This window comes from Equus przewalskii, chromosome 9 (genome assembly GCF_037783145.1).
Source record: "Equus przewalskii isolate Varuska chromosome 9, EquPr2, whole genome shotgun sequence".
In the NCBI taxonomy this organism is placed as follows: domain Eukaryota; kingdom Metazoa; phylum Chordata; class Mammalia; order Perissodactyla; family Equidae; genus Equus; species Equus przewalskii.
Window position 1 is genome coordinate 69,344,570 of NC_091839.1, and position 251,796 is coordinate 69,596,365.

Consider the following 251,796-nt stretch of genomic DNA (forward strand, 5'->3'; position numbering starts at 1 on the left):
CAAGTCTTCCAAGAAATGGATGCCAAGATGGAGTTAGAAGCGCAAGAGATTTGTTTAGAGTTTTGTGTGTGAAAGATAAAAAACAAAGGAGCTGGAATATCTGGGGAAAGATTTCACACTGCAACACAAGTCTGAAATCTGTAGAAGAGAGATGTCAGGAAGAAGGATTGGGTAGGAAGATCCTCAAACTACTAAGCAGCTTTGACGAAGCCTCCCTCAACCCAATGAAGAGCTCCAGGGCAAAGATTACTTACAGAGGAGTTTCACACTGGTCATAAGAGATCAATCCAACCATCCCTTCTGTGATTAGTCATTGACTGGAGGTGCAAGAGTAGTGTATGATCTCAGCTCACAAGCTGAGGCTGATCCTGGAGGCAACAGCAGTTAACTGCACTGTTTATGGTTGGTTCTTTCTTGAAGGGAGATCTGAGCAGTCCCTATTCACAGAAGAGGAAGGAGTTGACTTAAAAATCCAGGAAAGAGATGAGGTGGGTGGTGGTGAAGATAGAGATGAAGCAAAGATGATGGATTCAAGAGATACTTAAGAGGAATGGAAATGAGTAGTGAAAGAAAAAGCAGCGTTAAGAAAGCTCTTGGGTTTCTGGCTTGTACAACTAGACACATGGTAGTGCGATTCCCTGAGACAGAAAGCCTCGAGAAATGTTCAAGGTGTCTGTGGTACTTAGTTAATTAGTTAGTTAGTTAGTTAGTTAGTTTTAGTGCAGATGGTCCAGGAAGATCAAGAATTTGATTCTGAACATGTTGAAATGAGATGCCTTTGAAGCATTCAAGCAAAGATGCCTGGTATATTAAGTCATACAGATATGAGATTGACTAGAGTCAGAGTAAGAGATTAAAAACAGGAAAGGAACTAGAACTAAGCCTTGAAAAACTTTGTGAATGGATGGACAGAGGAGAAGAAGCACGCAAAAAGAGGCAAATAAAGTCAGACAAATGTGAATAGCTATTATGAGTTGTACCTAAAATTAAGTGTTTAAAGGAATATGTTATTAAGAATGTAAAGAGGGGGGAATGACAAGGAAATGGCACCTCAACTAAGGGAGGAACAATTGAAGTTTTGCCTCTCATTTTCTTCATAATATTGTTAAAATTGAAGGAGAATCCAGCTCAAGAGCAAAATTGCCAAGAAAACTGTCCATGCCTTTTCGGGGAAGTGAAGGGGCAGAAGGCCTTCCTAGAACCATCCCCAATTTGTAGGGAGAAAGGGAACTCAAGCTCCCAGTGGCAAAATGCTAATGAGCAGCCAAGAAAGACTTTTGTCAAGCAAGTGCAGATATGGCTTTTGTGTTTTTTATTCTTTCAATGATTCAATATAAAAAGAAAATCTGGGTAAAGCTGCTGAGACACCAAGGTAGTCACAAAAGCAAAGAAGTTATAAATGTGACTTAGAAAGTCTGGTAGCAAATTAGGATTCAGTGCACGCCCTAAAACCAGGGAAACCTCCCTTGTGATCCCCCGAACTAGAGGCAAATTACATTTTGAAGAGAAAAGCACTTTAAACTGACATTAAGACAGGCTCTTTTGAAGAAATTCTGTTGGGTTAATAGCAGGATACTGTAGTCACCAGTAAAGCAGGGTCCTGCCTACATGCTTTTTACTGAGTTAATGTTAGGTGTGAAATGAAGCTTATCAAGGATTCTCATCCTACTTTTTTTTTTTTTTGAGGAAGATCAGCCCTGAGCTAACATCTGCTGCCAATCCTCCTGTTTTTGCTGAGGAAGACTGGCCCTGAGCTAACATCCATGCCCATCTTCCTCTACTTTATATGTGGGATGCCTACCACAGCATGGCTTGCCAAGCGGTGCCATGTCCCCACCTGGGATCTGAACCAGCGAACCCCGGGCTGCCCGAAGCAGAACTTGCACTCTTAACTGCTGAGCCACCCAGCCGGCCCCCTCATCCTGCATTTTAATGTGCAAGTATAATGTGTTCGTTGTTAAAAGTGCCTTTCCTGCCATAAAAATTCCTTGATAGTAAGTATGTCTTTCCTTTCAAAAGTGCTTACCTCAAAGTCTGTATGCCAACAGGTTCTGAAATGCATTGACTTGAAATTACATAACTCATAAAAAGTTATATAACCGGTCATTGAATAACTTATTGTATAATATTAATTGTAACCAATTTTAATATGGCTGATTTAACTCCTGACCCATAGTCATAGGGTCCATAATGTAGTCATAGTGTCCAAGACCCTTTTCGTTAGCATGCAAACATAGCCCACCAAACCAAAACTGAGAATCAACTCCTTACATCTTTCCAGAGTGTTGAGTTGATTGCAGACTACTATGTACTGATCATAAGGTGACATCAATTCATCGTGAAGCCATTGTGATCAGAAGTCACAAGACAGACTGGCAAGGAGTGAGCAGTGGCTGAGACAGAAAGAGAGACTGACAAATCCTTAGACCAGGAAGAGCAATCGGTTCACCCCGTTTCCCTTACTTGCTCATAGTTGTAGCTAACCCATGGAAAAGAATGAACAAACAAAAGCTGTGCCTGCAACTTAGTGGTACATGCTTATGGTCAATTTCTCTTCATGCTGCCTACACATTGACACCTGGAACGAGGTCTTTTGTTGACCTTATTGTATTGTTCCTCAGAATAATGCATTAGACAAAATTGATTGTGTGTGTTTGGCCAAAGAAAGTGTGTGTTGCTGGGGGAGGAAAGGAAGGGAGAGAGGGAGAGATCTTTGTATTGAATTTGCTCCCCCAACTTAAACAAGCCTGTCCTCTACTGTTCCAAGGAAAGTGAAGTCATGTCAAATGCAAAGAAAAACAAATAAAACTTATCTTGATGACTTATTTGCTATTTAGGGATTTTTTACAAGGTAATTGTAACTATATATGACTTCAGTTTGAGGGCTAACTTTAGAACTAGCATCTTCCCATCACCACCACCACCCATTGCCATTAATATGTCCACCATTAGATGTGAACTAGAAGGCAAGATATCCGTTCAAGATACAAGGGAAGTTTAGAGGTATGAAATTCTGATATTAAATTGTACTTTGTCGCCAACGGTTGGCTTATTCCTTTTTGCACAGCTGTTATAGAATAACTTTCTTCTTGGTTAAATTCCCACCCACTATTTACCATGGATCCCCAAAATTCAAATTATGACATTTGTGAAAATACGGCTACAATGACTGTTAAAGAATAAATCTTCAGAGTATGTTTTTCAGTTTGTGCGAAGTAGCTCTATAAGTTGTAACAATGTTTTATTATATACAAAGTGTGGAGAAATAATATTACTTTACTAATATAAGAGAACACAAGTCAAATGTCTGAGAAAATTCTAACAAAGTAAATAAATTCCTTAGGGAAAAAACAATATCACAGAAATTAACAGTGTGACAAGCTGGAGGAGTCCCAGAATATGCTCCTAATGTTATTTTATTGTTGTGACAGGATTTCAGAGGAGATCAAAAAAATTAAATGGATTTACAAAGATATTCAAAGTACTTGAAAAGTATTTTATAGGACTTTCATTTCATGTGATTATAGAAATAGAGAATAAACTCTTCTAGAGTCAGAGGAATGTAGAAAGAAAGAAAAAGAAAGAAAGGAAGGAAGAAAGAAAGGGGGAGGGAGGGAAGGAACGAGAGAAGGAAGGAGGGAACCAGAGGATCTAAACTCTTATTTAGAGAAAAATATTAACTTTCTAAATCAAATTATTGTCACTTATAAACTCATTAAAGGAATTAATAAGGCCTTCCATAGCCTGAAACATTGAAATCTCCTAAACTTACATCTTTCAGGTTTTGGGGAATAGCCACACCAAATAATAATAAAATATGGGACTTTAATGTAAGACTTTTCTGTAGTAGATGCTGAACTTTACTGACATAATAGAGAACATTTAAATCAATTTTTAATGACAAGAAACTGCCTCTATCTGAATGGCCTCCAGCTCTTGAAAAAAACCTCATTTTATGGAATAGACATGTCATCAAGACGTTGTTCGTAAATCTTTTATTTTTCCTAATGGAATCATATTTCTCCACTAACTTATAATTTTTAACATGCTTTATCTTTATCCCAAGTCATTCTTCAATTGGCAGAAATGCCTAACAATTTGGCTTTTAGTTTCTCTGTCAAGAATCTGTCATATAGTAAATGATTTATAATTTTAAAACAAAGGAACCAAGAGATATTACTTTTGTTAAAGAAAAGAGGCTTTGCAGTGAATATTTTTATGACACAAAGACTCATGTAACAGAATGGCAGTTCCAAAGAATACTCACCTTACCTTCTAAACTGTATTAGTTAGAGTGGGGTAGCCTATGATACAATAGCAATAAATCTCCAAGCATCAGTGACTTAATACACCAAGGATTTTTTTATCACTTCCTGATATTAATTAGGGAGCACTTCGAAGCATTGCTCTTTCATATGGTAACTCAGGGATTCAGGCTCTCTCCATCTCAACTCATGGCTTCCAGGATTGCTATGGCACTAGAAAATGTAACTGGAACATCCTAAAGGACGATTCATGGTCAGGCCTACAATCTGCATGCGTCATTTCTGCCCATAATTAGAATTACACTCATGGTCTCCATCTAATTGCAAAGGGAGCATGTAGATATTTGATGAGGTCTTAGTCTCTCAGGCGACATTTTTCAGGTTTTATTATTTGCAGATACACTTCAAAGAGTATCTGCAACAAATTGAAATTCATGCTCTAATAGGTTTCTATTAAGTGTGTGTGTATGCATGTTTGAATAGACAGGAAATCACTGAACCATACTGTGCCTGACTGAACAGTAAAACTCTCCTTCTCATCTTCCCTCACCATTCCATTAACTGAAAACTTTCTCTCCTCTTCCACCCTTTTTTCTTTCCCTTCCATCAGTTGTTGCCCAGGAGCAGCATCCCACTTCCAATTTATCCATTCTCATTTAATCACTTTGGACCAGTCCTGTGGTTAAATGAGATCTACCATAATAGAAGTAGTTAAAAATACAGGTGACTTGGAAGAAAAGAAAGATAGAAATCATTAGTCAACACTCAGGCGCCCACTGTCACCACTAAGTCTTCCAACCCTATGCATGGTGTCAAAACTCAAGTAAAGGAACGTCATTCTAAGCTTTGAAATTTCAGGCTTGGTACAATCCCCTAACAATGGAAGCTTTGAGGAAAATGTTACAGGGAATTGGTTTTACAGCACACTACCTATAGGAGAGAAGCTTTTTGCCCAGCATTGTGTTCTTATTCTACATATTTGGGAAGAAATTGTAGTGCTTTGCAATTATGGAAAAGCTGCTCTGTCTGCTCAAAATCTGCTTTTAAAATGTCAATCCTACAAAAGCAAGCAGAAACTGAAGAGATGATGGCCCTTTTTAGAAGAGAAGCAAAGTAAGAGAGATCCACCTTTGACTGGATTTTCTCTTAAGGACACTCCCCAGTTTGTACTGTGCATAAATGAGAGAGCTCAAGCAGAAAATGACAGTCTTATTTTGCTAAGGAGTGACAGGTCAAAGTTCAGGGTTGATAGAGCAGACAGAAACTGAAAAGAGAAACCCTAGACATGAGGGAACTACAGAGGGGTCAGCCCTAAACTGCATACAAAGACCTGCTAAATCTTTGGATGAGTTCTAAATTTTAGAGTGTAGGTTGAGATTTCAAGGACCCAGCTGGAAGACTAAAATTGCTTAGCAGGGATTTCAGTAGTCGCCTGTTTCTGGGAAGACAGGGTTTGGAGTTCAAGTCTAACCAAATTAAAAGGAATTAGCTTTCTATCAAAACTCAAGAAGTGTCAACCTTACAAATAATGACTGTATTCCAAGACTAAGAGCTACCCCCTTGGATTAAAGGTAAGACAAAAACCCTAACAGAGCCTAAACAAATCCTCCACAGAATCAAGGTGATTTAACTGCCTATTCGAACAAAATTCAACACTCTTCAGAGCAAGAAAGCAGAAGCAATTATCCACAACACATCATCAATAATGTTTAGTATTAGACATGCAAAAAAGCAGGCAAAATTGACCCATAATCAGAAGAAAGTGTCAATAGAAGCAGAGCCACAAACAACCTAGATGTCAGAATCAGTATAGAGGAACCACACAGTATGACTATATTAAAGAAATTGTAGGAGAAGATGCAGGTAATGACTAAAGTGATGAGGAATTTCAAAAGAGATTTTTAAATTCCAACCAAAAAATGAGAGTTCTAGAACTGAAAAATACAATATATGAATTCAAAAATTTATTGGATTAATATCAGATTGGACTCTGCAAAAGAAAGAAACAGTGAATGTGAAGACAGATTAATAGCACAGAGAAAAACAGTAAAAATAAGCATTGAGTCAATGAACTATGGGATAATGTTAAGCTGTATAACATAAGTGCCATTGGAATTCCAGAGGGGGATGAGAGAAAGAAAAGGGCAGATTAATATTTGAAGAAATAATGGCCAAGTTTAGCCAAGTTTCAAAAAATAGAACCCACAGACTCAATAAGCTCACTAAACTCCAAGCTGAGTAAATAAAAACAAAACCAATTCTTAGCATGATAAGAGGAGAAAAGGAACAAGCACTTACATGATAATCAAACTGCTGAAAACCAAAAATAAAAAGAATAATCAAATAAACCCAAAGAAAAATAAAACAGATTATATACAGAGAAACTTTGATGAGAATAACAGAGGACTCCTAGTAAAAACAAAAAATTGAAGTCAGAATACAATGAAACGTCTGTAATGGTCTGAAATGAAAAAAAAAGTTGTCAACATAGACTTCTGTATCTGGTGAAGTATCTTTCAAAAAATAAAGCTATTTTCAGATATGTAAAATTTGACAAAATTTGTTGCCAGCAGATCTAAGAAATGCTAAAAAAAATTCCTTAGGCTGAACAGAAATGATGTTGGTGGAAATTCAAACAGGGAGAAATGGCAAGTACTGAAAATGGTAAATATTTGGGTAAATATAAAAGATATAAAAGATATTTTTTTTCTTCTTGACTTCTTTAAAAGGCCATATACTGTTTAAATAAAAAATATTCTGCTTAGAATGTAGAAATCTGGAAGAGCACATGACTCTTAACCCAACAGCAAGAAAAAGTCAGATAATATTTTTAAAAAACGTTTCTTGAACCCATCAGAGAGCTCAGATAAGAAGACAACCAACTGAACTGAATTTCAAAGTGTAAGTCCCTCTGAAAAGATATTCAACACACAAACTCTTTCATTTTTGGCAGAGCGGAGGAAGAAGAGGTGGCTGCCAAAAAAGGAGGCAATAATAAATCAGCTAAAACTTAAATTCCTAAAGGCCAAGTGTGAGCTTGTAAGACTTTAGATTAATTTAGAGCCTCAGAAAGAAGGGTAGTTCACAATCACTCCCAAACTCTTTTCCACGGACCTCTGCTAGGTACTCATAAGAAAGATTCTGGGCAGGGCAAAAGACCAAGGAGAGCCACTCCCCTCAGTGGGGACACCAATGAGGCACAGGAACAAAACACTGCTGCCTCCCTTCTCCAGCATGAGGCAAAGACCTTAAGATGCTGGGAAAGGGCAATATTCTTGCCACTGCAGCACAGGCACAGATCTCTGCTTCTTTTTTTTTTTAAGATTTTATTTTTCATTTTCTCCCAACGCCTCCAGGTACATAGTTGTATATTTTCAGTTGTGGGTCCTTCTAGTTGTGGCACGTGGGATGCCACCTCAGCATGGCTTGATGAGCGATGCCATGTCCGCACCCAGGATCCCAACTGGTGAAACCCTAGGCCACCGAAGCAGAGAACACAAACTTAACCACTCGGCCATGGGGCCAGCCCCAGATCACCACTTCTGAGCAATGGAAGGAATCCTTCTCTCTCACCCCAAAGAATCAGGCAAAGATCAGTCATGCTTCTTGAAGAAGGGTAGAAGCAAAAGCTATCTGTTTCTGTGGAAGGAGCAGGAAAATCTCCTAAGCCCAGGATCCTACATGAATATAAAGCAGAAGTCTGCTCCCACAGGGAAAGATGAGGAAAAGTGTATCCTGCCCAAAATCCTCCCTCTCCCCCCCACCAGAGATATAATATATAGTTTGGCTCTTACTGGAAGGAGGACCAGAAATGCTGAGAAGGCCTCACTCCCAAGGTCCAGGCATATCCAGGCTCTAAGACTGAGGCTGGACAACAAGACCAAGTACAAGGACTAATCAAATCTCAGGACTGAGAAAAAACACTGAAATAAACTATCTGTTACTCCACCCTCCATAATAAGCACAAGGTAATGACATGCCACCACTGGCTGAATCTGAAGCCTAATGTATAATGATGATAATGATAACAATAGCAAAACCTAAACCCAGCTCAACTACTGATTGTATTGACTAAACTCCCAAAATAATGAGCCGACAGAAAAAAAATACCTGTCATTCTAAAGTATAAATATTATTTCTCACAGCCTCTACAGTTCTTCTGCACACAATGGATGGTATTCAATAAAAAACTATGGACTTGTCTGTTAGCCAGTGTTCTCCAGAGAAATAGAATCAATAGGATGTGTGTGTATATTTATAGAAAGAGATTTGTTTTAAGGAATTGGCTCATGTGATTATGGAGGCTGGCATGTCCAAAATCCGCAGGGTGGGCCGGCAGCTGGAGACCAGGGAAAAGCTGATGATGCAGTTGAAGTCTAAAGGCCATCAGGCTGACTTAGGGATGAGCCAAGATGGCAGTTCAAGTCTGAAGGCTGTATACTGGCAGAATTCCCTCTTGCTCAAGAGAGGTTAAGAGAGGTTAGTCTTTTGTTCTCTTAAGGCCTTCAACTGATTGGATGAAGCCCAACCACATTAGGGAGGGCAATCTGCTTTACTCAAAGCCTACTGATTTAAATGTTAATTTCAATCAAAAACATCCTGACAGAAACATCCAGAATCATGTTTGATCATACGGTCATGTGCCACATACTAACATTTTGGTCAGTGACAGATCACATATTTGATGGCAGTCCCATGAGATTAGTACCATATAGCCTAGGTGTGTAGTAGGCTGTACCATCTAGGTTTGTGTAAATACACTCTATGATGTTTTTACAACAACAAAATCACCTAAAGACACATTTCCCAGAACATATCCCCATCATTAACCAATACATAACTATATATCTGAGTACCATGATGTTATTAAGTATCACGGCCTGCTTTTTAGTAAAAGCAAGAAAAAAAAGCATTGTGAAGAGACAAAATAATCAATAGAATCAGAGGACAAAATGCAAATTACCAATATTATAAATGAAATAAATGACATCACTACAGATCCTGAAGACATTAAGATGATAAGGAAATGTTATGAACAACTTTCTGTCTATAACGCTGATAACACTACAGGGAGGTACCAAGGAGGTACTAACCCTGAGGACATATAATTTCCTTATGGTGATGGGGAGGGGGGTGTCGAGTAACTGTTAACAATAATAGAATCTGCTATATCCAGTGATCTCACTTCTGTTAAAAATACCATAACATATGAATATAGGTACATGGAGGTTGCAACATTATTTTTAATTGTAAAAACATTAGAAACCACCTGAATATTCATAGAGGAGGAATGGTTGGATATATTTTAGTATAACCTTATGATGGAATATTTTGCAGAGACAAAAGCAGTTAGAGCTATAGCTATTTAGCTGATATATTGTTAAGTTAGAAAAAATGTAAAAAAGAATAAACTGCATGTGTATGTATATGTTTTTATGAGCATGAAGAAGATAGTAAAGGATACACTCCGCTGGGAACATCGATTACCTCAGGGGGTAGAAATAGAGGGGAGTGGTTTGGTAGAAGACGATAATTAACATGTTCCTTAAAGATATTTGGCTGTTTTACTTTTTTTAAAAAGGTATACATTACTTTTGCATTTAAAATGAATAAAATTTTATTTTTAAAATTAATGTGTTCCAAGAAAAAAAGAAAAGGATGTTTACTTTTCAGAAAAATTAATTCTGAAAAAGAAAAAGCTTGGGAAGTCAAGATCTAAATATTCTATTATTGATGAAGGGAATAAATCATCAAATTGCAGCATGATTGGAAGAGAAGAGTGGATTTACATTGTGTAAATGCAGTCCAAATTTACAGTGAAAGACACACCAGATCACCAAAAATGGGAGAAAGGTAGAGAGGTGCTTGCTTTCTGAGACATACTATTGAGTATAAGCAAGGTCAAAGAGAGGATGGGCTTCAAAAATATAACAGTAGAAAGTCATATCTTAACTGTCAAATCCCTGGCCGAGAGAATCTAAAAGAGTCAAACTCAGAAACAGAGAGGAGAACGGTGGTTACCAGAGGCTGAGGGGTAAGGGCTGGGGAGACGTTTGTCCAAGGGTACAAATCTCCAATTATAAGATGAACAAGTTCTGAGAATCCAATGAACAGCACGATGACTGTAGTTAAAATTACCGTATTATATATGCGAAAGTTGATAACGGAGTAGATCTTAAATGTTCTCACCGCACACACACAAAACAAGATAATTATGTTTGGTGACGCACGTGTTAACCAACCCTATTGTGGTAATCACTTCACAATAGACACCTGTATCAAATCATCTCGTTGTACACTTTAAATTTACACAAGATTACGTGTCAATTATATTTCAGTAAAACTGAGGGGGAAAGCACAGAAGAAATGAAGAGATTCTGAAAAACAAAAATTACTGTCAGTACAAGCCAGCAAAAGTTAAACATTGAAATCATTGAAGAGTAATATGGTCAGGGACTTGTACAGACATCTTGAGAAGCAGAGGCGAAAGAAGAGTGGACTCCCTGAATTCTTGATAGGTTTCCAGTCCCAGACTACAGTTTGTTCTTGAGTCCCCGCTTTCTATCTTTGGGTAATACAGGATACCATGCGTCCTTTTATTAAATTCTCCTTTTTGCTTAAGCTATTTCCAGTGGGTTCCTATTCCTTGCAAACTGTATTGTTTTGCATATTTTCTTCTCCTGAGCATCGTCACTTTGCCTGTTCAGATATACAATCATCTTCCTAAGCTAGGAGCATCTCAAGTATGCATAAGAAACCTCTGAGACATTTCCATCCTCCTAGTCATGAACAGGTCACAAACTCAAACCTAGTATTGGAAAAGTGATCTTTAAATATGGAGTAATAACAACAATGATAATAAAGAACAGAACAGTTCATATCATGACAATTGTTAACGCCAACTTTCAAAGTTTATTTATTTATTTTTTTGAGGAAGATTAGCCCTGAGCTAACTGCTGCCAATCCTCCTCTTTTTGCTGAGGAAGACTGACTCAAGGCCATCTTCCTCTACTTTATACGTGGGACCACAGCATGGAGTGCAAAGCGGTGCCATGTCTGCACCCGGGATCCGAACTGGCAAACCCCGGGCCGCCGAAGTGGAACGTGCACAGTTAACCGCTGCACCACCAGACGGCCCCTTAAAATGCATTTTCGCATGAGTCTTCTCTCAGCTATACCTTGAGTTAGAAAGGCTTAATCTCCTTGAAACCATAACAATCTTAAATCTTTTAATTGCCCATCCAACAACTGTTAATCATAATTGTGCTGGTCAAGCAGCAAGTTGATTTAAAATAGTATTTTGTCCTACAGTATAAGTTACATAGTATGGTTGGGTATGTTTTGGAGTACTCAGACTATACATTTCCCAAAATAATTCAACTCAACAAAAAAAAAAAATATTTGAATACTTACCATGTGCCTAGTTGTGTGCTAGATACTACGAATACTAACAAAATTTAAAAGATAGATATTTGGCCTTGAAGAGCTTATACAACATTTGGTGAGACAGGTATAGAAAAACACAAATATAATACTATAAACACATTAGCCATTTCATGATATGTACCTGATTTCAGTCAAGGCAAATGAGCTTTAAAGTGGTGTATTATTTTCTCCCACTTTGTACTCAGTTTATAGCCCTGTGTCCTCTATATATGTCAATCCATTGCATTTTACAAGACTATATTAAAATAGTCCATGCAAAACTTTTCCTAACAAACTGTAAGCCCTTCTACACCAATTTATCTTCATCTTGTTTATATCTTGACTATGCAATAGAACTGAATAAATTCTCACTGAAGTGGAATCAAATTGATGCTGCCTATACAACTTGAAGTGCAAAAGGAGGACTCTAGGGAGAGTGATAAGACAGTTGACATGTTTTGAACACCCTTCCTTTGTTTGAGGAATTTCCCACCATTTAAGCCCTGCCTTGCCAAAGTAGAAAATATACCCACAGTTAGGAGCAATCCTAAACTCAAACATTCTAGTAGGAGACCTTAGTGAGCAATGTGAGGAAGCACACAGAATCCATTTTCTAGTGAGGGTGGAGATGGGAGCGTATCCAGCTTTAGCCACAAGGTGACTGTGATGTGTGTTCCTGGTGCAAAATGGCAGCAGGGAAAATTCTAATACGTAGCAGCAGCATCACTTGCCCTTCAGACAATTCTACAGCATGTTTTGGGCATTGTTTCTGGACATTTACCTTGAATCTGGTTCTTCGGATCTCCAATAGTCCCATGAGCTCCTCGTTATCCTTTTAAATAGACTTTTCTGTTTAATTCCCGCAGACTCCTTTTCAGTTGCTTGCAGTTAAGAACATTAATTGATGCAGTTAGTTTGAGCAAAAGAAAGCAATTCTAAGAGTCACTGATACATACACACATAAAAATACAGATTGATACTTTTCTGTGTATGGGGAAACAGGGGTAATCTTAGTTATCAGAAGGACTATATTGGGAAGAAACCCACTTTGTAGAGAATGGACCAGGATAAGTTAGAATCAACACTCAAGGCTCCATTCCCTGAAATCCTGCCTTCCTTGAGAAGATGGGACAAGCCAATGTGAAGTAATCAGCTTCCAGTCACTTCAGGCTCATGCAGGGAGAAACTTAATGGCTTATTTTTCTTATTTCAACCACTATCCGCAAGATGTGCTTATATGCAGGAACTCAATAGTAAAATTATGCAAGAGCAGAAACAATAACATTTCTGAGGATCTATGAAGCCAAAAACATACTGTGTGTGCTGGGTTTTTATTTAAATAATGTGGTGCGCATTTTGTTTTCTCAGCTGCAGTCTATTGTGGTGGAGTAATTTGACTTTTAGTTTACGAGTGATTCTAAAGTACTGTTGGAGTCAATCCACCAGCTTTTGCCAATGATGAGGGACAATAATCTTCTGACCAGTGGTTTCTCAAGCCTGGCTGCACAATGGTATATCCTTGGGGAGATTTTAAAAACACTGAAGCCTGGATCTCAGTATCAAAGATTCTAGCTTAATTGTTCAGGGGTGTAACCTGAGCATCAGGATTTTTCTATTTTCCCAGATGCTTCTAAGGTGCGCCTGCGTTCAGAACCTCAGCTCTAGACTGGCTTCTCCAGGGACCAGCAGCTTGTGGAAGTTTGTTTGAAATACACCATCTCAGGCCCCACCCCTGTACTACTGAATCAGAATCGTCTCTTTATAAAGTCCCAGATGAATTGTACAAAAACTGAATTTTGAGAAACTCTGAATTTTGAGAAACTCTGGCCTAGACCATTTTCACATCATCTGGGACGTTTATACACCTCCATGATCAGTATTGGCGAATAAAGATCATTTCACCTCCTGGCTTTTCCTTCCCCCTCTTGCTTCTTCCTCCATCCTCTCCCATCTCTTCCAGAGTTGTTTGAAGCGTCCTGAGCAAATGTTTCCCTTCAGGTTAATAATTTTTATTCCTGGGATTATGTTTAAAATTTCCATCTTTCTCTGGAAATTAGCCATTTTACAATTAACCTGGTTGTGTCTTAAGATACTGAATGCACTATGAAGCATAAGCTGATACTAATCACAGGGGTAACACATGAGGAAAACATTGTTTGTGAAGGATATTTTGTATAAAAAGGATATTTAATTTTGAAATAGAAAAAAACACTTTATTATATGCATCTTTCTAACTTTATTAAATTGACAATAACATTATCAATTGAGATTTTTACAGAATGAAGTAACAAGCCCTTCTGAAATTTAAAAGTAGTTGTATTTACAACGTTTCACAGCAAGGAAAAACACCACAATAAATTATTTTTTAAGAAATTCTGTTGGTTTTTTTGGCTTTTTCTCCTTTTTGTTGCTGTTTTTCTTTGTTTTTATAAAAATGAATAGATTAAGATAGAAAGAGAAATTAAGAAAGCATAGAAATATATTCCCTGTAATTACCACTCATTTTTCTTGTGTTATAACATGGTATTTAATCCTGACAATTTCATGACTCCATGAACACTAGATGTAAGTATTTTAAATTTTAAAAGCTGGTGTTTTAGCTTGCAACACAGAATATAGAAATCTGCTAAACAGGGAAATTCTAGAACCTTGATAACAGTTTTTAGTTTTTATTTTAGTTTTTTTTTTTTTTTTTTTTGAGGAAGATTAGCCCTGAGCTAACACATCTGCTGCCGATCCTCCTGTTTTTGCTGAGGAAGATTGGCCCTGAGCTAACATCCGTGCCCATCTTCCTCTACTTTATATGTGGGACACCTGTCACAGCATGGCTTGCCAAGTGGTGCCATGTCCACACCCAGGATCTGAACCGGCGAACCCCGGGCCATGAAAGCGGAGTTTGCGCACTTAACCCCTGCGCCACGTGGCCTGCCCCCAGTTTTTAATTGTAAAACCAAGAGATTCCCTTTGGAAGCACAGGTCGTCTTTGCACCAGATTTAGAAAACATTCTCTGGTCCTTTTCCCATCTTCCCAGAATTTCACAGTGTCTGGGCTGGATAGGTTTCTCCCAGCTCTGTTTCTGTCACTTCCATACTTGCCCATCCTAAGAGCTCACACATGTCATTATAATTAGTCCTTTGGTGCCTGTCTTCCCTGGAAGATGTTAATTTCAGGGAGAGAAAAAACAGATCCAGCTGTTCATTGCTATATTCCCAGGTCAGGGCTCAATAAATTTGTTCTAAGAATCAAACAATCAACTAATAATGAGTGATATCCAAGGACGTATTTTATCTACTAAAGTTATAACAAAATTTCCCCCAATCGGAAGACAAAATAATTTATAGAAGTTAGAATTCTCTTATAAATTTACCCATTTTTAATTATAAGCCTGTCTTATCAATGTTAATAAGTGGAAATGAGGCACCCAGAAAGAAAAATCCTGCTGTTTTTTCCAATTTGAAAATTGTGCTACTCAGCATAGAATATAAATAAGAATTCCCTCTTCTCACAGTCTTCCGAGAAAATCACACTACAACACAGGTCAAATAATTCTTACCCAGAATATAACTTAAAAACATTCCCCACTTTGTTTGTCATGCGTACTTTCTTCAAGATTCTTGATGTCTTCCACACAATTCCATGCTGGTCTTTTATATTTTCCTTGGTTATAGCTTCTCTTATCCAAATACGCTCTTTGGTGATAAGGATGAAGATGGTGGTTGTTAGCATTCTGCGATGCTCTCTGCAAAGTCACATTAGGATTTGTTAGAAGATTTCCCTATTTCCTCTTCATTGGAGATTATTTTTCATGCCCTATTCCCTTCTCATGATAAAAATATTCTTTTTATAAATAATATATAAATATATATATAAGCTGCAAGAGTCTAAATTGGAGGCATCTTTGCCCTTATTGATTTCGTTTGCTCTCCTCTTGACACATAACATACAATAAATATTTTAGAAGCTAAGTTAACACATGGTAGAGACAAAGATTGAATATCCTTTTATGAGTTTTTAGACTGGTACAGGAGAGTAGATTTTCATATACCCAATTGCTGCACACAAATGTCATGAGAGATATAAATCAAGCACTTTGACAGGTCAAAGGATTCATGCACCTTCCTACTCCACTGCTGTAAGCGTCTTCTCTAGGCACTGTTCTGAATGACTGTATCAGTTAAGAATTGCTCCTAAGTAACACAAACCCCCAAAATGGCGACCTAAACAAATCATGAGTTGTGTTTTTCTCACATCATGAGATGTCCAGAGATAAATGTTTGGTGGTATTTGTTCAGCAGCTCAAGAACGTCGGGGCTGAAGTCTCTGCTGCATCCTTGTTGATCCTTCCCTCAGGATGACTTTATGGTCATAATATGGATGCTCCACAGCTGAAATCCATCCACATTCCAGTCAGGAAGAAGAAGGACAAAAAGACATACACTAGCTGAATCTGGACCCTTTGTAAAGAACTTTCCCAGAAACCTCGTTTCCACTTACAAATCATTGGCCACAATTGAGTTACATGACTTCTGTTATCTGCAAAGAGGCTAAGATTTTGTTTTGGGTTGAACATATTGCTCACCCCCAAATACCTGAATTCTCTGAGTACGAAAAGGAAAATGACTATTGGGTAGAGTACACCACACTTATATTTTTCATTACCTTTCCCTAAAATGAGGTCTTCTTTCTTGCTACTTCTACTGAGCCCTTTCCTTGGCTCCATGATTCTCTCCTAACAACATCAATACGCTTGAGATCTACGTGTGTGGAATGGGAGGGAGGGTATGGTGTGTGTAGTGCGTGTAATACGGCTATGAATGTGCGTGAATGAGTTAACTTCTGGTTCACCGTAACACTAAGTTTATAATACAATGAAAAATAAATAAACTTGGGAGAAATCTATTTTTTTACAGGAAAGTACACCAATAGTATTTCATTCCTTAAATTTTTATGCAATCTGAGAAGTGAATGGTTGGAATCCATTCTCTCCCTTTGCCTGTGAAAGAAAGAAGATGATTCAAACTAGTCTTGAAAAATAAAAATGATAGACTCTGACACACAAACTAATGGTATTTGTAGTATAGGTAAAGCTTGAAAGGTAAGATTTTGAATTTGTTTGTCTCATTTGACAATCTGATCCTTCATTTTATCTATACACACTCACACACACACACACACACAGAGCTAAGATATAAACACATACACTTTAGAGGATCACACAGATTTATAATTAGACCCAAACTTTGAAATCACTGAAGATACCATAAGAGATAAATTCATGAGAATCTGTTAAGAAGGTAATGATTGTTCTTTAAGTAGAAGTGCTAATTACATGCCCAGAGAGAAATACGTAAATGCTTACGATTATTAAAGCAATTATAGAAGTATAAAATAGTGATGCCTATCATGGATATGTTTAATGTAGATTGCAAACATTGTACTAAAAAAACAGTTGCATATCTTGATTTCAAGTTGATTTCTTTAAAACAATTCTCTAATAATGGTGATAGCAGGAAGAAGTCTAAAAATTTCCATACAGAATTCCCAACTCCTACGTATTCAATAATATACTAAACTAGGTACAGTTCTGGAGGAATTTTTTAGATGTAATTAAAGCCTCAAGTTAGTTGATCTGAAGATATAAAAAATATTTGAGGGAGAAAAATGACCTAATCACATGCTGCCTTTAAAAGTAGAAGAGAGGGGCTGACCCAGTTGCCTAGTGGTTAAGTTCTCGTGCTCTGCTTCAGTGGCCCGGGATTCGTGGTTTCAGATCCCAGGCACACCTACACACCACTCATCAAGCCATCAAGCCATGCTGTGGCAGCATCCCACATACAAAAGAGAGGAAGATTGGCACAGATGCTAGCTCAGAGACAATCTTCTTCACCAATAAAAAAAAGAAAAGAAGGCAAAAGAGAAAGGCAGAAGAGGAAGTCAGGTAGACTCAAAGCCTGACAAGTATTCAATACACTATTGCTAGTTTGAAGATGAATGGGGACATATGAGAAATAATATAAGCAGCCTCTAGGAGTGAAAAGTGGCCCCCAGCTAGCAGTCAGCAAGGAGACAGGAACCTCAGTCCTACAACCACAAGGCAGTGATTTTGCCAACACGAGGAATGAGCCTGGAAGCAGATTCTTCTCCAGATCCCCAGATAGAGTCCATTCAGACAACATCTTGATTTCAGCCTTGGGAAACCCTAAGCAGAAAACCCAGAATGCTGGCCTTCTGATAGACAGAACTGTAAGCTAATAAATTTGCGTTGGTTTAAGCTGTTTCACGTGTGGCAATTTGTTACAAAGAAATAGAAAACTAATACAGATTTTGGTACCGGGAGTGGGGTGCTGCCATAACTAGTATCCAAAATATGGGAGTGTCTCTGTAATTAGACAGTGGGTGGAGGCCAAAAGAAACTTGAGAAGAACCTTAAGGAACATGATAGAGGAAGCCTGCATTGCCATGAACAAACTGTTAGTTGAATTATGGATGTTAAGTACACAGCTGGGGAGGGATCAGAATGAAGCCAGGAACGTGTGATTGAAAACTAGGGAAAGAGGATCATTGTTATAGTGTGGTCGAAAGATTAGCAGAATTTTGTCATGAATTTATGTGGAAAGCAGAACTTTTAAATGATAAACTTATTTATTTAGGTGTGGATGTTCCCAAGAAAAGTGTTGGAGGTGCTGCCTGGTTTTAACTTGCCATTTATAATAAAATGTGAGAGGAAAGAGACAAACATGAAAGAACAGTTAAAGAAAAAAGAACCAGGACTTGATGATCTGGGAAATTCTCAGCCTCTTCTGATGGTAAAAGCTGCTAAAATTAAGAAATTGCTTTTGAAAGTGTAGTGCAGAGAAAAAGCTAAGTGTATGGCTAGGCAAGCCTTTACTCAAATCTTGAAAAGATCAAAAGGTCAGAATATTAAGTCACAAGAGATTAAAGGTTTGCTTCATAAATCATCTCAAATCAGGGAGCTTCTAGCAAGCTTAAGGGTGTTGTCCCTTATCCATTTCAACAGACACCAAAGATAGAGAAGAGATTATCTCAAAACGATTTGTGGACTTGGGATCTGTTTAATGGGATGAAACCCTGTGCCACGGAGACCCACAAGGTTCTTGAGAAATCTGTGTCAGCAGAAATACTGACAACATAGACCAAAAGGAAAAAATATTACAAAAAGAAAGGAAGTTGTTGGACCCCTGAAATATTACTGGCAGGAAGTAAGCCAAGAGCCCAGAGAATGGAACTGGGAGCTGAGGGAGGAGAGCTGAGAGCCGCAGAGAGTTTTTCCCAGGCTTTGAAACCTAAAGGACTCTGTGCAGAAATTTCAAAATTTTGTTGGACTGGTGAGTCCCTTTTATCTTCCTTTTCCCCCCGTTTTGAGCTATAATGTCTGCAACTGTTATCTTCTGGATATCCCACCATTTTATGTTAGGAGCAGATTAAACGTTTATTTAGTTTCACAGATCAACAGATGATAAGAATTGTGCCCAGGAGCCTCATTTGCACTGATTTAGATGCTTTAGATAACGAGATTTTAAATTGCGAAAGGATGTTGTATAGGGAGAAGACTTTTAGGAACCTTGAGGTGGGATGATTATTTTACGTGTAGAATGGATATGAACCTTTGGTAGGCCAGCGAGTGGACTGGGGTAGACAGAACTATGGTCTTCCAAAGACGTCCTGTCCTAATCTCCAGAACCTGTGAATATGAAAATATATCGCTCCTGTGATTACATAATGTTATATAGCACAGCTAACCTTAAAACAGGGAAAGCACACAAATGCTAATGTAACCTAATCTAATCACAAAAGAAGAAAACTTTTCTATCTTGTGGCAGAAGGGAAAGTCAGGAGAAGGATTTAACATGCCATTGTTGACATTGAAAATGGAATGGACATGGGCCAAGGAATGAAGATAACCTCTAGAAACTGAGAACCATTTCCAGTAGCCAGATTTCCTTGGAAGTACATTGCCTTCCCCCACCCCTGATTGAAGCCACCAGATAAAGTCCTGGACTAGTTGCCCACTTCATTTAAGCCTTCTGAGACTAGAGTATCCACCTGGATTTTTGACTTAATATGAAATAATAAATGACTGCTGTTTTTTTGTTTTTGTTTTTTTTGAGGAAGATTAGCCCTGCACTAACATCCACTGCCAATCCTCCTTTTTGCTGAGGAAGACTGGCCCTGAGCTAACGCCCATGCCCATCTTGCTCTACTTTATATGTGGGACGCCTACCACAGCATGGCTTTGCCAAGCGGTGCCATGTCTGCACCCGGGATCCAGGCGGGCAATCCCCGGGCCGCCGAGAAGCAGAACGTGTGCATTTAACTGCTGTGCCACCGGGCTGGGCCCCAAAATGACTCCTATTTTAAGCTACTAAGTTTGTGGTAAATTGTTACACAGCAACAGAAAACTAACATCATGTTGAAAAAAACAAAAAGCCTTTGCAAACTTTGTCCTCTTTCAAAGTGGCATCAGAAATTATCTTGCCATGGGAATGCTATTCATTTTAACTAAGTAACAGATAAATTTTCTCTGTTGCAGCCTATGGAAATCATTTGTATGTGAATGTAGAAGTGAAAAATTAGTCTTAAAGATTTCCTTTTCAAATTGAAATTTTAAGTATATAAACAAGAATTCAAAAGGAATGAATGGGGTTAATGAAGTAAAGGAGAGACTTTGGCTCTTAAAGTTTTCTGAATTGATTAATTTAACAAAGGTTTTCTGAGCACATGCCATGTACCAGACTCTTTACGTGTTACTACTAATGTAAAAATAGACCACATAGTTGCTATCCTCAAGAAGCTCAGGAAACAGATGGACAATAATCCTATTAATAATGATCAGTATTTATTGGACACAACTTATATGCCAGGTATTGTGCTAAAGTTTTATCTATACTCTCCTTTTCAAAAAGAGTTAAGACCACGATAAAGGACATGAGAGAAGAATTAACTAGGTAACACTTACGGTACAGAAGAAACTAGCAAACACTGCTCGTGAAGGAGACTGAGAAGGTTCCGGCTGTTAAATCGAAGACTAAGAATTCACAGAAGATAAAGACCGGCACGGAAGACAAAGACCGGAGAAAATAGTGTATATGAAGTCTTGAGGGCATGAAACAGTGAAGTTTATTTGAGAAAGTTACAGGTATACTAGTTCGGCATGAGGAAAGAAGGGAATGTCGAGGAGACAGGCAGAAGTGAGTCAATGGAAGAACCTGTATGCTTAGCTAAGGAATTACAGACTTGTGCTAGCTGTTCCAAAAATATTTTAACTTTAGCTGTAAGAATAGCCGCTTTTCTCTTTGCCATCTACTTCCGTATTCTTGCACTCAAGGTGGTTGACCTACCTTGAAGAGAATACAGACAAAAAGAAAGTAAGTTATTTTAGAAACCCTAGTGAAAAACTACTGAGTGAATTTCACCTGGTTCCATCCACTTATTTTAACCACTGGGGATAGGGGGACCTAGAGAGGTTACACTATTTACCCGAGTCCCATACCTAGAAAGATGCTTACTAAGAGTCTGGGCTCAGGTATTCTGACTCCCAGTCCAGGAATCTTTCCACTATGCCTTAAGTCATTTTTGTAGTTTTCACATAATGATGTTTGAAAACTAAAGTTTTTGTCTTTAAAAGATTTGAAATAATATTTTTAAATAAATCTTTTAAGGCAAGTGTTCAGAATGAGTTTTAGAAGTCTAATAAAATACATATAACTAAATGAGTTGGCCTTTGATTATTTACTCAAAAGAAGAAAGTAAAACAGATGAGAAAGAAGAGTGTGAGAACACTGGTCTCAGTCTTCGAGATGAAGCATTTTGGCTGGAAACACCCTAGCCATACTGGGGTCCTTTATTCAGCCAGAGAAACTTAGAATCCTGGGCTGTACAAAGACAACTGACATTAATCTGCCTCACAAAATCTTAGGAAATTTTATTCACCTCATAATAAGAACATCATGCTCAGAAACACCATGGAAGTAGATTGGACTCTTTTTAAGCCTGACACAGAAGAAAATTTGCATTCGTATTTGTATAGATGAGTGTCTGTTAACTGCTATAACCTCTTCTCTAACTTTTTTCTCTACACACACACCCCTCTTCCCATCACTGTACTAATTCACAACCCATAGTGATAATCTATATTTAACAAATGAGTCTTCCAGTGTTTCCCTTTGGGTTTTTCTACCTTTTTAAAAAATATATATAATTTCCTAAAATACAGATAATCGGTCATCATCTCAAACCATTCTGGACGCCCTAGTATAATAATGTCAGTCTTGAAAAATAATATTCTAATACCCAGTACCCTCATATGAAAAATCTCAGAGATGTAAGTTTTATATGAAGAAAAAAAAGGGCACTTTTTTTTTATCTTTCCTGTATCCATCATAATAGTTATAACCAGACCCAAGACAGAGGAGAATGCCAACAAGTTATCTTCATAGGATAAGAATTCTCACCCCAAAAGCTTTTCAACTAAGTGAAGAAAGATGCTGATTATTAAAACAAGACTTTTTAGACTTAGGAAAGTTTACTTCTTTATTCAAATAATTCTTTCTTGGGTTTAGAAAAAGAGTAAGGGGGAGAATAAAATAACTCCATGCCAATAAATTTGAAATTGTGGGCAAAATGCTTTATAAAACTTAAATAGACATTGCTATTAAAGAAGCTGGATCTACTCATTGTGGGCAATTACATTAGTGTTCAAAATAGTTGCAGCCTCTCTTTATGATACCCTATGCCTAAGGGAGGATCGCATATTCCCAGCGTGTTTAATCGGGCATGACCATTAGACTTCCTTTGGTCAATGAAATGTAAGCCAAAGAGATGCGTCCCACACTCTCCCGGCAGAAATTTTAGGAGCCAAGACACTGTTCACCATGAACTGTTTCCCTCAGCCATATAACTGATAATGTTACAGACAGAGGTGGCTCCATCCTCCGTTTACCTGTTGTAAGGTGGTGGGAGCAGAACCACAGCTGACTCATAAGGGAGAAAAAAGGTGAGCCAGACAAAAACCTATCTTTGAAAGCCACTGAAATGTTGAGGTCATTTGTTATTACAGCCTAACCTAGCCTATCCAAAAATAGGAGAGAATTTCCTGCTTGCCTAAAGTAAAGATGACACTAAATAGTGAAACATTAGAAGTATGCTCCCTGGGGTAAAGCTAAGGATGCCCACTAACAACAAGACTATATAATATTGTATTGGAGGTCCTAGCTAGCCCTGTAAGAGAAGAATAAGAAGATTGATAATGGATGATAGATACACAGATACACAGACGTTTATTCATATGAATGATGTGTACATATATATAAGGAATATAATTATAAAAGAACGTGTATATATATATATATGAAGAATAAAACAAAATTGCCATTTTCCTAAGATAACTGACAGCCAAATAACTACAGTTAATCAGAGACTTTATCAACATTGCTAGACACATGGACAATGTACAATCAACATGGAAAATCAATTGCATTCCCATACACCAACAAAAAACAGCTAGAAAATGAAATATTTTAAAGCTTCCATTGATAAAAGCAATGAGATACCAGAGATAAATCTAACGAAAGATAGCATGAAGAAATAAGGTATTATTGGAAAACACTGAGGAAGACCTAAATAAATACAAATCTACACGCTCAAATTAATTTATTAAATCATTCAGTTACATTCGGACTCCCAGAAGGTCAGTTCATTGAAGTTAACAAAACTGATTATCAAATGTATAAGAATAAGCAAAGACCCAAGAATACTAAATATAATATTGAAGAAAAATAATAAGATTCAAGATAAAGAAATACAATACTGAAGAAAAATAACAAGGTATGGAGATACCTTGGCTAACTATGAAATAAAAGCAATTGAGACAATGTGATATTGGCACAAGGATTTAAGAAAAAAAGAAGAAGAAAAATAGATCAGAAAGAAAGCCCAGAAATGAGAACATATGAGAACTTGGGCCATGATGAAGATGAGATTACTATATATCGGAAAGTATCTTTAGGCCTTCAGGATAGGAAGAATAAACCATTAAGGAAAAGATTGATAAATTGACTATATTAAAATGTAAAACTTATGTTCATCAAAAGACACTATGAAAGAAAGAGAGTGAGAGGGAGGGAAACTGGAAGGAAGGAGAGAGGGAGTCTTAGGAAGTATATTAGCACTACATATAACCAGCAGAAAATTAGTAGCCAAAGTACATAATCAACAAAAAGGCAAAACTCAGGAGAAATGAGGAAAGAGTAAAAAGAGTAAATTCTTAGAAAAGGAAAACAGAATGGCCAATAAACATATGAAAATGTGGTAAAGCATTAGTAATCGGAGAAATACAAAGTTGGATAAGATACAATTTCACATCCTTCAAATTGGCAAAAGTTTAAAAGCCTGACAAAATGAAGTAATGGGAAATTTCATGTATTACTGGGAGGATAAACTGGTGCAATCCCCCTGGAGAACGATTTTGTCTAGTCAAGTGAAGATGTACCTTCTCTGTAATCCAGCAATTCCACTCCTAAGTATGTACCCTAGAGAAACTCACACAGACCACCATGAGACATACACAAGAAGGGTCATTGCCCTATTGTTAATATCAACGAGTTTCTCATCAATAAGATGGAGATAAAATTAATACTTGTCTCATAGGGTTGTTGCAAGGAATAAATGAGTTGGGACGTGTAAATCCTTAGAACAATACCTGAAATCATGCAAGGGCTTAATAAGAGTTAGCTGCTGTTAATAAATTCGTTATCTAGGACTCCCCTTACATTATCTATTTTGATTCCCAGCACCTACTGCACTATGCTCAAAACTTGAGATATTTTTCTTTGCAAGCTTTCTTCTCTTCACAATCGCTGACCTCATTTAATGGATTGCTCCCCAGTCCCAGACAAGTCGGCTTGCCTGTAATAAGACTGCAGCCAGGCCTGCTGTGATCTGGGTGGGATTTTCTTATCCTCTCAGGTCGTGTTTATGGTAACCTTTTCCCCAGAGGTGAGCTGGGCGGCTATCCCATCTCACGTTCTCCCCAGTGAGGTCTGCCAAAGTTCTTAAAACTATTTTGATCTATGAGATCAACAAATGCTAAATCATGCCAACAGTCACTTCACTTGTACCCCTTGACAGGATTTTTAATTGTAAGGTTCTACTTTAAGTAAAGATAGAATGGAAGAAAGAAGGAAGGCAGGAAGGGAGGGAGGAAAGGGAAGGGAAGGGAAATCGAAAGAAGAGATTCCAGGTGCATGTAATTAATAATATAGAGAAATGCTTTTGGCAGCCTCATCCAAAGTTTCAACATGAGTAAATTTTGCATTCCACCTTTACAGCTCTTTTATGACTCCTCTCTCTGTTTGAATAATTACTCCCATTCCCTCAGAATCATGTCCTTTGAAATTCTTAATCCTATAAACAAATCAATATTAAGGATTAATGGGTACTAACATCGGATTGTGTCATACTTTCCAGATAACATATTGACATTTCTAAATGGCCCCTAAAATAGACAGTCCGTTCTCCATGATTCTCTAAAAGTCAGTTCCTTTAGTGTTCAGCTTTAGTCACCATGGTCATTGAGTGTGGGAGAAATTCTGGAAGAGCAGAGTTTTAGGCGTCTGCCAAATTGCATTAACTATCTGACTTGTTTATAGGTAAGATTTGCTCTGCAAGTTAACCTCCATCCCACCCACCACCTGTTTCATGTTACAACCACTGGGCAGCGGGAGGGAGGATTAGCTTAATTGGAGCATAAAGTATTTATATTCTCCTTATTAATGACCAATTTATTTATTTTAAAATATTTACAAAGCATTACAATGTATCAGGAAAGTGTTAACCCACTTAGTTACAAAACATTATTTGATTTTTGTTTTACTCTGTATTTAACTATACATTTTTCCATTCTCATAGCTAACACTTGCTCCTGTCCCTTCTCTTAGTCTTTCCTCCCCTTCCTCAAAACAGACAGATGATAAAGGTATTAGAACAGGGTCCAACTCCTGGGGGCACAGGCTGGCAAGAGGTAGGCTAATGGCAGTGAACTAGGAAGCAATCTAGGATTCAGCGAAGTTATAATAACTGACCAGAATGAACCAAACCTCCCAACTTAAAGATGCTTTCTCTGGAGTTCTTTTTGCTAAAACATTGAAGGATTATATATTCTGCCTTTATTGGGGGAAGCTGCTTGCTGAAAGAATCTGTTTGTGTGTTTTGTGATGTGTCTATACATCAATGCAATCATGTGACACAGGTTCTGTGATGTCAAGTGATACACTATCACAGTATGGCTATGAATGAGTAAGACTAAAAATTAACCCTTATTCAAATGGTCGAAAGGTTGAAAACCACATATAGAATTATTAATCAAATGCCGGGTATCGAGAGCTTACTCTAGTAAAAATGTCAGCTACCATTAGTTTAGTTCTAGTAGACAAGAAGGGATTTGAAAGGAGAGTGGATTTTATAGAGTGAAGTCTTCAGAAAGTCTGATTGGTCAGTGTTCCTTTAAGGTGGGATTTCCTATTAGGGTGGGACTTTGGGAAGTAGGATGCGAAGGCTTTTTGATTGGCTATTGGCAGCCTTGGATTGGTTCACTATCTCTTTGCACATAACTTGAAGCTTTCCAGGTCGGTTAGGACCGTCTGAGTTTTCCCGTTTCAAGAAAACATTATCTGGTCTTCTGCTTTAGGGTTCAAGTTTTGAATAAGCAATTCATTTTTTTAAATTTATTTTTAATTTATTTGTTTATTGCAGTCACATTGGATTATAACATTATATAACTTTCAGGTGTACATTGTAATCTATTTCGAATTCTGTGTAGATTACGTGTTCACCACCCAAAGACTAATTACAATCCATCACCACACACGTGTCCCTAATCACCCCTTTCACCCTCCTCCCTCCAGGAATAAGCAATTTCCAAATGTAAATTATTTTTCTAGTAAACTCACTTTCACTATTTTTCATGTACCTTTATTGTCTCATACACCCCATATTATACATGCTATTACAAAAATAGTGGCTCCTTCCATTGTTCAGAAACACCTTATTCAAGCACTTTATAGAAATTGCACAGCATTTGAAAAATAATAATAACCCCAGGATCTGGGTCTCTAATCTGATGATCTCTATTTTGTACTGTCTATAATTTTTTGCTTCTTTGCTCTTGGGATACAAAGTTCCCTGGGCGTTGGGTTTTTTTCTTTTTTATTTATTAACAAAGGACAAGTGAACAGTTTTCTTTGTTTTTGCTCTTGTTGAAATGATATTTTAGTAATTTTTTTAAATTAGTGTTCCTTCCAACATGTTGGGATGACCAAGAATCTTCCCTGCCCTTTATTAGGAAGACTGTTGCAATTTCCCTTTCTTTTCTCTGGTTGCATCAAACACTCTAGTCATCTCGTTCTGCATTTTGGTCAGCAATGCCTTTTATGCTCTTCAGCTATGTCCTTCCCACGACCACTCTGAACCTTTTAACTTTATAGTTGCAAATGCTGAATTATTCCTGCGTTTGATCATAAGTCAGTTTCTCCTAGACTCCTCAATTATCCCCAGACTCCTACTTTGAACATTTCTCAATTGGATTGCACAACAGTAGTAAAGTTGGTCCAGATTTGCTTGTTACTGCTAACAAACACACTCACTTAGTGAGTTTGTACCCCAGATGAGGCCCTTTGCTAAGTTCTTTCCATATATCTTCTCTTCCAATCTTCCCAATAATTCTATAAGGTAGGAATTTGCTAATAATGAAACTGAGACACTGTGAGTTCAGGAACTAGGAACTTGCATGTGATCACACACCAGGGAACCAGTACCTGGTCAAAATGATCCCAAAGTCTGTGTCCTACCTTAAACATTCATCTAGTGATGCCTGAGAACTGTCTGCACCAGAATGACCTGGAATACCTGATAAAAATACAGGCTCCTGGACCTAGCCCAGACCTCTTGAATTGGGATCTCTGAGCAAAAGAACCAGAAATACACATTTTTAACAAGCTCCCAAAATGATTCTTAGGTACACCAAAGTTTGAGAATCACTAAACGGTGAGACCCACGTTGTATGTATTGTTCTCTGTGTCTCCATCACCAAGCTCAGTATCTGGTTAATTGATAATAAGTGTTTGATGAACTGAAATCAACCAAGCCTACCGTAAGAAAAGCATGTTGGTATTGATATGGTACCTTTGAGTTTTTAGAAAAAGGTTCTATAAAAGCATCAGGAGAGATTAGTATTGTCACATCAAAGTTGGGTACTCCTAATGCTGGCACTGTGCCAACTTAGTGAGAGCCACTCTCATTTGGCACACACCATAGTAAGGCTTTTCACAATGGCTTCTGTTTGAGGGAGAGTCGTTGGATGTCCGAGAGAATATCTCAAGACTGTTGGTGATTTAAAATGATATAAGCCTCAGATTTTAAAAAGTCTCTTGCTCAAGATGTCCTGTTCTAGTTAGTAATAATGGTTACCTAAAACTGACTTCCAGCATGCTGTGGTTGTACTTACCACCTCTTCTAGTCTAATAATATGATTGTTAAGAAGGTTTACTACGAACCATTATCCAAAGCAGCCATCTGCTAGCTACATAATTAATTATGTGCATAAATAAAATCAGCTAGTCAGCAAAAGCCTTTGGTTTAAAGTGGTGGGAGAACTGATGGCTATAAAAGGTAAAATTTAAAAATATATCTTTCTTATTCAGGGAAGGACATGAGGGTGTTGACTCTGTGGTATCAGGTGGCTGTGCCGCTGTTTCTCTTTAACTTTCTGCCTTATGGGAAATAGGAAGTACTAAGCTGATTGTCAAGATAATGGTAAAATCTTTTCCAGGTAATTAGGAATGCTAGAAAAATCAAACAAAATGAACTTTCAAAATTCCAGCTCTGCTTATTCACTCAGTATCCTGCTGGCTAGGTTTTGTGAGGGGTGGGAAATTGGGGTATATATATGTATATATGTATAAGCCTTCCACTGTCTCTTTCCTGCTTTAGGATAAAGACAGAAGATGATAAAGAGAGCTAAAGGAGGCTTCATATTCAGGATGCTGACTTCTGGGTAAGAAGCAACCTGGGTAAAAGCAGAAATTACTCAATGACAACATGAGGTTCCCTTAACACTTCCTTTGGGAATATCACAGTCTTGGTCCTCAAGTTAAAGCCTCTACATCAGACAGCTGAGAATAATCGGTATTAACACTTCCAAAGGAGTTTCTGCCTTTAGATGTTTTCCTGTGCCAGTTAAGCTTCCAGGCCTCTTTGCTTGTGCATGTAGGGGCAAGACATTGACCCTTCTTTCTCATTTCATTTTCATGAATGTAATGTATGAGAGAGAGCACTGTGATCATCTATGCAAGTCTCATTCCAAACTTTTATCCAAAATGCAATTCTACCTGGAACTGAAATCATCCTACTTTTCATCTCACATCTAATTGACTATAATAATCATATAATCTACTAAACCACTCTCAGAGAGTTTATACTGCATTAAAGGTTTAGAGTACCCCAGCTTATCTGAAGCCCTCTTAATCAATGGAGACAATTATATTCATTCTCTTGAATTTTCCTAACAGTTTCACACTCACAGAATCCTCTCAAGGTCTGCATGGATGTTTCTCCATTGTCCCTTTCCTTCCTAGCTGGGTCATAGGCCATATGTGGTTCTAAGACTTCTTTTCCCCCATTACTTCCCCACAGAGGACTGAGAGGCTGCAGGTCATTCTTGCCTACTCCTCTTCTTGTGGTATAATCACTGGCAACTACTTTGCTGGTTCCTTTCCTTGTTTTAACAGCCAAGAATCCTCTAGCTTCTAAGGTTTGACCAGAGTAAGTGTTGTTAGTCTAGTGCCCTTGGGTGAAACACAATGAAGGTGCATCCGTGTCCTGAGGGAGAAGCAATAAAGTGTTCTGGGGCCAAACAATCCCCGAAACAGGGCAGAACACTGGGCAAAGTTCCTCATAATCCAAGATTTCAGAGAAGTACCATTAGATATATGCAATAAAGCTGATACATAACACAAAAACTAAATTAAATCAGTACAATAAGAATAGAGAGATCAAAGGAACAGAAAAATTCCAAAACAGATCTCAGATACAATAGAGAAAACATCATAAATCATAGATGAAGGGGAGATAAGGCTGAGACGCTTGAGCTTTGGAAAACATACAACTTAGATACCCAGTAAGTAGAAATTACACATGGATTTGAGTTATTTAGTCAGTAAATATATACTTACCTAATCTCAGGAAGGGAGTTATATAAAATAAAAGAGATGAAAATAATAAAAAAGGAAAGTTTGAAAATTTTGAACTACCCAGAATTTAAAACTTTGCAACATTAAACAGTAAATAAAAATCAAAAGTTGAACAAAATCTGAACAAATTTTTAAAATACTTTGCAAATACAACAAAAGCTCACTGTTATAAATAAGAAAAACACTAAGCCTTCACTGATAAATGAACAAAGGTAATAGATGGACAGCGTATAAAGAAGGATTGGAAATGGATAGTGAACGTTTGGAAAAAATGTTCAACTGCATTAATAAAGAAAAATACAAAATAGGTAAAAATGTGATGCTACTATATTTTAATCCACCAAATAAGAAAAAAGATTACACTCAATATTTGCAAGAGCTTAATAATATGAGCACCCTCATGCAGTGCTGGGGAGAATGACAATTGTAAAGCCTTTCTGAAAATAACTTGGCAATGTATTTCCATGTCTAATAATTTATCATAAGCAATAAAAAAATAAGACCTATATTTATGTACAAAAAATGTTCAATACAACATTATTTATAATAACAAAAATTGAAAACAACTTGAAGCTGGCTTGGCGGTGTAGTGATTGCATTCACACACTCTGCTTCAGTGGCTCAGGGTTTGCCAGTTCAGATCTTAGGTGTAGACATATGTAGCATTTATTGAGCCATGCTGAGGCAGGCATCCCATATATAAAGTAGAGGAAGATGGGCTTGGATGTCCACTCAGGGCCAATTTTCCTCAACAGAAAGAAGAGGATTGGTGGCAGACGTTAGCTCAGAGCTAATCTTCCTCAAAAAAAAAAAAAAAAATTGAAAAGAACTTGAAAGTTTAACATTAGAAGATGATTAATTATGATACATCTGTCAATGGAATAGTATATAACCAATAAAATTATGTTTAAAAGATTTAAATGAAATGCTTATGTTATAATGGTCATGTAGAAAAATCACAAAATTGCTTGTAAAATAAGATTTCAATTCTCTTTTTACAGAACCATTTTTAAAAGTTAAAAGGAAGTAAGCCAATATGTTACTGGTCATCTCTGGGTAGTATAATTTTGGGTAATTTATTGTTTCAGATTCTTTATCCTGATTAGTACTTTCCACATTTTTCTTTTAAAGAAGCCAGAACACAGCCACACTCCAAATAAGGAAAAAATTTGCTACTCTTTTTTAAGATCAAGAATAATATAACTGAGCAAAAGCAAGTAACATACAAATAAATTTCAGTTTAGTTCGGTTTTAGAAGTGTGCTTTAATAGTGAAAGTTGGATAAAATATTTCAAGCATACAATGTAAAAGATACACATCAAATACATTAGAGTTACTGACTATGTGGAGATGGGAGAAAGGAATAGGGATAAAAGAGCATGAAAGAGATACACAAACAAACTCTTCTAACAAAAGCATGAAATGACTTCCTTCAATCGTTAACCAGTATGTCCCAGGCTTGACTGAGGTCAGCTAAATTGTAATTTTAAGATTGTGTGTATGTTTAGGTTTCATTGTTTACTTTTGAAAGGTTAATATCTACTTTTTAGAGTTAATCCTGTAAACTTTACATAATGAGGCAAAAGACAATGCTATACTCTGTTTACAGCATGAAAGAGTTCCAGACAGGTTTCTGCCAGGAAATTTTCCCCTCCCTCCTTCTCATTGTCAGCCTTGAACCACAGTGGTCTGCTTAAGGAACTCAGTGATGAAGAGGCTCCCCAAAAGAAGAGCCAAAAACTTGTCTAAAATACTGTGTCATTAATTCCATAGAGATTTATCAAAGGATTTTAAAGCTCTACCAACACTAAATTTGCATAATGGTCTTTCCAGTTAAACTTGAAGGGCACATCTACCTATGGGAATTATTTCAGAATATCTTAGATTAATTAGGTCTGTATAGGTAGAGTAGAAACAGAAATGAAGAAAAGCAAGCAGCACTTCACTTTAAGAGAAACAGTTGTCTTTTCTTTCTTTCTTCCTACCTATAGTGCTTCACAAATGGCCCATATTTGCACAAGAATTAATAGTGTCCATCTTTCAAGTTGCAGAAGACTCCTTCTAACAATTTTGTTTGGCATTCACAAATTTAAAGTTACTTATTTGATGGTAGGACAAATACATAATCATTAAAACAAACTTGGAAATAGTTTAAAATTCATTAGACCTAAAAAAAATTATATATGTGCTCCAGAATTTACAATTCTCTTTTATCTTTATTAATAACACTTTTTCCTCCCTAAACCATCACAACTCACCAGGAAAGATTCTGAGAAAACAGTCTCAGAAAAACCATGCTACGAAGAATTACTAAGAGAAATAGGACATTTTTACCATCATTCAATCCATTTCCGGATTCTCATTCATTCCACACTTCATTTGGATTCTGGGTCTTGGTGCTAATCTTCATAGTCTTTTCCAAAAACGTGTTTGACTATGTAAACTAAGAGTCTAAATTAGTCAATATTGAGGTTCAGGGTTTGGTAGGAATTTGTGTTATATACAAATTAGGAAAGTAGTTAATGATGTTTGACATTAAAACAATACAAAACAAAAGTTTAAACATAAAGCAACGAGCTATTTAGAAATAGAATACTGCTTTATGGTAGGTGTTAAATTTGTCCAGAATAATTTATGCCATGTAAAAAGTAAAGAATGTTGCTTTTATTCTTTTGTTTCTGGGATAATGTGATGTGGTTCATTTACTGTATTTATTGAAAATACTAGTTTAAGAGATGGTCTTAGCCACTGGTTTTGATACCACATGCTATTTTACTCTTATTTTCTCTATGAAAAAAATATTGCTGGGACTTAACATACATGTCCTTTCTTCCTTTGTACATTTAGCTTCAGCACATCTCTTCTACGTGTAATCCCTTCTGAGTCAATCAGGAACTAAGAAAATATGTTTTTTAATCCTTTAGCTTCTGCATGTCGTCTACAGGATAGAGTCCAAATTCTTTCATTCTGCCTTCTAAGGTCGTGTACTAGGCTTTACTTTCCTACCTATCTTTTCACTCATATAAAAAAGCCTCATTCACTCACCTGTCCATTCTGCTCTCATTCAGATAGGATCATCCTTTAATAGGAGGTGGAGGGCACAGTTCAAGTGTAAGCTGATGGAATGAATGGCAGGAATAAAACAGAACGGACACACAAAGCTCATTTTGAAGGTAGAAACCACTTAACTTTCTTTCCTGAGAATTCCTAAGTTATAGAGACAAAGAATATGGAGGAAGAAGAGAAAGAAAACTGAAAAATGATAATAATACTGTCTAGAACTATTATTTGAATGCTTTAGTTATATGTATATTCTAATCTCCTTAGAGTGAGAACATTTTTATATCTTTTCTTTATATACCCACATGTTTTCCACGGTGGTAGGCAGCCAGTAGGCATTCAGGAAATACTTGTTGAATGAATAAACAACATCAATTTTTCCTTGACTGCCACTTTATTACTATCTACCTTTGTTTAAAAAATGTCTATGAATGTTCATTTCTATAATAAAACATTTTATTTATGACAACTTGAATGGCAAAAATTGAGAGGTTTGACAATATCAAGTATTGGAGAGGATAAGGGCCAATTGTAACATTTATATAACATGAGGAAAACGGTGAATTGGAAGAACCACTTTGGAAAAGAGTTTGGCCTTACTTTGTAAAGGCAGAACGTGCACTAGAATTTCCACTCCCAGAGAAATTCTTGTAGATACACTGGAGAAACTCTTGCGCATGTGTTCCAAAAGGTTCACAGTAGAAACGTTTGTACTAATAAAATAGAATTAGAAAAAGAAAATAAATAAATTGTGATGTGTTCACATACAGAATAAAACTGTGCAGATGAGTTAGCTACAATTTTCGGCAGCATAGATGCCTCTTACATACGCAATTAAGTGAAAAAAGCAAGAATCAGAAGGTAACATACAGTATGACACAAATTTCATAGCTCAAAACAAGCAAAAAAAATACTATATTGTTTAGGCATACATATATATATGTTTTTTTTTTTTTATTTAAGGCAAGAGAATAATAAATTTCCATTGATTCTCAGGGTATGGGGGTGAGTCAAGAGGATAAGATAGGAAGTGAGTACCCAATTTAAATGTAAAACACTCCTAATATTTTTTAATTCAATGACGGGTTCCTTGATGTACATTATATAACTATACTTTAGAACTTACATGTATGTTACTTATATTCTTGTTAGGTAGCAGGTACTTTTTTTTTTTTAGGAAGATTAGTCCTGAGCTAACATCTGCTGCCAATCCTCCTCTTTTTCCTGAGGAAGACTGGCCCTGAGCTAACATCCATGCCCATCTTCCCCTACTTTATATGTGGGACACCTGCCACAGCATGGCTTGACAAGCGGCGCGTAGGTCCACACCTGGGATCTGAACCAGTGGACTCAGGGCTGCTGAAGCACAACGTGCGAACTTAACCGCTGTGCCACCAGGCCAGCCTCAGCAGGTAACATTTTTTAACTGATAATAAACAAAAAATGTTCAAACCATGGCAGCCTGAAAATAATTTCTTTTTTCTTTTTTTCTTTAAGATTTTATTTTTTTCCCTTTTTCTCCCCAAAGCCCCCTGGTACATAGTTGTATATCCTTTGTTGTGGGTCCTTCTAGTTGTGGCACGTGGGAAGCTGCCTCAGTGTGGTTTGATGAGCAGTGCCACATCCGCACCCAGGATTCGAACCAAGGAAACACTGGGCCGCCTGCAGCGGAGCGCACAAACTTAACCACTTGGCCGCGGGGCCAGCCCCTAGAATTTGTTTTTAGAAAAAAAAATTGGGCGTAGTTATATATGAAAGTGATTTGTAGGTCCTACCCTAGAGAGATGGCAATGTAGTAACAACTAATAGCAACATACGACAATGGGAGATTCAGGATTATAATGAATTTACTGGATTCATTACTTGTTTGTACTTCATTAACTTTTTTGCCCCATCAAAGTACTCTGAACAGTAAACTTAGTTTGTCCAACATAAGGGAAGAATTAGACAGAAAATCTTTTGTTTCACATTGTCCAGAACAATCTTTTTGTTTAACCAAAACACTAGCTTTGTCCTCAAATTTACCAGGGATAAGTAAGAGGGGAAAAGGTTTGACAAACATCAATTCAAGTGTTTTTGTTTAGTTTTTCTATGTATCTTTGCAGCAATTTTGTCACAAGGAAGTTTTCCTGAACGTTACATTGTCTGATTGTGATACAAAACCTTTACTCTCTGATTAAAGTACTAAGGTCATTAGAAATTGCAATGTACCTGGAAAATCTTGAGGCTGTTATTTCCCATTTAATTTCAAAAGCTTTTGTCACTATTCCCTCCCCTCCTTGGTTATCCTAGCAAACTATTATCATAACAGCCAGTCTTTCTGTCTGAACCCATGTCTCCCTCAGGAAATCATTCTATTCTAGGAGTCATGTTTGCATTGTCATGTCACATCAAAGTAAAGCTTGTCCTTGAATAATAACACAACACTTCTAATGGCAGTGATGTTTACATCTATGAATTTTAAATATCCACTTTTCTGTTACAAGAGTAAGTTTTGTGTCCCCACGTTTTGGGAGATATGTCTTAAATTTTTCTATTCCTAAAAGTAAGAGATATGCATGAGTGATTGAATAAAATGTTTACCGTTAATACAAAGCTATTGTAATTACTAGGAATTAAAGGAAACCCAGAGAAAATTCTGCTTCATTAGCATCTCTAAATTCTTTATTTGTTCACTGTAGCAGAGAAATCAATGAGAGGATTGCATAGAAGTTTAGCAACTAGAGTTGACTAGAAATTTCTGAATTTCCTAAATGTCTTGAAGAGTCCTGTTCCTTCCACTTCTTTATGCCCTGTTCCCTTCATCTTCTCTCACTCTGGCTCATTCAAATTTACAGAAGCAAACTGAAGAGACATTAGCTCCATAAAAGTTAACAAATGCCACGGCAGTAAATATTTCCTGAATACTATAGTAGATTAAAAACAACAATCTACAACCCATGCCCTAATGGGCTTGAGAATCATAAGTCTTTCTAAGGAATCCTTCCATGCCATGAAGACTCTTGTACCCAGCATCTCTGGCCAATGGTCATTTATCCTCCAGTGATAGGAGAGCATCGCCACTAAGGAAGGCCCACTCCATCAGCGGACAGCCATGTTGGTTAGAAAATTCTTATGTAACACTACGGTTTATGGCTTTGTAGTTTTCCTACACTTGCTCTTTACTAGTCGACTATAATAACAAGCCCATTCTCATGTTTACATAAGAATTTCAAAATAATACCTATTCAAAATATTCACTTTTCTTGCTTGTTCCACTGTAACACTCCCCATAGGACACAGTTTTCAGTTTTTCTTCAACAGAGTTTCCATTTTTTTTTCTCCTGCATAGCATTTCGTCAATATAACTCTAAGAACATGGTACCCAGAAGCAGATGTAATATTTTGGGTGTGACTCATCTTGTACTATCAATTCTAGACTTCTATTACTGCAACCAGACATAATGCTAGCTTTTATATTCACTAATTATTCATTTAGCCAACATTTACCAAGTGTCTGCTAAGAGCTAGGTTTTAGACTAGGCCTTGGGGATTCAAAATTGAGTAGTCCGTGCCCTCACACAGCTACATTACACTATTAGCTCATGGGAAGCATATGATCAGTTAACACCCCAGCTCTTCTTCGTTTGTGTCTCTGCAAGCAGATCACCACCTCTGTCTACTGATATATACAGAAATTTACCTCCAACAGTGATGATGTTCACTGTGACTTTAATCACAGCATTCCCTTTAAGAATGACAATTTTTAATTCTGGTTCCCTATACTGTGTACTATACTTATTACCCCTTTAAACCTTTAAACCAAAGATTAGAGAAAAACACTGCTCTTTCATCTTCTTAAATGGCTTTTACAAAAATAAATAGCATAGATTCAAGGACAGACACCTGCTATGTGTAAATCATCTTGCAGCACACCTTAGGTACAATGTTTTTAACCAGATCAGAATTTATCACTTCTATCATTCACCCCACATTTTATCAGTTGATTCACAAATGAAAATTACACCAAGTGTATCAAATGCTTTACTCAAGTTATGTTGTGTGTGTATTTTCCTGATTTACCCTATTCACAACTCCATTACAGAAGGATATAAAATTTGTTATGCCTTGTTCTCAATGAACACGTTTTGAAGCCTTGTAATGTCACAATTCTCCAAAGTGCTCACAATTTTTTTAGTACTGCATTCTACACTTTTGCTAGAGATTGAGATTATGTTTTCAGGTCTGTTGTCCTCAAGACTTCTCTTTTCATCTTCTGGAAAGTTGAACAATTAGCTGTCTACAGTTTTCTGTCACTTTTCATCTTCCACTCCTCCCCACCTCCCCACTCCCAACAGGAAAGTCTGATTCTCATAGAAGCAGGGAGTCAGTAATGCCAAATTAAGACGTGGACTTAGGTGAGAGTGCAAATGGCGGAGAGGAGGATACCTCCACATCCTGTACAGCAGTGATTTTCAAACTTCTTTCAGTTCCCATACAATTTCTTCAAGTGAAAACTTAGTGGTAGCCGGTAACTGAAGCAGAACCTTTCTAGAACCTTACTTCTCACTCTTTAATATGCATATGAATCTTACCTGAGGATCATATTAAACTGCAGATCCCAAATCAGTAGATCTGTGGTGGGGCTCAAGAGTCTACTTTCTAACAAGCTCCAGGTGATGCCCATTTCTGACCCAGGGACCAGACTTTGTACAGCAGGACCCTGAGCGATCTTCACAGTTTCCTAGGATTCTCCAAAGAGCCATATTTCCTATGGTTCTAGCATTTTGACTTGTTTTCTCATAACTCCCTATCATCTCCCTCTAGGGGAGGCACAAAGATGTCTCTGTCCTAATCCCTGAACCTGTGAATATGTTAGGTTACATGGCAAGGGGGAATTAAGTTTGTAGATGGAATTAAAGTTTTCAATCAGCTGATCTTAAAATAGGAGATTATCCGGGTGGACCCAATGTAATCACAAAGGTTCTTAAAAATGGAAGAGTGAATCAAGTCATAGAAAGATGTGACTCTCGAAGAATTGTCGTTGAGATACAATATTGCTGGTTTTGAAGATAGAGGATGGGGCCTAGGAGCCAAGGAATGTGAGCAATCTCTGAAGCTAAAAAAGGCAAGGAAACACATTTTGCCCCAGAGCGTCCAAAAAGGAATATAGCCCCTGCTAACATTTTGATTTTAACCCAGCGACTTGTGTCATATTTCTACCCTACAGAACTGTAAGATAAATCTGTGTTGTTTTAAGCCCTGAAATTTGTTACATTAGTAATAGAAAACTAATATACCCTCCTCATTGCGTCTTTCACTGGATAACTAAAGAGCCAACTCTAATGGTCTATATAATATCGTGACTTTCTCTTAAAGAAATAGAAAGTCTTTGGGTGAAGATTTTTCCCAGAACTGCTACTTCATTTTCAAGTTTTGAGTTGTGTAGACACTGCAAGGGGTCTCTTTATGTGGAAGTCCATGATTCCTGCATATGAAAATACAGTGTACTTTAAATTACTAACTCAGCATCTGGATTTTAAAAACCCACTCAATTGTTTTGCTGATTTTAGAACAAGATATACTACTCAAACTAATTGCCTAGAGCCTGACTTTAAATGTGACATTTTGTTGTTTTTTAGTGGTCAAAAATCTGTCACCATTACTGCTTTAAAAATAAAAATTGAAAACCCATAAAATGATTTTTGATGGTATTCTTCTTCCTCATGGTATTTAAAGAGAGCTTTACCACATTTACCACCAAATAAGTTTAAACGTCAGAATAATAACTTTTCCATAATTCTAAATTAGTTAGAACTTTGTTTAGAAGGAACCAGTGCAAATACTGAAAGTGAAAGCACCAAGAGTTAAACAGAACTCTTGCATAAACTCTTACATAAACAATCTTTAACTTCCCAGTGATTTAGGGCTGGGGGAGGGGGTGGGCAGGGATGGCGGATGGGGGAACGTCAATAAAATTAAAGCATTCTGGGATTGCATGTTTCCAAACAATTGAGCTGCACCAAGAAACAGTTCGACAAAGGAAATTACCTAAAAATAGAAGCACATCATTTGCATGGCAAAAATCTCCCCATAGGAAGTAATGAAATTGCTACAGAATGTAAGTGAAATAGCATTACAAAACCTGTGGGTGAGCTTTGTCTATTCAGATATGCATATCTATTCAGATATTCTGCTTTATGCATCATTCAATGACATACATATGAGAAAGAGTCACTACCAGTTGGCAGCAGGACTATTTCTCAATGTAAAATGTATGACAACAAGGTTTATCACACTGTCTTTTCCCAACTCCCACTAGTAGTGGAGATCTGGGGAGAAGGGAACAAGGAGAGATTAGGATAAGAAGGACACCAAAGGAAGCCTTAAAGGGAAAGAAAATCAGGGAAGGGCTCCAGAATAGGAATAAAACAGAGTAGATAGAGGGGCATGGGGTCTCATCATTCACAGTTTGTAATTTCAAACTACTTACCCCAACCACAATTTTAGCAAAAAGAGAATTTATTGATAAGTTACAGGGTTCTCACAATTTTCTGAGTTGGAAAACAGGTGGAAACGACGGCAAGGAACCATGGCCAACCCATTCCACAAAACCAGTCGAGAGAAGTCACCGCTGTTTCCACCATTAAATACCAAATGCCATGGGTTGCTCTGGCACTGGATGTTAAAAGCCATTGCTGGCCCTAGAAATTTGGTATTAAGGCCACTACTGCTGCTGTCACCCATAACCGAAGTAGGTTTTCGCCAGTGCTGCTCTTTTCAATTAACAACTTCTTATTCAAAGTTGGAGGAGGATATGTTTGTCTGATTGGCAGAACATGGGTCATGTGCTCACATCCTAGTTGAAAGGAACCCTGCAAAAGCAAATGTCAAGCATTCTCAGCCTCTATATTATGCAAGACAGGCTCTGCCTCTCACCAAGACTAATTGCATAAGGGAATTCCAAGAATGTAAGAAGAGACTTTAGATGTAGTCAGCCTCCAGCCCCTCAAATAAAAGGCAGCTATCCATTATAAGCAACCTGAACTCAATGACGAAAGCAAGGGTGGAATGCAGTTAGTGCTGATTTCATTCAAAAGAGCCTGAAATTTTTGAGAATAGCAGAAGATATACAGCCTTTTTCTACTTTCCCACTGACTACCTCTGAGTCACTATCTGCAGTTCAAGAACATCAGTTCATATCTCTGAAAATTATACCAACGAGTCAACCCCAGGGATGAATCTGTGTAAAAGATTAAGTAAAAGGTATTATCAATTGCAGACTTCCTGAAGATTAGTACAAACTCTACTTATATTTAATTTTTTTCAGGCACAAATTAAAATTAAATATCTAGCTTTCTGGTAAGAAAGTATATTTTATCTTTAAAAACAGATTACTGATTAATTATAACACTATCTTAAGCATTCAGTCTTGCTGCATTGGCCTTCTCCATTTAGTAGTAATATATGAAAATATTTAACCGGAATTGAACACATAGTAATGAGCCAAGCACTGTGCTAATACTTAGGAAATTATTCTGTTCCATCTTTATATCCAACCTTTTGAAAGGAGTTGCTGCAATCATTGCGTTTTAGAGATGACTTAACTGAGACACTGCAGTAAGAGACTTGCCAAGGGTCATACAAAAATTGCAGATCTAAGGCTCCCCCCAACTGGACCTTCATTTCAAGTTCCAACTCCGTCTAATCCCAAAGCCCAACTCTGATTAAAAAGTGCTGAAGAGAAAGTTTAGCAAAGACTACCTCTCCCATTTTTGTTTTATTCATCACCCTCTCTTTCGTGTTAAAATGAACTATATTAAAACTTAAGCAACAAAATCTGAAATTGCAGTTGAAAATACTTACGCAACAGGGGGCTACTCTAGGGTATGCAAGGCCACAGGTAAAATATTTTTGCAGAGTCCTTCCTTTATAATCAATTTGATTTTAAAATACGTTACAAAATTCATGGGTCCTTGTGAAGATGAGTTACTTATTGATGAAGATTCAGAATAATGGGTAGAAAGAGGTACTTTCATGTTTATTGTCCAATCGGTTCTTGTGAAGATTCTTCATAAAGTCCTGATGCCATCTCTTCCTGTTCAGGTCTAGGAACCACTTTTTTGTGTTTTCTATCGTCAAATGTGCTAATTTAGTATCTCCCACTGTGAGACTGTGTCACTATCACAATGCCATAGTTCTTTAGAGCCTGTTTGTATCAAAATGACTATCTTCTTGCTTGTGCCATTGCCTACTATCATTTACTAAATGCTGGTTACATCATTATTCGTGATGCTGAATTATCCCTCCCGCTGCCGATGGATATTGGCTTCCAGTGATTCTCTCAAAGGTTGCTATCTTCTTCTCAAAAATGATGATGATGACCATGAACACAGTCATATCCAGAGTGTGCAGGAAATGTGAACAACAACTCATTTACTGCTTGTGTTAAACTTGCTATTCAGAATTTTATAGCACAAAAGTAGAACAACACAACTTACAACAATGTTGACCATACTCCTGCCTTCCGCACACTGCTCCATTAAGCACAATAGGCAGGAGATCCACGGGCAAAGCAAGAAGGGTCCCATTTACACAAGAAATGTGCATTCCTTATCTTTCATGGCCCCTTGAGAATTGTCTGATACATGACAAGGAACCTGCGGAGGAGTTGGGGTGGCCATCCCGGGTGCCAGTGGTGGGGATGAGGAGGCACACAGAGTAAACGATGCCTGCAACCACTTTGCACAAGCCTCAGGATGTACTATATGCAACAAGATGTTTGTGGGTTTTGTAAATATTTTGCCTTTTGTTGCTTCTCTATTTCATTATCCCTGGCTTGAAATAAATTCTCTGAAGAGCATTACATGCATAAGGAGACCTTGAAGTCACAAATTCTCTACAAATACAGCTACTCCAATCTTAGTGAATTTGAGGACATCATGTCACCATTTTTCACCCATTCTCTTGAGCACCAGTTTAAATGTCCTGCTCCTCCTGCTAAATTACACTTAAATTTAGCAACTGGCTAACATCTTACACTGGTCAATATTTTGACAAATGTTTATATCGCTGCCTCAAGGACAAATGATTAGTTAAACAAAAAACTGAATTAAATACAAAAATCAAGAAAAACAATCTACTAAGGATTTGCTGAGGAATCTTGACTCTGGCTGGACAAATATATATATTCGTTGACATCTGTTTGAATCTATCCTCCTAGATATATATTGGTAGTTTTGATCTTGTATTTTTGTGCTGCTCTTAACTGTGATCAAAGCATTCAATGACAAATTGTACTGGAATCATTGGAAAAAATAATGTCTGCTGGAGACTAGTTAGATCAAATCATGGGGAGAAAATGACTTATTTTAAGCGTACAATTAGGAATGTTGAAAAATTTTTGTGTGCCTGAGTTTGTCACATCTATAGTGAAAACAATATGTTTAGCACATTACACTGAATTCTGTGACTTTCTATTTTTTGTTTTTTTAATCTACAGAACAATACAGTTAATGTTCTAATAGAATTTTATCATTAGCATTTTTCAACATAGGACTTCATTTTTTTCTCATTAAGTAACAGAATTGTAACTAGTCAAGTGTCATTCTAATTTAAAATAAGAAGAAAAATGTAATAGAATTGACTTAAAGACTTGGAAAGCAAAGTTTTCTATTCCATTAAGGGAATGGTGGGAGAGTGGCTATGTGTAGCTCAAACTGTGAGATATCTCCTTTAGTGAAGTAAATGCTTATTTATACAGCATTTACAGAAAACTGAAGCATATGAAGAAAGAATCAGAAGTATTCTCCACAGAAATTCCTTTAATTTTTGATACAGGCCAAGTTCTTCATCTTTGAGAAATAGTTTGTACAGAGAAGTGTCCTAAATTCTCCCAACACTGCACTTCCTAGCTGCTCCAAGTAATACATTTTGTCTTTGTACATGAGAAAGTGTTTAGTAAAACCAGATGGCCAACTGTTTTCCTATCCTGAAGCACTTAAAACTGGCAGGAATATATTTGAGATCAAAAACCTTACAGATCCTAATGACATGAACAGACACTTAAAAACTCTGGTTCCTCCGTAATTAGATTATTCCAGTTATCCTCCCTCCAGCTCTTATTAAGTCACAGTTTGTTATCTGAAAAATATTATTCTCACACATAGAGCGCAAATCTCCTCCATCCCCACCTTTGTGAAAGTCTGTGCAAGACCCACACTGTAATTTGAAGTGCTAAGGAAAAAATGAGGAAATAAAACTAGATTTCAACCCAGCATTTCATCAACCCATCTTTATTACTGGATATCCTGAGTGTGACCCCTGAATATTCAACTCAAAGAGATCTACTCATGTACCAGGAGCCAGCTCGGCCACAAAATCTGTATGCGAAGACAAGTGCATATTCTAGGACAATGCTTCCCAAAGGAATCACCTAGGGATCTTGTTAATAGGAGGATTTTGACTCAGCAGGTCTAGAGTGAGCCCCGAGGATCTGCTTTTCAAATAAGCTCTCAGGTGATGCCAATATTGCTAGACTGTGGGACATTTTGAATAACAAATTTCCAGGGCTAGACAATGTTCAGAATTCTGCTGCTGTCATTCTTCCCAACTTCTCCCATAATTTGTTCCCAACCTACTTATTCTCTTCTCCATGACCCACTTTGCATGAGACCACAGCCGAACTCCCCTTTTATTAACTTTTGGTGCATTCATGAAGTTTGTAGCTTTGTCCACCTCTTGAGCCTCCATGTTTCCCATCTCAGGCAAAGATTCTCTCTTCTAGTCTCTGGCCTCTGAAATCTCCTCCTTCATTTTGACTTCACCTCCAAATCTCTTTGTAGGGTAACCAGTGTCTAGATAATAAGAGTGGGGAGAAAGGGTGAAAGAAGACCCTAAAGCACCAAAAGGAAGTATGAGATAGGAAAGATGCCTATGGGAAATCTGAAATGCATTTGAGTGATATCAGATAATTAAACCTAATAATCTGCTATCAGTGCAAGATTACATATATGGTCCAAGTGATCAACCAGTCTTAGGAGTTCAGAGAGAAGAGTGATTAATCACAGTAGACTAAAGTAGGGGAGCTTTATGGGAAATAGGGGGATAGACTCTACTTTAAAAGTTGGGTAGGGATTCAATAGGTGAAATGTTATGGGAATGACATTCCAGGGAGAGAGAATAGTGTAAGCAAAGGTGCAAGGGTAGAAGAGTTTAAATGAAGGATGTGAAAACATTAGTGAGTACACTCATCAGAGAGAAGCAAAGAGTTAATATGAAATTCTTGGATACCAAGCTAAAAACTTTAGCTCTATTCATAGGTAGTGGAAGGCACTGAGGTTATAGAAGGGAGTGACATGACTGTGATGATCCAATCTCCCACTTTGCCTGAGACAATTCCACTTTACACCAGTGTCTAGACATAATTATAATAATTATTACTATCTTCCCTTTCATAGTTCAAAGTGATTCAGTTTGAGCAATCAATTATATAGCCTCTCTAGACATACGGGAATTAGTATTTCACTCAAATGCATTAGAACAGTGGTATGCAGCTTGCAGCCCCCAGATGCCTGGTTCACAAATGGAGGACTGCACAGAATGCTAAAAGAGCATATTTACTTGGTATCATTGTGCTGATTATTACATGTGGGTCAAAATTTCATTGTAGTTACACATTATATACCTTGGTTTTATAAAATATAGATAAATTAACTGACTACTATGCCAGCTTATAAGTGCAATTTATTTTGTCATTAGAATTTTTCAAAACACAAAGTTCAGAATGAAAAAATTAATAAAGGGATGTATGGAAGTGGCCACTAAATTAAAATATATTGAAAATACATTGAGAAGGCAATGGCAGCTTGGGGAGTGTGGGTAGAGAGCTGATTAGGATGGCAATAGGTATGAAAAAAATAAGTTAGATGTCAGACACATTTTAGATAGAGAATCAACAGAACTTAGAACATGCCTGGCTACAAAAAGGCCAGAGAGGGAGAGGTAAAGGATGATTTTTGAGTATTAAGCTTGAATGCCTGAAAGAACAAGAAACACAAGAAGGATTGCAGAGTAGGGAAGTGGGGAGTTCGGAAGATGAGTTGATGGCATGATTTCCAACTGAACGTATCCAATAAGTATTTCAATTTATCATTTTGCCTAGGAATTGGATCCTTCTCTTTCATTTCCTATAGAAGTCCTATCTATATTGTCTCTTATCTCTTCCATACCTTTAGATCCAGAGAAAAGAAAACTCAATGAAAATGAACCCTTCCATTCTTGAGGCGATGTCAGATTTCTAGTTTATACAACCAGTTTCAGAGACATAGAGGTTTAAAACATGTATGTGATTAACTTGACTGTGCTTTTTACAAATTGAGTGCTCATCATCAGAAAAATGACCTATTTAAGTTATGGTTCACACTATGTGACCTTAGATATCATGCCATGCTTAAATTCAATGATATATAAGAAAGCAATCTTTACTAAAAATCATAAATGAAAAGGAAAACTGGTTTGATTTACATATGTGAGGATTAGACTGACTTCTTTACCTAGATTCCATTTACGTCAACAATGTATTCCTGCTTTACATTCTCTTCTTTCAATTCCTAAACCAGACGTAATTGGGGTTTGTTATTGCCTGAACAGGAAATGTAAAAGAGATTGGAGGAAGCAAAGTATTACCTCAACTATTAAAGTTTTCTTGGAAGCTAGTACTCTAAATCTATCCTTTTATTTACTTGCTCTACACATGGCTCTTGTCAATCCCCTAAGGCCAGACTGCCCAGACTTTGAACCTTCTGGGCCTACCTTGTCCTTGGTCATATGTTCCCTCCTGAGTCCTACCAGGGTATCTAACTTCCACATTCAAGTATGTCCTGACTCTTGTTTTAGCATTTCAAACTAAATCTTTTGTACTCAGAGATGCTTCTGGGCTTCTTACCACCAGGTAGTTTGATGATATTTGTGTCCAACCCTAATCATGATATTAAAGTAGGAAAAAATCTTGTGGAACACACAGTAATTTTATAGATGAGGAAACTGAGCCCAGACGAATTAGAATCGTATAGCAAATTTGTGCCAGATTTAAGAGGCCAAATGTTATGTCTTCTAGTTCATGGCTTTGTTTACCACAAAAGCTTCTTTTATTCCTTAGCTGTGGTCCCAGTGCTGAGACCAAATTTAATGATAATTGTATTTTGATCTTTAGTATATACACCATCTTATCACTTGTATCCTCTTCCCAAGCTTCCTGTCCTCTTACTAAGCTTCATTTACGAGAGACAGGTAATTCATTTTCACTCATAAAATTGAGATACTCCTAGGGTGAAATACAATAGCTATTGAAGCAATTCACTAAAAACAAATTAAATTCAAGCAGCAGAGAAATAACATTATCAGTTTGAAAGGACATGGGGAATCTAAATGATGCTGAGTAACTATCAAAATGAAAAAGTAGACGCTGCTCAAATACATTGTCACGTTGGTAATGTTCTTGGAGAACTACTGCCAACAAGGAGAAGTTTCACGCGTGGAGTTTTTACAGACATTAGAACTTTAAGATTTCCCAGGAGCACAGAACTAATTAGCTTGTAAAGTACTGATTCAGTACTATTTCTAAAGAATAATTCCACATCCTAAATCACCAACACTGATGCTCCAACAAGCTGAAAACTCATTTTGTGCACAGACTTCAGTTCCTTTTAAAGACAAATTAAACAAACAACAACACAAATGCAATATCGCAACCCTGATACTTGCTACAAAAAAGCAAAAAAAAAATGATAAAAATAATAGTAGAATTCTAGAGTCTCAAATGCACATCTTGTTCCAGTAACAAACCACACGAATTTTGTCTTTCCCCATTGAAAACCAAAACACTAATTTAAGTGCTTCAAAGCTAGCATGGTTTTTGTGCAAAGCACTCATTGGATGCTTCACATGGAAATAAATCAAGAAATGACAAAAAAGAAGTTTGCAAAAAAGAGTGAGGATTCAGAATCCAGGTCAATGTATTCTTTTCTTCTCCCTTTTCTACTTCCCATAGCAAGTCCCAGAGGAGAAGAATAGGCATAAATAATGAGACAGGAAGAATAAAAATGTGAACATTTAAACTCCCAAGTCCTCAAAAGAAATATATCAATAGAAAAGAAAGATAAAAGCTGAGATTTGCCTGGTCTCTCAAGTTTACTGAGTGGGTGCTCTTTTTTGCTTAAAACCCTTTTGTGAGAGCATCTTTAGATACAGTAAATAGGGAAGTAAATAACAAGGTTTCTTATAAAATGCGTTTTTAAGAAAACTAACAAAAGGAACTTCAATCAGAAGGCTTATTAGCTTTCTTTTGCTTTGAGGAAATAGATACAGACTTTTGAGCTAATGAAAGGTAAGAAGATATTTCACATTTCTGTCCAACACGAGAAAATACTGCATCTCTCTTGGAGGTTTTCTCCATTTGTAAGCTATAGCAGCATGGATGATCTTTTTTCTTACAGTTTTAGTCTTGTAAATATTCATGGTAATGGTAAAAAGCCAAGGCATAAGTCAAGCTCCCCTGCTACACTTTTGAAAAATATCAGGAGGAAAACTAACCCAATTCATTGAACAGCTACTGTGTTCCTATTTTGATGCTGAGAGTGTTAAATACAATATTTACAGCAACCTCAGGAAGTAGATATTATTGACCTTCTGTTAGGAAAGAGATTATCATGGCTGAGACAGTGAACAAATGGAGGAATGAGACCTCTAAACTAAATTTTTCTGACTCCAAAACCCATCCTCTCTCCACAGCATTGTGCCATGGCTAGTAACTACAGGTGATCAACCAAATACATGAATTAGACAATGATTTATGCATTTATTAAAAAGATCTTATAAGCTCCTTTAATTGCATTTACTGATAGCTAGAGAGAAAATATATAATTATTTTAAGAGTTAGGCTATCCTGAGAAAATACCATAATTATGTTTTTATTAAAATATCACTGATGCACAGACAACTAATATACTCTTCTAAGTAATTTAGGAAAATCCCTAAACTATTCAGTGCATCAAATTTCTGAATACATATTTAATTGCCCTCATTTTAATCCACATTTGCCTACCAGAAGGGACAGTTAGTGCTAAGATGATTTCACAGGTGAAATTCCAAAGAATGGTCACAAGATGCAACTTCAAGTTGATTTATATTAACAGATGTGTCTGCTCCAACCTTCCATGTTGCACAAGCATATAAGGAATGGCTAACCAGAGACTTGAATACAGCCTGTAGCCAAGGAACAGTGTGTGTTTCTGTGTGATACTAACTAGCCCATAGAGAGAGCTAAGTCATGTTGACCTCGTTGAAATCAACCTGTCATCCAGCGAACTATCTGCCTTGAATAATCTATGAACTCTTGATGGCCCCTCCAAAAACCCAAGAGTTAGCTATATGTATTAGTTCCAAATATAGTCATATAATCAGCTACCAAAAACCTCAGTCAAACGTGAAAACGTTACAAAAAGCCTTCAAATCTTTCAACCCAGAATCACTTTCTGATTTGTAGTAAGAGAATGAAAGTGTTGGTTGCTCCTTAATCATACTGAGACAGCAATAAGCAACATAACATTCATGATCAGAAGCCTCTTAAAATGAATTATCCACTCCTTTAAGATTCTGAACTCTGCTTTACTTTAGAAAAGAGTGTTTGGCATTGGGTTCATCTCCCTCAAAGCCACATTACTGCTGAGTGAAATAACAAAACTAGATTATCTAAGCATGGCAGCCTGCTAAGCAGCACATTTCTGAGTGGTTATTATAGACCATCCCTCTGGTGACTGTTGTAAGGCCCCAGGCCAAAAGCAAAGTGATTCATAAGAACTGCATAAATCAACTAGAAATTATTTTGTTTGGCTTTCATATCACTGTTATGAAATGGAATTAATATAGACTAATAAAGAAAAATCTGCTACGTGCTAAACACTTCCTGTGCCTTCTCTTCATGTTCACAACAGCCTTTGGTTTGAAATGTACTGCGGGGGATCTGAATTTGCCACCCCAAAATGCATCTCTTTGACTTGATTATTTTTAAGAACAAAAGACTCAGGAAAAACATTGACCTTTCCCCTAACTGCCTAAAAGAATTTAAGATAGAGGGCCTGTGCGAGGAAGGAGCTGTCACCATAGATAACTGTAGGTGTGGTAGACAGGAAGGAACCTCACAAGGCCATGGCCTAGCAAACATTTGTTTACCAAACATTTGCTTTTCCAACTCCATGTGAATTGCCTTCCTCCACCTTTGAAGTCCCAAACCACTATCCCCGGTTTCCTCCTTATCTTTAGCTGAAGATGGTATTTAAAGTGGTAGCTTTGGCCACTTGGGTGAGTTAGTTTTTTCCCATGTATACACATTATTAAATTTGTTTGATTTTCTCCTATTATTCTGTCTCATGTCCATTTATTCCTAGATCAGCCAGAAGACCACAGAAAGTAGAGGAATAGTTCTTCCCCCCTACAGTACCATAGGATAGAAACCATGTATAAAATTTTCTGGCTTAAAAAAGAAATTCTGTAGCTTGTACCTGGTTTCTGGCTACTCTATCAAGTAAACTGTCTATGGACACACCAGGAACATTGTCAAAGTCACCCATGTGACAAATGGTGCAAAAAGACCATGTGTGCAGTGAGGTAAAGAAAGAGAAAGATGTTTTTCATACATTCAGAAGAAAAATGTCAGCCTCAAAGAGTTTGGAGGGAAGGCTAATCACCAATTTTCAACAGACATTTCTGAGTTACCTGCTTGGGTAGGTCCAGAGAGCAATTAATGAGCAGCATACAACTGTACATGCTGCCAAGGAAACTCAGACTTCTGCCCACCCTAATTGAAATTTAAAGTAAAGTTCAAAAAACACTGGAAAAGTTTAGTTATAGACCAAAAAGAATGTAGCAATAATAATAATAATAGATACCTTTTCATGAGTGCATATTATGTGCCAGGAACTTAGCATTCATTACCTCATTAAGTCACAACTCTCCTATTTTAGGAAAACTCCAATGTAGAGGTAAGGAAACTGGAGTTCAGAGATCAAGTAATGTCCTCATTCACTTGAAGGTTATTTCTATGAGGGCAGACTTAGTACAATTCACTAATGTACCCTCAGCTACTAAAACAGTGCCAGGTACACAGTAGAAGTTCAACAAATAATTGTGATGGATGGTCTGAACCATTCCAAAATTGACGGCACCTTTCCCTGTGCTGTGCTACTTTTCCAGAGATGTGGGAAGACAAATATTTTTTTAAAAAAGAAAGAAATAAAGAAAAGAAAATGAGTATCATTTGCTTAGTGGGAAAAAAAATCTTCCGTATTTTCAACTGTTTAAAACCAGTGGGCAATTATTTTTACATCCCACCTCTGTCTTGCTAATGAATGACTGTATGCCTGTAAACTCAACAAGTTAGATGAAATAGATAAATTCTCCACAAAACATAAACTACCAAATCTCACTCAAGAAGAAATAGATAACCTGAATAGCCCTTTATCTATTAAAGAAATCAAAATTAACTTTCCCACAAAGAAAACTGGATTCCATTGTCACTATCTTCTCCCCCTCATACCTAATCAATAACCCATGCTTGTCAATTTTTCTGTAAAATTTCTCCTGTGTCAATCCCTGCCTTCTAGCATCACCTGGCCAAAGCCTTTTTCAACTTTTGCCTGAATTAGTATAATAGCTTCTAAGGGGTTATTCTGCTTTCTTTCCTTCCTGGTAAAATCTCTACATTGCTTTCAGGGCCCTCTAAAATCTGACTGAAATTTGCCTTTTCAAACTCATTTTCCAGGTGGAAAAATGGACATAAATCAAGGAAAAAACTAAGCTGAAGGAAGAGAGACATCTTCACAAGAGAAAATGGAAACTTAGGAGGAAGGATAGACAAATATGATGGAGAAAATGAGATTCTGAAAGCCAGCATAGAAACATATAAAGAGAAAAAAGAGATGCATCTTGCCATTTGCAACAACATGAATGGACCTAGAGGGTATTAGGTTAAATGAAGTAAGTCAGACAGAGAAAGAAAGATACCATATGATTTCCTTCAAATGTGGAAGATAAAACAACAACAACAAACTCACAGATATTTGGTGGTTACCAGAGGAGAAAGAGAGCAGGGGGAGGCGAAAGGGGTAAAGGGGCATTTTTATACAGTAACAGATGGAAATTGGGGTCTATGATGAAGTCAAAATACAATGATGCACACCTGAAATTTATATAATGATGTAAACCAATTTTACCTCAATAAACAAAAAAGAAGGCATTAGAAAAGTAAGAAATATCTAAAGGCTACTAGGACCAACAAGATCTGAGAAAGGAAGAGGGAAGTAAAATCTCAGAAAACGGAATCAGAGAACAGAAAAGAATGATTCCCCCAAGGAGACCAGGATGTGGAAACTATTAAGGGGTGGCTTCTTGAACTGTAAATATAGAATCCATTGTAAAAGTGGCTGGGGAACAACACTTTAAAGTTGGGATAGCAATACCAAATTGTTAAAGAAAATAAAAATCTACATAGATTTGAGAAGACAAACTCTAGATCATCATAGCAAAATACTCCAAGAATTATTAAGTGAATTTCAAAGTGATACAGTGCCCTGAAGGTACATGCCAGAAATACGGGTGAAATTAGGACTCTGCAAGATGGCAAAGCAAAGATGGGGCACATTAAGGTGGAGCCAGGCGGGATGAAAGCAGATAGAGTCTGAGTTAGATGTTGGTCTGTTGAGAGACTATCTCCTGGGTGAGATTATCCAACTCAAAAAAGTATAAATTGGACTAGATATATTTGACAAATAAATGTTTGACAGTCTCAGAATCCCACTATTTCACTATCAGCATCTATACATAATCTGAAAGAATAAGGCAGAAATATAAAGAATAAACTAAAGGAAAAAAAGCTACTAGATTAAGCAAAGAGTGCTAGAGAAGGAAAGGAAACAACTTAAGAAGCTAATTAAAAATTTCAATTCAGCTTCTCTGAAGATTGTAACAGAACGGTAAAGAAAAGTGACACTAGAGACAAATATCCTACAGCGACGCAAAAAGATGTGGAAGAAAATAATGTTACTCAAGACCTGGAACATTTAAAAACTAAGGACAATGCCTTACAGAGCAGGCCCCTAGGGGCACAGTTTTCAAAATTATCAAAAGGAACTTCAGTTCCGAAACCTATTAAGAGTGATTCTCAGACTGCCCTAGCAGCAGGTTTCTGGGATTAGGCACTTCCTGTTAAAAGGAAAGAGCAGGTACAGGGCTGAAATTGCCTACTCATAAGATATTGGAAGACTGTATCTCTGAAGAGAGTCCACATTCATTAAGCTGTAAGTGCCAGAAGCACAAGATTCAAAGGGAAAAATGGAAATTGAGGTTTAAATATACAGAAGGAAAAGAAAAACATCTCAAATGAGACCCATGGGACAAAGTCGCCACCATCAAAACTTCTAAGCTTGGGAAAAGAAGTACAGAGGACATGGGTAGACTCCTCTCCCTAATTCTGGTCATGGGATAGTGCCGAATTAACTATTGCTAGAAGAGAACTCAGGTTTTCAAGTTCCCCGGTCATGGATTTGAAAGAACTGTAATTGTGGACAGGAATCACAGCAAGGCTGAACCAAGAAAAATGTCTCCATCTAACTTCCTTCCCTCGGATACTACTGGGACTTTGGCAACACCAAGGGCAGGCTCCTGGGAACACAGTTTTGCTCGGGATCACTGTTCTAGGAGATTGGAATTGGCCCATTTTCTAAAAACTGGATGAATATGGGGTTCGTGCTCAGATGATTTTTTTTAACTCTTTGGACAGTTTTTCAAAGGCAGATATGAAAGATTTAGCCAATAGAACTAAAGGAACTACATATATTTTAGTGAAAAACTCTGACCACAGATGCTTAAGAAAACATGACTCTACTCACACAGAGAATTAGAAATTGGGGAAGACTTGAAGTCCTTTGATTTTATTTTAACTTAAGCAATCTAATTTGATTTGAAGCTTTAAATCTTTGGAATCTCCTTGGAAATTCTATAGTTAGAAGACATGAATATTCAAATTTGTGACATCTCTGTTTTGATGGCTGTTAATTACCAGAGTACCTTAATATTTGCATTCAATCTCATTGCAAAACTCTGATGAGCGATTTTGGACATTATGGTCAGCCTTGGTTACAAAATGTTAATTTAATTAGGACACTGTCCAGACTTATTTCAGAGCCTTCTGGATACTAAATCTACACTGACAACTAGTGGTAGTAGAAGGCTCAATAAGTGGGAGAAGAGAGGTGGCCTCACGAGGAGGGAAGCTGTCCCAAGAAGGTCATCTCCTCCCAAAGGAGGGCGAGCCACACTCCTGACTGACCACAGGCTTAATGGTTAAATCCAATGGATTAAAAACAGCAAAAATAATAACTCCACGGAATGTGACAAATAGAGGATGGGAGAAACTCAGTGTTTTCAACTGACAAATTTGGGAACAGGGATTAGACAAGCAGAGCTGAAATCCTTCCCTTCCTCTCCTCCTTTTCGAGAACAACTTGCCCGCAGAAAGGACACATTATCCTCGATCCTTAACACAACTGAAATGTTACAACTCTGCCCTGGGGGAGGAGGCCTGCCAGAGTCCAGACAGGCCTGTGGGTGGTAAGGTCTGCCTATTTATGAGATGCAGTATTTATGGGGTTCAGCATCTTTGCCACATACCCAAGATGAGTGGACCAGCAGCTCCAGCAATAACAAAACTGACATTTAGATCCTCCTCAGCTAGACTTCTTTGTCTATCTCAACCGAATCAGAATTAAGAGGAAAGATTCAGGTGGATGTTATGTACTGCTCCTCTCCAAACCCCAAATCTCTCTGGTTCTAAAAGCTCAGCCAGCACCCTATTGCCTCACACTGACTGCTCTGTTACCTACCTGACCTCATGACCCCTGGAACAGCATGATTACAGAAGGAGTAGAAAAAAGTTGATTGAATAAGCATGGATGGGATTTGGTGTTAGATTGGTACCAGGTTGGTAAAGGACAGAAACTTTCATAGACGATGCCAAACGTTTTATTTTGGTGGGCAGGGGAGGAACCTGAAAAATGATGGTGCTGCTGTTAAAAGAAATGAGAAAGCAGAGCTCAGCCTAATATCACTACTTGTTTGGTTTTACAGACATTTATGTAGCACATACTTTGTGCCAGGCACTGTGTTATGATTTGGTAGAACAGAGACAAAAGGGCACGGAGGAAGCTCTTTGCCAATTACCTCTGGCAGCACCAGCAGCAGCATCAGTAGCACACAACATAAAGAATGTACGCTTTCTGACACAAATCCTTTACTTACATTCATCAAAGAACATGAAAAAGAGATGTAAATGCATGGTAAACAACAATACAGTAGAATCCCTTTCTTTCTCTCAATTCTCTTGCTCCCCAAAGGTTTCCAGAAACTCAGTCCCCAAACCCCCAATTTCTTAACCCAGAGATTTTTGTGCTGCCTCCTCTTGCTCCTGGTTCTTCTCTCTTCACTTCCCTTTGCACCTGATGCCCTTGAACCTTCCCCACAGATTGTGACTTCCAGTTTGAATGTCCATGACTTTTCTCCTTAAAAATCAGCCCACTGACTTTATCCTTTCCATAGCTGCACCTGTTCTCCTCACTTGGCATCACAAACAACCTAAAATCCTGTCTGGAAATGTCAGAATCCCTTTGGAAGATGGTTGAGGGAAAGAGACTAAGTGAGCACATCCAGAATCCTCTTCAGGGGAAATTGAAGGAGTAGGACTGAAAACACTTACAGAATTTCACCCAATCATAATTATTATAATAACCATAATAATGAAAATATTGGATGTTTACTACATGCAAGCACCTGTGCTGAGCACTCTTATGTGGACTATTTCATTTGATGTACTGTTTTTTTGAGATACTTACTATTACCATTTCTGTTTTAGGGAGAAGGGGGCTAAGGCTTAGGAGTTAAATAACCCCCAAGGTCACAAAGCTGGAAAGAACTGGAACCCGGGTCTGCCTGACTTGAGAAACCTTAGCCTTCTCATATCTTGTTTAGTCCGTGACAACCATATCTTGCCCTTTTCTTCCCATCACCCTCCCAAAAAGTTCCATTGTTCAACATTTTTAAGTGCAAAATACCAGGAATCTTAAAATACATAGAGTATCATGGTGTGTAAAAGCATGTACACAGACCCAACACATTGTTAGCACTCAAGTAATATTTGCTCATTTGACTTATAATGTCTAAAACAGAATCATATACCTCCACCCTGTCCTTAGCTTCCAAATCAGTATCTCCACATTTTCTTTCTTCAATAAAGTATACCATATCCCACACTCCCCCACCCCAGGTCACGACATCAGTCTAGAGTTCACCGTCGTTCACAGAATCCATTTAGTCAGTATCTCCTGTTGATTCTTCTTTAAAAATGTCTCTCTCATCACTCTTTTCAGGACTATTACCATGCCTAACCTAGGAGCCCTTCATTTTAGACCTTGAAGCACCATAGGAATACCTTAAGTGAATTCCTGTTTCTATAGTCCCAATTACAATAGATTTGACGCACTGCATATTAACTTTATACAAACTCTTCAGTGGCTCACCATGGTCTTTAGATTCAATTCCACATTCTTTTATCACAACCTGACCCCTACATCTCTTATCCCTGGGTCAAAGACGCAGCTCCAGGACTGCTTTGCTCATTTTTCCCTGAACATATGTTTACATTTCTTTCTCGTAAGTGAAATACCAACAGCCAATAATATATACATATGGGCTCATCCTCCCTCATAATTAAAGATTTTTAATTAAAACAATGAAATACAGTTTTTGATCCAGCAGATATTCAAAGACAAAATTTAAAGGTTGATATTATTTAGTATTAATAAGGATATTGGAAGATAGGTACTCTAAGTCCTTGACAACAAAAGTTAATTCAGTGTTTGGAGGGCTATTTCAATCAAAAATTTAAAAGGCATGCCTTGTAAATCTAAGAACTTGTGCTACAGATACTTTAACACAAGTAAGCAAAAATATATAAACAAATTTATTTACTAAACATTGCTGTGCTATTAAAAATAACCCCTAGGTAATAACCCAAATGTCAAATATGAAATAAGTAACCAGTTAAAGAAGTTATATTGCCTCTATACAATGGCATGCTGTGCTTTTGTAAATATATATATGTGAATATATGTGTGTGCATATATATATATGATTGATCCATATGTACTAACAAAAAAATATATTTATAATGTGTTTTTAAGTGCAAAGAATAAGTTGCTGCAATAACTTCAAAGAATCTCAAGGGAATTATGGTGAGTTTAAAAAAGGCAGTCTTGAGCCAGCCCTGATGGTCTAGTGGTTAAAGTTCGCAAGCTCCACTTCCATGGCTCGGGCCTGTTTCCCCAGCATGGAGCACGGAACCACACCACTTGTCTGTCAGTAGCCATGCTGTGGCAGCAACTCGCATAGAAGAGCTAGAAGGACTTACAACTATGTACTGGGGCTTTGGGGAGAAAAGGAAGACAATCTTAAGACATTACATACTTTATAATTCCATTTACATAACATTATGTAATAAAAAATTATAGAGATGAACAGGTGAGGGATTGAAGGAGTAGCTGTAAAGGGGTAGCACGAGCTTTGGGGTGATGCAACAGTTCTGTTTCTTAATTGTGGTGGTAGCTAGAGGAAGCTACACACATGATAAAATTACATTGAAATATACACACACACACACGCACGCACAAATGGGCACAAATATAACTATTAAAATCTGAATAAACTCTGTGGATTGTACCAATGTCAATTTCCTGCTTTCCATACTGTAATATAGATGTTAACAATGGGGAATGGTAGATTAAGGGTGTGTGGGACCTTCCCCTACCTACTTTTCTCATTTCCTGAGGATATATAATTATTTCAAAATAAAAAGATTTTTTTAAATTGGTAGGCACTCTCTCTCTGCATTCACAGAAAATACAACATAATAGTGAGTGTAAAAATTGTGCAATTCCTACTAGAATAAAAGGCTGAATATTGTTAGTACTTTGAGAGAGATATAGATGAGGTATAGAGAATTGTTAAAACATACTGACATAATCCTATAATCTCTAACTAAATCTTTTTGTACACAGCAAAAAATAGAAAGTTGCAGAATACACAGATGGTTATATCTCATTGGTATAACATATATAAATATTTATGGATTAAAATATTAAGGAATATCCACACCTAACTGTTAATAATGGCTACCTCTAGGGAATGTGTTAGGGAGAGTGGCACAAGGAGGACAATTTTATTTTTTACATTATATATTTCCATATTGTTTAAATTTCTTTTGTAATGACACGTTTTTCTTTTTATTTTTTTTCTTGAGGTAACATTGGTTGATAACATTATACAATTTCAGGGTTACATCACTATATTTAGATTTCTGTGTAGACTACATTATGTTCACCATCCTAAGTCTAATTACCCTCTATCACCATGCACATGTGTCCTATTACCCCTTTCACCCTCCCTCCTCCCCCATTCCCGGCTGGTAACCACCAGTCTAATCTCTGCATCAATGTGTTTGTTGTTGCTGCTGTTGCTTTATCTTCCACATATAAGTGAAATCATACCATATTTGGCTTCCTCTATCTGACTTATTTCACTTAGCATAATACCCTCAAGGTCCATCTACGTTGTCACAAATGGCAAGATTTCATCTTTTTATGAGTAGTGTTCCATTGTATATATATATATACCACACCTTCTTTATCCATTCATCCATTGATGGGCACTTAGTTTGTTTCCAAGCCTTGACTATTGCAGATAGTGCTGCAATGAACATAGAGATGCAAATATCTTTTTGAATTAGTGTTTTCATGTTCTTTGGATAAAATAGCTCAGAAGTGGAATAGCTGGCATGTATTTCTTTTATAATTTAAAGTTGATCAGGAGGATAATGAAAAGGAAGAAACTGAAGGGGGAAGGAAGGAATTTCTTCCTCTGAGCCTTTGCTCATCCCATTTCTTCAAGGCCCATTTTAAGACCTTCTTTCCTACACAAGGTCTCAACAGAACTCTAAACTCCAGAGGCATTTTACTTATTGTCTACACTACATATTTGGGATTTATAAAAGTCTTCCTTGAAATACTAGATCCTGGAATAGCAGGGTTCTTAAGACATATTTATCATGATAATATTAATATGTTACACTTGCTAAAAATGGATTGCTCACAAAATATCTGCACCACGTTATCAACCATTACAAAGAAGAGAATAAAGCATATGCTAATTCAAGAAACACAGACTTTAATTAAGTACCAATAGTCTTAAACTTCTGGTTCAATTAGTCGGTCAGAAGAAGAAAAAAATGCAACCTTAAAGAATTACTCAGATTTAATAAAGGAAGACTTCAGGGTTATTTGAACATAGTTACTTTTTTAAGAAAAGCAATGTAAGTTTTAAAAATTATTAAAACTCATATTAACACCTAACAAGTGATTCAGTCTAGCCATCCCAGTCCAGGGCTCCTTAACCCACTGCCATACCATTTTCTGCAAAAAAAAACCCATCCTGCACTCTTGTGGTGGCTTCTGTCCTATGCAACAAACACAGAGAAAAGATAATCCAAACTGTACATACCTCTGCATTCCGACTTCAGGAACCTTTCATGGATGTTAGGGAAGAGAGAGAAATTGTTTAGTGTATATGAAGTCACAGCAGCTGTTCACACCTTCAAAAGCTAATCTGAAGTCCTTGAATGTAGACCTGTTTTTCATTCTACACTTACAGTTGATGATGATCTTGATATTTGGGTATTTATCATTCACTTGAAATAACTGAAAGAAATGGATATGATATCTCAAAATATCTTCATTGAGGGCTAAAAAATTAATTTTACAGTAATACCATGAAAAATTATACCTGCATTTTACTCTACTCCAAGAAAATATTGTATACATATTGTATAAATATTGTATACATGCTAGTACCTCAAAAATATGACATAATGTCATCTCAATTATTAAATTATAGTAGATTACAGTAGAAGAGATTAGGTTTCATTCAGATGCAGAATAAAATATAAAAAGGCTTTAGGGATTGTCTATGGATTTTCCAACATAACTGTGCCTTGTGCACCACCTAGAGGAAATGTGTAGAATATATATTGAACATAAACACTTGTATTGGCTACAGAGACAGACTGAACAATCTCATCAAGAGAGTTATAAAACAGAAATGATTTTCATCTGCCTGAGATGATTTTCATGTAGTCTTGCTGTAATATGACTTCCAATCTATTTAGATGAAGTCAGATGCTGATTGGAATCTAACATGAATACTTACAATTACAATTACCTAAAATTATTTCTTGAACATAATTTAAACTCTAATTTCTCTTACTCATTTAGAGAGCCTAGAGTTAGATTTTCTTCTAACATTAAACCAAAGTCATTTATTTAAAATTAAATATAACACTTGTGTTACCAACAAATAGTTTAAACAACAAGGAAAAACTTCTCTCTCTTTTGTCCTCCAAACGGAAAAAAAACCCCAATCTGTATTATTGGTGGGAAAACTGAAATATACATTATAAAAACATCCAAATCTAGGGGCCGGCCCGGTGGCAGAGTGGTTAAGTTTACACATTCTGCTTTGGCGGCCCTGGGTTTGCAGGTTCGGATCCTGGCTGTGGACATGGCACCGCTCATCAAGCCATGCTGTGGCAGGCGTCCCACGTATAAAGTAGAGGAAGATGGGCACGCATGTTAGTTCAGAGCCAGTCTTCCTCAGCAAAAAGAGGAGGATTGGCAGCAGATGTTAGCTCAGGGCTGATCTTCCTAAAAAAACAAACAACAAAACTTCCAAATCTGAATGTTTTATTGCCAAAAAAGAGAAGGGAAAAGAATTGAACTTCGTCATCAAACATTTTTATCAAATATCTTTCTAGGCCTCATGACATCTATGCAGCAACGTGAGTCAAATTAATAGTTTCACTACCTTCTATGAGTAAACATTTTTAGTATGCATCTCTGTCTTTATGAAAGATAAACTTATTTTCTAAAAATAATTGTTACTATTACCTATAAACACAATTTTTTAAAAATGAAAAGAGGCTCCTTACTCTTCCTATGCTATATTGAAAGTACTTAATCAGGACTAAAATTTCATGTCCTCATCTCTTCTCACAATATGCTCTCTCTTCCTAATTACTCCCATTTAAAAATAGTCTCAGTTAATAGTTATATGCCATTGACTCCACATTAATATTTATAATACAGATCTTATGTCTATATATTCAAAAGCCAACTCAGCATCTCTATTTGTATGTCTCGGGGACATTTCAACTCAAAATGTTCAGAACCATTATGTTCTTTCCCCTAAAACTTGCTTCTCTTGCAGCTCTCCTTTGTTTGGGCTATGGTGCCATGAAACTTGAAAATTTTCCTTGAAAACTGCCTTTCCCTCTCTTTCCAAATCAAATCCATTGTCCAAACCACTGAGTTAGCTTCTAAATAACTCTCAAATCTGTTCACTCCTGTCTGTCTCCACTTGTGCAACCCTAGTTCAAACAACCAACACTTCTGACCTGGGCAGTTATAACTTCAAACTCATCCCCCTTCATTATGGATGCCCATGCTCAGTTCACCACACAACAGCCAGACCATCCTCTTCACATTGCTCCTATCCCCCAAAACTTCTTAGAATCCTTCATAGGCTTCCCAATGCTCCTATAGATCACAACTCCAGTCTCAAATCTACCTACGAAGACTGCATTTCACCAGTCTCATCTGGACTCACCTCATGTCACATTGCTCTTCTCTTTGTCCTCCATGCTGAGCCATCAGATTCTTTTAGTTCCTCTAAGCACCATTCTCTTCTCCAAACCTGGACTTCATAAACGTGCCATTGCATTTTTCTGAAACAATCTTCCTCCTCCCACTCCTTTTTCATCTAATTACTTGGTTCTCAGTTACCCTTAGATCTTAATTCAAATTCACTTTCTTAGGCAACCTGTCCCCTGAGATTACGCCAGGTCCCTTCTCTTATCTGCCACCTTTGGTGTTCCCATGAGCACACTCTCCAGTTTTGCTCACCATTATACTCTCAGTGCATGGCATAGAGTTAGGAAGCACTTAATAAACATTTCTTGAATGAATCAATAAATACAATGAATGACAATAGTCATTTCTGTCTTCATTCCAAGAAAAAAATCAAGATGAAAGAAAGAGTACCTATGTTTATCTCCTCTCTTTCCTGAGACTCAATGAAAATGATAGAGGTATACACAAAAACAGTATAAACCGACAATGAGAAAGAGGACAGAAAGCAGGAGAATCTACAAATAATTTCAACAAATTTGGGGAAAATTGAAAACAGTTGATGAACTAGTGACTGATAAAGAAAAGCAAAGGAAGATGCTATAAAGTATACACACAGAAAGGGCTGTGGTGGAAAGGCCTAGTGGAATCCAGAGGACTGAGAACTTTGAAGTGCCAGCTACAGTGAAGGGTAGAAGTGAGGCATGGGCTAAAAACGGAGAGAGTCATGGAAAGATTTCAAAGAAAACGTATCATCTCCCTCCACACTCACCTCTCTCACCCAGCACCTTTCTCAGACAGTGCAACTGCCTAGCATTTGTCCTCATCCCAATCCTGGGAGAAAGAAAGAGAGAACAAAAGAGAGGAAGAGAGAAAGAAGGAAGGAAGGAAGGAGTAAAAGCAGCCATTCTTCTCTATAAAAATCTAATATACCACTTGGGAAGAAGTAGGGCAGCTTGTGTGGGAGCTGGAACTCTGACATTTACGAGTCCCAAATTATAATGTTCTGCTCTTCACCCACTCACCTTAAAACAAAGCTTGCCAGTGCAGTAACTGCCTTTGACAGAAACTCACTCAGCTTCTCTATTACTTCTTTCTAAAACATAAATGGACGAGTAAGAACCATCAAAAACCTGCAAGATGAATGAGAAAGATCAAAACAAGAAAAAAATGACTCCAGGAAAAGCAGAAGCAATTCATCAGCAAAGAGATCTTTAAAAAAATAGTTCTTATTGTATCTTCAGAGATATTGAAAAGATACCATATCTATTGGATGTATAAAAGAAACAAAAAACAAGAGCAGGATTCTATTAAAAATTAAAAATCATAAAACGTGTGTTAAATTAAAATATGTGTCAAATTAAAATGAGTCCAAAATGTATGAAATTAAAATGTGAATACTACAAATCTTTCAGAATAATAGAACTAAAAGACAAGAAATAGAAATTACAAGAGAAAACAAGACATAGATGATTACTCTAAGATGTCTAACATTAGAAAGAGAGATCAGAGATAATAGAAGGGAGGTAATTATACTAATAAACAATAGTAATAGAAGAAATCTACAGCTGAAGTACTTCAGTGAAAGTCTACAGAATGAAAGAGCTCATGGTGTGTCTGCCTCAATGAATAAGAGAAAGACTTACACTGAGCCACATCATTGTAAAAGCTCAAAACAATAAATAAAGAGAACATATTTAAATGTTTCAGAGTAGAAACAAAAACAAATTTTTAAAAAAGGAACAAAACACACTATCATCAGAATTATCACTAGTACTAGATGATAGAAGACAGTGGAGGAATTTTGTCAAAATTCTGAGACAATTATTCTCCAGCCAGAAATCTGTGTATGGCAAAACCATCCAACAAATGTGAGAGTAGAAAAAAAGAAAGATTTTTCAGACATGGAAGCAATCAGAAAGTTTAGCTACTGTGGTGCTTTCTGATGAAGTTGCTTTAGGATATACTCCAACACAAAGAAGGAATAAGCCAAGAAAGAGAGAAATGCCAGGAAACAGTGGATCCTACTCAGAAGAGCAGTGAAGGCGAGTCCCAGGATGACAACTGGGCACCAGAACAGTAAGTCATATGGGGTAGACCAGGAGGATGGAGGGCTCCAAGCAGGAGAACTTAGTGGAAAAAAGGTGCACAATATCATAGATCATATAATAGGAAGTTTGAACAAAACTTAAAATGCAATAGAGGCAAATGATGCAAGGAAAAATAGAAACCACTTAGAAACTCTATAAGAAAGAAATAACTGTAGAAGAAAGGAAATAGAAATATAATGCACTATTTGACTCTTCAGTGAACGGTATTTACATGATCATAGTAACATTCCCAGGGTCTACTGAATTTCATATTTTAGAGTCAAATAATAGACAAAGTATGAGAGTATTGTGGTTATAGAGTAGACTGCAAGTGGTGTGAACTTCGATAGAAGTAAAAGTACAGAGACAGAAGGTGACAGGTGAAGGGGAAAGTGGAACTGAAGGGACAACAGGACTTCTGCCCACATTTTACAGAGTGGAATCAAAGGATACTCTCCACAGCTGGAGAAACAAGAGATCAAGGCAGTAAAAACTGTATACTACCTCAACTAAACTAATGCTATAGCATAGAAGATAAAATTTCTGTTAAAAATACATTGAGAAGCAGAAGAATATTGGAAAGCTTGGTAAACATGAGCTAAATCCTCATCTATCATAGCAAGAAGTCAATAAAGAATATCTAAAACAGACAAATCTAGGCATAGATATAGAAGCACATTTTGGAGATATCTTAGAGATTTACTGACTGTGTGATAACTAGCCTAACCGCACTATGCCTGTTTCCTCATCTGTAAAATGAGAATAATAATGGTACATACTCCGTGGCATTTATTGTGAGGATTAAATGAGTTAATATATGCAAATCTCTTATGATACTGCCTGGCACATTGCAAGTACCACAAACTAAATAAATACATATATTTGATGCCTTTTGATGAGTAATACTGGTGGCGATGGGGAAGGGAGCCACAGGACTCTTAATTTTCATGATTTACCCTGCTTATTATTTTATTTCTCTTAACAAACATGTGTTGCTTTGATAACAAATAAAGTTACTTGTTTAAAATAACTTGTAAAATCATGCTTTACCATTGAATAAGGTCAATTCCAAAGCCTGGAGATGCCAAATTTAAATTTATATGATGAAATTTTAAGCTCTGCTATAAAATTAGTAAAAATCTATATAAAATCAAATTTAATTAAAGGATTAATGGGAGTGCAACTAAGCCAAATTCTAATACTTCTATGGCAAAAACGTTTGGGTGCTCTACTCCTGTTTGCTATGTACATTGGCTGTTCCTTTCTTCTTCACTTTCTTTCATTATCCCTCGGTCCCTTTTCTTCTTTTGCTGTCTTCTCTCCCTCTGTACTCATTGCCCTACTCAAGCTTTAGGATGTTAGTGGGCTGTCTTATAGTGCTTGCTTATCCTTGTTGGGGGTATTTAACACTCAGTGGATTGATGACCACAGAAATAGATATTTCAGAAATTAAAATTGATCGAGCTCTATAACATAGTCGTTATTGTAATACATGCATGTGTCATTTATTCAATATTAAAAATATATTATAATGCTGGAATAGTTTCCCAAGATCTCAGAAATGACTACACTTTTTAAATTTAAGAAAATAAGTTTAAAAGATATTTAAATAAATATGAACCCTACTTCGAGAACATTCCAAAATTCTCTTGTCCTGATGAATCACTGAAACAACTCAGAGAAATCATGTGCTGTTAACACCATCTAGATACTTTTTTAAACCATACTTGCCAATAGAATCACTTATTGTGCCTATATGTCTTATCATTAATTAAAAGTAAACTGCTATCGACCAAGAGGAGAAAATCTGATCCTAGAGAATACAGCTCTCTGAAGTATATTCAGTGATGTAGTTTTGCTAAGAATGAGAAATTCTAGCGCTGAGAAAATGGAATCATATTAAATACAGTCTGGAGGCTTCTTAAAATGAGATTCAGGTTTCTTTAGTAGGCATTTTTATTATAAGCAGTCTTTTTCTGCTGTATTTGTTTCTAACTCAGCGGCCAAAAAATAATGCATGCATGAGCAGATAGCAGTAACGCGGTGTGAACAGCAGAGAGAGCTGGAGGCTCAGGCCAGCCGGTGAACGTCAGCGGGGCTGGCGTGTCATTCCAGCCTACCCGTGCCCGAGCTTGTGTGAGGCTCGCGTGTGAAGAACTGCACCGTGAGGACGCGCAAAGCATCTTGATCGAAATGATTGGGAAAGCCTTCATTCTCAAAAGTAGTATGAAAATGTCAAATTGTCCTTACTGGAGCCCATTCTTGCCAAATATTACTTCTTGGGCAAATAGAATTAGGAAAAGATCTTAGCATCAATTATTTTCAACATATTTTGGGAACACCGTTTTCAAATACTGCATCTCGGCACCTCCACGATTCCCGTTATGAGTATCATAAATCAGTGCAGAGTCTGGGCTCCTTACACGAAGCCTTTCTACCTCGGGGTGGAGAGTTAAGCCAAAACGAATCATCTCACTCACGACCTCTATTCAGAAGGACTTGTTAAAGTGGCCCAGTCACACACTTTTTCCCACAAATGAGGATTTTTAAATTCCTATTCGCTCTCTCTTCCCTATTGTATCGTGTTTTTCTCACTTCTTTTTTAACATATTTTCTTTCCTTTGTACTTTACTTTTTTCATTTCCACAACTCCTTTTCTCCAAATGTCTGCTATTTGTTCCTTCTTTTATTTTATCTTATTCCAATCACATTTTATTTCAAATCCTGTTTTTTATTGCTGTTTAATTTATTTTTAATAATTTCTTCCTTTTTTCCTCATTCATCTGTTTTTTCTTCTATCTATGTTTCCCTTCTACAATCTTAGCCATCATTTCAAAAATTTTCTTTTTCTTTTTCTTTTTTCACATTTATTGAAAAAGCTACCTTTTTCCCACTTCTGTGAAGTGGGAAGAGCTGCGTTCACTAAGTTGCTTATTTATAAGTGCTTAATGCAAGCCTAGAGTATGTAAGACATGTACCAGGCACCAGGGTTGGGGGTAGCAATAAGGAATGAATGAGGAAGATAAAAATGTTGCTCATAATACAATAAGAAATAGATGCAAATAAATATCAAGGCACTATAATATCTGTACTGATGGAAAAATATAATATTTATCTCTGGGGATATGTGATTCGTGAACACTGTTTGTAAGGAGCCAGCCTCTGTGAGGAATCTTGAGGGATGGGAAGACATCAATGAGTGTAAATGGAGAGAAGATGAATAATAACATGAGATGAAAGGGGGGTGGTTTAATCGTGCTAAAGCACAGGGTGCTTGTGGAAGAATAACTGGGAATTTTGGACATTCTTTGTCAGACAATAAGGATGGTCCCTCTGCAGTATTCACAACAGACTCTGCCTTTCAGTAAACCTCTTCCGCCTTTCTGTAGACACGGTGGGGAAGACGGAATATCACAATAACTAATCCTCATCCTTTCTTTGCCTCTTTCTTCTCTTGTAAAATGGGATAAAAATAGTACTTAATTCACAGGGGTTTGGTGAGAATTAACTGTGTTAATAAATGTAAAGTACTTATAACTGTTCCTGGAACATAGCGAGTGTGGTAAAGATGTTTCTTATTCTTGGCATTTTGTTCTATTAAGGGTTGAGGCCAATTCAAATACTCTGTACTCTTTCCATGAAGCTTTTTTTAACCTCTCCAATTCACTCTGATCTTTTATTTCACTGTACACCCAGTCAGTGTTACCCAGTTAATATTTAAATATTCTCTAAATATTTTGTGTATTTTCATTTTGCGTCTTCATTAGAGCATAAGTTCCTTTTGGCAGGTACTACAAAATATTGTATACTTGTTTGATTCATCTGTGGAACCCACATGATTGAAGACATCTAATAGGCACTCAAAGAAACAGTAGCTGAACCAGTCAATGCATTCCATATCTTAGAAGCAAATAAGTGCTTGGTATGAAAGGTAAGCTTGCACATTCATTAGTGGAAAGCGAAAAGTATAAATAAGCTCAGAAATACCTGAGAAGAACTGCTCAAATAAATACAGTATTTTACTGTTTCAGGGTTATTCGACAGTATCAGGGAACATTTATCATACAACTACTATTACATACATATTACATGAATTACAGTGAATTCACTATTTAATTAAATTTTCACAACCTTAAGAGATTTTGAAAATGAGTGAGGCTCAGAGAGGTCACACTGTCATAAGTAATGGCAGAGCTAGGGTTCAACTCCGTGTCTACCAAACTCCAAGTATGTGCTCTTTCTTCCATAACATCTCCCACTGACATAAGGAAGAGAAATCGGAGAGATAATTTTCATTTTTGGATCAAATGGGTATGTCACATTGGCAGAACAATTATGGAAATACAAACAAAGTGAGAATAAAAAGTAAAAATGTGTATTTCTAGAGTCATCCAAGGAAAGCTAGCAGGAACGATCAAATATCAAAAATTGACTGATTTAAAAGGTTGGGATTCTGCATATGTATGGTAAAGTCCCAAAACATATCAATATTGAAATTTTTCAAAGGTGAAACTAATGCTTTTTTTTACAGGTGGCATGGAAAATCTTGGACAAGTGTTTACAGAGGGAGCAAAGTTCATAATAACAATAAAGTACTTTGATTTTTATTCGATGTTTTTAAGAATCAGCCTAAATTATTTCTTGACCCCAAGAGTGGGCCATTTCTTTGCTAACTTGGAGTAGAGTTAATACATCACTAAATAGATCCTGCCAGGTCCTTTAGCCAGCTCTGGGTGTTAACTTAGCTGGTAGAGTGTTACCTAAAAAGCTGTTCCTCTCATTCACTCATTTATTTATTTTTCAACAAATATTTATGGAGCACCTGTAATGTGCCAAGCACTCTCCTAGAACCTTGAGATACATCAGTGAAAAAACAAAAATCCTTGCCCTTGCTGTAAAAGTAAAAAGGGATTAGAGATGTATGGAGGGGTAGTGGTGAGAATCACAAATAGTCTGGTCAGGATGGGCCTCATAGAAAAGAGGGCATTTGGGCAAAGCCTTAGAAGAGAGGAGGGAGGGAGCTTTGAGAGTATCCAGGGAAACTGCATTCTGGGCAGAGGAAGCTGTCAGTTCAAAGGCCCTTAGGCAAAGTGTTCCTGACTTGTTTGAGGGACAATAAGGAATCCAGTAGGTCTGGAAAGATGAGAGCAGTAAAAGATGAGCTTGGAAATGAGTGCTCATTGGCTTTTACTTGGAGGGAGATGGGGAGACTTTGCAGAGTATTTTTTTTTCATATCCTGCATTAATTTGTTTGTTTGTTTGTTTTTTCTGGGAAAGATTTGCCCTGAGCTAACATCTGTTGCCAATCTTCCTTTTTTTTTTCCTCCCAAAGCCCCAGTACATAGTCCATAGTTGTATATTCTAGTTGTAGGTCCTTCTAGTTTTTCTATGTGAGCCACCACCACAGCATGGCTACTGACAGGTGAGTGGTGTGGTTCCACACTTGGGGAAGCAACCCAGGCCGCCAAAGCAGAACACACTGAACTTTAACCACTAGGCCATCAGGGCTGGCTCATGCAGAATTTTGAGCATAGGAGTAACATGTTTTGATGTATATTTGGAGTTAAAAATGAATAGCCTAGGGGCTGGCCCCATGGCCGAGTGGTTGAGTCTGCGCACTTTGCTTTGGTGGCCCGGTGTTCACAAGTTCAGATCCTGGGTGTAGACCTACACACTGCTCATCAGGCCTTGCTGAGGTGGCATCCCAAATGGGATCCCATCCCACAGGGAAGAGCTAGAATGGCCTACAACTAGGATATGGAACTATGTACTGGGGCTTTGGCGGGGGGAAGGAGGAATATTGGTAACAGATGTTAGCTCAGGGACAATCTTCCTCACCATCAATAACAAAAAGTAGCATAAAATATAAATAGTCTAAAGCCATACAATGACTTGTTAAAGGATAATTTCAAAACGGGAGGCTAGCAAAGGCAAAAAATGGTTTGCCTATATCCAAAATATCAATGGTCAATTTTTTTCTCTTGTTATGTATCAAGTATTGTGTATTCATTAAACCTTTTCTAGTTAATGACAAAAATCACAGAGTAAACTTTAATTCTCCTAGGCTTAGAATAAGGCCTTAATAGCTCATCATTCACTTTTGATTATTAAGATGAAAATATTAATAGCTATTAAAAATGTGTTTATTAGTTTATACCATCATTATAAATCAACTAGGTTAGTAGATATTTTGATTAAAGTTGCTTTAATATGCAGAGTGGCTTAACTTCTTGGATGACCTGAAGTTTTGGTGTAGTGGAAGGTCACAGACCTCCTGCAGAGAAGACATTAGTAGTTTCAGCTGCAGGGCTAATGCCAGGGTGCAAGGGAGGAAGAGTGAACAGGTAGAACCAGGGCAGAAGGATCCTGGCTACAGGCCAGCCAGGAGTGGATGTCCAGCAGCTCTGATCATAACATTTGCTGTGTACAGTGAACTTCTTCCCTGCCTGGGCTGGTACTCATACCCAGAAAGGGAAGCCAAGGAATCGCGGGACTACTGCAATGCTCACCTAGGGAGTCAGTTTGCTAAGTCTCCATAACAAAACATCACAGTCTGGTGTCTTAACCAAGAGAAATTTATGTTCTCACAGTTCTGGAGGCTAGAGGTCCAAGATCAATGTGTCAGCAGCTTTAGTTTCTTCTAAGGCCTCTCTCTTTGGGTTGCAGAGGGCTGCCCTCTCTCTATGTCCTCACACACTCATCCCTTGGTCTGTGTGTTGTCTGTGTCCTAATCTCTTCTTCTTATAAGGACACCAGTCATATTGGATTAGGGCCCATCCATCTGGCCTCATCAATTACCTCTTTAAGGGCCCTATCTCCAGTCACATTCTGAGGTCCCGGGAGTTAGAATTTCAACAGATAAATTTCAAGAGGACACAATCCAGTCCACAACACCTAGCATCAAGATCTCAGTGACCTATCTGATTGAAGCAAAACTCAGCCTGGAATACCCAATCCCCTAACTAAGCACTAGGCAAAGCAGGAGAACCAAAGCATATTTTAGTTTGTTTGGTTGAGTTTTTTTGTTGTTGTTTATCGCAGATTTTGATATTTTCAAAAAGCATCAGGCACCGGCCCCATGGCATAGTGGTTGAGTTTGGCATGCTCTGCTTTGGCAGCCTGGGTTCTCAGGTTCAGATCCCGGGAGCATACCTACCCCACTTGTTAGCCATGCTGTGGCAGCAACCCACACATAAAGTGGAGGAAGACTGGCAACAGGTGTTAGCTCAGGGCTAATCTTCCTCAGCAAAAAAAAAAAAAAAAAAAAAAAAAAAAAACTTATACTTATTATAATAGTCTTGTTAATTGCCCTCTAAAGGGCTTACCTGGCCTGTGGCCAACCCTGGATAAGAACTAAGGGAGAAGTCCAGCTAAATGGGTGGGTATTCAAGGCAGGGTTCTGGACCTAGCATGGGAATTAGAATGCAAACCAGAAAATCATGACTGCATCCCAATTACAGGGTCCAGAGGAGTAAAGAGAGTCAAAAGGGAAGGCTGCCACTGTGGATCAGGAATGCCACATACTCACTCCAGGCACACTGGATAAGAGACTTGAGTATCGGGTTTGGTTCAGATTCCTTTGAAGTCCTCAGAGGGTAAATCCTAAACAAAGCGGTGGAAAGACACTGGCTTTAAAGTGAAAAATTTTTGAATCAAAACGCTAAATATACATCATCCTGGTTGTGAATCTATGAGAATGTGATCAAACCTCTCTGGGTCTCAATTTCAATAAATATCTCCATAAACACTAGTTCCTTTTCTTTCCTCTTTTCGCACAGCTGAGTAAGACTGGAAGAGATAATTACTGACAATTACAAGTTTAATCCAGAGAAAAGTAAACCAGAACTAAATAGGTCCAGAAGCAACATGGAATATATCCTCAGCCACCAGTGCCTGCAAGTCACAAGTAATAAAATCTACAGTCTCCTGGCTCTGCATTAATATGTTATGGAAATACCAAAGAATAAAGAATCATTTATATCTAATACTCAAAACTGTTCTGAGCACCAAATATTAGATTCTTCTCTTTCCAGCTTAAACATTTGCTGTGCCATAGAAGGATGATGTTGACACTTCTGGTTGCTAGGAGCGTCATGGGGTTGGGTACATATACAATAGCATTCTGTCAGCTCAGATGTGGGGCGTTCTAATCAGCATGACTCGCTTTTCATATACCAGTACAATAATGGGAAGTATAGATTTACCATGCAAATTATACACGACAATGCGAATTCACTAATCTGGAGAGAGAAAAGCATTTGAGGACTTATGTTTAAGCATTTTTTTGCAGTATCTTTCAGAATGAAATAAATAAATAAATAAATAAATAAAAGCCTTGAAACAAAGTGGATGCTCACTAGTAAGTAATAGAATGTCTGAAAATATTGTGTTGCACACACACTACGAAATACCAAAGAGTCGCTAAAAGAAATAAATTATAGCTATGCCAGATGACTTGAAAGAATTTCCATCCTGCATTGTCAAGCGAGAATAGCAAAATGGACAAAATTATTCATATACAGCGATGTTCATAGCAGCATTATTCAGCATAGTCAAAAGATGGAAGCATTTAAAATTTGAAGTGTATTTATTACAATTTATATTTAATTTTGAATTTTATTACATAATTCTTAATGTTTTATAATTTAAAATATATTAATATAACTAATTTTTTCATTTATTTTAAGTAACATTTTATAAAATGCATTCAAATTTGGATTTTAAATACAACTGTGCTTTGAAGACAATTATATCTTTAATACTTTGATCATTGCCATGAATAGAACACAGATTAAGTGAAAATCTTGATAACAACCTAACTAATGATTTTACTGAAATAAATGCAAGACAAAACAATTTTGTAGAATAAACTATATAATGACTTATGAATTATATATATATATATTTTATTAGTCATCTAAAACACCACCTCCCAGTCAATAGAACACCAGGCAATGATAATTAAATTTGGTCTTCTTGGATATTTTACTAATTTAGTGTCTGATAAAAACTATAGCTATATATATATCTTTCACAGTTGTTATTATGAAGATGCATATGTCAAGGTAGGAAAATAGAACATATTTTATTTAACAGTTTGTTAACTTGATTTGTGATCTTTAAACGTCTAAAATACATATGTGGGCCTCCATTTTTACTTTTGGCCCAGGCTACCCAAACCTCCTGCACAGGCCTGGAAAGCGCTTTGAAGACAGGACTTAGGAGAATCCTGAGGTTAGGGCACCTACAGAAGGGCATAGGCTACTATCTCAAGATATCTCGATGCCCAGTTTAGTCAAGAGTCGGGAAAGCCAAAACACTGTTTCTAGTCAATACACATATCCTAAACTTCATTCACTTCACAAAGAAAAAATCACTTTCACTTCCATTATCCTAATTAATAAAACTTCTGATGTTGATTAAAAAAAAGAATTAAGATAGAGCCTTCAAAGAGTAGGCTTTCGATTAGTCTTTCAAATGCTAACTAACCACTCCTAGTCTTTCAAATGCTAACTAACCATTCCTAATTAGAGTATTTCAAATGTTAACTAACTGCCCCTGGGGTGTAAATTGCAATGAACTACCACACTCTGTACCACTGTTTAAATAGCAGTATTTTAAAGTAAAATAGAGCAAATGTAACAATCACCATATGTATAAGGGCTTTATAAATCAACAGTTGTGCCATTAATTAGCAGCTTTTTAATACGTTCTTGCAAGTCCTTGATTCAAACAATGTCAGACTTTTCTCTGAAAGGTCAGAAGTCATTGATTCCATTCTAAAATGCCTCTATTTATCTCCGCTGTAGGAACCACACAGTGAGGACCCAGACTAGAAAGGACATCGCCCCTTCCAGCTGGTCCCTGCAGCTGCTCGTAGTACTTGGCCAAACTTTAAAGACATTAGGAGCGTTCCAAGCATTGCCACCTCTCCCTACACACCTCTCAGATCATGGCACACATCTGTGAAGTGGCTGCCTCCTCACTGAAGCCGATTCCTCCAGTTTAATCTTGTATTGAAGGTATGGGTAGATTTCTGTACTCAAGCCATATAACCCAGCTCATTTATTCTTTGAGGGGGCTCAGCTCTCTACCATCAAATGATTTGAATAAAATGATCCCACTATCTAAAAAGATGAAGTCCAAACACCTCTATCTTGATAGGCCACCACCTCCACTTGGAGCAAGACCAATTCCAGGGAAACAGAAACCAGGGCCCCAGCCTGATGCTATTCTAGTGAAAATAATGGAAGGCTTATATCACAGGCCATGTTGCTAATCTATATTTTTCTAATGTTTCCAGTCCTTTTAAACTTTCTGGACTTGAGTTTTCTTTCTTATCAACTTCTCTCTGCATGGGCCTGGGCCTCCACCAGGATATTGATTTGTGCGGTGCATAGATTCCTTCTATTATCAGCTCAGCTGTTAGGGTGCCTGTGAAAGAGTACCTCCACCCTGCTTACAGAAAGGCTAAGAACAGCATTAAAGTTTTAGATCCCTCATCTGCACTAGCTGCTATACAAGTCACCTGGCTTATCTTGGTGAGTTCCTACTTTCTGTCCAACATCAATAACTGGAGGAGGCTGGAGTTAGGGTGACCAACCATCCTGATTTGCCTTGGGCTGAGGTAGTATCTGAGGCATGGATCTTTCAGTTCTAAAACGGGAAAGTCCTGCACAAACCTAGACTTGATAGCCACCCTTGTTGGGTGACTGGTCGGATTCTAGCAAATTTGCCATACAATGGAAGCTTCATGTAGAGCAGTCCCAGCCCAAGCCCATTACAAGTGGTACTAACACATTTCCTACTTACAAATCTCCTCCAGCCAGCGCCTTTTGCACACAAGTTGTAGCCTTAGAAAAAAGAAGGTTCTTCTTTGACCTAGAAAATTTTAAGAAATTAACTTTCACATTCTTCTAGCTCTCTACTTATTCAAAAGCCTACTACAGGGTCTTTTAAGCATTTTGCCACTGTCACCAAAGGTCCTTTGTTTCAAAGACAAATAACATCAAGCCTGGGACTCTATGACATTCCATTATTGTCTGGTTTCTAATATTCACTCTACTCATAGCCCCTTAATCACATGCTTCTCATTTGAGCTATGCTTAAGCTCTCCTCCTCTTCACTTTCTTCTCTTATAAACTAAAAAATTTATATGAACTGAGACTTAACAAATTGTAAGGAGTTTCCTTATTATTAGCTAGAGTGCATTTTATCTAAAGGGTTTCAAAAACTAAAATAATTCATTCTACAAATATTTATTGAGTAGTTCCTCTATTATTAGCACTGCATTTGCTGCTAGGGATACAAGAATGAACAATGCAAGCACAATCTGCCAGGCTAATATGGGTTGCTGAGAAGTAAATGAGCAACAGCAGCACGGTAAATACCATGAGGGTCAAGTTCCATATAGGAGCGTAGGGGAGCAAGAACTAATCCAAATTTGGAGGTCATGGAAGACTAAATGGATGGTTAGCACTCATCTGTTCATGTATTCATTGATTAATTTAACAAATATTTATCAAGAGTCTAATGTGTACCAGGTACTATGATGGCCATTGTGGATGAGCATGAATGTAATTAGGACATAGTCTTTATGTTGAAGGGGTTTCATAGTCTAGTATGAAAAAAACACGTGTAAATAAATAATTACAATATGATGTAATAAGTACTGTAATAAAGGTCTCCAGGGAAGGTTTCACAAAAGAGGGGACTTCTATATGGAATTGTACTTGACCTTGAAGATTAAGGAGGAACTTGCTAGATAATGGGGAAGAAGAAGGGCCCTCCATGCAGAGGCAACAGCTTGTGAAACAGCAGAGGTATGAATGCCCAGTAAGGTAACTACAAGCAATTGAGTATGGCTAGGGGTAAGGTTTTTGTGAAGAGTGGTAGACAGTGACTGAAATGGAGGTGTAATTAGATCACAGTAGGAATTTTATGCCATCTTATAGGATTTAGGTTTATTCTGAAAATTATGGGAAGCCATTGAATGGTTTCCAGTCAGGAAGTGACCTTTGCAGATCTGTATTCTAGAAAGATACCTGTAAAGATCGTGAGGATGGGCTAGAGGAAAAAGCAATTTATCTGATCTTCAAATACTCCGCGAAGTGAGTATAACAGGCATTTTCACTCGCATTTTATATATAAGGATCTAGGACTTGGAGGTGTCAAGTAATTCGGCTAAGGCCCCCTAGGTCATTTCAAAATGTAGGGAAGTCAACACTTGGTCCAGATAGGAATGCAGATGGAAATCTCTATGCAGTTCACCTTTGGCTTCAGTCACCCTATCCTTGAAAATAATCTTTAAAAGCTAGTTCTGGTTGCACTGCTGATTCCCCACTAGTTTTGCACGATTGATTAGATACAATTTGTATAGTATGAATCAGACTCTTTGAAGCATCAAAGTGCTCCACAATATGGTTTTCTATTTCCTAGGCAGAGGCCTGGGTCGCTCATATTTTCTAATGTTATTCTAAATCCTCTAAATCTTACCCTCCAGGCTGCAAGTGAGCCATGGAAATATTCCAGCTATTTTTATTTGGAGCCAACAGTGGGCAATTCATTTTAAGAAACTGACATTTTATCCTCTAATATTGTGAACATTTCAAAATTGTTGACACTGGCTCAAATCTGTTTCTTCTGATATTTGTGGGATATCATAGGTGGCAAATAATTGTGAATTAGCTTGATTTGTTTTCTTCCCTTCTCAGTTTTATAAATAAGTGCAAATGAGCCAATAATGATTTTCTCTTCCCCAAAAACATCTCTGCTTGGTACTTAAAGTTTTCAAAAAGTTTATTAATTACAATAAATATTAAGGATTAAGTTCACAGAAAAAGAAAACAGTAGTTTAATTATTCCTGGGACATCTGGATTTTTATTAAGGGGTGAAGGATGAGTAATAACAACTCTGCACACGTTATTGACTAATTTTTCCTTTATAAGAGTGGTTCTCAAAGTGTGGTCCCAGGGCCAGCAGCATCTGCATCACCTGGCAACTTGTTTGAAAAACAAATACTTAGCCTGAACCTAAGACCTACTGAGTGGAGTTGGGGGAGAAGCAGCAATCCGTTTTTTCAGACGTCTTCCAGTTGATTCTGAATCAGGCTAAAGTTTAAGACACACTGGTATAAAGGAAAAAAGCATATGTTTCAGACTACAAAAGACACAGTTTCAGTTCCAACCTCAGCCATTTGATTTTAGACACATCATCTATTCCTGGTGCCATCACCAGGTTAACTGGTTAATAACTTAGCTCCTTAGCTGGCCTCATGAGTATTATAAATACTACCTGATAAGTCATCCTTGTTCACTTGTTTTTTCACAGTCTCCGCTCTCCGATTTGGATGCACGCCTAAGTTTGAGAACCACTGGCCTATAAGATGCAATATATTGGAAGCAGACCAGCTACATAATTTGAGCAGCCCAGGGCAAAATGAAAGGCAGGGTCCCTTGTTCAAAAATTAAGAATTTCAAGACATTGACAGCACAGCGTTAAATCAAGCAGAGGGCCCAAATGAGCACTGGCCTACAAATGTACAGGTCGAATGCCCAAAGAGAAGCTCCTGCTTGTATTCAACCACTTTTATTTTTTCAGATGAAAATGATACAACGCTAAGAAAGTAGGCCACATTTCCCCCTCAGACACTTACCTCCTGAGTGGTCCATCTCCACAGACAGCCCTGCTCGTTAGCCTCTGTATCTTCGCCCAGTGTTGTCTCCCTTTCCGCTATCCAAATGCATTTTTGTACTTCAAGAACCGACTTAAGGTCCCCTTCCTTCACGAAGTCTTCCCTTACTGCCTTAACTCACTTAACTCTGTCTTTCTAAACTTTTCTAGCACTTGCTTTATGCCATTAATTCAGCTTTTTTAATATTAATGATTGCTGATCATTGTGTTCATCTTGTTTCTTAAGTTAGATTATAAGCATCTTCAGCATCAAGAGGGTGCCATCATCATACAATGCCAAGAGCTCAGGCTTTTAAGCTCAATAAAGCCTTGGTGTAAATACCCTCTCTCATTTACTAGCTGTGATGTAGGTCAATTAACTCACTTTTGAGCCTCAGAATCTTCACTGGAAAAATGGGGTAACAAGATGTACTTCATAGAGTTGTTGTGAAAATTAGATGAGATGATATAAGCAAAGCGCTGGGCATATATAAATGCTCATCAAATATTAGTTCCTTTATCAGATTTATCCTGCCATACATCTGATTTTGCTTGAGCAAACCGAACATTGCTAAACACAAAGTCAGTATTCAATGAGTATATAATCATTGGAAATTGTATGTATTTTATTTTTAAATGTATTACTTCGCATGTACTCAGGAAGTAAACAAATCTTATGTTGAAATTTATAGTGTTATTATCTATGACTCATTTGTAAATTCTTATATTCATATGCTGACTTATGCAAAAAATACACGTTTAATTTGTACAATTGTTTCCATTTTCAAAGTATTTTCACCTTACTTTATCAATGTTATCTTACATGGTGAAAAGAGAGAAATTCTTATTCCCAGTGAGGAGAAGGGGAAGATTGGCACCGACAGATTAAGGGATTGCTCTAAATTACACAGTACCAGAGTAATTTAATATCCACGAAAGTGTCCTAGAAGCTGGGTCTAAACTCAGATATGCTGACTCCTCGTCCAATACTTTTTTCCACTATACTAAACTATCTCCGGCAAACAAGAATACACCTGAAGGGGGCTGGGCTGTGGCCCAGTGGTTAAGTTCCCACGCTCCACTTTTGTAGCCCAGGGTTCATGGGTTCATATCCTGGGCGCAGACCTAGCACTGCTCATCAAGCCATGCCGAGGCAGTGTCCCACACAGAAGAACTAGAACAACCAGAAGAACCTACAACTAGGATATACAATTATGCATTACAGGGCTTTGGGGGAAAAAAAAAAGAGGAAGATAAGCAACAGATGTTAGCTCAGGGTCAATTTTCCTCACCAAAAAAAATAAAATATGTTCTAGGTCATTAAAAGAAAAGAATATACCTGTAAACTACATGCAGGAACAATTATTTTAACGGATTAAAATAGCATAAGTGAGTATTTCTTTTTATGCTGGGCATATAGTGGGCGTTCAATGGTTGTTGAATTAGAAACACCATGTAAGGTGCCTATTACAGTTTCTGGTTCACAGTAGCACTGCTTAGTAAAGAGTGAGTTCTTATTTAATTCCTCTCTTTGATAAGCGTATTTTAAAGGGACCATTTTCTCCTAATGAAAATTTAAGGACAAGGTTGAGTATTTTTAAGACAGTTTCAATTTGGGGCCTAGCACATCATGCTCGAAAGCCGCTCCCCCCCCGCCCATGTGAATTATTATACTCCTTCCTCCTGACCTGCGCAAACCACACTTTGCCTGCCAACCTTATGACTCAAAGGCCCCTGACGACTTTCTGCAGCCTCCCAGCCACAGCCCAGGAACCCAAAGCGGTTTCCACGTGAAACACCTAAACACGGCCCCTAAGCCCAAGGTCCGCTACAGTGAGGGCCTAGATCAAAGGCGAATGAGAAGGCAGAGCCCCCTTCTGCTCCCACCCCCTCCACGTCGGCAGCATCCAATCGCTTTTCTCTGTCTCGCGATACGCGTCTGGGATTGGCCGAGAGCGGGACCGGCGCGGGACCAGCGCGCACGGGCCGAGCGCGGCGACTTGTCCGTCATGTGCGGCCGCCCGGCCTCCCCGCCTCGCTGCGCGCCTGGCGGGGCTGGGGGGCGGGGCCCGGCAGCTGCTGCGCCTGCGTGGTGGGCGTTCTCGGGGAGCAGCTGCCGCCGCCGCCGCTACCGCCGCCGCGTTCGGGTGTAGAATTTGGACTCTCCGCGCCGCGCTAACAATGAAGCAGAGTTCGAACGTGCCGGCTTTCCTCAGTAAGCTGTGGACGCTGGTGGAGGAGGCCCACACCAACGAGTTCATCACCTGGAGCCAGGTACGCCGCGGGCGCGGCGGCCTCCGAAGCCCCTGACTAACCGCCGCCTCCCTCGCGCTCTCCCGCGGGCTTGTCTCCCGCGGCCTGCGGCGCGACGCCGGCTGCGAGGCCCGCGGCGCGGGTCCAGGGCTCGGGGGCGCGGGCAGCCGCGGGGGGCGGCCGGCGCCCGGCTCAGGCCGCGGTGGGGGAGGGGTGGCCGCGCGGGGCCCGCGGCCCGGGAGGCCCCGTAACGGTCCGGCCCGGGCGGCCTTCGGAACCGGCCCGGCGGCGCGGAGCCACGTTCCTGCACACTCATCCTCCAGCTCGCGGGCGCCGAGGGGCCGAGGGCACGGGCGGCCCGGGCCGCCTCTTCCCCTCGGGGCTTCATCCGAGGAAATCTTGACCCCGGCGCCCCGAGGCTGCTCGCGGAGACGGACACGCGCCGCTCTGCCCCCGGGGTCTTTGTGAGGAGAGCGTCGGGGGAGTGGGCGCACGGTCCGAAGCCGCTGATCGATAGGTTTGCAAATCTCCCCTAGGAAATGGGACATTCTTCTTTAGAGATTCCGAGCCATTTGTATAAACGGATTTTTATGATGATTTTCACCCAAGTGCTGAGACAGGTGTTCAGTAACTTAGTGAGGAGCTGAGATGATTCGCTAAACAGTTGCCAGCAGAGTGGGCTATGGATGCCGTGATTATTGGTTTGATCCCAACTCTGCCACTAAACGGAGATGACCTTAGTCAGGCTCCTCCTGTGCCCTGAGTTTCATCGTCCATGAGATGCATGGGTTGCCCAGGTGATCCAGGACCCCTTCTAGTTCCAAACACTAAAATCCTAAGCAGAATGGTTGTTACATAAATGGCGCGTTTGCGTTGGAATACCCTCTTAGGCTGTGGGAATCATTTGGTGAAGGAGAGTGGGTTTCTCTTACCGTAGATGGTGGCCTGTTTGGGCTGTTTTCTTATTTAGAGGTCTGGAGATGAGGAAGGCAAAACTACCTGCACAGTGCCTGGCACCTGTTCAGAGCTGACTGAATGTTATCTCCCCTCGTTCTCCCTTTCTTTTCTGTTCTTTGCCTGTTATGGGAAGTCTCGGTTTTATTATTTCCTTCTGACGGGGAGCACCATATTGAGTACATAAAGTTTTGACGACTGTAACACCGTATTCTGTTTTATCTGTCATTTGCTGATTTTTTTAGTTCCCTTCTAGGACTTAATTTTCTTGAAGGTCAGTATCATCAGCTGGATGGTGTGTATTAAGCATTTGATGAGTTCTGTACAGTCGTACAAAGAAAGGTGAAAATCAGGAAGCCAGCCACCAGGGTACACTTAAAAATAAACAGATGTCTCATGCTTTTCATCAGTCAGAAGGATTATAAGTTGACAAGGATGGATCAGCACACGCCTCTGTTACTCAGCCTTGTGTTCGTGTTAAGAGATTGGATTGAGAGTCTCCTCCCCAGCCCAAGCTGGCTTTATCTTACCTTTTTGCTTGGATGGGCCTTCTTGCCTACAAGTGGTACCTAAATATATTGGTAATTGGTTAATTAAAGGGTATTGTGTCAGTGACAGGTCTAAAAATTCTCGTTAGCCAAAATATTTTAATAACATTCTTATTTTATGGGTAGTATCAAATGTGGAGAGTTTCAAACTAATACGTAAATGCATCATTTTATGATTTCTAAGCCAAATACAGCAACCACTTAAAAATCCTTCTTATTTATCCCATTATTAAGTCTAAGCCTGTGTCTTAACTCATTTTCTAATTATAATGGGACAAATAAAATATAAAATCAGTGAGGGTAGGGACAGTGTCTGTGTCAGGGACCCGGTAGATACTTAATAAATGTTTGATGAATCAGTGAAATCCTTGGACTATGTAATGGAAGTGGTAGGAATGATGAAGATGGAATTATGCCTGAAAATAATCTTAAAGATCATCTAGCTTGGCTTCATTTTCATATGGGTGAGGATTTGAGGCTTCTACAGGTTAGATTACTTACCCATAATTACAAAGCCAGCCATTATTGCAGGTGGGACTCTAACATAGATTTCTGACCTCCCAGATCAATCTTCTGTCCACAGCATTACCCTTAATACAAGTTGGCACGATATTTTGTTTTATGCCAAAATGTTAGACCTCCCAGATCAATCTTCTGTCCACAGCATTACCCTTAATACAAGTTGGCACGATACTTAGTTTTATGCCAAAATGTTAGCCCTCCACAAATTGTCCACAAATCAGTGAACAATTCTGGATTAATGTTGTCTAGGGTTCAGCTTTAGTTGCTTAGGAAAGCTGTCTCATTCTTCCACAGATTTTTCCAAAATTGTTAACAGTGAAAGATAAAACTTTAATTAAACAATGATGTTAGATGGAAAAACCAAAATAAGTTACTCTCATCTTTTAAAAGTTGCTATTTATGATTGTCTCTGGTTTCCTTCAAACTTGTTTTGCTGAACTTCTGTTGAGGTAATTTAGCATTTATACAATCAAGTGAATATTAAGACCTTTTAGAAGCAACAGATGTTTTGGAAACCAGGCAATCTTTTATGCAGTTTTTTTCTTTTTTACTTGTGGAAAATAATTTATTCCTTTAGCTTGAGTGTTAGGCAAGGGGAGAAATCTCTTACCAACTGCATTTGAAAAAGCCTGACTCAATATTCCTGAAGTTTATATAACTTTAATTTTCCTTGAAACTTGTAATATGACAAAAATGAAAAATGAAATATCCCCATTCTCATCTAATTATAGAAATATGATATTTTGAGTAATCAAATTAAGTGTATTACTGATTCAGATAATAGAAATGTCTTTGGATCCAGAGTGTCTTTAAAACGTATTGTTCATATTTTTCACGTAGTCTCCCTTTGGAGGTTTCTTTTTCCTTCCTTTTTTTGTTTTTACATTTCCTGTAACTTCAAAATTTTATATAGATATTTTGGCTTTGGTAGGCATTCTATTGCAAGAATCAAGGTCAAAGACAGCACTGTCGGACAACCTAAAGCTGTTTTAAATGTAACAGAGTGCTAAACAGAGGGCACAGGTTTAACTTGGAAGCAACTGGGGAAACTTGATATTCAGGGACAAGAGGTTGTGGAAGTTGAATGGAAGTTCTTACCGTTCATAGTGAGGAACAGCCTTTACTGTTGCTGAAATTTGATACTCAGCGTATGTTGAAGTGAAGCAGTATAAAAGAAGGAAAGAACTAGAAAGTCATCGTTTTGCCAGTGTTATTACCTTTGTCTGAGTTCTTCAGATTGCTTGAGAAGACCAAGAAGTGATTTCCACTGAAGACCTCATACTCATTTGTTCCATCTTTTTTGCCTTTTGCCATTCTCGACTTCCCTCTCCCTCTTCAATCAGCAGAGACAAATCAGAAAATAGGAGGGAAAGGGGGCAAAAAAAGAATTTGTTCAGTGTTTGCTAGCTGTTTTGGATGAATTTGAGCAGTAGGCCCTTGGACTTGCTAATATTATGGTGTCATTTTGAACTTCTCAGCAATCATTGCATAATTATAGTATTCTCAAGTGGAAACAAGAAAGGCCACAAGCGTGGCAAAATAAGGGGTAAAATCCACCTTAGGTAGGCCTACAGAAAAGTTGGAAGATTCATTGACAAGTATTTTTTATTTATATACATAAGAAAGAATGAGCTAGAGGCTCGGAAGGAGTGGTTGGTGAACATTAAGAAGTTATAGAGTGTTTAAAAAAAGTATTACAGATTTCTATTTTGAAAAATGTTTTAAAACAATAAGGCTGAAGTATTAGATTATTAAGTAAGAATATTTTGGATATTTTTAACCAAGGGTACCAATTTGAGCAGTAACAACTGTTACTACTCTTTGGAAGCTTGCCAACATTTATGGGTAAGGCCTAAAAAGAAGCTACCCATCTCTCCCACCCCACTCAGTAATGGTTTTCTCTCCCTTGTAAAATGTTCGGGGAGAGTTCTGTGTTGTATTACTTGAGCCTCACAGGTTTAAATGGCAGTAAGGTGGAATTTTTGCACTCAGAGGTTATTTACTAGTTTTTAGAGTGGAGACTGATAAGAAGAGACACAGAATGATATGAGTGAATGAGGGTTGTATGTGTGTGTGTCTGTGAGAGAGAGTGCAGATATAAGCAAGAGGCAATCATCTCCTTATTTGATATAATCCAAGAGTTGAAATTCTAAAAATATAATTTGGTCCACTGTGACCAGGGATTCAGTTATTCAGTCACTCACAAATATTTGTGGTGAATCTCTTAGGACCAGACAATGTTCTAGGTACTAAGAATTAATTCACTAGTGAACAAAGTGGCTGCCTTCATAGAGTTTATGTTCTAGTGAAGGATGTTGATAATTAAAAAATAAGCAAATACAAATAATATAATTTTAGTTAGTGATAAGTACCATAAGGAAAATAAAGCAGAGTAAAGAGAGAGTGTATCAGTTAGGATCCAGTTGGGAAACAAAAGTGACATGGTATTTTGAACAGGGAAAGTTTAATAGAATTACTAACTATATTGGGGGAATTGAAGTAAAGAAAACTCTGAAGAATATAGGAATAGCGGTTATAAGAAGCAGCCATCAGTGCTAAGGCTAAGATAGAATGCTTAAGTAAGAGCTATTTTCCCCCAAGTCTGAGATCCTGACCTTGTTGGAGAGAGTGTGACTGTGTTTCACTGAATGGCAAAGAAGTCACTGGTGCCACACTGGTAGAGCTTATTGGAAATCCATCCTTTAGAACTTGCCAGGAAATAGGCCCTCTAAGACAGAGGTTGGCAAACTATGGCCCATGGGCCAGCCATCTGTTTTGTAAATAAAGTTTAATTGGAACATAACCATGCTCAGTCTATTTACATGTTGTCTATAGCTGCTTCCTTGTACAAGGGCAGTGTTATAACCTTATGATCTGCAGGCCAAAAATATTTACTATCCATATCTAGCCCTTTAAGAAGCCCTTGCTCTAGAGTACCCTAGAAAGCTGTTCATGGGGAGATGTCTTGCCAGATATGCTCTGATTTGAAACCTCCAAAGGGAGAGGGAATGCCAGGGGAAGTTGATGGCCTTGGGGTGCTGCTGACCTCCATACACTGCAAGAGCCAGGTACTGGAGAACCTGCCTGCAGTGCAGGAGCCTACCAATGACACGCTGGAACCAGGAAGGAGAACCCCTTCCCTGTTGTAATTTCTCTCTGGTGTCTTCTGTTGACAAAGCTTAACACCATGCCAGCTGGAAAAAGACATTTAAGGGACCCAGCTCCATGTTTGCAGAGCAGACAGTGAAGAATGAATTTGGATCAATAAATTGGTAACGAGCATGTAAAATGACTGGGATTTGTGGGTATTTTAGGTAGAGTGATCAGGAAAGCCTCTCTCAGGAGGTAACTTTTGAGCAGAGACCTGAAGGATTAGAAAGGATGGACCAGACAAAGGGGAATGGCCTGTGTAAAGGCCTTGACCATGGCATGTTTGTGTGATTGGAGAAGGCCCCCATGGTTAGAGTATTTTTAGAGAACATGAGAGTGAGGTCAGAGAAGTAGCCAGGAGCAGCTGGTGTAGGGCCTTAAGGCTGTGGTAAGGACATTGGAAATGAGGGAATGGTTAGAAGACTCTCACAGTTTTCCACTGTGGTTTTGAAAAATAGTATGACTGAGAGTAGGGTGGTAACAGTGGAGATCGTGAGAAGTTGTCGCATTGGATGTCTACTTTGAAGGCAACTGATAAATTGGCTGGTATTGGAGGAGGGACAGAGAACTAGAGAATGGCTCATAGATTTGGCCTGAGCAACAGGGCAAATGATGGTACCATTCATTTGCTGAGATAGAGGAAGATTCAAAGAAATGCAGGTGGGGATTCTGTTAGGCCGTTAACTTTGAGATTACAGATGGCTCACTAGCATTATTTGAAAGTTGTTTTATTTTGCTTACGTTTCATTGACCACAGTTAGTCATATGGCCACACCTAATTTCAAAGGAGGTGGGGAAGTATAGTGCTAGAAAGTCGAACAAGAGTATTTCTGAACAGTCTGAATGACTCGTACACTCCAAGAAGTCCAAATGGAAATGCTGAATAAGAGGTTCGGATATAAGATTTGATGTTCAGGGTGGAGTTTGGAGCTTCTGAGTGGTAAAGCCATGGGACTGAATGAGGTCATCCAGGGAAACAAATGAAGATAGAAGGAACTGAAAGATACAGTATTCCAATGTTCACAGGATGTGAAGACAAGAAAATGCCAGCAAAGGAGATTGAGAAGGAACAGTGAGAAAGGAAAAACAAAGGAGTGAGGTCGTAGAAGTTAATGGAAGAAAATAGTTCAAGAAAGAGAAGATAATCAACTGTGTCAAATGCTGTTATGAATATTCGTGTACACCTCTCCTGGCGTATATAAGCAAAAATTTCTGTAAGGTGTATACGTATGTATGTGGGGTGTGTGTATAATACCCATGTCGTAGAGTGGAATTGCTAGAAAATAAGGTATGGAATGTTCAACCTCAAGATCAAATTGTTTTCCAAAGAGATCATATTAGCTTCTACTCCTATTAGCCATGCATAAGATTTTCCATTAATCCACATCTTCTTGAAAACTTGATATTATTATTATTAATTTTTACCAATCTTGTAGATGTAAAGTGTCACCTCATCGAGGTCTTAATTTATATTTCCTTGATGCCTAATGAATTCAAACACCTTTTCATATATATTGGTCCTTTGTGTTTCCTATTCTATGAAATGTTTGACCATTTTTCTATTAGGTGGTTTATCTTTTATTATTTGTAGGAATTCCTTGTATTTTCTGTATATTCATTTTATGGATTTGTGGTTGCTTATTTCTTCTCCCAGTTTGTGGCTTATCTTTTTGCTTTCTTCTGATGAGTAGAAGTTCTTAATTTTAGTATAATTTTGACGTATCAGTCTTTTTTTGTAGGTTATGCTTTTTGTTTCTTTAGGATATTTTCCCTCACCTACCCTGGGGAGAGAAGAATACTTTGCTTTCTCTCTTCTTTTCTTCTGAAAGTTTTAAGGGTTTGCGTTTCATATGTTAAGTCTTTAATTCACCTGGAATTAATTTTTGTGTGTAGTATGAGGGATCCAATTTCATTGTTTTCCATATAAATATTTAGTTGTCCTAGTCCCTTATTGAATAGTTTTTTCTTTCCCCAGTGTTATGTTTTGCTACCTCTGTCTTAGAGCAAAATTATGTATAGATATTGTGGTTTTGTTTCTAGGTCCTCTGTTCTCTTCCATTGGACAATTTATCCTTTTGCCCATATCTTGTGTCTTAATTACTGTAGCTTTATAAAAAGTCTTGCTTTTGGGAGGGCAACCTAGTCCTCCATGTATGTTTTAAAATCAAGTTCCATTAAAAGAAAACCTATTGGGATTTTTATTGGAATTGCATTGAAACTATAAATCAGATTAGAGAAATGGATATCTTTACAATATTGAGTATTTCCATGAACAAGGCATATTTCTAAATTCATTTTGTTGTTTAATAAAGTTTTACAATTTTTTGCAATTCGGTCTAGCACATCTTTGTTAGATTTCTTCCTAGGTATCTTATAGATGTTGTAAGTAGGGCCCTTTAGTTAAAAATACATTCCTAGCTGTTGCTGGTGATTAGAAATACAAGTAACATTTGTATATTGATAATAAACCAGTGAGCTAATCATTTTACTGATTTCGGTTTTCTAAATGTACATCCACAGCATCTGTGAATGACGGTTTTGTTCTTCCTTTCAGAACCTTATACCTTCTTTCGTTTTTTTTTTTTTTTGCAGTGGCTGAGACCTCAGGGTGTCAAATAAAAGTAGTGATCATGGGATTCCTTTTGCTTGTTTTTAAAGTAGATGGTTTTTAATATTTCCCCTTTAAGTTACTAGTTGTTAAAATTGAGAGTTTTATGTTTTTTTTGTTCTTGATGTCATGCTTAATTGGATAATTTACAGGTGTGAGGGGCATGCCAGGATGGAGGATATAGGAAAAAGTTGACTTTGAAAGAGTGGGAAGATGAGTTCGAAATAGACAATAAGTTGAGAACATAGTGAGTTAAAGAACATTGTGTAAAAATATTAGCAATTGAAAATTCAGGTGTGAAATTTAAGATGGGCAGAGGCAGAGGTAGATGTGATAATCGTCATATATAATAAAGTCAATGATTAGATATACTGGTGTGAATGAGATTGCCTAAGAGTGTAAAAGGTGTCATGATAAAGGATAGAAACCTAAAAAACACTCTACCTCTTGATGGGTAGAAGACAATTGAAAGGAAAGGAAATATGAGAGATGAGAGCGCCAGTAGTGTATAGTTTCAAAGCCAAAAGAGTAGACCATTTAAGGAGGGGGTTGTCAGTAGTGCCAAATGACGTGCCACAGAGAGATGTAAGATGATCAGGACTGAAAAGAAGGCATTGAATTTGGCATTTGACATTGTAGGAAAAACAGCTACAGTAGAGGGAGGGAAGCTGAAACCAGTTTTTAGTGAGAGTCAGTAGATGGTCCTGGATTGGCAAGTGGGGCTTCGAAGTATTTGTTTAAATTTTGCAGTGAAGAAAAAGAGAAATGGAGTGGATATATTCAGAGGAAAGTAAGGTGGAGGGAAAGTCCCTTTAAGATAGAAAAAGATGTATGCATTTTTAACTTTAATAGTTATTACCTAATAACCAATGCTGATTATTGTCAAACTTCTTTTAAAATTTTGCCAGTCTAATAAGTTAAAAATCGTTATTTGTTTTGCTGTTCATTCAGTTATGGGTGACACCGGGCCTCTTCTAAATTTCACATTGGGTTTTTCATCTTACTGATTCGTTAGAAATTTTTAATTAATGTGGTTAACCTTTGTCATAAATGTTTAAAATATTTTTATGTTAATCTTTCAACTTTATTGTATTTATTTTATAACTCTATCATCAGTTAGGGTTATCTTCAGGCACAGGTAATGGAAATCCAAAAACAGTGGCTTAAACAAAATAGAGATGTATTTTTCTCTTATGTCTGAAGATAACTCAATCATCTGCTGGTCTTTTCAGCCATACTTAGTGCCTGTACCTTAGTGGTTGCTGGAAGTCCAGCCTTTACCTCCAAGTTCCAAGCAGGGATATGGGATGTAGGAGTTTGACACTTTGAATCTTTCCTTTTTTAGAAGCTTTTCTGGAAGCCCCACTCAATCCATTCTACTTATATCGTATTTGCCAAGTGTGTTGTTTGGCCATTTCTATTTGTAAGGAGGACTGAGAAGTGTGGTTGCAGCATCAAACAAAATTGTGATTCTGTTAGTAAGAAACTGAAGGATCATCCATGTTGTTGCAAATGGCAGGATCTTTCTTTTTTAAGGCTAAATAATGTTCCATTGTGTGTGTGTGTATACGTTTTCTTTATCCATTCTCCCATTGATGGACACTGAGCTTGTTTCCATATTTTGGCTGTTATGAATAATGCTGCAGTGAACATTGGAATGAAGATAGCTCTTTAAGATACTGATTTCATTTCCTTTGGATATATACCTAGAAGAAAGGTAGCTGTATTGTATGGTAGTTCTATTTTTAATTTTTTGAGGAACCCTCATACTGTTTTCCTTAATGGCTGTACCAGTTTACATTCCAACCAACACTGTACAAGGCTTCCCTTTTCTCTACATCCTTACCAACGCTTGTCTTTTATTATTTTTTTTGTAATAGCCGTCCTAGCAGGTATGAGGTGATACCTCATTGTGGTTTTGATTTGCATTTTCCTGATGATTAGTGATGTTGTGCACCTATTCATATACCTGTTGGCCATTTGTATGTCTTCTTTGGAAAAATGTCTATTTGGGTCCTTTGCCCATTTTTTAATTGGGTTGCGTTTTTTTTTTTGCTGTTGAGTTGTATGAGTTCCTTACGTATTTTGGATATTACTCCCTTATCAGATAGATTATTTGTAAATATTTTCTCTCATTCCGTTAGGTTGTCTTTTTATTTTGTTGATTATTTCCTTTGTTGTGCAGAAGCTTCTTTCTTTAATGTAGGTGATATGTTAGTAAGCTTGATGCAGTAGTCATTTCACTCTGTATATATCAAATCATCATGTTGTACACCTTAAGTACATACAATTTTAGTTTTAAAAAATAGAATTAAAAAAGAAATTAGAGGCCTTTGGAGATAGGGTAGGCAGCTAGCCGTCTCCATGGATAAATCTATTAGTTTTTACCTCTGTGGCTTCTGGGTTTATGATGTCGTTGTAAAGAGTGAGATAGCAGTGAGTTAGCACTGCTTTTATGAGTTAGCACTGAGCTTTGTTTTTTTCCCTCCAGATGGAAAATTTATTAGCTAATCTTTTTCCCTCTTGATTTTCCCCCTGATTTGAATGCTATTCTTACTTATTACTTATTAAATTCTTAAATAGATTTGCTGCTGCTTCTCTCCCCTCTAGTCTGTCCATTCATCTGTTGACTATCTCTTCTTTAGTACCAAATTTTGTAAACACTATAATTCTATCATCTTTATAGGATAGAGTTAACACTTCTCTCCCCATTGTTTTCAGTATTTTCTTGCCTATTGTTACATAATTATTTTTACAAATGACCTTTAGTACCTAATATTTGGTTGTGTTAACATCTTCTCACCTCATCTCCAAAAACCTATTTTTTTAATTAAGAGAGAATTTAATATATATTGGTGAATTTAGGGGGAATTGACAGCTTTACAACACTGTATTTGTTCCTCTGTAGCTTTTTCTTAAAGATCTTCTGTAGTTTTAAAATAAATTTTTAGATTATTGATGGTTTTCTATTGGAATCTTTTATTCCATTTTAATTTTAAATTTTTGTTGTGGTGGTAAAATATACTAACCTAAAATTAACCATTTTAACCATTTTTGAGTATAGTTCAGTGGCATTAGGTATGTTCACATTGTTATGCAATTATTACTACCGTCCATCTCCAGAATGTTCTCATTTTCCCAAACTGAAATTTCATACTCATTAGATAATAACTTCCAATTCCCTCCTCCTCCTAGCCCATGGTAACTATTCTACTTTCTGTCTTTATGAATTTGACTATTCTAGATACCTCATATAAGTAGAATCATACAGCATTTGTCCTTTTTTGACTCGTTTGTTTCACTTAGCGTAATGTCTTCAAGGTTCATCCATGTTGTAGCATGTGTCAGAATTTTCTTCCCTTTTAAGGCTGAATAATATTCCATTGTATGCATATACCACATTTTGTTTATCCATTCATCTGTTAGTGGACATTTGGGTTCCTTGCACCTTTTGGCTATTGTGAATAATGCTACTATAAACATGGGCGTACAAATAACTTTTTGGGTCCCTGCTTTCAATTCTTTTGGGTATATACACAGAAGTTTAATTGCAGGATCATATGGTGGTTCTGTGTTTAGCTTTTTGAGGAACCACTATACTGTTTGCCACAGAAGCTGCACTGTTTTACCTTCCCACCAGCAGTGCACAAGCGTTCCAGTTTCTTCATGTCCTCGCCACCACTTGCTTTCTGTTTATTTTGTGTTTTTTTTAAATAATTACCACTCTAATGGGTGTGAAGTGATATCTCATTGTGGTTTTGGTTTTCATTTTTCTAATGATTAATGATGTTAGGCATCTTTTCATGTGTTTATTGGCCATTTGTATATCTTCTTTGGAAAAACGTCTATTCAGGGTCTTTGCCCATTTCTAATTGGGTTGTTTGTTGAGTTGTAGGAGTTCTTTATATATTACGGATATTAACCTCTTATCAGATATGCAATTTGCAAATATTTTCTCTGGTTTCATCGGTTGCCTTTTCATTCTATTGATAGAATTCTTTGCACAGAAGTTTTAAAGTTTGAGGTAGCCCCATTTGTCTATTTTTGCTTTTGTTGCCTGTGCTTTTGGTGTTATCCAAGAAATAGTTGCCAAATCCAGTGTTGTGATGCTTTTCCTCCTCATATTTTCTTCTTAGATTTTTATAGTTTTGGCTCTTATTCTTAGGTCTTTGTTCCATTTTGAGTTAATTTTTGTATATGGTGTAAGTTAAGGGTTCAACTTTATTCTTTTGCATGTGAGTATCCAGCTTTCCCAGCATCATTTGTTGAAAAGACTGTCCTTGCCCCATTGAATGGTTTCAGCAACCCTTGTCAAAAATCCTTGGATCACATATGTGAGGGTTTATTTCTAGGCTCTCCGTTCCATTGATCTGTCTGTCTTTATGTCAGTATCATGCTGTTTTGATTGTAGATGGTGTCCGACTTACGATGATTTGACTTAGGAATATTTTACTGCATAATAGTGTGGAAAGTGATACCCATTCAATAGAAACTGTACTTTGAATTTTGAATTTTGATCTTCTCCTGGAATAGCAATACGCAGTACGCTACTCTCTTGTGATGCTGGTTCGCAACAGCGAGGTGAAGCTCCCAGTTACCCATGCGATCATGACCAACACACTTACAACCATTCTGTACCCATGGATCCTTTCTGTTTTTTACTTTCAGTACAATATTCAATAAATTATATAAGGTATTCAACACTTTATTATAAAATGGGCTTTGTGTTAGATATTTTGCCCAACTCTAGGCTAATGTTTGTGTGTTGAGCACATTTAAGATAGGCTAGGCTAAGCTATGATGTTTGGTAGGTTAGGCATATTAAATGCATTTTCGACTTAGAGTATTTTCAGCTTGTGATGGGTTTATCAGAATATAACCCAATTGTAAGTCAAGGAAGATCTCTACTGTATTTTTGTAGTAAGTTTCAACTTATTTATTTTTTTATGGAAGAATACTAAAGACTTTAAATATTAATTAGTAACCAGATATCTTAGTGAATTATAGTTTTCAATTGATTGTACAGATATAATTATGTCTATTGCAAATAATGATAAAATACTCTTCCTCTCAGATTTTATCTTATTTTTGTCTAATTGCATTGGCTTTAAAACAATGTTAAATAATCGTGCTGGCTACATACTGTGTTTCTTTTATTGTTTTTGATTTAATGTAATTCTTAGACTGTTTCACCATAGAATATGATGCACCTTCTGGTTTGAGATACACTTCTGAACTTTTGAGGTTGACATCAAAGAGTTTAATTGCAATTTGGTGCTTAATTGCAGATTGTTTCTTGTTGCCATTAATAGGAATAAAATGTTAGTCTGAAGGTATCATGGAAGGACTGCCCGGTTTTGGGGTTCATATGTATCACCTACTATCTCGTAGGACCTTAAGTAATTGATTTTTTCTCTTTCTTTCAGAATGGCCAGAGTTTTCTGGTTTTGGACGAACAAAGGTTTGCAAAAGAAATTCTTCCCAAATATTTCAAGCACAATAACATGGCAAGCTTTGTGAGGCAACTGAATATGTGTGAGTATGGACAGCAGTTTATTTGGAGTAGCTGTCATCAGCCACTGATTAAAACTATTTTTTCTTAATAGGTTATTAAAGGAAAATATATTCCATAGAAGCACCATTGATTTTTGATTTTTGTCTATTTTGGTCATTTGAATTTTGAATCTTTTTCAGATGGTTTCCGTAAAGTAGTACATATTGACTCTGGAATTGTAAAGCAGGAACGAGATGGTCCTGTTGAATTTCAGCATCCTTACTTCAAACAAGGCCAGGATGACTTGTTGGAGAACATTAAAAGGAAGGTGAGCTAGTGTTAACATGATTTAATTAGGACATTACCATATAGCATGCTTGACCAAGACTTATGTTTCAGCACACAGGTTGTTCCTTATTGGGATGACTTAGACTAAGAAAGCTTTAGTTGTCTCTCTCTATTTTATTATTCTTTTCCATGTGCTCAGCTGTTCTGAAGGCTCAGTCTTCAAACACTTTCTAGAGGGAAGGAAAATGTTTACATTCTGACTGAAGGTGAGGAGTCATCCATATTGGGATGGCTCATTCCTAATTTAGCTTAAAAAATGTAAGCTCGTGCTAAAATGTCAGGACTTTTTCTCTAGTTCACTGCTGAATATCTAATGCCTAGAATAAATCCCTTGCATATTGTAGACATTTAATATTAGATTTTTGAATGAACAGTGTCTTGCTGAAATAAGATACTTTTACTAAGTCCATAAAAATGAAGCACAAAAGGGGTAATGGACCATGAAAGAAAATCGTCCAGTGTGCAGCTGTTACTGCATAAATTTGATTAAACATGGAATGTGATAATAAAGAGGCTTGGGGAAATTATAGGAAGTTTGGCAGAAGGAAATGAAAAGAAAAAGCCTTCAAGATGTTCCTGCTTTTGGAAACTTCTCCACATTAAAAAAACAAAAAATAGACCAGTTCTTATTCTCTCTTTCTGAGCTATACAGTTTATTCTCTTCCTAGAATCCTATCCTGGGCTTTTCAGAACTAGATCTCATTTCCTGAATGGGCTACAAAGACTACTTATAATAGGAAGGCTTTGAGTGATAATTATGGTGTTTAGTATTTCTTTGATTTCCTAAATTTGCTTTTTCAAAGGTTTCATCTTCAAAACCAGAAGAAAATAAAATTCGCCAGGAAGATTTAACAAAAATTATAAGTAGTGCTCAGAAGGTTCAAATAAAACAAGAAACTATTGAGTCCAGGCTTTCTGAATTAAAAAGGTAAAGTATTATTTCCAAATATAATCCTAATATGGAGGTTGGTGTATGTGTGTATTGGGGCTTGGGAGTTGGTGCTTTGAGTACTTAGATGACATTGTTGAAGCCAAGATCAGAGATCATTTTTCAGTAAGTATTGGGTTCGTTTATTTTTGATTTGTAGCCATAGACTTTGCTCAATATTATATTTTCTCGATGGTCGTTGAAAGAATATATAAACCTGGGCAATCAAAACAATTTGATGCACAAGTCTTACTCATGAAACAGTAGATGTTTAGTTGGTGTGGGAAATACGATTCTCCTCAGGTTAGCTTTCATATGATGTTCACACACATATGAGGGCACAAAAGCCATAAAAAATACTACACATAGTGCCCATTCTTTTTTTTTATGGCAGTTTCTTAAGACTTTTCTATGTGACCTATCTCTTAGGAAAAAGTAGGGCACAAAAATTAAGGAAGAAAGAACACAAGAGACTTGTCCTAGTTGATACTTATTTTACATAGACTTTAGCAAGTGTTATTCAAATCTTTTATGTACAGAAAGATGCTTTATTTTGCTTAACTACAATTCTTGGCACTATTCTAACTTGCCACAGTAACAGTGTGTAGAGTAGATGTATATACTTCTCTTCTGAGTAAGTTGCTGGGATTTTCTCTTATCCTAATAGGTGCCACGGTTTTGAGAGGAGTTATTTTATGTATTCTCTCTCCCATTTCAAATGTGGGACATTAGTTTATCTATCTTAACTCAAGTATCTTCATTAAAAGAGTAACCTTGGACTTTGATTCCCTTTTTGATTAAGCCTTAATTTTAAGCTCTCCCATTCCGCATATTTTATTTAACCACTTATGCTAGTTTACTGTATGTATCTTGTGTCTACTGAGGTGCCCTTTGACCCAATTCCTTTCATCTCAGATTTATCCCTTAAGTAATTGGATCTGAGATGCATTCTATAAGTCTTAGAGGTAACCATTCTCCTGCTTATCTTTAGTAGGCAGGTGACAATATCATTAAATTTCTGAGTCAGAAAAAGTATAGGAGTTATTCAGTAAGTTTTAAAGTCTCATTTTCAATACCCTCTCTATGTAAGTCTAGTCTCTTTTGTAGTAGTTTGCGTTGAGGAAGATGGCTTTTGTGGAAATTAACAAAAGAGCAAAAATTAAAGCATTTAATAGGTGGATTATCTTTCATGCCTTCTCAGCATTATCATTGCTGTTAACATTTCATAACTGTGCAATTTCAATAAAAAATGGTGAATGAAGAAAAAGAAACTACTACTACTGGGCAAGTTGGCAGTTTGTCATATTTGGACATGTGTTTAAAAAAACAAACTTTTTTAGTGTTTTCGTATGCTTGTGTTTATACTGATCTTAAGATAGGTTTTAGAGTCTGACAGACATTATTAGTTCAGCGTTAGCACCTATATACTATCTGTGTCATCTTGGGCAAGTCTTCTCAATTCCCTGAGTGTCAGTGTCCTCATCCATAAACTAGAGATATTAATTCCTTTCTTGACAAATTTTAGAGAAGTTTAATAAATAATACATATGAAATACTTAGCATAGTGCTTGGAGCATAGCAAGTGCTGAGTAAAGTCACTTCCCTGTAAGAATTGTTTCCTAAGCTCAGTCCTGAGTTCTCTTGGTAGCCACAGTGGAAAGGTTAGCTTAGTAATGAACCAGATTGTCAGAGGAGTAAATTGCCTACTACTATATAGAAACAGGCGTGAATCCTAAGTTTTTGCGTATATATTGCCCTAAGTAGGAGATAGTACAATTATGAAGGAATGATTCTGGAGTTATGTCAAGATGGCTGCCATTCTATGTAATTGAACCAAAGTTTTCCTAGTCTCATAAAAATACATAGTAAAGACTAGTTAAGTTTTCTTGCATTCTTAATTGAAGACAATGAGGCCTAGCTTTCTGATTGATTTTTTTTGTTTTTTTGATAAATGATAACATAGTGAGAATGAATCCCTTTGGAAGGAGGTGTCAGAGTTACGAGCGAAACATGCACAACAGCAACAAGTTATTCGAAAGGTAAGCTTTTTTCCCCATGACTGTAATCTGCATTTGTTTGATAAGTACCATTTGTGACCCAAAAAGTTTCTATGGAATAATCAGTGATTGATCTTAGTTTCTTATATATTGGGTACACAGAGGTAAAACTATGAAATCAAACAAATTAAGCCAAATGTTATATGTCCTTTGTAATAAAAAAACATTTCTCATTAGCAAATAACTAGTCATTCTATACTTCCAGCTAACATCTCATTAGCTTTTAGTAAATGACCTTTTGCCTAATATAACAACTTTAAAGATTCTTTAGCCTTAGGAGTATAATTAATACACTACCAATTTCTTAACATTTTTTACTATAAAAGACAGCCTTACTACGTGAGGTTTTGTAGTTTTTACTATTTTTTACTCTAAAAGGCATAGATACAGTCTTGGAAGATAAATGACTAAAACTTTCAAATCAATTGACAAAATTATGAGTTCAAAAAAATAAGTTATCAATGTATGCCATTATTAGTCTGTGCAGAAGAGCAGTTAATTTGGTATTATAATATAAATCCTAGATTTTAGTATCTGAACTGAAAATTACTGGGGCAACCGAAAATCTCTCTGTTGCATTGTGTTCTTATGATTTAATGTTTTCATATCAGTTTTCATATGTTAATAAGAGGTGAAACATAAAAGTAATTAAGGAAGCTATTTTTTGCCTGTGAGTAAACTGGACTCTAAGTTTAAGCAGCAGGTTTTTTGAGGGGAGGGAGGGTGGGAGAGCTTCAGCTTGTTCGTGCTTAGAGGCCTTTAGCTAAAAATAGGGTTATGATTGACAGGATCTGGGTCTAGTGGAGTAGGCTTAGAACAAAGATGAATGGTAGTTGCAGCCTTTGGCCTATTGTCAAAATAGATCTACTCTTTTTAAAAAATCAGTATGCAAGTACAGGTTGAATGTAGAATTCAATTCCAAGTGTTTAGTCCAAGTACCTGTATTTTCAAAACTTCCGTAGCTGATTCCACTGTGCAGCCGTGTTAAGAATAACTGACTTAAAATGACATATGTACCTTAACCTGTACTTTACTTTAAAAATCAGTTAATCTTTTCTAGAAAACGTTGTTTTAGTTAAATATTAACTTACAATATTCCATAATTTGTTGTTGGGTTTTTCCCCCCAAAAACAAGTATAGTTGGTAAAATGCTTATAAAACATTTCACTTTTTCATGAAAGCTAACATTCTGTTGCTCACATTTGAGTTTGGATCTGTATTTTGGTGGAGTTAGAGAGTTTACATAGTGCATGATGACAGCCAATAATTTTTCTCTATTCGTGTAATTGGTTCCTGACTCTGCCATTTACTCTTTGGTCTTGGTTTAATTGGAATAATATATGTGAGGTGCCTGTTATAGGACTTGTTCAAGTACGTAAGTTAGATGCTATAAGTGTTACATACCTTATCGTCTCCTTCAGGAAACCAACTCTGTGCAACATGATACAGAAATGTCAAAAGAGAACTGAGATGTAGGACAAATTTCAGGAGAAATTTAGCCAGTGATTCATGTTCTTATAAATTGTACCACTAATGTTTTCAGAATTTTCCCATAAAACTTTTTTGTAAATTAACAAAAATAACTGAAGTTGAATTATTTTATAGCTATCTTTAAGCTTAAATGTTGTCTTTTCATCAGTTGTCAGCATTTTCTTTTGAATAAGCAATTTAGTAGCTAACCTCCTTTCATAGACTCTAATGTCTGGTTCTTCCGTTCAAATGTCTGTATTTTTCTCCATGAAAAAGTTCATGTTGACTGTAATACAAACCATTTAGTATCCTCTTTTGGGAGAGAACACACAATATTAAAGCTACACAGTATGTATTTTTAATTGACACTTCTCTATTTTAATTGTGTAATTACCTTTCACAAAGCTTACAGGGAACTCTTTTTCAAAGAGTCTAAATAGTCCTCCAGTCACTTTGGGCGTCTTTTCATAGCCTCTCAGTGATCTGTTTCTTTTCATAGTTCACCATGTGATTCTCACTTTTCTAGCTCCTTTAGAAAGTTGATGGTAACTTTCAAGGCATACCCTGAGTCTGTGGTTACTACATTCACATCAGTATCACCTGGCGAGCTTGTTAAACACTCTCGGTGCTGGACCCGAGCCTCCAAATTTCAGAGTCAGCAATTCTGGAGTGGGGCTGAGAATTTGCATGTCTAACAAGTTCCTGGGCCAGTGCTGCTGGTCCATGGACTGCACCTTTAAGAAACATTGTCATAAAATATGAAGGATTGTTTGCCTGTCTTGATCTGTTTAATAGTTTTTCTTCTAAATTTAATCAGACTTTGAAGATTAAACCACCTTCTTGTGATTGTCAATATGTGTTTCTCAGATGTTTAAGAGGAAAACCATCTGAAACAAAATCTTTTAATTGTTTATTTGCAAAAAGCATATGTATTCCAACTTTAAAATTGTGAATTTACTTTTGGATAGCCTCTGGTTAACTGTATTTTTTTTTAATTGTTTTTTTTTTTGGCTGAGGAAGATTCGCCCAGAGCTAGCATCTGTTGCCAGTCTTCCTCTTTTTTTTCTTTTTATATGAGCTGCTGTCACAGTTTAGCCACTGACAGACGAGTGGTTTAGGTCCATGCCCAGGAACCCACCTGGGCCGCCAAAGCAGAGTGCTCCAAGCTTAACCACTAGTCTACTGGGCTGGCCCTAATTAACTGTATTTTTGAGTTTATTTCTGTTGCTGTATAATTAGGTATACCCTTTTAGGTATAATTAGGCATCAAAATATTCTTGAAGGAATTTTAAGTAAAAAGCTGGGATCTGTATCCAGGTGTGGTTGGTACTTATCACCAAAACAAATAACTCAACTGAATATTGGATAGATAAATAGATGGATGAGTGGGTGGATAGATGGATAGATGGGTGGATGGATGGATGGATGGAGAGAGGTATCTTAGGCATCTCTGTATCCTAGATAGCAGCAACTTTATCACAGGTTATTCTTCTGCCTGGAAGCTGGTATGTTTCTTTAGATATCAATTGTAAGATGCATTCAAATTTCAAATATGTTAATATGTGAGAAATTATGTAACTTAGAATAGTGAACATACCGTATCTGAATTAATTTTATAAGACTTTTAATGTGGACAAAAGAATTAGGAGTCCGTGATGGAAAATTTATTATTTATATTTTCCTTTTAGATTGTTCAGTTTATTGTTACATTGGTTCAGAATAACCAACTTGTGAGTTTAAAACGTAAAAGGTAAGTATTTATAATAAAACATTTTGACTTATACATAGGCAACCAAACATTTTAGTATTTAACCATGAATGGCCTACATTTGCTGACTGTATGCCTGTTGTCTCAGATGAACAATCCTTGTTAAATTATACTCTCAACATTTCAAGAGTGGTGTTATTTCCTACTGTTGTCATCCTGCTGATGTTTTTGAGGCATAAGAATAGCCTAAATGGTCACTTTACAGATACACACACGGTTAATAAAGAATTCATTTTCATTCACATTAGCAATTTAATACAGCATTAGAAGACCTGAGTGAGGGAAACTCCTAAAAAGAGGCCTTACATTGAAAAAAAACATTAAAATTTTTTTACTTGATCGATCTTATGTTTAAACTACTCATAAGGGTCTTTAAAAGCCTGTGTTTTAGCCTTGGGTTGTGATACCTATAAATGTCAGTAACTACCATTTTCACAACTAAAACATAAGTGCGGTGGACAAAGAATAGTTGTCAGCAGAAAAAGATTATCTTGTAAGGCTAAGATTTTAGCAAAGCTTGGTTGTGCTCGTAGCTTATGCTGTGGCCTTAACTCTACTTCCACTAACTAGTTCTTATGATATTACCTATTTATTTTTTACTATGTAAGTACAGTTTATAACGAGTTAATATAGTTCAGTCAGCAATGAAGTATATCTGGAGAGAGTAGTTTATGTGTATTATACAAAAATAGTACAGAAGAATGGAGAAATAAAAGTCCTAGACATGTTCATCCCCTAGTTTCTATTCCTCAGATATAATTATTTTTGAGTTCCTTATCTATCATTACTGAAATTTTGTATTCGTTATTTAAGTGTGTGTGTGAGTGTTGCGGGTAAATTATTAGAAGCAGTTTAAAGTCCTCTGTTTGCTTTGCTGAACTTCGTGAATATCTTCTGATTTTCAGGCCTCTACTTCTAAACTCTAATGGAGCCCAAAAGAAGAATCTATTTCAGCACATAGTCAAAGAACCAGCTGATAATCACCATCATAAAGTAATTTTTTAGTTAAATTCTATTTTGTTGTCTCAAACTAAATTTTATTACAGCAATATTTCATGCATTCAAAGTTTAGTGAATAATAATCTGTGTGCTCATTCTCCAGCTTTATTAAATCATGACATTTTTTATTATTTGTTTTAGATTATGTTAAGAAATAAACCATTACAAATATAGTTCTCTTAGTTCCCAAGTTCATTTTTCTCCCCCTCCGCCCCCCCGTCTCCTCTCTTACCTAGAGATAATCATTATCTTTAATTAGCATTTATCATTCCCATGGCCGTTTTATGTGTGTGAATCCATGAAGAGTATTTGTTATTATTTTGCATATGTCTAAACTTCATATAAGTGATATCATTTTGTACATTTCATTTTGCATTGTGGCTTTTTTCACTTGGTCTTGTTTTAGAGATTTGTTAAACAGACATTTAGTTCATCTTAATCAGCTACTGTATGACATTAATTGAGCATTACAATAATGTCATTATGCATTCATCCATTGGTTATTTTAAGGTTTCCAACTTTTATTGTAAATGTGCACAGAGTAGACTGTTTTTCACTGTAGCAATTTCAAAACATATTTTTGTTTACCTTCATTTTTGTCACAGGCTCTGGATAATTTGTCAAACTTAGACCCAATGGCAAATTAGTCCAGTATTATTTTACTATCTGATTATCATTATTACTTTCAAATCTTAAATTCTATATCTAGTCATGCATTTACTTAATGATGAGGATACGTTCTGAGAAATGTTTCGTTAGGCTGTTTCGTCTTTGTGCGAACATCATAGAGTGTACTTACACAAACCTAGATGGTATAGCCTACTATGCACCTAGGCTATATAATACTAATCTTATGGGATCACCATTGTATATGTGATCCATCATTTACCAAAACCTTATTATGTGGGGCATGACTGTACTGCTTTACATTTATTATTAAAGTATTGAGATTTTTGTTCTCAGGAAAATCAGAGTTAACCTAACATCTGGTTCCTCTTCCTATCACTTTCTGAATAATCAGGCATGCCTGTTTTATTTTTAGGATTAAAGACTCAATGTAAATGGATGAAGATTTTTTAATTTAACTGCATTTATATATTTTTAAGTACTGTACATCTTTTGCCTCTGTATTATCTAGTGTTGATATTTATAGATTGTTGCATTATAATAATGACTGTAGTTTGCTGTAGAGAATTGAATGCTTTTTTATTAATGTATCTATGGTCTGAATATATCTGTAGCTGAATAAAAAAAAAACCCATTGCCGAAAAACCAGGCTGACATTTAACTGTGGAATAGTTGAGTTTTTTTTTTCTATTTATAAAACCATTTAATGAGTAAGAATAAAACATGTCAAACAGAGTAGCTTGAGATGAAATAACCCCCATCCCCACATTGGCCATCTTGTTATGCTTGAAATTTCTGGTGAAGTTCTAAGTTGTTTTTACCTTTTGGATATAAGAAATAGTTTAAAATCTAAAGATCTTTCCATAGGAACATTCTGAGGCATGTTGTCTTCAAGATCCCTTACAGTAAAAGAAACAGTTAAGTAGAATGCAGATAATAAAATTCATATCTCTGTGAATTGGTACTACTAATACCAATTACTGTATAAGTCCTCAAAGCGCAGAGAACATATCTGTTTTGCTTACTATTGTATTCCCAACATTTAGTAACTAGTAGATGGCATTTTTTTAAATGGTATGTTGTTTGGTAGTCAATATAATTTCAATTTTTTGATGTATTTTCTCCCTGATTTTTTAGGTTCCACACAGTAGGACTGAAGGTTTAAAGCCAAGGGAGCGAATTTCAGATGACATCATTATTTATGACGTTACTGATGATAATGCAGATGAAGAGACTATCCCAGTTATTCCAGAAACTAATGAGGACATTATAGCGGATCCCTCCAAGTAAGGAGATCGTAAAATAAAATTTATGAAAATATTAATTACTTTTCTTATTTAAGAGCCAAATTCAAAAGCACTTTCTTCTTTCATAAACTAGTGTCTAACTTGCTTTTGGATTATTAAACTGAAAAAATAATCAAAATTATTCAACCAAATACCTCCCTTCCCCCAGCAGAAAGACTCCCAACAAAAAAAGTAGTGAAAGTTAATCCTGATTTTTAAATTTTGGAGTTAATTGATTCTTTTTGGTCTTGTATGAAGTATCAGTATTTATGATTAAGCTACTCACTCAAGAAATTTAAGCCTTTTGATAGGTAATTTGGGGAGAGAGTTCCCGTGGAGAATGAATGGATAGAATGAATTTATTGAATTGGTCTGAAAAATGTAATTGGTTGTATTTCATATTGCTGATCTAGCTGTAGCCAGTACCCTGATATTGTCATTGTTGAAGATGACAATGAAGATGAGTATGCACCTGTCATTCAGAGTGGAGATCAGAATGAACCAGCCAGAGAATCCCTAAGTTCAGGCAGTGCTGGCACCAGCCCTCTCATGTCTAGTGCTGTCCAACTAAATGGCTCGTCTAGTCTGACCACAGAAGATCCCGTGACTATGATGGATTCCATTTTAAATGATAACATCAATCTTTTGGGAAAGTGAGTGCTTATCTGAATGTTGTCTAAATTTGTTTGCTTTCTTTTTTTTTTGTTTTTTGGGGAAGATTAGCCCTGAGCTAACATCTGCTGCCAGTCTTGCTCTTTTTCTCTGAGGAAGACTGGCCCTGAGCTAACATCCATGCTCATCTTCCTCTGTTTTATATGTGGGATGCCTGCCGTAGCATGGCCTGATAAGCGGTGCATAGGTCAGCACCCGGGATCTGAACTGGCGAACCCTGGGCCACCTAAGCGGAACGTGCAAACTTAACCGCTGCACCGCCTGGCCGGTCCCTGCTTTCTTTGTTTACTTCACATACTCTCTTTCTCTTTGAGTGGTCTTCCTTTCAGATTATGAACCCACGTAGTCTACCTTTCTCTGTTATGGTCAGGGTTGAGCTCTTCAAATGGTATTTTGAGAAGGATTTAACCATCCCAAGAGCAGTCTTGTGATTTTCTGGGCAATTCCTTAAATTTCTTTAATGAAATACTTGTTTTGAATGTCTGTAAAGTGTGTGTCATTGTGTGTATTTGTGTTTTTATCAGGACTATGGAAAACGTAGTCTCTGTTAAGGAACTTATTTTATAGCATAAGAAAACCAGAAATTAGTAGCAATAACCAATAATCAGAGGTTAAATATTTTATAACTTATAGTATTAGAGGAAAAAGACAAATAAGATTTTGTTGCAGAACATTTTTTCTGTAAATACTAAAGATTTTTGTAAAGGCTTTGAGTTCTCAGTTAACCAAATTTTCAAGAGTCTCAAACATTAAATAGGATTCTTAAGTTTAAGAATTGGTAAGGATTCAGCAGTTGCTAGGAATATTTTGCCTAGCTAGATTGCATTGTGATTTTAAACATAAAAACCTAATATTTGATTTTTTTAAATCTTTTTTCCTTAGGGTTGAACTGTTGGATTATCTTGACAGTATTGATTGCAGTTTGGAGGACTTTCAAGCCATGCTGTCAGGAAGGCAGTTTAGCATAGACCCAGATCTCCTGGTTGATGTAGGTACTTTGAGTAATTGCTGTATTGGCAATTTGTGTATTTACATATAATATTTATAAATCAATACATCATTTTCTTGTATTCTAAACTGTTACTGCGTTTTATTTTTTTTTAATGAATGGTTTTGTTTATCAGAAAGAATGAACAGATGGGTTCAGGTCAGTGAAGGAAGGTGATCTCTACCCATCTCTGAGTAGCAGTTCAGTTAATCCCCCGTAACAACATATCAGCTCTGTGCAACAGTACTATTAAATCCAGGTCTTGCCTGGACTTGTTGCTGTGTCAGGTTTTGCTCTAGAATAAATCATCACTGAATAGAAATTGATGGGAGTTAGTAACAGAAGAAACTTAGCCAGGAAACAGCATAGAGACACTTCTTAATACTTTGGGAATTAATGTTTTCCACTCAGATGTGTTATATTATTATATTTGTTATGCTTTTTAAATTTTTGTGTCCTGAAACCTAAAGTTCCCCTGCTCTAATCCCCACCACCTCCTGTATGAACTTAACTCCAATGTCGTCTGGACTGTGAATCCTTATCTACCATTTCTGGCACTAACCACCTTTCTCACTCTCTTCCCTCTTATTCCTGCCACTCCTCCCTCTCTTACCTAAAGCTTCTGGTGTGGTCTCTCCCATCCACTTGAATCTTGTTTTCTCCTCTGTTTCCGTTTTCTGTTATGAATATGTTTCTCTCTCTATCCTGAAAAATTTTGTTGCTCTTTTTTCTGTATTTCTTGCCTTAAAGTGCAGCTTCGCTCACATCAAAATATTCTGTAGTCTTGCCCTTTTAAGAGCTTCTTAAGGGGCTAAAAGGAATTAGTACTTTCCTATGCTTCAATCTTACTCTTCAGTCTTATTAATTTAACTCCCTACCCTTCTGCTTCTCATCAGTCTTGTCATTGTCACATGACTTTATCATCTTTTCCTTTTCGCAAATCATCAGTGTCTCATAGGATGGATTTCAGCTTCTTTGAAGATTTTCTTTCCATGTTGACCTATGTTACCATCTAAGTGAATTCAACATCCATGTTAATGAGCTGCTTCAGCTTGTTAACAGTAGCTTGACAGTCCTCTTGATTCTTTCAGTCTTTGTCCCCACTCTGAATCCAGGGACTTTGTAGAATCTCTCTCCCTTAGATCACTAAGAAGGAAATAAAATCCCATAGTTCTGACCCTCTACAAATCCTCGCAGTCCTCAACTAGATCATTTTAATTCAACTTTGAAACATTTATCACTCATTTGTCCTCAAGACCTCACCCAGCCAGCTCTGCCCTATTCACAAAGTATAATTCTCCATGTCCTGGTCCTCTCAGAAGCTGTGGAATCTCAATATTTGTTACCTCTTTTTTTACTCTAAACTTCTTTTGAAACCCTGTAATGTCTTATTTATTCTAAGCCTGTGCTGCCTATGCCGTCTTGGTTTATCCATCCACAGTAAGTAGGCTGCATTTTTTTTTCCCCGCAAATCAAGCCACTGGGCTAGTGCAAGAAGGTTTTGAATCAGACAGATTTGGGTTCTGTTTTTGGCACATGTTCCTTACTAGCTATGTTACTAACTTTGGGAAAGTTAACCTCTCTTGCCCAGTTTCCCCATCTATTACATGTGGCTTACACCTAATGTGAAGGGTTATTGTGAGGATTATAAATAATTAACACTATTATTATTAACAATATTGATTTTCCACAACAGAACTTTTTCTGTGGAAGTTAGAGGCCCTGGACTTCTTCGTTCTCTTCCTGTCTGGCTAATCATTCTCTGTTGTTTTCAAGAGCTTTTCTTTTTCCTGCTGTCTTCTACTTGTGGATATTTCTCAAGGTACCCAGTCTTTTATCCTCTTTTATTTTTTCTACCTCTCTTCTTTTTCTTTTCTTCCTCTGTGAAGGGATTTGGCTTGTAGGAGTGCTCTTAGATGTGTAACTCCAGCTCTTAATATTTTTTAAAATAAACTTTGCTGGAATTCTAATTCCATGCTTTTGGGTTATCAGTTAGATCTTGCCTTAGATTATTTGTGTTTAACACCTAACTTTTCTTAATTCTCTAAACTACCTACCCTTTTTAGCTTTCTTATTTTCTATAGTGACATCAGACTTCTCTTTACTCACCCAGGATAGTAATCACGGATTCATCTTTGTCTTCTTATTTTTGCCTCATCATTCACTAAGTCCTGTGTATTTTCCAAAATAGCATTCACAAGCCATCCCTACTTTGTGTTTCCACTGGTGCCTCTCTCATTCAAGATCTTCATTATTTCATCCTTGAATTATGCTGTATTGTCATAAATAAAAAGTCTGCCGATAGGCTGCCTTGTTCTCTGAGATGGCAAAGATGGTACGGACATAAATACGTATGCTGAGGAGCTATGGGTTCTCTCTGCAGAGTTCAGTATTGAGTGACCCAGTGTGGAGTCAGCAGGAGGGGGCCTGGCTTTAGAATTCAACCAACTGTGTTAGCTTCTCATATGTGGTCTACTTTTTTCTACTGAACACCATGTGTCTCCTGGGAATACAAGAAGGTATCCCTGAGTCAATGGGTAGGGAGAGTGGGGCATAAAAGGAGTGAGGAGCTTACACTGCTGGCCCTCCTCAGATGCCTCTCTCAGTAGAGACAAAATCTGCTCAGACCTCTGAGGTAGTGACAAGCTGAACTGGCAGAAATTGGCAGTCGTGTATTCTTATCAGCTCTTAAGGAACTGAGTCTCTTCATCTTCATGGATTAGTAAGTGGTATGAAAGGGGGAAAAGTTAATGAAAGAAAAGGAAGAGCTGAGGATATTTATAGGGTTACCATGAATGTGGAATCTACCCGTAACTTCTCTGCATTTCATTTCATCCTGTGAACCATTTGGTGTGCTCGTTCTAAAATGCTTTACTCGCTATATTTCATTGCTCAGGCCATTCCCAAGGCTCTTATTGCTGACAGAATGTGGTCTTGTCCACTGACTGGCCTTGCTCAACTTTTTGAACCTTATGTATACTACTTATACTATTCAACTCAGAACTTTTATGTTATTTGGACTGGTTGTCATCTATTTCTAGAATTTACCCCACAACCATTCCTCCTCCTTTCTTGTTGCTAATGCTGTAACAATGCATTCTTCTTTCCATCCTCTCTATTATCCAGTGACTGATGCATTTTGCATAACTTCATCAAGACTTTTTGTTTCATCCTGTGTGTGTGTGTGTATGTCTGTTTGCCTCTGTGATTCCCTTCTTTTTCATTTCTCTTACCCCTTTGTTCTTTTGATTCCTACTATCCATTATTATTTTAATACTGGATTGTATCCGATCATATGTTGCTATTTGATGTTTTTCTTATCTTGTCTTTTAGATTGTAAGCTCTTGGAGAGCAGGCATAGTGTCTTCATCTTGTAGTCTTCATGATGTCGGTTATTTCTTAGATGCTCAGTAAATCCCTGTGGAATGAATGATTTTGAAGCTTATGACAAACAAAAGTTATGTCTGTAAGCTGGCTGGACTGAGGAGTGCAGTAAGCAGTGGTCTTAGCATTTACAACTTCTTTTGGTAGGTGAGGTGAAAAGAACCAACAAGGAGGTACGCTGTTGGTTCACGGGGTAATTTAGGAGCCACTATCGTAGAGCAGATTCTGTAAATTTACCATGTGATTCTCAGGTAGTCAGTGAAGGCTTTAGTGTCAGGGCAAGGAACTCAACTCTGGGTGCCACTTAAAGTGAAAGGCGTTTAGGGAGAGAAAAATAAAGGGAATGAAGGAGAGGAGGGGAGGTGGGGAAAACCACCATTTGCCTCAAGTGATTTACCCCAGTGTTTTATAGAGAAATTCTTACAACATATAATGCATGGGCTAGCTTGCTCTGCTTTTGTTTGTTTTTCTTTCTGCTTTCCTCTTCCAAACTTGTTTTACTGTATGGAAACTTCCTGGTGTAGGAGCTACATCTCTTCACCCAACATGGCTGTATAAAAATTTTGAGCACACAGTTAATTCTTTTTAAATATTCTTAAAACTTATTATTTTTCTTGTTTGGTCTTTCAGCTTTTCACTAGTTCTGTGCAGATGAATCCCACAGATTACATCAATAATACAAAAGTAAGTTTTAACTCATGTTGCTCAGGACCCATAGCTCTAAGAATCTGAAAAAAGTCTTAGTAAGTAGTAAGCAATATCATTCCCACTTAAAAAAGCATTTTATATTCTTACCTAATATGTGTGATCGAGATAGTAAAATTCTAGATGAAAAATTAGCCTTTGGTTTTGGGGTTAATCATTGCCCAATTCTGCTGGCACTTGTTCAGTTAACTCCCAGTATGAAATCAGCCGTCAAAGTGGTGGCAGAGAACCTGACCAAACTTGACTTGTTGAAGTATATCACGGGAATAAATTATTAAATTATGATTTCTTCATGTTTTATGTGCTTAATTTTACATTCTTATTTCTTCTATAAACAGCTTCTCAGCATTTTTTATTGAAGGTTTACTGGTACCCATATTCTTAAGTAAGTTCCTTCATTTTATTAGCATACAGTAAAAGCCTTAGGGATTTGTACTGGTTGTAGGTAAGGCAAATTGAAACACTGAGGTATGGATTTTGGACTTTTTTTTGAGTAATGGTTTTTGTTATTTTCTTAAATGTATAGGGAACTCCAGTTGCAATTAGGAAGTGTTGACAAGAAATTATTTACAACTAGTTTTTAATGAGTAATAAGGACAATGTGAAGTTGTTAGAGAAGTTTAGAAGTTCTGTTATGTTGTACAACTTATTGTCTTGAATAGGTATGTACTCCTGTTTATCTTGTATTTATATCAAATTGTTTGGTAATCCCTGTTTTCATTGAATATGAAGGTAAATCAAGTCCTCTGAAGTTTGGGTAAATTCTGGATTAGCAGAATCAAAATTTTATTTTGATTCTTTATAGTCTAAAAATGAATACATCAAATAAATATGAGTGATTAGAGTGAAGGGGAGGAATTTTCTGACTGTTGTTGTGTGTGAGGATAACCTGATGAGATTTTCTGCATTTTCAGAGTTACAGCCTGGGTAACTTAGAGTTGACAGAATTTGTGAATTTTTGAACTAGGAAGTTGATTATACATTGAGTATTTGGATGATTTATAGCAAGGGTTGGCGTACTGTAAAGGCCACTTAGTAAATATGTTCGGTTTTGCGGGCCATATGTTCTCTGTCACAGCTACTCAGCTCTGCAGTTGTAGTGCAAAAGCAGCTGTAGACAATACATAAAAGAATGAGGATGGCTGTGCTCCAATAAAACTTTATTTATAAAAACAGGCAGTATGCTGAATTTGGCATGTGAACCATAGTTGGCCTAGATTTATATTATAAGATTCTATGGACCACTTCAACGCTGTTTCAGTAAATATGATATTACTGAACGTTAGATCTTAAGTTGAATGAACCCGTATCATGCATTCACTTACTGAATGTGCTGCAGTGTTTATTTATTGCTAGACATTTAGTCATTCTTTATTCTTGGATCATCCTCCTTATTCCAAAAACTAATAGCTTAAACACAGTTTTGAGAAATAGTAGTTAAACAGCAAATTGTCTATTGCTCTACAATACATTAGAAAAATTAGTGATTTTTCATTATAGTTCTAGAATCTAGATTAATGTTTTCCAATAATGGGCTCATCAGCTGTCGTTGCCTAGGCTCGTGACAGGTATTATATGACATGGATTACAACACTCTTTTCTAATAGATCGAGATGTCTTAGACTCTTCAGAACAGCAATCTGAGTGACCACTACTAATGTTTAAGAATTTGCATGGGAGGTGAAACCCATTTGTCATCCTGGTTCTCATGTTTAAGAATAACAACAATGGCATCGTTGGAAAATACCTATTTTAGGAAGTATAAAAATAAGGATGATATTATTGCATTAATGTTTATTGTGAATGCTAAATGAGAAACACTTTTATGTAAGTTTTCAGAAAGGTTTAAGTAGTTTTTATTATATCTTGGGGCCATTATCTCAGAACCCTGGAAACTTGTACTGCTTCGTTTTATGATGAGTATCAGAGGAATTGTAGGAATTAGTATTTCTGTTACACCACATATATACTTAATCAGCATGCAGATATCTGGGACTTACAGCCACTCGGGAAAAATTGTGAACCTCTGCACCTCAGTTTGAATATCTTTGAAAAGAGCACTGAAGAACTTAACAGCATTAATGATTTAATCCCCTTATGATCAGATGGAAGGACAGAAGACAGTGGTTGAAAGAAGCAATTTAAATGACAGAAAAGAACTTAAAGAGCCACAAAAAGAAAATGAAGAAACACCACTTCAACTCTGAGGCTTCCAAATATAGGGATAGTTGTAAGGATGTCATCCTGTCATCCTGAGCTGTTCTAAATATGTTCACTTCTGCTAATTATTCTGTTTGTGAGTGAAGAGAAATGTGTAATACATTTTTAATCAAAACTGTTTAAAATGAGTTTGTTTAAAGAATTATCTCTTAATTAGCAGTTTGAAACCAGCCATCTTTGATTCATTCCCATCTTTTACCCCTGACAAATTCTGTCTGTTCTGCTGTTGAAATGCTCCTCCTTTTCATACTTGTTATCCTAGTTCAGGTTCTTTGTTTCATCCACTTGATGACAGCAAAAGTTTTCTTAACCAGTCTTGTTACTTCTACTCAATTCTCTCTCTCTCTCTAATCCATCTTTCCTGATGCTCCCCCTTCCCATATGTTTCAAATAATATACCAATATTCATATACTGTACCAGTTTTTTTTATTTTTTGCTGTTTGTCAAGGACGTATAAAATATGAAACAAATATTTTTATATTATTTTTTCTCTTTTAGTCTGAGAATAAAGGATTAGAAACTACCAAAAACAGTGTAGTTCAGCCAGTTTCAGAAGATGGAAGAAAATCTAAACCTAAAACAGGTTGGTATTAATGTAGTATTAGTTTCTATAGATTTTTTAAATCGAGTCCTACATAGAAACTAATGAGAGCCAAAGAAAGTCTTGCCGTAGTTAACCATTGAGCACAGAACGTACTGGTCTCAGTTCTGTGCATAAAGTATCAAGATTCCAGCAAATAGAGAAAATTGAATTGGAGAGGTAATAGAGGAAGTTTGTCATATTGATGTCATTCGAGGTTTTTTCCTATTTAACTTTAGAAGAACTGAAAGAAGCCTCATTTCTTAATTGTTAAATAAAGACTTTTCTGGCTTGTACATTTTTAAATTTTTTGACACAAAGTATCATATTTCTTGTTTGGCTCTATAAGGGTGTAGTGTTTGCATGCACATCTCTGTTTCCATTTTTCCACCTGTGGCTTGAACTCCTTATAAGCTGATGATAAAAGAATTTTTCTAATCTTTATTCTAGATAAGCAGCTTATCCAGTACACTGCCTTTCCACTTCTTGCATTCCTCGATGGGAACCCTGCTTCTGCTGTTGAACAGGGGAGTACAGCATCATCGGAAGTTACCTCCTCTGTAGATAAACCCATAGAAGTTGATGAGCTTCTGGACAGCAGCCTGGACCCAGAACCAACTCAGAGTAAGCTTGTTCGCCTGGAGCCATTGACTGAGGCCGAAGCTAGTGAAGCCACACTGTTTTATTTATGTGAACTTGCTCCGGCGCCTCTGGATAGTGATATGCCACTTTTAGATAGCTAAATCCCCAGGAAGTGGACTCTACATGTATATATTCATCAAAATGATGAACTATTTATTTTAAAGTATCATTTGGTACTTTTTTTTGTAAATTGCTTTGTTTTGTTTAATCAGATACTGTGGAATCAAAAGCACCTTTTGCTTTTCTCACTAACCACGCACTCTTGCAAAGCTTTCAGATGTTACTCAGCTACATAGGTACACAAGATTTAATGCACATTATTGGCATATCTTTAAGTTGGATTCAATTGGCCATTTTTCTCCAATCGTAGTAAATTGGATTGTTTTTTACATTACATTTGTGCCCATTAACCCCAGTTAAACTTTTGTTTGTTTTACTTGTTTGATGCTGTTTGTTTGCATTGAGTGTAAGTCACTAGAACTAATGGTAGAACTAAAACTTTCTCTGTTCCAGTTACTTTTATTACATATTTTTCACTTGGCTTATTTTTAAAACTGAGAACATAAAGTGCCTGTATCTTGTAAAACTTCATTTGTCTCTTGGTTCAGAGTTCATTCATGTTCAACAGGAAAGGCAAAGTATACTTGAGTGCTTACTGTCTTGATATGGTTCCAGCTCCACATACACAGAACTAGAAGGGGATGGGATATTGTCAGCCCCATCCACCTCGTTGGGCTAGTTTTAAGTAAAAGTTTTCTGGTTTGTTTGTGTTTTTTGAACCATACTATTTAGTAAAATAAATATAATGAATGTTGCATAGTAGTGTCTGTTTTGTGTCTTCTTTGGAGGTGACACTTATATGTAACAGTTTTTCCTTTTCATGGGAAGTAGATGGACTTAAACTGTAAACTGTGTCTGTTGTCCATTATCCTTAATATGAATCACACCAAGATCTTTGTGCCTCATCTCAAAAGATAGACTGTGTATTTCTACAAGGAAGGAATATAATGTCTCTAAATTTAATGTGTTTTAAAAGTTCTTTATTTAAAAGTGATACTGGCTTGCTATGTTTCTAATAAAGAACTGAGAGAAGTACGCCTCTCATTGTCCCGGTGAGGTAAGAACATTATCACTGGATGCCACCAAGGGTCTACAGTTTTTGCCCTGAGAGAAGATAAGAGAAATAGTCAAATCATTTCCTCCCTTTGGAACAGTTGCTCAGGAGGATTCTAGAGACTTCTTAATGTAAGGCCAGGGCCACCTTTGTATCAACTTGAAGAATTCCACCTTCAGGCAGAAGGCTGGGAGCAATGCAGTTAATATCTGAATGCTTTATAGGGCTAGTTGATAAGAAATTACAAAGATGGCCTTCCTGTTGGCCATATTCTCTCTCTCTCCGTCTGGGCATTTCTCTTACCATGATGTAAAAATTAAAGGAAAGCCTCGCACAGAGGGATAAGAAACCTCTCCTTAGCAGATCCTAAAATACTTGGCTCTGACAGTGGGATCTTGGTGAACTAATTCAAGACCCCAGAACAGTTTTCTGCGTAAATTGTAGAGGTAACTTTGCTGCTAAGATGAGATGAAGAGTTTAGAGACTGAGAGCAGAGAACTTGAGAGTCTTTTTCTTTCCCTTCCCTTCCTCACGGTGGGATATGATCAAGTTTTTTTCTCCTGGGGGACATTTTAGAGCTTTAGAAGTATTCTAAAAGTAATTTTCAAAACTTTATACCTCCTAGTACTTTTTAAGTTGACATTTAAAGTTTTTCATCTTGAGTTTAAATAGTTGGAAAGAATTTAGGATATTGTTAATGTTCCGTTTTAAAATAAAATTGTTACATGCTTCTTTTAAATGTATCTAAAAGAATCTAAATACTGTAGTGGTTTGATGCCCATCATCATCCATTCCACTTCCCCCAAAGAATTTTATCCTGTTTTTATTATGTGTGATAGTCATACACTGAGGACACTGTCACACTTCTCTGCGACCAAATTTGCAATTGTTTCCTGTAACCTTAAGATTCTAAGCATTAAGTTTGTCTCCAGTCAGAAATACACAGTTGATCAACAGTATAAATATATGTGGCAGAGACTGTTAACTGATTGCCAAACCATTTCATCTTCCCATCATGCAGTTAGCTCCCTGTATACAAAGGTGGAAATAATCTATGTAACCGAGGTCCAAAAAATAAACCCAGAAGTGAGGTACAGAACTTCCAGGTCTGCCTGTGAAAGCCCCATGTAATCTTCCTGAATCCCTGCTTAGAGGAGAGCCACCTGTCAATCCTGGACACCCATTTTAGACTTCAGGTGAGGGAGGAACAAACTCTTATTATGTTCTGCCTCTGATTTTGCGGGTTGATTGGTTATACAAGTTTTTGGTGTACACTCATACAATATAGTACAAATTTTGATGAATTGTTACTAAACATAAGAAGTAAAATTACATCAGAAGTACTTCTTTTGGTGGGAAGAACAGGTCTCAGAGGTTTTTTCCTCCCAATATTTTTTGTATGTGAGGGTGAATGTTATCAGTATAATAAATGAGTTAGCATCAATTTTATTTTTTGTTTTTATAGATGAAAATTCCTAAGAAACTTTGTAATACAAAAAAATAAGTAGATAAGAATGGAAGAAATTCTGTTATAGCAGTGTCACTCAATTCTTTCAACTCCTTCAGAGTTATGTACCAGAATTCACTATTATTTTTTTATGATTTATCAGCTGGTGACTTAATTAGATCATCCTTCAGTTTTGTTGAAAGTAAAACAATAGAAATCACTTGAATTGCAAAAGGACTTTTGTTTTTTTAACCCGGTGTTAGTCTCTCTCACCGTTATTTGAAATTGTGTCTTTATTGGGTGTCTAGAGATTTTATCCAAAACCTCTTGTTATGATTCAGAATGGCTAAGAGGTGTATCTGTTTTGTCAAATGTGAAAAGAATAATTGTTAAGAGGGATGATGCCTTGTCCTCAAGCATCTTTTCAGGCAGATCAGTTTTAAGAAAGAGTATACATGGAAATTGAAGATCTGGAAACCAATTCTTTTAAAAATAATCTAGCTTGGGTTTACCTGAGGAGGTCTGTGTACTGTCTGGAAAACAAGTACCACAGTATGAAGACAATTTAGAGAGTACCCCCCATATTCATCCCACCTCCAACTTTCTTTTGCCTCAGGGAGATACATGTAGGGCCAGAGGAGATAGCTTGTGACTTAGAGCTATATGTGCCTTTGTGGTGTCACTGTGTTTCATAGGGATGGTGTACTCAGTTTACACACTGAGTGTGAGAACAAAAGATCTGCAGACCGGGAAAATGTCCAAATGACACTCATTATGATGAACGTATACAGAATGCTACATTTAAGAATCAGAGCCTAGACCTTTGTTTCAAGTACCTATGAACTATTTTTTGAGATTTGGTTACATATTAGGCCATAAAGTAAATCAACAAATTTCAAGGAATTGGTATCTAACAGGCTAACAACAATACAAATAAGCTAGACCTTGACAGCTTTGAGGAATACCGGCCTGGTATTTTGTACTGTCCCTCAACTCGGGGGGTACCTGATGTTTTTCCCATGAATAGACTGGGGTTATGGGTTTGGGGGAAGGAAGACTAGAGATAAAATGCCATTTTCAGCGTAGATCAAAGGTACATGTTTATCAACCTGATTTTCCACTGTTGATGTTAACTTGGACTTAGTAGATTGGACTGTCAAAAGAACATTTCTGTGAGCCCAAATGTTCTATACCTCCCACGCTGCCTCAAGAAGAACCCACGTCTCATGGCATCACTACCTACACACATCCGGCCCACACTGCAGATTTTGGACTGGTCAGCTTCCATAACTGGTGAGCCAATTCCTTATAATAAATGCCTTTCTCTCTATATAAATGTCCTGTTGGTTCTGTTTCCCTGGGGAACCCTAATACACTCACTACAAAGGGACAGAAGTTCTCTTTATCCTCTAGCTTAGGGCATAGAAAATCAGGAGTGGAGGAATGGAACACCTTTTGCCCAGTGGGGATGCTTTCAGAGCTGTCGCAGGGTAGTATTTTAAAAAGGGTGTGAAACTGGCCAAATAGTGACAAGCTGAACATAGGAGGACAGCAAGACAGATAACTGAAAGATGTGAAGTCTTTTAAAAGTTGATAAATTGAAGTTAATCAAAATTAAATACTTTCGCTCTGCAAAAGACTCTGTTAAGAGCGTGAAAAGACAAAGCTTCAGACTGGGAGAAGATATTTGCAAACCACGTATCCCAAAAGGACGAGTATCTAGAATATATGAAGAACTCTCAAAACTCAACAGTAATAATAAACAATTCATTTAGAAAATGCCCAAAAGACATGAAGGAATCAGGCTTCTCTTCACTGAAGAGGACATACGGATGGCAAATAAGCACGTGAAAAGATATTCTATAATATCATTAGCCAATTGGGAAAGGCAAATTAAAGCCACAGTTGAGATATCACACCATTCCTATCAGAATGGCTAAAATAAAAAAAAAGTGACATCAAATGCTAACGAGAACGCAAAGAAACTGAATTGCTCATATATCGGTGTGAATATGAAATAGTACAGTCACTCTGGAAAAGTGTGGCAGTTTCTTGTAAAACTAAACATTCAGCCTATCCACAAGGATCTGTCTCTTCATCCCTGACTCTGGGCAACCACTAATCCATTCTCCATTAATTTTATCATTGCCAGTATGTTATATAAATGGAATGATACTCTGTGACCTTTTGGAATTGGATGTTTTAACCCAGCCTACTTCCCTGGAGATCCACTCAAATTCTATCAGTAGTTCACTCCTTTTTATTATGTAGTAGTCCATGATATGGACATAACAGTGTTTAAATACTCACCCACTGAAGAACATCTGGATTGTTTCCAGTTTGGGCTATTATAAATACAGCTGCTGTGAACATTAATGTACAGGTTTTTGTGTGAATATAAGATTGATTTCTCTGGGTAAATGCCCAGGAATTTTAGGGAAATTGCCTTGCCTATAACATTGGAGAAACTAAGACCATTTCAAGTGAATTATTGAATAAAATATAATTGCAATGTGATAATTCATATGGGATAGAGCATTTTGTTAAAACAATTGTATTCCTTTTTTTTTTAGTAAGGGACTTTCTTTAATACTATCTAAAGTGTCAGAGAAAGAAGCATCAATTGGCAACTTAGAAAAAAGTACCTGGAGGACACAGCAGGTGTAGAATATCTATAAAATAAATTAAAAATATTCTTCAAACTAAACTGGTCCACCCACTGAAGGTTCTTTCGGAAAAGAACACCACCTTTGAGGTCCAACCTCCAGTTACCTACAGAGGACCAACAGGGTAAACGCCACCTGAAAGACAATTCAAATTTTCAGGACACAAAATGCCAGTTAACCCCTCTAGTGCTCGGTTCTTTCATACACAGGAGGAAAGTAGGTCTGATTATTAAAGCCACCTGAATTTGAGTTGCTAAGGAATACACCATACACTTTCTCTGAATTCATTTATTTAGAGATAGAACACAGCCATTCAAAATCATGAAACACAGTATCAACATACAGAATAAAGGTAGGGAATTAAGTTGAATTGTTATATTTCACTTACATTAATAAATATCTTAAAAGAAGCAAATGCAGATGTTACCATTCATTAGGACACCAATGGCACAACTTCTATCTAAGCTAACTATCATACTGCTTGATGTTCAGGTGGGAAGATTATAATAACCTATATATTTCAATTAGATGGCAGCAAATACAAAAGCATTTGAACTATATAGTGTATTGTAAGCAGGAGTTTATTCTACAGCATTCCATCATTCTCCTGGCCTCTGTTTATGGGTGGAGGCATCCTGGACACCAGCAATCCACATCACATAAACTGTCCACCATTAATGAGATATAAACTCTATTAGACATGTATTCCGAACAGAAATTATTTTTGAATGCGAGAAAGAATGCCAGCTATTTTTGGCAGACTTGGGATTTCCCAACTTAGCCACTAATTAGCTATCTGAGCTCTTTAAGTCTGTGCTTCAGTTTTTTCATTTTTAAAACAAGAGGATTGGACTAGATTCTAAGTATCCACTGAAGCCAAGTTTCTTCCTGTCCTGTTAAAAATTTACCACCTTTGATTTTCAAACGAATTGCAAAGTGATTTTCAACAACTTCCTTCTAACGCATGATTATCCTTTTCATAACCTTTGTCTAAATCTTTTAGAGTTCCTAACTTCTCCATTGAACCCATACTTTTGCATGTGTTTATAATGACCAAAGTTCACTATGTTGGTATGGAAGGCCACCCCTACCAGGGAAGATGACAGCCTAGCTGGGTATTCAGTTTAGTACCCACACCCATCTTTCTGTGAGGGCTCTGTACCTCAGTCTCCATCAGAGCCCACACTGTTGTCCAACAAACACTCCTTACCTGTCTAAGCTCCTTATCTTTATATCAAGGGAAAAAACCTAAGATTTTTCAGACAACTGGCATGTAAGTCACTTGTTTAATTTTACAATAGCCACATTCTTTGCAGTCTCCTGTAGGACAAGGCATCAAATATTTCAAAAGGCAGCCATACATTTCCATATATACTTTCTAAAATAGCTTAAGCTCTAACATAATTTAAAAATCAAACTGTTAAGCAATTTTGTTTGACTCTTATTTTCAGACATAGAGCAAAGGATACTTAACAATGCCCACTTTTCCTACTCACCATCATACTCATAAAACTCTCTTTGGAATTCATTCTAACACACATATCAACACTTGGCAAGAATATAATGAATAAAGTGGCAAGCGGTAAAATCTAATTCATGCCAGAACACTGGAGAAGTTACGTGGGAAGCCACACAAACACAACTTTACAAAAGTTGGGAATACTGTTAATTTCAAATAAGCAATGATCAAAGTGGGACTTTCATGCCACAAGTCCTGTTCAGTCAAAATCACGATTTGTAAGAACAAGTGGCGCCACCAGTGTCCAAACATACAGCACGATGCCAATCCAACTAGAAGAGATTTTCACCCAGACAGCTGTCCACTGACTTTTCATCTCACGAGAAGGCTCATACCTAAAATTTAAGGAAAACAAAAAGGGGAACGGTTGGATTATCAGCCATCAAGCTAGCAAGAGGCTTCAGTACTTCAGAAGTCTGCTTTGTATACAATTTGTGGTAACAGATTTATAGCTGATGGACCAATCTGTTGCCTTGCTGTCCATACCGCTTTACTAGTTAATGTGAAGGTAAAAGTTAGTGATTCTCTTTAAAGGAGTAAAGGACATAGGCCTCTACGGTAGCTCTTTTTACAGAATACTCAGGCTCTTTAGGTATTTCTGGCTTAAGTAGTTATGAGACAGCAGAGAAATGGCGTATGACCTCTGGATAACAAAAGATTTATCAATCCTATCCTGAATAAAGAATATAATCTGTTCAAAGTGCATTTGGGAGCCCCTCACCCACCCTTCACCTTCTCAGATTTAAGAGATTGAGAAGGAAATACCTCCCAAATTTAACTGATTTTTGTGTTAATGGAACACACTGAAAATATTTTTGATCTGAAGTCTTAATGTGTACTACTACATTACTTGACAGCCAAAGCTGTGAAGTGAGAACTATTTGGATTCTTACAGCTTAATATGCTGCAGTATAGGAATTTTAAAAAATATGTATTTTTCAACAATAAATGTCAATAAAGCTGTCCTCAAATGAGATAAAGAATAATCTTTTTTCTACATCTTTCACTGGTATTCAAAGGCTTCTTACAAGTTGTTAAGGGTATTATGCATTAAAAATTATTAAAAACAAAACTGCCCAAAACATACAGTTGAATCTTAAACTGAATTTTTCATTAATCATTTGAACAAATTAGAGTTTTTAAAAATAAAGTAATATTAATCATTACCTTCCTCTTACCAGAAAAAGATTTATGGGTTAGTTTTGAAGTGATAAAAATAAAAATTAAGTTTTAAAGAGTTCTAAGGATCTATCTATATTAATATATGCACATTTCAATTATGAAAACTTCAGAGCTTTTAACAACAAAGTTTGAAGAAAACAGCAAAGGTCTTTTACTGTACTATGTCAGGAACCAGTTACAGTATTAAAAGAAATAAAAATAAACATTGCGTTGGATCAACTATCAACATCTATTTCTGTAAGAAATGTGTTAGTTTCATGAAACTTTCTATTTTAATCTCTTCAAGATTTAGAAATATTTCAATGTTTATTACTGCTAAAGCAAGGAAGTCAAGTCTGCATTTCTCACACTGATCTCACTATTCATTAGCTGTAAATTTTATAATACATCTCAGGATGAAAAGTATTTCATACCACATGTTTTGCAATGGAATCATGAAAAAGCCATCAGAATTTCTTCATGCCAGGTTTTCAGGAAATATAAGTACCTGTACCAGTTGGTGAGGGTCATCATGATATACAGTGACGCCAGGAAAAGCATGAAGTGAAAGAAGGAATAACTGTAAGTAACACCATCCCTTTCATTATCTACAGCTCGGTGAACATCATCTCCATCCTCCATTGATCCATCACTTCTGGCTCCACCATCTTCTATTAATGTTGATTCATCACTTGTTAGAGTCAGTTTATTAACCTGACTATTGTTTGAAGTACGGATGCTACATGAAAGACAGTTTAGGAAGAGAGAAGGAAAAAGGGCACTTAAAAAAAGTGTTTCATAGATGGCTAGACTTCTTATTTAAAAAAGATTCATCATTTTTCTTACCTTGAATAAAACACACACAATAAAAAGAGGATTAGTCCTATAATTCCTTGAGCATGCCACCACTGGACAGACTGCCCCTCCTTTGGGATAGTGCTTGTTGTGTTGTACCCAATTATGCTGAGCAGGCTTGGGTTGCAATTTGTTTCTGTAATGTAAATCAAGGTCAAATTATAATGTGAACCTACTATAAAAAATAATTTATTTTTCAGGGCATAATTCTAGTTCTTTTGAACTCTTTATACCCTTGCAAATTCAAAAAGTCTTGCAGGAAAAGGGCACACATATAACAAAAAAACACTTTAAGACAACTTGTATTTATGAATAATGAGAACTTTTATAGTGCTAATTTTATAGAAGTGCTTGAAAATGAAAATAATTTCATTTTCAACCTCATGCAGGAGCTGAGAGATATTACTAAGCTTTTTATAGATCAGGAAATAGGTGAAATTTAGATGACCTCTCTAAAGTATAATAAAACTCTAGCAGAATTAAGAGTAACATTCAGATGTTCTAAACCAAAATGCACTGGCTTTTCTACTGTATATTGTTAAATAACAACAGTGACTTTATGATGTTTATCAGTTGGTCAAAGTACACTGTTATATAGGCAAGACAGCTTACACATAATTAGAATTTTAGCAAATGCTTTCTGGAAATGACCAAATAAGTCATAATGACCTAATGCTTACTCAGTTTAACTCTTGTAAGAAAGAATTAAAGTGGGGCTGGTAAATTATTTACTCAAGTGTCCATAATATGTTTTTTCCTCCCACAAAGCCAGACATGTCAATCACCATCTTACCAATGCAAATAATTTTCTTCTTAAAGCCATGAAGATAAGGATAATTTCTAAAGCAAATTATTTGTAATTTTTTTCTAACCACTTACCTAGACAAAAATAATAAGGAATCTTTCTCCTAATACACTAAAAAAAATTCCTTTCTCCTACTAGTGGTAAAGGAGCTACAGAGCTTGTAAACTCAATGAAGTGAGATTCAGAGAATATATTTTATCATTTTTTTTAAAGAAATCATTTTTTTCCTTTTCAAAAAACAATAATTTCTCACTAATTTGTTTTACCCCAACTGACACATATTAGCTTCTATTTCCATGGAATTCAATGCAACTGGCCTATAAAGAGATTCATTAGAAAGCCCAATTATATTCACTTGCAAGGCAGTCACAGACAAAAACGAGTGAAAAAAACTATACTGTTTACAAATGCATCAAGAAGGATTTGAACAGCTTTTTCTTTCTTTCTATATACACTATCATATACACTGAGCAAATTACGTATATTATAATTTTCATAGTTCTTATTATTTTGTTAGTAAAGAAACTAAGTGATAAAAAAAATATAGCAATACATCAAAGATGAAAATAGTAGTATGTCCATACTCTTTATTCCTACAGGAGCTTAATTTTTAAACAGCTTAATTTCACAAAATTACCATCTTTGAAGAAAAGTACAGTTGCAGGATTCATTAGAAAGAAAGAAACCCAAGCAAACAAAAGCTACCTGGCTCATTGGTCATAGCAGACCATGTCAAATACATCGTGTAGACGGTAATCACTGAAGACTGTAACAAGCCAGATCTGGGTTGTGACTCCTACAAAAAAACATTAGGCAACAGATAAATATTCTGACATCATTCAAGATTCAGGAAAACTTACAAAAAGAGAAGCTTCATAAAAACTAATGATAGAAAGAGCGTACTTGGATCTTTGGCAGTATAGACATTACAGAGGCCCCAAGGCAAAGGAGCATGTTGACACTGATGAACGCTTTATTTTCTGAACAACTGGCTGGATGAGTATAATAAACAAAGAATAGGACGACAGCAACTAAAGACAGCAGATAGTTCATAGCTGTAGCTGATAACAAAGCTGTGAAAGAAATATAATTGGACAGTTAGATTTTATCACAAATATCAGGAATTAAGCATAGGGCTCATTTTTAAAACAATCATTTTATTCAAAAATGTATTTTAAGCAACTAATACTGTCAGCATTATGCAGGCTATAAAAGCAGGGAACAAAATTAATTCTGAACTTTATCACAGAATTTTATAGTCTTTACACATGGTCACTAGTATATTTTCAAGGACAAGAAGTTAGTAACACAGCTAATATAATTTTTATTAATAATAGTATCTATATTATAGAGTTCATAAAACATTCACGTTAGCCATTCTTTTCAAAATATGGAAAACAACTAGAAAAGGAATATAGTCATGTATCACTTAACAACAGGGATATGTTCTGAAAAATGTGTTGTTAGGTGATTTCATTGTTGTGTAAACATCAGAGTGTACTTACACAAACCTAGATAGTATAGTCTACTACACACCTAGGCTGTATGGTACTAATCTTAGGGGACCACCATCAGATACGCAGTCCATCGCTGACCAAAATACTGTTACACAGCACATGACTGTATTACTTAAGTTTTTATTTTTGTTTTTTTTTGGTGACAAAGATTGGCCCTGAGCTAACATCTGTGCCAATCTTCCTCTATTTTATAAGTGGGACACCTGCCACAGCATGCCACTCACAGATGAGTGGTGTGTAAGTCTGTGCCCAGGATCTGAACCTGCAAACCCCTGGCTGCAGAAACAGAGCATGTGAACTCAACCACTACGCCACTGGGCCAGCCCCTACTTAAGGTTTTTAAAGACTGTAATCATTCAGTTATAAATAAGGGCATTCAAAAACAATATTTTCATTGTTAATGCTAAGCCCACAAAACAATGATGCTTTTCCTCAGCAACCAAAGTCTTAAAAAGAATTTTATTATGGAAGAGTAAGTCATTATTATTTAATAAGACAACTAAGTTTCTTCTATGTGACTTTCAACATACATGTTTTAGTTTTTGTACTAATGTGTGCTCAAAATACATGTATTTATGCAGATGTGCCTCTATAACAGGGCATCCATCCCCAAAATATTTATTGAATGCCCACAAGGTTCCAGGTCCTGGGGATACAGTAGGGAACAAAGCACAACCTCTTGCATTAGACTTTGCATTAAAGGATGAGGTTTTCTTTATAAGTGTATTTTCCAAATGACTAATGCTTACTTCCTTGAATACCAAACTTTTTTTTAAAGTTTTTGTTGTTGTTGTTGTTGTTGTTGTTTTTGTTGAGGAAGATTGGCCCTGAGCTAACATCTGTGCCAATCTTCCTCTGTTTTGTACATGGGTTGCCACCGCCACAGCACGGCCACTGATGAGTGGTATAAGTCTGTGCCCAGGAACCAAACCCAGGCCACCAAAGCAGAGAGCATCAAACTTAACCAGGCCCCAAACTTTCTTTATTTTGGCCAGTGAGATCAAGTACAACAAAATACTTGTGTGAGAGAAATACTAGGCTAACAGTTACACTAGACTTAGCTCTCACTCTGATTTAAAATTTTCTTGAGCTGAAACTCAGATCATTTTACATAAAAATCTGGATTTATGGCTTATTTTGAAAAAAATCAGAAAAATTAAGCCACGTTGGGTTCACGTTTTCACAAGGCAATTACTGGCTGGAACTGAGCAGCAGCTATGCACTTTAGACGGGGCCTTCACACTCTCCTGTACGTCCCAGACCCCACTATTAGCACAAGAATTGAACATGCACCTAAACCTGCTTCTCTTCCCCAATTTGTGTTCATCTGTTGGAAGCATCCAAATTTTGATCCTTGTTTTACACAACCATAGGACTCAAGCTTATTTTAAATAAACATACATTAATTAATTACAGTACTTGAGAATTCCCCTAGGTATTACGGATACACATAAAAGGCATCCTGTAAAGTTACATAAAATGTTAGAGTTGCTTTTTGTATTTTTCCCTGCTTGCTGACGTTTAGAAATTATACCACTGTTTATCTATTTCTAGGAGTCCTGGTCCCTTTAACATTTTACTTTTAACCTGCTGAAGGCTGGGAAATTAGGGTGTACAATGTACACACTTTTAGCAGTAGGCTGTGAAACATCTACTTTAGCCAGTCAGGGTCTTTTGGATTATTTCCTGATTCTTTGGTATGTTCCAAGTTGATTTACCAGAAGCTCTCTGAGCAAGTTGCTGACACAATGTGACAGAATGCCACTAAAAAACCTCTTCACAGAAAATTACAGCATAAAAATCGTGGCTTCCTTATAGTCTCCATATCTGCTCTCACCTTCAAAGTTCAACTGTCTTCAAGATGCTGTGAGACAAAAGCTTACCTGCGTACCAACACCTCGAGTTCCCTTCTTCCATTTTTTCAACCCATGATTCATTCCATGAATGGGCAAAATCAATAAGTAAGACTAGCTGTATGAGGATGAAGCAAAAGGCACCTGCCATGCCTACATAAAACCACACTGAAAGAAAAAACACACAACAAATGAGTGGCTGGTTTCAATTACTTCATTATCACAATCACAAAACACAAAAAGGGAAATAAAAACAAATGGAGGTACAGTTCCAGACAATAATTAGTTAAGTTTCGTTATAAAATATCAACAGGACTTTAAAAAAAAAAAAAGGATTTTCTTACCAGTTGTAAAAGTTCCTTCTGGAATGAAGAAAGCCCCAATAATAATTGCAATTGCTGCAGCAAATTTAAAGAACCAGAATCTAAAAAAGAAATGATTTTTTATTAATAAACATTCATTCAACAGTTTCATATATGAAATCTTTGAGGAGCATCTTAAAGAATAGCTACACTTTATGTGACTGTTCTATTCTTTCTGAGGATATCCTGAAAATGAGAAGTGAGGACTATTATAGGAGAGTTTTTAGACAGATACAGTTGTCCCCCTTTATCCTCAGTTTCACTTTCCAGTTTCAGATACCCAGAGTCAACTTCAGCCCCAAAATACTGCTACGTCATTCATCTCACTTCACGTCATCACACAGGCATGGCATCATCTCACATCGTCACAAGAAAACGGGTGAGTACAGTACAATAAGATATTTGAGAGAGAGACCACATTCACATAACTTTTATTACAGTATAATTGTTCTATTTTATTAGTTATTGTTAATCTCTTACTGTACCTAATTTATAAATTAAACTTTATTACAGGTATGTATGTATAGAAAAAAACATGGTATACATAGGGTTCAGTACTATCATGGTTTCAGGCAACCACTGGGGGTCATGGAACATATCCTCCACAGATATGGGGGGACTACTGTATATTTGTTACTAATTCATTCTGATGAGAATATTAGTTCCAATTCACAGGTTGATTTTACATAATGAGTGGGATAATACGTGAAAGTGTTAAGGTGCACTGTAAAAATGACTAGGTTTTAAAAATGATAATGCTCCACTGAAAACTTTGATAGAAATTTAAAACAAGCAGCTTTTCAGACATCAGCATCATGGCATAACATGTCCCTACTTCATTGTCCACCAGTTTTTAACAATTAGGCATCCATCCAAGAACAAAAGTACCTCTGTGGAAGTTGTAGGATCCAGCAACAAATGCCAACACCTGAGAAGAGTCTCACGCACCTGAGTGCGAATCCGCTAACAGGCAGACAGATATCAGTGTGGGCTGCAGGATCAGCAAACCTGCCCCACCCCCTCTGACCGAGGTTGGGGAAAATCTAGAGAGAGCTGACTTTTGCAACTACCCATGGATGACAGAAAATTTGTAATAGTTCAGCTCCCCTGAGGGGACATTCCAGCATGCCATGTGGGAGAAGAAAAAAATGAGTTTCAATGCAACAGAGAGGGGAAGAGGAACTTTGCCCAATGCCGCGCCTCCAGCAAGGCAACACAGCACCAACATTATCTGGCAGCTAACTCTCCAACGGGAAAAGGAGAGCTGGAGAAACCAGTTTCTCTCCAGCAGCACCTAGAGTACTGAGGCAGAACCTTCACTACTAAGGGGAGGGAGGAGATGGGGAAAGAGGCAGATACGAATATTAAAGAGCACTAAAGGAACACGGTTCCTGCTGACTGCACTCAGGACTTAAGCAACAAGTCTGCTCACAAGCCTCTGAGGGAACCTCAGATGTAGATCTCTCCAGTGACTGTGTGGGACCCCAAACAACCGAGTGCTAAACCCACACCTCCCTCCACTCTGAGGCTAGCTCCTTGTATGTGTTCCCCTGAATGCAGCAGCAAGAGCAGATCTGGTAATGGGAGTTCTCTGAGAAAAAGAGACCACAATATGTGGGCAAAGGAAAAACCACAAACTTGAGCTGTAATGCCAACTTCTAGAAAACAAGAGATTTCCAATAGCAAGCCAGGTGAGTTGTAAGAACCAAAGACATATAAGCTTAAGAATTCTTCCATGAAAGGGAGCAAGAAGTGTATAGCAGGTATATAAATATAAGGTCAGAGAGAACCCGAGATACAATAAGATCAATGAACAATATACGCCATAGGAAGGCAAATAGTAAAGATTTCAGGTGTCTGCTACTTCAAACATGAAAGCAGCAACAGAAAACTACAAGGAACATGAAGAATCAAGAAGCCATTTAATCATCAAAAGATAATAATCATTCAATAACTGAGCTCAAAGGCATGAAATCTTATGATCTGGTGGACAAAAAAATTCAAAATAGCTGTTTGGAGGAAACTCAAAGAGCTACAAGAAAACACAGAGGCAATTTAGGAAAAAGTACATGAACAAAACAAGAGATTTAGCAAAGAGTCAGAAATCATAAAAAAGAACCAAACAAATTCTGGAGCTGAAGAATTCAATGAAAAAATGAAAAACGCACTAGAGAACATGGACAGCAGGGGAGCTCAAATGGAAGACAGAATAAGTGATCCAGAGGACAGGAATTCTGAAACAACTCATTCAAGGATGAACAGAGAAAAAAGAATGAAAAAGACTGAACAAAGCCTACATGATCTACAGGATTCTAATATTCAAATAATCAGAGTTCCAGACAAGAGGAGAGGGGGAGGAGGAAGAAAGTTTATTTAAAGAAATAGTAGTTGAGAACTTCCCAAACCTGGGAGAATCTTAGACATCCAACTCATAAAGCTAATAGATTAGATTATTATCTCAATGCAAAAGGACGTTCTCCAAGAGGTTGTGGGGAAAAGGAACCCTCATACACTGTTGGTGGGAATGCAAACTGGTACAACCACTATGGAAAACAGTATGGAGATCTCTCAAAAACTTAAAAATAGAAATACCCTATGACCCAACCATCCCACTACTGGGTATCTATCCTAAGAACCTGAAATCAGAAATCCCAAGAGTCCCATGCACCCCTATGTTCATCGCAGCATTATTTACAATAGCCAAGATGTGGAACCAACCTAAATGCCCAGAAACTGATAACTGGATAAAGAAGATACGGTATATATACACAATGGAATACTACTCAGCCATAAGAAAGGACCAAATTGTTCCATTCACATCAACATGGACCTTGAGGGTATTATGTTAAGCGAAATAAGCCAGACAGAGAAAGACGAACTCTGTATGACTCCACTCATAGGTGGAAGTTAACATATAGACAAGGAGAACCAATCGGTGCTTACCCGGGAAAAGGGGGGTTGGGGGCAGGGCACAAAGGGTGAAGTGGTGTACCCACAACATTACTAACAATAATGTAGAACTGAAATCTCACGAGGTTGTAATCTATCATAATCTTAATAAAAAAAATAAAAAAAAAAAAAGGACTTTCTCCAAGACAGATTACAGGCACACCTCAGGGAGACTGTGGGTTCCAACCACCACAATAAAGCCAATATTGCAATAAACTGAGTCACATGAATTTTTTGGTTTCCAAGTGCATAAAAAAGTTATGATTACACTATATAGTCTATTAAGTGTGCAACAGAATTATGTCTTAAAATATATATATATATATACTTTAATTAAAAAACAATTTATTGCTAAAAAATGCTAACCATCATCTGAGCCTTCAGCAAATCATCATCTTTTTGCTCGCAGAGTCTTGCCTTGATGTTGATGGCTGCTAACAGATCAGGGTGGTGGTTTGAAATATTCCCAAGAATTGCCAAAATGTGACAGAGAGGCACAAGTTAAGCAAATGCTATTAGAAAATGGAATTCATAGACTTGCTTGATGCAGGGCTGCCACAAACCTTTAATTTGTAAAAAGAAAAACAAACCAATACCTGCAAAGTCCAATAAACCAAAGTATGTACCCACAACATTACTAACAATAATGCAGAACTGAAATCTCACGAGGTTGTAATCTATCATAATCTTAATAAAAAAAAAAAAGGACTAAAATAATGAAACTGCAAAAAATCAAAGACGATGAAAGAATGCTAAAAGCAGCCAGAGAAAAAAAGATTGTAATCTACAAAGAAACTCCCATTACACTATCAACAGATTTCTCAGCAGAAACACTACAGGCCAGGAGAAAGTGGAATGACATATTCAAAGTGTGGAAGGAAAAAAACTGCCAGCCAAGAATACTCTACTCAGCAAAGCTATCCTTCAGATATGAAAGAGAAAGACTTTCCTAGATGGAAAAAAGCTGAGGAGTTTAACACCACTAGACCCTGCCTTGCAAAAAATGGTGAAAGGAATTCTTCAAGCTGAAATAAAAAGATGCCAATTAGTGACATGAAAACATAAAATTATACAACACACTGGTAAAGGTAAATACACAGTCAGATTTAGCTAACTCTAACACTATAATAGGATGGTGTGTTAACCCCTTAATTCTAAAGCTTAAAGGAAAAGAGTATTAAAAAATTACAGCTAATATAATGTTAATAAATACACAATATAAAAAGAGGTAAATTGTAACATCAAAAATATAAAAGGGGAGGAGTAAATAAGTAGAGCTTTTGTATGCAATAGAAGTTAAGTTGCTATCAGCTTAAAATGGACTGTCATATGTAACCCTCATGGTAACCACAAAGCAAAAACCTAGAGTAGACTCGCAAAAGATAAAGATAAAGGGAAACAGAGCATACTACCACAGAAAATAACCAATTTACAAAGGTAGGCAGAAAAAAGGGGAAATAGAAACAATGGAAAGACAAAACAACCAGAGAGCAATGAATAAGTTGGTATTAGTAGGTCCTTACATATCAATAATTATCCTGAATTGATATGTACCGAATTAATCAATCAAAAGGCACAGAGCAGCTGGATGGATAAAAAAACAAGAACCAACTATATGCTGCATACAAGACTCACTTCAGATTTAAGGACACACAAAGACTCAAGGTGAAGGGCTGGTAAAAGATATTCAACGCCAAAGGAGAGCAAAAGAAAGCAGAGGTAGCATACTTATATTAGACAAAAATGCTAATAAGAAACAAAGGTCATAATAAAATGACAAAAGGGTGAATTCTATTCAACAAGAATATATAACAACTGTAAACATATAGATACCCAACACTGCAGCACCCAAATATATTAAGCAAATACTAATAGATCTGCGGGGAGGAACGGACAATACCATAATAGCAGTGGACTTCAATACTCCACTTTCAGCAATGGATAAATCATCCAGACAAAATTAACAAGGAAATGTTTGACTTGAACCATACACTAGACCAAATCGACCTAAGTTAAAACATTTCTAGAACATTTCATCCAACAGCAACAGAACACACATTCTTCTCAAGTGCACATGGAACATTCTCCAGGACAGATCATGTGATAGAACACAAAACAAGTCTTAGCAATTTTAAGACGACAAATCACATTAAGTATCTTTTCTGACCACAACAGAATGAAACTGGAAATTAACAAGGGGAAAGCTGGAAAATTTATAAGCATGTGGAAACTAAATAACACACTCCTGAAAAACGAAGAGGTCAAAGAAGAAATAAAAAAAAAATCTCAAAACAAATGAAAATGGAAACACAACAGAATACAGACCAGAAAAACAACAGAAAAATCGATGAAACTAAGAGCTGGTATTTCAAAAAGACAAACAAAATTGACAAACCTTTAGAGTTAAAAAAAAGAGAGAAAACTCAAAATCAGAAATGAAAAAGGAGACATTACAACTGATACTACAGAAATACCCAAGATTATAAGAGACTGCTATGAAGAATTATATGCAAACAAACTGAATAAATCTAGACGAAACACATAAATTCTTGGAAACATAGAACCCATCAAGACTGAATTAGGAACAAAGAGAAAATCTGAACAGACCAATAACAAGGAGATTGAATCAGTAATTAAAAACCTCCCAACACAGAAAAGCCCAGGATCAGATGGTTTCACTGGTGAATTCTACCAAACATTTAAAGAAGAGTTAATGCCAGTCCTTCTCAGACTCTTAGAAAAAGTGAAGAAGAGAGGACACTTCCCAATTCATTTTAACAGGCCAGCATTAACCCTGATGTCAAAGCCAGGTAAGGACACTAAAAGAAAAGAAAATTATGGACTAATTTCTCTGATGAATAAAGACGTAAAAATTCTTAACAAAATATTAGCAAACCAAATTCAACAACACATTACAAGGATTATAGAAACATGACCAAATGCAATCTATTCTTGGGATGCAAGGATGGTTCAATATACACAAACCAATAAATGTGATAATTGAATGAAAGATAAAAATCATATGACCATCTCAACAGATGTAGAAAAAGCATTTCAAAGAATACAACATCCTTTCATGATAAAAACCCTCAACAAATTGGGTATAAAAGAAACACACCTTAACAAAATAAAGGCCATATATAATAAACCCACAGCTAATACACTCAACGGTGAAAGAGTAAAAGCTTTTCCTCTACAATCAGGAAGAAGACAAGGGTGCCCACTCTTGCCACTCTCACTCAACCTAGTACTAGAAATCCTAGCTAGAGCAATTAGAAGTAAGACCGAGAAATTAAAAGCATCCAAACCAGAAAGGAAAAAGTCTAACTGTCATCATTTGCAGATAATATGATGTTATATATAGAAAATCCTAAAGACAACCAAAAAAACTGTTGGAACAAATTAATAAATTGACTAAAGCTGCAGGATATAAAATCAACATACAGAAATCAGTTGCATTTCTATACACTAACAACGAAATATCCAAAAAAGAAAGAAAGAAAACTATTCCCTTCACAATAGCATCAAAAACAATAAAACACTTAGGAATAAATTTAGCCAAGGAAGTGAAAAATCTGCACAATGAAAACTACAAGACTTTGATAAAAGAAATTGAAAAAGATAACAGACAAATGGAAAGATATCCTCTGTTCAGGGATCTGAAGAATTAATATTGTTAAAATGTACATACTACCCAAAGTTATCTATAAATTCAAAGCAATCCCTCTGAATTCACAGAAATAGAAAAAAACACCCTAAAGTGTGTTATGAAATCACAAAAGACCCCAAATAGCCAAAGGAATAATGAGAAAGCAGAAAAAGCTGGAAGCATCACACTTACTGATTTCAAACTATAGTACAAAGCTATAACAATTAAAACAGTATGGTACTGGCATAAAAAAAAATACATAGACCAATGGAACAGAATAAAGTGCCTAGAAATAAATCTTTGCACATACAATGAACTAAGATTTGACAAAGAAGTCAAGAACACTCAATGGGAAAAGGACAGCCTCTTTAACAAACAATGCTCAGTAAACTAAACAACCATATGCAGAAAAATGAAACTGGACTCCTATCTTACTTTACATTACTCACAAAAATTAACTCCAAATGGATTAAAGACTTAAATTTAAGACCTGATGCTGTAAAAGATATTAGGAACTTACTGATATTAGGAAGAAAAAAACAGAGATGAAGCTCCTTGCCCCTGGTCTTGGCAAAGAGTTTTAGATGAGACACGAAAAGCACAGCAACAGAAGTAAAATCAAACAAGTGAGGTTACATCAAACTGAGAAAGGTTCTGCACAGCAATGGGAACCATTAACAAACTAAAAAGGCAGCCTACCAAATAGGAGAAAATATCTGCAAAACAAATATTGGGTAAAGGGTTAATAGACAATATATATAAAGAACTCATATACTCAATAACAAAAAAACAAACCATCCTATTAAAAAACAGGCAGAGGAACTAAATAGATATTTTTCCAAAAAAAGACTTAGAAATGGCCAAGAAGTATATGAAAAGATACTCAGTATCACTAATCATCAGGGAAATGTAAATCAAAACCATTATGAGATATCACCTCACACCTATTAGAATGGCTATTATCAAGAAGAAATACTAAGTGATGGCGAGGATGTGGAGAAAAGGGAACGCTTGTGCACTGCTGGTGGGAATGTAAACTAGTTCAACCATTATGGAAAACAGTAAGAAGCTTCCTCAAAAAATTAAAAATAGAACTACCATATGATCCTGCCAACTCCACTTCTAGGTATCTATCCAAAGGAAATGATACTGGAAAGATATCTGCACTCTCATGCTCATTGCAGCATTATTCACAATAAGCAAGATAGGAAAACAACCTAAGTGTCTATCAACAGACCAACGGATAAAGAAATTGTAGTATACAAACACAATGGCATATTATACAGCCATGAAAAAGGAAACCCTACCATTTGCAACAACACGGATGGACCTTGAGGACATTATGCTAAGTGAGATAAGGCAGAAAGAGAAAGACAAATGCTGTATGATATCACTTATATGTGCAATCTGAAAAAGTTAAACTCATAAAAACAGAGAATAGAATGGTGGTTACCAGGGTCTGGGGCGAGGGGGAATTGGGAGATGTTACTTAAGGGTACAGATTTGAGATCAGTAAATAAATATGTCCTGGAGATCATGTACAGCATAGTGAGTATCAGCATCAATACTGTATTATAGACTTTAAAGTTGCTAGAGACCGGATCTTAATTGTTCTCACCACAAAAAAGAAATAATAATTATATGACATGGTAGAGGTATTAGCAACACTGTGATGATAATCATATTGCAATATATAAACATAAGAAATCAACGCTTTGTACACCACAAACCTACACAATGTTATATGTCAATTATGTCTCAATTAAAAAAAACACATCAAGATGCTTGTAAGAGTGCTATGTGCATGCTACTTTGAGAAGAGTTTTATCTTAGAGAATGGCCGTGACAGCCATTTTTCAATGCATTTTGAGAAGTGTTTCAAAACACATTTAATAAAGATGGTTATAAGAGTGCTACAAAAATGACTAAGGGAACAAAATAAAATAGAATCAATCTGTCACAGCACATTTCTTCCTTAATATTTATATTTCACTTGCTCATTCTTCCTTTCTTTGGGAGCATGTGCTAATAAATAAGGCAATAATAGATACTAAAAAAAAATTCCTTTAATTTACGGGGGGAAAAAATCCTCACGGAGATATAATTTAAAACATTCAAAATGAGTACCAGAAGTGGTGGTCTATATTAATAAAAGGGACCCTGAAGTTTCTTTTTAGGTTGTCCAGTACAACCAGCCATTTGGGAAATCAATCAATCACCCTGTTTATGAATCAAGTTTTTCATTTTGCTTGTCCTGTAGGTCTAAGGAACTGAGTTCAGTTTTATGTAGTGAGACTGGTGTACCAAAAGCTAGGAGAAGAAGGGAGGAATAAGCTCCTCATTATTAGTTACAGATGTGGTAGATCCTTTTTTTAGGATGAAAATATAAAACACTATGCATCAGAGATTATACCAATAAATGACCCGAGGCATTTCTGAAATCTGACATTCTCTAGTAGGGATGGATTTTCTTATCTCGTCATTCATGAGTAACAAAATAATTCTGTAAATTGTGTAAATTTATTCTACTTTAACGTTTCTTCAGATAGACTCAATATTCCTGAGAAGAAGCTACCCCGACTTTGAGATTGCCGTTTATTCAAAACCTTACCCATTGTGCACTGCAGCTCTGGGATCACTGCTGCTCTTCACTTTGATCATGAGGAGAGAGAGGAGAAGATAGAACATAGCCAAGCCAAAGCACAAACGGTACACAGCTTTATAGCCAACCAGAATATTACATGGGACGACACCCTTCTCATTCTCACAAAATCCAGGAATCTAGAAAAACAACACAAGAGTTTGTGATCTAGAATTCTTTCGAGTAAAAATGTGAAAATTCTGTGTAATGAAACAGTTCAAGTAAAGGTTTAGAAAATTGAAGTTTGCTTTACAATTTATAAATGCTAAATACATAATCAAGGTAAGTCTGGAACATTTCCATCAGACAGAGTTCACTCTTTTTTTACTTTATGTGAGCCCATGATAAACTACAAATGCCAGTCCTAAACTGGATGCTTCTGATTGACTTGGAGACTTAGTCTACATTTATTTATTTATTTTATTTTTTTCCTTTTTCTCCCCAGAGCCCCCCGGTAGGCAGTTGTATATTCTTCGCTGTGGGTCCTTCTAGTTGTGGCATGTGGGATGCTGCCTCAGCGTGGTTTGATGAACAGTGCCATGTCCACGCCCAGGATTCGAACCAACAAAACCCTGGGCCGCCTGCAGCGGAGCACGCGAACTTAACCACTTGGCCACGGGGCCAGCCCTTTATTCCACATTTTTTAAAACTTGCATTTTACTGAGAAATATTGAATTATCTGTATAAGAGAAAAATACAATCAATAAATGTTTGAAGAATTATAAGGTAATTAAGTCAGTTTCTAAATACTAAAGAGAACAATAATGGCTTTTCAGAGCCAATGCTACTTAAATTCATTTTCAGTTTTCGTCCTTTTATTCTGCAAGTGTTGTTTCTGATAATGAATGGATTTGGATTAACAGCATAATAGCTGGCAGTGATTTTATTTTTTAACTTAGAATCTTGAAAAAAAGTGATAACCATTTCAGAAAGTCACACTGGAATTAGAATACAAAAAAATATTTTTAAGTGAAATAAATAGGAGTAGTCATCAGAACTATATACACTATTCATATGCATGAGAATGAATTATTTCCTCTAGAAAACATTAAAGCAAACCAGCATGCCAACATGTAACTGTTAATTTGTGCCTTTAAAACTAAGAACTTAAAAATTACTTTTAAGCTAATGAAGGTGCTACTTCCTTTTGCTGGTTCCTACAGTCTCAAGCTCACTTAAATCCTACCTTCCTGACCCAGTTTAAACCTTATGGCAATAAATACCTACCCATACTCCTTTGCAACGTGTACTCAGTAGACCCTTAATTACCCCACTTCCTTATGTAAGAGCAGCACACCACCTGGCCAATTCCCATCATTAAGCTAATTCAATCATCTGCATTAGTCAGGTTAAGCTACTACATTAACAACCCCCAAATATCAGTGGCTTAAAAGACCAAAGGTATATTTCTTGCTCATGTACATGTACATAATTGGTCCTGAGTCGTCAACTCAGGAATCCAGGCTGTGGGAGAAGCCACCATCTCAAATGATGTACAGGTTTTGACAGAAAAGAAAGATCTTGCCTCAGCAAGTAGAGGCTGATAGGTATCACTTCCACTCACAACTCCTCGAACAGTACTATGGACACAGCCCTGCACATCACAAGCACTCAAGGAAATGCAAATCTTTGATGACCCTCAGAAAGCAGAGAAGCAGAAATATTTGGTGATAAGAACTAACACCCACCAACTAAACTACTCATAACCACAGTCAACTGGACCCATGACAAAACCATATAAACATCTGTTGGAAGGTATTTTCCTTATAGTCAGGACATGAATAACACTGACTGAGCATCTATATGTGTCAGGTACAATGCTAGTGACTTTCACAATCATAATAATCTCATTTCCCAAACTTTCATTATTTTTCCTTACCCCACAGCTGACCCCAAGCAGATAACTTTTAAAAGGGACGTTATCTAACATAAATATTCTCTCACCCTCATATTTCCTATTGTCATTCATCTTGCCCTGGAGAAGCCACTGAGATTCTGACATTCACCTGGCTAGACTTACTTATTTCCTCTTATTACCATAGCACATTTTCTGTACCACCATCAGAGAAGTTAACAAACTGCCTTATACTGCCTGTCTTTCCTAAAAGACTATAAACTACTAAAATTAGGATTACCTTACTTTGTACTTTATTCTGTTTCCAATACACAAAAATAAGTTTTATGCATACACATACTGTATATATTTCAGTTAATCAATTAAAAAAAAGACTAACCTTATTCAGTTGTTCTTCCATTCCTGGTATCAACATAACACAAGCAACACACACTCCAACAAGCAAGAAAAGTGCGTAGATCAACCTAGTTACAGTGGAGTTGTTTCCACTAGGACAGCATCGGCACAGCAGACACGGGGCACTGCCACACAAACATGGTATCTGGGAAAAAAAATATTAAAAAGCAGTATGGTTTAAAATGATACAATGAAAATTTATGTTCTATCCACTCAAAAAAGAAAAAGGACTGAAATTAATTACCAAGAGACAAAAGGTTATTTGGTTCACATATATCATCTATAAACTATAAAACTTAATTTCTGAGTAAAGATGGAACAAAGTCAAACATAAAGTACTTGCCCTCTCTATCAAGCAAAATGAATAAAATCAGTTAAAACAACAAAGGGGAAAAAAAGCAGCAGCAGCAACCAAAGTTTAGCTAAAAAAAGCAATAAAATATTCGTAATTACAGGCCCATCTCCAGCTCCTGCCCTTTAGCCCCCAGAAATCAGAGTGGTGAATTCACAAAATTCTGAGAATTCTCAAACACTCCAAAGGAGGAAGAGAAGGGAACTGGAATCCTTATCTTTTCCCTCTTCTGACTTGATGGTAGCGATAAAGTGAAAATTACTACTAAAATTAGGCAAAACAGGATAAGTAAACAACCAGGGCTAGCTAACTTTCTCCAGTGGAACTCCCCATTAAACTACAGTTTACCCAAGGGGGACAGGACACTTCCCTGATCAGAAGAGGTGAACCCTGGTAAGGGCATTTCACAATATCTCAGAAAGACAGTGTAAGTATTCTCATGAAGACTGACCAGAACCTGAGCTGGGCTCCACCACACCATCAGACTGCAGGAAGGGGGACAGATTAGGACATTCTGGCCCTCTAACCACAGCTCTAGGGGAAAGGAGTCTCAGATACCATGGGAAGAGAATATTGTAAAGGCCAGACACACTACAGCAATTAACATAAGGTAGGGACAGAGGTGCATATTTTAAGCTTCAGTAAGATAAAAATAAACGTCATGGCAACTACACAAACATATTCTAACAAAAAATAAAAAGAAATAAGCATACCCCTCAGAAAAAAAAAGAAATTTGAAGAATACATTCTGAAATGAAACAACTCAGTTAGAAAAGGAAATTCCCTACAAGTGCTTCATTCTGGTTATAGAAAAATGACAAAAAGCAAATAAAAAGGAGATCAAAAATGAAATGGGAAAGAACAGACCAAGATGGAAAGGAGACTGCAAGACTAAATAAGGAAAGAACTGAGAAGCAAAAAAATGTTAAAGAACTAATAATTAACTATCAAGAAACAAAAGAGACACAGCTGAAAACAAAATCATTGATGGAAAAAAACTTGGGAAAATTACCACAAATTCAGGCCAAGGTGGATTAACAGTGACCAGACTTACCTTACTGCCTTAGTCAATGGGGAAAAAAAAAAAAATGAAACAACAGTTTTACAGACAATTAAGAACAGGCAATGCAGGACAGTCATTTCTGGGAGAAGGAAACAATGTGAGCTCAATGATTGGCCCATCTTTCTCCTTGGGGAGAGTCTCGGTGCAGGCAGGGGAATCCAGGCAGAGGTCAGTAGTCTACCTGGGTTAAGGAGACAGAGTAGGGAGTTCAGGGAAGTGAAGGCAGCTAGAATTCACAGGGCAGGATCCTGGAGAAAAGAAAGCTGAACGGAGTAAGCTCTGGAGATCTGCAGAGGCTTCAACTTGAGTCTTTAGCAGAGCAGTGATCAGTGCATGTATCTGAATAAATTACCCAAGGGGTGGGGAGGAGTTGGGATTCCCACCAACCAGAGTAGAAAAATCTTGTAAATATATGAGGCATTGAATAGAGTTATAAAGCTATTACTCAGTACTGGGGGAAAAAAAAAATCAGCCATAAGACTAAAGGCCACTCCAGTCTCCCTTAACAAAGCCTAAAAGCAAACATCAAAACAGATCAAATTCTCTTCAAGTTACTCACCTATATCCAATAAGAAAGCCCAAGAACATTTCTTTAAAATGCCAAGTATATTCAGCACAAATCAAGATAAAATTTACATGGGCTGACATTTAATAAAAAATCTGGGGGCCAGCCCTGTGGCCAGGTGATTAATTTGGCCTGCTCCACTTCCGCAGCCCAGGTTCAGTTCCTGGGTGAGGACCTAAACCATTCGGTGATGGCCATGCTGTGGCAGTGACCCACATACAAAATAGAGGAAGACTGGCACAGATGTTAGCTCAGGGACAATCTTCCTCAAGCAAAAAGAGGAAGATTGGCAACAGATGTTAGGTCAGGGCAAATCTTCCTCAGGAAAAAAACCAAAAAAGTGTAGGCATGCAAAGCAGGAAAAAACAATATATAATGAGGAGAAAAAAAATGAATCAAAACCAACCTGGAAATAACACAGATGACTAAATTCAATGATAAATTATGGCACTGAAATATTATTGTAACTACACTTCATATGCTGAAAGAGGTAGAGGAAAACATGAGCATGTTAAGGAGAGACATGGAAATCACTTAAAAGATACATATCAAACTTGTTGAGATAAAAAATAAATATATGAACTAAAAAAATACTGAGAAGACACTGCAGGAAAGAATAATGAATCTGAAGACATAGCAAAAGAAATGAGTGAAAGACTAGTGTAAAAATGAACAGAGGATCAGTGGTGTGAGTCAACTTCAAGCAGCCTAATAAAGTGAAATTGTAACTCCTAAAGGAGAGGACAGACAGGAGAGTCTTTCTGGGGAAATACTGTTCCCAATGTTCCCAAACTTAAAGAGAACCATAAACTCCCACATCCAAGAAGCTCAACGAAACCCTAGTGGAATAAACATGATGAAAACTACACCAACTCACATCATAATCAAATTCCTTAAAAACAATGATAAACAGAAAAATCTTAAAAGCAGGCAGTAAAATAAAGGCACATTATATACAGAGGAACAAAGAAAGACATCAGACTTCTAGTAAGAAATATTCCAAGTCAAAAGTCAGTACTGAACAAAGAAACTGTAAACATAGAACTATATACTCAGCAAAAGTATCTTTTAAAAGTCCAGGCAAAATAAAGACATTTTCAGACACAGAAAAGACAAAAGAATCCTAAACTAGCAGATGTAAACTATGAGAAATGTTGAAGGAAATCCATCAAGCAGAAGTTATGCCAGACACAAATCTGGATCTACACAAAAGGAATGAAGAACAAAAATGGTAAATGTATATGCTTTTTCTTATATAAAAGTTACTTTAAAAAATAATTATCCTTTTAAAGCAAAAATAATAGCAATGTATTGTTGAGGTTTATAACAAAGGTAGAAGTAAAATGTATGACAATTGCAAACAGGCTGCAAGAGCAAACATTCAATTATAACACTGTAAGGTTCTTAAACTAAAAATAAAGTGGTATGATACAACATGAAGGTAAATTGTAATAAGTTAAAGATGCATACTATAAATTGAAGTGACATAAAAAAGTGAAACAAAGAAGTATAGCTAGTAAGCCAAAGGAGATAAAACAGAATACTAAGAAATGGCCAATTAATCCAAAATATGGCAAAAAACTAGGGAAAGGGACAATGAACAGATAGGGCAAACAGAAAACAAAATGAAAATGGTAGATTTAAGACTAAACATAATTAATAATCACAATAAATGTAAATGGTCTAAACACTCCCAAATAAAAGGCAGAGATTGTCACACTGGATAAAAAAATAAGATTCAACTCTCTTTTCTAAAAGAAACCCACTTAAATATAAACAAATAGATTAAAAGCAAAAGAATGAAAAAATATATACCATGCTATAGCAGTATCAGACAAAACGCATTTCAAAGCAAAGAATCTTAACATAATTAAGGACGGTCATTTCATAACGGAAAGTGTACATACAAGGAGATACGGGATATTCATGGAGGAGCTAAACAATCCTAAATGTTTCTGCATCTAGTAAGAGGACTTCAAAATACATGAAGGATAAATTAATAAAACTGAAAAGAGAACAAACAAATCCACATTTATGTTCTCTTGTTAGCTGAAATATGAGAACAAAAATCAGTAAGGATAAAGAAAACAAAGACTTTCAAAAGCTGTGCCTAACTGAAATTTAGGGAACACGTCATTTAACCAGAGCAGAGTACAAATTATTTTCAAGAGTACACAGAACACAACCAAAACAGACAATATTCTTGGCCATAAAACAAATCTCAAATATCAATAGGTAAAAAATGACTCAAATCATACAACATGTATTCTTGGCCCACAATGGAATTCAATTAGAAATCAGTAACAGAAAGACATCTCAGAACTAAATAACATACTTCTAATTAACCCACAGGCAGAAGATATCAAAAAAGAAATCAAACAGAATGAAAATAAAACACCACATGTGTGAAATGCACATAAAGTAGTATTTAAAGGAAATTTTACAGTATTAAATGGCTATATTAGACAAGAATAAAGGTTTCAAATTCATGACCTAAGCTTACACCTTAAAAATTATATGAACAAATTAAACCAAAATAGGCAGAATAAAGAAAATAATAAAGTGAAGAAATCAATGAAACAGAAAAACAAGAAAATCAGTGAAAGCAGTCTTAGAAGACGATTACAACGGAAAAACCTAGAGTCAGCCTGATCAGGATAAAAATGAGCAGGAGAGCAAGAGTGAATACACAAATCATCAATATCAGAAATAAGAGAGAAGATATTACTACAGATCCTACAAGCATTAAAGAATTATATGGGGAAAGTAAGAGCAATTTTATTCAATAGCTTAGATAAAACAAACTCCATGACAAACTCAAACTACTGGAAGTCATTCAATAAGAAATATATAAGATGGATAGCCTGATATCTATTAAAGAAATTGAATTTGCAATTAAAAACCTTCCAAGGCACAGATAGCTTCACTGGTGAATTCTATTACAAGTTTAAGGAATAAATCACACCACTTCTATACGAACTCTTCTAGACAACTCAAACCACTGCAGAAATCTTTCTGGTTGGCCAGAATCACTGATACTAAATCCAAACACATTATAAGAAACAACAGACCAATATCCTTCATAAATATAAACAAAAAAATTCTTAATATCTTGTCAAGTCAAAATCAACAACATTAAAAGTATACAAAGACTTCTAGTTTCTGTTTCCCCATGTAAGGAGCTTAGAACTCCATCCTAACAACAAGTAAAAAGTCAAAAAGACTAAAAATTCAACAACTCTTCTAGGATCTATAAGAAAGATGAGGACACAGGGTAAATCTGCCCCAAAGATTGGAGAGACAGAAAAGCAACCACAGAGAGTCCAGGTTTCCAAAGAAAAGAATCACAAGTGGAACCAGTGCCCAGGTAGGATAACCTGAACTGTAATTGAAGAATTGCTGGAGGTTCACTGTGGACAAGTCTGAGATTGAAAAATTCCAGTGAAACCCAGTCATAAAGAGGCCCCCCAAATTTTGTAAACTCTACCTCTAGGAGTTCAACCAGTTTCTCACAGCAAACCTAAGAGAAAAATTCCCTCATGCTTCCTGAAGCTGTGGGGAAAAGGAACCACTTTAAAACATACAAGGGCCAGGCCCAGTGACCTACTGGTTAAGTTCAGTACACTCCACTTTGGTGGCCTAGGTTTTGGCTCCTGAGCGCAGACCTACACCACTTGTCTGTCAGTGGCCATGCTGTGGTGGCAGCTCACATACAAAAAAAGGAAGACTGGCAGCAGATGTTAGCTCAGGGTGAATCTTCCTCAGCAAAAATCAAAAATAAAATACACCAGAGCATTCTGTTCTTAACCAAGTCTGCTCTCAGAAGAAAGTAGTTAACCAGAACCTAATCTGCTGGGCTATTATCAGAGCCTAAATAACTTAGGGGAAGGAAAATACTCAACTCCAGCCCACTCTAGCCATCCTCTCCCACCTAAGGGGGGAGAAAAAGACAGAGAAAAGTTGTAAAATCCAGAGCCCAGAAGCATAGGATCGCTAAAATACTAAGACCTAATCACAGGACTACGGAACACTTTTACTTCCTCCATACCTCACCACATGATCAAAAGCTAACTGAAGGCAGTTTCTTTTACTGGGTAAATCATGTCCAACTACCAAGAAAAACTTACAAGGTATGCCAAAAGGCAAAAAACACAATTTGAAGAGAGAGAGCAAGCATCAAAACCAGGCATGGCAGGGATGCTGGACTTCTCAAACTGAGTATTTAAAACAACTATGATTTATATGCTAAGGACTCTAACTGACAAAGCAGACGGCATGCAAGAACGCATGGGCAATGTAAGCACAGAGATGGAAATCCTAAGAAAGAACCAAAAAGAAATGCTAGAGATCAAAAACACTAACAGAAATGAAGAATGTCTTTGATGGGCTTATTAACAGACAGGATATGGCTGAGGAAAAATATCTCTGAGCCTGAGGATCTCAATAGAAATCTCCCAAACTGAAAAGCAAAGAGAGCAAAGACCGAAAAAAAAAATAGAAGAGAACACCTAAAGACTGTGGAACAACCACAAAAGGCGTAATATAATGGGAATACCAGAAGGAGAAGAAAAGGTAACAGAAAAAATAATAGAATTTTCCCAAATTAATGTCAGAGATATATACCCCGCCATGCGTATATATATCTCCTACACCTAGTCATATTATTTTCAAACTACAGAAAATCAAAGATAAACAAAAAGTCCTGAAAGAAGCAAGAGGAAAAGGTATATTCCTACAGAGAACAAAGATAAGAATTATATCCAACTTCTCCTCAAAAACCACGCAAGAAGAGAAGGTAGTAAAATATGTAAAGTGTTGAGATTAAAAAAACCCCCACCAACCTAGAGTTCCCTACTCTGCAAATTATCCCTCAAAGTAAGGAGAGGGGCTGGCCCAGTGGCACAGTGGTTAAGTTTGCACGTTCCGATTCAGCAGCCCGGGGTTCACTGGTTTGGATCCCGGGTGCGGACATGGCACCGCTTGGCACACCATGCTGTGTGGTAGGCATCTCACATATAAAGTAGAGGAAGATGGGCATGGATGTCAGCTCAGGGCCAGTCTTCCCCAGCAAAATGAGAAGGATTGGCAGCGGTGAGCTCAGGGCTAATCGTCCTCAAAAAAAAAAGGGAGAAATAAAGACTTTCTCAAATAAAAATTGAGGGAATTTGTTGCCAAATTGTAGATCTGCCTTGGAAAGAAATGTTAAAGGAAGTTCTTTAGAGACAAGGAAAACAATACAGATCAGAAACTCAGATCTGCATATAAAAAGAAACAGCAATGGAGAAGGAATAAGCGAAGGTAAAATTAAAAATGTTTTATTCTTAAATGATCTAACAGATCACAGCTTGTTCAAAATCATAAGAGCAAAATGGTATTCTATTATGTATGCATACACATGTATCTTATGAGTATATACATGCTTATATAGATATGTAAATGAAATGAATGACAGTAATGACACAAGGGACAGAAGAGAAGAATTAAGATTATTTTGTTATTATAAGGTACTCACACTACCCATGAAGTGGTTTACTGTTATAGCGAAGTATATAGTCTTATAGTGAAGTGTACAGAGAAGTACTAGTGTTATCTGAAAATGGTTTAGTTCTAAACGTATCCTGCAAATTCTAAGGTGCTGTAGATTGAACGTCTGTGTCATTCCAAAGATCACACATTGAAAATCTAATGCACAAGGTGATATTAGGAGGTGGGGCCTTTGGGAGGTGATTAGGTCAAGAGGACAGAGCCCTCATGAATGGGATTAGTGCCTTTATAAAAGAGGCCCTAGAAAGATCCCTCACCCCTTCTACCAGGTAAGGACACAGCAACAAGTTAGCAGTCTGCAACCTGAAAGAGGGCCTTGACTAGACACAGAAGACGACCATGTGGGCACCTTCATTTCAGACTGCCAGCCTCCAGAACTGGGAGAAATAAATGTCTGTTGTTTATATGCCACCCAGTCTGTGGTATTTCATTAGAGCAGTCCAAATGGACAAATACATAGGGGGACCATTAAAGAAGGATAAGTGATTTGCTAAGAAAGGAAAGAAAATGGAATCATATAAAATGCTCAACTAAAATCACAAAAGGCAAAAAATAGTGGAAGACAAAAATAGGAACAAAGAACAAGGGCAACAAATAGAAAACAGTAACAAATACGGTAAATATTAATCCCACTCTATCAATAATCACTTTGAATATTAATAGTCTAAATACACCAATTAAAAGAGATCACCAGAGTGGATCAAAAAAGACAACCCAATTAGTTGGTGTCTACAAGAAATCCACTTTAAATATAAGATACATACAGAATAAAAGTAAATAGATGGAGAAAAATATACCATGCTAACAATAATCGAAAGGAAGCAAGAGTAGCTGTATCAATTCCAGACAGAGCAGACTTCCAAGCAACAAAAGTTATCAGGGATAAAGAATGACATCGCATAATGATAAAAGGGTCAACTATCCAAAAAGACATAACAATCCTTAACACACATGCAACTAACAACGGAGTGTCAAACTATGTAAAGCAAAAACTGATAGAACTCCAAGGAGAAAGAGATGAATCCACTATCACAGCTGGAGACTTCAACACCCCTCTATCAGAAATGACAGATTGAGCAGGCAGAAAATCAGTAAGGACATAACTGAACTCAACAATACCATCAATTAAATGGGTATAATAGATATCTATAGACCACTTTGTCCAACAACTACAGAATATACATTCTTCTCAAGTTCACATGGAACATTCACTAATACAGACCACACTGTGGACCATAAACTACATCTTAAAAAATTTTAAAAAGTAGAAATCACACACAGTCTGCTCTCAGGCCACAATGGAATTAAACTAGAAATCAATAACAAAAAGATAACAGGAAAATCCCCAAATACTTGGAGATTAAACAACACACTTCTAAATAAACACACGGGTCAAAGAAGAAATCTCAAGAGAAATTTTAAAATATTTTGAACTAAATGAAAATGAATACACAACTTATCAAAATTTGTGCAATGCAATGAAAGCAGTGCTTCAAGGGAAATTTATAGCACTGAATGCATTTACCAGAAAAGAAGATCTAAAACCAATTATGTAAGTTTCCACATTAGGAAACTAGAAAAACAAAAGCAAATTAAATCCAAAGTAAACAGAAGAAATAAAAACTAGAGCAGAAATCAAAGAAATTGAAAACAGGAACTAGAGAAAAATCAGTGAAACAAAAAGCTGGTTATTTGAAAAGATCAATAAAATTGACAAGCCTCTAGCCAGGCTAATTAATAAAAAAGAGACAGGACAGAAATTACTAATATCAGAAATAAAAGAGCTGATATCACAAGTCCTACAGACATTAAAAGAATAATAAAGGAATACTATGAACAACTCTATGCCCACAAATGTAATAACCTAGAAGAAATGGACCAATTCCTTGGAAGACACAAGCTGCCCAAAATCACACATTTCAACAATATGAGCAGGCCAAAGAAAGTGAATCAATAATTAATAACCTTCCAAAACAGAAAGCACCAGGCCCAGATGGGCTCACTGGTAAATTCTACTAAACATTTAAGGAAAAATTATATTCTCCACAATCTCTACAATCTCTTTCAGAGGACAAAAGCAGAGGGAATACTTCCTAACTCATTCTTTGAGACCAGTATTACTCTAAATACAAACCCAGATAAAGACATTACAAGAAATGAAAACTACACATCATCTCTCATTAACACAGATGCATAAATCCTCAAAAAAAATTAGCAAATCAAACTCAACAACGCATAAAAACAACTATATACCATGATCAAGTGGGATTTACCCCAGGTATGCATGGTTGGTTCAACATTTGAAAATCAATTAATGTGATCCCTCAAATCAACAGGCTAAAACAGAAAAACTACACAATCACATCAGTAGATGCAGAAAATGCAGTTGATAAAATCCAACACTCATTCATGATAAAAACTCTCACTAACCTAGGAATAGAAGGAAACTTCCTCAACTTGATAAAGAATATCAACAAAATACCTACAATTAACATCATACTTAATGGTGAGAAACTTGAAGCTTTCCCACTAAAACCAGGTACAAGGCAAGGATGTTCCCTCTCACTATTCCTTTTCAACACTGTACTGGAAGTTCTGCCTAACGCAATTAGACAAGAAAAGGAATAAAAAGCATACAGACTGAAAAGTAAAAAATAAACCTGTCTTTGTTTGCAGATGACATTATCATCTATGTAGAAAATCCAAAAGAACAGACCAAAAAAACTGGCATAAGTGATTATAGCAAGCTTGCAGGACACAAGATTAATATACTAAAGTCAATTGCTTTCCTACATACCAGCAATGAAAAAGCAGAATTTGAAATTAAAATCACATTATCATTTACGTTAGCATCCAAAAAAATACTTAAGTATAAATCTAACAAAGTTCATACAAGGTTGATATGAGGAACACTACAAAATTCTGATGAGCAAAATCAAAGAACTAAATAGATGGACAGACAGCGCATGCTCCTGGGTTAGGAAGACTCAATACTGTCAAGATGTCAGTTCCTAAACCTGATCTATAGGTTCAACACAATCCCAGTCAAAATCCTAGCAAGTTACGGTGTGGATATTGGCAAAGTGATCCTAAAGTTTATATGGAGAAACAAAAGATCCAGAATAGCCAACACAATATTGAAGGAGAACAAAGTTGGAGGATTGACACTATCTGACTTCAAGACTTAACATAAGACTACAGCAGTAATCAAGACAGTGTGGAACTGGCAAAAGAACAGACAAATAGATCAATGGAACAGAATAGAGCACCCAGAAATAGACCTGCAAAAATACAGTCAACTGATCTGTGACAAAGGTGCAAAGGCAATTCAATGGAGCAAAGATAAGTCTTTTCAACAAATGGTGCTGGAACAACTGAACATCTACAGGCAAAAACATGAATCTAGACATAGATCTCATACCCTTCCCAAAAAGTAACTCAAAACATATCTTAGACCTAAATGTAAATCACAAAACCATAAAACTCCTAGAAGATAACATAGGAGAAAATCTAAATGACCTTGGGTTGTGGCAATGGCTTATTAGATACAACATCAAAGGCATGATTCATGAAAGATATAATCAATAAGCTAGTCTTCATTAAAATTAAAGAATTCAGGGCCAGCCCCACGGCTAAGTAGTTAAGTTCATGTGCTCCACTTCAGCAGCCCCGGGTTCGCCAGCTCGGGGCATGGACATAGCGCCCCTCATCAGGCCATGCTGTGGCAGCATCCCACACAGAACCAGAATGACTTACAACTAGGATATACAACTAGGTACTGGGGCTTTGGGGAGGGAAAAAAAAAGAAGAAGATTGGCAACAGATATGAGCTCAGGGCCAATCTTCCTCACACACTCACACACACACACACACACCCCAATCTTACACACACACACACACACACACAAAGCATGGGCTCTGGAGACAAAAAAATAATAATAAAAAATTAAGAAATTCTGCTAGGCAAAGGCCAATGTCAAGAGAATGAGAAGACAGGTCACAGATCATGTGAAAATATTTGCAAAAGACACATGTGATAAAGGACTGTTATCTCAACCATACAAAGAACTCTTAAAACTCAACAATAAGAAAACCTGATTAAAAAATGGGCCAAAGACCTTGACATCTCACCAAATTAGATACACAGATGGCAAATGAGCATATGAAAAGATGCTCCACATCACATCATGTGCATATGAGAAATGAATATGAGAGCAACAATGAGATACTACTACACAACAATTAGAGCGGACAAATCTGGAACACTGACAATGACAAATGCTGATTAGTATGTGGAACAGTAACTCTCACTGATTGCTGGTGGGAATTCAAAATAGTACAAGCACTTTGGAAGACAGTTTGGCAGTTTCTTACAAAACTAAACGTACTCTTACCATATGATCCAGCAACTGCACTGCTCAGTATTTACCCAAAGGTTGAAAACTTATGTCTACACAAAAATCTGCATATGGATGTTTAGAGCAGCTTTACTCATAACTGCCCAAACTTGGAAGCAACCAAGATGTCTTTCAGTAGGTTAATGGACAAATAAACAGTGGTTCATCCAGACAATGGAATATTTTTCAGCGCTAAAAAGGAAGGAGCCATGAAAAGACATGGAGGAACCTTAAATGAATACTACTAAATGAAAGAAGCCAATCTGAAAAGGCTACACGCTGTATGATTCCAACTGTATGACATTCTGGAAAAGGCAAAACTATGGAGACGGTAAAAAGACCAGGGTTGGGGAGTGGGTGGAAGGGTGAATAGGCAAGGCAGAGAGGATTTTTACGGCATGTAAACTATTCTGCATGCTACTATAATGGTGGATACTTGTCATTATACATTTGTCCAAACGCACAGACTGTCCAACACCAAGAGTGAACTCCAATGTAAACTACAGACTTTGGGTGATTATGATGTGTGAATGCAGGTTCATTAATTTTAACAAATGTACCACTCTCATGGGGGATACTGATAATGGGGGAGACTAGGCATGTTTAGGGTCAGGAGGTATATAGGAAATCTCTGTATCTTCCTTTCAATTTTTCTCTGAACTGAAAACTACTCTAAAAAACGTCTTTAAAAAAACTATATAAAACCAATAACACATTGTGATGAGGTGGGGTTTAATCAGGGAAAGCAAGGCCGGTTAACCTTTTGAAAATCAACCAGTACAAGTCACCATATTAACAGACTAAAGAAAAATCACTATGGTCATCTCAACAGAAGCAGAAAAATCACCTGACAAAATTCATTAGCCATTCATGATAAAAAACAAACACACTTTCTGCAAACAAGGAATAGAATACCCTCAATTTGACAAGGGGCATTTACAAAACATCTATAGCTGCCAACATACTTCATCTTCAAAGTCTAAATGATTTCCTCTATGATCCAAAACAAGGAAGAACATTTGCCCTTGCCACTTGTATTCAACTTCACACTGGAGGTCGTAGCCAATATAACAAGGCAAGAAAAAAAAGAAAAGGTATATACATTGGAAAGGAAAAAATAAAACTGCCTCCATTCACACATAATTTTCTACATTAAAAATCCCAAAGAACTTACAAAATGCTCCTAGAACTATAAGTGAGTTTAATAAGGTCAGAGGATGCAAGGTGAATATACATGTATCAATCATACTCCTGCATACTAGAAATAAATAATTGGAAACTGAAATTAAACAAACAAAAAAGAAATACTTAGGTATAAATCTAACAAATATATATATTAGATCCCAAATGATGAAAATTAGAAAACACTGATGAAAAAACTCAAAGACCTAAATAAATGGTAAGATAAACTGGGCTCAGATTAGAAGACTCAATATTGTTAAGATCTCAGTGCTTTCCAAACTGATCTATAGATTCAACGAAATTCCAATCACAATCCCATTGGGAATGTGGGGAGAAAGACCAACTGCTTCTTTAATTTATATGGAAAGGCAAAGGAACTAGAATAGTCCAAAGAATTCTGAAAAAGAACAAAGTCAGAAGACTCATACTACCTGATGTCAAGACTAACTTTTAAAGAGACAGTAATCAAAATACAGTGGTTTAGGGGCGGAGCCAGTGGCACAGCAGTTAAGTTCGTACGTTCCGCTTCTCGGCGGCCCAGGGTTCACCTGTTCGGATCCCGGGTGAGGACATGGCATTGCTTGGCACGCCATGCTGCGGTAGGCATCCCACATATAAAGTAGAGGAAGATGGGCATGGATGTTAGCTCAGGGCCAGGCTTCCTCAGCAAAAAGAGAAGACTGGCAGTAGTGAGCTCAGGGCTAATCTTCCTCAAAAGGAAAAAAAAAAAAAATGGTGCTTTAGGCAAAAGTATGAACATATAAATGGAACAAAACAGAATTCAGAAAGACTTACACAAATATGGTAAAGGGATTTTTGATAAAATTGCCAAAGCAAATCAATATAGAATAGATAATCTTTTTAACAAACAGCTCTGAAATAACTAGATATCCATATTTACAAAAAATAAACTTTAAACCAGAATTGAACTATATATCAAAATTAACTTAAAAAGTGCACAGAAAAAAGGAAATTGATAAATTGAGCCTCACCAAAATTAAGAATTTCTGCTCTTTGAAAGACACCATGAAAACAATGAAAAGACAGACCACAGACTTGAAGAAAATATCTGCTAATCAGGTATCAGATAAATCATTCGTATCCAGAATACGTAAGGAATTTTCGAAACTTAATAAGAAAACCACCAAAATTAAAAATGCGCAAAACATTTGAACAGACACTTTAAGGAAGAAAATACACAAATGGCAAATAAGCACATGAAACAGTCTTTAACGTCATTTGTTATTAGGGAATGCAAACTAAAACCATAATGATAAACCACTACACACATATTAGTATGGCTAAAATAAAAAAACTGGTAACACCAAGTACTGACAAGAATGCAGAACAATTAGAACTTACTTTCTTTGCTGGTGAGAATGAAAAATGGTACAGCCATCTTGGAAATCAGTTTGGCAACTTCTAAGTCAAACGTACGCTTACCATATGACTCAGCAACTCCACTGCTAGATATTTACATAAGCAAATAAGAACTTATAGTCACACAAAAAACCTTAATAGAATGCTTACAGCTACTTTATCAACAAAATCTGTAAATGACCCTCAACCGGTGAATCATAAACTGTGGTACATCCAAGCAATGGACTACTATGCAATAGAGAGAGAGAAGCTACTAATACACACAACAATATGAATGAATCTCAAATGAATTATACGATGTAAAAGAATCCAGACTCAAAAGGCTATATGCTGTATGATTCACTTTATACGACATTCTGGAAAGGCAGAACTCTGAAGACAGAAAAAACAGAGGTTGCCAAGGATTAGGACAGCAGAATTTTTTAAGGTGGTAACTGTTCTGTAGCAGTTACACAACTACATGATTTGTCAAAACTCACAGAACTGTATACTACAAAGCATGAATTCTATGTAAATTATATCAACTAAACAAATGACAAAAATGAATATAGAAAAAATAATATGGAAAGAAAACAAAGACAACATAAGATGAAGGTAACTGGTGTCCTTAAAATACAGAATCCTCTAAATAAAACACACAAAACAGGACATTCAAAGACATAATATAAGAAAAGCTTCCTTAGATGAAGAAATGAATTTGTATTTTCAAAAGAACACTATTTTTCAGAAGAAAGAAAAAGTGACAAAAGATTTAGTCAGACATATTTGGTCAGTTAACTTCAAAGATATGTAAAAACTCTTCAGATACCCAGGCAGAAGAAAAAAGTCAACTGCACATGTGAGGAGATGTGCTGGGAGGGGTTAGGTGGAAGACAGAATACAATCCACAGAAACACAAAGTTCTGAAGGAAATGGGTATACTATTACAGCAGTCCACAAAGTCTCTCAAGAATACAACAGACGTTTTTAAATGTGAAAGAATTCAGGGATTTCAGCATCCATCAGTCCTTTTTGAAAAATCTATTAGATGACAAAATTTGGTCAATTAGGAGATGACATTAAGATAAAAATCCTGGAGAAGCCATGATAAAAAGGAATGCTTAGAGGTTTGAATCCACTCAAGCGCAGAGCAGTGGTTCTCAAACTGTAGCCTGCATCAGAATCACCTGAAGAGTTTATTCACACACAATGCTGGGCCCTAGTCAGTGGTCTCTGGTATGCTGATGCTACTGGGTCCAGGGGAACACACTTTAAGAATGATTAGTTTAGTTCTAAGACTAAACAACTGTGGGAATTATGGTATAAAACATAATGGCCACATATTAAAAAATAATACAAAGCGATTCTAGTTTAAGATGGCGGACTGAACAAACTATATGAATTTACCCATGCTCCCCTTAGAAATACCAATAAAGTGAAAAAGAACGGGATTTTTTAAAGAAGCAACTAATTTAGAAGGTCAATAAAAACCAGGAGAATAAATCCGGAAAAAATATAATAACTCACTCAACAGGCCTAGAAAATTGAATTACAAACCATCAAAGGAAAAACTCAAGAAGTAATAAAATTTACAGCAGAATCCCCAAATGGATCAGGAATTGGTGGCACCAGGTGCCTCCATAAGTAAGGCTGAAGGTAGATGTGAAAACAGGATTGGCCGAATGTCTCTTTAAAGGGCAGTTAAGACTCCCAGATTTCATTCCACTTCTGGATAAACCCTGGCGCTACTGTAATTTGGGCTGAATAATCCTCTGCTGTCGGGGGCTGTCCTGTGCATTGTAGAATGTTTAGCAGTATCCCTGGACTCTACCCACTAGATGCTATTAGCACTCCTTTCCTCAAGTGGTGACAATTAAAAATGTCTGCAGACATTGTCAAACACCCCTTCAAGGGCAAAAACAGTGAGAACCACTGCTGTAGAAACGTCTCCTTAGAGGAATCGTTTTAGGTAACTCCTGATGAAAAAAAATCTTCACTCAACATTCAACAATTCCTTTACTTTTTTTGTTAAATTCAGAAAAATTTAGATTTAATGGTTTAAAAATACATGATTAGCATGATATCATTCCTAAAAAAAGTATTTTTGTCTATTCATTTACCCATTTCTATGTATGCACTCAGAGAAAAGGAATGTTAGCGGTGGTGGAATTTTTTTGTGACATTTTAACTTTGTACTCTGAATGCTCGACTACTCACAGCAACTACGAATCGCGTACAAAAACAAGTCATTGTACTAAAAAATAAAAAATCTAGCAGAGGCTGACACAAAATAGACAGTAATTACTAGCTCTTTCTTTTTAACTACTTAACTATATTAAATATCTCGGGGGCAAAAAATGATAGCTATTGTATACAAGGTCCAATCATTTAAAAATCAGTTCTAGTCACTAACACCATTGTTGAGGCTGGGGTGAAGAAAAGCACTTAAGTAAGCATAAATTCCTGGTACTGTGGTAGTTATGGGATTAAGTGGGAGGTCCACAGATGTTTATGATAGTGTTTAAAGCAATTGCAAATCAAAGAGACAGCCATTCGTGAACCAAAGATTAGGATCAATCTAATTCTAGGCTACTTAGCAAAAGATAATTCAAAATGAAATAAAACATTTAACACTCCAATCTCTACACAGTAGCAGTATATGCAATTTTTCTTTTATACTTTTTCCATAGTTCAGAAATTTTCTACAGTTGTTTTACAAATTAGAAAAAACTTCTACAAAAATTGACGAAGCCTGAACAAACTTAAGCAAAAAATGTGGATTGTTTTAATTCTGGCTTAACTGATCTAATTCAATAACTTGAATACTTCTGAAACTTTGAATAAATTTTAATTTGTCAAAACCTCTAAGTAAATGAGCATATTGACTGTTAAGACTGTGGAACAAATGGATTTGTGTATCTCAAGGCAAATTCCCTTTCAAGTGCTATAGAACTACACTAAAACTGAACAATTCAGGAACAGAGAGACAGAGGCACCAGGAAGGAAAAGGAAAAAGATGACCAGAACTGCATCCCATAGAATGAATTCCTAGACTGGCTACAATAATCTAGAATTGTGAAGAACAACTTAGGCCAATCAGCTTCTCTACCTGGCCAAGAGATCTAATCATTGGAAGAAAGGAAACTGCCTCCTTGTTACTATCTTTCCAATATACCTGGATATTAACAATGACTGAAAGGCAGTCAATTTTATTACAGTTTTCTAGTCAATGAAGGTGAAGAACTAAGTAAGGAAAAGCACTAATAGGAATATAATTTTCCCTACATTGCTCACTAAAGCTATTTTCTTTCTGACTTAAAACAGATAAAGAAAAAAATCCTTAAAACTTTTCTTTTTTACTATAATTGTCCTTGAAGCAAAAAAAGTTGCTCATCACTGATCTGAAAATGAGACCAAAATGGAAAACACGTATTCCTCCTTTTAAACCTTTACTATGTACAAAGAACATGACCACTCGCAAAGCGGAGAAAATCTGACTTTACAAATCGAATTACACCACATCTTCCCCAAAAAAGAATGAAAACAATCTCAAAATAATCATTTATTATTTTGTAATATATTTTACTTATGTTAAATATGCCTCCTTTATATATAAAACAGTCAAGACTCTCAAATAGATTTTCTAATTTCTAATTGAGATAAAAAATATACCAGGTTTCCAAGCCCAACAACAAGAAGGATAATCAAGAAAATTACCTGGATTGGAGTAACAACCTCCACTTTATTAAAAATTAACATTTACCATTCAAGCCACATCTAGAACTTTTATTTATTTTTTTTAGGAAGATTAGCCCTGAGCTAACATCTGTCACCAAGCCTCCTCTTTTTCGCTGAGGAAGATTGGCTCTGAGCTAATATACGTGCCTATCTTCCTCTACTTTATACGTGGGATGCCTGCCACAGCATGGCTTGATAAGTGGTGTGTAGGTCTGCATCCGGGATCTGAACCAGTGAACCCCGGCCACTGAAGCCCAACTGAGAACTTAAACCGCTGCGCCACCAGGCCAGCCGGAAGAACTTTTTGAAAAGAGGCCAGGTATGTAAAGTAATGAAAATGCTGGCTAATGTATATAATGGAGTCAGACAAGCAATTGTTAGAGGGGGAATTCAGAAAACATGGATCAAAGAAATACGATTTGAACACAAAATTCTCGCCCTAAATTACAAATATCTACGTTAATCTTGATGTCAATCTCTTTTGGGGGGGGGGAGAGTGATTTTCTTAAAATGAAGTTTATTTGTACCACTTAAACCAAGAAAACTTGACACTACGATGAAAAATGGCTTCACTCTAACGCTATCTAATCAAAATGCAACGGACACCTAAACATGAAATTTCAAATTACACAAGCATGCTTTCTATCAAAAGACAAGATATTTCATACCACGGAACTGACCAGCTTTTCCAGATACATAAATTATTACTTGGGAAGTAGAGTAATTTCCTCATACCATTAAGGTCGAGGACCCAGTCGCAGAGCTAGGACTATTTATTTCAAAACGGTACTTTTACATCCATATTACTGCCAGGCTGTCCCAAATAGCGGGCACTTCTCGATTGTAGTCTGCGCGACAGAACAAAGAGGCCGACATGCCTCCAGGGATGAGAGTGCTGCAGTCTGAGGTCGCTGCGAGGAGAAGGGGTCCTCCACAGAAGAAAGGGGACTAAGACCTCTGTAGAGATGGCCTAGGCAGATACAAGAAAAAAACAACAAAAAAGGGCCTGGCAGAATGGGGAGCAGCTTTCACGAAAGACGGGTGGGGAGGCAGACCAGCTCTCTTCTTCACTTCTCCGAGCCAGGTCATCTTCCCATTTCCACTGCTCCTCACGGCCACCCCGGTCAGCTGTTTACAAAACCCAGGGCTCCGAAGCTGAGTCAGAGTGACCACAAGAGACAGGGAGAAAATGGGGAAGGAAGACACTCCCCGTTGGGTGGAGTACCACGTTCCCGGGGGTCTCACCCAGCCCCACTCGCGTCCCTTTCCCTTCTGCTCCCACGCTAGCACCCCTAATGCCGCCAAAGAACCACCTTACCCAGCTCGCCATGGAGCACAGCCCCAGGACGCTCCCCATCTCCACAACGTCGCAGAAGCTGCGGACGCCAACAAGATGGAGACAGCTCCTCTCTTGCCTTTCGGGGCTTATTTACTATCTGCGAGCCACTTCCGGCGCAGAGCCCACCCCGCCCCTCAGCTTTGCGTCACTTCCTTCAAGGCCTGGGTGGGCTGGGATGGAGAGGGCGTCGCGCTGAAATTGCGCATGCGCATCCCTGGAACCCGAAGTTGGTTTGTTCCGAGCAGCGTATTTCAGTATCGCGCGCGGAAACCAGCTGGCTGATGCAGTGCTTGCCAGAGTTTGCCAAATTAAGAAAACGGTGTGAGAAAAACCCACCTTTGCTTACTATTTACTTGAATTTGAGTATTAGTAGAGGATAGAGCTGAGGTGGTAGTTGGTGTTTTGTCCTCTGTCAGAGGAACCTCTCTTACTGCTCTTGGGGAATTGCTTTCTCTGTCTCTATTCGTTTTCCCACTTTTGCTTCTTTTTTTCTCGCCTAAATTCTCAGTTTATTCCTGCAGCCCACTAACTGGGACAGGTTTTATTGGGCTATTTCTATTCGTTTGGGTGCTTCCAGTTCTTTTTATCACTTCAGTTTGCTGTTGACATTCACTTAATTTCTTGTCCTATTAAGATGCTACAAGAAGGTGGCATATTCAAAAATTTTTAGTTAGATTAAAAGACATACTGATTATAAAAACTCAAACATTATTGGTTTTTATTGAATGTCACGAGCTGTTGACAGATTTGGAACCCTTGTTTGTTAGGTGATAATGGACGTCTCCAGGAAATGTATTCACGCAAAAGTTCTGTTTTTTGCTTTTATATTGATTGGTCCCTGAAGATATTCTTGGAGAAGAGTTTGGCACACAGAAATAACTAAAACTTGAAATACTCCTTGTAATAATAATAAGAAAGTGTTATGAAGTCTGCAACAATTGGATGGGTGAAGGAGAGGTAACACCTAGGAATCTGGGAGAGCTGTGGCCATAAATTGATAGGTAGTAAAAAGGAAGGAATTGAACTGGATGAAAGATAATGAGTTTAGTTTGGACATGTTGAACTCAAGTGCCATCCCTCAGCACTTGAAAATGTAAGCTTAAAAACCAAGAGTTAATGAGAAACAAAATTTAAAGTAATTAACCTTGCAGCTATAGTTGAAGATAGAGGATTGAGGAAGATAACCAGAGAGAAACGTTTTGGTGTTACAAGAGGCCTTAATATGGAACCAAAAAAAAATTAACCCTGGAAGAATTATCAGGTGGGGAGAAACTGTTGACTTAGTTTTCACCTTTTCACTTTGTTTGTTAATGTCATCTCCACACACCCCTCCTTCCAAGTTGTGCATTTTAAATTCTGCTTTCAGTATAAAGGTAGGTGAAAATACCTTTGGTAAGCTACTTGACTCCTCAGAATCTCAGTATCCTCATTAGTACTATATCAACCCAAAAAGAGTTGTGAGGGTTAAATAATATCACATGGTCTTATAAATGATAGGACCATGTGTAGCATATTGTAGACAATCAATACAAGCTAGTTTCTTTCCATTTTTTTCTACCAAGACTAACTAGCTTCTGTGACTTTCCAACCTAGAATACACACAGTGTATACCCAAAGGGATACTTCAATTTCTCAGGTAATTTCCCCAGGTTATCTAACATTTCCTGGTCTGTATTCTTGGGAAGGATAAGGTATTGTGACCCTAGCATGGAAGCTTACTTCCCAGACTCCTTGATACTTTTGTGGATGAAGCCCAGATAGCGTTTACTCTTAACTGATCATCTAAAGATCTACTCACTTGCAATTTCTGATCTGGGAGCTGTGTCTTTTCCTCAGGCAGGCCTGGAGTTATTTATCTGAGATCAACTTACAGATCCAATAATAGAATAGTATTTTCACTATAGGGATCATAGCTTCTGTACAACAAGTTTGTTTCATCAAAAGCCTTGGGAAGACATTTTGGGGAATCTGCAATTATGGGAGATCAGAAGACGATCTACCAAATCCAGTTAAGAAGGAGTGGAGAGCTTGTAGGAGAGAGTTTCAAGAAAGAGAGCCAGAGCCACATTTTTGTCTCCCTAAGGAGCTTTATCTGGATGCTTAAAGGGCACTTAAATGCAATATATCAGAAAGTGATATCACACAATAAACTATGAACATCTTTAAAATTTGAAATATTTTGACCTACATAAAGGTACGGAGAATAATATCATAACCGTGAACTTTCCACTATCCTTGAAAAATAAAACATTACAAATAGAATTGCTTCTGATTGCATTGCTTCTCCCACTTCCCCAAGAGATGATCATATTGAATGAATGTTCAGGACCAGTCACTATCTGTGCTACAATGTCTTCACTTTGCTGACTGTTGCAAATTGCTCTTCAAAGTGGTTTTATCAATACGTACTCTCTCCATCAGTGTATGAGAGTTGCTCCACATCTTTGTCAGCACGGGGTTTGTGACTGTTAATTTAACTATCATGAGAGAAGTGAAATGTCTCACTATGCTATCAGTTTGCGTTTTCCTGATAACTAGTAAGGTTGAGAACTTTTGTTTATTGACTATCAGGATATCCTCTTCTGTATAAAGTGCTTTTTCAAGTCTTTTGCCCATTTATCAGTTGGGTTATACATCTATTCTTTATTGATTTGTAAATGGTTTTAATATCTTTCCGGATACAAATTCATTGCTATGTGTGTAACAGTTACCATCCCTGCATCTGGACTTACTCTTTCCTGTTTTTATGGCGTACTTTGATGACACCTTAGTGTAGGTTTAAAATTTATTTTAATGAAGTCAAATTTAGCAAACTTGATCCTTAAGTTACATGATTTTGTTGTTCAGAACTTCTTCCTAGTACCAAGATTTTAAAGATGTTTTCCTCTGTGTATTTTCTTCTAAGTTTTTAAAGTTTTGCTCTTCACACTTAGGTTTTTAATCCACTTAGAACTGATTTTTTTGTGTCTGGTGTGAGGAAGAAATCCAATCAGTGATGTGCTGGTAAACTGGCTCTCCAGGGGGAAAAATGGCCCTTATATGTAGCATTTGCTGATTTCCATGGTATAAATATCCTCACCATGGCTGATTCCCATCTAGTAATAGTTTAACAATGCATTTGTGAAATTGTTGACTATTGAGCAACTGGTCGGTTTGATCTAGCTCCAGCATGCCACTAGGGTCAATTATATTTTAGGTTTTCTTATGGATAACCAATTGTCCTAATATGAATTAGAGAATAATACATTCTTTTTTTCTCCTCTATAATACCATTGCTGTCATATATCACATATATCATGCGTGTCTGTTTCTGAACTCTGTTCTACTTTATGGACTGAATTGTCTATCCTTGCGTCTCTAACACATAGTTTTAATTATAGTTGCTTTAAAGTAAGTCTTGATGTCTGGAAGTGTGAATTTCTATACGCTATTCTTTTCTCCAAACTTGTTTTGGCTATTTTTGGTCCTTTGCTTTTCTCTATATATTTTAGAGTCAAGTTGTCAAATTAGCATGATAAGTTATATGGTCCCAGTAATCATAGGACACTGATCATGTTTTAGAGGTGTGTGATAAATTTGACTATCAGCTTCTTAGTGGCTAGAGAGTTTCTCAACAAAACAGTGTCTGAATTTTAGGTCAGACAATACTTTATTATGTGAGATTATGCTTTACAAAGCAGGTTTGTTAGCATTCTTGACCTCCACTCACTAAATGTCAGAATTATTCCCTACTCCTAATTATTGAGATAACCCTCTAAGGGACACTGTAACCATTGGTTATAAACCAATGGTAAATAAAGAAGGAATTAATTTTTAATTATAATTAATAGTGTCTCCTTGCTAGCTGTGAAAAATTAAAATGATGGCTTTTTCAGATTTGAAACCAAACACAACACAAAACCTAGTTTTTTTCCATACATACCAGCTATTTATGAGGAACACAGTTTTTCCAGGCTACTTCTTATAGCACAAGTCAAAGTCAAAATGTCAAAGTATAAATTAGTACAAGTAAGTAAATTAGTAGTTTAAAAAATCCTGCTAAAAAAAGAAACCAACTATTTAGTTACTCACCTCTCTTATAGTGTGACCTGATTCAGGAATCAACTTTAGAATATCTCGAGTGGGCAATTTCTAAGATATTAGAATATTAATTTTTTTATGTTAATAGGGAGCCACCCCAAAAAAGATTTCAAATAAGTTTGGGGAGTACTGCATATTATATTCTTGTGATTGATGTTGCACATTAACATTTTGAAGTATCTAAGAATTCCTGCTCTCTTGTTTTCTAAACTTATTTGACTTTGAAAAACCTTTGTTCTTTTCCATGAAACATGGATTAATACCTGTAACAATTAATATTTTATGGAATATAATTTAAAAAATACTGATGGAGGAAAGGATGGACTGCATAGCCTTCTGGCAATCCTCCTGGAATATCATTTTTCATAAGTGAGCTTTTGGTCAGAGTATAGCATCAAAGAGCTCAAGGTTATATTCTTTTGGCAAGAATCTGAGCGTGAGTGCTCTATGTTGCCAGTTAAGGACAAGATATAAAATTTAACATTCAAATAAATGGGATGTAAAATTAATAGTATCTTAGGGGAATTCAGGAGTAAGATCAAGATGCAAGTCAGAATAGACATACACAGCAGTGGACTGAGAGAATTCTGCAATACTATAGGCAGGCTTAAAGTTTTCCTGCTTTGCAGGACATTTGTCCCGTCCAAAACGTCCGTAAGACATTTGGTCCACACTGAAAGTTCCTTGATATTTGGTCATATTTAGTCCTGTCCAGAACGTCTATGGAGACATTGTGTCCATGCCAAAAGGTCCTTGATATTTGGTTCTGTCCAAAACCATTTGGCATGGACCAAATATGCTCGTGAATGTTTTGTACAGGATCAAATATCAGTGGCCTTTTGGCATGGACTAAACATCTTATGGACCAAATGTCTTATGGATATTTGAGACAGAACCAAATGTCTGCTGATCATCTTCCTCAGAAGACAGAGTAGATTCATTCTCACACGTGGATAAACAAAGAGTTAAAGCTCCAAGTAGAGCATGGTTGTGATTTTAGGCTGAGAAAACTGTAAAGCACACTTACCAAGCTTATCCTGGTAATAGCAAAAATTTCAATAATGCATTCATAAAAATCAATTTAAACCAACATAATCCCCATGATGATTTAGGCACAAAATTTACCCTTGTGTAACTAAATAAGTTACTCTGAAATAAAGACTTGACTATCGGTCATTAATTATTATGAGAATATCTACCCAAAATAATAATTTTGGTTTCAGAACTTACCTGTATGGCAATAAAACCATATCTTCAGTGTAAAGGAAAATACTTAACTTTATATTTTCTTTGGCAATCCATGCCTGGCTTTAAATCAAGAAGGGTCAAAACACCTCTCTGCTTTATAATATTCTGGAAATTACTATCTGATCTGTAAAGAGGTCATTACTATTATCCCTAGTTCTCAGATTATGTTAAAGTACAAGTTTAAGAAAAACAAGTAGCCCAGGCTTCATATTGAATTCATATAGAATACAGTAGTCTCCCCTTAACTGCAGTTTTGCTTTCAATGGTTTCAGTTACCTGTGGTCAACCACGCTCCCAAAATATTAAATGGAAAATTCCAGAAATAAACAATTCGTAAGTTTTAAGTTTCGCATCTGTTCTGAGTAGCTTAGTGACATCTTGTGCTGTCCCAGTCCATCCCACCCAGGACATGAATCATCCATTTGTCCAACTATCCACACTGTATATGCTACCCACCCATTAGGCACTCAGTAGCCATCTCAGTTATCAGATCGACTGCCGTGGTATCACACTGCTTGTGTTCAAGTCACCCTTATTTGACTTTTTAGTGGCCCCAAAGTGCAAGAGTAGTGAGGCTGGCAATTTGTATATACCAAAGAGAAGTCATAAAGTACTTTCTTTAAGTGAGAAGATGGAAGTTCTCAATTTAATGAGGAAACAAAATTGTATGCTGAGGTTGCTAAGATCTATGGTAACTTTTACTATAGTATATTGTTGTAACTGTTCTATTTCATTATTTGTTATTGTTGTTAATATCTTACTGTGCCTAATTTATAAATTAAACTTTATCTAGGTATGTGTGTATAGGAAAAAACAGTATTTGTAGGGTTTGGTACTATCCACTCTTTCAGGCATCCACTGGGGGCCTTAGAATGTATCCTCTTTGGATAAGGAGAGAGTACTGTAGTCCATGACTGATTTTTTTCTCCAGAATAAGTGTGAATAATTAAATATCTTTTTAAAACATTGGTTGCAAATGCCTCGTAATACCGCTCTACTCTTTATTAAGGGTTTATTATTATAGAATAATATGAAACCAACATTCTGGATTTCATGGCATTGTACCTTTTGGGGCTACCCCACCACTTACTCCTGAGCTGCTCCAGTTCCTGCTCCTGAAAATTAGCACTGTTGAAACTTTTCTCTTCTCTTAGAAGGTTAAGATTTTTCCTTTCTTACTATCTTTGCAAAGCATAGACTAGGAAGAAATTAGTTCAGTATCTTATGCAAGGGCTGGCAATTTTAGGAGGCATATAGAATGTATAGAGTTCCTGTTGCAGATTGTCAATGATGACCCAGATGTCAGTTTTCACTGGTTCCTTGGCTGGTTGCTGCTGCCATGCTCCTTTCTTTATTGTCTAATGGTCATCCATAGACAAGTCCTTCCCCACTACTTGTTGCTGGAGATGCCAGTGCGCAGAAGTGAGTAGTCTGTAGCCTTACACCCTCTCCTGTAATTCCTCAATTATATCCATGAGGAAATGGTTTAGAATCTTGCACATCACATTAAAAGTTCCCAGTTTAACCTAGAGTCAGTGTCCCTCCACCAAAGGTAGCTGAAGTCGGACTTACTTTGGTCAGGAGTCCTCCCTGCCTTTATACACATCTCTGTATAAACTTTAAATTAATTAATTTTTTTTTTTGGTTTGAGGAAGATTGTCCCTGAGCTAACATCTGTGCCAGTCTTCCTCCACAATCTTCCCAAAGCATGGCTTGATGAGCAGTGTGTAGGTCTGCACCTGGGATCCAAACCCACAAACCCTGGGCCACTGAAGTAGAGTGCATGAACTTAACCACTACACCACTGGGCCAACCCCTAAAATTAATTTCTTAATGGACTATAGCTATGAAACATTGTGAGACTCTAACACACTTCTAGGGAAAAAATCAGGTCACATTTTTCTGGATATTAGAAATACGCTGCTCAGTTCCCCTGTCCTCGGTAGACCAACACTGAAACTAGTGAGAGCTAAAACATTTTGGCCCCCAAAATAAGTTGTCTTAAAGGAAGGATGAAATCTGTGCATAGTTTACGTTGTACAATACAAGGAGAGAAAGGGCCTACGAAGTGCATTTTATGGCGTTAATCCTAAAATAATTTAATCCTACATGTAAGCATGTTTAAATATTTTACTGTATTTTCTGTAAGAATAAGCCAGAAATAGGTTAGGACATAATAGCCCATAGGGGTCAGTATAAACTTAGAGTTGGAAGAGACCATATCCTGAGTAAAGACGTACTTTTGTCGGTGAAGACAGACTTTTATATTTTTGAAAAATAAATTTAAAAAGGTAAAATATTAGAGGTACAAAAACTCTCCTAAGTTGTTACCGTAATATTAAAATAGCAAGTGAGCAATTTTCTTTCCACACAGATTTTCCTTTTTGCCCAAATCTAAGCCAGTAATTCCCATGACAACCAGATGTGTTTATACCAGTGAAGTAGATGGCTACAAAAATATATTTATTTCAGGCAGAACATGTATAAATTTAGCGAAAAAAAGCAAACATTCACCATGTAAATAATGAAGTTGGTAGAGAATTCAAATGTTTCTAATGTTTAATTACTGTTTTATAATCTTTGAGAGTGTCTACTTGAAGAAATGCTAATGGTATTTCTGAAACATTTTACATCTCGAGAAGTGTTAGGTAGGGGCTGACCCGTGGCATAGTGGTTAAATTTGCGCACTCTGCTTTGGCAGCCTGGAGTTTGCAGGTTCGGATCCCAGGCATGGACCTACACACTGCTCATCAAGCATGCTGTGGAAGTTTACCACAAACAAAATAGAGGAATATTGGCATGGATGTTAGCTCAGGGGCAATCTTCCTTACCAAAAAAAAAAAAAATCGAAGAAGAAAATTAGCTAAAGTATGTTTAGGATTTATTGACCTCACATAGGAGTTGATAAAAGATAATATTATCATATATTAAAGAACTTTTATTAAGTACAAGCATTTATTCACCAAAAATGTTACTTATGCTACTGAAAAGAGACAACTGTTTCTATTTTGGCATTCATCAGATTTTTGAATTCTGATTAAATATGTTATTAAGATGATGTCTAAATCAGTGCTTTCCAATAGAAATGCAATGTGAGCCACATTTGTAATTTAAAATCTAGTGGCTGCAGAAGAAATTAATTTTTAACAATACGTTTAATTTAAACCAATATTTCCAAAATGTTATCATTTCAACATGACATTAATAAGAAAACTATTAATGAGATAGTCTACATTATTTTAAGTCTTCTAAATCTGGTTTGCATTATATAGAGTTATAACACATCTCAATTCAGACCAGCACAATACAAGAGCCCAATAGCCCCATGTTGGACAATGCATATCTAAAAGCTGAGAGAGAAAACTGAAGCAATTATTCAGATGATCCAGTACAAGCTAAACAAACAAACATACTTTTCTTTGTATAAATTATTTAGATATTTCAGGACAAAGTGGTTTTAAGCCTGTGCGTTTACTTCTGGTATTGAATCTGCTTCATCTAATTGATTTTTTGTATACAAATAAAATCTGAGAGACTTGTAAGCAGGGTAAATGTTAAGTTCTTATAATTATTTTCACTATCATACTGCTATTTTATATGTACAAAATCTGCCAGATTTGATTTTCAAGTGTTTCAAATATTCCACAATCCTATTTTAACCAACTTCTTCATTTGAGTTTCTATGGCCTTAGCTTTCTCCCCTCCAGAATTAGCTGTAACATCAGGATGGTCCCCAGAGGCTCTTGACATTTTAAGTACCCTCATCTCAAGTAACTTCAGACAGTTCTTGTTGATTCTCACCCAATTCTCTACACCTCACTCCACTGCCGGTATTCTCCATTACCCCATATAACACTTCTGCAAATTCTCACGCAAAGCTCATCCCTTTTTATTCTCTTCCACTGAATGATCAAAAGCTTTGGATACTCTTTTTTCACGGTTTTTACTCTGTTGACAATTTACTTTAACTTCAAAAATGATTAGAACAAAAGTATGGATACTTCCACACTTTTCCTGCAAAGTTTTACCCAATTCAATAACTAACTGGTAAGGACTTAATTGTTTCATCAAACATCCTAATATTTCCTAGTATTAAGGTCTTTGTATGTAGAACCCATTCTGCATCATCTTCAGAAATCCCAGGTTTAGCTGCTTGGCAGCATCTAGGTCTGTCCTTTGTTCTATTATTTCTCCCAAATGTTCATTCAGAGTCCTGGAAGAGCTTGGCCTAGCTTCCACTAGTTCCACCATATTGCTCATTAGTCTTTCCTCTTTCAGGAACAGTCCTATCTTCTTTAAAGAGTTAGTGTCACAGGAAGTTCGTGTATGAGCCAATCACAAGTCATCTTCCGCTGACATCTCCTAAAGGGAATTTTCTGCCTCAATTGGCCCAACTTATTTATATTATATAGTAGAGTTCAGTCTCCCTGGGAATCACCTAGTTTTTGAAATCTTCTCCAAAGCTGTAGGGCTGAAAGGAGAGCTCTCTCCACCTAGTTTCTCTGCCATGGAGAGAACATATTCAGCACCGTTACTATCATTGCTATGCACATTTCCCCTTCTCAGCGACACTCATCCAGCAGTTTAGGTGCTATAACAGGGTACCCCTTGGTTCAGTTCTATGGTATGCTTTGATCCAGGCATGGTTGGACGTTACACCACAGTTGAGCAATCTTAAATGGTAGTCATTAGTAAGAGAGAAAAAACATAACCAGAGTCTGTTAATAATATATGGGAATTATGCTTTATGAAGTAGCTCTCACTTATAAATGAAGTCCAGAAGATGGACTTTTCCCATTGGATCTCCATATAGAAACAACCTTGGACTAAATGGCAGTGGAGGGAAGTGTTTCAGAGAAATGCTTAAGACCAGAGCAGGGCTGCCAGTGCTTGAATGCTAGCTCCCCTTCAGATTAGCTGTGTAATCTTGGGCAAATTCCATTTTCTGTTCTTCAGGTTCCTCAATTTTAAAAGAAGGAGAGTTGACAGTACCTTCTTCATAATATTGCTGTGAGGATTAAATGAAAATAAGTAAAGTGCATAGAATAGTGTCTGGCCCGAGGTAAGTGCGCAATAAATATTAACTACTACTTCTGGATATCAGGGACTTTCTTCTCTTTAGTCTTCTTATTCTCCAAAGACCTCTACCCCACCCCTGCCATGCCCCTGCCACGATTACTTTCTTAATCTTTTAAACCCTATGTCTAGCTCTCAGATATTTCCATCTACTTTTCTCAATAAAACTGAAAGTGGAATAGGGTAGGGGCTTCAAGCACCTCTAAATAAACAACTACAGGACAAAACAAGCCCTTTTCTTACTTATATTAACTTATTAAAGCACAACTCCCTTGCACTGTTTTGTAAAGAGAATGTTCCTTTCTTTCTTCTCTCCCTTTCCCCCTCCTCCTCCCCATCCTCCTCCCTCTTCCTTTCCCTCTTACCAGAGACCCCCATCTCAGCAGGAGGAGAGGTTGGAAGTATATAGAACTTATCCTGGAGGGAGGGCAGTCTGGGATTGGCTGACATAAGCATTTAAGCATGCTAAGAAAGAAAGAGAGAAAGAACTGGGGCTGTTCCCATCCCCACCTCACCTCCAGCCATCATGGCCTCACAGCCAGAATTGCATTATTGTCTTTGCTTAAAACAACCCCTGGTGCAGTAGTTAAGTTCGCTGGGACTGCTTTGGTGGCTGGGGTTCGCCAGTTCAGATCCCGGGTGCGGACATGGCATCACTTGGCAAGCCATGCTGTGGTAGGCGTCCCACATATAAAGTAGAGGAAGATGGGCACGGATGTTAGCTCAGGGCCAGCCTTCCTCAGCAAAAGGAGGTGGATTGGCAGCAGATGTTAGCTCAGGGCTAACCTTCCTCAAAAACAAAACAAAACAAAAAGAACACCCCTGGGCCCTGTCTGGCACCATTCACTCGCCCATTGTACATCCTCAGTCAGGCCAGCCCCCTTCGACCATGTCCATCACTCCGTGCGGAAGCACTGCCAGCATGTTGGACAAACTGCCCTGCAAAGTCGCTGACATCACCTGGCCTCCTGGGATGTAAGGCCCTGGATATCGCAAAGTATAAGATGCCAGGCCTGATGCACAGGCGGGAGATGTACTCAGCCTCCAGGCCACTGAACGGCGCCCGCGTCACAGGCTGCCTGCACATGACAGTGGAGATAGCTGTCCTCATTGAGACCCTCATCGCCCTGGGTGCTGAGGTGTGGTGGTCCAGCTGCAACATCTCTACCCGGGACCATGCAGCAGCTGTCATTGCCAAAGCGGGCATTCCAGTGTATACCTGGAAGGGTGGAACAGATGAGGCATACCTGTGGTGCTCCTGTGGAGACGCTGTACTTCAAGGATGGGCCCCTCACCATGATTCTGGACGATGGGGGTGACCTCTCCAACCTCATCCACACCAAGTACCTGCAGCTCCTGTGGGGCATCCGAGGCATCTCTGAGTAGACCACACGGGGGCCCACAACCTATATAACATGATGGCCAGTGGGATCCTGAAGGTGCCTGCCATTAATGTAAACAACTGTCGCCAAGAGCAGGTTTGACAACCTCTGTGGCTGCCAAGAGTCCCTCATAGATGGCATCAAGTGGGCCACAGACGTGATATTGCGGGCAAGGTGGCAGTGGTAGCGGGCTATGGCAACATGGGCAAGGGCTGTGCCCAGGCCCTGAGGGGTTTTGGAGCCCATGTCATCTTCACAGAGAATGACCCCATCAACACACTGTAGGCTGCCATGGCGGGCAATGAGGTGACCACTATGGATGAGGCCTGTCAGGAGGGCAGCATCTTTGTCACCACCAAAGGCTGTATTGACATCATCCTCTGCCGGCACTTGGAGCAGATGAAGTGTGATGCCATTGTGTGTAACATCGGACAGTGATGTGGAGATTGATGTCAAGTCGCTGAATGAGAATGCTGTGGAGAAGGTGAACTCAAGCCTCAGGTGGACCGCTACTGGCTGAAGACTGGATGCCATAGCATCTTTCTGGCAGAGGGCTGGCTGGTCAACCTGGGCTGTGCCATGGGCCGCCCCAGCTTTGTTATGTGCGACTCTTTCACCAACCAGGTGTTGACACAGATTAAGCTGTGGACCTACCCAGACAAGTACCGTGTTGGGGTCCACTTCCTGCCCAAGAAGCTGGATGAAGCAGTGGCTGAAGCCCACCTGGGCTAGTTGAATGTGAAGCTGACCAAGCTGACTGAGAAGCAGGCCCAGTACCTGAACGTGTCCCGTGATGGCCCCTTCAAACCTGATCACTACTGCTACTGAGAATGAGGCCTGTTCCTTGCCTTTCAGCTGCTGCCCTTGCCTGGATCCCACCTCTCCTCCCCAAGAGCAAATGGCACCAACTTTGAGATTGTTTGTTAATGTCCCCCATCAACTCCATGGGGCCAGTCACTCAGTTTTTGGCCTCCCTGCATCCCTCATACTCTTCTAAGTTTGACAGGGGGAATTGAGAAGCCCTTCCTCAAACCCTGTCATGATGGAGGTACACGGGAGATACACACAGGGAACCATTAGCTCAGGGGTTTTGGAACTGCTCACTCCATCAGTCCTTCCTTAGGCTGGAAGTCAGCAGTGGTGGTCACAAAGCCCATCCACTTTGCCATCTAGGCCCTCACCTGGCCTATGGACTTTATACTCATATTCTCGGTTTACAGCTTCACTGGTTCCTCAGCCCATGACAGATGAGAAGGAGCTATTTCAAAGGGCAGGGAGGAGCTGTTGGGGTTTGAATGTTCCTAAGAGCTTGGCTTAGTGCTGGGCGTTCTCTTAAACCTCAGCACAATGGAGTTGGTACCTTCGGTCCCCATTTTACGGGGTTTAGAATATACTCTTAAGGGATAACCAAGAAAGGACAAGAAAAATGACAGCCAGAGGTTGAGAGGGCTCAGAGAAACATAAATACATGCATAGATCTGCCTCCACAATGTAATGTGATGGTTCCTGTCTCAACCCTGGATCAAAAAGAGATTAATTTGTACTATAATGTTTACATAATGTTTGTAATGTTAAAAGAGAGTAAGAAGGTGGGTAAATAAAAATTTTGGTGCCTAAAAGAACCCAAAAAACACAAAACAAATCCCGGGGAAAGAGAGAGGAGAGACGATGACAGGCTTCCTCAGCAGCATTCTCCCTTGGGCCCTGAAGGACATAGCAGCCTTGGATCCTCCCTGGACCAAATTCCAGTTCTGTTCACCTCCAGTCTAGAAGCTGCTTCTTCCTCAAGCAAATTTCTAAAATTTGGTGTATTACTTATCTTTCATTAATAAAAGTTACAATAAAAATGTCATTCTATATAAATTATACAAACCAAAAAACACTAAAAAATAAATAGAAAATACTATTTTTTTATTCACAATAATTGGGAACTTAAGTCAGTAAGATTTACTAAATTGTTATAAAATAACTACCCATCTTCTTTTCTAGGAAATAAAATTCTTTTGACTGTTTCAAAGCTTACTTGCTCCAATTTCTCATTTTCTATAGAAATGATTTCTAGATTTGATGGTCTTCCTTGTGACATGGTACACCTTAACTAGTTGCTAATAATTTTTAATTTGGGGAAGCTAATTTCTCCACTGGCAAATAAGATTGCATAAATATTATTTTATATATATGTAAAGTTACATATATTCCGAAAGCTGTAAAAGTATTTAAACTAGTACTAAATATAATGTAATATTCAAGAAGAGTCATACCAAGGAATTCAGTTATTTGAAACATTTCTCTTGCATAAATTGAAATACAATGTATATCAACCCTGTTAAAAAAGATTTACTTTCATCAATTTGAAATTAGCTATAACAAAGTTAATAGAATAAGATATTTCACTACAGTATAGTATAAAATAATTATACAAATTGCCCATCTGTTAATAATATTTATAATGCAATTAAAAATGTTCCCATTAATAAATGTGAATCATGCCTCCTTAGATGAGTAACGACTGTATAGTACCTTCCTGAACAGTCAGATCTGACAGATCTACTCTGCAGTCTGGAAAAATGGAGATAATGGTTTTTGAATAGATAGCCGACGATGCCTAATACTTAGCAACTGCAAGCTGGCAGCCCACAGAGGGGTTAAGAGCTGAGGCACTGCGTCTCCCCTGCTCCACGGGCTTCACAATGTCTTGTTGTGTTGCAGTTGCTTCAATCATCTATAGATTTATATTTCGTTTCTTCATTTTTAAATTATTTATCCTTTCCACAATTTTTTATTTTTATTTTATTTTTTTGGTAAGGAAGATTGGGCCTGAGCTAACATCTGTGCCAATCTTCCTCTATTTTTTGTGGGATGACTCCACAGCGTGGCTTGGTGAGGGGTGCTAGGCCTGCCTCCAGGATCTGAACCTGTGAACCCCGGGCCACCGAAGCAGAATATGTGAACTTAACCACTACACCACTAGGCCGGCTCCACTTTCCACAAAGATTTTAAATTTCTTAATATGAATACACAGGCCTTTTATTTTTCATAATTCTGTTTTAATAATTAAGACATTTAAAGCAATAGATTTTCCCCAGAGTAACTTTTTCCATTTCTTGTAGATATTAGTGTGAAACATTCTGCCTTTCATTGTTGTCTATAAAGCTTATGGTTTCCTTTAAAATTCTCTTTTTGATATGTTATCAGCAATACTGATATTTCTTAATTTCCAAATAGAAAAGACTTTTCTAATGTTATTGGCTTATGACTAGAAAAATGCTATAAAATGTCTTATTTTATCAGTTTGTGACCAAGCATCTAATTGGTTTTTCTAAATGTTACACTGACATAAAAAACAAAAAGTGTGTTACCGGGGCTGGCCCCGTGGCTGAGTGGTTAAGTTCGCGAGCTCCGCTGCAGGTGGCCCGGTGTTTCGTTGGTTCGAATCCTGGGCGCGGACATGGCACTGCTCATCAAACCACGCTGAGGCAGCGTCCCACATGCCACAACTAGAAGGACCCACAACAAAGAATATACAACTATGGACCAGGGGGCTTTGGGGAGAAAAAGGGGAAAAAAATAAAATCTTTTAAAAAAAAAAATGTGGCACTTTAAAAAAAAAAAAAAAAAGTGTGTTACCTATTAGAGGAATGTAAAGATCCATAAATCTATTAATTTAGGTTTATTACTTCTATTATTCAATTACTCTGTCCTTACTTATTTTTTGCTTATTAGATAAATCCAGTTGTAAGCGGGCTCTTTTGAATATGGCATCATAATTAAGTTTTTAAATTACATTTTTTTTTTTTAAAGATTTTATTTTTTTTTCCTTTTTCTCCCCAAAGCCCCCGGTACATAGTTGTATATTCTTCGTTGTGGATCCTTCCAGTTGTGGCATGTGGGACGCTGCCTCAGCGTGGTCTGATGAGCAGTGCCATGTCCGCGCCCAGGATTCGAACCAACGAAAGAAACACTGGGCCGCCTGCAGCGGAGCACGCGAACTTAACCACTCGGCCACGGGGCCAGCCCCATTAAATTACATTCTTCTTGCGTTTCTTATAGTATTTACTTTGTATTTAGTGGCTATTTCTTGATTATGTTCAGGTTTATGGTTATATTAACTTCTTCAATTATGACTTTTTTAATTACTCCGAATCCTCCTTTATTCTGCTGTATTTTACCATTAATATTCACCTTCTCCAATATTTATATTACTATTCCTGCTTTCTTTTGATTTGCTTTAAATAATATTATTTGACCTTCTGCTATTTCAGTTGAAGCCATCAGCACTTACACTTCTTTTCTCATCCTCCTGCCCCAGTTTTTATTTTTCCATTTCTAAGGCATGGGGCATATAACATGTACACTCTCTTCTGATCCTCTCAGCCCTGAATGTATTTTAATATCAGTTCTACAGTAAAATATGGTCAATGTTCACATCCAGTATTTTGCTGTAGTTTCTTGAGTCAGCTTTGGGTTAGTGAGGTTCTTCTCTGTGGATTCTCCAAAGAGGACTTACGAAAACAAGATTCCTTGAGTTCTTGCTTGTTTAAAAGTGTTGTTTTGCCTTCCTATTTGAGTAGTAGTTTGGCTGGAAATAAAATTATTGGATCACGTTCTCACGAATTTTTTTTAGGTGATTAACAGTTGTCATTTTTTAATTTTATTTTTTCACTCCTTTTTTTTTTTAAGATTGGCCGTGAGCTAACATCTGTTGTCAGTCTTTTTTCTTCATATCCCCTCAGCCCCCCAGTACACAGTTGTGTATTCTAGTTGCTGGTCCTTCTACTTCTGCTATGTGGGACGCCGCCTCAGCATGGCCTGATGAGCGGTCGTAGGTCCACATCCAGGATCCGAGCTGGCAAAACCCTGGGCCTCCGAAGCAGAGTGTGCAAACTTAACCACACAACCACAGGGCTGGCCCCCTGTCTTTTTTTTTAAATTAAATATTTCTGTGGAGAAGTCTGCGGTCAGTCTGATTTTCCTCCCTTTGTAAGTAAACTAATTTTTTTTAACCTGCATCTGCAAAGGATTATTTTATTAATTTCAAATTCAACAACTTTACTAGAATATACCTTGGTATTGAACATTCTGAGTCAAGTTTCCCTGAAGTATGGGGAACCCTTTTGTGGGTAAATTCAAGTTTACTTTTTTCAAGAAAGTTGTCTTGAATTATATCTTTAATTATTTGCTTATTTTAGTTTACTTTTTTCAAGAAAGTTGTCTTGAATTATATATTTAATTATTTGCTTATTTTATTTTTCTTTTACAGAAACATCAATTATTTATATGTGACATCTCTTTGCCTACCTTTCATACATATTATCTTCCTTGTAATCTTTTTTTTTGAGGAAGGTTGGCCCTGAGCTAAAATCTGCTGCCAATCCTCCTCTTTTTTGCTGAGGAAGATGAGGCTTAGCTAACATCTATGCCCATCTTCCTCTATTTTATATGTGGGACATCTGCCACAGCATGGCTTGATAAGTGGTACTAGGTCTGTGCCCAGAATCTGAACCAGTGAACCCTGGGCTGCCGAAGCAGAGCGTGTGAACTTAACCTCTATGCCATAAGGCTGGCCCCCTTTGCAATCTTTTTAAACTCTTTATTTCTATTTCATTTTGCTCAGTTTCTTCCACTTAGTGCCTGACCTCTGCTAATTCACATTTCCTCTCTCACTGTCATTTCCTCATCTCTCCACTAAGTTTTTATATCTATCTTTGCTTTGTGCTCTTGCTTCCTAGAAGTTCATTTGCTTTTTTAAGGTCAGGGTTAACTATTTTTATTTGTTCCAGGGCATTGTCTTTTCAGTCCATGATCATCATCTTCCACTTGTTTTTCTTATTCCTTTTCTTGTTATTCCTTATAATATCCTTATATACATCCTGTGCTCATACTATTTTAATTTCTCATCTTTAAATGGTGAGTTTTGTCCTGGGTTGGTAGTTAAAGGAGATTGATGTGGAGAAATGACCAGCACCATATTCCACCCTATTGGAAACTTTCCTTTTGACTGAGGATTTTTTTTGCAGGATGGGAAGGGTGTCATTTATATTTTATTTCTCCTTAGCCAGTGGAATTATTCTCATCCTCCACCACTCCACCAAAGTTTCTCCCTTCTTTTTCTTCTGTTTTCTTTTCTCTTTTCTTCTGGTACTGCAGCTTCCTTCTGTCACATATGAACTTATTTTCATGATACTTCAGTTAACCCTACCTCTGCTTTTCATATCCAAACTAGGTCCAGAGAAGCATTTTTAGTCATTATCTACTAATGGTTTTCACCATTGCAAGTAAGGAATTTAGGTTTTCATATCAAAGTGTGTCCTCTCTCATTGAAAATTGGATTTTGCTGGTTCTTTTGGGGATTTACAGCCAAGGCATCCCCTCTTTGCTCCCTCCTGACTGTACTCTTATTTCATCTCCAGTAATTTTTGTCAGCCTCTTCTCCAATTTCATCTAAGATTTAGCTGTCCCCTGATTTTGCTGAAAATGAGATTGTGTAGCTTTGTTTTTCTTTCTCCTCATTCTGTTTGGATGACTTCCAGGAGTAGAATGGGGAAAATGCCAACTTCCACTTCCATCTTGGAGCTGGAAGCCTAGAATTGTGACTTGCATTTCATTTATGCTTCAATCATTCCACACTGCTTGGATTTTATCTAACACACCATGAACCTTCTTATCTTCCTGTTGTAGCTCACGCATGTATTTCTACCTGAAATATTCCCAGCATTATTCCCCAAAAATGCTTTTATCTAGCTGATACTGATTCATCCACTAAAACCCAGCTTAGGTGCATCTCCTTTGCAAAATTTCCCTGGCAGCCTCCCCTTGGTTTCTTGGCCAATCTCTGAAATTAAGTGTGATGACTTATCTACTCTCTCTGTGACCTGTGTAGTTTTGCATGACTGCGTTTACCTCATTGTATTGTCATTCTGTTGTATTTTATTAATCCCGCAAACTGTACTATGCTTCTTGAGGACAGTGACTGTGTCTTAGGCATTTTTGTAACCTCAGGCTAGAAAAATGTTAGGCCTGTGATAGGCAATCAATAAAGCTCATCAAATGAATAAATAAATGCATTGTTTAGAAAGAAAAGACTAAAAATATTGATGACTGGTAGGTGATCTGTAACATCATATTTCTGAACAGAAAAGAATTATTCATTTAAAATTTAAGGTTTTTAGAAAGTTTGATAAATAATTGTATGGGTATAACTAGAAAAATTAGCAATTCAGCTCAGAAAATATAGGTTTGTGTGAATATAATTACAATGAGTGCATCTATTTGTTTCTCAGAGATTTCCATAGCCAGTTTGTTTGCTGTTCAAGTAGAAATGTGATTTTTGTTGCTTCCAGTAACCCATGCTCCACCTGTGATCTGTCAGCAAGAGTGCTATTTCTGTCTTTTGCATCCTCATCAGTAATAATTATTGCAATTAGATCTTAGCTGACAATTCTCATTCTGCGCTATGAGAGAAACATTCTATTATTCTTTCTGTAATAAACAACTGGAGAAGTTAGCTTTTTAGTAAAATGAAAAAGTAAGTATTACTTTCGTATAATCTAGAATCAGATATCTTAATGTCAAGTTTAAGAGTACAGTGTTTCGCTTTTAATCTCTTGGGAAATATATCTCTGACATTTAGAAATATGAATCTGATATATATCTTCCTCAGTTGTGCATGAGCAAAACTGCACTGGACTTGGTTGGTTAATTATTCCATAAACTTTTAGGAAATAAAGACAGGCACATGAAAAAGAGCATCATGTAATATTTATTTTTTCTTTTTTTTTTGCTTTGTTTTGAGGAGAAGGTAGTAATAAATGGACTGCATACTATAAAAAGCAAATATAACAGAGCACATTGTATTGTTCAACCAAATAAAAGATATAATAAAGCTACTTAAATACATTTTTATTGATAGGAATAATCAAAACCATTTTGCATGATAATTAGTTATAAATGATAAGAACTTCTAATATGCTTACAGGTGCCTTCTTTGTCTTCGTTTGTGTTTGGACAAATAGAATGTAAACATGATGTTTTATATAATGTTTGACTAAGTATATATGGTGCCTAAAAAGGATCTTATCAATATGTATACTAGAGAATGTTTTCCTATATTTCACTCCTAGAAAAAGGTTGATTTGGGGCCGGTCCAGTAGTTAGGTTCACATGTTACGCTTTGGCGGCCTGGAGTTTGCAGTTCGCATCCCGGGTGTGGACCTAGGCACTGCTTGTCAAGCCATGCTGTGGCAGGCATCCCACATATAAAGTAGAGGAAGATGGGCATGGATGTTAGCTCAGGGCCAGTCTTCCTCAGTGAAAAGAGGAGGATTGGTGGCAGATGTTAGCTCAGGGCTAATCTTCCTCAAAAAAAAAAAAAAAAGATCGAGTTTTCAACAAAGAAATCAGTGAAGGCTTCGACTGTGACATAAAATTGCTATCTTTATTAAACTGCTCCAACATTTCCATGTGAGTTTTAAAGGGTACGAGCTCTCCCATCCCTCAAGTAGCCCTGGGTAAATCAACCACTTTAAGCTGCTCAAATGTTGTTTGTGTATGGTGGTGGTTGGTGGTCTTGGTACAATTCTGAGCGGGGAGGAGACAGTGGCAGATATCTCACCAAATTCCCAGAAGTGAAACAAATGGGAAATGTTAGAAATGGAATGTAGCCATCAAGAATAAACAAAAGCAACTACATTTACCATGAATCTCAAACAATCACTCAAATCTATATTAGCGTAAACTTGAATTTTCATCAGGTACAAAATAAAAGCAAGGAAATGTTGAGCACTCTGGTGGAACTCTTCAGTAATAAAATTGCTACTAAGCTGGTATCCTGCTCCGTGTGTATACGTTACCTTGCTTGGTCAGGAGGAAATCTAATGATAAGATTAGGAGTTCAGTCTCTTGAGCAAATTGCTCAAACAGTTTGCATTAATTCCCTCACTTGGGAAACAGGAATAATTATAGTATCTACTTTATGGGGCTCTTGTGATGATTAAATGATATAATACAGTTAAAGTGTGTAGTGGCACACAGTAAATACTCAGAAAGGTGTTCTATTATTTTCCTATTGCTGCTGTTACAAATCACCACAAACTTAGTGGCATAGAGCAACACAAATTTATTATCTTACAGTTTTGAAAGTCAGAAGTCCAAACTAGATCTCTTGGGCTGAAATCAAGGTGTTGGTAGGACTGCATTCTCTCTGCAAACTTTGGGGAGAATCCATTTCCTTGCCTTTCCAGCTTCTAGAGGTTGCCCACATGCCTTGGGTTGTAGCCCGTCATCACTCCTACCTCTGCTTGTGCTGTTGTATCTCTTTCTTGACTCTTCTGCCTCCCTCTTTATCTTTTAAGGACCCTTGTGATTACATTGGGCCCAGCTGGATAATCCAGGCTAATTTCCCATCTCCAGACCCTTAAATTAATCATACCCACCAAGTCCCCTTTGCCTTGTAAACTAACATATTCACTGGTTCTGGAACTTAGGATGTGGCCTTCTTTGGAGGGACCATTATTCAGCCTACCACAGGTGCTATGATTTTGTCAGTAACTGCAGAGTTTGTCATTTGTCATTGCTTGGTTAATGAGGTTTTTATTCTCCTTAATCTTTTTATAATTTTTGTCTATGGAAAATAACTTCATCTTTTAAGAAAATATTTCAATATTCAAAAATATATAACACATTTGCAGAGTATTTACATGAATATTTTAATGAAGTTTCTGATTTCTTTCCTTAAGATCTTCTCTGGAGAAGCATACTGCTATCACGTTTAAGTAATGTGTGGTCTTCATCATGCCCAAAACACTATACGGAGCATTTAAACGCGTGATACCTATGCAATTTACTGTATTTGCAAAGTGAAAGCATGCCCTTTACACAGTAGGTGTTTTTAAATAAATATTTGTTAAATTAATTAAGGAATTATAGAGCTGGTGTGACATGAACTCGACAATTCCTTTTAGTTTTGTTTCCATGAATTGTCCCTGCTTGAATACCCCATTATGGTATAAATTCCATCAGGTCATAGATTATTTTATATGCTCTGATAGTACTGGGAATGCCTTTGCACGTAATAGACATTCAATAAATATTTATAAATGAATGAATTTGAGTGAAATTGAGGGCAGGCGGAAGTAAGTGAAGGAAGATCTGGATGCCACTGAGTAGTTAGTTATTTAGTGTCCCTTTTTGCCTTTTCTTGATCCTGTGATAAAAATATTTCTCTAGGATACTCAAAATTTCTAATGTCTTTCAAAATTATTTTCCTGGAAATAGTCTAAGATATCAAAATCTGGAAATTGTGTTTATTTTTTCCTGGATAGATTATGATTTTCTATGAAAAAAAAAAATCGAGCAAGTATGTTGACAGTCCTAAGTGAATCGCTGCTACTAAACCTTGTGACATTAACAAGTCTAGTGAAAAGCAATGTATGACATTTCTATTGAGAGACTCTCTTAGGGTTTCCTTTCTACCTCCTATCCCATCCCCCAAACTCTGGTAAAATAGAAGGGCTTTAGTACAAAACAGTATTAAGTTAAACTCTAGCTCACAAAGCAAAATTTTATGTTCTATTTTGTTGTTCCTCAGTCATAGAAAGGGAAATAAATGTGGTACATTACAATGTAATATCTCAATAAAACTTCACTCGTTGGATGAATGGAACCTGAAAACATTTGACCCCTTTTACACATGAGCGAGTAGAACAGGTGAGTGTCCTGGAAACAAAACTCGAATCTATGGCTTGTCTCAGAATTTAATTTAGAAGGCCAGAAATACGAGTTGCTATGAATTTTAACTAAGAAATACCTTGCATCCTTGAAGAATTTAAAAACTTTTCCTCTTAGCTTTTAGAAGTATCAAACCAATTTAAAGGTTCATGGCATTCACATCATCCCCTATTCCAGAAGTTATCAGTCTTGACTTAGAAAGTTGGGATTAGAGAGATGTGGAGAAGCAAGCAAGTCTTGCAGAAAGTTGATTGCTTTTAACAACAAAACCCATGAGGTGCTCTCAGTCACTGGGGAAGGAAGCAGAAAAATAAACTGAACTAAGAGGATAAAGCTTGATTGTGAATATTATGTAAGTGAATAAAAAATAAAACACCTCACCCATAATGTGATTGCAAATAATTCCATCATTATAGGCACATCTTGTCATTTGTTGTTCCCCAAATTCCCAGAGGATTTTTTAATTTTGCATTTACTTACAAGTAAAAATAAGATTTTTCTGGTGCATTTACTCCCTCTTCCAAAAATGCCTGCAGCCAATATTAGTTGCAAACGGATTGATTTTTGATTCTTTAAAAGCTCTTTGGTGCTTCTTCGAGAATACTCTCTTCTGTAGGCCCTGGGAGTGGAACCATGTAGTAAATTCTTTTGACTTTCACAGCTTGTGAAAGTCGTTTTATATTTAAAGTCAGAATGTAGGCTTCATAAAAAGCAGATATTATAATGCTCAAGAGATTTGTGTAGGCATTATTTATGCCATCCATAATTATGCCAATCATAAATATGGTAGCTTTTATATAGATAAAACCAGTGTTGTGTCTGAGCAAGTAGAATAGCTGACTATCTCTTCTAAAAATGGTTGTTGATACTTTATATATTTATCTACGAATTAGTATGTCAGTTCAAAATGGAAGTTTTATTCTATATAGATGTTCAAATTTTATCTTGAAATTACACATTAAAACACTTGAAACTTGAGTCTGAATGTTTAAGATTAAGAATCCTGACATTTTATAAGGTTATTGATTACTTCCTGAAGTAGGGGAGAAATATATGGAGTACAAAACAGCCTACAATTTAAAAGAAATGTGTATATCGTTTCTCTGCCTAGTAAGGTTTAGTCCTGCCCAAAGCATGATAATGGAGTGTTCCACAATAGAGGCCCTTTTAAAATTGTGAAATTTTGACATGAATCATAGTTTTAAATTATAACTAGATTTGTTTTCTTCTTAATACTCTATCTAGGCAGTGCTTGAATTATTAGAGGTAATATTTTTGTCCATTAATGACTGATATTTTTGTAATATATATTTACTTTCAAAACATGATTGTCAAATTAAGAGAGCTGATGCTCCTGAATGATATTCCATTTCAAAAGGAAAAATGAACAGAATATTTTAGTTGACTGTTTATCCATTTTCCAAGTTAGTCCCTTGGTTTTATATTTAATTTGGAGACAGACATTTGTTTCAGGGTAGGGAACATAATCACCTAGCTGCTTTTCCTGTACATGACTCTTAACATCATCATCATCATCAATAATAATAAATTAATCCAAAACCTGTATTGTATGCAAGCCGTTATTACAAGTATTTACATGTATCATCCTCATCGCAACTCTACAAGTGAAATATTATTAGTATTCCTATTTTACATAGGAATCGGAAGCCTGGAGAAATCCAGTGATTTGCTGAAGGCTGCCCAGCCAGTAAGTGGCAGAACTTCAGGCAGCCACTGATAACTGTTGCCTGTTAGTAAACCCTGTGTTATTATTTTGAGAATTTGATCTTATATATTTTACTCTGCTGTCATTCAGTACTACTCAATGACTGTACTTGTGTCAAGCTTATTATGTTTATTATCATCATTGAAATTCATAATTGTAGGTGACCTCTACTCACAGATATACATTAATATGCCGGGGAGAGTGGGTGCTTAGACTGTTGAGGATATGATTGAGACAATGTTGTGAATCTTCATAGGCTATGATTGAAATGTGCCAGATACTTGAAGGAATTTAAAAGGATTAAGAGATCGTCCCTACCTTCAAGGAGTTTCCAGTCTTATACAGACCTTTAGGATCTAAAGGTAAAAAGATCTAGGATGTTTCTAGGCCTAGCCGAATTCTAAATATTTAAGATTTAAACAAATGATAATTAAAATGGGAGGTACCATGACTCACAACTTCTCTTTAACAGCCGCTGTGCACTGCCACCCAGAATCATGGTGCTCTCCCTTTCATTCATGTTTTTTCAGTTGTTTTGAGACATTGAACTCTTTCTTCTCTAGGGCCTTACCTCATGCTTGTTCTTCTCTCCAAAATACACCTCATCCTCCTTGTACAGTTTTACTACTATCATCTAGCCTAGTGCCCTACACTGAGGAGGGGCTCAGTGAAAAATTATTGAGTGAATTAATGCATTTGTTGATACCTTGCATGTTTTCCACACGATGTTCCTGCAGCAAACATATTAATACACTTTTAAATAATTTTCTGAAGTTAAAAATGGCTTTATCAAATATCTAAAAGCTCATCTAGAGAAATCAATGCAAACACACACTAAATCATATAGAAATAATTCCATGTGCTCAGTTTATGTAATTGTTAAAAGGTGTGGGATGGGGTCTTAGAAATTAGAGCCCATTTTCCATCTTAACTGAGAATCATCCCCATCAACTCTTGGAATATGGACAACCGCCAAGAATAAATAGGATTTAACTTTTGGAAAATAAATTCTGTGAGGAATTGTTACAGGAAGAGGGATTCTTTAGCTCTGCGAAAAGAAGGAGAATCCTGAAATAAAAGGAAGGCCAAAGTAGAGATCTTTTTCAAATAGGTTTGGTACTTTCCCTATTAGAGATTCACAGCACACCTTATCCTTTTTAAAGGCTTTGAGAAATCCTGAGATAAACCTATTAAGCCAGTGTTTTTCAAATTTATATGACTTCAGGACTTTCCATCTCTTGAAACAAAAGAAAACAATTAACATATATCACATCTCATGGCTCATGCTTGGGGAAACACTGTTAAAATAGACTCTTTTTCAGAACACGGTAACTAGGTAGTCTACATTTACATTGAGAAGAAAATAAGACAAAGTGGGATAACTGTATTAATCTGTTACGAGGGCTATAAGTAAGAGTTCTAAATAAGAATTTAACAGGAGAAACATCAAAGGCAGTGTTATAGCAGAAGATGAAGTACAGGTTTATGACCTGAAGGGTGATGATAGGAATCCTTAGCAGACTGAAGAGTGCCTGAGGATTGAATACTTAACTGCCTCTGTTCATGTCTTCTTTATCATGAGTTAATAATGAGTAGGATCGTTTGATTCAATGTAACATTTAGATATTGTCCTACATCTTGTATTTTGTCTTTTTTATATGGCAGTAATTGTTGGTCATGAAAATTAAACCTCTCTTCCTCTTTTGTCCTCCAAATCCCCAACAAGTTCATTTCCCCAGACGCAACCTCTGGTGACAGTTTATTTCTTACTAGAGATAACATATTCATAGACATGCATAAAAATGTAACTGAAAATTTGAACAAGCAAAGTTAAAAACAAAGCACCTTCATTTTTGTCTACCACTGTCCTTTTAAACTCATGAGGCTACTTCTTCCTGTGGAAATGGAGGAAATCTTGACTCTGGTTTCATCATTTTGGGTTGTATTTCAGAAAATAAAGTCCTCCAGTCATCTTAGTCCCCCAAACCCAGTCTTAATTAACTAATTATTGTGGTCATTCCAGAGTAATAAGTATAATATTTTCAAAAATGATGTAATTACTTATTCTATTTCATTATTTTGGGTTTTTCTTTAAAGATTCCCATCATAGTTGCTTGATCCCACCTTCTCCATCTTCTATATCTGCAGTTTTGTCCTTATCAATTTTAACCTTATTTCTATTTCACTGGTTCATTTTTTGGTTTTATCTTCTATGCTTCAGTAGTGTCTAACTTCCATTATGTTGTTTCCAATTTTATTTCTTATATTTATTTTTTTGGGTTTTTTTCTACTTTTTCTTTCCTTTTAGATTTTCCCCTTTGTTTTATCTCCTTCTATTATCTTACCACTTCCTCATTGAGTTCTGGCTTTTCTGCTTTGTGGTCTTCTAGTTAGAGGGATTTGTTTTAATGAGCTTTTAGTTGTTTGACAGAATGTTTGATTACAGTTTTAATCTGTACCATGACAATATTTTTCTTGTATATTTTGCTTTTGAAAAGTGCAACATTTTAAAACTTCTTAGTTGAAATAATTTCAAATTTACAGAAGAGTTTTAAGAATAGTATAAAGAATCCTTTATCCAGGTGCCCCAAATGTTAACATTTCACCACTTTTCCTTCCTTCCTTTCTACCTACCTAATTACTGTTTTTTATGAATCAATTGAGAATAAGTTGCAGACATGATGTCCCCTTTCACATAGCTACATCAATATATATTTCCTAAACTATAAAGACAATTCACTACATAATCATGTTACAACTACCAAATCAGAATATTACTTGGTATGATACTACTATCTATCTATAGAGCACATTCAAGTTTTGCCAGTTGTCCTTATGTTATCTTTTATAGAAGACATGATAGATAAATAGAGAATTTTTTTGTCGGGTCTGGGATCCAGTGAAGGATTTCATATTGCGTTTGTTGTCATGTCTCTTTGTTATCCTGCAGTCTGAAACCCATCCTCAGTCTTTCTTCTGCTTTCATGACTGTTATTTTTTCAAGAATGAAGGCCTGTTAATCTGTAGAATACCTTTCATGTTTAGATTTGTCTGATGTTTCCTTACGATTAGATTCAGCTTATTCATTTAGGGTGAAGATATTATAGAAGTGATGCTATGTTCTTCTCATTGAACCATATCAGTAAACATGTCATGTCAATTTGTCCCATTACTGGTGATAACAACTTTTATCACTTAGTTAAAATGGTTCCTGCCTAGTTTCTTCATTGTAAAGTATCTCTTTTTCTCTTTGTAATTAGTATTTTGAAAAGAGATATTTTGAGATTATGTAAATATCCTTTTCCTCAATAATTGTTTACCCACTCATTTCAGCATCCATTGAAGATTCTTACCTCAATATATTCTTACTATGGTGGTTGCTGTGGGGGAGGAAGAAATTTTCCTCTACCCTTCTAGGTTCTTCTGGCATATCTAAGAATTAAACTGACATGAGACAGAATAACAGGAGAAAATCAAACAAGTTTTATAACATGTATACATGGGAGAAACCCAGAAAAACTGAGTAACTCACCAAAATGGCCAAAACCACCACCTTAAATATCTTCTTCAGCTAAAGACAAAAGAGGATGTTGGGGATAGTGGTTTGGAACTTTGAAGGGAATTCACATGGAGGAAAAGCAAATGTTTGGTAAACAAATGTTTGCAATGCCTTGCAAAGACAATAGGACATGGAGAGGACTTTGATCAAATGGGCCTTGCTAGGCTCCTCCCTGTCTATGACACCTAGTTCAGGTTATGCTATAGTTATCTATGGTGATAGCTCCTTTCTGGGTCAGGCCTTCTATTTTAAATTCTTTCAGGCAGTTAGGCAGAAGGTCACAGTTTCTTCCTGAGTCTTTTATTCTTAAAAATAATCAAGCCAAAGAGACATATTTTGAGGTAGCAAATTCTGCTCCCCTACATTGCTAAATTGTGATTTTCTAATTTGATCATTCTTCTACATTTCATTTGCATTCTGCTGAAGTAATAGTTTTCTCTTCACTCATTTATTTATTCATATAAATGTATGTGGATATATAGATAGATATCTATATAGACATGCACACACTTCTAGAACCCTATTTATTTAATGGGTCAATAATCCATTGCTATGATTAATTATTTTGATGCTCAATTTGCTACATATTTGGCAAATGCGATCTCCCTCCTCTGTAGCACGATCCTATGTCTTTTGACATTTCCCCATCATTTTCTTTTCAGCCTGTCCTTGCTTTCTGGCACAAGATCTTCCAGGTTCATTTTGTTCTTTCATTTCTCCAAAGAGTTCTCATTCCATATTTAGGAACCAAGATCTGAGCACTAGGCCACCTCACTGCTTCTTGGATAGAATTGCTTCTAGGCTTTCCCACCAGGCAGAGGAAATATACATCTGTTTATCTATCTATCTATCCATCCATCCATCCATCCACCCACCCACCCATCCACCCATCCATCTACACTCACACACAAACATTTATATCTATTTCTATATGTATCTCTCTATATTAAATACCATGCGTTCACAATGATAACTCCAATTATAATTCAATACTACAGAGTTGATTCTGGTCTTTGGCTTTTCCATATTTGTAGTTCCTTTTTCTAATAATGAGAAATCTGGTTCTCATTTTTCTCAATTTATTTAATTATTTGCTCATTCCTCCTGTTTATAATCAAACTAATGACCCAGCTAGTTGCTTTCTATGCCCTGCCCACTTCAACAGCCCAACAGTCTCCTTGGCATTTCACGTTTCACTGGCCTTGGCTACTTCAAGGGAAAAGAAGTGGAAGAAATTAATAAATATTTTTAAAGAATGGAGTGGGGAAGAGGAAGAAGCTTCAGAAAAATGATATTTAAAAAATAAATTCTGTTCTTTTTAAATATTACTCATCATTGATGAGTTAGGTTTTCTTGGACAGGTCATGCGTAAGACGTTCCTTTTGGAGGGAGAAGACAAGGAAGGGTTTCAGCCTGGCTAGTTTTCATAGGGCAAAAACTTTCTCTTCTTCTGTTACAAAGTCATGCTGCTTCCTGAAAATATGACTTTTCTGTATAACTCTTTTTATAGCCCCGCCTGTTCTTAGGAAGAAAGATGTGCCAACTCAACCTATCTAGTCCTTGCACCAAGGATCATAAACTAGGAATATTACCTTTTGACTTCAGGATGTACCCCCATTTTCAGGAAGTATATTTTTGCTGGTGCTGTACTTTTACTGGGCTCCTGCTCTTGAGATTTCTCTGTAGGAATTCTTGTTTACACTGCCTCCTTTGTGCTCTCCATGAATATCATCTGTTTTGGGCAGTGTTTGATATAAAATGGAGTCTGGGAGTTATACATGTCTCCAAGTTCTTAAAAAATGGTTTGCAAACTTATAAAAACTTCTTATAGCTTTTAAATAATTCCCATGAGAAGGGGAAAATGCTTTATGCAGTAATGGTCATAGCTGTCACATGTTGGGTTCCCCAGGAAGGAGACTCTTAGATGAAGTTTAGCAGGAGGATGTTTACTAAGTAGTGTCTTTGGAATCAATACCTGCAGCAGGGGAGAGAAGGAAACAGGAATGGGCTGAGGGAGAGGTTGTGCTGTGATGCAGGCCCCACTGCAGCTTCAGCTGACTTCATGGGGAAGCTCTGGAGCTAGAATGACCCTTTAGAGTTGCCTGAGTGGGGCTAAGATGGCCACACCTTTATACCCTGGCAGCAATCAATTGTTGAGGAGGCCTCCAGAAGGGGCATGGTGATGGGCAAACCAAGGCTTCCTAAAGGGGCTGACAGCTGAAGGCTGGCTGCAGATAGCACCTCCCACAGCTGGTACAACAACTCTTTCCTTGAAAATGGATCGTGGAAACGCATCATAGTGCCCTGGTGGATGGCCTCTGAATATGCAGTCTGCTGGGCTGTAGTCTTCATCTGATTTCAAAGCTCTTCATGACTCAGAAATGTAAAGAATCACTTGAGAAATTATTGACAAAATTCATTATATCTGTACCTTTACTGGTTTTATCTAGAAATCCAAAGTTAATCTAGAAAGCTTTAAACTGAAGTTAATTTTTGAAACTACTTGGTAAAAATAAATATTCTATTTTTACAGTTGGCAAATATCCTTTAGTTATATATGAGCATTATGAGTACTGAAAACCCTTTGTGATTTTATTACGTTACTGAAAGCAAAGACTCACCAAGTGTGCATTGGTTACACAGGTATTTCTGAAACACCTGGAGGTTCTATTCAGAGACTTTAAGTCATTTGTCTCAGGGCCTGAGAGAGTACTGCCCAGAACCAAGAGGGGGCAGCAGAGGGCCACCAGAGCAGTTCACTAGAGGTGTAGGCACATCAGTGAGGGGACTGATTGTAGCTTGGTGGGGGAAGAGATTCAGAAGGATAAATAGCTTTATCTATTTATGATGAATACAGAAGGTGGTGCTTGGGCTTAAGAAGAATCAGGTAGAAGCACACTGAGAGAATCCCCAGTTGTTCATTTGTCATGCTTCAGGGACAAAAACTCTGAAGAGAGGAAAAGCAAATAGAACCCAGGTTATAGGGAAGCCCTGAGCTTGCCAGGGAGTGTGCACTTCTTTGGGATCTATGACCTGGGGTCACTTCTGGACTGCGAATCAGCATTGGCATTGAATACCCAGGAAACAGTATGAGACCAAGATAGCCTCAGTGCCTCTTCCAGAAATATATTTATATTTCTTTCCTAATAATTCCTAGACAAGAATAAAGGATTTGAGGTATTATCCTTTCAAATGAATTTTCCCCTCAAAGAACCAGTTTTTGCTTTTGTTAACTGAATGATCTTTTCCTTTCTTTTTTTAGTTTGACTTTTATGATTTTTGTTTCTCTAACATCTTATGTTTTGTTTTGTTAAGGTGTTTGTATCTTTTATTCATTTTTTTCTATCAAATAATTTAAGTATAAGAGGTTATGAGTTTGCCTGTGTATAGCTTTGCCATATCTTATATATTTTAATAGAAAGATTTCTTTTAAAAAAAATTTTCTCAATATTCTTTATTGGTAGCTTTGGTTTTCTTTTAACCCAACAATTATTTAGGACGTATTTTCCATTTTCCACAAGGCTGAGCCTTTTTGTTTAAGCAATTGTCATTAAGTTACAGCTTTCTTACATGGTAGTCAGAGAATATGGCTTTTATCAGTTCTATGCTGGCATTATTTATTTTTAAATTATTTTTGTTTTTATTTGGTGAGGAAAATTGTCACTGAGCTAACATCTGTGCCAATCTTCCTCTGTTTTTTATGGGGTGCCACCACAGTGTGGCTTGACTAGTGGTGCTAAGTTCATGCCCAGGATCAGAACCCACAAACTCCAGGCCACGGAAGTGGAGGGCATGAACTTAACCACTACACCACTGGGCCAGCCTCTCTACCCTGGCATTATTGAAGTTCTGTGCCCCAGTAGTTGATTAGTTTTTGTTTCACGTATTCTTGAAAAGGATACTTTCGTATCATAAATTAGCTGTCTGTCTAAACTCAACTTTATAACTAGGTTTTCCAAAATTTTCTGAATTAAAAAAACATTCTTTTGAACTATCAAAGCATGAGAAGTATTGAAATCTTCTATGGAAAATTGTGAGATTTTTTTTCCCTCAGTTTCTTCATGTTTCTCATAGATTTTATTATATGTATTTTGATGCCATGCCTCTCAGCACATAAATGTTTGTGTTCTATAACTGTGATGTAGGTAGTATCTCATAAATAGAACCTTTTGCCTGAGAGTCTACTTTGTCTTTTTCCATGAGATTGAGAACTCCAAGGAGTTTTCTAAAATGTTTTCCACTTTGGTAGTATACAAAATTCACAGGCTCATCCTTTTCCCGAGTCTTCAAGTTTATCTTTCCTTTCAGAATCTTTCCCTCGGCCTAAATTTCCCTAACCACGTTTACATAAGGGGTGGTCTAGCCAGTCCAATATTTGCAGACTTGACTTTGGCCTTCCCCTCTGTACCCTTCCCTCTAGGTATATAGAATTCTCCTCTTGGATCCATAGCCAGGGGAGTGCAGGTTGCTCCTGTTCTTGTGGTCATTTATCTGCTGTGGATCTTCTGAAAAGAATAAGATCTTTCCCCATTCCCACTGTTTGCTTTATTGCTTGCTTTGAGTCTTTAACTATTTCCTTAAGTTGCCCTTGAGTCATGAAGGGTATGCTCATGTTCATAGAGAATGAATTAGAAAAAAATCTACTGTAATTCAAAATCAATTGCTCAGTCTAACTTTGTATTTGGCCAAGTTGATTCCACACAAGCCTTGAGTTTTCTTGTTTGAGAATTTGGTGTATTAATTTATGCTAAGTCCAAATGCCAAAAATTCAGGAAACTTGAAAGAATGGTATAGCTTTAAAAAAATTTGTGTATCTTAGGGATATTGATTAAGAAAAGGCTTCCTGCTAGTTTGGACTTTGCTAACTTTGTGACTCTAATCAAGACATATAACTTCTCTGGACTTTTATTTACTCCTTTCTAAAACTGGGGATTAGACTAGTGATGCCAGATGGTGCCTCCTCATAGCAGGTATTTGGAAATATTTGGATTTGTGTTAGTTGTCACAAGAACTGAAGAGTGATACAGAGCAGGGGCTAGAATGTTAGTTATCCTTTAATTCATGGCACACTCTTGTACTACAGAGAACTGTCCCAACCAAAATGTCAATGATGCCTCCCTTGGGAAACATTTGCAGATGATCACTAAGCTTCATTGAGCTTCTTTAATATGTTTTGCTTCCTGTGGTTCCAGAACATGTGTTGAACGGTAAAAAAAAAAAAAAAAAAAAAAAAAAAAAAAATGCTCTAAAAGAAATCTTGTTTCTGTTTTCATTTCAGGAAAATACTTAATATAGAAGATAATAGTGCTAGCATTTTATGTTGTTTTTCAATGCCCTAGCATTCTTGGACTATTAGTTGATAATTGCTGGCAAAATATATTGAAAATGCTTACGTAAAAATCTCATTATCCACGTATTTAGTTTTTTAAAAAAACTTAAAAAATTTTAGAATAGTTTTAGATTTACCAGACAGTTGCAAAGATAGTACAGGAGGTTCATGTATACCCTGCACCCAGATTCCAAAGTTTTTGAATACTTTTAGTCAGGGCAGTGGTGGTGATAGTGGGAAAGTAGGATGCAATAACACAACTAAAGAAATGGGACTTAGCCTTGCACCACAGCAACAAGACTATACACAATCAATCCTTTCAACTATGCTTCTATAAATTAAATCAGTTTTATGATATTTTTATTGAGACCATGCCCAGGTTGCCCCATGGTAGGGAAAGCTCTTTCCTTAATAACCTATTTAATATTGAAGTCATTGACTGCCCAATGAGATTAGGAATAATGGAAGAAAATTGCTCAACAGGCTTTGAATTCCTAGGAAGCAGAGACTATGTCATGTCTTTTTTATGTTAAGTATCCAACATGTACTAGATACTCAATAAATATTAATAAAACTGAATTGTAATACTGAGAAAGCAAACAGAAGATTGCTTCTCTATTTCAACTCTTAAATTTTTGTTTGCAGTACATTTACACAGTTAGTACAAGAAATAATTTTCTTTGAATCTTTTCCCACGTTGCTAGTTGTAAACCTTTACACCATGTAGCTGGGGGTTCACACAAAAAATGCCATCTGGGATTATGTCTAGAATTGTTCTGATTGCTACAAAGAATTAAGAATTTATCCCTTCTCACATTCATGGAAATCTAGATATGGTTGATTTCTACAAAATAAGTAAGTATTGCATTTTCCTGGATGTGGGGAAATTAATTTTGCTGTGAGAGATGTGCCAAATGTATTTTCTTTATATATTAAATATAGTAAATTCCATATTTTATGGAGCTGAATCCTGCAGCTCATGAATTATGTAGATCCTGGTTCCTTTTCTCTAGAAATGACTTTTCACTAATTTTTCATAGCTAATTACATATGTTCCCTGAGAGAGTCAGGAAAGGGTAGTGAGTCTCTGAAATTTCGTGTAGCAACTGTTGCAGAGATTTAAAAGTCACAGAGAAGGTAAAAATTATGGCTCATAAGAGGCTTATGGATTACTTGTAAATTTATCCAAATGCTACCATTAGTTTAAATAGTTGCTGTCTGATGTTAATAATTTATATAAATATTTCTGTTTCTTAAAACCCAATTTAAACAGTCTTAAAGAAATAAAGGAATTTATTTTGTATTTCAGGGTGACTGGATCCAGGGGTTTGAATAAGATCTTCAGGATTTTCTCTTTTTCCATCACTTACCTCTTTTCTTTTATGATTGTAGCTTCATTCTCTTCCATGACCACAGGCTTCCTTCAGGAAGAGTACATGTCAGTCCAGTTAGTACCCCCAAAAGAAAGAGAAGACTTCTTGTTTGGGGATATTTCAAGGCGGAGTGAGTACCTAGCTGTAGTCCTCCCCGTTCCCCTGCTGTTTCCTGTGGCCAGGGCAGTGGATGACCATGGTTTAGCCAAATATATTCAACTACTGTATAGTTTCTGGTAATGATAATGAATTGATTCCAATGCCTTTAATGGCAGTTCCCCAAATATTTTCTAGAAGTTAAAATAGATAAATATTCATATTCTTTGAAAAGATGCCAATGAGGGATATATTCATAAGCATTTTTTTCAATTCCTGGTTCAGTGGGCTGGTCCTACATTTATTATCTTTTGTGGTAGGCTTTGCAGTAATGAGTAATGAGTTTCCTTTCTGAAGTCAATGGATGTCAAGTCTTTTGATCTTGGGGGTCATGGCTTTAAGGATCTCTATTAATCTGGGTTCTACTTTATTTTACAATCTTTACCATCAATTAAATGCATTTGCCTCTTGATAAGATAATTCGCTTAACTATAAAGTTCTCTTTGTCTCAGGGAGTATGGGCCTTGATAACCTGGAATAAGTAAGAATTTAATGAAGCACTGCTCTATTTACTGTAGTTCAAATAGCATCCATGCCCTTAAGTGATCAGTCCAGTGGCTGAGTGCAGTTGCCCAGATAGTGCTACCCTCATTTAAGATTCCTTGAAAGTTGATGTCAGTCTCTCTCAATGCATTTTCTGTCTAATTTTAGCATGTTTGTTAGAGACACCTGGATGCTCAAAGATAATTATTGCCCATACTTTGAAAAGTCATTTAGCACGTTTCCACAAAGTGTGCTATATTTTCTGGCTTTAAACCATTATTTAAAAATATAAAATTTTGCCGTGTTATGTAACATTTTTCACATTTCTCTTGTATTTTGGTGTAGACATGATTATATATTTTATCCACTGAAGGACAAACATTTTACGTATGGTAGTAAATGAAATGTATTGGTTTAGAAATATGTAAAGTTTTAAATTACAGACACTTTTTAGAGCATGTCCTACCCTCTTTGAAATTGGGGTGCTATCCCAACATACCAGCACCTCAGGATTATATTTTTACTTCCAGTAATATAAAGTGCATTTTATTTTGTGCATTTTTGAGAAACAGGAAAGTATCAATGCTTTAAAATAACCAGATTAGGTTCTTCTTGAAATATTCTTTTCCTTTGGGATGTGTCCCCTCATGTTTCTCCAGCCACTCTCCTTTAATCATTAGAAACTGGTAACTCCATAGACTAAATCTGGCCTACAGATAGTGTATGATGATAATAATAATAATTTTTGGCCCCTGCAATAGTTAAAATAAATTGATTCAATATCTAAAAATTGGGGGATTACACATTGAATCTAAGCTTTTCCTGAAAAACTGGACTGCCTGAACAACCTGAACTAGTATTTCCACCTGACAGTAGCTGGAGCTGTGTGCCAGCTGCCCATTTGGTCAGGACATGCACTCTCTCTCCCATCTACCATTTTCTTTGGCATCCCTCACACATTGAGTCTAAACCTCAGTTATCACTTATCACACTTGGACTGTTCTTTTTCTCATAATAGAGAAATATTTCTTTAATATCTATAAAAAAAAGGCAAAATGAAAGACCAAGAGAACTCTTTTTTTAAGGAAAATTGGAAGAATGCAAATGTTAATGTCCAAATGGCAAGTATACCCTCATGTCCATGAAAGATTTCCTTTACTTCTGTAAGATTTCAGCTGTTATATATATATATATATATATATATATATATATATATATTTGGTGAGGAAGATTGGCCCTGAGCTAACATCTGTTGACAGTGTCCCTCTTTTTCCTCGAGGAAGATTGTCACTGAGCTAACATCTGTGCCAATCTTTTTTAATGTGAGATGATGCCACAGCGTGGCATGATGAGCGGTGCTAGGTCCATGCACAGGATCCAAACCTGCAAACTCTGAGCCGCTGAAGCCAAGTGCATGAACTTAACCACTACACCACTGGGTGGCCCCCTTCAGCTACTATTTTTAATATTAATGATTCTGAATATCTCCTTTCCAGTTTTTTTCAACTTCTGACCCATATATCCAATTTATTGCTCAGCATCTGCACTTGGATGTCTCACTGAGATTTTAAGCATAACATGTCTGAAGTGAACACATTGTCTTACTTACCTAATTTACTCTTCCACCACTGTCCTCTATTGTGGCAGATTGTAGCATTTGTTTCCAATTATTCCTTCTCCCTTCCCTGTAAGAAGATTACATACTTCCATCCTCTGCAGTGTGCTTGCAGTGCTTCCCTTGGGAGGAGCACGCTTTCTCACATCATTGAGATCAGGCTCAGTCATATGACATGTTTTAGCCAAAGGAACGTGAGCAGAAGTGACAGTACACCCATTAGAGCAGAAGCTTTTACATCTTGTGGTTCCACCAGCTCTCTTGCTTTTATTTTCTACATTGAGAAGAGCAAATCACAGATGAGGTGTTCTTCTTCCAACTGGATCCTGGAGCAAAAATACAGAACAACTACATTGCTGGAAAAAATATTTTTAAAAATGTGTAACTATAGGGAATGTGAGGGAACTCCTCAAAGACCAGAAACAATAAGAAATTATAAATCTCTCTCTAGGTTGGTGCTAAGGTCAGCATTTGCATTGAGGGCCTCTGTTGATCCCTGGCAGTTTAAAGTTTCATTTCAGTGGGCAGATTATCAGAGTCAAGAATACTTTGACTTACATGCAAAGTGAGAGATTGGAGTGAGACACAGCGGCAAATCCAGGAATCCCAAAGGGAACATGTGAAGGGATTGAATTATCCTGTCCTTGAGATGGAGACAATAAGGATGCTTGTCATTCTTGGCCTTCGCTCTGAGAAGAGGGGGTGGGGGGAAGAATATTCTTCCCTTGAGAATTCTTAGCAACATTCCCTCTGGTTTGAGACAAGAATCCATATGCCCCATATGCTTGAGAAAAGCCTAAGTCACAAATTCATGTGAACATGGTCCTGGACTGGTAGTACACACAGGTTCCTGGCATTTTAGGAAACTCAGATCCTCTGTCGAGGTACACACTTTAAACTGAGGCTTCAAAGAAGTCCCACTAATAAAGAAGTCCCAAGGAGCTTAAGCTCATAAAAATATTCAAAAGCACTTGGAAAAACAAGCTACCTTCTGTAAAATTCAGCAGAACAGTAAAATGAAGAATCAGGTTCACAAAGCTGGCATATATTTGAATGTTTAAAGACACAATGTAAAATAAATGTTTAATATCCTTAATGGAATTAAGGAGGACAGTTTCAGGGCCTTCGCCAGTCTCCTTTCTGTGGATACCAAGATAAGAAATCTTGCTTTAGAGAGTAGTTTTATTGAGGTTTTGTATCGCATTCAATGCTCCTGTGATTGAGGTCCTTGCAAAAGTAAATGGTGAAGTTTTTGGAACAATTACACCTCTCATGGTATGTTTGTAGGGATAATCCAACAGTAAAAGTATTTTAGTCTTATAATTAGTATTAGTGGAATTTCTTATAAATTTACATTCTTCTTTGTGAAGGAAGAGTAAAACATTTAAATGGAGCTTAACTAAATCATCAAAAATTCAACCCTAATGCACAGTGCTAAATAGTTTTCTATTCCCAGAACTGTTATTTCACTTTAAAACTCTGGATTTGAGCCATTTCTTCTAGGCATAATGGCATATTTTGAAAACCAAACAAAAAAAATACAAGAAATATCTTTTAAATTTACTTTTCTATTTTTGACTTCTGTGAGCTCAGTAAACATTAAGCATCAACAGTTGTCATTTCCAGAGAATAAAAGATTTTTAAATGACCAGCTTAATTGTTTAAATACTTTTTAACTCCTAGGACAAAAGCTCATTTTCATTAGAAAAATTTTATCCAGGTTCATGGAAAAATCAAGTTAGTCTAAATAAGATAAAGTTGTAATTAAAAAATGCTTGAGAACAAAGACAAGGTCTTTTCGCACTTTCAGATACAACACAGAAACTTGAAGAACAAAGTATTTCTTAATAGATGCTCTTGGGAACTTGCATTAAGAACATATTAGACAGATTATCAATCACCACATATAAATGAGTGCCACTTACGTGTTTGCTCATTTGTTTATTTTAAATAAGTCGTTTGTTCGTTTAAATAAGTCAAAAATCCCCTCTTGAGATCTTGTTTATTAGTTAAAATTTTAGTGATCTGTTTCCTCATAAGTTTTTTATAATTCCTGATTGATATTTGAAATCACTGTTAATGAAAGGAGCTGTAATGACTAATGGGTTCCCTTTAGAATCTAATATAATAAATTTTAATGTCTGATGATAGTAAGTATAAATCTCAAAGAGCACAAACATAGCTGCTTATGGTCATGTTACCGGCCACAGTTCATTACCTGCCACACAAGAGGGGCCAAATAAAAACTGGAATGCCAGCCTTATGGCAAGGAAAGTATTTTTATTTTGGGTGATGTCAGCTGGGGGATGAGAATGAGCCCTCAAATTTGTCTCCTCTCCCCGAAAGATGAGAGGCAAGGGGTTTTAAAGGTTGCGAAGAATGCGGTTGCTTGTAGGTAGGGGGAGCCTATGGCCTTGCTAGTTGGTGCTTTCCCACCAGCCTGCCTTTGGCCTTGTGAGACTGCTTTCAGGAAGGAGGATGGTGAGATAAGGGATGTTCATGGTTGTCTGCCTCGGTGGTGGATGTGGATTCTGTTGCCAGGAAGCTGGGGAGTAAGCAGGGAAAAGGAATGAGTGCTTTTGTTTTAACCTCATATATGCTGGGTCTAATGTAGGGAAACTGATATCAGGGCTGGTATCAGCTGAAGAGCAAACTTGTATCTGGCTTCCTGGAGGACACAGTGTAAACATAGAGCCATCTTCTTTTCTGATCATTTGCTCTTCACATCCTCCATGCAATTCCATTCATCCTCACCTTCAAGATTCAGCCCAGCCTTTTTGGGGACTGGTTTTTGTTTAACATAACCCCTTGAGAGATATCAAGATGAATCAAAGAGTTGACTTTCAGTTCTCTCTACCTCTTGTACGTTCATCTTTCGTGATTCTGATCACTAACACTCAAGTCACTTGCCCAAGCTCTTGCCTTCAACTTCCACGTCTCTTTGTGCTTTCTGCTAAGATAAACTCTTGGATTATGAATATGTTCTTTCCTTTTAAATATTTTATACGTGACTGATCCTATAAACCTTGCCTGAATTCCCAATTTTTATTACTCTGCTGCAGACCTCAGGCCTGACCTGCTTCCATGCATGTATTTCACATCCAGTTTTGCTGTGTCCCAGAGTCCTCCATTAGTGGAGAGGCCAGAGGCTTATCCAGCTTCTGTGTCCTAATTTGCAGTTGTGTCATTTCTCACTCAGACCTGGCGTGTAGCAAAAGTCAGGTTGACTGAAACTGAGTGGATCTGGAAAATTTAGAATCAAGTAGGATGGAACAATATCAGAAAGCGGAAGAAGAGGTTCCATCAAATAAGGCAATACTGAAACACATATTGAGAATGGGAGTAGCCAAGGAATGAAGTTATGGAGAAGAGACAGGGAATAGTGGAAGGGTGAGACACCCCAGTTGAACGTTGGAGTAGGGGAGGCTTTTTCCTGGTCTGTCCCTTAAGTTCTTCCAGGGACATCTGAAAGACATGCCATTTAAAGAGCTGGAGTCAGCAGATACCTCATTCTAATTTCTATCCTGGCTTACCCTGTGCTGATAATCTCCTCCCACCCATGGACCAGAATTCAGGTACTCTGGCCATATATGGATCATCGGAATGTTTATTTAGTAGATTCTGTCTTAGAACCTCAGAATTTTTAGAGGTAAAAAGGTCTTTAAAAATATTCTAATCACTCAAGGGTTTTGCTTTGTGGAGCATCAGAATTAGCCACCTCAAGATGTGTCTCTTTGACAAGAGAATTATTCTGGGCTGATTACTTTTAAGAAACTGCAGACTAGCAAGAAGCTCTGGAAACCAAGTAGAAATTACCCTTTGTAAGAGACATTTACATTTGTAAGGGAAATCTCCAACTGTAAAGGTATCTCCCTCTCTGTACTAGGTAGGAGGTATCTCTAGAAACTCTTATCAATGCAGAAGGCAAGGACTTAAATCTACATAATAACCTTACTCTTGTTTACTGTGCTTTTCTGGTAATCTCCCATAACAGACTTATCTGAAGATGGTATTAAAGCTGACAGCTTTGGCCATTTTGGTGAGTTGCTCAGTTTTCCTGGGTTTTCCCCGAGTATACATGCCATGAAGCTTTGTTTGATTTTATCCTGTTATTCTGTCTGTCAAATAAAAATGGCAAGTAATAGGATATATTGGAATATATGAGGAAGCCATTTTGGTGTAAACCTAATTCCGCCTGACCTTTTCTTTCCAAAAGGGCCTGACCGAGGCCGTTGAGCATGCATTGTATATCTACTTTAGAGATTCCCTATGGCAAGAGCAAAAGGCCCTTGAGATAAAGGTGCAACTTCCCTCCCCCTCCCAACGTTGGCATCTCCTTAAGGATTAAGCATCTTTCCTTAGGCTAGAAACTGATTGCTGCGCTCATCTGTAACCGCCCAGCTCCAGACAATAGACTTGCCTCCTGCTACACCCACGAAGATAGCAGACCCACTACCTGCTGTGTCCATCAAGCGCTGTGCAGACAGGGCAATCTTGTGACTATTGTGGGAGGGACATTTCAATCATATGTAAAGCACCCTCTTTGGGGGTATATAACCATTCTGTACACTTCATTTCTTTGGTGCCCTTTCTTCCTTTGGGAAGAAAGTCCTCGGGCCATGGTCCTCAGATTTCAGCTCAGAATAAACTCACCCAAGTTTTCATTTACAGATTGGTTATGGATTATTTTCGTCGACATGTCTCATGTCAATTTAATTTGTAGACCAGCCAGAAGGACCTAGAATGGGTAGAGGAATTCTCTTCCTCCTCTACAGCTTTTTGGTTTTTTTAGTTGACTTTATTAAAACATAACATACATTTAGAAAAGTGCACAAATAGATGTACAAATCTTGGAATTTTTACAGAGTGAGCACAGCCTAATGACTATGCAAATAAAGTCATATAATATTTCCAGGATCCCAAAAGCTTCCCTTTTGCTTACTCTTAGACATTATTTAACCCTGAAAGTAGCTACTATTATGACTTCCATTAAAGAGAATTTAAAAAATAGTTTTCTTTTCTAAGACATCTAGGAAATGTCTAAATATTAAACAAATATTCACGAAACATTTACTATGCACTAAGCAATGGGGATTTAAAAAAGAATAAAATCTCATTTTTGCCCTCTAAAAGGAATTGGCAAACTTTTTGCTTCAAGGGCCAAGGAGTAAATATTTTAGACTTTGTGGGACAACAAGGCCTATGTTGAAACTACTCGACTTTGCAGTTGTTGTGCAAAAGCAACCACAGAAATGAGTGAGCATGGTTGTGTTCCAATAAAACTTTATTTATGGGTACTGAAATTTGAATTTTTTTTAGATTTTTAGTTTTTCCTTTTTCTCCCCAAAGCCCCCCGGTACATAGTTGTATAATCTTTGTTGTGGGTCCTTCTAGTTGTGGCATGTGGGACGCTGCCTCAGCATGGTTTGATGAGCAGTGCCATGTCCTTGCCCAGGATTCGAACCAACGAAACACTGGGCTGCCTGCAGCAGAGCGCGCGAACTTAACCACTCGGCCATAGGGCCAGCCCCTGAAATTTGAATTTTATATAATTTGCACGTCATGAATTATTCTCTTTTGAGTTTTTTCCTGACCATTTAAAAATGTAAAAGCCATTCTTAGCATGTTGCTGTACAAAAACAGGAGGGGCGCTGGATTTGGCCTGTGGCCTAGGTGGCCAATCCTGCTTTGAGAGTTCACAATCTAGAAGTAGGTAGAGGAAAATAAGCAGATACTGTAATTTTAATACAATACTTTAAATCCTTTTAGAGTGGCATATACACAGTTCTGTTAGAGGGACTAACTGCTCAAGTGTGTAAGGAGAGAGTTGAGGGAAGAAAAGGAGGGAGCAAGGCACTGCTTTAGCTGGAGGTTATCAGGACCTCGATGGGGAGGAACCACTTGAGCTGAGAACTGAAGGGTGAGAGAGAGAGGCAGCGGGAGAGTGGGAGGTAGTACCTTCCAAGCAGAAGGAAGAGCACAGGAGAAGGTGCTGAGAGGGCCTTTGGCACATCTGCTGAAAAGGAGGCGTGCCTAGTGTGTGTCAGGCATTCAATCAATGTACCAATTGCCATGACCTCTTTTAGATTAAAGAACTGAGGGATGAAGACTTAAGTGTATAAGGCTCACTTAATTAACAAAAATATATTTTATTCATACATCACGTGCAATCCACTTTATTTAAAAATCACCAGTTAAAATAGGCTCAAATGCAATGAATGAAATTAAAAAAATCAATCATTCATTCAAACACATCTTGAACACCACTGTACTCTATGCCAACCAATTTACTCTATGATGGACACACTAAGCTGAAATGGAAAGAGGCCTGGCTTTGGGGAACTTACCTCCTAGTGAAGAAGAAAATACTATAAACAAATTTGAGCACAAAAGGAAAGTAATTAAGTTGGAAGCGTTGGGGCGAAGAGAGAGAAGGTGTTTTAGGCCATACGGCCTAAACTAAAACAAGCTGAAATGAGTAAATGAAAAACTGAGTTTTAACCTTTTTTTAATCCAAGGCCAAGAGGAAAATGTGATGGGCTAAAATATAGCCCCTCACTGACTAATAAAAGACAAAATACGATTTTATCAGGAGAGGTGCCTTTTTGCTAACTCTGTGAACAAAGAAGAGACACCAAATTTTTCTTGTGCTGTGTATTCTTGAATCATTATTGATTCAAGATTGGTGACAACATAATTAATATGTCCTCAAAGACATTTTATCAGTGTCTTGGAGACATTTCTTATACTGACAACAGATGGAAGCAAAGGACATTGCATTAGCACAGCTTATGAGGCCCACCGCGGCCCAGCTGCAACATTCTAGTCTCTTCTCTCTCCACCCTTGCACTGAAATGTTGGCATTTCCCTCATGTATCAGGTGGTTTTGGACCTTCCAAAGATTGTCTCTGTAGTGCCATTCATTACCAAAGCATCCTCATATTCCCAGTTATGCCATACTCATCCATCGAAACTGAGGTCAGGAATCAGTTGCAAGAAGTCTTCCCTAAGTGTCCAGGCAACTCCAACTGCCTTTTGTTCTGCTTTCCTGGCACTCCATCAGACTTTATCATGGCACTTACTGTATGATGTTGAAATTACTGACGTGTAGGTGAGTTCATTCAACTAGACTATAAGCTCCCAAAGGAAAGACTACGTCTTTTTGTGAATAATCATGTCCCTGAAACTTAGAGTAGTAGGGGCCCACTAAATGTTTATTGATGCTTTACAGGTTTGATAAGCCTGTTGAATAACAAACCTGAGTTACACAAGATGATTTTGTGGCTTTCTGATGATCTGACTCGATATAGGAACTTACCATAGTAAATCATTAATGCATCTCCTTAGGAGAGGCCTCCTGAACATCAATGTCTGCATTCAACACAGGCCTATTCTACAGACAGTTTGAAGTTGAGGTCATTAGCACATATCTAACTGCACATGTGGTTTTCCCACCTGGTCTATCCTCCTACGAGGATGCTAGACTCCCCTTCTCCAGTAAAAGTGATCGTTCCTTCTTCTCAGACTCTCTCTGTAGATACACCACCTGTTTGGTGGCTTTCTCAGCATGATCTTGCCTTTTTCCTCAGACTGATTCAAGTTTGTAAAGAAAGTCTCCATCAAAATCTTTCTGCTGAAATACTGAACATGCGTATTTACACAGGAGAAAGCAGACAGGATCCACCCTCCTGTGACTACTATATCCACTGTCATGCATTTATCTTTAGGAATTTCTTCACTAAGAGTCAGCAATGTTGTTGCATTGGAGTTTCACAAGTGGGTAATAACTTAAGCTCTCCTATCAGAATTATTTCCCATGAGTTTTCCATCTTCAGTTTCAAAATATCTTTCAACAGCTAATTTTTTGTTAGAAACTTGATGCTCTGTATTCTCAAGTTTCTTCTCCGTTCCTTGTTTGAATCTGACGTAAAATGTCTCTCTGTCCCTAAGCATAGAAATCAAAATTTCTTTCCATCATCTTTTACCTTCACGGAAGCATTGGAGGTCAACACATTACTGTCCAGGGTAAGAATAAATGATTTTTTTATTGTGGTAAAAAATACATAACATAAATTTTCCATTTTAATCACTTCTAAGTGTATAGTTCAGTAGTGTTAAGTATATTCACATTGCCAATCAGATCTCCAGAACTTTTCCATCTTGCAAATATGAAATTTTATACCTATTAAGAAACAACTCCTCTTCATCCTAGTCCCTGGTGATGAATATTCTACTTTCTCTTTCTAAGAATTTGTGCACTGTAGATATTTCATATAAGTGGAATCATGCAGTATTTGTCTTTTTGTGAGTAGCTTATTTCACTTAGCATAACATCCTCAAGGTTCATCCATGTTGTACCATATAACAAGATTTTCTTTCTTTTTGTAGGCTATATAACATTCCTCCGTAGGTATATACCACATTTTTTTAATCCGTTCGTCCATTGATGGAGATTTGGGTTGTTTCTAAGCTATTGTGAATAGTGCTGCTTTGAACATGGGTGTGCACATATCTCTTTGAGACTGCTTTCAATTCTTTTGGAAGTGGGATTGCTGGATGATGTGGTAGTTTTATTTTTAATTTTTTTGTTATAGGATATTTATTTGTTAGTTCATTATTTCAGTCAACAAATATTCTCTTTTGGCAAAGCCTCAATCTTGTTTAAATACAATATTTGCCTATTCCATACCTACATGTACAGACTTTCTCTCATGTTTCAGTTATGGCCACAAATCTCAAAATTACCTGTCAATCTTATAGTTTTCCCACTTTCTTGAGCACAATTTCACATCTCTCCTACCAAACAGCCTTTTAATAAAGTGGTTGTTTTACAGTCCTTGTCTGATAATTTGATCTCCATCATTTTTTAATCTCTTTCTTTTTGTTTATTTTTTATCTTGATATGGGTTAGATTTTATTGCTTCTTCACATAGTTAATATTTTTGACTTGATGCTGGACATCGTAAGTTATGTTACTGAGAGTCTGGACATTTTTCTTCCCAGTGAGGGTATTGTATTTCGTAGGTATTAAAGTTGTTGATGATGGGGGCTGGCCCCGTGGCCGAGTGGTTAAGTTCGCGCGCTCCGCTGCAGGCGGCCCAGTGTTTCGTTGGTTCGAATCCTGGGCGCGGACATGGCACTGCTCATCAAACCACGCTGAGGCAGCGTCCCACATGCCACAACTAGAAGGACCCACAACAAAGAATATACAACTATGTACCAGGGGGCTTTGGGGAGAAAAAGGAAAAAATAAAATCTTTAAAAAAAAAAAAAAAAAAAAAAAAAAAATTTTGATGAGTCAGACTGAGACTTTTGAGACTTATTTTTCATTGGTAAGCTGGGTCTTGAGTAGCCTCTGGGTTAGTGTTAGATTAGTCCTGCTACTACGATGTTATGCTTCCAGGCGCTATATTCTATGCCTTGGTATTCAGTGAGGTCTCCTTACTCCGGATATGAGGAACTTGAAATCTGTCAGCCCTCTGTGCATTCTGGAAATTGTTTAGTTTATAGATGACCAATTCTTCTTTGCCTCATAACGTTTACCTTATTCATGCACAACTGAGCATTCAGCACAGCTGCCTCAGTCAACCCAAGTTCTAATCTGTGTCTTCACAGCTAGGAGGTCATCAGGCTATCTGTGGGTCCTCTTTTCCAACCTGTGGTCTAGAAAAGGCTTCCAGGGAGATACCAAGGTGATTGTAAAGCTGACCTCAATTGTCTTCCTTCTTAAAGGGATCACATCCTGCACTGCCTATTGACCAATATCTGAAGACCATTGTTTCGTATGTTTATCCAGGTTTCTATTTGTTTATTGTGGGAGGGCAAGTCCAGTATCAATTTCTCTCTTATAGTCAGAAGTGGAAATTCTTATTTAATTTTTAAATGTCCACAATCAATACTGATTTCTGATTTAAATAGTATATATAAAATAAGTAAACGAACAAAAATGGTTTTCTCTGTTCATTCACATTACAATGTATTTTAATTTTCGGATCATAAGAGACTTCATGTACTCTTTAATTTGTAGAATTTTCATGCCGTGTTTTAAAATCCTTAGGAGAACAACAACTATATTTTAAGGAGAGTTTATTCTGAATTTGATTACTCAGGTAGCAAGAACAATTTACAACCATGAAACTAACTCAGGAAAACATTACCCGATCATATTAAGATAATGTCTGACTCTGCTTCCTTTCTCTTATGTCTACCACCTCTTCCTATTACTGTTGTTCAATTACTATACCTTACAATTCTATCTCAATCATATTGTATGACCCTCAGAGCTTCTAGTTCTTACCTCTTATCCTCTCTGCCTCTTTTTTCTGCTTCCCAATTCTTGTCTCCTCTGTCTACCATCTTCTCTATCCTCCTTCTGTACTTGTTATATTTTGTGTTTTGCAACCTTCTGCCTACTCACTTCCTTTCTCCTTCAACTGCCGATATGTATGTTTCACCTGTGATCTGATTTCTTCTTTTCAAATAATTTAATTCTTTTCTGTTAATTATAACAACAATAATAATGATATTCACTGATATTCTAATCTATGCCCAAGTTCTGTTATATATATATATATATATATATATATATAAAAATATACACCTCACAACTAATACCCACAGCAACCCTGCTGGATATAATTATAGCTATTTTTAAAGGAGGGAAAAGAGTCAGAAAGTGTAACTGTCAATTAAAAATACTAATATTATTTCTATATATGTGGGAATAAGAGAAAGGAAGGCCAAGAAGAGTTCCAGTGAACATTCATTCATATTTTCTCTGTAATTAGTGATATCCTCTCCCTTCAACACACATGCATTCCCTCATTCAGAACTTTCATAGTTGCTGTGGTGCATTCAAAGTGGTCAGCTTTTCTCTTGGTGAAAGTAGATGCATCTTTGGCTTTAGGGTAATTTATAGAATACTCTCGACAAGTTCCCTTTTCCTCTCTAAATTTGAAAGGCTCAATCAGGCCTGTTTCTCTCTTTTTTTTCTCAATAAATGGTTTGGAAGATTTTTTTAAAAAAAAATCTTGGTGTGGAGGTCTGTTTTTAATTAATCTATGTCTGTAGAACCAGTTTGCTCTTTATAAGATGAAATTCTAGCTAATTAGTTAACTTTTATCTTCAGGGACTTTATAATCTTGGTGGAAGTTTCACTTATCAGGCACTAACTCTTCAAGTAGTTTTGACTACAAGTACTCAACTTAAAATTTAGGTTTTTAAATATTCTTTGTAAATCATTGGCTACTCTTTATTTCTTTTTTCTCTAAAAAATTTTCAGTTATGAGTTCCTTTTATATAATCACTATTCATTCAAACAATATTTGCTTTTGTTTTTTACTAATTCTTTATAGTAAAGTTTGGGTTGATTATGGAGTTAATTATTAAAATTGGAAATATCAAATTTTGACCCCATTGTCTTACACTGCTTTCTCTGGTTCATACACGTAACAATGGCAGAGTCTGTATTCCAACCACAATTTCTGTGGTTAAAAAGTCCACAAACCTTGCAACATGAAGCCTTGTTCCTCTTTTTTGACCCTTCTCTTAGTCCTACTTGTACCTGCTGACTGTTCTTTTCAAGATAGCTGGACTGTCTGGTCATAAGAGGGGCAAACTGGCAAGAGGGAAGGACACAGGCTTGGGAAGTAGGCATGGCTAGGGTTAAGACCTCACTCTACCCCTGATCAGTGGTGTCACTTTGAGAACATTTCTTAACTGGTCTAAGTCTTAGTTTCCTCATCTTCAAAAGAAGAATCATGTTGTCAGTCAAGTTTTTAATCTGAGGGTGAAATGAACTGATATCTATAAAGCACAACTACTGAACATGGCACTTTTGGCCAGTTGACAGGTTTCGGAGGGTCTGTGAACATGACACCTTAATGTCTTCAACTGCAATTTCCTTTATATTGCCTTAAAAATTTTCTTTATAGATAAAATTCAATGGAAAAATGATGTTATTAAGACCTTGGTTTACTTGAAAAAATATGTAAAATATTTCTACTTAATTATTAGGTACAATTGGTAATCAGCTCTACTATGAGTTCTAGAAAATATTACCATTAATAGGAATTATAAGAAATGCATCCTAACATTTTTTATAAGGACATCTTTGTCTGCGTTTGGCCTAGTTTGAGTTGCAGAATGCTAAGGAAACTAAGATTCAAAGAAATTTGCCTATTTGGATTTATGACCGTCATTGAGTGTGATCAATCTAAAGATTCCTGAACCTTATAGGCAAGGTTCTTTGGTTTAATGCATTGGTTCCTAAAGAATCTCTTGTTTGTGTCTACTTTGAAAACACTTTGGACAGTGTGGATTTTCTTTTTGAGAAAAAGTTTTGATTTGAATAGAGATTTTCCATAATTTGAACTATATGCCAAACATGAAGACTAAAACTAATAATAATAATGATAACAGCAACAACAAGTCATGATAAAGTAGTCAAACAAATAAAATAAAATAATAAAGATCAAACAAATGAAAATAAAAGGTATCTAAAGAAACAAAGCAGACATTTGTTTCCTACCTAATATCCTTTCTGCACTTCTTGCTTCCTAACAAGACATCGATTTTATTTGGGATGCCAAATGGCCTGCTAAAAGATTGACATTACCATCCTCTTTTGCATATAGGAAGCCATGTGACAGTTCTATCCCGTGTCACATAATCAGAAGCCAACTGTGGAATGCTGGTGAATCTCTCTCTCTCTCTCTCTCTCTCTCTCTCTCTCTCTCTCTCTCTCTCTCGGCGCTGCCTTTTCCTCCTAGTTGCTTCTTTTTTCTTCTTCTTGCCAAAATCACATTTCAGAGGCAAGAGGTTGAGGCAACCATGGAGATGACAGCTGCAACTAAAGATGGCAGAGCAGAAAGAGAGAAGGTACCATGGACGATGAATTTCCAACTTATGTGGAAAAAAATAAACTCATATATGGTTAATCCACTGTAGTTGGATATCTGTTACTTGCCTCCAAAAGTGATCCCACACTGAGAGAGAATATCATTTTATATAGAAAAAATACATACATTTCACATGACATCTCATTTCTCCTTTCCAAAACCTCTATTTCATTTCTGTTAAAGTAACCACAGCAATAATATTTATTGAGAACTTTCTCTATGAGAAAACTCTGGTAAATATTTTATAAATATTATAATCAAATCAATATTGGAGACAGTATAATAATACACTGATATCTATATAAGACACAAAAGCAAATATTTTAAAAAACAAAGAAAACCTTAAAAGTATGTAATCATAATGTAACTTTTAACAGGACAATAATAATCACAAATAGATTAAGCATTGAAATTTAGAGTATATATTAGAGTATTAAAATTAATAAATTTATACAAACTTCTGTGCTCTAAATATATGTATCTCATGTTCTTCTCAAATGTCTAAGGAAACATTAGTGAAAAGTCATGTACTTATCTCTAAAGAAACTATCAATAAATGTTTAAAAACCTTAAAAATATTCAGGCCAGATTGTATGAACACAACATATTAAATAAAATCCACAGCATTTGAAAATGTGAAAATTATCTCCCGAATAATCACTGTCTGATCTTTTGCCCTGCACAGGAAGGTGGGCTAAGGTGCTAACCTGGAAGGGAGTTTTGAGATTTGGGCCTGGATGAGGGAATGGAGCATGCCGGAAAATGCAGTCTGTAGCAGAATTGGGTGGAGATTCCCACTCCCCCTAAATAAAAAATTATCTGAAGGGGCTATTAACTTCAAAAAGACCAAGCAGAGGTGAATATATAGTGCAGAGCAGAGACTGGCATCTGGGACAGCAAGGTGGTTCTTGGGGTTAAGTGTGTGGGTAAGAGGTAGAGCCCATGCGTAGAATCAAGGGGTCTCGTCTATGGGTGGTGAAGCCCCAGGAACAGGGGTCTTCTTTTAAAGGCTCATTTCTCTTTAATGGAGCATCTTAGTTAACAGTGTGTATATGGCGTGACTTAGTGTCTGCTAGGAATAGGCTGAGGCGCTGTAGCTCTTCAGCTGCTGAAAGCTGCAATTGCTTCCTCTTCTTGAGAAGGTCAGTCTTTTGGATGATCAAGGTAGAAAAGTAGGGGGACAAAACTGCCAGTATCTGATGCACCCCAGTATCTCACACTTCAGAGCTGTGCACAATACAAGGATCTCTTAGTTGGAATACAACGCATGCTAAAACCTACGCCTTGAAATAGGGTCTTATCAGCAGATCACTGGCCACACTTCTAACCTCACAATGAGACACAGAATATTCAGAAACACTGAGGGTTTAGGGACTCAGCTGAGTTTGCAATAACCTTTATGCCTCACAAAAAAAGGATGGTGAATAATTTTGTATTTTAATATCCTCTAAATGAAATATTATGTAGCTATGTGTCCATTATGATTTTAAAATAACATGGGAGGCTGTTCATGTTATAATGTCTAACTTTATATATAAATTATGTGCACATCAAGCTTATATCTATGTAAAAATGGCCACAAACAGGAAAAAAGTAAAGGAGGGTAAATATTTTAAAACATTATCTCTGGTTTATTTAGATGAGCAAACTGGAGGATCATTTGATTTTTTTCCTTTTTTTTTTTTACTTTACTGTGTTCTTCAAATATTCAATAGATTTTTTTTAAACCACTAATAAAAATAATGTTGTGAATGACATATTTGTGCAAAATCAGAGCTAGGTATAGTAGGGATAAAAAGATAAATAAGAGAAGGGACCTTTTTAAAATTGAGGTATAATTGACATACAAGATTATATGAGTTTCCAGTGTACAACATAATGATTCAATTTTTGTATATATTGTGTAACGATCACCACAATGAGTGTAGTTAACATCCGACAGCACGCATAGTTGCAGAAAGTTTTTTCCTGTAATGAGAACGTTTTCTTTCTTTTTTTTTTTAGTTTCAGGTGAGGAAGCTTTGCTGAGCCTCAGAGATCCCCATGTTGCAGGGAGTTTAGGCTGTGGGGGGAGATCAGCATCAACTATCTCCAAAGCCTGAATCTCTAAAGGAACTTTTTAAATTTAATTGTTTTATTGAGGTCATATTGGTTTATAACACTGTGTAAGTTCAGGTGTACATTACTATATATCAGTTTCTGTGTAGACTGCATTGTGCTCACCTCCGATAGTCTAGTTTTCATCTGTCACCATACATATCTTCCCCTTTACCCCTTTCGCCCTCTCCCCCACCCCCGTCTCACCTGGTAACCACTAATCTGTTGTCTTTATCCATGTGTTTGTTTATCTTCCACATATGAGTGAAATCATACAGTGTTTGTCTTTCCCTGATTAGCTTGTTTTGCTTAACGTAACACCATCAAGGTCCCTCCATGTTGTTGAAAATGGCATGATTTTGTCCTTTTTATGGCTGAGGAGTATTCCATTGTATATATACACCACATCTTCTTTGTCCATTCATCAGTTGATGGGCACTTGAGTTCCTTCCATGTCTTGGCTATTGTGAATAATGCTGCACTGAACATAGAGCTGCATAAATCTCTTTGAATTGTTGATTTCATGTTCTTTGGATAGATACCTAGTAGTGGGATAATTTCTATTTTTATTTTTTTGAGAAATCTCCATACTGTTTTCCATAGTGGCTGCACCAGTTTGCATTCCCACCAGCAGTGTATGAGGGTTCCCTGTCCTCTACATGCTCTCCAACAGTTACTTTTTGTCTTAATTATAGCCATTCTAATGGGTGTAAGGCGATATCATTGTAATTTTGATTTGCATTTGTAATGAGAGCTTTTAAGATTTACTTTCTTAGCAACTTTCAAATATGCAATACAGTATTATTATAGTTGCTGTGCTGTACATTATATCCCCATGATTTATTTATTTTATAACTGATTGTATCTTTTGACTTTGAGAAGGGGCCTTTCTTAAAGAGCTGTATTGTAGCAGAGAGAATGAAACACACGTAACACAATACCTCGTAAGAAGTATCTAGTGTTATGGGAGGGCTCAGAATAAGTGCTGTACAGATGAAGGAAAAGAAGGGATTATGACTACTGCCTTGTGTCATATTTTTATTTACTTTTTATGCATACAGCTTGGCTTTAGATAGTGAATGACAAAGGTAAATCCATAAAATAGATCTGTGTCTACCTTTAGAACATTTTATTTACCATTCATATTTCAAAGAATAGGAACCTTGTTGCTGGTATTTTATTGAATGTCTTTCCTCCCAGATTTGGAAATGTGTTGGAAAGGAAGAACAAAGGTAATTTAATTTCAACAAAACAGACCTGTTTTGACATGACTTTAATTAATTAGAAACACACCTGGGAATTACAGTAGCTTAAAGACAACTCTTATCTCATTTTCTGGTCAAAAAATAAATTCACAGTGAATTTTAAATATGAAAATAACCTTTTATGAGACTTTTATGGTGAGGATTTTAAAAGCTGCTATAATTTATGCAATGGTTTATAGACTTTCAACAGCTGAACTCTTGACTTCCTGAGCATTTCTAAAGCATTATGCAAAAGAAATCTCTTAGCAAATATGAAATCTCATCCTACTCTCTTCAGAATGGTCCCCTGACATCAAGATGGAAAGCATACATAGAGAGTAATAGGGAGAAAGGACATCAAATATTTATGGTCTCTATCATTTCATTTCAATTGAGAATACAGTATTATGATAGTTATTGAAGTCATATGTAGATACTATTCAAAGTGTTTCAATAAAAGGATGGCAGAATGAATACAAAATAGAGTTAAGCATTTTGTTTTATTATTCAGCCTTCATCCTTTATTTTAGGTTATGAAGAGAGACAAATATGGCAGGTGCACAATGACTAAATTGGCAGGAAAATGGAGTTAAGTAGCTAGAGTTTACATTACATTATTCAAAATATATTGAGTACAGTTAACAATATTAGCATTTTGGGAATTACAAAAGAAGAGAACACTTCTCTTTTTGATTGTGCATATTTTGATTGTGCTTTGAATTCATTCATATGGAAATTTTAAGAAGTTTACTTAAAGAGAAAGAAGAAATGCTTTCTTTGGTAACTATATATATATCTGTATAGATAAATAGTTAATATCAAATTTTTAACGGAATGTTTTGCATGACAAAGACATCTCCATGTTCTAGCACATAGCTCCATTTCGATAGTATTACGAGGTTCTGGTAACCTAAAGGCAGTGACTTTTCAACTTTTGTAACTACAACCTACAGAGGGAAATACACTGTAAAATAACAATACTTGAAGTAAGTCAAGAAGATAATGTAGTTCACTTCATCCCTTTGAGGCTGAATCATGTGTCAGCCATCGGCACAGATGTGAAGCTTTTCTATTCTTAAAGCCACTATGATTCAGTCCATCTGTAAAATGAGGCTGTTAAGATTTGTCTCATCAGAGCTGGGATTAAATCAAAGGACATAGGTAAAAGAGTGTCTTATACATATGAGACAATAAAAAGAAAAAGTAGCAGCTATTACTACTATTATTATTAATGAGCTGATACAGTAACCTCTTTTAAACTGTAAAAACATTTATTTTCAAGAAACTTTTTCTCTTATATTTCTTTTAAGACAATTTAATTCCCCAAACTACAATTTATACTCTCATCTAGCACTTACAGCAATGTTATAAGACATTATTTGTTTCATGTTTCTCTCACCACCCTTCTGTCGTCTTCCAACTTTGTGAGCTCCTTGAGGTTAGAAACCTATCTTATTCCAGTTTTATCCCAAGTTCAGAGCATTGAGCTGGGCACCCAGAAAATTCTTCACACACATTTGTTCAATGAGTGTGAATATGGAAACATTTTTAACTAATGTGGGCGAGGAAGAAATTTTTCTCTAGCCTTCTGGGTTCTTCTGGCTGGTCTAAGAATTTTGTTGACAGGAAACAGATTAACAGGATAAAATCAAATTTAATTTTTTATGTACAGGAACCCCACATACATGAGAGAGTCAGAGACCCCCACATACATGAGAGATTCAGAGATAGAAAGGCAAATGAAGCACATATACCATCCTGAGTTGAGGAATGGGATAGAGCCCTGGGGCTTCAAAGGGGAGGAGGTGAGTTCACAGGACAATAAGAAAAGCAGATGTTTAGTAATTAGATGTTTGCCCTACCATGCATGTAGGTCATAAAAAGTTATTTCTGGTAATAATTTTTATTATGGGCAAGGCCCTCAATTTAAATTCTTTAAGGCTGAGGTAAGAGTTTTCTCTTGAGCCCACAAGGTCTTCATTGCCTGTAGCTCAAAATATATTCCATATGCCAAAGTGGCAGATCTTGTTCTGTCTGTTCTGAATCCCTCAGGCTCCCTTTGAGACTTCCTGAGAAGTTTCACATTTCAGAAGTTAAGCTGGTAGAATGCTCTATCTCGTTGAGCCAGTCTCTTAGTTCTGAGAATAGGTCAGTTCATTTAAACAGTTTTCTCTCTTTTCAGGAGGTGGTGATACAGGTGGGCTCCCAAAGTTAGGCCTATAGTGCCAGCAACCAGGAATTTAATAAGAGGCATTTCTATGGAAATAAAATAAATAATGGTTAATGATTGGAGTAGACTAGAATTACAGTTTTTGAATTCTGAGGTAGCTAGTCGAGAAGATTTCTAGATGTCAGACTCAACGCATCTTCAGATGGAGTGAGGGCAGTCAGTGGCAATCTGACAGATTTTCCTGGGTTGCATTTTGAATATCTCCGGTGATCTTTTTGAGTGGCCCATATAGCAACAGGCACAAAGATTGTCCATACATGAGCTGTTGTGCTGATTTCTCTGAAGTTTCTATCAAATTGTCCAACTTTAGCTTGCATCGCTTCAGAAAGGGGCAGTTTTAGTTTTCAATGATTCCAAGTCAAAAGGATGGGAGAAAAGCTGGAAATGTTAGTTTGAAGAGTCATAGCCAGATATTGGAGGGAGCTAGAAGAATTCAGGATCTAGTCCAATTTATAGGTAGGAAGCAAAACCTCAAAGACAATTAATAGCACTAGAATTTGATATCCATAAAGATGTAATACTGAAACATAATTTTTCTTTCTACAATCTCTCCCATTTCTATCAAAGATAATTACAGTAAAAGTAATTTGTTTGCAAAATAAGTCTAGTTTCACTAAACTCAGATTGTTACTTACATAAATTCATCAAGAATAGTGATTAACCATATAGGCTCTTTTAAATCTCCTTTACTGCGATTTTTCATAAGGAATCTCAGATTGAATTTTTAAAGGCCTCTTGAGGCCAGGAAAGCCAAGCCAAGGACTTGTTATCAGACTTTGCCTGCAGTACCTATAGATTAGGGTGAATTCCTCTCTTCTTGAGGTCCCTAAATTATCTGGGTTTCCTGGGCTTGCCAGAAAGTGTTCTCCTTACTCACCTGGTTAGGCTGTCAGGGACCATGTAAGCAAGGTACCAGGTTGTTCTTTCCAAAGGTCTTTATTGGCTCCATAAAGTCAATCTTAGTTCCTTAAAGCTGTCTGGTTATATCTGAGTCTATGTATGTCTCTCTCAAATGTGGCATTCCAATCAAAGCCTTGGCAATGTAAGCAGTTTCCAATTGTATCCTGTTACAAGGAGAACAAATTCTTATTGACTTATGCAAATAAATCTAATGCCATGAAAATAAGAATACGCACTAAGAGTTTCTGAATTCTGGAGGGATCAGGTAGGGAGAAAAAGTAATTGTTTCAAATCTGCTTATAAAGGTATAATTCACCAAATTACTGCAAACTACAGATAGCTTAAGAAAAAAGAAAGAAAATTTTCCTTAAATCTGGAAAAACAAAATATTTTAAAAAGCAGTAATATTTCAGACAAAAAGTTATAAAAATTATAATAATCCTCATCAGGATGTAATTAATTCTTGTTCTGCTTTAATCCAGCTTTTCCATTAGTTCTTTCAATCTAGCCTGATGATTGAGGGTGGTAGGAACAGCCATAATTCCAAGAAGTTTGTAAGGTTGTTGTTAAGGCTAGTATGATTTGCCCAATGAAGTGGATGCCTCAATTACTAGAGATTGTGGAAGATATACCCCAAGTGGGAAACACATTTCCTAACAGTTCCTTGCCATAATGAGGGCATCAGCTTTGCAGTAAGGGAAGGTTTCAACCCATCTGGAAAACATACATATTATAACAAGAACATATTGATAATCCTTACTGAGTGGCAGTTGAATGAAGTCCAGCTGCAGGTGCTCAAAGGGTCCAGAAGGAGGAAATCTGCAGGGAAAACCAGTTTTACTAGGGTTATGAACCTGGCAGATCAGACATTGCTGATAGACTGTTTTTGCAAATGTATAGACGTCTCCCCACCAACGTCTATTCATAATTTGAGTCATCTTAAATGTATTGTGGTGAGTGAAGGAATGCAAAAGGCAAACAATGGAGTTTTCCAGGGAGCCAGGAAGAACAAAGCAGCCATATTGGGTTTCCTATAGCCCCAACTGTTTGTTTAACTTATAGCTATCGTTTACCCAATGGAACAGACTGTTGCCATGTTACACGGACATCAGGATGGCAAAAATCTTGCAATGAGGGGTCAACTTTTGCAGAAGCAGAATGGACTTCATCTACATGTGTTACAATCTTTATAAGATTCTGTTGTTGTTACCCTTGCATGAAAGTCAGCTAGGGCATTTTCCTGATACTCAGATTCAGTCCTTTTAGTCTGAGCCTCAATTTTGATGACAGACAACATTTTATGCCAGGACATATGAGATTTCCAAAAATTTTACACAATTTTTGGAACACTTATACCATATACCTATGTAAATACAAAATAAAAAAGGCTCAATGTTACTTCTTATTTGACAATGCTTCCCATGTAATTTAACATAGCAAATAAGTCTAATTAGTTTAATAGCAGCCTTTTTTTATTTTGGGAAGATTAGCCCTGAACTAACATCTGCCACCAATCCTCCTCTTTTTTGCTGAGGAAGACTGGTCCTGAGATAACATCCATGCCCATCTTCCTCTACTTTGTATGTGGGATGCCTGCCACATCATGGCTTGATAAGTGGTGTGTAGGTCCGCACCCAGGATCTGAAACGGTGAACCCCAGGCTGCCAGAGCGGAACATGCAAACTTAACTGCTGTGCCACCAGGCCAGCCCCAACGTCCCTCTTTCTATAAAGAGAAAGAGCAAATCTTCCTTTTGAGAAGTTTCAGGGATCCTCTGAAAAATCCCAAAGTTAGCCAGAGGTCAAAAAGACTTCATTAGAATTTGATTTGGGGAAGTTTGTCAAAAATATCAAAAAGTTTTAAAACACTTGGTCAAATAGGATCGTAGGTCACTATGAAACAATACTTAGCTATTCATTTGACCATGGTGACAATGAAAAGACTTTGAAGGCAAATACAGAAAGTTAAATAGTTATAAGTAAAACTTAGCTCTTGTAATCAGTTTAAGTAATCAAAGACCTGATAAAAACATCACAGAAAATCATTGCGATAAAACATAAAATCTTTGCTTTCCTTTTATAATCTCTTATTAGGAGCATACCAATCATGAAGCAAACCTTTGTCCTTTTAGCAGATGAAAGAATATTAAATTTTAGTATTATATAAGTACATTATTGACATTAAAGCTTATTTTTAAAACTCTTATAATGACAATTCAACTTTAGGCAGCTTAATTATGCAAGGTAAAATTCTCTCTCTCTCATCCCATTGTGAAACAACCAGGGCAAAATTATTTTCATTTCCCTTAACAAAAACACATCTCCATAGCTCATACTTTTTTTTCTCAGTGTGGCACAAGACATGTTTACTAATGGACCAAAATACATTTAGTTTCTTTATAAAAGGAAGCAAAAAGTAGATAGACCTATGTTCAGTGATTAATGTTTCAGTATTTTATCCTTTTTGGAAATGATCCTAATATTCAATGAATTTAACTTACCTCATCATTTAACTTAACTTAGCAAAACTTTAAGGTTTCAGGTGTTGATTACCAAAAAGATTTGGGAAACTATTTAAGGAGACATATCATAAAGCAATCATTGCTAAGAAGTTCACCTAAAAACTCTTATTTCCCTTACATCTATTTAATTCATTTGTTCTTAACAATTATACTCATAAAAATTTTATGAGACATTAAAGCAGTTAGCTATCATCTTAATTTTTTTTTTTTTCTCCTTTTTCTTCAGTCTTAGGAATTGGGGATGGTCTATATAATAGTTCCTGGAGAGGTTACAAGCCTTTTGAGATAAACAGGGAAGGTTTGGGGATTGATGAAAAGGAATGGGTGGAATCTGAACTGCTTCTAAAGCTGCATTTCCAGTTTTGCAAAGATTTGTAATATAAGAATGTTACTAAAACCAAAGTGGGTTCCCCCCTGGTGAGTTAAATCAGACTCTCCACCAGAGGTAGTTGTCTCACAAAGTAAAGTATATTTGCAGCAAGTAGGGGACCAAGAGGAATCATCTCCAAAGTCATGTGTCCCCAAACAAAGGGAAGCAGGGACATTTATTTCAGATGGAGAATGAATATTCAAAAGGGAGAGGTGAGTATTCGCTTGCACAGGCTCAGTTGGAAAACATGCTTCCACATACACTGCAGGTTACGGTGTGGAGAGATCATAGCATTAAAAATAAGGTGAAGATCATAGGTGTAGCTCTTGTGGTGAGGCTTGGTCTTGTTCAGGCTGGTTGGTGATTGCATCTCCTTAACATAATAAAAGGAGAAAAACAATTTGGAAAAACAATTAAATGCTTCCAAATCACCCCTGAGTTCCTCGGGGCAACTAGTTGGTGACAAGAACTATTGCTCTCAATTCCTCAAAAACTGGGCTGTAACTTAAGTGATATCATAGGTTGATCTACCAGTCCAACTACATCATCCCTAACTTGCTTCTTTTTCTCTGGGTACATAGTTTTATTTAGTTTAGGGGAGAAGTCCTAAAAAAATTGCTATCAGGTTCTGAATATCAGCTTCCAATTTCTGACCAACCTTTGACCATGGAGCTACCGAAAAAAAAACCCTTTTAAATATCTTGCCAGTAAAGGCAACTGGGACAAACAGTAAATATTTCTGGCAATATTAAACAACTCCATGGACCCAACAGATGTCCTCAAAGATTACTACCTTCCCAAGATCTAGAATCACTCCTAAAGATAGCTAACAGGAAGAAATGACATCCTGCATGTCCCAGGTAGTTAGAAAGCCAAGTCAAGCCCTTAGGACACAAAACGAAACAAGCAAGAAGGCAATAGCTATCCCTGGGAGAGAAAGGGTCAATAACCAATGGGTCTGGATTTGGAAAGAAAGGAACATGAAATTTTATTTTCCTCTCTTGATTGGGCATCACAGAATGGCCACTGAGTGGTGGTAACAGGGCTGTTTTGCAGGGGGCTTCAATTGCCTGGGAGGGGCTTCTAGGATATATTTGCAAAGGATATTGCCCAGGAAGGCCTGAAGCTGGGAGAGCTTGATTATAGAGCCCAGCAAAGTGAGCCTTACTGCCTGTCCTGGGTGATTCTATTACATTCATTTTCTGGCTTTCAGCATTTATGTGAGTGACCCATATACTCTTAGGGATTAGGCTGGAGTGCTCTCTGTGGATCTTGTAGGACAAGGGAAGCTGAAACAGCAGATGGGGCTAGATTTTAAGAAGGATTTAAGAAGGCAGTTTTATGTGGGATTTTTGTTTTTGTTTTGTTCTTCTTGTTAGGGGATCCCTAAGTCTAGCTGTTATACATTTATATATATATATATATATACATATATACACATATATATGTATATATATATTTCTTCCTTTTATTCCTAAGTGCTGGATAATTGTACTTCCAGTGTCCTCATTTTTTTTAATACTATCTGCAAATAAGAAGGGGCCTGAGTGGATTTTGATTTTTGTTCTAATTTCTACCCTTCCATCTTATTGAGGGAGTGTTAATGGCTAGCCATTATAACAATATAAGAGCTCTCTAAAAACTTGTTTTTCCAGTTTAGAAGTTTTTTCAATTCAAAATATCCATCATCTAGCCATTAATGAGTCTTAATAGCAACTCAAACCAATAAACCTTTTTCTGGCTTAACCATGGACAAACACAGATGCTAGAGGTGTCTCAAAAGGAGATTGCAAAGGATGCAGTCCTCATAAGATCCAGAAAGTTGACTCCCAGAGTCAGTCTTAGAAAGTAAAGTCAGTGACTATGAGGGTCCCTGTTTTTAAGCAGCCATTCCAAATCACAAAGAATCACATGTTTTCCCCCCTTTTGAACAGAATAGCATGACTTACCAAGCCAAAAGTTTATCACCCCACCTTTTTTTGATTCCCTAAGTTTGGATCCACAGCCTACTTGGCTGCCCACTGGATACATATGCATCCTCCGGCTGGCAGAGACAAAACAATGACCATTTCTGGGAGAAATGGGATCAACAGAAAATCAGAATACTGGTCCCAAATCTTTACCAGAGTTGCTTTTGCCCAAGAAATTAATTTCACAAATATCTTCTCCTGCTAATCTAAATTTAGAAAGAGAAAAAAAAAAGACTCTTACCACTCTAGCTTCCAACAGACCCTGCGGCAGGCAGAGATCTGGGAGACTGACAAGGCAAGAACTCTTACCTTCTGCTGGCACTTGTCAGATGTCCCAGGATCTCTCTGCAGTGGCCTCAGAGGGAGCAGAGTCTAGCCAGGGAAGCTTATCCTACCAACTACACCAACTGTGGGGTAGGAAGAAATTTTCCTCTACCCTTCTAGGTTCTGGCTGATCTAAGTATTAAACTGACACAAGACAAATTATCAGGAGAAAATCAAATTTAATTTCATATGTATGGGAACTCCACATATATGAGAGAGTCAGAGACTTCACATACATAAGGGGTTCAGAGACAGAAAGGTAAAATGAGATATAGACGCCATCTTGAGCCACGGGATAGGGGCCTAGGGCTTCAGAGGGGAGGAGGGCAATTCACAGAATGATAAGAAGAGCAGATGTTCAGTAATTAGATGTTTGCCCTACCATACAGATAGGTCATAAAAAGTTATTTCTGGTAATAACTCTTATTATGGGCAAGGCCCTCAATTTAAATTCTTCCAGGCTGAGGTAAAAGTTGCTCTTGAACCCGCAGGCTCTCGATTGCCTTTAGCTCAACATTCCACATGCCAAAGTGGCACACCTTGGGGAGGCCTCTTCTAAGCCCCTTCAATAAATATATTCTTTTTTTTCCTTTTAAAACTTATTTTTTAAAAATAATATATATGCATGGTTTATAAGTCAAATATATGTAACAAAATACAGTGATTTTCTGTCAAACTCTTCTCCAATTTCTTTCCCCCAAGGCATCAATTTCGACTCCTTTAGAGATATTTCTTCATACATGTCCATATTTCTAAATAATATGCATATACTCCTATATTTTGATTATTCAATTTTAGGTGTTATCTATTGACTTTCTAATATGGTGCCTAAAGATTTAGCTCCATGAAACTTTCATTTTCTCTGCTTCCCTCCCCATTTCCCACAATAGAGTTACCTTAAAAGTTTTGTTTAGATTTAATTAATTGCTTATATTATTATGACTGTGTAAATAATACTTATAGCTGAGCATTTTAAGAATTTACAAAAACTACACTTCCTTTTATACTTTTATTTTTCTTGACATTAATAATAGCCTTGATTTTTCATTAGATTGATTTCATTTAAGCCTTTTGCTAATTTTTCACAATAGCCTTTCAGCAGCATTTCCCCCAAGATTATTCTTCTTAGGCAATCTATCAGTTCAAATTATTTTTTTATGGAGTCATCCATCTGGAGACCTCCATTCATTTTCTATCTGAACTGACTGCTCTTTACAGATACTGCAAAGCACGTCTCCAGGAACTTCCCTTCCTTGTCATGCTAAGAATTGCCTTGTTTTTCTCCTAATTTGGGTGTCCTCTTTCCTTGATCCCCATTCTTTCTTGTTTACTCTCTCATTTTTTTTTAGAGCACATCCTCTAATTATTTTCTGAGAAAGAGTGCATGGGAAATACAATATTTGAGAATTTATATATCTGAGAATATCTTTATTTTACTGTAACACTGACAGTCTAGTCATCGACTTCTACATTGAGCGATGTTTTTCTTTATAATTTTGAAAGTGCTGCTCCCCTCTCTTCTAGAGAACAGTGTTGCTGTTGAGATAACTCATTTTGTTTCCTCATTTCCATGGCATACTTACTGTCTTCTTTTTTTCTCTCTTGAACCTTATCTCTGTTAACCTGAAATTTCACTCATAGGTCTTAGCTGGATCTGTTTTTCATCTTTTTATGCTGTCACTTAATGGCTCTTTTAATCTGGAAACTCATGTCTCAGTGTTGAGAAATTTTCTTAAATTATTTTATTGATGATTCCCTGGCTACCGTTTTATCTGATTTCTCTTTTTGAAACTTCTGTGATTCAAACATTCTATCTCTTGGACCATCTTCTTATTTTCTTCTCTTTTATTTCCCATCTCTTTGTCTTTGTATTTTAGTTTCTGGATGATTTCCTTGAAATTATCTTCCATCATGACTATTGACGTTTTCGTCTCTGTCGTCATGCTTTTTATCATCTTTTTTTGTTTCCTGAATGTTCCTTTTTATCTAATATATTGTTTTTGTTTCATGGTTGCAATATCTCATTTCTTTGAGAATATTTGAACTTTTTTTTCCTTCTAAGATGTTTGTTTCGATTACTATTTTTGTCTCTACCTTTTGTTAGAGGCTTCCTTAGATGTCCCGTTATCCTTCTTCTCCTTATTTTAAGAGTAGAGAACTAAAATATTGTCAACATGGAGCCAGCCTCTGGAAGCAAGGAAGGAGGAGCACAGGGGTCTCAGTATTCAGCACTCAGCACGTCTGTGTTCACTTATTTGCCTGGTTTTCACACCGTGCCTGGCATGCCCCAGTCCAAAGACCTGTGTTGTCCTGAAAGAATAAAACTCCAGTCTTTTTGCTAGGTCGAAGGAGAGCAGTCACCCTGCTGCAGAGAGTGATGGAAAGAATCTAAAGATCTGACTACTTATGGGGCGGCTCCGTGGCTGAGTGGTTAAGTTTGCGTGCTCCGCTGCTGCGGCCCAGGGTTCAGATCCTGGGCGTGGACCTGGCACCGCTCGTCAGGCTGCGTTGAGGCGGCGTCCCGCATCCCACAACTAGAAGGACCTGCAACTAAGATATACAACTATGTACAGGGGGGGTTTGGGGAAGATAAAGCAGAAAAAAAAAAAATATCTGACTACTTAAGCAGTGTTCCACCTAGCCTCCATTTCTAGACTCTTCCTTCCTTGTCAGTTCTAGAGGTGGCGCCAGTTGCTTGGCCTTTTGTTCATTCTTGATGCAAATCGTGTTGGTTCTCTGCTTCCTCTCAGCTCTAAATTAACCTTTTTTACCTGCTCTGCGAAAGTGGACATGAGCCAATTACATATTTTCCTTTGCAGCTAGCTTGATGTTAAGTTTTGTCACTGGAAGGTGACGGGGATACAGTGCAGAAGGAAGGGCCTTTTCCTGGTTCCGGTGTGTTCCTTTTGTCCAACTCCTGCAGCATGGGTGACTTCTGCAGCACTGGGCTCTGCCAGTGCAGGCAGCTTCTCCAGTGCCGGCTTTGCAGTCCCTGCCGGGCAGCAGAACCCAGCAGCCAGCAGCTTCCTGAGCACCTCTGCCCTCGGGCAGTTTTATAACACGGTGCCTCTAGTGAGTCAGCTCCCTGTGAATAGTTTTCGCTGGGATCCTAGAGGCTCTATTTCCAGCAAGTGACACTAGTGTAACATCACAGCATCTTCTCTCCGTCCAGTGAGCCACTTCTGTGCCCGCTCCAACAAGGTCCAGGTCTTAGCCTTGGGGGGCGGAGGTAGGTTTGTCCCTGGGCTCTATCTCATCCTGAGAAGTAGTGGCTGCTCCTTGTATGTGCTACCCCTATGTTCTCTAGAGTCCTTTTTACTTCTTAGTGGCTAATCCCTGGGTTCTCTAATCCCTGGCTACTCTAATCCCTTGTTATATTAAACTACGCCTTTTCAAATTACTGTGATCTGGTCCTGCCTGCTACAGTCACTTGGAGCCTGCACTTCAAGCCCACAAGAGGCTGTCTGTCACTCCCAGGATAACAGCATGCTATGCAGCACCCTTTTTGATCCACTCTTGACCGGCTCTCCTTTATCCCCTGGTTATCCTGACTGTCCTGTACTCTGCTGCCCATCTCTACACTCTTTTTTTTTCTCAAGAGTGTGAATTACTTGTAGTTTTCTGGATTCACAAAGCAGATCGATACTCCTGGGCCTTAAATGCATGCAGTTCCCTCACTCTTCTTAGAAATACCTTAACTCATCATCATAGTCATCTCTCCAGCATTGCTCAAGCCCACCTTTCTGAAAAAGCCTTCCCTGACCCCTTCTCTTTCTTGAAATTAGATGCTTTTACCTTTTGCTCCCTTAGGGCACAAGCCATTCACAGGTCTGTCTCCCTGAGTTTACAGTGAACTCTTATCTTTCTTTTTATTACCAGCCCCGGCACCTTGCCCTTTTGTCACATAAGAACTCAATAACCTTTGCGAAATGAATGAATGTGTTTAATTTTTAAGGAATCTAATTTACAGTTCCTTCCATAGAGAATTAAACTATGAATAGAAAGCAAAATCGAGATGAGATTTCAAGGGAGGAAAAAATATTAAATGGGAGGATAATTCTCCCTTGATATGTAGCTCTATCTGCACAGCTGTCACCACAATTACAGCTGCACTGCCCTGCTATTTCAAAGCAGCTGTCACACTAGCTTGAACTCGGAGCTCTTCACAACTTGCAAGATCGGAGCAAAGTGACACAGGTGCTCCTAATTTAGTTGGCACAAAGTGACACTTCTAATTTAGGTAAAACATATTGTCAGTGTATTCCAGTATTCTGGCGGATATTTGCATTTATAGGTCAATCGGTATAACTGACGATCTGTAGTTCTCAAAAAAAGAAACCCAGAAATTAGCATTAGCATTAAATTAGCATTCCTCAAATTTACCAATTTAAAACTCTATACTACTGAGTTGTGATTTACTTGGGCTGGAATTTGACCTAGACACAAGGACGACTGCATTAGACTACTATGACCACAAACGACTTGTTTCTTTCAGATCAAAGTGAGATATTAGCCTACAATAATGACAGAAAAAATTATTCACTCCAACTATGAAGCAAAGATTCCTGAATTTTCCAGATACTGTCTCAATGATCTTCTTTGAAATTCAGATATTTAAATATGTGTTAATTAAATTTCTATTTTGTTCAGATATTGTGCAAGTTGGTAGAGATATAATGTTAAATAAATAAATCATCGAGTACACAAGTTGTCCCTGGAATGCCTCACTTAATGTACTGATATATTTGTTAGGCAGACAGAACACTCATAGTAGTTGCACTGACTAGTGTTTGTCCTCACTTAAAAAACTGACATTTTCAAGAAATCTATAAGATGAGCAAGGATTATCTTCATTTTACAGTGGAAAGCTAACTGGCAGTAGAGAGGTTATCCATCAAAGGTCACATAGTCCATATGTTGGAAAACAGGAACTTTAATCAAAGGTTCTGTCTACTATTCTGGGATAAGTACTTAACTTTGACTGAGTAAACTATAAAAAGAAGATCAACATTTTAATTAACTGGTCAATTCTTTCTGTTTCTTATATAGAGATTCATGCAAAACTGGGTCACCAAAAAAACCGGTGAATTAAACACCAAATATCGGAGTTTTTCCAAATGACCTCGGAACAAATCAATGCAAAGGAACATTCTATTAGTGACTTTAGATAATTACTTAGCTATTTTGGGAGAATAAATTCCCTCTTAAAGATTTTAAATAAAATCAACAGCAAATTGCAGGTGAATAGATGGGGTACTACAGTGGAGGAAATGAGCAGACCAGAAGGTAATAAATCCATCCATTCATTTACTGAGCAAATGTTTATTATGCTCCTCCTTTGTTCCATTCACCAGGAGAGGCATATATAGAGGAAAAATAACAATCTCTTGTGGTGCACACTCTAACAATTTTGTGCCAAGTGCTGGGGGGATCCCAGAGATGAGAGAGACTGATCCACTTGTTTGGGGGAATCAGGAAAATCACAGAAGAAATTATGTTTGAGTTGAGTTTTGAGGCTGAATTGAGCTATCCAGGAGGAGAAGAGGAGAGAGGTCATTCCCAGGAGAGGGACCAGTATGTGCAAAGCCTAGAGGTTGAGAAAACATACAAGGTATTCAAGGAAAAGTGAGGAATTCAACGTGGCTTGAGAATAGTTTGCCTGAGTAAAGTGTTGGAGCTGAGGCTGGAAGGATAGTTGGGGGTCATATTTGAAGGAGCCTTTCAGATATGAGTTGTTTGCTTTATATCTTGTAGGAGGAAGGAGGCATTGGAACCTGATAGATTGAGGCAAGGGTAATCAATGAAACCCAGCATTTAAATTGAGAGCAGAAGAGATACCAAGTGCTAAAAGTGAGGAAGAAATATAAAGAAGATAAAGGACCTGCGGAACTAGTCCTAAATGTGGCATTCTCTCTTTGATGAGGGTGGGGGGGAGTAATTTTATATCCTAATTTCATGGTTTCCTACCCTGCAGGCCCTCTTTTCCTTTTAAATTGCCATTAGGACTTTAGCCTCTGGTTCCGTTTCTTATCTTAGTGTTCTGCTTTTTCTCAGAACATTACTTATGGCTGCTTTGAAGATCCTGGTGACTATCATTTAGCTCTTTCTTATTAGTGATGATACTTTTGAAGAGGCTAGCCTCATCGTAACATACAGGAGAAAAACTCACTACCTTGGAAATGTAAGGATGTGTAAATAGAGAAATACGACACAAATTTCAGGGGCTTGCCCCTTTGGTGAAATTTCTAGAGGTCTAGTGGTAGGAAGCATGTTGACGTATCCCTTTGAAGATGAAGGACAAGCTACTGCCTCTGGTCCCATTTAACATTAAAAAAGAGGCAAACACCTTGTAAGCCTTCTTGGATTTTTACAGATAACATATATCTCTTTTGGACATGCTATTCCAACCCATTTATCAAGTATCTCCAAAGGTTACTAGTTTTGAGTAGGACCAGAGGAAGAGAGGCTCTATATTAGTCCCAGGCTGCCATACAAACTGCTTCACAACTCAGGCCAATTCTCAGTTTTAACAGCAAAATTTCATCCATCAGGCATATATAATTTTCCTAAAAATTCCTTTTTCTTTTTAAATTTAAAGATTGGCACCTGAGCTAACAACTGTTGCCAATCTTCTTTTTTTCTGCTTTTTCTCCCCAAATCTCCCCAGTACATAGTTGTATATTCTAGTTGCAGGTCCCTCTAGTTGTGCCGCGTGGGACGCTGCCTCAGCATGGCCTGATGAGCCATGCCATGTCCACACCCAGGATCCGAACTGGTGAAACCCTGGGCCACAGAAGAGGAGTGCATCAACTTAACCACTCGGCCACAGGGCTGGCCCCCCCTAAAAATTCTTATATTGTTGGACATTTAGATTATTTCTTATTTTTTTTAACATTAGAAATAACACTGTGATGAATATGCATATAATTATTTTTATGAGGTTATCCTTAGTAGCAACTTTTCTAAGGCCCTTGATATATAGATAGTCAAATATCTTTCTAAAATAAATTGTGGCAAATTACATTGTTCCTAACAACATATGGAGGTATAAGTTCTACTGTGCCCTCACTGGCTGTAGTAGATGCTCCAGTTGTCTTCCCAAGCTTCCTGGGACTGTACCATTTTGGTGTACTCAGGTGACTTCCAATAGCTAGTATCTGTATCTCTGCACTTAGACTTTTTCTGGGATGCAAAAGACATTTCTGTCCAAATGTGTGTTGCAGGCCAGAAATGCTAGGGAATGACATACCCCAGGAGCAGTCTTCAAATAATGGCTGATGGGAGTTGATGAATAAATGCCCTTTGAAGCATGTGTTTTACACCATTATCTGCAGGATTAAGTTCCAGCCACCCAACAACCAGTGGTAGCTGGCTTCATAACACAGTCTTTCCCCACCATTTTTATTGAGATATAATTGGCCTATAACATTGTGTAAGTTTAAGGTGTACAACATGATGATTTGATATATGTGTATATTGCAAAATAATTAACACAATAAGATTAGTTAACACATCCGTCACCTCTTTTTTGTGTGTGTGGTGAGAACTTTTAAGATCTACTTTCTTAGCAATTTTCAAATATACAATACAGTATTGTTAACTATAGTCATCATGCTGTAGGTTAAATCCCCAGAACTTACTCATCTTATACCTGAAAGTGTGCACCCTTTGATCAACATCTCCCGATTTCCCCCAACCCCTAGTACCTAGTAACCACCAGTCTACTCTCTTTTCCTATGAGTTTGGTGTCTTTAGATTCCACGTAAGTGAGATCATAGAGTATTTTTGTCTTTCTCTGTCTGATGTACTTCACTTAGCATAGTGCCCTCAAGGTTCATCCATATTCTTGCAAATGGCAGGATTTCCTTCTTTTTTGTGGCTGAATAATATTCCATTATATATATATACCACATTTGCTTTATCCATTCATCCATTGATGGACACTTAGGTTGTATCCATGTTATGGCTGTTGTAAATAATGTAGCAATGAACATGGGAGTGCAGATGTCTCTTTGAGATAGCGATTTCATTTCCTTCAAATATATATCCCAAAGTGAAATTGCTGGATCATACAGTAGTTCTATTTTTAATTTATTGAGGAACCTCCATACTGTTTCCCATAGTGGCTACACCAATTTACATTACACACTCTTGATCCGCTGTCTTCCCTTCCCTGACTTGTTTCCCCACTTCTCTGCCAAGGTTCCTTGTACTACACAGATAAACTAGTTACACTTGAAGCCTCATCTCAGAGTCCGCTTTTAGGGGAACCCCAAATAAAATACCGAGATTAATTATTTTCACTTAATTTTTAAATTGGCTAACTTAATAGGTGATGAGTTATGAATTATTTGCATCAACATAGATAAATCTCAAAATATATTATTAAATGAAAGAAACAACCTTCAGACAATTCATAAGTAGGGTAATATTTGTGAAACAATAACATACACAAAACCGTTTTATACATGCAAAGCAATGCCATATATGCAAAAAAATGCATAAATACAAAATGACTTAAAATATATAACAAAATACATGATAAAGCATGCTTGAGAATGATAGAGCCAAAATCAGAATTACATTAACCTCTAGAGAGAAGGAAGGAGGATGGTATCTGAAAGGTCACTCAGGAGGCTTCAATGATGTAAGTAACTTTTTCTTTTTTAAGCTGCATTGTAGCTCTGGTAGTTATATCATTCCAGATGCTTTTCGTATGTCTGAAACATGTTATTATAAAAATGGTTACCTAAACTATATAAAATAAACAAGATATTTGTAAAGAAAATTCACCTAATATTTGTAAAGATATAGTCACCTAATATTTAAATTAAAAAATCTTTACAGGCACAAAAGACAGAAATTAAAAAGTCTGATAGAATTGATTCTTAAAAATTTAAAATTTTAAGATACTATAATGGTGGATACATGTCATTATGCATTTGTCCAAACTCTTAGAATGTACAACTCCAAGAGTGATCTCTGATATGAACTATGGTCTTTGATTGATAACGATGGATCAGTGTAGGCTCATTTGTTGCAACAAATGTACCAGTCTGGTGGAGGATGTTGATAATGGGAGATGCTATGCATGCATGGGGGCAGGAGGTATATGGGAAATCTCTGTACCATTTGCTCAATTTTGCTGTGAACTTACAACTGCTCTAAAAATTAAAAAGTTTACTAAGATGTACAAGAAAAAAAGAGTGAATTTTTGTTATGTCAAAAAAATTGAAAAAAAATTGTCTATACTAGGAAACTATCACAAATATGAAAAATATGATATTCTTAGTATATAGAGGTCACACAAATCAATAAGAAAAACACAAAGGTCCTAATAGAAAAATGTCAAAATCATATGAACACACAATTCTCCAATAGGAGATAGAAATGATTACAAGACATGAGAAACTAGTTAACCAGTTTTTAGTTAACTTCACCAGTAATCAGATAAAAGCATAATAAATAAGAGTTAAAATTTTCATCCCCCAAAATGACAAAGATTTAAAACTTAATTACTCCTAATGCTGATTAGGAGGCACATACATTTTCAAATGTGCTCACAGCATTTTAAAAAGTTGGTTTCTTTGCCTCAACAATTTGCCATCTTGGACTTCATTGTAAAGATCTAATCAGACCTGGGGTTTACCCGGTCAGAGACAAGGTGGGGCATCAGACAAATCTAGTTCAAATGTCTCCTCCACTTCTTACGGTTATGTGACTTAAGGTAAGTACTTTTTCCTTCTCACTGAACTTTTTGCTTCAACTACAAAATGTGGGTAGTTATATCTACCTTAAATCATGTAGATTAAATTAAATAATGTAATTAATGACTTGGTACAGGGTTGAACATTCAGAGTAATTTACCTGATAGCCATTTTATTATAGCCACATTTCTTGTAGTAATATATATAATCTTAAAAATTTAGACATTATCCAAGTGCCTAATAATAGGGGAATAGGCAAAAATATTATGGTATTGTTTTCAAAGGGAACAGTATATAGCCATTAAAGATGTTTTCTAAAAATGTTTAATTACAAAGAATATACTCACAATATGATGTTAAATGAAAAAAAAAAAAATAGACCAGGATACAAAGCTGTACACAAATTAAAATTCCATCTATCAGAACAAATGCAGAAAGTGCCCCCCAAATTATTAGTGGTATTTCTAGGCTGTAGAATTATGAATGACTTTTTTTCTTCTTTATACTTTTTGGTATTTACCAAGTCTTCTATCATGAACAGCATTAATTTCACAATCTTAAGAAGTCACAAAGGTGGGGCCTGCCTGGTGGTGCAGCACGTTCTGCTTTTGTGGCCCAGGGTTTGTCGGTTCGGATCCCTGGTGCAGACACGGCACTGCTGGACAGGCTGTGCTGTGGCAGGCATCCCACATATAAGGTAGAGGAAGATGGGCACGGATGTTAGCTCAGGGCCAGTATTCCTCAGCGAAAAGAGGGGAATTGGCAGCAGATGTTAGCTCAGGGCTAATCTTCCTCAAAACAAAACAAAACAAAACGACACAAAGATAATATGATGGAAAAGAGCATAATTTAATTTATATGTAAATATAAGTAGATTATAAGTAAAGAAACATTACTGACAAAGTTAATTTGTTTAAAAGGGTATATTAACATATATTGATTTTGTTAAGCATATTATATATTATCTCATGCATTTTAAAATTAATTCTAACTTGCTTGGCTTTATGTGTAATTAAACAAATTGAAAACTACCAGAAGGAGAGAGAATCAAGGAAATAGATATAAGATTTTAAGCATAGTGCTTCTAAGGGATCCCTGGATGGCCACTAGGTCTACCTCCAGCATTTGCACATTCATTTCTTCATGTATTTATTCATTAAACATTAGACCACTTATTATGTGTCAGGCACTGTGCCAGGCATGAGGCATATAAGAATTAAGACGGGGTGGTCCCTGTCTTCAAAGATCTCACAATTCGATGGAAAAACAAACAAGGATCACACTATAACATTACATAGGGAGTTATGGAAAAAGTGCTGTGGGTGCATAAAGGCAGGGACCACTCATGGCTTGATTAGGGCATTTAGCCAAACAGTATCCTAAGTATATTTCAAATTAGGAATTCCAGTAAAATGAGATTATAATTTGACCTATGATACTTTAAGTAAAGAAATCTATAGTGGAATCAATTTTCCTGGGATGAAGGAGGCAGGGTTAGAGAGATGTCAAAGAAACAGCAATAAATTGACAAGATCCTAACTATGGACCTTGAATTTGGGCTTATTTTGTTTATACGTTGTCCTAGGAGTTCATAGTTACACTGGTTTTCAAACAGATTTGAGGGACAAAGGTGATAAGATTTACAAGTTTGTGAGTTCACCAAATCTTCCCAGAAAAAACAGCACCCATTTGCTGTCAAGTATCAGTGAAAAAAATACAGAAACCACCACTGGGGAAAAATGGAATGGTTTCTTCTCATTTTTAATGGAGAAGACATACATTTATTTAAAATGCATTATCTGGAGAGAAACAGAAAAGAGCCTAGTTGGGAAAAAAATACTTTCTTCGTAAAATTTAGGATAAAGGGTAAAAGTTAGTGGACAGGAACTATTTTAGGATGATGTTAAAAGAGAGGAGAAATGTGATTGATGAGAAATTAACAAATTTTGTTTGAGTTAGAAGGAAATGTGGATAGAAACAATAAAAACCAGGAAGATTGATTCTATTTCAAATGTGAGTGAAATGAAACTGAGGAGCTATGGACAAAAATAAAATCAGGGTTCAACCAAGGTATTCTCAGAGGATTTGGCAAATGAGTCAGCATCACATATGATGTTTCAAGCTGATAAGGTTGCTACTTACATGAAAAAAGATGATACAGTTTTTTGACATCTCCTCGATAACCCTTCTAGAATCTTGAATTCTATTTGTTCAAAACGAAACTCAACCAATTTCCCACACAAAACCCATTTTTCTCTGGACTTATCTATTACTATTAATTATAACACTAATTTTTTAGTTATCTAGATGCCATTTGATTCGTCTTTTCCATTTCCTACATTCAATTATTTGCCTAGGTGTGCAGGTTCCCTCTGTCTAATCTATCTTCCCTTCCTTTCCATTTCCAAGGTCACTACCCTAATCTTGGTCTGTTACTTCTTGCCTGGGCTCTCAGAGCCTGCCAGCTCTTTTCCACATGTATGTGGTTGATGATGTAATCTCCTGTTGGCCAGATCTGATCACATCATTCCACCCGCTCAAACCCTTTCTATGACTCCTCATTACTTCAGAGTAAAGTCAAGAGTTCAAGGCTGCCATAATTTACCTACATTCTCAGGTTTATTTCCAATTATTTTCTTATAGTCTTCCTATATTCTAATCAAGTTGGACTTTTCACTGATGCACAGACACAGCTCATGCTTTTCCTCCTCCATGTCTTCACATGTGTGTTCTCTCCGCATGGAATACCCTCCCTTTCCCCCCTAGCCCACATGCCCCGACCTAGTCTTCAAGATCCATCTTCAAACCCCCCATGAAGCTCTTCTCCATACATCAAATTCTTTGGAGCTCTTTTCTTGTTTGAATTTTCTTCATATTATTTTTATGCCACTTCTTTTATCTTCTCTTACAAGAATATATGAATTATTTTTATTTCTCTTTGTAGCCTTTTCCAGAGCAGGGATGTGTGTATTACTCATCTTCACGTCTCTTCACATCAGATCAGGCACTCAGTAAATATTTGTTGAATTAAATGAGCATTAATCAATAATTAGTAACAAAGCAAAGTACTCTTTACAAAAGTAGATGTATTTGATAATTCATTCATTCAAATTTTTCAATTTAAGATGTATCATTTCCTAATGAAAAGTGCAATACAACAAAATAAAAGTTACCTTCTGGTATCTTCTCTGAGCCCCATGTATCAAGATCAGGTTGTAAATGATAAACATTGCTACTGAAAATAAAGTGACAACTTCTACATAGTTCAGCTTGAGGAGATCTGCATTGTGCTCACGCACTTAGCAACATCAAATATTAAATGACATATGGTAAACACAACCAGGTGTTTCTCATTTAGAGAGATTCAAGTGCAAAGAAAAGACATTGTAAGTAGACAGATAATGTAGTCAGCCTTGTTCTGAAATTATTAAAAATTGGTTTTAAAGTGCTTTCTATTCAGTAAAATTAACATATTTCTTATTTTAATTTTCAAAGTACAAAATATTTTTCAGAGAATTTATTCTGAAATTATGTAATAGCTATTTTATATTTGACCAGTTTTACTAGTCCAATATATTATGACCAGTTTTACTAGTCCAATATATTAAAGATCTTAAAATTTGTTTTTCTGGGGGCCGGCCCGGTCGTGCAGCGGTTAAGTTCTCACATTCTGCTTCGGCGGCCAGGGGTTCGCCGGTTCAGACCCCGGGTCCAGACATGGCCCTGCTTGGCAAAAGCTATGCTGTGGTAGGGGTCCCACATATAAAGTGGAGGAAGACGGTCACAGATGTTAGCTCAGGGCCAGTCTTCCTCAGCAAAAAGAGGAGGATTGGCAGCAGATGTTAGCTCAGGGCTAATCTTCCTCCAAAAAAAAAAAAATTGTTTTTCCCTCTTTTAAAATAGAGGATGGTCTGTGAATGTAGTTAAAGCCAAGCACTACCATCATTTGCTTGAAGATTCTTCTATGGGCTGAAATGGTTCAAGTAGAGGCTCAGCATGGAGACGTGTGCTCCTAATATCTTAAATTACGATTTATAGAAAACAAAGCATAAGAAATTAGAATTTGGTGGATTTTGATAGGAAATTGGGAGCTCTGGAAAATGACTTTGGCATTTAATGATGTTGCTTGTTTTCATGTCTTCTATTAAATAAAGATAATTATTAAGCCTATTATCATTAGTATGGTATTTATTAAGTGAATTAGAAATATACTTCTCCTACATCACCCCTTTCCTCTTTCTTTAGAAATTAATTATCTTCTTCGTTAGCCTGTTAATGAAGTGAATCGTTTGCCCGGGTAGGGTTTGCCCAGCTTCATAATGTTAGGCCTCCTTGAGCAGCAGGCTCTTCACGCTGCTGCAACATGGGCACTGGAATTTTCCTGTATCGTATGGGCCTGCACCATGTGCTATAGGCAACAGAGAATGTTATTTGGTCTGGTATTTTCTTGGTTTGCACACCAACATTTTCTTTTTTTTTTTTTTTTAGATTGAATCTCTTTTAGTGAGCCTCCAAAATGAAAAATTAATGGATAAATGGAATAGTAAGGTTTATTTATTTTTGTTGAATTGTGCTCAATATCTTGCCTGACACCACCTGTGATAAATCTGCTTTTTTTACTCTCTCTGGAAAACATGTGAATCACAGCTGATGGAGAAACAATCATTATCATCAATTCTTGTTGTCTTGGCTACCACTGGGTGGATGGCGCTGATTCTAACAGACGCTAGCCTGCCAAATGCTCGGGATGCTCCATCAATCACTGGGTCAAGATCCACCTCTAGTCACACTAGAGGGAAGGACTTCTGGAGATTGCACAGCCGGGATATCAGCTCATTCCTCAAATAACCCTAGTAATTTTGTGGAAATAAAAATTTAACTACTGTATCACACTGTGATTTGGAAGAACTGAACTGTTATTGTCCTATCACAATTTTCCTATACAGAAGATAGACTTTTCAGATCTGATGTAGTTTCTTGGTTTTGAAAGTTAAGATCTCCTGGGAAATGCGAATTTCTGTTTAGAGAATTTCCTCCCCCTCTATCAGTCATGTCAGAGTTGTTTTTATTATAACATTTGTTTTACAATGTAAGATTTTCCTTTCCATCTTGACATAATTGCTAGTGGTTATCAAAACTAGGCAATGTTGAACACGAGAACCTGAACAGAAAAGAAGTAATGCAAATTACTTGGTCAGAAAACCTCTCAAAGGACTTAAATAGATTTGGAATGAAAGATGCAAGACTACATTAAATTTAAATAACTTGCCATATAAATGTTGAAAAACAATTACCAAATCTTTAAAATTGCAAGGACCAGGATTAAAGGTTTAAAAGAAATTCATTTTCTCTCTTACAGAAACTTAATCCTCCTTTTAATGTGCTTTCTTCTCGCAACTCTGCGATTTATCTGTGTGTATTTGCATTTATCGTATTTTTTTCCGGTTTTTCTTCCTTATTATATCGTAATCTCCTTTGTGGGCAGGGGCCACTGCAAATCTTTAATTGTGCCAGATGTCTCTGACTACTGAGTAAATATTAGTTGATTGAGCCATGAGGATACGTTTTCATGATTGCCATCTTTCTATACATGACAATAATTAAGTTTTTGTTCTAGCTTTCTATCTCCATGAGCAAGAGTGGTCTGAATGTGGAGGGGGCAGTGGGTGTAGGTGTGGAATATGACATTATTGTGCATTTTTTTAAATGTTTATGCCCTTATTTTACATATGTATAGTCACACATATATATATAAACCATACATATATATGAACATACATGTGTATGTGTACATATACATACATTGTATGAACCATGAACCATACATTGTTCATAGTGGTAGAATAAATATATACTTGTCTGTATAGATTTTTCTTTGAATGTAGAGGCTGTCTTTTACCACTGTGAACCATACAATGTTTGGTTCATGGTTTATACATGGTAGTTGCTCAAAAGATGATAGATGAAATGACTCTGTAGTTATTTATTTTCTGTCATCTCCATGGAACTGATACAATAACAGTTAATATCCTATTAAAAAAAAAGTTATAAGTCCTGGAATCATCTAGGTCATCCTTGAGCCTTAATGTGTCTCCCCAGAATCCAGTAGATGTTCTGCACTAAGCAGAACTTATTAGTCACTGCACTGGGCTTCTCTTTATTCTCCTATTTGCCAGGGGAAAAGAGAAGTGAATAAGAGAACGTAAGAGAGGAATAAGGAGATGTGGTTACTGTTTAACAATTCACCCAGTTGTGAGCTTGTGGCTTTCATCCGGATGAGAATGACTGGGAATGATTCCAAAGGACAAAAGATGGTTTTATACCATAATATGTTATTATTAAACAAGCAGATTCTGAATATATAGCCTATTTTTTTCAAAAGCCACTCTTACTAATGTTTGTATGTATGTCTTTCAAAGAGGTTGAAGCTAGGGATGGTGTTACCTGCTGGAGGGGCTGGAAAGACATATGTGACCGACAGTCGTCCTCTCTAATCTATGTTCTTGAGATGATAGCTGCTTTCTTTGTGGCTATGGATGGAATTTGTAGAAGGTGTAATTTCTCTGTATTACCTATGATAGAGAAACTGATGACCATATTAACACATTGTTATATATAAACATCTTTAAGTAGAAGGGGTAATATAGGCTCCATAAGGTCAGGGTTTTTTGTCTGTTTTGTTCTCTTACTTGTTCTAAGACTTAAGACAGTATTTAACACATAGTAGTCATGAAGGAAATAGTTATCGAATGAAAGATTAGGAATATAAACACATTATTCTCACATTTTGTTGTTTTTGCCTATGCAAGTTGTTTGGTTTACCTGACTTCATAATCATCTACTGAGTCTTGATTAATACCAAGTAGTATCAAAAGATACAAAATACAGAATAGTCTTAGCAATCAAGATAGAAAAACACTTCCATCACGAATGTTTTATTTCTCTTTCTTTTTGCCACTTCTCTCAAATAGGTTGATTGCGTGGGTTGCTGTTTGATTTCATTGCATAATATACTACAGAAATCAAACAAACTAAGCTTCGTGAAGATTAGGGACAAATTAATAGAGTGTTTAACAATCTTATTTCAAGATATATTTCAGAAACGTATTTCATTATTAACCTTAAAACAGAAATTTCTTTATTTTTTTGTATGTGAGGAAGATTGGCCCTGAGCTAACATCTGTCGTCAATCTTCCTCTTTGTCTTCTCCCCAAAGCCCCAGCACAGAGTTGTATATCCTAGTTGTAGGTCATTCTAGTTCTTCTGTGCGGGAATAATTGCCTCAGCATGGCTTGATGAGTATAGTGTAGGTCTCAACCCAGGATTCAAACCAGTGAACCCCGGGCCACTGAAGCTGAGTGCGCAAACTTAAGTACTATGCCACTGGGCCAGCCTCTTAAAACAGAAATACTAATAGTATCTTCTACGTTATAGAGACAGCAGATGGTGAGACAGGCATGCCAAAGCACTTCCATGGAAGAACTTACACATTCTTAATACTAACATTCAATTATTTCTAGAATTGAGAATTTTTATTCTAATAATGACATGGATAATAAACCAATATGACACATATTAAAGATGAGACTCATAATTCACCTTGCAGAATACAATTATTCAAAAATAATTCTCTGAAGTACTTCTTTAGCATTTTTCTTTGCTTACCAGATTATTCCATTAAATCTTTGCTGCTGTTATTTTAGGATGCTACCTTAGCACCATACTCCTTCCTACCATTTACTTAAAAAAATACACACACACACTCACACACACATATGCATTCTACAGTTATAATCCTGGTGAGTCTTTTTAGTTTTCTTCTAGGCAATAATGCCAGCTCTAATGGAAACCATTAATCATAATGATAATGATATTAATAATCACAATAATCCATTCTGGAATATTTTTCTGGTGCTTTGTTACCCTGCCCCCCTCTTTTGAAATGTATGAATGTGTCAGATCTGATACTAGGGAGAGTGCCAGCTAGTTTACACCTTTCTTAGCTTTTCCATAACCAATGGAAAGTCTTTTGTTGGAGAATCCTTTGAAAGTTTGAGAAATGAGAGCAGAGGTGGTGATCCTGCTGGAATAGATCTAAAAGTACCACTACACCACTCCTGCCCCTGTCAGGCATGAGATTAAATTTATGCCCTGAACTATCTGTGCTACCTTTAGTTGTCTAGCTGAGATGAGCTTTTGGATGATGAATGCAACACTCACTTGAAAACACAATGGTGGGCCCACCACTGGACTTGGAAGAGATGGAGATGGGTGATTTGAGTGGAATTCTTTGTAAGTCTGGTGTATGAGGGACCACTGACCATACAAAATATATACAGAACTAAGGTTGGAGGTGCCTAATCTTACCTATAGGAGATTATAGATCATTAATGATTGTGAGTGAGGCAAATGGCTATTTAAAGCATAGGTTCACAGTAAGTATAAAAGAAGATCTAATTAAAACATTTATAGTACGATCAAAAGGGAAATATATCAGGAATGGAAAGAATGATCGTGTGTACAAGATTTTAGGGCGGTTATCTCCACTTTATTGTTACATATTTTCCCAAATAAATTTCATTTTTTCTTATCTCATGGGAAGATCAAATGCATAAGTTAAATTAAAATTTACATCTACAAACCAGAGGTTAAGTATATGAGTACAAAAGTGAAATATCATTTGGAAATTTTAATAAATCCTAGATTAACTCAACCATGAATAGAATTCTAAACAGGTGTTTTATCTTTGCATAAATGAATTCAATAAATAAATAGCATAGCAGCAAGTTAGAGGCCTGTGATACACTCATTAACAATCTAGTGGATTTTGTTGTTGTTGCTACATCCCACATTTAGAAGAAAGATGCAGAAATATTAAGTAAAAATATCTCCTATCTCAGATATTATTAACTTTTACATGATGGAGATTTTACGTACAGTATAGTTTTGAAAGTGAATAGAACCAAAGAAATGTTAAATTTTATTTACTGTATTATTTATTCATGGTCAGAAAAGTGGCCTCAGTCTATTAAGGACTTTAAAATAGAAGGTTGAGACTAAGTATGAGCTGTCTGATGAACGTTACTGGTGTTCCAAAATACTAAATTCATTAAATACCTTATTGGCAAAGTACTAGGATCAATGGAAGAGTATTTATCCCAATACCAGGAAGTGAAATATTCAAAGAGCAGCAGATGGTCTACTGACTAATTGAACACCTTTCAACTTCACTTGGCTTTCGTTGAACTGACCTATCTGGGCTACCTTTATCTGCTACTTTTCTACACAAATAACTGGAAACCTAACAGCTAACTCAGTTGTTGGGTTAAAGCTGAAAGGGGCCATAGATTATTTAATTCCTTGCCTCTCTCACATCTAAAGAGAATTAAGTCTACAGAAGTGAAATTAAATTATGCAAGCACACACTGTGTGTTAAAGAAAGAGAAATAGCTAAAACCCAGTTTCTTAACTTCTAGCCCAGTGTTCCTTCTGTGCCACTATTCTGCTTCCCCTAAGCAGTTTGTTACAGAACGTTAAAATTGGGCAAAAATATATATTTTTTGAATTACCCAAAACAGTGATTCTTAATGTTTTTGGAGCTATGACTTTTTTATAATGTTAATCATGCTGAGTCCTTGCAAAAGAGATATGTAACCTGTTTCTCTCTCTCTCTTTGTTTTTTATTTTCTTTGTTTAAAGATGACACATTCTGAAAGTAATTTGGTTTTGAGATTTGAGAATTTTGAAATAGTCCCAAGGGAAGGTAAACTCTTTTTGGTAGAGATCCCGCTGTTTCATGTTTACATCCTTAGCAATTCATAGAATGCCTGGTGCATAATAAATATTTCTGAACTGAATTAAGCTTAACCAAATTGACATAATTGGCAAAGGCTTAGTGAAGTCATGCTTCGAAATCACCTGCTCAGAGAGCATTTCAGTTTTCCACTTTGTGTGGATAGTGTAGGGACCTGAAATTGGCCACCCCAAGATATATCTCTTTGGCATCAGGATTATTTGAGGCTGATTGCTTTTGATAAACTGGGACAGGGAAGGAGGCTCTGAGGAATGGAACTTGCCCTTCGTTAGGATACATTTACATTTGTAAGGTAAATCTCTATCTGTAAAAGGTGCCTCCCTCTCTGTACCAGGAAGAAGAAAGGCGATGACCTTCTCTCTAGAAACTCTTAATCAATACAAGGACTTAAATCTGCATTTTATTGTGCTTGTCTGGTAACCTCCTGTAACTAACTTCCCTCCCCCTCCCAATGTTGGCATTTCTTTAAGTATTAAGCATCTTTCCTTAGGCTAGGAACTGATTGCTGTACTCACCTGTGACCGCCCAGCTCTGGACAATAGACTTGCCTCCTGCTATGCCCACCGAGACAGCAGACCTATCTGCCCTTTCCATCAAGAGCTGTGCTGACAGAGCAGCCTTGTGACTATTGTGGGAGAGACATTTCAATCACATGTGAAACACCCTGTTTGGGGGTATATAACCACTCTGTGCACCCCACTTCTTCGGTGTCCTTTCTTCCTTCGGGAAGAAAGGCCCCGGGCCATGGTTCCTCATAAAGCTTTTTTTAATTTTCTCTTGCTATTCTGTCTCATGTGAATTTAATTCGTTCTCCAGCCAGACGAACCCACATTTGGGAAGAGGAAATGTCTTCCTCCCCTACAGTAGACACCGTCTAAATTGAAAGTGAGCTGATCTATTGAACCAAGGATGGCATTGCCAAAGACGAACTGATTTCTGGTTCTGCCCTGGTTAGGTTTTTCATTATCTGCTTTGTGTTTGTTAAACGCATCTTGATGCTGTCATATGTTTTCCTCAGTTTAATGTAAGTATACTTTATATACTTTATTTCTGGCTGTCCTCTCAGAAGACTGATAATTCAGTGTTATGAATTATTTTACATTGTCTGTGTTTTGATTCATCTTTTTGTGTCCTCACATAATCCTTTTGCCTTTGTAGCTACTAGCACTTCAAAGAAAGCTTAAATAAATGAAGAGATGTACAGGCTCAGTGCTAAAAGAGAGGAATCTTAAAAACCTGGATAAAATTGGTTATATTTTTCTTTTTGGTCTTTGGTAAGTATTAAGTTCAAAAAGTCTTTTCTTGAGGAAGTCCTTTCCCCATACTTCCCCCGTCTTGGCGCCTTCTTTACTCAGTGTGTGTGCATACTATGCACAGTTGATGCTGTAGCAGATGAGAGGGCTTGTATTTAGGAGAACAATCCAGCAGATTTTGCCTTGAGACAGAATTTAGGAGCTGTGAATCTGGAGAACACAAGAAACAGCCCCCAGAGCTCCACGTCTCAGTATTGGCCACAGCTCTTCCAGGCAATTACTGCTTTGGGGCCACAGGAAACACGGAAGCACCTGTTAGGACAAATCTCTGTCCGCCTCCACCTGAGTGGTGTTCTGGGAGCGGGCAATAACTTTATTCCAGATTTCATTGTTTGCAGATAAAGGTGTACCAAGCAGCTGCTTTATTCTGATAAATAAAGCAAACTAAATAAATGATGTGTTTATCTTTCATACTCTTTCTTTTTTTTGGAAAGCACACATTTTGTGACCTAGATAAATTTGTTTAAATGGTATCCACCTGTTTGTACTCTGCTTTGTACCCTGGTATTATTTCTTGCTAAGTCCTTATGGAAACAATGTAGATTCTTATATATGCCTTGTTTATGCTTGTCGAATGAATGAATAAATAAAGACCAGAAACATGCCGTGTAGATCTGGAACATTTCTGAGAAATGAATCATCTAGTCCTGTTGCCTAATACTATCGATGAGGAAATGGAAGTCTGGACAGGCTGTATAACTTCTAATTAGCAGCAGAGGAGGGTTAATGTCCATTTTCTTTGATTCCAAATGCAATGTTTCCCTTGGAAAAATACAGCTGCTGCTAAAATGATAGGCTTTTTATAACTCTTGACTCCAGGATTGAGGAGGTTCCTACTTTAGTGCCTGAGCCTTTATGACCCTACTATAACTTCCTAGCACAGCAATATCTCTTAGAGTAAGACGTATGCCATAACCCAGAAATGGTACTTCTCAGTATCTACGCTAGAATAACACATGCATATAAGCATTCATAAAAGCAAATGTTTTATTCAAGCAACATTTATAATAATAAAATTCTGGAAAAAACCTAAATGTTTCTGTATTAGTGGTTAAATGAATCTTAACATTTTTATTCTATGAAATACTATGCAAGAGTTAAAAAGAATGAGTCATACCCATGTTTGGTAATAGCAACAGAATTCTAAGACATTGTATAAGACATAAAAAATGAAAGTTCCAGAATATCTATAGCATGTAAAACACATGGACATGTAAAAAACAATATATATAGTAGCTCTGGATCCACATGACATGAATGTAAAAGCACGAACAAAGGGTGGGAAATAAATATGTTAAATCTGTGATAGACAGCTACCAATGGGGATGGCAGGACCAAAAGTTGAAGGTGGCTTTCAAAGGTGACTTGATTTCATCTCCACATTTTAAATTTGTAAAAAATAAAATGTATTCATGAATTATATGTGTAATGTAAAAAAAAGGTTTTTTTACAATAAAAAGTTAATATTTCTCTATTTTGACATTACCTTACCCTAAGGGCTGGGAGAGAATCTGCAGATCTGCCAGAGGAGGTGGTCTTTCTAAGCCAGCTCGTGTTCTATAAAAAAGATAAGATAAACAAGTTATTGATATTTAATTATTATAGAAAACAAAGAAAATTATAAAGAATAAAGGAGCGGTAATGAAAGAAGACAGTTAAATTGATCACTTTTTGTCAACAAAGAGTTAATTTAGTTAATAAACAGAAAACAACTTTTTTCCAGGTCTAAATAAGCAATCCTCAAATATTCACTAGTTATGTTCTCTGAAACAGATCAGAATAATCAGGCTTTGGCTATTCTGAAATATTTTATCTTTTGTTGCTTCTGCACTTAATCATTACTTATGTTTTGACATCATTGGAAATTAGAAGAAATGAGTAAAAATTAGGATCAGAAAAAAAGGGTGGAGATTTAAACATATACATGGGGTAATCAGTGAAGTATACAAAAATCGTAAATTGTTGGTAAGGATGAATTAGACATCTAATTAAAACATTTATCTTTCTAAGCTCTGAGCCTGGTGCTAGCACATATGATGTCATCTTCAAGTGAAGCCTTATTTAGGAAGAAGAGCTTTGCGAATAGCTATTTTACATCAAATATGATTCACAGCAAAATTTTGTGAGGTTTATTTATGGGGAGTGAAGTAGTGTGGAAGTCAAGATCAAAGGCTTAGTGCTCAGGCGTGCCGGAGTTTTGAAACCTGATTCCACCACTTGTAGGTTGTAAGATCTTAGGTAACTTATTTAACCTATCTGTGCCTCAGTTTACTCTTTTATTAAAGGCAATTATACTGCATACCTCAAAGATTGTGTTAAGGAGGTAAAAAATGAGGTAATGAAGGAAAAGCTCTTAGCTTAGTCCTGCTCAGGAAGCTAGAGAAGAGTTACTTTCCTCTCCCTTCGGTGGAAATTTATAAACATAGGGAGTTAGTAAAATGATAGCCTTTTATCACTGTTCTAAGAAATAAAGTATAGATTATTTATCTTTTCAGTTAATGTGATGAATATAGACACGAAAGATATGATAGTTTGATCCCAACAGTGAGCTTTTCAGGTTTTAGTTTACAGCATCACAATCAGACATTTTTCTTGGTTTAGCCAGGCCAAGAAGATAAGGGAAAGTTAGACGCAGCCAGGGAGGGCCTGGAGATAAAGGTGATAGTGGTGATGATACCAGCTCAGTGTCTGTCCACAGGGTTGTCTGCTCACAGATGATAATTGGCTTCTACTGACAAGGACTAGGGGAGAAAATAGATTGAAGTCGGTAAAAGTATGGGGAGTATCTGCCAATGGTAAGTTGCTCCACAGCCCTGTGCTTTCTTTAGAACTGCCCCTTCCTCTCATGCGCATATCTATTACAAGCTTTACTTAAAAAAACAAAACAAAACACAGATCTCAGCCATATGGGCAGATTATGGTTTATCCACCTCTTAAAGTTATCTTTAAGGTGGGAAATTCCACATGCTCCAGAGTCTCCTTGTTAAATAATTCTATAGTTAAAAAAGTCTGTCTTTCATCTAATTCCTATTTCTCAACACACACACATCCTCTGCCCCCACCGGCCACACACACTCCTTGCCAGGTTAGAAAAACTTTTTACGACTACGTGCTTTTCCTCTGGATAACTGAAGGCAACTGGAAATTATTACTTTCTATTCTTATTATTATTTTTGCATTGGTAGATTCATTTCCACTGCTTCCTTTTCTAGAAATGAAAAATATCCATTCACCATTCTTTGTAAAAATAACTCCCCGTAAATTTGAACTCATTCAAACTGAATTGCCAAGATGGTAGTTGAAATCTTAGTCAAGAACTCAGTATTCTGTTTCTGGTCTTCATACCAACATTGTCATAAAATAAGCCAATACAAGTGTACATGAACCCTGTTGGTTCTCAACATGTCTTCATCTGGGGAAGGACTGAATATTTGTATTGGGCAAAAAGCACTTTATTTCCATAATACTAGTTGTTTCATGGATACCTGTCAAGAGAGTTTTGACCAGGTAGATATAATTTCATCAAACGTTAGGAAGTCAAAGATTTTTTGTTTTTTTAAAATTAAACCATATCTTTGTTCTTACCTGTTTCATTTATTCAGGATTCAGGACTATTCAGGCAAATGGGATTGGATTTTTCTTGTATATTCAACAGTTAGAATGACATTGAACCAAATTTAAGCATCTTTCATTTTACTGTAGAAATAAAACCCTTCAGACAAAAGTCCTGTTCAAAAAATTGATCATTCATATAGAAAGTTTTGAAAAGCAAAATGAACTATGTGGTTACTAATATCCTTAATGGGGACTCTATACGTGGGATTGCAAATGCTAACTTGCTATATAGTCTGTTTTGTTTCCAATTTTGCCTTAATTTCCAGGAAATGAAGAACAAAATTTAATATTTAATCTCAGTAAATATAGCCCAGGTGGTTGATATATTTACTTCATTCCCTTTATGTACTGTTTTTTTGCAAATCTAATTTGTCTTATTTTATATGGTGGTCTTTTATAATGATAAATTCCTTTGGAAGCTGGCAGCGTGTCAGTTATATAGATGATAAATAATGAGTTATGCAATTTTTTTATTGCAAAGTACTTCTCTTTAAATGCAACAGGAAGTGGTCTCAAACAGGAGGACCAAATAACCTTCAGCATCACTTCTTCACCGAAATTTCTAGTATTATGACTGGGGTTTTGAACAACTATATCCAGCCTTCCCATCAGAATAATGAAATTTGGTTTTATTTTAAATTAGGGGCTTGAGTAAATTCTGGAAAATTCTAATCATTGAAAGAATCAGGGAAGAGTTGCATTTTTATTATTATATAGTCATATACAGCATCTGATAGTTCAGAATCAAGAGATCTGAGACACATTTTCAGGAAAGAAAGGTCCTTGCTTTCCTGAGTGGTTTTCCACAGTGCCTCACTCCTCCACCGGAAACTGCCTATACGTTGCATTTGTCATCACAGAAATCGGATTCACTTCAACACTAGGACTATTGTACAAAGACAAGAGGCATGACCTTTCTTAGAGTAAGAGAAGCACAGTTTATGGAGAGTAAAACCTCGAGTTTAACCACTGAGTTAAGGAGGCAAGGTGATGCGCAGCGTTGCTTCTCAAACTTTAATGCGTACGTGAATCACTTGAGAGTCTTGTTAAATGCAAGCCATGACTCAGCAGGTTTTGCATGGGATCTGAGATCTCACCTTTCTAACAAGCTCCCTCATAGTATGGATTTTACTGGTCTCGGGATCTAGTATAACAATGATGTACATAACTCTGATATTTAGGCGCAGGTAGGGATAAGACTTTTTATTTGAAATCTTAAGAATGTTTGGGTTTGAAATCTAAAAATGTTTGGAGGTCACTTTCTCTCATCAACTTTCACACACTAAAAGTATTGTTGGTAAAAGCGTGTGGTGCCAAGCTAATGTTCTCAGCCATAAATTGTCCCTTTACTGAGAGGATTTGTATACTGGATGAAACTAAATCTTCTAACACATCAGGCCAACTGTGTCTACAGATCTGTGCACATGGGTTTCAGGGAAAATAGAGAATTCTTTCACGTATCAGTGCTACTTAATTTTCTTCATTTTGGGTGCCCCAGATGACTTGATATGAACCAGGGGGCAGGGTGGGAAAAGAGTTGAATGCAGCAAGTTTATAAGCTTTTTCTTTTGAAATACAGCAGAAATTTGTATAAGCTGTTTCTATATAGCTATCATAGAAATGTTTTGTGGAAAAATGGGGAATTTGTTAATAAAGACCCATTAAGTCATTTAGTTAATGTAGAAGATGAGAAGACTATCACCATTGAACTGAGAAATAATTTTTTATTTGTCCCCCTCCTTGATAGGTAACCTTGGTGTTGCTATTAATAGTGCCTTTATCAGATGATTTCCAGTGTATGACTTGGAATCGGCTCCCTTATTGATAATGAATAATGAATAATTTATAAACGGATAACATTCACAATTGTTAAAGTACTTCAAAGGCAATGTAGATAGAATTTTAAAATAATCCTAGTTAAGACTGTCCTTGTTTGAATCTAATGTAAAAAACCTGTCTTAATTTTAGAAAGGAATGCCAACATCCATTACAATTTTATATGAAAACTTAGGCATAAAAGCTTCAGGCCATAGAAGTTGTCAGGAACAGAGCTGAGAATAGAACTGGTTATCTCAGAATTGTGTCCTCCACTAAATTCTCCAGATAAGTTTTCCTCTGAGCAAAATGTAAGTGAACAGAGTTTCCCCTTTTTCTTTAAGATTTATTTCATTCAATCCAAAACATTTATAAAAAGTCCATTGTGTGCTGTGAACTATAACTAAGTGTTTTGTGGAAAAGAATTTATATGAAAAGCAAAACAAAACACAAACAAAAACTAAAGAGCAAAAACAGATTAATTGGACTCCTGTTTCTAGTCAAGATGGCATAATAGGGACTATATTTACTCTCCTGCCTGAAACAAGTGTAAAAGCAGACAAAATATATGGGACAATGTTTTCAGATATCGAACATTGGGCAGCATAGGACTATGATCCCTAAGAAAGAGGAAACAAATGAGGTAAGCACTATGATTGCCTCAACACAGTGTCTGAAGAGAGTCTCCAGGTAATAGCAGGTGGGGGAACCCAGGCTGAGTCTGAGCATCTCCCAGAGTTGAAGAGAAAACTGGTCATCTGGGGACCCAGAGTACCTGGCGGTTGCAGGGCAAAGTCCCTGTGCAGAGAGAGCTTCACAGAGAAAGAGCTCGTGAAGCCTCCACATCTCTTCCAGTCTTCAGTTGGCTACAAACCAGTTTATGAATGTAAGGAAACAAGAATCACTTGAAGGAGAACAAAGTCACCTAAGTTCACGAACAGCTGAGGGTAGTTCATGTTCCTATACATGGGATTTTAGTGACACTTCAAGATACATTAGATAGAGTACTCAAAAAGCTATTACCTTAAGAATGGAGCAAAATAAGCTCAAAAAAGAAGATTAATGACTTCTCTCTAATCCTATCTCATAAAACTTAATGGAAAGCCTCAAAAGGGTAAACTCTTTCCCAGTAACTTTACTATGGTCAAGAACAAAGTTCAAGAATACTAATAAAAACACAAAAATAGCCATCACCCATCCAACAAGGCAAAATCATAATGTCTGGTGGCTAATGAAAAATTACTAGGCATATAAAGAAGTGGGGACATAAGACCTATAGTGAGGAGGAAAAGCTATCCATAGAATCAATCCAAAATTGACACAGACAATAGAATTAGTAGGTGATGACATCATAAAAGTTATTGTAGCTATATCCCATATGCTCATGAAAGCAAAGATAGAGCATATTATGTATGGAAAATATGTAAAGACCCAAATCAAAACTCTAAAGTGAAAAAATACAATATCTGAGATGAAAAGGACACTATACAATTACCAGTAGATTAAACACTACAGAATAAAATAAATCAGTGAGCTTGAAGACACAGCAATAGAACTATTCAAAATAAAACACAGAGAGGAAAAAGACCAAAACCAAATGAACAGAGCATCAATGATCTATGGGACAACTTCAAGCAGATTAAGCGTATATGTTGATCAGAATCCTCAAGTGGGGGGCGGGGGGGTGGGAAGAAAAATTATTTGAAAAAATGACTGAAATGTTTCTAACCCAAGAAGTGCAATGGACCTCAAGTGCATGAAACAGGAAGAAAACTACACCAAAGGCATCATAATAAAAATTACTTAAAATCACTGGTAAAGAGAAAATCTTAAAAACAGAGAGTAAAAGACATTTTGTACATACGACGAACAGCAAATTTTTAAAAGCATTGGGGAAAAAACATGTCAACCTAGAATTCTATATCAAAGTCTTCATTATTATTTAAGAAGAGGAATCTTCATTAAATAGTTTGGAATCAGTCAGGAAAGCATGGCCATTGTCCGGTAAATCTTTAAGGAGATTGACTGCAGTTACTCCTTTTCTTCCAAACTTCTCTCTTTCTTTCTTTATTAATACAAGTTTGGGAAAAAGATTTATCTTATGCATATCTATTAATTGGTAATGCTAAGTTCTGATTTGTATAGAAAGATATCCTCTCGCTAGATATGGGAGTGGTGCTTAAGCTCTACCCTTTGGAAATTAATTGTTCTCAGACATTGCTATCTCCCTACAGTTCTCTTCTGCAATGTCAATTACTCTGCCCCACCCCACTACTGCTGACCTCAAAGAGTGTCGCACAAGAAGCTACTGAGAGGGTCAGTGTGTTTATAAAGCTACTCATTGATCACAGGAGAACCTCAAATGGTTGGGAAGGAGAAAATGAAAAAGAGGCAGAAAGGGGACAGGCTTTACTATTTTAAAATTTTGTCGAGGGCTGCGACTAACAAGGAGAATCACTGGTAAGATGCATCTAATTCAAGAAGCTCAGAGAAATATTCATGCTAAAGATTATATTTCAACCATTAACATACTTTAAATTAGGGAATACAATTTTTTGTTATTTGCCTTAAGTTTATGGGCTAATGTCAATTCTTTACATCTTTTCTACCTTTTGTACAGAACAAGAAAAATTACCAAAAAAAGTGTCCCAATTGGGTTAAGTTTAAATTCTCAGGGAATTTTTGAAAGGCTAGCCTCAAGTCCAGTGCCCCAGGAACATTTCAGAAGCTTCCTTTTTTAGAAGATGCCACCCACTCTGAGTTTCATCAGTGATGCTTGAGTTATGTTAAATTAGAGTTTGCCCCAAATCAAAAAGACCCAACTTATTTGATAAGACAACTTAGCATTTGTTATATTTATCTACAGTTATGGAGTAATTTGGGACCATAAAAAATAACATCTACTTTAAAGAATATGATAGATACCATGAAAATGTTACTGGAGCTCCAATAAAATGTATATTTTCTAATATAATAAGAGAAAATTCTAGAGACACCAAGATCCTCTGTGTTAGAAGTTGTGAATTAATTTTTTAATTATGACGATCATCTAATCCTAATGCTGTTATCTCTGATTTAACAAATCTGTACACAGAAACAATTCATAGAACAGTATGTTGAAATGCTTTCAAGTATTTCTTATATATATTGTTAAAAATAAAGCTTATTTGGGCAAATAAATTACCTCATACTGGCGAATCACAAAGATATCTTTAAGTTTTAGATTTCTTTAATTTCTTTTGATGTTTTTGCCAGGTATTAAAGTCATCATATTGAAGAAAGGAGGAGAATGGTAGGTGTTTTTATGTGTATATACATGTAATTATGGTTGAGTAGAAAGGTGTGGATGAACTTACTTAGGTATTTATGCAAAGTATTTATTGAATGCCTACTCTGGGCCAAGCACTTTGTTGAAGCTGTGCTAGTGGATGGCTAGATGGTTAGTAATTTTCTTTTGTTGGTCCTAAAACATTCAGATCGTCTCATTTACTGGGATGTTAGAAAATACTATTATGGAATATAAGAACTTCATGCTAAGAAACTTACAGTATAATTAGGAGACAATATGCATGAAAAGGTTTTTAAGGATGTGCCTAAAACCTGCGAGAATAATTTTTTCCTTTTAATTTAAAATTGCTGTACTCCCCAAATATGTGAAAGAAAGGCTACAACATCTGGATAGCAACTTGGCACACGTTTGAATGAATTGATCACAGATGGAAAAAAATTCATCAGTAGGCCTGTATAAGTAGATTATTTGTGAACAGGAACTTGAAAAATTAAGCAACATTACTTAAGAGTGGAAGGTAGTAAAAATAAGTGTACTATTCCTCTTTCGATTCAATTGTGAATTTTGGAATAAAGAAGCCACATGGAAGGGCAAGTTGATTAGCTTATCTGGAAAACAGGATTTGTGTTGGGAAATGATAAGAATTGAAGTGAGATGGAGATAGGTGGGTAAAGTGTTCTAAATGTTGGACTGAATAATTTGAATTTAATAAAGAAGCGAATTCAGAGACTTAAAAGAATCTTACAGCAGGACAATTCTTTAGTCCTACGTCTTCCCTTCAGAGAATACTGACTTTACTGAGATTACACACCATTGGTGACATTGACGCTGAGATTAGAACCCAAGATTTCTGTTTTCGGTGTTCTTTTTTTTTTTAATTGAGGAAAAATTGGTTTATAACATTATATAAATTTCAGGTGTACATCATTATATTTCTATTTCTGTGTAGACTACATCATGTTCACCACCCAAAGACTAACTACAATCCATCACAATACACATGTGCCTAATCACTTCTTTTGTCTTGATTGGTCCCCACTTCCCCTCTGGTAACCACCAATCCAATCTTTGTCTCTATGTGTTTGTTTGTAGTTGTTTTTTATTTTCTATTTATGAGTGAAATCATATGGTATTTGACTTTCTCCCTATGACTTATTTCGCTGAGCATAATGCTCTCAAGGTCTATCCATGTTGTTGCAAATGGCAAGATTTCATCCCTTCTATGGTTATATAGTATTCCATTGTGTATATATACCACATCTTCTTTATCCATTCGTCCCTTGATGGGCACCTAGATTGCTTAGTCTTAGCTATTGTGAATAATGCTGTGGTGAACATAGGGGTGCACATATCTTCATAGACTCTGCTACTCTGTAAAATAATGCCCCATTGACTAGGAACAGGAGAAATGCGTGGGCACAATGATAATTTGAAATACTTTCTTAGGAAATTTCTACTTTAAACACTAAAAGGAAAGCAGTCTCTTCCTCTTCCCCCTGCTTCTCATTCTACAGCCTCTGATCTTCTGAAAGCCAGTTGTGCCTCAACCTTTTCATTGCCTAACTTCTCCCTTGGTGGATGTGGGTCTGTGGCATCTTTTCTGCCACACAGCACGAGCAGGGTCACCAGCGGGCAACTCTGGCTCCACTCCCTGTGGCCATAGGCCACTATTTCATACACCAAGCCTGGTCTCAGGGCAACTTCCTTAGAGGTCACCAAAGATGTTCCTCTAATGCTCCTCAGCCCAGTTATGCTGCTGTCCCACTGCCACAAGTTGGAATCTTCTCATTGTCATCACTCAGAAAATAATGGATGGAAGCTTTGATGGAATTTATGGCCCCTATTCTGTCATGAGCAGAAGAGAGAAAGGACCAAATAGTGTGATGCTTTTTAAGGAGAGTTCCATTTGGCTCTGACAGCTACTTAACCATTTCTCAGAGAGCCTGTCAGCTGGAGGAAGAGGATGGGATAACACAATTAGCATCATTTCAACATTTCTTTCTCCTCTCTCTAGGGGTTTTTGAAATTGTCCTCTATAAGGCACAGCTTGGGAAACTAGCTCAGCCTCTGCCACAGAGGTAAAAGGTCACTCCTCCAGCCCTTCTAAATCTCATATTTTTAGGGAGGGATGAAATGTGGTCACCCTGTAAACTTTCCTTTAGTACCAGGGAAACACATATGTCCTCTGGAATGGAGGATGGCTAAAGAGGAGGAGTGGAGAACCCCATTTCCTCAAATTCCTGTAACCAGACTTGGCGCTGTCTCAGGTACACGACTTTTCTCCCCAGTCCCTTTTTGTGTCCAAGGACAGATAGCTGCTCCTAGAGATGTAAAGTCTCTCTGGGCAATTTTAATATTCTGAATTTTATATGTATTAAATCTCATGGATGGAAAGCTTTATAAACATTGATAAGCTTCATATTATTATAGATATGTTGGTTTGCCAAGTAGACCTGAAAAGCTATCAGCTGCCAGCGTCACCCAGCCTGGCTCTACCTGTGGCCTCAGCCAAGCTCACTGTAGAGGACTGAATGCTGGTCTCCAAAAAGGTATGTCCGAATCCGAACCCTGGTACCTGTGAATGTGACCTTATTTGGATAAAGGCTCTTTGAAGATGTAATTGAGGTAAGGAGTTCCAGATGAGATCATCCTGGATTAACCGGATGGACTCTAAATCCAAAAAGCGTCCTTAGAAGAAGAGGAGAATACAGACAGTAGAGGGGAAAAAGAGAATCTGTGGAGGTGGAGGCAGAGATTGGAGTTATGCAGCTACAAGCCAAGGAGCCCCAAGGATTACCTAGAGCCACCAGAAACTAAAGAGGCAAAATAGGATCCTCCTCTAGAGCCTTCGGAGGGAGCACTGCCCTGCCAACACCTTGATTTTGAACTTCTAGCCTTTGGAACTGTGAGAGAATAAAATTCTGCGGGTTCAAGTCACAAAGTCTGTGGTAATCTGTTATGGCAACCCTGGGAAACTGAGACGCTAGCCTTACAGAAACAGAGTAAGCTGGTGGATACTGTCTGCCTCTCCTGCCCAGGTCTCAGCTAACCTGGCCCTGAAGAAAGCAATACTAGATGTCATTTGAAACCTTGCAGCCACATCCTTTCTCCTGCCTCTCTTGGTCTCCCCTCAAAATACAATCTCCTGCGTTTAGCCTCTCTCATACATTACCCCTCAGGACGTTTGTGCTGCTTCTTGCTTCACCCATGCTCCCGCTACTCCACTTCCAAACAGGGCTGGCTACGGAATTTGCAGGGCTCAATGCAAAAGAAAAATGTGAGGTCACTTGTTTAAAAATGAAGCATTTCAAGGCAGGGACAGCAGAGCATTAAATCAAGCACTGGGCCTTCTTAAAAATAGAGCCCTATGCTACTGCACAGGTTGCACAACCATGAAGCTGGCCCTGCCTCCTAAATCTATCCACTCTGACCTTGCAGAATCCTCATTTGATACTGAAGAAATCCTACTACCTTCATAACCTATTCACATTAGGCTTCCTCCATTTTCTTGCTTTAGGTGAAAATTAGCTTTCTTCTAAGAATAGTTTCCCCGAGATCTCCCTTCACTATAGACTGCTCATGATCTCACACCTGAGGACCATGGCAGGCAGCACTGGCATCCTTTTAGCTCTCCAGTATTGCTTTTGAACTGTGTACCATCTCTTCTACCGGTCTGCGATCCAGTTAGGCTCTTGCTCCCTGGATATGTACCTTCTGCCCCAGGTCTGCACAGTCTTCCAGTTAGTTCCAGATCATTCCACTACATCATGGCAATCTTTGGTACCTGACTCACTTCTTCTCTATCCCATGGCATCACTATTGGTGACTTCAATGTCCATGTGGATAGCCTTTTCAGTACCTTAGTCTCCAGTTTCTTGATCTTCATTCTCTATCAGCCAATGCCAGCCACAGATCTGCCATAAAGCATGCCAGCATTCTACTATCAACTCTCTCAAGAAAATTATCCCACTTCCTGACTACAACTTCTTATCTTTCTCTCTCTCTCATTTGAGCGAGACTTGTAGTTCTTTGGCTTCTTTTTCTCTCTCCTTTTATGTCTTCGCTTATTTTCCTACACAGTCTTAAGTTAACCTCATAGCTCTGGCCTTCAAACACTCTCTTAAAAACAGTAGCCAAGCTTTCTCCTTGTCTTTCTATCAAACCGCTTGACAAAATCCCAAAGTCAGATTAATCAAGCTTTCTGCATTTAGAGTCAAATATTTTACACAAATTCACACAATTGTGTAGAACTACTATGACCACCAATTCCTGGACTCAAAAGTACTTTGTTGTACTTAGGATCAGGTTCCCTCTGCCATTCCCAACAGCAGCTACAGAAACCTTCTGGCCGTTTACCTGCCTCCATCATCTCCCTTACCTTCCTAGTAGAAAAGAGGGGCTATCAATAATCTTCCATCCACTACAAACAGACAAAAGCACTCTATAAAAGTGTTTTTCTTAAGTTGTTATTTTGTCTTAATTGAAGAAAATGTGGTTATATTTATTCATTTAAAAATTGCTTACTAAGCAGCTATTTGTACAGGTACCAATCTAGGTACTGAAGATAGAGCCTTCAAGGAGCACGCGTTCAAGTGGTTCTGATGATTTCAGATATGTGACTTAAAAGCATATCAGTGAGGGCTAATGGTTTTGTTGAATTTACCCAAAAATACAGATTTTACAAAACAAATTTTGTGAGTATAAGGAATACAGTTGCAGGATCATAAAAATACAATCATGATAGTGTAACTCATAAGTCCAAACATTTTAGTGTCTCTATTACAGGCTTTATAAAAGAAATAGGCCTTAGAATAATCTGCCTTGGAGAATAATAATATTCTATATCATTATATAATAAAGTAATAATAGGCCTTAGAAATATATTTGATAATGCCAAACAATTAACCTTAAAGCCAGAAAGACTTGAGTTCAAAAAATGACGTGGAATCTTCTTAGCTATTTCACTTTATTCAAATTATCTAACCTTGCTGAGCCTCAGTTTATCTGTCTGAAAACAGATGATTATTACCACTTGTGAGGGTAGAAATATTAAATGATTTGAAGAGCCAGACGGTAGCACCATAAGCAGATACTTTAAATTATTTGCCTGATTATATTGTCACAGCTTACATAGCCTTTGCCTAAAAAGAGAATTTGAAAGTAGTCGATTGTGCGTGGCAGCTATCATAGGCTCTGAGTAGGAAGCCGGAGCAGTATCAATGAGCATGTTGGTGTTAAGAAGACTCTGGACACGGGGGCTGGCCCCGTGGCCGAGTGGTTAAGTTCGTGCGCTCCGCTGCAGGCGGCCCAGTGTTTCGTTAGTTCGAATCCTGGGCGCGGACATGGCACTGCTCATCAAACCACGCTGAGGCGGCATCCCACGTGCCACAACTAGAAGGACCCACAACGAAGAACACACAACTATGTACCGGGGGGCTTTGGGGAGAAAAAGGAAAAAATAAAATCTTTAAAAAAAAAAATAAAAAAAACAATAAAAAAAAAAATAAAATAAAAAAAAAAAGAAGACTCTGGACACGAATAATGACTTTCTGGAAAACAGAGGAGATCTCAGGACCTCGGGGAGGAGAAACCACCTTCTCAGGAAGCAGAGAAAAGCACCTTAATTTTATCCGCAGTACCGTCATCCATTTAATACAGTGTTTAAAACACAATGGGACTGTCATAGTAAGGACCTCATTTTCCTTAGAAAGAACCTGAAAGTGAAGCTTGATATACATTATTTTCTACTTTTCTTAACCCCAAAGTTGTCCGCTTTGTACGTTGCTTTCCAATCTGTTAAAATAATCTGT

General features: G+C 37.0%; 2 protein-coding genes, 2 long non-coding RNA genes and 1 pseudogene across 8 annotated transcripts; 3 read left to right on the forward strand and 2 right to left on the reverse strand.

Annotated features, from left to right (window-relative positions):
* Positions 1-13,902: 13,902 nt before the first annotated feature.
* LOC103556557 (uncharacterized) lies at positions 13,903-78,488 on the reverse strand. 2 transcript variants are annotated; one of them, XR_011522068.1, is made up of 8 exons: positions 76,578-78,488; positions 73,735-73,803; positions 61,858-61,965; positions 58,779-58,849; positions 33,615-33,727; positions 33,000-33,161; positions 15,940-16,076; positions 13,903-15,430 (listed from the first exon to the last, which is right to left on the reverse strand). It is a non-coding gene; the product is annotated as an uncharacterized lncRNA (long non-coding RNA). The 2 variants fall into 2 exon arrangements; XR_011522069.1 differs by lacking the exons at positions 15,940-16,076; positions 33,000-33,161; positions 58,779-58,849; positions 61,858-61,965 and having other exon boundaries at positions 76,578-78,452.
* A 49-nt stretch (positions 78,489-78,537) lies between these two features.
* HSF2 (heat shock transcription factor 2) lies at positions 78,538-111,617 on the forward strand. 2 transcript variants are annotated; one of them, XM_070556912.1, is made up of 13 exons: positions 78,567-78,868; positions 92,056-92,164; positions 92,324-92,451; positions 93,275-93,399; positions 95,363-95,438; positions 98,615-98,676; positions 99,600-99,687; positions 101,458-101,606; positions 102,020-102,259; positions 103,161-103,266; positions 107,281-107,334; positions 110,075-110,159; positions 110,607-111,617. In XM_070556912.1, exons 1-13 carry the CDS (start codon positions 78,776-78,778, stop codon positions 110,897-110,899), a joined length of 1,608 nt encoding a protein of 535 aa, XP_070413013.1. In that variant the 5' UTR covers positions 78,567-78,775; the 3' UTR covers positions 110,900-111,617. The 2 variants fall into 2 exon arrangements, with proteins under 2 accessions (XP_070413014.1, XP_070413013.1); XM_070556913.1 differs by lacking the exon at positions 107,281-107,334 and having other exon boundaries at positions 78,538-78,868.
* A 4,681-nt stretch (positions 111,618-116,298) lies between these two features.
* SERINC1 (serine incorporator 1) lies at positions 116,299-155,303 on the reverse strand. 3 transcript variants are annotated; one of them, XM_070556914.1, is made up of 11 exons: positions 155,106-155,260; positions 150,053-150,156; positions 135,571-135,732; positions 133,307-133,476; positions 124,080-124,159; positions 123,766-123,903; positions 121,269-121,438; positions 121,071-121,161; positions 119,552-119,696; positions 119,214-119,444; positions 116,299-117,879 (listed from the first exon to the last, which is right to left on the reverse strand). In XM_070556914.1, exons 3-11 carry the CDS (start codon positions 135,604-135,606, stop codon positions 117,744-117,746), a joined length of 1,197 nt encoding a protein of 398 aa, XP_070413015.1. In that variant the 5' UTR covers positions 135,607-135,732; positions 150,053-150,156; positions 155,106-155,260; the 3' UTR covers positions 116,299-117,743. The 3 variants fall into 3 exon arrangements, with proteins under 3 accessions (XP_070413015.1, XP_070413017.1, XP_008526843.1); XM_070556916.1 differs by lacking the exon at positions 150,053-150,156 and adding an exon at positions 136,994-137,183 and having other exon boundaries at positions 155,106-155,241; XM_008528621.2 differs by lacking the exon at positions 150,053-150,156 and having other exon boundaries at positions 155,106-155,303.
* Positions 155,299-231,032, forward strand: LOC139073396 (uncharacterized). Its single transcript, XR_011522070.1, has 3 exons — positions 155,299-155,445; positions 165,411-165,516; positions 230,629-231,032. It is a non-coding gene; the product is annotated as an uncharacterized lncRNA (long non-coding RNA).
* LOC103556469 (adenosylhomocysteinase pseudogene) lies at positions 166,453-167,811 on the forward strand (annotated as a pseudogene).
* Positions 231,033-251,796: the final 20,764 nt, after the last annotated feature.

Excerpts from the sequence above, each read along its gene's own strand:
- HSF2 (XM_070556912.1), top strand. The coding sequence starts at position 78,776 with ATGAAGCAGAGTTCGAACGTGCCGGCTTTCCTCAGTAAGCTGTGGACG. Across the intron at positions 101,607-102,019 it reads ATTATAGCGGATCCCTCCAA|CTGTAGCCAGTACCCTGATA; the intron begins GTAAGGAGATCG and ends TTGCTGATCTAG. Across the intron at positions 102,260-103,160 it reads AACATCAATCTTTTGGGAAA|GGTTGAACTGTTGGATTATC; the intron begins GTGAGTGCTTAT and ends TTTTTTCCTTAG.
- SERINC1 (XM_008528621.2), bottom strand. The coding sequence starts at position 155,144 with ATGGGGAGCGTCCTGGGGCTGTGCTCCATGGCGAGCTGG. Across the intron at positions 123,904-124,079 it reads AGAAGGAACTTTTACAACTG|TGTGGTTTTATGTAGGCATG; the intron begins GTAAGAAAATCC and ends TTTTTCTTTCAG. Across the intron at positions 119,697-121,070 it reads TGCTATGACCAATGAGCCAG|AAACAAATTGCAACCCAAGC; the intron begins GTAGCTTTTGTT and ends TTTACATTACAG.